This window comes from Lytechinus variegatus, chromosome 4, assembly GCF_018143015.1.
Source record: "Lytechinus variegatus isolate NC3 chromosome 4, Lvar_3.0, whole genome shotgun sequence".
Lineage (NCBI taxonomy): Eukaryota > Metazoa > Echinodermata > Echinoidea > Temnopleuroida > Toxopneustidae > Lytechinus > Lytechinus variegatus.
This window is the reverse complement of record NC_054743.1, coordinates 14,984,644-15,199,081: the sequence shown is the minus strand read 5'-3', so window position 1 is coordinate 15,199,081 and position 214,438 is coordinate 14,984,644. Positions and strand designations below refer to the sequence as shown.

General features: G+C 35.9%; 7 protein-coding genes across 7 annotated transcripts; 2 read left to right on the top strand and 5 right to left on the bottom strand.

The window, feature by feature from the left end:
• The first annotated feature begins 3,008 nt into the window (after positions 1-3,008).
• Positions 3,009-12,501, top strand: LOC121413477 (yrdC domain-containing protein, mitochondrial-like). The gene is made up of 5 exons (XM_041606300.1): positions 3,009-3,211; positions 7,387-7,597; positions 8,081-8,315; positions 10,233-10,369; positions 11,068-12,501. Exons 1-5 carry the CDS (start codon positions 3,118-3,120, stop codon positions 11,129-11,131), a joined length of 741 nt encoding a protein of 246 aa, XP_041462234.1. The 5' UTR covers positions 3,009-3,117; the 3' UTR covers positions 11,132-12,501.
• Positions 12,502-19,134: 6,633 nt separating this feature from the next.
• On the bottom strand, positions 19,135-27,166 carry LOC121413475. The gene is made up of 4 exons (XM_041606297.1): positions 27,065-27,166; positions 23,223-23,350; positions 21,166-21,719; positions 19,135-20,823 (listed from the first exon to the last, which is right to left on the bottom strand). The coding sequence occupies exons 2-4, from the start codon at positions 23,329-23,331 to the stop codon at positions 19,363-19,365; spliced, it is 2,124 nt and encodes a 707-aa protein (XP_041462231.1). The 5' UTR covers positions 23,332-23,350; positions 27,065-27,166; the 3' UTR covers positions 19,135-19,362.
• Positions 27,061-45,295, bottom strand: LOC121413476 (CDPK-related kinase 6-like). Its single transcript, XM_041606299.1, has 4 exons — positions 44,752-45,295; positions 29,929-30,221; positions 28,809-28,864; positions 27,061-27,641 (listed from the first exon to the last, which is right to left on the bottom strand). Exons 1-4 carry the CDS (start codon positions 45,124-45,126, stop codon positions 27,061-27,063), a joined length of 1,305 nt encoding a protein of 434 aa, XP_041462233.1. The 5' UTR covers positions 45,127-45,295.
• Positions 45,296-58,012: 12,717 nt separating this feature from the next.
• LOC121413474 lies at positions 58,013-94,187 on the bottom strand. The gene is made up of 14 exons (XM_041606296.1): positions 94,103-94,187; positions 76,498-78,128; positions 75,825-75,853; positions 74,951-75,026; positions 74,392-74,432; positions 73,158-73,283; positions 72,207-72,370; positions 69,619-69,766; positions 67,707-67,859; positions 66,656-66,800; positions 64,777-64,896; positions 60,915-61,093; positions 59,451-59,585; positions 58,013-58,780 (listed from the first exon to the last, which is right to left on the bottom strand). Exons 2-14 carry the CDS (start codon positions 77,795-77,797, stop codon positions 58,583-58,585), a joined length of 2,814 nt encoding a protein of 937 aa, XP_041462230.1. The 5' UTR covers positions 77,798-78,128; positions 94,103-94,187; the 3' UTR covers positions 58,013-58,582.
• A 14,653-nt stretch (positions 94,188-108,840) lies between these two features.
• Positions 108,841-121,499, bottom strand: LOC121413473 (coiled-coil domain-containing protein 181-like). The gene is made up of 5 exons (XM_041606295.1): positions 121,349-121,499; positions 118,131-118,382; positions 111,192-112,586; positions 110,002-110,156; positions 108,841-109,320 (listed from the first exon to the last, which is right to left on the bottom strand). Exons 2-5 carry the CDS (start codon positions 118,290-118,292, stop codon positions 109,149-109,151), a joined length of 1,884 nt encoding a protein of 627 aa, XP_041462229.1. The 5' UTR covers positions 118,293-118,382; positions 121,349-121,499; the 3' UTR covers positions 108,841-109,148.
• An 11,749-nt stretch (positions 121,500-133,248) lies between these two features.
• Positions 133,249-205,032, top strand: LOC121413470 (cation-independent mannose-6-phosphate receptor-like). The gene is given in 45 exon segments (XM_041606293.1): positions 133,249-133,409; positions 144,994-145,282; positions 146,288-146,522; positions 146,972-147,198; positions 150,657-150,816; positions 151,623-151,791; positions 152,888-152,994; positions 154,127-154,429; positions 154,865-155,020; positions 161,686-161,823; positions 162,307-162,475; positions 163,191-163,317; positions 164,021-164,193; positions 164,745-164,904; positions 165,674-165,841; positions 166,908-167,111; positions 168,177-168,333; positions 168,989-169,303; positions 169,870-170,054; positions 171,577-171,657; positions 173,105-173,327; positions 173,818-173,946; positions 175,652-175,726; positions 175,729-175,902; positions 176,922-176,985; positions 177,350-177,497; positions 177,979-178,114; positions 178,564-178,692; positions 179,152-179,417; positions 179,808-180,008; positions 180,611-180,757; positions 181,286-181,453; positions 182,149-182,350; positions 183,305-183,384; positions 185,875-186,035; positions 186,822-186,958; positions 188,155-188,299; positions 188,613-188,684; positions 189,279-189,362; positions 190,413-190,630; positions 192,119-192,225; positions 194,697-194,782; positions 195,646-195,783; positions 203,360-203,435; positions 204,317-205,032. Coding segments are annotated over 45 exon segments (7,170 nt in total). The 5' UTR covers positions 133,249-133,272; the 3' UTR covers positions 204,461-205,032.
• On the bottom strand, positions 156,059-160,980 carry LOC121413471. The gene is made up of 4 exons (XM_041606294.1): positions 160,708-160,980; positions 158,175-158,548; positions 156,776-156,891; positions 156,059-156,087 (listed from the first exon to the last, which is right to left on the bottom strand). The coding sequence occupies exons 2-3, from the start codon at positions 158,546-158,548 to the stop codon at positions 156,888-156,890; spliced, it is 378 nt and encodes a 125-aa protein (XP_041462228.1). The 5' UTR covers positions 160,708-160,980; the 3' UTR covers positions 156,059-156,087; positions 156,776-156,887.
• Positions 205,033-214,438: the final 9,406 nt, after the last annotated feature.

Below are 214,438 nucleotides of genomic sequence, written 5' to 3'. Positions count from 1 at the left end.
AGAATTTCCATTTATTTGAAAGCAGGATAAAAGAGCATTGTAGATTAAATGCCTTGCTCACGGTCATAGGTGCCGCGGCCTGGGATCGAACCCCGGACTTTCAATGTAGAGCCAGGCGCCTTGGACCACTCGGCCACGGCACCTCCATACGTGATAATTTAATTCGATCGGGCTCCCCGATCGCTTTATTTTTTTTCCATTTTTGTTTCTTTTCAAGTCAGTATATCAAAAAGTCTATGCTCACGTTCGCGCTTGCATTAATTGCTTAGTGAAATATAAGGCCCTGCATGGGAACGATTTTTAGAGGGGGTGCTGAAGTGAATTTGACAAAAAAAAAGTTTTCACTACAAATTGTAGATACTTTCGGTCTTGCTTCCCAGGGCCATGGTGAAATAATACATTATTTTATTAATATTATTGTTGTTGTTATTATTATTATGATTATTATTATTATTATTATCATTATTATTATTATTGTTATTATTATTATTATTATTATCATTATCATTATTATTATTATTATCATTATTATTATTATTATCATTATTATCATTATTATTATTATTATTGTTATTATTATTATTACTGTTATTATCATTATTACTATTATTATTATTATCATTATTATTAAACTTGCTTACAATCAAGTTTTGCAGGGCGGAATAATAACAATTTTTAACTCCCACTTCACGTTTACATTGTTTGGTCATACACTCAGACCTTATTAATGCATACAAAAAGTGGAAAATGTTCCAAGTAGCGATTACCGGGGGGGGGGGGTTTGTCATTTTTTGGGGGGATACGAAATATATATTTTGGATTAATGAATTTAAAAAAACCTGTCTGAAATGATATGAAAATAAAAATACCAATTAGAGTAAAAATATTTTCGATCTCGGTTGCTATACCCCTTCGTGTACAGGCACCACTCCCCCAAATTCCCTTTCTGCTAATGTAGGTCCAAAATGCTAAGTTTAACTTAGCAGATTATGCTAATATGCTAATCATCAAATTTTCAGAATTATTTTCTCTTCCATTATAACAATGTGAAAGTAGAGAACAAAAAAATCATATCCATCGACAAATAAAAACAGACTTTGTAAAAGATGACCTTTTACCCTGAACAAAATAGAAATAACCTCGTTTGCACATAATTATACAAGAAAATATGGATAAAAGATTATTTTTAAGGTTAATTTGAGGAGGTTATTTTGCCTAAAATCGCCCCTACATACTAACCTTACCCCCATACCCTTCCCTCTCATCTCTCTTCCCCCCCCCCCCAGACACTCACACATGCTCACCACCACCCACAACTCACCCCCCCCCTCCCTTTCCCCGTCACAAAACTCACACATCCATTTACACACTTATACCCATACATTTTACATCCTGCTCTGGTACAACTATCAGTATTTGAGCAAATAAAACAAAACAGAAACAAAAATGAAGCAACCAATACATCCATAGTATTAAGACAGGTATGCATTGATTTGTTCCCGTTTTAGCTCCCCAGCTTCCCCTTTTTAAACGCCATTTGATATTCTTTAACCAAATGTGTCACTTTCTGTACGGTTTGCAATATTCCCTTTTTTCTTGAACTAAAAAATATACTTAATCATGAATATAATACAATTTATTAAAGATAGTCTTGTAGTTTTTCCAAATATCCACATGAAAATTGTTTTCCAACTGTCCGGCTGCCAAGTTCATTCAGTTGAAATATTTTACTCATCTCTTCCCATAATCGCTTCACTTCAGGACAATAAAAAAAATGAATGTTGGTAAGACGCAATTTCTTTTTTTACAAAAGGAACAAAAATGATCTGTCTCAAAACCAAATTTAAAAAGTTCTCTTTTCGTACATACCCCTTGTAATTGTTTGTATTTAAATTATCTGTGTTTATTACATAGCATTGCACATTTCAGTCTCAGAAATACTTCTTTCAGTTCCCCCATTCCCAAATCATATTCGGATTGCCCATCTGTAACATGAAATACATAATCAATTTGAAATTTTTTAATGAAGTGGTCATATATTCGTGTAGATATGCCCAAATAATATTATGATCAATTCAATTTCAAAGTTGTCTGTATCCATTTCCATAAAATCACCTTGTATCCACTTTTGTTATTACTGACAATATCTTTTGAATTCTGAGCAAGTTTTCAGGTGAATATTTCAAATTATACTAATATGAAACTGGTCTTAGTTGACCTCCAACTATTATATCTGAGACCTTAACTATCCTTTCTGAAATAATTTAATATAGAAAAAGGTCTCATCATTGAGGCATATACGCTTGTTATAAAAAATATTGGGATTACTTTCCCTCCAAAATGTCTACATTTGTCCAATTCGTGCCATGCCTTCAGCATATGATGTAAAGTAATGGTATACCATTCAAATTCATTTTACTCATATCATAATTAGATTATTCGACCATTCAAAGAACTAAAACAAATATTTGAAGGCTGGTTTCCAATTCGCACTTTTCTCTCCGTCTAGCAAACGTTTAATCCACATTAAAAAAAATTGGAGCTCTCACTCCTCCAACAAAATAATCTAGATATAGAACCCTACGTTTTATTCTATCTCTTTCTCCCGAAATAAAATTGAAATATATTTTTTTCCTTAAAAACGTCATTTGGGACAGTCATCAGGGAAGAAACATAATTTAATTTTGATAATGTATTCATTTTCAAAAAGTTTTATTTTACCTTACATCGTAAGATCTCAGAGACTCTAACCCCAAACACCTTCTGATCTGGAGAGTCTCCCGCCTGGATCCCCTAGCAAATTGGGGACTCTATATTTTTTTTTGCGCACATCACGAGCGCGAATTCCCTTGCGGCCGGGGTCCTGCATGGGCCCACTCATTGTTTTTTCAGAAATCCAATTTTGTTCTAGATTTCGACATGTTAAAAAAATGATATCACTTTTTTTTTCCTTGTTGGGTTTGATCTGGCGCCCTCTAATTTCGGTTTCATCCCAGCTCAGATGTTGGTACATGTATTTCGACTGGGAATCTTACGCAAGTTCCTGAAAGAATTTCATCGAGAAATAACGGATTCAACAAGCCACTTCTATTCAGATAGCCACAAGTTATTCACTGTATGATATCCTTTCGAATTTGGAATTCATTGTGTCGGTCGTTTAGTGCAAACGTTACCGATATCTGGAAAAATATGGCCAATGTTGTTCAATTAGGTGAGAAATACTTTTCGGTCCCAGATATTGAAATTTGTGTGTGTAATAGTTTTATTAGCCGAACTTTTTTGTTTTGGTGAATTGTAGAATGTCAATCTGAATGATGTTAATGTTATTTTCATATAGATCAATTGCATCCCAGAAAAGGCAGACAATTTTCAATGCTTTGTCATAACTAGATTTAAAGTCTAAATAACAAATTTTGGAAAGAGTTAAGCTTGTAACCTATTTTGCAATCGGCAACCGATTCCATTCGATTTCACCACAATCGGTGATCACTTGCCGATCTTCGATCATGCCCCTTGAAAGAAAAAATCGAAAATAAAAAATCGGCGTAGATCTAGTAACAGTGCGCGATCGTTCAGAACATATTTCAAGATTGTTTTTGAGGTGCTAGCTATTTAGAGGTCGCATTATTCAGGGAGAAAGACGCGGTATTATCTCTGACGATGTTTAAGAGGATAGATATCTTCTCTTCCAACTCATGGTGATAGCGGACCCCGCCGTGAACTTTTAAAAGTCGTACTAATTACGGAGCTCATTGCGTTACTCTCTTACATCGTTTAGGAAGATATATGGTCAGTTCCCCCATGTCTGCGCGGTCTCCCAAGTCTGCGCACCCGCGTATCTGCGCGATTCTAGTAAAAGAAGATACGCAACGAGCACGAACTTTACACATGCAATACATAGACAGGTATTCATAAAAAAATCTGACTCAAAATGATGGTAAAATAATGAATTTAGGGCATTTCGTGTGACGGCCTCAAAATGCGGCCTTTCTCAACAAAATCCCTGAATCGTGTGTAAAGTGAATGAGTGCGCAGACATGGGGTACCATTTTTTTTTTCAATCTGAAAATGACAGCCTGAGGTTTTTTCCAGGAAAATCATATATTTTTTTCAAATTTTTATGAGATATTTGGCACACTAACTCATTATGATGTAAGGAACATTATCAACTGAAAGATTTTGTGAAATAAAAAGAAATTCACTTTAAATCTTAACTCAAATCGTTAGGTGCGCAGACTTGGGGCCCACCATCATACATTCTATTTTCAACCTCGTGGTGATAGCGGACGCCGCTGTGAACTTTTAAAAGTCGTACTATCGACGGAGCTCATTGCGTTACTCTCTTACATCGTTTAGGATGATATACATTCTATTTTCAACCTCGTGGTGATAGCGGACCCCGCCGTGAACTTTTAAAGATTGTGATAATGACGGAGCTCATTGCGTTACTCTCTTACATCGTTTAGGATGATATACATTCTATTTTCAACCTCGTGGTGATAGCGGACCCCGCCGTGAACTTTTAAAGATCGTGATAATGACGGAGCTCATTGCGCTACTCTCTTACATTGTTTATGATCATATAAATCTTCTCTTTAACCTCGTGGTGATAGCGGACCCCGCCGTGAACTTTTAAAAGTCGTACTATTGACGGAGCTCATTGCGTTACTCTCTTACATCGTTTAGGATGATATACATTCTATTTTCAACCTCGTGGTGATAGCGGACCCCGCCGTGAACTTTTAAAGATCGTGATAATGACGGAGCTCATTGCGTTACTCTCTTACATCGTTTAGGATGATATACATTCTATTTTCAACCTCGTGGTGATAGCGGACCCCGCCGTGAACTTTTAAAGATCGTGATAATGACGGAGCTCATTGTGTTACTCTCTTACATCGTTTAGGATGATATACATTCTATTTTCAACCTCGTGGTGATAGCGGACCCCGCCGTGAACTTTTAAAAGTCGTACTATCAACGCCATCGACAGAGTTCATTGCATTACTCTCTTACATCGTTTATGACGATATATATCTTCTCAACCTCAATGATATATTTGTCTTTGCAACTTTTCTTTTATATTTCTTCTTAGATATCAAAACATTTTAATAACATATTTCAAATCATCGTGCGTGCTTGCGTCTTCTACTACATTTTAATTGCACTTGCGACTTTAAGATGATGCGTCGTACGAGATCAATAGATCATTCAAATAATTCTAAATCGCTATCACCTAAAAATACTTAAAAAAGATGTCCCGCCGATCGTTCATTAACCTGTGATCTATGAGAAATATTTTCATTTTATTTTCCTTTGCGCCTTTGCTCGGAAGATGCGTCTTTCGTTTATCTTTCTAATAACAATCACTCTGTTTATTTTAATAACACCTCAAAAACCCTTTAAAACATGTTCCAAACGATCGCGCATGTTGGCGACTTCCATTCCAATGCATTCGTCTTTTTGACTTTGTCAGGAAGATGCGCGCGACCGCGAACAAAATTTTGATGTATTCCTTTGTTTTTAAACATCGCCGATTCGATTTTCGATTCGATTTCGATTTTAGAAGCTTAACTGCCGATCCGATTTTCGATCTTATTTTTGATCCGATTTACAACATTAGAAAGAGTTCCATATTATGCACCCCCACCAATGACCAAAGATCATGAAGATTGAGACTTCTCCTTGCGGTTTGTTCACTTCAGGTTATTCTATCATTTTTTTACTGTTGCTTACCTTAGTGGGGACTCGAACTCACCTCGATTTATATGCAGTCAAGACCTTTCCCGCTATGCTAGTGAGAAGCGCTGATACTGGAAGGGGTATTTTAACGATTATCGTGTGTGTATTTGAGCTTTGTCAGACATGTATCAAATATGATTATTTACGCCTGGGACCGACCTTTAAAGTTACCATCCGAAAGACAGGACCAGGGCTCGAACCTCTGCATCAATTTGTAACTTCCCCATAGCTTGGATTACAGGCGCACGCCACAATGCCCAGCCTATCAGCCGATAGTCCGAGTAGTCTTGACTCACAGACCCTTTACTGACTAAATAAACCAATGTCCATGGTCTAATGGACAATTACATGCACTAGATCCTGCTCGAAATTTGACGGAATAAAGCCATATTTTGGTATGTATTTCTACTCCCCCATCATATATGTTCTATATTAGGTCTAGATATATTATTCTGAACATTCTCCATGTTTTTATTTTCAATTTTAGTGGGGTGCATATGGAACTCTTACCCAAATTTTGTAGGTGTACAATGAAAGAGTCTAAACTCTAAATGACAATCAATGTCATAATGAATTGAATGTTAGAAAAATTACATTTTCTTTGACTCTGAATGGTCTGATTACTCCTTTGATCGTTGATGTCATATTCTAAGTCTACTAAATAGGTTCATTATTGCGGATTGGAATAATCGCTAGAGGGTATTAATTTGTCTCGCAATCTACTATGGTCAACAAGGAAATTCGTGATCACTCTCGCAAAAAGTGTTCACTGGCTTTCTAGGAAATTCGTGATCACTCTCGCAAAAAGTGTTCACTAGCTTACAAGTTCACGAGCTTTCGAGTGCCGCTGCAACTCTTTATCAAGTGACGAAAATTGTCTGATATCGTACTCTATTTATACTAATCTCCAAGACCGTACGCATAAACGCGAGAACAATAGGTGGGCACTGATCCGTTGTGTGATTGGTCAGGAGTTATGCAAATAAGCCGGGGGTATATGCAAATACGCCGTGGGTCGGCAATATGCAAATGAGACCAAAATTGGCGGGCTCGCTAGTTTCCTGTGGGCGGGGGTTGACTAGCTGAGCGGTCCCTCGATCGGGGCCGGGAACGATCGGGTCGGCGTGCACTGCCAGGTAAGGGGGTATTGTGCTGTCGGATGGTTCGCATCCAGAAATCGGGGATGTCGATCCTGCTGTCTCTGTTGAAGTTGTTAGGACAAAGGCGTATACTAATAGCCCTCCCAATCTGGGTGGTGTTGCTTCTCCCAAGCATGTTCTGCCACCGCGGAAGAAGTCTACTTTTTATTGTAAGATCTAGTGTTAAACAGGCAGAGATTTAACTGATCTATTCATGCATGTGTTTGAGCAAAGTAAAAATGTAAATTAGATTTATTCAAATAATCAATTATTCTGTCCTTGATATGTATCAATGCTAGTAAAAACAAGGTGGTAATTACAGTACCACCATGTAATTTATGACAAACACAGGAAATCCCAGGATCAGGAATTACTTCAAAAAACATCTTGAGTCTACCTTATTGCTTTATTTAGGTCTAATTTAAGTGAGATGTTACTTGAATGCTTGAAATAAAGATATACGGCACCTTAACATTTTTCTTTTTTTCTCTTCCATCTCTCTTAGGAGGCAATCCAGATTGCCTTGGTGGTGCTGTAGCACTGGCAGCTAATAGTTTGATGAGTGGCAACATAATATCTGTTCCCACGGACACCATTTATGGGCTGGCTGCATTGGCTCAGAGTGCAGAGGCAGTAGAGAAGCTGTACGAGGTCAAAGGTAGAAACGGGAACAAACCCATTGCAATCTGTGTCAGCTGCATTGAAGATATCCATAGGTAAATTCATGCTTTTTTGATATGTATTGAAGGCAATATTCATGAAACTAGGCACCAACTAGAATTATTGCCTATGTTTGCCTATTGTTCAAAGCAGTATGCTTATACTGGGTTTGTGATTTGTTGACATGACTAGGGCCCATTTCATGAAGTTTAAAGAGTTCAATTTCGTAAATACTTTTTAAATCAAAGTTTGAGATATATTTTCAAGATATTTATCCTGTCTTGTTGCACTGCATTTGGTAAAATAAGAGAAATATGTTCCAATCTTTTAAAGAAAAATATTTTCAGGTACATGTATGCCACTTGTAACATATACAAAGAAAAATCTCGTGAGTGTTCTGTCACCAGATTGAGTTTTGTAAAAAGCCTGATTGTGTTATCCTGGAAAAAATTACATGGGGTCTTGGGGCAACTTCACTCTCAAATGCAAATATAAATGCAGACTAAGTTTTATACTCTGGTTACCTTCTGAATGATCAGATGGGGATATGTGACTGTTTCCGATGACATCCTTCGGGACCTCCTACCTGGACCTGTTACAGTCGTCTTCAGGAGAAGAACAGAGCTCAACCCTGACTTCAATCCATCCTCTGAACTCATTGGCCTCCGTATCCCCAAGTATCCCTTCATACAGCAGTTAGCAGCAGCAGTAGGTGAACCGATAGCGTTGACTAGCGCTAACCCATCAGCCCAAAGAAGTACCCTCGCAGTCAAGGTAAGTGCTTGTCCTGTGGATTGAGAAATCATTGTTTGTATTTACTTGGTCTGTAGACTGTAGAATGAGATGTCCAAGATAACTCCATTCGCAAATATAACCCTAAACTTTTCTATGGATCAAATAAAACATTTCATAGCATACTCTTTTTATTGATAAATTGATAATTTTGTGAAATTTCTATGGTGTATTTTTTAGTTAAGTAATGTATTTGAGACTTTCTTCTTAGAATTGAAAATTGTCCTTATTTCTTCAGAACAGCATATGTTGGTCAGAGCTAGATCAGCACTTGCTCTAGTTGATTCTTTATCACAGATACGCCCCACTGCTGGCCGCCTTTTTTAAATCACTCCCCTTTCTTTGTCAACATTTTCTTGCAAAATCAATAACCAGAATCTTCTAAGAATTTAAACTTTTGATCCTAATGCCAATGAAATTTGGCAAATTTTTGTCTCACCTGCGAAGCAAAGTGAGACTATAGGCGCCGCTTTTCCGACGGCGGCGGCGGCGGCGGCGTCAACATCAAATCTTAACCTGAGGTTAAGTTTTTGAAATGATGTCATAACTTAGAAAGTATATGGACCTAGTTAATAAAACTTGGCCATAAGGTTAATCAAGTATTACTGAACATCCTATTAGAGTTTCATGTTACATGACCAAGGTCAAAGGTCATTTAGGGTCAATGAACTTAGACCATGTTGGAGGAATCAACATCGAAATCTTAACCTGAGGTTAAGTTTTTGAAATGTCATCATAACTTACAAAATATATGGACCTAGTTCATGAAACTTGGACATAAGGTTAATCAAGTATCACTGAACATCCTGCATGAGTTTCACGTCACATGACCAAGGTCAAAGGTCATTTAGGGTCAATGAACTTTGGCCGAATTGGGGATATCTGTTGAATTCCCATCATAACTTTGAAAGTTTATTGATCTGATTCATGAAACTTGGACATAATAGTAATCAAGCATCACTGAAAATTTTGTGCAAGTTTCAGGTCTCATGATTAAGGTCAAAGGTCATTTCGGGTCAATGAACTTTGGCCAAATCGGGGGTATCTGTTGAATTACCATCATAACTTTGAAAGTTTATTGGTCTAGTTCATTAAACTTGGACATTAGAGTAATCAAGTATCACTGAACATCTTGTGCACGTTTCAGGTCACATGACCAAGGTCAAAGGTCAATGAACTTTGGCCGAATTGGGTGTATCTGTTGAATTACCATCATAACTTTGAAAGTTTATGGATCTGATTCATGAAACTTGTACATAAGAGTAATCAAGTATCACTGAACATCCTGTTCGAGTTTCAGGTCACATGATCAAGGTCAAAGGTCATGTAAGGTCAATGAACTTTGGCCATGTTGGGGTTTTTTGTTGAATAACCATCATATATCTGTAAGTTTATTGGTCTAGTTCATAAAAAAGGGAAATAAGAGTAACCATGTATCACTGAACATCTTGTGCGAGTTAGAGTAGTATTCAAAGTGAGCACTGCTGCTATATTGAACCGCGTGATGCAGGTGAGACGGCCAGAGGCATTCCACTTGTTGACTGTATAAATCTAGTCTTCAGGAAACGTTCCATTTCCCCGATGTAGGATTCTTTGCACACCTCTCAAAGTTAATCTTTGGCATGGAATTCTATATATCATGCCAGTGAGGTTCTTCTTTTCTGTCTTGTCTTTGGGAGCTACAAGGAACTGCTTCAAAATTTTAGTTGGTTTTATGAGTCATATCCCTGAAGAAGACTGAAGTGTACAGTCGAAAATTTGGAGGACAATCTTATTGCCAAATTTCAATTGCATTACAATCAAAAGTTTAAACTTTTAGATTATTTCACTAATGCAGTTCAACTTTCATTCGATTATTAACCAGAATCTTCTTTCAATTTCCTTTTGGCAATAATACAGGAGTTTGAAGACCTATGGAGTAAGATTGACCTAGTGTTTGATGGTGGTGTTTTAAGTGATTCAGAAGAATCAAGACAAGGTTCTACTGTCATTGACCTATCTGTCATGGGTAGATTCTCTATCATCCGACCAGGAAGGTAAGGATTAGATTAGATTCATTCTAGATTGATGATGGTGGTGATTCAGAAGAACCAAGACAAGGTTCTACTGTCATTGATCTCTCTAGAATGTAAGGATTAGATAGGGTTCATTTTAATAGAGTAAGATTGATGATGGTTGTGATTCAGAAGAATTAAGACAAAGTTCTACTGTCATTGATCTCTCCTGGAGTGTAAGGTTTAGATAAGGTTCATTCTATAGAGTAAGATTGATAATGGTGGTGATTCAAAAGAATAAAGACAAAGTTCTACGGTCATTGATCTCTCCTAGAGCGTAAGGATTTACAGGATTTTCATTCTATTAATGAATTCATTTAAATTTGTTTTAGGTATTAGCCACACTGAAGTGCATGATTTAAGAGGAATTGAGCAATCTGTCTTAATTTGACTATGCTATGTAGGCTGTTGATAAAATTCTTTTTCCCAGAATATGTGACATTCTTGTCCCCTATCATTTGACTTTTGCACTACTCTTATTTATTTTACTTCTGTAAAAATGCATTCAATTGCTGTGTTTATCAAAAACAATGCTGTGAATTATCTTGCCACTTTTTCACAGAGATAAAATACTAGCAATCTTGCCATTGAGCAGTTGTTGAATACCTGTATTCTGTCATTTCATTTCTTCTGAATCAATGTTTTTTTTTTCATATTGTTTTCTTTCCTGTTCACTGTAGTGCTGAAGAGAAAACCATCAAGATTCTGAATGGAAAGTACCATCTAAAGGAGAAAAAGAGATAATACACACCCAAAAGTTATCTATCACAGAGCTTTTATATCAGGGAATCTTACTGATGCCACCTTGCAGAAGCAGCATTCCTTATAAGTGGGACTGATCAGTTGATCTTTGACCTCAGCATCCATATGAAAGTGTGAAAGTATCGGTGACCACTGACAGTTGCATATATATATATATATATATATATATATATGTATGTGAGGAGATAAGTTTATTCGGCTTCAGTGATGAGCAAAGGATATGAGAAATAGTAATCTCCATTGACAGGAAAAAAAAATGATGTTGTCAGATATTGAATGATTGATGATTCAGCAGAGGAGTTTAATCTTTGAATCAGAGCTGCGTTCATAATCTTGGATATGTTTTATACAAACATTTCAAAGAGATTTCATTCCAGTATTGTCTCAGGTCAGTATTCAAATGGCTAACTGGTACTGTTAACCTGTTACCAAGGGAACACAATAGTCTCAGTTGTGAATATCAGTCAACAGGTTTTCTTCAAGTTGAAAGTTTTCCTTGGACAATTATCGGAGGAGAACTCTCTGCATCATCTCATCATTCTTATTTATGATGACATAGATACATTATACAGATATTAATGTTTCCTCTCCCCCATGGAGTTATATTTTTCGCAAGGAATTATATTTTCCCAAAGCATGCAGCGCTGAGTGAAAAATATTCTCCCGAGGGAAAAATATAGCTTCGGAGGGGAGTTTAATTTTTTTATTAAAACGATTGACCAGGCAATATTTTTGATGTTATATAGTCTATGTGGATTCGCCACCAGAGATTGCATTCATCATCTGGCTCCAAAATGAAATTCTTGCTACAGCTCTGATCCATCTACGTCATAATAGATTTTTTTTTTAAATACATCAAGCAGGTTCTTCATGCAATTGACGCGTTAACACTAGTGTGTACATCAAATAAACTACCCGATTGTACAACTTGTAAGCAGTGAGTGGCGTTATTTTAGTGAATATAACGCCGCAATTGACAATACAATGCAGTTATATTCACTGAGGTGACGTCAAAACCTAGAATATAACAAATGCGATCCTCGCAGCTATGGTCAAGTGATGGCGTATTGACCTATCACTGATTCGAATCTACATAACCAATGTAATAAATATATTAAATATGTCTAAAATTGGAGAGAATCTTAACAAATAATTCTTATATCTACATCTAGCAAAGAGGATTTATATTTTGTGTGCACTCTTTAGCGCTCTGTTATGTTATCAGACTGTTGCGAGGTTGATGATTATCCAGACACTAGATGTTGGAGAAATTGGACATTTCTGTGAAGAAAATATCTTTCACATCTTTCTTGTGTAAATTGATAACTGATTATATCAAGTGCCTTTTACATGAGGCTCAATGTTGTGTATATTATTACCATCATACGTTTGTTTGCGTCTGTGCTCGTAATCAATAGATGCCTCAGAGTTCTTTCTTTAATGTCATTACGCACAAAGCACTGAAACAATTTGACATGCCAACACAGCATTGAGGCTAATCTTGTAAGGAAATTGTAAAACTGTCCATGTTGGTGTTTGAGTTAACCTAAACCCTTTTCAATATGATTCCCTGGGGAACATTCCAGGAGGCAAATAGTGATTTTTACTTACATTTGTTACAAGCTACCAAAATCCTGCATATGATTGGCTCAGAAAAAATAAGTCATTGAAAATATCTGAATTTTCATTTCATGAAACACTCCCAAGTTAGAGGTCCACGATAGAAGATTAAAAATTCTTGCAAAATAAATAGCAACAAACAGCTTAGCCCCCAAAATAGTTTTATTTTTAGAAACATGTATGCCCATTTTGATTATTTACTATTTATTTATTCATTTTAACAAATCACAAAACACATAATTGCAATGTCGATGGCCAAGATCTCAGTAGGGCTGAATGTCATGATTTGAAACAGTGGCTCCAAGTCCTCCTGCACTTCTCAGATCATAAGCAAACCATTGTAATCTTAACACAAAATATATCTTTAATAGGAGGCCTTATGATGTTGAGTTTCTTATTTTTTAATTTGTAAACCTTCCCAGGTCCATGAAGGGGTATCACAATGAATAAGTGCTCCCCTCCCCCTCCATGGCTAGACAAAAGAGAAAATACACTGGACATGATAGTGAAAAGGTCTCCAACATTTGCTTAGATGCCGTGTAAATGAGATGTAAGAAACTTATAATGCATTTTATGAAATTGCTGAATATCAAAAGATTCTTTGAAATTCAGGTTTAGTTATTTCCATATTTACTTGCCCATATTTACTGGACATTTAAAATGTATAATATAAATAACAGTATCATGATATAATGAATCATATTTAATAAACTGTTGCTTTATAATTACTGAAAATTTAGATAATGATATCATTGGAATGTCATGTAGATACACAATCCCTACGGCTACCCCTGTAACAATATTTCAGATCATGTTTCATGTATCATTTAGAAGAGGTATTTATTAGCGGGGTGTGAGAGAATATTCAGTATATTTCAATTCAGCATAACTATTTAACTTCATATGTTTATTTGTGTTGTGTAGAGAATGCTGGTGATGGGATGTGATACAGCGCTTTCACATGTACATATAGATTAGCAATGAATGGGTTTATTTATGCATCACACACTGCTACATGTACTCATAAACTTGGATACTATGGATACTATTAATGCACATGTCCCAGCTTATAAAGAATTATAATATTGAATAATCTGTTTGATACAAAATCCCCATGACAATGGTATAAGGTGTAACCTTCAGGGAAGTAAAGGGCTATGATATAAATGAGTCCATTTCATATATGGCAATAGTCCAGATTGAACCTTGGTGTTTGGAAGTTCCCTTTCCCAAAGCTAACATAGAGGGCACATGTCTCCCAACTTCCAAACACCAAGGCCCAATCTGGACTAATATGACAATGGCATATATGATCGGTAATACTTCAGATATTATTGCAGTGCACAGTATTGATGTAACATTCAACATGAATTAACTTGAAATATAATTGAAATTATATTTTGTCACATCCAAGCTCTGGTACGATAAGAAGCTTGATGGATTCATAAGGGTTGGTTTTCACTATACGATGGCTTGGAAAAATTATCAGTGTTTACACATGTACCTAAGTATATTGCACTCTCATTGGGTGATTTCAAATTTGGTGTTGACCCTCTGGTGCTGGTGTCGGGCTGCTTTTCACATCAGCACAGCACTAAAATATAAGTGCAAGTGTAAGAATACATGTAGTCTTTGGACAGGTGTCATTGAATGTTAAGCTATCAATGATGTGATTTCAACCATTTTTGTAAACTCAGAATGGGTGATGGAGCTACATGTAAGAAAAGCAGGGGCGGAAATCCGAGGGGGGACATGTCCCCCCTACTCAAAATACCTGTAGGGGGGGGGGACACAATATCAAATGTCCCCCCTACTCAAAATAGTAGGGGGGACACAATATCAAATGTCCCCCCTACCATTTGTGGTCTTTTATGATGGTAAGAAATACATCTTTTTGCATGTCAACTTTATTTTCATCAAAATGACCTTAGATTTTGGGTGATAACCTTTTTTAATTTTTTGCTTGTCAATTTTTTCCAGCCCCTTGTCCCCCCCTACCTTTTGGGAGAGATTTCCGCCCCTGAAGAAAGGCATTCTAAATGGTGCTTCCAACACCAGCAACACCATTGAACTATAAATCAAATGATGCAGTAAGGTGTAGAGTACATCCCTTAATAGCAGAGTAACCATTTTAAAATCATTACAAGCATCATTCTGTCTCCATTATCATGCAATATATCCATTCAAGTTCAATGGACACCTGCTAGTCTATAAATTCTAATGCCGTTTCTGGTTCTGATAAATCAGACATCGATGTTGCTATTGTTCTCTAGCAAGGTGTTGTATAGTGCTCTGAGTTGTGCTAAGGCAAAGAGAGGGCACTGCCAAAATTAGATAGGAATAACCGTCGTTTCTGGGGATTTATTCAACAATTTCTGACATTTTACTGTAATGTGGAGCCAACGTAGTTCAGCGGAACAACCAAAATACAGAGACTGAAGCTTTTGGTCTATGCCAAAATGTGTTAAATAAACTATTATTTTTTGTGTGTGTGATATAAAGTTATTCTCATTTGAATTATCCAGTAGTCATTCAGACAATTTGCAGAGGTATGTGTTCACTTTTAATTTATGAATTTGTAAGGTATTAATATTTAATGAAAATCTGGATCATTGTACTCTCAAAAGCTTACCCGATTAATTACGATGTGATCAAGTTTGTATTGTCACAAAATATCTCATGAATAATTCAGTATAACTAAAGGATGTGATACTTATGCAAATTAAAAATATATGATATGTTTATTATGACATATTGGAGTTGGTGTTAATGTTATATGTATAAGGTTTTTATACTGAATACACATGTATTTGAAAGTATCACTTCCTGTGAAATCTATTTCCAACATTATTGAGTGGAAACTGACATCAGGATAAAGACCTGGGTGTTGTTGCAAATTAGGGGAATTAAGTGTTTTTACAATTTCTTTAATTAATATCGAAAAGAGGTATGCATATATTTTTGAAAGAGTGTCAGGCCAGAATTTATGTGTATCATAGAAAACAGAATCAGTAAAGTGGCCTTTTTCACTGTTTTGATTTTTTTCTCTCAATGCCCATTTTTGTAACCCTTTTGAAAATGGCTACACCCCGCCCAAAAGTGAAAATAAACATAACTAAAAAAAGAGAGAGAGAGATTGGATATATTTCCTATTAGAATAATTTTCTCTCACATTGAAGAATTTGATGACTCCAAATTTCATATTGGAAATATATGTCAAATATTATCTTTTAATTTCATATTACACTTAAAATTATTCTCAAACAAAGAATGCATGAAAATATGAATAATGTGATTGATACCATATGAATAATCATGATATCTAATGAATATTCAAGACCGCTTTTCATTCAAATTTCCATGAATTGTTGTTTCACTTTCAATGCAAGAAAATGGACTACAGTAGATGATATAAGTTGTGTTAGACTTCCGAACAGGCAATTTGCCAGTCATGGTTAATTATTCCACAGAATTAGAACACTTCTAATGAAATTAACAAAGTGATCATGCATTACTCAGTAGTTGATTGATTTCATACTTGATCATGTACACTTGCACATATCATGCATTGAATATGTACTTCTTACTGGAAAACTGTATGGTATTTTATGTATGAAGTGCTACTTAGTTAGAGGGGAAGGTAAACTATGTGTGTAGCTTGATTATTTTATTTTGTAATTTTTTACATGAAATTTTATATAAATATATATGGGATTGAAATAATGCTGAAATACAGGATGATCATTAGCAGTCTTTGTAGAACTGTTTGAACGTACAATGAGTTTTGAAAATTCAGGACATTACAAAGTAATCTATTGATAATTATGATGGTGATTTTGGTAATGATGAGGATGATGGTGGTGATGATGAGGATGATATCAATGATGATGATGGTGGTGGTGTTGGTGGTGATGATGATGAGGAGTAGGATGATAATGATACTGATGGTAATGATGAGGATGATGAGGTTGATGATAAGGATGATGATGGTAATGACGATTGACAATGATGAGGATGGTGAGGACGATGTTGATGATGATGATGATGAGATGAGGAGGCAGAGAAGGAGGATGATAATGATGGTGAAGATGGTAATGATGTTGATAACAATGATGACGGTAATGAGCATGCTAATGATGAGGATGATGATGAGGAGGCAGAGGAGGAGGAGGATGAAAATGATTGTGAAGATGACAATGATGTTGATAACAATGACGGTAATGAGCATGATAATGATGAGGATGGTGAGGAGGATAAGGATGATGACGATGGTGATGATGATGGTGATGATGATGACGATGATGATGAAGATGATGGTGATGATAATGATGGTGATGAGGAGGAGGAGTAGGATGGTGATGATGATGATGATGCTGATGATGATGAGGGAGCAGAGGAGGAGGAGGATGACGATAGTGGAGGCTATGTTAGTGATGATGAAGATGGTAGTGATGAAAACTGTATAAACTCATTTTCAAAACTTAGATAATATCAGCATTTTTTCTATAAAAATCTTGAAAATATATACTCTAATAGAACACTTAAGAACAATTGATTATGGCGACTCTCGTGTATTTCAATTATAATGCTAAGTACTGAGATAGAGACGGGTCATTGCAAGTCAATTGAGACAGACCAGAATATATTGAAGTGAGGAAACTGAAATATATTGCAATTTAAATACTTTTATAATTTCGAAATCATAATATCCAAAAATAAAGCCAATATTTCAAAGTTGCATAGAGAACTGGTGGTTGTTATTGATGAAATTTCAAATCACCATTTTTTTGTTTTTGATGCTCAGAACTAAGGGAAACGATAGGTCTTTGCTTATCCCCTACATCTACTGTATGTTTGGTTAACTCTTTCCCTTTGTCACTATATTGATTAATTTGTATTGTTTATGTATTGTATTATTATTGTACCTTTTAAGTGGATGTGCATGAAGTGAAATTGAATTTAAATTTGAATTTAAAATAAAGCTTTATAGGGCCTATCTATGAAGCAACGTGGATAATTAAAGAGATGGCTCTCTTATAAGTTTCAACACGAAGATCTCCACATGAAAAAAAAGAAAGAACAAAACAACTTCTATTCTATCATGTCCATCACATGTAACAACATGTAACATTACATTAACTGCATCTGTCATCGTTGGAACCTCCAAGGGCGTAGACGGAGGGGGGGGTATTATTGGCAGTAATCCTATGGGTTGTCCTCGATTTTCGGATTTTGTGCAGGAGCCTTTGAGAGAGGATAGCAAAGGGGTATAGGGTGGATGGCCAGTGATGACCGTGAGAGGCGTATTATCACTATATACAGAGAATATAGCTGATTAAACAACATACAGATAATGATGCAAATTTTTCGATTGATCGGTCAATATTCGAATTTTTTTCATTTCTAATCATAAGTTACAAAATTTACAAAGCAAATCATGATGCGATATGTCAAATTCAAGAGGGAACTTGATGCTTTACACTCCTACGTTCGTTCACCGAAATGCAACACCTCGTCATTTTCTCATTATGAGCAGCAAAGGCGGGCCTTACGCTCCTAGGGCGGTTGCTGCTGCTAATGATAATGAAGATGACGATGCTAATGACGACAATGACAATGATGATTATGATAATGTTGTTGTTGTTGTAGATGAGGATGGTGATGATGATAAAAATGATGACAATAATAATAATAGTCAGTTCTTGTATAGCGCATAACACATGAATAACATCTCTATGCGCTTCCAAATGACTTGGATATTATTACCCTGGCTATAGCTCAAGCAGCTTTTACGCGCTCGGCATTTGAAGGAATAAATTCCTGCCAGGTACCCATTCACCTCACCTGGGTTGAGTGCAGCACGACGTGGATTAATTTCTTGCTGAAGGAAACTACGCCATGATAATGATGATGACGATGATGATGATGATGATGATGATGATGATGATGATGATGATGACGACGACGATGATGATGATGAGGGTGATGATGATGACGATGATGATGCTAGTGGTGGTTGGGGTGACGGAGAAGAAACGTATGAAAATACAGTGGGTGATTTTTAATGACAATGACGATGGAAGATGGCACATCGGTGACGACGACGATGATGCTTATAATAATATAATAACGATATAATATTGTTAATAAAAGGAGAATGAATATAATGAATAAATAAGAAGTGTGTTCTTGTCATCTAAAAAAAACATCCCTGTCAGAACTCTTTAAAAAACGATTATCATCTCAATTGATTATCAGATATCAAATCAAGCGAATAATATAAAAACAGGCATTCAAAATTGAAATGTTGGGGAGAGTATTTCGGAAACTTGACCCTATTTCGCTATCTGTTTGAAAAAAAAAAATATCAATTTATTTCACCGCATTTTCATTCATATTTTATCATCATTCTTTTATTATTCAGCACTTTAAACAGAATTCCCAGGAGCTAAATTTGGGGAAAATGTTTCATGTATAATACTTTCGATCCTTCTCATAACATGACACGATAAATACCACTGATGCTAAAACGCCACAGCAATCTCTATCATATTATAATTATCGTCCAATTTCGATCAGTTTTATCCATAAGATTATGATATCTGAATACTTGTTCTTTCCGTGTTTCCAAGTTTCAGAGTTTTCATTGTTTTCGACAGAGTCACCTTTTCGGCTTCTGACAGGCATCTTGGAGAAAGACTCAGAATTGGTGGTGCTATATCGGGTAATTTCTTGTTGGAGTCGCCGTCTATTGAGTGAGTGGTGTCGTATCCTTCGTCACTAGTTGAGAACCTCCTCGGGAAATTTGTCACGTCGTTGCCAACATTCTTCGAACTGGCGGCATTTCGAATGTCTTTCGCCCTCGAACAACTACAAATACCCTTTACTGTCGCCTCTGCAATACAATTCTGCTCATCCTGCAAGCTCGATGTGCTCGGTCGTCCTGACATCGTCGCAGTTGTTGTCGCAGCGGATCTTTCTTGTTTCTGTAGAGTGGTTGGATTTATTCTCCCCTTGCTGTTTCTGATAGGTTTGCGGGACAGTGTCACCGGGGGTCTACCAACAGGTTTACGTTTGACTGGGTTCTGAATTCGCCTTTGCCGACGGTTCTCCGAGAAATCGCGAGGAACTGCTGTTTTACGCGTAGAACGGTAAACCCTGATGGCTTCTTCCTGCTTTCTATCGCTACGGCCATTGGTAATTCCAGCTTTTGTCGTTGTATGTTCTTGTACGCCGGTTGTGTTTGCAACAGATGCTTTTATGACAGTTTCCCGCAGTCTTGTATCAGCCTCTAAAGTATATTTGTTCCTTCGAAATGTGACGGACTTGGGTGTATTTAGATGTCCATTTTGACCTCCTACAGTCATGTCCGCGATGAGAGAATTCTTAAGATTCGATCGTCTTGTAAGTCGATCGGGAAGATGGTTGTGTCGGAAATGATTCACAAATGTCGTCACGGTTGGATCGGTTGACTGCTGGTAAGTTAACTTGAGTGCCCTACCGGTAGATAGAGAAACCCGTCCATTCACACTCCCGCGTTTCGCAGACGACTCTACATTTCTCCCAGTCCGAATCATGTGATTGACCTTTTCGTGCTTCTTCTTCACTTGCTCTTCTCGAAAGCACGCTGTTGTCACACCGGATTGGTGGGCATTTCTGTTCGTATCAAGACCACTGATGCCAGACCGAATTGTACTCGTTGTCCTTTCTCGCCCAAGCATAATGAGCCATGGGTTGCCACTAGCTGCACTTGTGATGCGACTGTCGTTAACTGAACTAAAATTCTCATGTCTGTCACTCGGTTGATGACTGAACGGTGTCGCTATGCGTTGTCCGTCTTTAGAAGATATGGACTTAGCGGGTGACGATGGTGATGGTAGTTCCGGCGGCATCTCACCAAGAACCTCGCGATAGATGGCGCTAGTTTCTGTTTCTTTTGGGCTTGGTGGGATATCATTTGGTGATCGTGCAGCTCTCTCAGCCTCCTCTTCAATTACCATGGCCATCTTGAAGTGGAAACTACCATTCTTCTTGCCAGCCATCTGAAGAGCAGTCTGTATATCAGAAATAAGAAGACAAATTTTAAAACCAAAATGCGGCATAATTATTATTGTTTTACAATCATATTTAAAAAAGTACAAAACCTAATCATAATAATTTTAAGTTCATGATGGAAGAGAAAATACATTAATAATCGGTATCACTTCTTTTAAGTATTTATTTCAATATGTATGAATACCGATAGCTAATTCAAATTTCCATGTTTATACTCATTCTAAATCATGTAAACTACGTATTTTATGGTTCTATATCACATCATGATATACAGATTATTTCTAGATTCATAGATAGGACAACATTGATGAGAATAAGCTTTTTATTTCTACGTTGGCTACCTCTGCCGCCACCTCCTTCTTTTTCTCGTCATCATCGAAATCATTCGTCAAACTTCCTTGTCTTGGAGACCCTCCTCGATTCTTCTTCGTATGCCCGGCCTCATTCACCCCATCACCTCCGTGACCAAGATCATCTTCCTCCCCATCATCCTGACGGGAACACACTCGAAAGGTTTCCCAGTTCTCCTGCAGTCTCTGGGCAATTTTTGGCACCTCGTCCCGCTCGCGTTGCTTGGCCAGGAGATAGTAAATCGCAGAGTATTCGTCGGCGCGCCCTGCAAGCACCGACTCGCTGACGTGCGTCGATTTGATCCCAAGCGTTTCCCGGATGTAGCTGATGATGTCGTGATCGAGCAACATGCGACTGAGCCTTCGTCCTGGAGAGCAAGGGGTAGGTGGAGGAGTGGGGGTGAGGGCGTGGTTTGATGCTGTAGGGCTTAAAGAGCGGAGAGGCTCGTAGACACCTGCCAACCAAGGATGACACAAGACGTCATAAACCGTTGGTCTCTTCTCCGGGTCAGGTTCGAGAAGATAACGGACAAAACTCTTACAGTCTGAAAAGGAAGATAGAAAGAGAGAGAGAGATCCTATTTAAGATGTCTTCTTCAGAGGCATGACAGTGAACAACAATGAGTTGCGAATAATGATTGTAACTGTTGACAAACATAAACAACAGCTTAATAACGGTAGCGTTGATTAATTATCATCGTATTATTCTCTTGATGATTTTAAAAGATTAATGCATGATTTTAATCACAAATCTAACACGTCAAAATGGGAACATTCCCTTTCTATGTTTATTGAAAGGGAAGTCAACATGGCCCTCATTACATGTTAAACGTCTCTTTCAATCATGGAAAACTGACAGAAAAATCTCTTTTCGAATGCTCCATTTTTGATCGAAACATATCGTCACTTTTCGTTAAATCCAAGGTGCACTGATAAAATCAGAGCGTTCAAAAATGCATATTTTTCGACATAATCCCCATCTCTTAAGCTTTCCGAACAAAACTCGATATAGGACTAGAATTGCCGGAAACGCTGATTTTCATTGTGAAAGATACTACAAACTGCTTCACAAAATATATTTGATAAACAATATTCCACGTGATCAAATCATCCCTCCTTTCGTTTTCCTCACCAAGTTAAACCTAGTTTATAATCTCTCGCCATTTCCCTACACTGTTTATTATGTTGGGAATTGATACACCTGGGCACAAGGCTGTCGACATATATTCGCTTGTGTAAGTAGTCCCAATTTCATCACAAACGTGATGTCTGTTTTCTAAACCTTGCAACGCGAGAAGGTTTATGTAGGCAGCTGGATACGATGAACTTGATCCTGAATTTACAAAGTAAGGATTGAAGCACTTTTAAGCGAATGGTCTTGCTTCGCCGGTTAATGTTTATACGATGTTGAAACATTACCACGGTGGGTATCTTGAAGTTGACCAAGATCGTGAACTCTATTTTCAGAACAATTGAGTTAAGATAAATTCGGCGGGAAGTTATTCATATATAGCTTATAAATTGCAGACATTGTGTTTCTAATTATCAACCAAGGCGCTTGCGCGAGCGACAGTATTAATGAAAACTAAAAAGTTGTACGATGGGGGGGGGTATGACCATTGATCATTCATTGATTTTATGGCCATGACATTGGCCACCTAGTTATTTTAAATCTTATTTTAAATCGCTCCCCCGAGGCTACTCTCTCCCTTTATCTCTCCAACGTTCTTTTAGACACTCTGTAATTCAATTCATCAGAAAAGTTTCCTTTTCTCATGTACGTCTTTTTATGCCGCGATTTTGAATGTAATATTTCTTGAAAGAGACGGGTATCTGATTACAATATAGTAATATTATTATGGTCAATCTTGTAATGTACCATGGGTTGCTCCGAACTTCTGAAAGTGTCTAGCTTTTCATGATTATTTTTCAGTTTAGACAGACGCTAATATCCCCTCAATGTTGGTATATTCCAGTCGATTTTTCAGTTTTGTACTTCAAATACCTTACATTGATTCAAGATCAGTCAAAATCAATATTTTTTTTACCTGATGACAGACCAGAGGGCAGTGGTCCCATGTCTGCTTTCTGGATCTTCGACAAGAGTTTCCGAAGATTAAACGGCTCGACTATGAAGGGAAGAGTTCCAGTCAGCATGGCGTATGCATTGACACCACTGCGGTGAAACAGAAATTAAATTCAAGTTTAATAAATATTATATAAAGGGGAGGGGGTGGATTGAAATGAGGGCACATTACAGACGAGAGAAAATGAAATAGAACAAAAGGGAAAGGGGAAAATTGGAAAAAGAAAAATGAGGATAATGAAATAAAAATAGAGAAAATGGAAAAATGAACATGATAAAATATGGAAGATAGATAGATAATAGATAGATAGTTAGAAATGAAAAACGAAGAGATAAATGGTTACAATAAAGAATAAATAAATAAAGGATGGCATACGCCCCCCCCCCCGTGCATGCTTGGAAGGAAATAGTTATTTTATATTAGAATTAAATTGAAATGATGTGAAAAGAAGCATGATAACAGTGACAAGCTAGAAATCAAGAGACTGATAGAATAATATAGAGACAGATAAAAGTATAAATCGCGGAAATCGGTCAAAGAAAAGAAAGATACCACACGAAATTGAATTTGACAACATTGAAACATGATTAAGTAATCATAACGAAACCAACTTCAGTTTTTGATGAATCAGAGCGATGCAATATCTATTATCTAAGTAATAATGCATTAGATTCAACACGAAGATTAAATTTAACAACGATTGGCTATTTCGTTTTTATGCGTAGAAACAATCGTTGCTAAATGCGATAAAAGTTAGTGCTGTTTACTGACAATAACGATAAATACTTTGGCACATTTTGTTCAGGGTCAACGTTAATTTTTATTACGATACTCGCAATATGAAACTAAGCACCTTGAAAATCTAAGCTACACGCACACATTCCTTAAATGATCCACAGTGTGTTGCACTCAACCCAGTGGCGGATCCAGCTTTCGCCAATAGGGGGGGGGGGCCGAAAAAAATTTTGATCAACATTTTTTCTCGATTGGCCGCTACAATCTGGCTTTTTTTTGTTGTTGGTTTTCACGGGGTAGTCCTAACTAAAGACTGAAGTTTTAAGTATATGTTAGTTTTTATTGCTATAAACAATATTAGGTATCTCATGTGGTCTTAATATATAATGCGAGCGCGAAGCGCGAGCTAAAAATCTTTGATATTTTATGTCCTTAGAACTGAAGATTCAGAGCAGTCTTTATAATCATGAACAAAGATAAGTATCAGACTAAACAGTGCGAAGCGCGAGCCGAAATTTTATCATATAGTAACGTAAAAAGTGACTCAATTAGGACTGTTTTTAGTGATTATTGAAGAGGATACAAGTATCACCAAATAAATAATGAGAGTGCGAAGCGCGAGCTCAAAATTTCTGATATTCCGACCTGAAAAAAATGAACAGTCTAAGCGCGTTTTTATTTAAATAAACAAGCTGTGCGTCTCAAACAATTAAATGCGAGCGCGAAGCATGAGCTTAATTTTTTTGATATACTGACATGATAAAGAAGCATTTTGACAAATTTTGGTAAGAATTTCCAAAGAGCATAGGTATCTCACAAATTAAACAATGCGAGCGCGCAGCGCGAGCAGAACATTTTGATACACATTTAACAATTTGTGTAAATCAAATGCTTGATGTGCTAGAAAATTGTGTGCAAATTGATATCAGAACTGGATATATTGTATATATACTGGTTATATATTAGTGTCATTTAACCCTCTTGAATGGGATTCATTACACAGGCAATGCGAGCGCGAAGCGCGAGCGAAAAATTTTATATAAAGTCTATTTTCCAATTCTTCCCCTCACCCTTTTTTTGTTTCCTTTCGGGGTCGGGCCGGTCGTTACGAGGCTGTAAATTACACATCATGAGTAAAATACCTCTTTCTTACTTTTCTTTCTGTTTTTCGTAGTTTCTATCAAGGTAAAGAGTAAACTTTTTTCTGCAGGTTGTCAAAAAATAGGGGGGGGGGCCGGGGCCGGCTCGGCCCTCTCCTGGATCCGCGCCTGCACTCAACCCAGGTGAGGTAAATTGGTACCGGTAGCAAGTAATTCCTTTGAAAGCTGTGTGCGCTATATAGCTTAACCGGGTAATATAGGAGCGCCTTGAATACCTAACAAGGTGGATATGTGCGCAATATAAATACCCTATATTATTTATTTATTATTTATTTAAATATTCATAAAGTCCTTCAATGTTAACAACATACTTTTGCCCGTGTTCAGTTTGATAATAGATCTGTAAAAAAATGATAATTTCAAAGTAATAATCTTGTGATGAAGAAGTAACTCAATTCCCAAAATAGAGTCAGACGAAAGAAGAACCAAAGATAATGATTCAACAGTTGCCATAGTCAAGAATATCTTCATTATATATTTTTGTAAATAATGTACAGTTCGCTCAATTTTTGGTAAAGCACCCATGCCCTGGAGCATCAGCCCCGCAAATTATGGGTTCGAACATCGGAAAAATTATAAGGATGTCTTTTAAAACAGTGAAGGACAATAATCTTTCGTGATAATTATATTGGGCTTGCTGGTGTACTAGCTGAATGGGATATTCTTGTAGGATAAAAGGTTGATTCATTATTACTCTTTATATATAGCTGTTTTTTTCCTTCTGAATATAATTATACAGACACAGATGTAAACACATAATATCTACTTCAATTAGGACATAGTATCTAATCCTTCCAAAAAACACCAATATTATCGTTGATATACGGACTATAGCGTTATAAAAGATACTAAAGTCAACAAATTAATTGCTATATTAAATCCATGCAGAACTAGAAAATCTTAATACGTCGAGTCCGTATCTAAATTACTCTAATCTAATGTACACATAAAAATACCATCGCTGAGGTCACTTGATGTCCATTAATAAACTAATTGGTTTTCAAGATGAAATTCGGTAACGCAGTTGTCATAATTTACAGTAATTATGTCATATTAGGTGGACAGATTAACGTCGCCAGGGGGGCCATAAATGAGCACCAAATTTTGATCTTTGTCCGCAAATGGATAAATATTTTTATGGAACCATTATGTGATTAGGTTTGCTAATTTTATGAGAGATTGCGTCCTATATAAATATTCCTGACCCATTTTCAGTTTATTTCATTGTTCGAGGTGCGAGATAAAAATCGATTTCATATTGGCCATTTTTCGCCCTGTGCATGCAGTTTAGAATATGGTATACGTAATACGCGTTGAGTTGTAATAGATGTTTCAACCAACTGTCGACATGGCTTGATAAAATTAGAAAAAATTGCAATTTGGAATTAAAAAAATATATATTGGCATATTGCCCATTCTGATCCCGAGTTTTAGTGTCATTTCATCTTCAATAATCAGTTATTGATAAAGAGATCGATGTGAAAGTTTATCATCATTATTGTGAAAAGAGGTGATCATTATCACGACTCTCGTTACTCAAATAAAATGAATAATTTCTTCATTTTCATGTAGGCAATATGATATCAGATATAATTACAAGAGATGAATGAGAGAACTATATTAAGTTTAATATATTCTTACATTTCTTTTGCATGTATGGAATGTTGCATTCATGAAGAATGCGGATGTAAAATTTTTTCTATTCAATCAAAATAATATACTGTGTCTTATCTCCCTTGTCTCTCTCTCTTTCTCTCTCCCTCGTTTCCCCCTCCCTCCCCATCCACTATCTTCATCCCCTTTCCCTACCTCCATCACTCCTCTAATCCCCCTCTCTATCTTCAGCATCTTCCTTTTCACCATTTTATTATTGTTGATTTAAAAAAGTAGAACAAGTATTTTCCTTACATGCTCCAAACGTCCACCTTGGGTCCATATCGCTTCCTCGCAATTATCTCCGGAGCTGCATAGGCGGGACTCCCGCAAAGCGTTCCCGCAAAGTCCCTAGTCCCGAATACGTCCATCTTTCTATTCCTCAAAACATCCCGCCTCTTCTCCGGCGAGCTCTTTTCTTCATTGGCCATCCGAGGAAACATGGGTTGAACCGCATTTTGAACATTCCCGCCATTACTTCGTCCGCCATTTTGTTTGGTGTTGGATCTGGATACGTTAGGTTGCTCCTTGCTGTTTTTCCGCTGCAGTCCCGCTCTTTCTTGACCGTTTTCCTCACGAAGAGACGATCCTCTCGTTCGTCGTTTAGTTCCGTCATCCGATGGAAGCCGCGGCCTGGCCACGCCCTTGGTCTCACCGGGCCTACCACCCTCATCACCCGAGGCGGCATGTCTCCCTCCAACAGTTCGGCTCTGTCTCCGGCTTGCGCGTACGTCCACCTGTTTGCGGCTCGAGAAATCCCGCTCCCGTTTTTTAGCATCCCGAATATCGGTTTCCCTCTCCAGGTTCCCGATGAAATTACTTAGCCCAAAATCTGAATAAAAAAGAGTAAGGAAAATGATAGACAATGTCAGAAATGGAAAGATGGAACAAAAGAAATCAAGCATTATACTTTCTATAAATTGACCCATCTACACTGTGTCTTGCCAAACCACAGTGCTGCCGTAGGATTCGAACCCTTGACCTTCTTTACAGTACAGAAACAGCGGCGTACCTGGGATTTTCCACGGGGGGGGGGCAAAACCGGTCGAAAAATTTGACAAGCAAAAAAAAGGTCTTCAATCTAAAAGCTAGTCAGGGGGGGGGGGCAAAATAGGTATTGAAGCTCGTCAGGGGGGCAGGGATATGTCTTTTGTATATGGGTTGTGACTCGTCAGGGGGGCAGACTGCCCCCTCTGCCCCCCCCCCCGTAGGTACGCTAGTGTACAGAAATCTATTTTGTAATCCACAATTTCCAAAATTAATACCATCAAAATAAATTTCTCACTCATTATGTGTTTTTTTTCTATTACTTCCATACATGGTCGTAGAGTAGGGGATTACCTGAAATTAAACAAAATGTTACTTTATTGTAAATTTTCATGAAGAATTCATGTTAAGTATTTCGGATATTCTTCTTTTTATAAAACTTTTATCATTCCGCCCCTCGCTTTCCAAAATGCTTGAAAATACTTTGCACCTCCCGTGAAAAAAAAATGTCCGCATAACTTCTCACACCATATGCCTTTAGGTGTCCATTCAAATTCAGTTTTAAGAAAGAACATTTTACTTCCATAGAGTCTAAATATCATTTAATTCTTTCATTCCCTGAAATCACATAACTAAAAAGAAGTTAGATAAAGCTTCGATTTAAATGATATACTTTACAGTTCGATAGATATAAAAATATCCAAAATAAACAGTGACGTTAGTGTACAAGTTCTACCAATATCAACAATTTCACCCTACAGTGTACGAACAAATATCTACCGACTCAATCAGTTGTTTAAATCATGTTTAAATCCACTAAACAATACGAATCCTTACGCATTGAAATAAGCATAACATTTCTAACTCCTTTATAACATTTTATTTGCATTCAATGGAATATTTATCATTCATTAATCTAATGTTGCCTAGCAACACAAAATAGGTTCATCCATACCTGACTATCTTAGCTACATGAAGTGTATCTATATTATTGACCTGTTATTGAACTTACCTATTATTCTGATTTTGTCGTTGTCGTCAAGGAGAAGATTCTCAACTTTCAGATCTCTGTAATTGACAACATTAGAGACGTGAATAGTTTGTTTTCTGTGTTTAGTTGTTGTTGGTTGACTTAAAAAAAGAATATGGAAAGATGAGGAACCGCTTACCGTGCACTGGGTCATTATAATGTCTATTTTAATAAATTATAATAAGAATGTTTTATTTACCCAGGGTAGCCACTTATGTAAGGAAACTGTTCTACCAGCAATGGGGAGGGAACGTGCGGACTAACATATTCTGATCATCAGCTAGAAACTTTCAGAGTTATACTTCTTTAATTAGATTCGACGTTAAAACAACTTGCAGAGGAATGTATTACAACGTTTTCTATATAATGTATATATTCGCATGGAGTTAGTGTAGTATATAGTATTTATTATGTTTATCTCACATAGAAAAAAAACTTGCATTGCATTAATGTAACCATTATGGTAACTTTGTCATGCAATGGTAACTTGTATGGAATCCTTGATTCTGATTGGCTGTTGATCAGTGTTACTATGGTAGTTACCATTGGATGGCAAAATAACAACAATAGTAAATTTTAGGCACCGGGGTCCCGCTTTGTTTTTATCTCATCATTTAAGGATTAAAAAATCCGCATACATTCGTAATTCCGAAGGTTCGTTATTCCGAAGGTTCGTATTTCCGAAGGTTCGTTATTCCGGAGGTTCGTAAGTCCGAAAACGAAATGAGGTTCGTAATTCCGACGGTTCGTTAGTCCGAAAACGTAATGATTACCGAACCTTATTTCGTTTTCGTACTAACGAACCTTTGGAACAAAGAACCTTACTTCGTTTTCGGACTAACGAACCTTCGGAACATCGAACCTTATTTCGTTTTTGGACTAACGAACCTTCGAAACTTCGAACCTTATTTCGTTTTCGGATTATCGAACCTTCGGAATAACGCCACAAAAATTAATGTTCGGATTAACGAACCCTTTTACGCTTTCGGATTAACGAACATCGAGGTATGGGCAATTTACGTGTTTCGGAATTACGAACCTTCGGAATAAAGAATCTTCCGAATTACGAACCTTCGGAATTAACCAAAAAAAATAATCGTACCTATGGACCACACCCATTTGATGCATGTGGTAAACAGCTGAAGCCACCTGCTTGATGTACCGCCTGGCCACGCCCTCTTCAATACCACTCTTCTCACACACCTTATCCAGTAAAGGACCGCCCCCACACAGCTCCAACACCAAGTACAAGTTATTATCCGTTTCCATGACTTCAAGAAGACGTACGATATGGGCGTGGCCAAGAAGTTGGAGAAGTCCCGCCTCTCTACGGAGTGTCTTGTGCAGATATGCGTCCTCTCTCGCGGCTCTCTTATCTATTATCTTGACGGCAACCTAGGAACCAAATATTGACAGAGTTTTGTCTCAAACAATGCTTATGAAGATGCTGTTGATAAACAAAATATGGATCGAGTCGGTGGAGGATGGAAAAAAAAATTATCGTCATGCATCTCGTAAACTTATCTCATATTGCTCAGTACTCGAGAGTTTTCCCCCGGTTCATTGTAAGCATTTAGGAACAAAGAAAGAAGGCGACATATTTAGTATGATGACGATCTTTGCGTTTCTAGGTTGAGCAGACAAATGATGGTATAAAATAATTTAGACAAATAATGGTAAAAATAATTTTGATCCCAGTCAATATTATAACCGATTAGCAATGATCCGCGGCGTATATTCTTTACCAATATGTTTTAACAAGAAGAATGTTTTTATCGAAGAAATTTAGTGCATTAAGACTATTCAATGTAATTGCACCCAATTTGTCGAACAATCTTCCCCATGATATCAGAAAAATTACAAACTTTGTCAGATTCAAATCTGTGTTAAAAACATGTTCATTTAGATCTGAATTAACAGATTTCACATTTCCATGCACACACATGGTGACTATTTTTTTGTATGAATTATGGTTTCATGCATATCTAATTAACTGAATATTATTATTATTATCGATCTATTAATATTGATATTAATTAATTCATAACAATAATATTAATGTGATATTTTGTCTTGCTATCGCAGTTTCATCAATATTTCGAATTCTCTGCATGAAATGCTGAGGAATGAGTTGGCATGTATTAAAATAAAATTTGTTAAATCTAGATCAACCTTAGCAATTATGAAATAAAACATGTGAATGAAACAATCAAACAAGAGCAAAGAATTACTACATGCAATCTCATAGACAAAGGGATCATTGGAGCAACAGGGTTTCGGTTAAAGGTATAAATACAATAATTTTCGGGTCAGTATCCTTGGTAACAATAAACACACAACAATATTCAAAGTTCAAAGCTCAACCAAGGAAATAATAATCTGTTACTCGAATAGGACAGAGTGATGACATGGCATCGAATCTTTATTCTTTAATAGGCATGTAGGCTTACTAGAAAGAGATAAATTAGATTAAAGTTTTAAACTGGGCCGACGACCGCTTTGTACAGTGGATATCTCCCTCACTCCCTTAGCATAATTTTAGTCCATGCAAGAAATTAGATCTTGAAATCGAAGACGACGGTGGTCACTCCGGTCCTCATTTAGACCAAGCTGACCGCTACGAGTGACTTGTTTTACATAATTAGACACCTTTGTCCAAAGTTCGACAGTGTTGTTCTAAATCTCAACTGTGAACAATCGCCCCTCTATTAAACACCTCCTACGCTGTACGATGTGTGCCTTCTGTATTGATAAAAGTTTTGTTTCAAGACATGCGTTCTTTGTAATGGTGAACATTTACGTTTAGATACATAGATAAAGCGAATAATGACATTCTTATCAAAGAATTTAATCTTTCCAAATTATTAGAAAGAAAATTTGACGTAGGCCGGCCTACAACAATAGAGTAAATCCCGGAGTAAATCCAAATATTGGTAATAATAGATACGGTGAAGATATATCAAAATTTAGTTGGAGTCAAAGAAAAGTGAAGTTATTTAGACAAAAAGCAAAATATGTCATAGAAGATGTAGCTTCTATAAACATAATCAAATTCTTATCTACGAAATTATCATTTTCGATTCTTGTAGCGATATTTTGGTATAAGACTGGGTTTATTAGAGTAGTATATATGAGAACGAATAAATCAAAGAAAATGGTGGAGATTAATCGAAATTTAGTTGGAGTCAAATAAATAATGTAAATCTAAACCAAAACATAAAGGGACGACATAATCTTGACCCGTGGCTCCATTGTTTTTTTTGTTTTACATTAATATTTCGTTTCCCTGAATATTTCGTAGGTCTGGCGAAAATTGGGAACAAGACTGTATATACCTGGACGTTTTATCAATCAATTTCGTATTGACCCTTGTCCAGAAAAATAAAACAAAAAACGGCTCCGCAAAAGAGTGTATTTTCAACATGGACTTTGTGGGAGTATATATAGCATTAAACGGGAATTTTCAAAGATGTGAATGTTTGTGACTTATTCATAGCTCGCTGTGCAAAAACAGCGAATTTAGGAAGCGCGATTTCAACATGACTAAGCGCCCTATAAAATGTTTTGTATTAATATTTTGACAATATAGGTACATTTTCAGCGATTTCCCCCAATTTCAGGACAAATTTCTGATCTATAATTGAATGGGGAGGTCAGAAGTCAAGATTAGTAGCTCGACTCCAATCATGCTCCCTCTGGGAGCTTGCATCCGTATACGGGCTGAGAAGGGGGATACCCTCGTTCAGTCCCAGGCGCTGGCTTAAGTCCCGGGGGGTTGGAGGAATGGGGATTATACCCCCCCCCACCACACACCCAAACACTTTTTTTACTTTTCGCAGAGGGGGGGGGGGTGGCCTGTTAAATCACCCCCATGCAGTTTGCAAGACAGAAACAATATATTTTGTTGTCATTAAATGATTAAAACACATCATTTATGTTTAAATACCGTCATTATTTAAAGTGCTCGAAAATATTGGCCCACCTTTACCTTCAAGCAATCACGCTCAAGCTTATACATAATTCTGAATTCCTACGTTTTAATTTTACATTTTAAATTTACATTTTAATTCCTACGTTTAAGTGGAAAACTTATATCGGCTGCATCACGAGAGTTCGGTTCAAGTTCAAGTTCATTTATTTCTTCCGCAATCATAAACGATACATACATCATTAATGTTCAAACCAAAAATAAGTAGAGAAAGAGCTTAAAATATCGGAATAAGGGAAGAAGACAGTATAAGGCTCGCTGAACACAGCACAGCAAAACTGTGGTGTTAACCGATGTACATAGAGGACCACCAGTTATTTTACACCGGTGTTAAATTGGTGGTGTTAGTTTTACACCTATAGGTGTTATTACAACACCTACAGTTGATACATTTACACTCTTTGGTGTTATGTTCAATCTCTAGGGTGTTATTTTAACACCTCAGGGTGTGGTCCTCTATTAACACCAATTGGTGTCAGTTTTAACACCAGAGTTTTTACAGTGTAACCTTTGTAACAACCGGTGACTATTGAGCCAAAAACTTCGAGAAGGCAAAATATTATAACAGGCAATCAAGCAAAATTTGTAAAAAGTTACCAGCTAAAACTTTTACATCGTTTATTGAAAGGACAAGTCCACCCCAACAAAAACTTGATTTGAATAAAAAGACAAAAATTCAACAAGCATAACACTGAAAATTTCATCAACATCGGATGTAAAATAAGAAAATTATAGCATTTTATAGTTTCGCTTATTTTCAACAAAATAGTTATATGAACGAGCCAGTTACATCCAAATGAAGGAGTTGATGACATCACTCACTCACTATTTCTTTTGTATTTTATTATATGAAATATGAAAATAAAATATTTTCTCGTCATTGTCATGTGAAATGAAGTTTCATTCCTCCCTGAACACGTGGAATTCCATTATTTATCAATTTGTGCTTCAGGCAAGGAGGTCCTAATCGTGAAATTCGTAAAAATTAAAATATTGTATAATTCAAACAATAAAAAACAAAAGAAGTAGTGAGTGAGTGACATCATCGACTCTCTCATTTGGATGTAACTGGCTCGTTCATATAACTATTTTGTTGAAAATAAGCGAAACTTTCAAATGTCATAACTTTCTTATTTTACATCCGAATTTGATGAAATTTTCAGCATTGTGATTGTCTGATTTTTCTCTATTGATTCAAATCAAAATTTTTCTGAGGTGGACTTGACCTTTAAAAATATAATTTTGTGATAGATTTTGACATAATATTCAGAAAATAATACCATATTTCAACTCTCCTCTCTTTCATTTAATTTTTTTTTTCTTGGTCGTGAAAAATAACGGGGGTCCATGGCCCGCAGCTCTCCCCATCCCCATCTTCTATACGCTAGTGGTAACAACAGCAAATATATAATGGATTTTAAAGACGGCTTGACGATTTAAAATGATTTATTAGCGGGCTAGCAAAATACACATTTTAGTTTGTTTTGATTTTGAAAGGGGGCGTGGTTGCCCGAGAAAGGGCTCGTGACCCGACCCGTAAAGGGCGGGGCAGCGCTTTTTGGCGCCCGCGCCAAAGAATTTGGGCACAATGCCAGACATTTGCCGCGGTTGAGCTATGCGCGGATAAAAGTGCGGGGAATGCTTCATTTTCGTTTTGGCTTTCAATGAAGAGAGATGACGGTGCATGTGTAAAGCGTGCTTACAAAATTTTTTGAAAATTTTCTTTCGGCACTGGCAACTAGGCCTAGGTGGCAGATATTTCGACATTTGTCTAGCTACCTATACCGGATATCTACACAAAGGATTCATACTTTTATTGGATTATACAGACGCTGATTTCAGTTTTTTACTGTCTTCAGACTTCAGCCTCAGGAATTGTTGCCGTAGAACTAAGACTAAGTTAGCTGTGCCGATTTGTGGACCTAAAAGATTCAGTTTGCAAGTTCAGGATTGAATTTTTTCTTGGCGGTTCGCTTGATTGAACTTTGGAGGTGATTGCATCCAGGATTCATTGGACTTGGGCTGAGTGACGGAGCTTCGAGTCTAACTCTAGTTTCGCGAGTTGATCATGCCAAAGGTTAAGGCCAAGAAAATAACGACCGCAGGTGCGAGGAAGGGAGATGACACACCGAAGAGGAGGCCGGGTCGGCCGAGAGGTCCACGGGCGACGTCAACCCCCGCAAGTGTGGATCTGGGGCTGGGAGGCGGCAACAACGGGCCAGGAAGGAGCGGTGAGTTAAATCCCTCTCAGTCTCAAGTTGTCGATGTTGATGAAAAAAGTGGTAGGCCTAGGTCTAAAGTTGGTGATAAAATGGCAGAGCTAGATCTAGATCTAGTGGGGCGGGAAGGCCAGGCGCCCGTGGGCAGATCTATTGCTTGGCATGAGATAGTAGCTCAGGAGTCGGATACCGGTAGCTCGGGGCAGGCTCAGCCAGCAGTTTCAGTGCCGGCGCGGTCGGCAGGGGTAGCCGAAGATCTAGGCCTAGATCTAGTGGAGGTCGGTGTTGAGAGATCTGAGCCCCAGGCGCCTAGGCTTTCTGCCGTGTTGGGGGCACCGGAACCATTTATTAGCGCATGCGACCCACTAGGTGTGGAAGTGGCTATCTCACTGAAGGAAAAAATTTGGGCAAGTGAATATATAGATTTGGGAGTGCTCCTTAAGCATAATAATGCACGTGATGAGTTTGGGGCCTTGAGTGTAGGTGACACCACTTTGAGTTTGTGTCAATCGGGATCTGGTCTTGGTTTGCAACTTCAACCTCAATCAAAGGCTAAGAAAATCATGTCGGTAGAGCAGTGGACTTCGGTGTTTCTAGTATTTGCCTCAATTTACGCTGAGAAGCACATTGAAAGGAGCAGGGAGCTCATGAAATATATGGATTTGATAAGGCATGCAGCCCGTGCGTTTGCAGGTTATGGCTGGCGTGACTATGACACTCAGTTTAGGAGCAAGCAGGCGCGTTTACCCGGGCGATCCTGGGCGAGCGTCGACGCCGAGTTGTGGTTGATGCTGGTGGCCTCTAATGGTCCGCGGCAGCGCCACAATTTACCCCATGCCCCTCGCCATCAGTTCTACAGAGGGGAGTACGGCGCGAGAAAATCTTTTCCCTTCGGAGGAAAGGGACCCGGAGCCAATGGCACACCCAGCCGAGGCGTGTGCTTTGCCTTTAATAGAGGCAAGTGCATGCGAGGCAAAGCTTGCATCTATGAGCACAAGTGTTCCCGCTGCCAGGCGACAGGTCATGGGGCTAAGCAGTGTAGCCAAGGGCGGGCCGGTTCCAGTCCCGCTGGCAGTAAATAGGTCTACGGCTAGTGCGGTGTCGTCTATTGCTCCGACCCCTATTAAGTTAGCACGTTTGGTGCCCATGTTAGCTACTTATCCTAATCAGGAGCATGCTCAGTGCTTGTATAATGGTTTTAAGTTTGGTTTTTCATTACATTTTGAAGGGGACAGGGTCCCATTGGTTGTTAAAAACCTGAAATCAGCATTCGAACACATGGATACGTTGAAAAAGAAATTGAGGGATGAAATAGACTTAGGTAGGATAGTTGGGCCTTTTGTTGTTCCTCCCTTCGAGAATATGAGGTGTTCACCAGTGGGGTTGGTGCCCAAAAAGGCCCCAGGGGAGTTCCGTATGATTCAACATTTATCGGCACCCAGGGGAAATTCAGTTAATGATGGCATACCGGAGGGGCAGTGTACAGTAACATATTCGTCCTTTGATTCGGCGGTAGATATTGTGACGCAATTGGGGCGGGGTGCCCTTATGGGAAAGACTGACATTAAGTCAGCTTTCAGGCTCTTGCCTGTTCACCCAAAAGATTTTGAGTTGCTTGGGATGTATATAGATGGTCGTTACTATTTTGATCGTTGTTTGCCGATGGGCTGCGCAGTTTCTTGTTCCACTTTTGAATGTTTTAGTACTTTTTTAGAGTTTTGCGCGAGAAAAGTTGCGAAGTCGCAAAATATTGTCCATTATTTGGATGATTTCTTTTTTGCAGGCGGCCCTGCCTCGGAGGATTGCAGGCGGGCAATGCATTGTTTTGAAGCAATTTGCGAACGATTTGGGGTGCCCATAGCGCGAGAAAAAACGGAAGGCCCGACCACACAGTTGTCATATCTTGGGCTGGTAATAGATAGCGTTTCTCAGCAGGTTCGGGTACCGGAGGACAAAATTGAGAAATTAGTAGGGAAATTAAATTGGGCGGTACAGAAACAAAAAATTTCCCTAAGAGACATTCAGTCGATTGTAGGTAGTCTAAACTTTGTATGTAAGGCAATTGCTCCAGGGCGAGCATTCATGAGACGGCTCATTGACTTAACTAAGAGCGTTAAGCGTCCTTTTCACATGGTTAGGTTGACGAGAGGGGCTAAGGCTGACTTGCGGGTTTGGTTGGAGTTCTTGGCACATTTTAATGGTCAAGTTTTCTTCCGGGCTCCAGGCTGGTTTGGAAGCGAGGAAATTCAGTTTTTCACTGATGCGGCGGCTGGCATTGGTTTTGGAATTTTCTTTGGAGGCAGGTGGGCTCAATCCAGGTGGCCTGCTGATTTCCAGGCCGGTAGGAGGTCTATAGCTTTTTTAGAGCTATTCCCTATTTGGGTAGGCTTGGAGATTTGGGGCATGGAGCTAAAGGACAAGAATATATTGTTTAATTGTGATAATCAGGCCGTGGTGGCAGTACTTAACAAGCAGTCGGCGCTATGCCCTGATATTATGGTTTTGGTGAGGAAGGTGGTGATTATATGTTTAAGCAATAATATAGTGTTGAGGGCTAGGCATGTACATGGATGTGATAATGGTATAGCTGATGCACTATCTCGATTTCAGATGCCGAGGTTCCATGCGTTAGCACCGGGGGCCGCCCGGGAGGGCGTGGAGGTTCCAGTCCGTCTTTGGAAGAGCTGGCTATCGAGAGAAGTCGACTGCTGATGGCTTCTAGGGCAGCTCGAACACACACAACTTACTCTATTGCCTTGGGGGCATACGTGAAATTTTGTAAAGTGTACGGATACGACCCCCAGCTACCCCCTAATGTAGAATGGGTGGCGCAGTTCATTTCTTATTTATCCTTTATGGGATATGCAGGGTCTACTATTCAAACATACATATCTGGGTTGGCATTTTATATGAGTTCATCTGGGCTAAAGGATGTGACCAAGAGTTTTGTGATTACAAGGTTAATTGAAGGGTGTAGGCGAAGTACTTTGAGAAGAGATGCTAGGCATCCAATCACATTGTCTGTGTTAAATAGAATGCTCGCCTACTTGAGGCATGTTTGTGGTAGTCATTACGATGTTTTGATGTACTCTGCTGCTTTTTCAGTGGCATTTTATGGTTTGTTGAGAGTTAGTGAGTTGACAGTAGAGTCCAGGCATAGATGTGAGTCTATTCTGCAGCACACAGATGTTAGGGTCACTGGCGATGCACCGCATCGCAGGGTGGAATTATTCCTAAGGAAGTCAAAGACTGACCAGCGGGGAAATGGGTGCACCATTTCGATACCAGAGTTGGGGACAGTTAGCTGCCCTGTGATGGCGGTTATTCGTTATTTAGAAATCCGCCCAAAGAATGGTGGAGCCTTCTTTTGTTCATATGGTGCTCTCCCGCTAACTAGGCGTGAATTTGGAAACATGATAAAACGATGTTTGACATACGGGGATATGCCGGCGGCAATGTTTTCATCGCATTCCTTTCGTATTGGGGCGGCTACGACCGCTGCCATGGCCGGTTGCTCGGATGAAGAAATCCAACGCATGGGGCGTTGGGTTTCGAGTGCACATCGGAGATATATAAGACTCGACATGGTTAAGTAAAAAAAAATAAAAAAAAAAAAAAAAAAAAAAAAAAAGAACGAAAATATATATGAAATGATGATTTTAGGTTATTTGACATTTTGACCAAAATCAGGTGTAAGTTATCTTCCAATAATGTCACAACGCGTTTACTTTACACGAGGACATGTGCTTTAATCAAAGCCGTGGCCGATGGGTTGTTGGATATTTGGGTGTATAATTCTCAATATATCTGCTTACATGGTATTGTTTTATTTTATTCAGCCCTATTCAGAAGCAGGGTGGTATGTTCAGTGCCAAGAGGCTTGTTTACAAAGGAGCCCTTGTTACAGTATACATTATACATTATACATTATGCATCATATATTATACATTATACATTATACTTTATTACATTCTTTATACAAAATGAAGAAAGAGATGGTACTATATTGATGGGAATGTGTTTATACGTTATACATTATACATTATACCTTATACATTTTACATTATACATTATACCTTATACATTTTACATTATATATTATACATTATTATAAATTGATTGGAATGTGCTCAGACATTATACATTATACATTATTATATATTGGTTGGAATGTGTTTATACATTATACATTATTACATTATACAAAAGGAAGAAAGGGATAGTACTATATTGATTGGAAGGTGTTTGGAACATCAGATTGATCATAACGACCCCCCCCCCCCCCCTGTACATGTTGATATCAATATACATGTATCATCAAAATAACTCTGGGCTTAATATTGAATGAGTAAGTGCGGGTTTAATGATATCACACAATTACGAGCATTCTGCTTTTTAGAGAGAATGTTACAACGGTATAATGACGTGTTTAATATCAATGCTTTCAGGATTAAGGGGAGGGGTCAAAAATGTGATTACATACATTGTATCTTGGAGGGGAAAACCCCGTGATGAAGGGGTGGTGAAGGGTAGCAGACCTTTCAGGGGGAAATTTTCATACTTCAAAATTCTGCCCAGCCCTCTTTTCTTGTTTTCTATTACAGGACCTGTGGTGTGGATCATAGGGGACTCGATAGTGTTTTGGGCACATCGCAGGGCGAAGAACACCGGCGAGGCTGACCTTGGACTTGGAACGTCGGTCCGCTGGTTGGGGAAAAGGGGGCTACGAATTGAAGGGGTAAGCGATTGGTTAGATAAGATGGGTCGGAGTGAACCAAAGCCTTCAGTAGTAGTATTGCATGTAGGAACGAATGACATTGAGGCACTGTCCAAGAAGAAGCTGGCTAGTTTGACGTATAGACTTTTTGACGCCAATAAGGACAAATTTCAAATAGTGTGGTCGGACATTTTGGAGAGGGTTTGGTACCCCGCTGGCTGTACAGGAGATCAAGGTAAATTGGACTTAAAGAGAAGGGCGGCCAATAGGTACGCCAAGGCTTTAGCTGCAAGATTTCATGGTAAAGCCATACCGCATCCATCAATATCCCATAATGACATTTCGCTGTACAGAACTGATGGCCTACATCTGGCCGATGAAGGGTTGGACAGATTTATCAGTGAGTTAAAAGTTGGTCTTTCATATCTTCGTTGAGTATGTATTTATACATTTTACCTTAGTCGCTCCGGCGTGACCGACTCCAGACCGTCCGATCCGATAGTATGAATAAGGGTTTTGGCTGGTCTGGAGCCGGTTTCACCAGTGTGTCTATGCTTTCATAATGTATCATTTGTTGTTATTTAGCTGCTCATGCATTTACGTTCAATGTATGCATGCATTAAATCATGTTGGGGTCAGTTATGGATAACCTAGATATACATTGTAATGGAGGAATGAGCAATGTTCCCTGGTACCCCCCCCCCCCTGGTAAAAGCACTAAGGATGATAACGTTGGTGAATACTAGTAGAATGATCCTGTAATGGTTGCTAAGATTTATTGAATATCTTGGTAGATACGAGTAAAATTTTGACGTGTTTGTTGGCGGTCGATCATATATAAATAAATTATATATTCTCGTTTGGCGGTAATTTGGCAATTAGGCCACCTGAAACACGTATTTTCCAAGAATAATTGGGTATTTCTGGTCATGCCAGGGCAGGCATGTGGATTTTAATCAATTATGTTATGTTATTATGTAAGTTGCAGGTCCCCACTCGTTACCTAGGTGAGGGGGACCTATTTGTACATACAAATGTTTGAGAACGCTGTTAAACTGAAATAATTGTGTCATGCTTAAAGTTTAATCTTAGCCTGACCTGATCTTAAAGGCGGGCAGGCTGGTCTATAGTCATGGGCATTCATATATCTCTATATGCTATATTTATGTCATCTGTAATCCACCGATAGCTCATAATTAATAGCTGTGCTGGGATTCCGGTCCGGCTAGCAGGGAACCAGTGGGAAAACAGCCATGAATTTTAAACATTGAAGAACTTACGAGGGGGGCCTTCTAGCCGGGGGTTTAACCCCTCTCCGAGGAGCTTATTAAACAAGGGTATCGGTTGGTTACAGACATTATCGGTATATGTATATGTGATGATATTCATACACTGTACACAAAAAGCAGAATTGGTAAAGATGCACATTCATCTCTATTTTCATTAAAGCCACGACAAATCGCAATTCACTTGTTCTTGTTGTTTTGTTAGCCGTGAATAATGGATTTTAAAGACGGCTTGACGATTTAAAATGATTTATTAGCGGGCTAGCAAAATACACATTTTAGTTTGTTTTGATTTTGAAAGGGGGCGTGGTTGCCCGAGAAAGGGCTCGTGACCCGACCCGTAAAGGGCGGGGCAGCGCTTTTTGGCGCCCGCGCCAAAGAATTTGGGCACAATGCCAGACATTTGCCGCGGTTGAGCTATGCGCGGATAAAAGTGCGGGGAATGCTTCATTTTCGTTTTGGCTTTCAATGAAGAGAGATGACGGTGCATGTGTAAAGCGTGCTTACAAAATTCCCACCTCCTCCCCATTACCATCCTCTAGTTATAATTAAGGGGGATGTTGACATATATATCGTGGGGGGATTCTTGCATATTATGGATATGGTTGTGTATTTATTGTCCTTGTGCATTCTTAATGTTATTTTGTTTATTTAGTTTTTGTTTGCAAGGAAGAAGTCAATTCGAAATTACTATGAAGCAGGTTATGCCTCAAACGTTCATGTGAGTTGTCATAAAAATCCAAGTTATGGATGGTTATAGAAAAAATCTGGGGATTGAAATTATAATTTTCTCAGGTCATTTGAGAAGAAATGTTTATGAATTCATAATTTCTATGTATGTTTTATTTTCCTCTACCATGAGCATTATATATGAAGAAATGTTTGATAAGATTGCATAGGCTTCATTTCAGATAAAGTTATTTCTCGGGTCTGCATCGGACTCCTTAGGAATTAGACGGAAGTATTGTCCCAATTTTTAGGCTTCTTCAAGTTCAGCCGAATGTTCAGGTCTTTAGGCGTAGTATGTTGGTATACTTATGTGAATTTGTATGGTAATTTTGTCATGGTGTATTTATTATTAATACTGCCCACCTTTGGTATAGGAAGCAGCTCACGCATCAGTCAGATTTGAGTTATGGTTTTTAAATATCTGTTGTGTGCTGCCCGTTCAGGCAGAAATTGTGAAGAAATGATCGTTTTGGGGAAAGATATTGAAGAAAATATTATTTAGTTTAATTGCATTGATGTATATGTTAATGACGAACACGCATTGGTCATTTACAACGAGTGATACTTTCGTACCTTGCTTCCCTTTGCCAGAGTATGGCCATATTAGTGAATTTCGTTTGGTGAAACAAATTTCTTTCTGAATTCAATTTCCTTTATTAAAGTTCCTTTAAGGGGCTCAATATTTTCAGTGGGATGAAAATTGGATACCTATAGTTGGCTTGAATACCAGCAGTAGTTGATCTTGGCAAAGTGTGATTAGGGGGGGGGGGGGGGGGGGTACAAGTACTTTTGCATTTATATTTTCCAGGGAAGTTGTATTTGTTGAATCTATATGATACTCTATAATGAATGGTGTATGAAGTAGTTGGAGGGTGATGGTATACTTTTCATGGTTAATTTCAGAATCTAGGCAGAGCCTAGGCTGATAGAAGAGCGTAACACGAATCCAAATTCGAGGGTGTTTGACCTGGTCGCACACCAATCCTAACAACGATCGTCGTGCATAAGTGGGCCGTAAGGGAATTTTATCCTCCTGTCCTATTTTGGCCAGTGGGCAGGCGGGTTTTCGCCCTTACTCGTTTTTGGGAGGAGTGTTGACGCCTTGTGTGTTGTTGAAAAACAAGCAGTTGAAGTTCTGGGGGCATGATTTCAGTAAGAGGCGCATTATTAAAGTACCTCCTTTTTTCCTTTCCATGCCAGGGCAGGCATGTGGATTTTAATCAATTATGTTATGTTATTATGTAAGTTGCAGGTCCCCACTCGTTACCTAGGTGAGGGGGACCTATTTGTACATACAAATGTTTGAGAACGCTGTTAAACTGAAATAATTGTGTCATGCTTAAAGTTTAATCTTAGCCTGACCTGATCTTAAAGGCGGGCAGGCTGGTCTATAGTCATGGGCATTCATATATCTCTATATGCTATATTTATGTCATCTGTAATCCACCGATAGCTCATAATTAATAGCTGTGCTGGGATTCCGGTCCGGCTAGCAGGGAACCAGTGGGAAAACAGCCATGAATTTTAAACATTGAAGAACTTACGAGGGGGGCCTTCTAGCCGGGGGTTTAACCCCTCTCCGAGGAGCTTATTAAACAAGGGTATCGGTTGGTTACAGACATTATCGGTATATGTATATGTGATGATATTCATACACTGTACACAAAAAGCAGAATTGGTAAAGATGCACATTCATCTCTATTTTCATTAAAGCCACGACAAATCGCAATTCACTTGTTCTTGTTGTTTTGTTAGCCGTGAATAAGATATAATTAATTGTAATTAAGCATGCAAAAGTGTCATTATATCGACACATTGTATGTAAATAAACGAGTTAATAAAGTTATCATAACAAGATCTCCAAGTCAAAAAGGTGTTGGAAATGGGATTGCCGGAACAAACTTGACACTCCTTCACTTATGGAGAGAAAAATCACATCAAACATGTTTAAAGAGAAAGAAATCGTCTCATTGACGCATACACTTTCTCTCATCATTGTCACAAATTCATCCATTGGTCCATGCATATTAAAAACACAGAAATTTGTCCTTCAACGGAAGTATATACAACCGCGGAACTCTTTTAAAAGGGGGAGACTGAGCCGGAAGTGGGGGGGGCTGATCATGCGAAAAAATCACAATCAGATTTTCATTTTTACGTTTTGTACACAATTTTAGAAAAAAAGGGGGAGGTGAAACTGAGTATATTAAAATACATTCAAATTAATAGCTGTTTGGTGATTATAAATGGATCCGGGTTTACGTTGCTATGTTTTAAAAAGTCTTCACAACAGTTTTCTTGCAGATTGTGCACGTGTTTGTTTAAACGCTCCCAATGTTATAAACGATCTCTATCAATCGTATTACTCAGATACATTTTATGTCGATATGGTTTTAATTACAACTCTTCGTTCTAAAATCACAATCCCCGTTTCCTTGTCATTTGAAGTACGATACCATTTAGATAGATAACACAATACTTGACTATAATTGATATGATTTATCATTAATAAAATGCTAAATTAGAAATAGCAGGAAAAGGCTGAAACATAATTAAATCACAATATATTGATAGTATATTAGATAAGACGTACAGACTGCACAAAATGCATGAGACGCCAAACAAACTAACTACTTGCAGATAAATAACCTGTCATCACCATATTTCACTTTTATATCAAACTTAAAAGAAAATCTGGTATACGGTCTAAATAAACAGGAATGTCAGAATAAATCTTGATTGCCAGTGGTGACAAGTCAAACTCTGGATAAACATTTAAATCTTAGAGATTTACATTCAAATCATTTCCGGATAATTCTTTCTCGAATTCTTGAGGATTATATCTCGAAAGAGAAATTAATTGGTCACTAACGACAGTCGATCTGGGTTTATTCTAAATCCTTGTAATTTCGAGTGCACTGTAGCCCCTACAGAAAGGAATAATCATTGAATAATGAAAAAAAGGTATTTTAAAAGAATTGCCCACCTTTTCGCCAACAAGGACATGCATCGCCTCTTTCACTTTTGCGAAGCTTCCCTCGCCGATGGTTGGGCCCAGGAGGTAAGGTCCGACTCGTTTAGTGTGTTTGTAACTCGCCATCAACTCCTTGGACAACGTCGATCGCCCAACCACCGCCATAACACCTTGCAACGGAGGCCCGTTTCTCCTTGTCAGCATTGACGAAGTCCGCTTCGTGATCGATGATCTCGGTCTGGTGGCCACGTACTGGAGAGGCTTCAGTGTCGTCATACCGCGAAGATGCGGTGTCGGCAAAGGCTGATGAAAGCGATTGTCAGTCCGATCCGGACGGTCGATAGTTTCGCTACTGGGATCAGCTGGCAGACGACAGGTCAATGACATAATGCCTGGCGAGTTGTATACAAATTGATATCGATATCATTAAGTAATCTCATTAATATGTATACATATCGCGCTATACATTAACAGCAAATGATAAGGGTGAAATGGCACTCTTAAAACAATACAATCAATATTAGTTAAGTCCTTTATAATGGCACAGTAGAATAATTCATACCGTGAGACATTGGAGAAAAGAACACAATAATGACACAAGCGTAGCTTCTGGGCGGATAAAGCTCGACGTTGGCAGATATGATTGGAAGAAAAGGCGAGACAGTAATGGGGGGGGGGGTAGTAGGAGAGAGAGAGGGGAAAAAGAGCACGCGAATGCGGTGTTGAAGACGGAGAGAACGGGAGGATTCTGAGAGAGATGGAAAGGGATCACTTTCAAGTTTGGCGACAAGGTTGTCATTGTATCAGACTCTTATAGTAAATCATTAGCAGTACGACCTATATCATGACAAGGATTCCCTTACTTTACTAATAAGCAGGAGATGGTAACAAAATTTCTTCCTCCAAAATGTCCATTGCGTCTCATCAAAACTTCCCTGCTTCACTCTTCTAAGAGGCTGACTCGTCTACTGTAGAACAGGTTTCCTCGAGAACTGATATTAAGAGTGACGCGTTGTTCATGAGGTTGATAAGTGGGAGGACATGCATACTAAATAGAAGTCCATTCTCCATAGCCAGCGACTTTTTTTTGTACGTTACCACCCTCAGTCACAACAAACTACTGGCAATTTATTAATCTAATCTATTATCTCATCCCTTTCATGTTGGTTCACAAAAAACAGTAATGTTATTTCACTTTATTGTTCATATCAGTTTCGTATAATCTTCCAATCGAGATCGCTTCACTCTGATATATTTCGTAATTCAAAGTTGTGGGCATAAACATTCCGGAATGAATTGAGCATAAGATTTTATGCCTAGGTATCCAAATATAATCTATCCCTGTAGTTGGCGCCAAACCATTTGCTAGCTAGTCATATCGATCTACCGACGCTCAGCTTCCATACTCCGAGCAACCGAAAGTTTTTTAAATGCGTGGTCGAAACTCTGACGTAAATAGGGATGCATTGCAGGTGCTGGATTTTATCCGGGAGCCTACCGGTTCGAAACTCTTGTCAGTGAAGTATTCCTTCACTCATCTGCACAACCAAAAACGCTCTTAAAATGCTAAGCAACGCTGTTTAAGCATGTCACTCGAGCAACTATTGTTTAACCTGTTAAAAAATGTTTAAACTTTTTAAAAACACACCGTAAAAAACGAAGTGCTAATTTAGCAAATTACAGTGCTTGTATAGTTACTGCACTTCGAGTGCTGATTTTCTAATTTAAATTTGAACTAGAAAATCAGCACTGGTATAGTGCAGTCACTATACAAGCACTGGAAGTGCTAAATTAACACTTCATTTTTACAGTGTAAGTTGTTTAAAACTTTCAACAATAGAGTGACGAGCTTAAACAGCCATGCTTAACAATTTCAACAGGTTTTTCTTTTACAGTATGAGGGCGCATGACTATTGGCGAATCATGATATTGACAATATCATCTTGTAAATGTATTGAAAAAATGACATGCTTCAGAAAATGATATTACCCTCGCAAATTAAGCGAGTCAACGGATTGGTGCTCACAACTTTTTGAGGGATTCCTTCCTGCCGGTATAATAAAGTTGTCGGCCTTTTTATCTCGTATCGATATCATAACATTTTAGTGCAAATAGAACATAAAATTACATTGATTCATCATTCATGCACACTCACCCTTGTTTCTTTTCATGAAGAGCGGAGGAAACAGAAGAGAACACTTCTCAAAACGTAACACCTCCATTGCATCCAGTAATATTTTGTAGGAATTTAAGAAATGTCAGGTGATATTTTACGAAGTGGATCACTTTTTGCGGAAGATTTCGCTGATAACTTTTAATACTGAGCTACTGAAATCCTTTTTAATTGAGTGGAGATCAAGACGACAAATGAAAAGGTGCAAAGAAGGAAAAAGAAGACTGTAGTGAGACATTAAAAGAACTTCGACGATAAATATCGAGACAGTTTTTATATTTATCCTCGAAGTTAGTTTAATGACCCTTCTTCTGATTGCGTAAGGCACCGATTATGACATAATATCCTGAATGTGATTGCTCATTAATAGCAACATGGTAGTCAAAGGATGGTGTTCTTCTTAGTTATTAAGGTATCCGAGTGCAAACAATAATATATTTCTTGAAGTCGCGTACTGGTATCTACAGGATTAAAATTGGGATAACGCCTTGGGGTTAATAGGACTTCATATTCACGATTGATTAGAATTTTCAGTCTCTGTTGTGATGGTATGAACTTAAGGGGCCACGAAACCGGGGGAGGCCTGGGGGGGGGGAGTGGGGCTTCACCCATCCACTTTATTGGCAAAACCATGAAAATGACCAACTGATTGTGATTTTTTTTGTATCGTTAGCTCCGCAGCCCATGAATTTGTGCGTGTTTTCCATGAAAAAAATGTTATAATTATCTCAGAGTCACGAGAATGAGATGACGAAGATAGTAAAATGTGAGAGGGAGAGAATGAGAGAGAGCCAGAGGGGGAGAGGGAGAGAGAGAAAGAGAAGGAGGGGGGGGGTGGAACAGAATGTCAAAAAGAAGAAGGTACAAACATGACGACATGACGAAAGAGGTAAAAACATGAAGTTGTATAAGGTTACAACGTTTAACTTTTGAATAGAAAATAAATTTGGAAAACTTTGAAAGTAAAATATTAACCCAATTCGAGAAGTCATATAAATATACTTACCAGATTTTCATTTTCTTATTGTACATTTAAATCAAATTTATTATGAAATGAAAAAAAAAGCAGAAGTATCTACAACAAAATAAAGAGAGAAAGGCAGACAGAGGGATAAGAAGGAGTTGCAGAGAACAGGGAATGAATACATCACAGAGATGAAAATTAATAACCACCTTGAATTAAAATTGACAAACTAAGAGTCATTAAACGGATCTGTTATATCCGTATATTTGCGTAAAAAAATGATCACCTCTTAAATTTGTTTAATTGTTGAGTTTCGAAATGACTGATTCTCAAAGATCGTGATTTTTTTTAAAATGAGGTTGAATAGTCATAAAATGACTAATTGTAATTGAGTATATCAAGCAGAATTTATAAAAAAACATCATGATTGTATAGAACTGACGTAAAAATATTCTGACTAATGTTTGTAATTGCGATTATAAATGGAGTAGGTTTGTTGTACAAGTAAAGTTACATAATATTAATCAAATTATAAAATCAAATATATGAAGAGCTCAATCGCAAAGGGGTTAGATCCATTTATTAAATCAAATTTGATTTTTTTTCTCAAGACCTTCAGTAGCTTTATAAGATGATACCAAAGAAAATTTGAAGATCCCATTAAAAAGTGGTGAAAATGGCTAAGAAAAAACACGTTTTATCAAAAGGGGTTAGATCCATGTCAGTTTGTTTGCAAAAGGGGTTAGATCCACAAAGGTAATTTTTGGAGAAGCATATTTAAAAAATGAAGCCCGGCAGATAAACCTTTTACACCCAATTTTTTGTTCACATGGTAGGCTATCATGACAATTCAGTTTCGCATAGGAATATTGCAATAAGGGAGAAAAAAAAAACGATTTTCTTGGAATAGTCTTAAATGGATCTTACCCCTTTTGCAAACAAACTCTTCTGAAGAGCTCATTTGCAAACGGTTTAGATCCATTTTTTTTCATAAAATTTGATTATTTTTGGTTCCAATGTATAGATTTTTAGTCGCTCTGATGATACTTAACAAAAAGTTGAAATTCCCATCAAAATGTGAATAAGAAAGAAAAATCACTTTACTAAGAAAAAAATCAAATTGGGTTGTATCCATTCCTTTTCTTTGCAAAAGGGGCTGGATCCACACTGGTGATTTTTTAAAAAGGAAATGTCTAAAAGATATATATGATATACAGGTAGATTTCTTTTACACCCAATTTATGTTCACATGGTAGGGTAGTTTATCATGACAATTTAATTTCGCATAAGAATATTGTAATGGGAGAATAACTAAAATCCCGGAATGGTCTAAAATGGATCTAACCCCTTTTGCAAACAAACTCTTCATATAAATGGGAGATCATGGATTTGATCCCTGGCCGAGTCATACCAAGATCTTTTCTATTTAAAAAAAAAACAAGTTCACACCTAGTTACCAGCAATGCAATATAGCATTCCCATTTATTTGAAAGTAGGATAAAAGAGCATTGTAGATTAAATGCCTTGCGCTGGGGCATAGCTGCCGTGGCCGGGGATCGAACCCCAGACTTTTTTATGTATAGCCAGGCGCCTTAGACCACTCGGCCACGGCACCTCTTTCAAAATAGGATCTACTGTCAGCCATGCAGGCCCTCTGCATGAATATCCCTGGCCAGTTGGAAGGCGGGTTGGACGGCCAGTTAATAAACCTTTAGTGACATAGTTTTTGTTTTTATTTCCGTAAGATTAAAACAAAATATTACAAGCAGATTGTATAGTATATACAAATGAGGTAAAATTCCAGCTGGTATCCCATATTCAGCTGTAACTACAGTATTTGCTGCTGATCTTCCATGGGGCCAGTGCCGGGCCAGTGACGTATACGAATCAACGTTGTCATTTGATATTTCAATACCTACCTGCAATTTTGTTTTGGCTTTGCTGTGCTGCCCTCTATGTCGACCGACATTATAGAATTATGCCATACAGGATAATTAAACCTAGCTTTACCCTAGTATAAACTAGAATTTAACCTGAATTTCTATGGAATGCTGGCCTTCACAATAGTTCTTCTATCTTATATGTCAATTAATTCATTAAAATTCATATTTATTTCAATTTTTCTTCTCTTTCCATTTCACGACTCAATTACTTTTTAAACAACATTATTGTTGACAACTTGGCAGTAGGATGAAAATAATTGTTAATTGGTGAATAAGTTGATAATTGGCACTCTATAAATGTATGGTCTAAATTAACCCAGACTTAACTAAATCATGGTTACCAGAATACCATCCAATGAGTCCATTACCCGACTTCTGTATTTGAATGGTTCTTATGACAATGGACACTATATAGAACACTAAAATAATAAATTAGATTCACATCAGTGGAGATTTATTATCAAATCAAAGAATAAATATGTACATTGAAACACAAAGCAAGACAGAGTTTGACTGATTCAGCAAGACAAGATTCACAGTTCAATTCAAAATATTTTCTTCTAAAAATAATATGCAAGATCTAACTTCTACAAATGACAAAAATAATATATCTACTATATGTATATTTATATATTCATTACAATATAAATGACTAAATCATTATGAAGAAAATAACTACATAACACTCTTCCCAGTATACAAAATTGTATATTCTTTCATTATTCTCCTCTTCCTTACAAAAATATAAACATAAGTCATGAAATATTTTGTGTTGATAATTTCTCTTAAACAAATCACACTGTTGTAGGACAACACAAATGCAATGATGATATCAATATAAATATCCATATAAACTTGTAATGTTAAAAGTGATCATAAAAAGGAAAGGTTAAAATAACAAATTTGTTGGTTAATATGATGTCTGACCAGAAAAGATTGTAAAATCAACAAATCTCTGGTATGCTTTAAACCAGCAAGTGTTAATAATGAATAATATATTGGTCAATCTTTACTCCAATATATTCAACAAAACAGTTCCTTCTTTTGACCAATAACTCTTCAAAGTATATCTGCAATCAAGACAATTTACTAAAATGCAGTGAATAGTCTAGGGCTTAAATATCTGGAATACTTGTATCAAATTCATACGAATACAGTCAGTATTAAAGGACAAGTCCACCACAACAAAAAGTTGATTTAAATAAAATGAGAAAAATCCAACAAAACATAACACTGAATTTTTTTATCAAAATCAGATGTAAAATACGAAAGGTATGATATTTTTAAGTTTCGCTTGATTTCACAAAACAGTAATATGCACTTCCTGTTCTGTATGCAAATGAGGGGACAGATGACATCACTCACTAATTTTTTTTTTTTGGGGGGGGTTACTTTATGATATAAATTCAGTTCAATATTCTTTTCTCATTCATTGTCCTTTGAAACAAAGCTCTAGTCCTCCCTTAACATGTGGAATTACCATTATTTAACATTTCATAGTTGTCAAGTTCGTCCTTTAAGTCAAATCTGTAAAAATTGAAATTTTGTATAATTCAAACAATAACAAAAGAAATAGTGAGGGACATCATCGACTATCTCATTTGCACGTCACTGACATGTGCATATAACTGTTCTGTGAAAGATAAGCAAAACTTTAAAATGTCATAACTTAGTTATTTCATATCCGATTTTGATGAAATTTTCAGCATTATGCTTGTTTGATTTTTCTCTATTGATTAAAATCAACTTTTTTTTCGGAGGTAGAATTGACCTTTAATATTTCCAAGCCATATTAATGATGTTCTAATTTAGTCTGCCCCTTTCCAAAAAATACTCTATATATATAACAAAAAGAATGAAAAAAATTGAAAATGAAATTCCAATTTTTATTGTTTTGAATTAAATCTGAAAAATTAATCCTATGCTTTCTTTGTTAAAGCACATAGAAAGTATTACTATCTTAAAATGGCTGTAATCAACATTTGAGTTGTGTATCTTATGTCAGAAGTGGCAAGCATTATATATTTTTAATAAAAAGTACATTAGTCCATATTAACTTTACATGAACAATCCAAGAAAATTTGTGTAGCGAATCGAGGCATCAAAAGACCTTAATATCAAACATTTCAGATAAAAGTAGGAGCAAAGAAAAGTTTGATAAATATGAAGGCATTAAAATGCTCCTTCATATTAGAATTCATATTAATAATGTTATTACTACCACCAAAACCACTGACCCCCCCTGCAAGTTGCTTGGAGCTATAGCTCTGTTAAAAAATGTGCTACATTAACTGTTGGAAAATTAGTTTTTTTTTGTACATTTCATACATGAATTACATGAATCAAGGTTAGCATTTAGTACTGAATACATAGTATCATTGGTTGACTGCATAAACTGCCGATAAAAATGAATGGCTTTTACAGCCTTCTTGCATGCAAATGCCATACATGTTAGGAGTAGTGATTTACATGAGAGGTGCTTCAGAAGACTATAAGTATGTTACACAAATTATTTTCTCTTGTGTGAGTGCATTTCCTACTACCCCTGAATGAAATTTTGACAAATAATAAATTCAGGTGCTTGTTAACAGCAAGAATTTTAAACTTAATAGTTTTCATGTAAAAGGAATGATTGATAATTTTATTAATAGTTTTCAAGAACATGTTCCACTCATGCATAAAGTAGTTAAAAGCTATGCATCACTTATAAACAGCTTCCTAAAACTTTTGCTGGAACTTCCAAACTACTAAAACGATAATTGTTCTTAATTGTCTCAAATTTAATGAGACCTGGGTCTTACAAAGAGTTGCAATTAACCCCATCAATCTCAACTACATGGAAATCCATCAATGTCATAATTTTCTTATGGGGAATATGCACAAAGTCCCTTTGTAAACAAAAGAGGAGTACGCTGAATTGTCATGACAATGATGCATGTATGATTATACATATCTAGAATTCTTTTGAAATAAAGATGTATTATAGATGCTGACATTGTTGGCTTTCCATAGTTGTGGTCGATTGGACCAATCACAACTCTCGATAAGATGGGACCCTGGGGCGGGGATGGGAGGGACGGAAGTACCGAAGATTGGGGTGTGTACTCATACCCATCCTCATGTTCGAGAGTAAAATTGGAATACCGGTATACATATAAATCCACATTCTCATTATAAAGGAACACATCATAGATACGGGTTGGGGTGATAAAAAATTAAGCCCACATATAATTCAAAATGTCTGATTCTATGTACATCAATGAGAGAATTTGGAAATGAACCTTGGCTTGCTCAGTCTTGTTAAGAAAAATATATACAATACACAGAATTCATATTCGATTGCAAGAACATAGGTAGGGATCAGGCGTAGAGTAAAAAAAAAACTTTAAAAATAACTTTCAATCTTTAAAGTGTGGAATAAATTTTCTACCACATCCCTGCACTGGTTTTAATTCATTGAATCATGGTTGTTGGCTAAGAGCGACATTTTTTTAATAACATTTGGAGTAACATACAGGTAACTTTTACCAATTCAGAATTCAAATCAAGCATTATTTACATCAAGGACAAAAGATGGATGAATTTTTTTACAATATCAATAATAAAAAAATGATAATAAATTGAAGCAAATGATGACTGACATGTATTTCAGAAATATATAAATCATATCAAAGGAATGCATGTAGCTATGAATGCAAAGCTAAGGCAAAATGATGATTATTGCAAGTTTTAAGATTAATCTAGTACTGAAAAAAATAAAAGTATTTTTTTAGAGTTGAATTTCAGCACCAACTTTGAATGTAATGAAACCTACATAGCATGTAGCATGTGTATAAATCTTAGCTTAAAAAAGACATTTATATAGCTTGGATGTTTTATTGCTTTTAAGGAAAACCTAATATAATTACTTCACTCTTTAACAATAATTACAATAAGAATCACAACAATAACAATAATAACAATAATAGTAATAATAACAACAATGATAAGAATTATAACAATAATAATAACAATAATAATAATAATGATAATAATAACGATGATAATAATAACGGCTCTATGCGCTTGCAAAGGACATTACCCCCGCTTCAGTGTGGCGGTCGTAAGTACTTACAGCGCACACGCATTTCAAGAAATGAATTCCTACCAGGTACCCATTTACCTCAACTGGGTCGAGTGCAGCAAATTTCTCTTTAGAGATGAAACATCTGTGTGAAAATGATTTTGTGCGTTTTAGTTTTCCCGGAAAACCAGTTTGGTAAAATATAAACTTGTACATAATGAGTAAAAATAAAACAAACATTCTTTGAATCAATGCAATCATGACAGCATAAAAGCAACAACATGAAACATATACACCTGTACATGTATGTACATGCAGGATCTTCATAAAATGTACAAAGATAAAATTCCAATTAATGACATGATTACTTAGTCATACCAGATGACCTTCATTGTACACATTTTGATATGACAATATAAACATAAATATGTATAATATTCATTCATATCACATGGATATTAATCTAAATATAGAAAATAATACATCATTATGCTCCATGTAAACGTATTACCAAATATCATGATTTTGAGTATCAAATCAATATAATATTAACATTAGTACCAGACAATTCACATATTTTTTAGTATGAACACCCTTATGACACTTCTAAGTTCCTCATTATCATTGTCTTTTGATTGTTTGATTGATTTTGTGACTGTTTCATTCTTTACTTGAATTTCTTGTTTTTATTTGTTATTTATTCATCATTCAAAATGAATTCTTTCATAAAAGTTGACCTGATTAGTTGAATAATCAAAAATCTTATCGTTCTTTCTGTTTGTATTCTTTCTTTTCAACTATACTGGTGTTACATTTATGAATTTGTTTCCAATAATATAACTGTTTTAATACTCTCTGAATACTGGGCACAGCTTGTATTTTGCTACTTTTCTTTTGATTTTGTTTTTTGATTCCAAATTATAAATGAAAATGACAAGATGAATAAAACTGAATTAAACTGAATACACAGAAAAGTCCAAAAGCATTGGGTATCCCAGGCTAAAAATAATAAGATTTGAAATAAATAGAATAACATTAGTCAAGTTAAATGTTGGTTATTTATCAAAATTCATTGAAAGTAAAAGAGTTCTTAAAGTTTTACATTACTTTGATGAAGTGTGTATGCATTCAGGCATGAATATGCAATATGCAATATCATGTCAATTTTTACATACTTATTGTATTTTCTGTCAAATTCATCCTGTTTTTATAAATATAGGGAACACAAAGAATTCAATATTGACAATAAAAGATGAATCCAATAACAAATTCAAACATACTCTGAAGTGTCATACAGAGGAATGGTTACATGATTGGAGTACTTCTAAATAAGGACTCTTGTCAATTTCAAATCCAAAGCTATAGTTTCATACTTTTATCATTGTTCAGTTATAAAAAAATATGGATTTTAAAATAAACATAGGAAAAATTTATGACATTTGGCTAAAATTGTAAATTTTCACAATACTTTGTCAAGGTCGACAAATTTTACACACATTTTGAACTGTACATCAAATAAAATGGAATGCAAACTTGAATTCATGTAACACTCACACAAACTACACAGTACATATATATTATATACATACTATTCATATATTACAAATCAGACAGTCATTCCTCCTAAAAACTGTCTCAAAGTGCCATAGACTGTTACAGTACCCAGACCATAATACATAATTATATGATACATATTAAAAAGCAAATTAAACAATCTTTATATTGTTTTCTTTCCTAATTTCTTCTTCAACTAGTACAGTTCACCTCAGGGCAATTATCTATTTACATTTTCTTACAAGCACATTGTGTCCATATATACAATATTCAATACTGCTGTATCTGGCAGTAATTATCCTAACTTCATTAGTGCCCACAAATTTTAAAAACATTTTGAATGATTCACATCATAAACAAAACAATTCGAATTGCAAGACATTGGATCACTTATAGGTGACATGACATATGCTCCTGCGACATTTGATCTGGTCTTGACATCTCAGAGGGCATAGGGTTAGAGCTAGGATTGTAATAAGAGTTTTGGGTTCAGAATAATGTAAAGAGTAAGATTAGTGCTTATTTAATTTTGGGGGTAAAGTTTTACGTTTGGTTTAACATGCAGACTTTCCATTGGAGCAATTGTCGCCAGAGCAAATGTCGTTGAACCAACCCACTTATAATCCTCATTTAAACACTCACCCAGGGACCCAATCACATGAAATCAACAATTGATCATTGGGTTGTTTTTTAAGATCAATTTCACATAATGATCATGGCAATCAGTCAAAATATCAGTCTAGTGATCAATCTTTGCGATTTGTGAAACCAGACCTTGGTCGAATTTTTTTAAGACTGAAACAAAATCCTGTTAATGATGGCAAGTAATGATTAGTCTGCAGTCACAGACCCTGATTGGAACATTGATCAACAAGTGTACCTCCATGTAAAGACTAGCACATACAAAACTTGCCTGAGCGAGAGAGCCTTAAGTACACAAGGCATGAGTAGGCTGCACATTCAGACCCTTAACTCGAGTGAAGGGTTTGCCCAGCAGACTAAGTAATGTCTAGAAAAATATTTCGAAACATAAAATGGTGGTAAGAATGAAAGACGAAGATGGAGAGAGAGGAAGAAAAGATAAACTGGGAGGAATATATTACGGTCACAAATTAAGAGTTATAAACAATATACTGCGGTACTTGAACGACAGTGAAAGATATAAAAGAGGAAGCATATGACTTGAAGAAATGAGTGAATGACATTCTACATCTAATGAATTTTTTTTTAGTGAAGCAAATTTCTACTCGATATATAGCAGTTGATTAATTTAGATATTGCAGGTCTAAATTTAATGATGGTATACTTACATAGGCAAATGTATACATTGATCACTTCTGAAAACTTTTTTATAAACTTGTAAGAGTTGTTGTTGATAAATTACATGTAGGGTTTTGAAGAATTTCTGAATGACTTCAACAGGGGATATACATTGGCTTTATCATTAAAAAAATTCAAGTATGAATAACTGTTTAATATTTTTTTCTTTTTCTTCTAATTTTCACTGATATTTTTTTTCACTTTTACTTTCACTGGTATTTTTATTTTATCCATCTAACAAATCAAACTATCCCACTTAGTATGGAGCTGGTTTTGATTAAATCTAGTTTGAGTAAATCTGGTTTGAGTGAATCTAGTTTGAGTAAATCTGGTTTGAGTAAATCTAGTTTGAGTAAATCTGGTTTGACTGAATCGAGTTTTAGTAAATCTGGTTTGAGTAAATCTAGTTTGAGTGAATCTAGTTTGAGTAAATCTGGCTTGAGTAAATCTAGTTTGAGTAAATCTGGTTTGACTGAATCTAGTTTGAGTAAATCTAGTTTGAGTTAATCTAGTTTGAGTAAATCTAGTTTGAGTGAATCTAGTTTGAGTAAATCTGGTTTGACTGAATCGAGTTTTAGTTAATCTGGTTTGAGTAAATCTAGTTTGAGTGAATCTAGTTTGAGTAAATCTGGCTTGAGTAAATCTAGTTTGAGTAAATCTGGTTTGACTGAATCTAGTTTGAGTTAATCTAGTTTGAGTAAATCTAGTTTGAGTGAATCTAGTTTGAGTAAATCTGGTTTGACTGAATTGAGTTTTAGTAAATCTGGTTTGAGTAAATCTAGTTTGAGTGAATCTAGTTTGAGTAAATCTGGCTTGAGTAAATCTAGTTTGAGTAAATCTGGTTTGACTGAATCTAGTTTGAGTAAATCTAGTTTGAGTTAATCTAGTTTGAGTAAATCTAGTTTGAGTAAATCTAGTTTGAGTAAATCTGGTAGAGTAAATCTAATTTGAGTAAATCTAGTTAGAGTAAATCTAGTTTGAGTTAATTTAGTTTGAGTAAATCTACTTTGAGTATATCAAGTTTCAGTACATCCAGTTTGATTAAATTTAGTAACAATTCAGTTTGCCTAAATCTAGGTCGAGTAAATCTAGCAATAGTTAATCGAATTCAGTCAGAATACAAAAGAGGTAGAATGTTGCATGAATATCAGTTTAGTTCCATATTATAATCTCTGTCTCTTCAACTCCCTCAAAACTCACTTATTTCAGCAGACGTGTAGTAATAAGCTTGTTAATTAGCTTTTCGAGACTGCCACTATTGATGTTTTTTATCAGAAACATGGCGTAATATAAATACTGTGGATCATCATCATCCTTCAAGTACTGATTCAAGATTCTCAAAAGAAACACACTGTGTATGCACACGTGGACACATTAATCATCTTATTCTAAGAAAAAAACCTGGAAAATCTGGGTACATTTCGTGAAATTACACTTTGGACATTTTACCCGACAAAGTCTGTTTTGTCCTACAGTCGTCATAGTAACAGTGCTTCTAAGCAAATCAAACCATGGAAAGTTGTCATGTCTGACAACTTTGATGACAAATGGAGATGAAACGCTCTTCAAATCGCTTGCTAATTTCTATATCTTTTTGAAGCAATCAGTGATTCTTTTATCATGAATTTTTCATGAATTCATCTGTTGACTGTATGTTTTGCCATAGAGCTCCTGCTTCACAGTGTTGCCAAGTCAATATTACCAAATCACGGACAAGGGTACCACGGAACCATATCACGATTCTTTATGTATCCATCTGAACATAATCTTATGCCACAGACATAAGAATTTAATAAACTATTCATGATTGCCATCATTTCCACAAGTTAATTACCATTAATCTGTATCATGATATCATTACATTGCTGATGTAGATCAAAGTCATTGTAGGCTTGAAGGCATTTTTCTAATTGTCCTGGTAATTTTCGTTCCATCGGATCGTGCTTCCAGCATAGCTCCGACAATAATCTGGTCTTAGGTGAATCTTTGACCAGCTCAGAATATTCTTCCTTCACCCTCAGTCTCTGTATAATATGTATGAATATTGTATAAAAAAACCTTATATTGACAGAGTCAATAAATGAGCTATAAGAAGATACTTACTCTTCTATCTTTCTATACATTTGCCATTACGTTCACGCAGTGTGCGAAGGCATAACATTTTTTTATAGAAATTAAACATAACCATCTTAAGTAGTGGAAATTCATATTTTGTACTGATATATTACCCATTTTCTTTGAATTAAACAAATATTTCTGTTTACCATAAATGTAATGAGCAGAGTATGTTGAGAATCTTTGACTCTTTCTCCCAATATCAGGCAGCTAAGCTACATGTGCCCACCCACGATTCTGTTTTCATTCATAAATCGTTGAATAATTATTGCATATTGTAATTGCCGATTTTACAGATATATAAATAGATAAATCCTGTAAAAAATGAATAAATAAATCAATCAATCAATGAATGAATGAATGAATAAATAAATGAATGAATAAATGAATGAATGAATAAATAAATAAATGAATGAATGAATATATTTCAAAGGATTTTTATAGCTATACATGCAAAACAAGAATATTGTGCAAACCCCCCCAAATAATGTTATAGTAAATTTGTCTGAACGGATGCTTCGAAGATGTAATACAAACTGGATCCACAAAAACATTAATTGAAAAATGGACTAATCTTACCTCCTCCCTGATGGCATCATCGCTCAGGTGACTGAGATTACGATATGGGAGGCATCCATCATTGTATAGCTGATATAGGAGGCATCCCAGACCCCATGTATCTGACTTCACAGTCAATCCTCTTCCATCTAGCACCTTCAAGTCAGAAGATAGATGATAATTAAATATTCATTCATTTCTGAGTGTTTATTTCCAATAAGCCAGTTCATAGTTCCTTTCTGCGCATGATCAAAAGATTCTACCCATGATCAGAGGAAGGTCATTTGTACTAAAGTGGCATGGTGGTTTAAAATCTAATGAGATAAGCACCAACTTTGATGTCTTGATTTTCACATATTCTTTTGGATAGTGTTTTTCTTTTTAATACATCCACAAAAAACAACAATGCATCCACGAATGATTGGTATTTTACAGTTTGCCAAGTACATTGTGCAACATTTTATGATATGCATTCAAAGTAGGAATGCAACAAATACCTTCACAAAGTGTTCATTGGTGTGTTATTCTAGTCACCTTGTCTATTCAATTTCCTCATCCTGCAATGTAAGGCATGCTTACATAATATCTTTCTTTGAAATATGCCTATTATAATGAAAGAAATGAAAGGTCATTTGACCAAAATTGTACATGAAGTAACTACGAACTGGTCTACTTGTCTAATGCAAATTTGTTCATTGCCAACTAGTCGACTATCATTTGGTCTACCATCACTATCCAAATGATCTAATTGCAAATTCATTCACTCACCATTTCGTCTTATAGCCAGTTGGTCCAATAGCCATTTAGTTAATAAAGCATTTGGTCTAATTAAACTAAGTGTTAATTGTGCAAAATAAATGAAAATGAAATGGATATTAGACCAATTAGACCAAATGGGCATTGACGAGATGGTAATTAGACAAAGTGATGATTAGACCAAATGATTAATGGACCAAATGGTTGTTAGATGAAAGGTTGATGGACGGGATGGCATTAGACTTAATGAAAGTAGACCATGTGGTGAGTGGACATGTTGGCAGTAGACCAATTGGCAATTTACGTCTTTTTCACATGTTGGTGCAACAAGTTATAAATATATAGCACAAATAAAATTGACCCAACACATGGCTAATTCCATAAGATAATTTATTTTTTTGTAGGCCTACATCCAACACCAATTTTTCTCAATTTTTACATCACTTCTGGAACTACTCATACAAGCTATGATAATCTCATATGGAGCACAAAGTGGCTACAAATCATTTCAAGATGGTCCTTCATATACATACAAACTTTACATTGTCTACATAAAGAATATATATGTATAGTTAATAACATTAATTTTAATGATAGATTACACTAATCATTCAGTACAATAAACTTTATAAAAATCTGTGAATATGCTGTATGAGAGAATCTTGAGAATTGCACACAATATCCCATGATAAATCTGTGTTTTCTGTGAAAGTGACCCCTTCCCTTTACCTCAGGAGGCGCTATTCGAGGATCCAGCCCCTTTCTCACACGCTCCGGAACATCCGTTCCTCTCCAGTCTTCACAGAGGGACCCTCTCAGTTCCCCATAAGATGAGCTACATGAAATGTCTACAGCATAGTCAAAGTTACAGAGCTTCACACGATCAGGGGTCACGACCAAATGATCCACTGAAAAATAAAATGGTAAATAAAAGTATTAAAAGCAGGTCATATGAAAGAAGGTTTCTGATTGGTCAGATAAGCTCTCCTTGCCGTTGTTCAATTTGTTATATGATAATGATAGCATCATTTTTATAGTGTCTCTTGCCAGAGGATACAAGGCAGACATAATGGCCCGAATTCACAAAGGTGGTTTTGAAAACCCATAGTTCAATCCATGGTTTTATATAGATTTCCTGTATAAATTATGCTTAATTTAGCGCGTATCGGGCACTTGTATAAAATGCTGACGCGCGCTTTTGTCACAGTGCGCCAAATTGATGCCCGTTGCTATGGTTATCCAGGCTATTTTATTCATTCCCACTCTTCAAACAGTGGACACATGAATAAAAAAGCATATTTTACCATGGTAACAGGCGTCAATTTGGTGCACTAGTGACAAAAACAAGCATCAGCATTGGACAATTTCATACACGTGCCCAATACGCGCTAAATTAAGTGTAATTTATACAGGAAATCTGCATAAACCATGGATTTAACCATGGGTTTTCAAAACCACCTTTGTGAATTTGGGTCATCGAGTCACAGAAAATCCACAAATACATTACACACAATGCCCATAACCTTACAGAGTTATTGAAAGGCTCATGCATAGCTGAGTTCCATCTTGCAAAGAGTTGTGATTGATCTAGACCACCGCAACTATATGGAAAACTGGCAACGTCAACTTTTAAAATGTGTGATTGTTCAAAATAATTTGTAGATCTGATATACGGTACATATTTATACATTCATTGTTTTCTTGAAAAAAAAGGACAATGTGATCAATGGTAACTCTTTGTATGATGTGGCCCATAGTGCATCTACCATGGCATAAGCTCAAGCTATCACTCTATAAGCAGTGCTTACTGCATTAAAGGAATCAATTCTTACTCGCCAGCAATTACCACCACCACAGATTCATCTCTCAAACCAAACGTTCCCTTATTGTGACCTGGGGGGCATTTCATCAATATTTTCGTCCGACAAGTTGTCAGATCTGACAACTTTCCTGGATTCTGATTGGTTGAGAAGCACTGTTACTATAGTAACTGTCGGATAAAACAGGACTTGTCTGATAAAACGTCCGACAAGTCCTTTCATGAAACGCTCCCCAGGTGAAGCTTCTTGAGGTCATTATCAAAAATGATCTAAAGTGGGATGAGCATGTGAATTATATAACTTCCAAGGCTTCTCGGAAGTTGTATCTGATAAAGATGCTCAAACGTTTTGGGATGCCATTATCTGACCTCACAACTGTGTTCACCTCGTACATCCGCCCAATTTTGGAATACTGCTGCGTGGTATGGCATTCGTCATTGACCCACCAACAAATTGCAGCGATTGAATCTATCCAAAAGAGAGCACTGAGATTGATGTTAGGTAAGGAGTATGAATCATATGAACTATCTATGAAGCGTTGCACCTTGGTCACTCTGAGGGACCATAGAGATGAATTGTGTCAAAAGTTTGCCTTACAGCTTTTCAAGAACTTTCGTGACTGGCTCCCACCTGCAAGGTTATCACATCGAGAGCTCCGAAACAGTCACAGACTCACTGAAATTAGATGTCGGACGGAAAGGTATCGCAAAAGCGCGTACCGTACCTTATCCGCTTATTGAACTCTAAACTGTAGATCTGTCAACACCCAGTACCAGTCGGCTGCTTCTGGATCGCTGTTGCATTGTGGGACAGAGAGCAGTAGACTCAATGGACCGAGTCTATTGTTTTCTGTTTTGTGGTGTAGTTTTGAGTCAGAAGTGGCTGACTGGTGGTGTTATTTGTTCTTAATTATTTTTTTTACACTTTTAATTACCATGGCAATTATTGTATCCATTGTTTATTGTACATACATATTGAAAATGTTTCTTATTAGTTTACAATTTCATTAATTTAGCATAATTGTTTGGTAATTGTTCTTGATTTCTTCCCTTTTATTTCCCTTACTTTCTTTAAGTTGCTGTAATATTAGACAATTATATTTGCTGCTCTTTTATCATTTTCAATTATCAATACTGAATCTACTGAAAGCTGTTACAACAAATTTCCTTCTAATTCTTCTTTAAACCCATATTACATCACAATAATTTTATATTTTAGGAGTAAATCATTTTTCCAACAAATGTACTTTTTCAAGGCTTTCCAAAGCTAAGATCACTTCTTCATTATTATCATGATTTTACCGTAATTATTTTTGTAATTTCTTTATTCTTTTGTAACATTGCTTCAGCTGTAACAAGCTGCGATCATTTGTTCTAAAAAAATCTTGAATCTTGAAAGTTCAGTTTATGTAACTGTACCAGATCTAGATCGACGATGATATAGTAATACTTAACCTTGGTTTTACAGACTTTCTCACGAAATCAGTGTTTTACTGCAACTACTGTAATTTAGCTTTAACTATAGCAAATCACTTCATATGCCTTGTGGCAACAAGAAGAACAGTAATCAAGTGCAAAGTTGCAGTTAAAGCATATGACTGATTCGGTACGCCAAATTGAACTCAAAGTGCCCCATTTGTCATCCTTATCTCTTTGTAAATACCATTCTAATTTGGTTTTGAAGTTGGCTCTAAAGAGTACCTTTTCACTCTAGTCTGCTGTGCAAACCCTTCACTCAAGTTATTAGAGTCTGAATACACAGCCTACAATAATTCCTGTACAGAAGGTTCCTCTTGAAACAGCAAGTGATATGTGCTAGTCTTGTGTGAAGACCCATTTGTTGATCTGAGTTTCATTCAGGGTCTGCAACTGTAGACTATCTTAACCCTGCCACACACATCATCCCTGTAGACAACAGGGGTAAAGCCCGGTGGGGTCACTCAATATGACTTGGGGACCGCATGACCGTTACCAAAATCGCGGGAAAAGGGGTCACTTTCATGAAACGTCCGCGGACAGAACACTCCTCGAAGTAGTGAAAATAGGGGTGCTCACCAGGTGCTTACCGTCCTCGATCTCATGGAAATAAGGATCAGGAAAAAGGGGACAAACGCGATCACGGGAAGTCGGGCAGTAAAATCCGTCGCCAAGTCGCTGATGCACCGGCCGCGGAGGGCGCACGCTCATAGAACAAAATGGAGAACAAGGTTTGGATATAAAGAGGTAATTTCTCTGGTCCCAAAGACCTCATTATAACAAGGTTCAACTGTATTTAGTCATGGTCTGACCAAATGCTCCTTCTAACTGTTCATGCTCTCTATGTGGACAACTCTACATTTATTTTTACAAAGAAGTCTACTTGTCTTCATTTTCAAGAAAAATAAAAGTTCTTTTGGATTATTGTATCATGGCTCTTGGTCATCTATAAGGACTGAGCACTCTGATTCCTGTGTTGCAATTTCCTCTAATGAGGAAAGGGTATAAATGCCCTGTCCTTGAAATATGGTAAATAGGGGTAAGTTTGCGAAATGGGCAAAAGTGTCCTTACAATCTTGTTTTAAGGTACCATTTTACCGCAATTTTGTCCTTGTTTTGCATGAAAATAGGGAGGTAAATTTCACAAAAATGTCCTTGAAATTGACTGCAATAGGGGGTTACTTGCATTTGTGGTAACGGTCATACGCATCCCCCTCTGTGGGTGAGTGACCTCACCGGGGGGTAAAGCCTTCAATCAATCAACTTTAAAATTAGTAAAAATATATGTATACGTACCTTTCCAGTTGAGGTAGAGTATGTTTGACTCATGGAGCTTAACAGCGGCTTTACATGCTTCCATCCAGTATTTTTCAAGAGTGCCCCCGAGAGAGTTCAGAGAGGATGACAGACTTTTTTCTACAGGATTGAGGAGATTGAAAGTAATAATCAGGATTACAAATTAGCTTTCATTGACCCTCAGAACTATAAAGGACATGTTATCATTTCTACTTTTACTGAACTTAATTAATTTTGCCTTGTTTATGATCAGAATTAAGTCTGGAACGATTTCCTTTGAAAAAACACACAACAAAAAAAAGGAAAAAAATAAAGAAATACACAAGAAATTCATAAAACATTAAAATGCATAAGAAATTGATTTCCAAACCAAAGTATTTTAATTGCGATTGTTAAGAATGCTACAAAGAATATTTTTACTAAAAATTAGCATTCTAGGAGCTTCATTTAGTGAATTAGAGCAAAAAGTATGATTTATGCATAAATTAGCATTATCAATTCATACTAAATAAAATCTCATTATTTTTGGAAAATTTTTCCATACAGCCTTGTAGATTGCATCGCACTCTACCAGCGTGCAAATTTTTGCGTCGCTCGCGCGGTCGGTGGCCGAGATCGACATGTTATTTCATAAAATAAGTCACAATATCAAGAGTTGCGTTAAGATGATACGACATACATATCCTGAAAAGTTTTGTCAAATGATCTTCATATCGGAAGGCAATATTACTAAATGGCACTTTTCTCTCAGACAATTCATGCACTTCAGGATACATGCACCAACAACATTTTTTCATAATGAGAAGCCAATTTTTGCGTGGTGGTTGACATTACTTTCCCTGACAGATGTGAGTGTGAATGTAAAATCAAAAGAAATATTTAACTGATGGATGATTCCACAGTACATGGAAGGAAGGATAATGATTAATCATTAGAGCTACAAATGAGATCTCAGGAAAACTGAAGTTTTTATCACTTTGAAAGAGGAAACACTGTGATCAATGCCTGGCCATGAGTGCATTGGGTGATTTCAAGTTCAGTGTTGACCTTTTGGTGTTTGATCAATTTTTACACGATAACACCAAACATAAAATGAGGATGGTCGTGAAAAGTCACTCACTAGTTGTTTAGATGTCAATAATGTGATCTGGATCAGTTTTACAAACTCTGAATAAGTTTTGGAGCTAGGGGAAGCAATCGAAATTTCAACACTAACACCAACACCAAGGCCAACACCGAACTTGAAATCACCCACTGTCATCGAGCAATCTCTCATCAGGATGAACAGTATAATGAAGGTGCATGTACTGAGAAATGCACAAATTTATTGTGACACCTGTGTGTAAGTTTTGTATTGTTCTAGCTTTGCATGACCATTACAGTAATCAAATACTATCATTATTCACTTCGGAACAATCATTCAAACAATAATTCCATAACAAATTGGTAATAAGTTATTATCACCTTTTTCCAGGCATAACTTCCTGTGAGAAAACATTCAATGTAAAGACATTTAGTGACCTATGCTCACTGAATGTGCTGATTAAGCTTGAAAAAAAGAGTACAAGGATATACAAGGGTCGTGGAACGGTTTGCAAAGTGGGGGGGGGGGCTGACCACGTAAAAATCACAATCATATGGTAATTTTTACGTTTTTGTACACGGTTTTGGAAAAAAGTGGGGGGCTGAAGCCCCCCTGGTTCCGCGGCCCCTGATATGAACATATATTCTACACAAATTTAGAAATTTTCAGCTTCCAAAATATTTATTCAATGCATTAGACCATTGCCAAATCAAAACCAGTATTCAGAATACCACAAAAGTTTTATTGCCAATACTGGACACAAGAGATTTCAAGAATATAGAAGATTTATATTACCGGAGAGGTAGGTTGAGCAAATGAGAAGCTTATCTCCTTTCAATTTCTTGTGCCACAGACATGTTGAGATGATATCTTTGAGGCTTGGTGAACTCTTAGAGTGGAGTTTCGGGAGAGTAGATGTCAAATTTGAACACCATCGAACCTGGATGAGGGAAAGTGATTAGCATGATACTTTCTACTTATCATCTTCTATTGAAGGAAGACTTGTCTTCTCTTTTTTTCCCCACCTTCTCCACCGATCTCTCCTTTCCCTCCCTCCGCCTCTTAGGCCTCATCATCGTCTTTAATACTCCTCATCTCATTTTTGTTTTTTCTAGTCCTCCTCCCCTCCTCCCCCTTTTCATCATTTAAAGAGAAATGCCAGTAGTTGCAGTAAACACTGGTTTCATGAGAAAGTCTGTAAAACCAGGCTTAATTGTCAGTATATCATCGAGGATCTAGATCTGGTACAGTTACATAAACTGAACTTTGTGAAATCTTGAAATCTACGCTGAAAAATGTTCACACTGAAGATCACCAACAGAGATAGGTACACGTGGGACAGTGTATTATTATTGCTGGAATAAAGACCCGACGGAAGTGACCAAATCCGCGCTTATTTTGCTGATTTCTCAGCAATTACTAGTACACAATTTCTTCCAGAATCCTTTGGCACATATTTTTTATTCATACAAACAGACACTTGGGTGGTCATTATATTAGATTCTGTAAAAGTCATTTTGAGATCGTTACCAATACTGGAATTTATCTTTAATTCTCCCTTCCTTCTTCCTCCTCCTCATTCTTACAATTTATGATTTCTACATGACTAGTACTCCTGGGACCTGTTACACAAACATTTCAATAAATGTTTATTGCCAACAAGCAAATTAACCCACTGCCTACTCGAACCAGACGATCCGTTTACAAAGACTACAGGAATCACAGAAGTCAGTAGCCAAGGGTTTAATTATTATACACATGTCCAGGTCCTCTCTCTAACAAGTCTTCTCTTATACCAATACCATCACAATGTTAAACATATAATCCAGAGGAAATTAGAAATTACCTTTTTAATGACAATACTGATCTCGTGCTCCCGCTTCTTGGCTTTGCAATGGATGGGAGTAAAGTGCCCAAATTTGCAAAGTCTGCCCTCTGTTGTCAGTTGAGCGAAAGGCTGGCCCCTCCTCAAGAAACTTTCTGCGTTTGCATCAAAACTCTGAAAAAAAAATCAGCAAGTTAAAATGTAAAGAAAATGAAAATAAACTGAATGACATGGGTAAAAAATGACTTCTGTGAAATAACGTAAAAAAACTACAAACAGCTCGTTTAATCTTTTATTTATTTTGTCACGAAACATTTCAAACTAAACTTTATTTCTGAAAGCTAGGTCACTTTAATACTCCACTACTGTACCCTCTAATAATATTATTATTTAAAATGTATAACAAAGTGCGATAGAAATTAAGAGCAGCACTGCATTGGGGCAACCCAACCCCAATTTTTTTCAAGAAGTGAAAAAAAGAAAGAGAAAAATACTAAATATACTCATATTGAGAAAAACAGTATTCAATTACTAATGGGTCTACCCTGCTGAAATAAAAAAAAAAATAAATAAAATAAAATGAAAATAAATAAATGAATACGTACGTACATACATACATAAATAGATAAATATAAAAGGAATAATTGAACACTGTAAAAGGATGCTGGGCTAGAGTCAGAAATTTCGAAGTTCCTCTGGAAACACGTAGAGATTGATACTTGACAAATGATATACAAGTAATTAATATCATTATTATTTTGTTTGTGTCAAAACTATGTTGTTAATGTTACATGTATATCAGCATGAATCACATCACTGGCTGTGTATACAATCAGTGTAAAATCTTGTGTGACCTTTAACCCTAATTCTCCGGGGGGGGGGGGGGGGCATAATGGCCCCCCCTCAACAATTTTCGTGATATATCTGCTGCGTAAAATTTTTTGACCTCGCCGCTTACTGACTTTTTACTTTCAAGTCTCACGCAAATTTTGAGACCAAATTTGTAACGCCCAGGAACGCGGTTACGACATTACGCAACATTTTATAAGTGCATGTCAGACCCAAAATTGCTCATAACCGTGATTTCATGTACAAATCCAATGCAAATTGTGTATTTAGCCAAAATTCATAAATGTATCATTTCTACTTTTACTGATTAAACTTAATTAATTTTACCTTGTCTATGATCAGAATTAAGTCTAGAACGATTTCCATTGAAAAAACAATAAAAGAAAAGTAAAAAAATAAAGAAATACATAAGAAATTCATAAAACATTAAAATACATAAGAAATTGATTTCCAAACCGAGGTTTTTTTAATTGCGATTGTTAAGAATACTTTTACTAAAAAATAGCATTCTAGGAGCTTTATTTAGTGAATTAGTGCAAAAAGTATGATTTATGCATAAATTAGCATAAGTAATTTATATTAAATAAAATCTCATTATTTTGGAAAATTTTTCCATACAGCCTTGTATATAGATTACATCGCACAATACCAGCATGATTTTTGCGTCGCTCGCGCGATCGGTGCCTGAGATCTTAATGGCCCCCCCCCCCCACAAGGTACCAATAGGCAATGGGTTATATGTCCATCTCTTGATGTAACGTAATAACAATAAAATTCAGGATTTGTATAGCGCACGTATCCTCCTTGCTAGGTGCTCAAGGTGCTCCTATATTACCCCGGCTAAGCTAGTCTACCGATTCTGGTGCGCACAGTTTTTTGAAGAATTACTTCTTGCCGGTACCCATTTACCTCACATGGGTTGAGTGCAGCATAGTGTGGATAAATTTCTTAATGAAGGAAAACATGCCATGGCTAGGAATCGAACCCACGACCCTCTGTTTGAAAGGCGAGAGTCAGAACCACTAGACCACGACGTGCTCACACTGCAAATAATGAAAATACCCTGTCCACAAATGTGACTTACCCATAATTCCACTCCGTCATCAGTAGGACGATGCAACTCTTCCAGTTCATGAAGTCTTTCTAAAACCTCCAATTCTTTCTTTCTCATCAAACATCCTAACACATCCTCCCAGCGACGCATATCAAGGTCATGAAGAAGCCCCGTCTCACTGCAAAGACAATAATAATAACATGCAACATTTTAGCGATGAATACCATGTTTCTAAGCACTGCATACAATTACCCCGGGTTCAGAACGGCTATCCTGATCAGATGCTTGAGCATTCAAGGAATTCCTTCCAACTGGATACTACTACACTTGGGTGGACAGCGGCAAATACAGATGAATGCCAATAAATTGTCGAGGTTTGTTCAGTTTGTATCCAATCGAGGTCTTCTAAAAGATGGTGTAATTATGAGATCATCTAACCCCATCGTAGCTGAACCCATTGGCCTGTATTCTGAAGTCAGCTTGTATTAGACCATGGTCTAACTCTGTACTAAAATTATGGAAAGCCAAAAATGTCAACATTTTCTTACATTGTACGTTTCCTATGCTTACTGCGCTCTTTCTTAACTTGTGAATGGTGAAGAGAGCTGTCGTATTTATCCTGTTGAAACAGTTAAGAATGAATCGAGAGGAAAAATGAGCTGATACATTGAAATTATACTTTTAGAATGCCACTATTGGCTATCCATAGTTAAACTACAACTTTAAACCAGAGTTTAAATTAAACCCAACATCAGAATACGGTCCATATGGTATAACACTCAATAGGACTGTGGTGCTGGTGTTCCATTAAAAACACACACATATGTGATCTTATTTCCAATTCATCTACATATCATTTTGCACTCTGTCAAATACATGTAAATATTTGTTTGAAAACAATTATTTATTAACAAATATTTTAATCATATAAATTAAGTGCTGTTAGACCAGGTCAAGGAACGGCGTTATTAAGCTATTATTAAACTGAAAATTTTACAAAAGAATAGATCTATTACTTGGTGTGCATACAGTTTTGACTAACTTGTGAATGGTGAAGAGAGCTGTCATATTTATCCTGTTGAAACAGTTAAGAATGAATCGAGAGGAAAAATGAGCTGATACATTGAAATTATACTTTTAGAATGCCACTATTGGCTATCCATAGTTAAACTACAACTTTAAACCAGAGTTTAAATTAAACCCAACATCAGAATACGGTCCATATGGTATAACACTCAATAGGACTGTGGTGCTGGTGTTCCATTAAAAACACACACATATGTGATCTTATTTCCAATTCATCTACATATCATTTTGCACTCTGTCAAACACATGTAAACATTTGTTTGAAAACAATTATTTGTTAAATATTCTAATCATATAAATTAAGTGTTGTTAGACCAGGTCAAGGAATGGTGTTATTAAGCTATTATTAAACTGAAAATTTTACAAAAGAATAGATCAATTACTTGGTGTGCATACAGTTTTGACTAACTTTCTCAAAAACATCTATCCGATAATAATAATAATAGCTTGATTTATGAAGCCTTTTTTGCCCAAGGACAGAAACACTGCTATTAATACCCTGACTTCAGCTGTGCTACTCATGTAGGAGCTCAATTCTTCCTACCAAGTACCCATTCACCTCACCTGGGTTGAGTGCAGCACATGTGGGTAAATTTCTTGCTGAAGGACAAAGGGCGATAAGGTTATCAATTTACATTCACTTGGTCTAAAAGCATTCATCAGATAGTCACATGAGCTAGACCCATTTTGGCCTACTATCAATTTGGTATAATTATCATGTAGTCTACACCACATTTGGTCTAATACTCATATAGTCTGATCCTCATTTAGTGCAATTCCCATTGGTCGCATTTTCACTTTTTCTTCATATTAGTTTTGCTTTGTCAAATAAAAATTTGGTTCTCAAACAGATCATGTAACCATATAGTGTCAGACCAGGGGCCTGTTTTACAAAGAGTTGTGATCGATCCGATCACTCGCAACTATGGAAAGCCAGCAAAGTCAACATGTAAATTGCATGTTTGTTCAAAAAATGTCTAGATATGAATGTATATCCATACAAATTCAATGAATTTTTGACAATATGGTGTGTTCCCATTTGTTTACAAAGGACATTTTGCAAATTCCTGCATAAAAAATTATGACACTGATGGATTTCCATAGAGTTACGATTGATCGGATCAATCATAGCTCTTTGTAAGACGCTGCCCAGGTGGATATTACACCAAATGGGTTTAGTCTAACTATAAATAAGACAAAATGGAAAATGGGCTGAATGGCAATTAGACTAAATGGTTAAAACACAAACTGGTAGAAAACAAACTAGGATTAGGCTATATGGGAAGAGACCATATGTAAAGTAGACAAAGCATGCGCAGATAAGTAGGTAATTTACCAGACATACCTACCTGTATAGATCCTTGATGAAGACACAAAAAAGCAGGCGCAGATAAGTAGGCAATTTACCAGACATACCTACCTGTATAGATCCTTGATGAAGCCACAAAATGGCAGCACACATCGGTCTGACGTGCAGCTCTCGCTAGACAAAGCAGGCGCAGATAAGTAGGCAATTTACCAGACATACCTACCTGTATAGATCCTTGATGAAGCCACAAAATGGCAGCACACATCGGTCTGACGTGCAGCTCTCGCTATGATTCCAGTATGCTTTGACCATCTCCTTGCAGTGGTCACACCGGTCAAGCGTTCCATTCCGATAGCACTCCTTAAAAAATTCCACATGAAATTTTGTCTGTGGATCAAAGTCGATTATAAAAAAAGAAAAGAAAAATGTGATACATTACAAAGAGCACATTGCACATAGCAGATTGTATGTCCCTACATGCTAAACTGTATAAGTAAGAATATAAGTATGTGGATCCTACACAAATGGTTGGCTATGAGATGGTCATATGACACACATTTCTACTGTAGGTTTAACCTGGAGGGTGTTTCATACTAAAAGCTGTTCATAAGTTAGGGGGACTTTAAGAACGACTGGTGAACCTTTCTACTGGTAAATGGCATAAACCAAAATGTTCATTGGCGATGGTTTAATGCGAAAGAAAGGTTCACCAGTCATTCTTAAAATCACGAACAGCTTTATGAAACAGCCCCAGGCATTTTTTGCATGCATTTGAAAGTCAAATCATGTGTTTTATATGTTTATGTGATTTCTAGTATCAAGTCAAACATGATGCATAGAGGGAAACAATGTATATAGGCCTGAATTGAATACAAATGGATAATGCTTCTCCCCCTTATTCTTTGCTAAATGAAAATCCATATTTTCTTATTGTTCGAAAAGACATCTGAAATAGAAACACCTCGAACATTCATTTTGCCCAATTGATTGTCGGCCCAGCAGCCACCGAGCAGCACCAGATCAACATTGCTCTATCCATTGAATCATTGAACACCAAACAGGGTAGAAGCAACTCCCATCTTTCAACGTCTTTGGTCTGATGTCACTGGGGTTTGAACTCCCAGTTGTAAGACAGACGCTCTACCAACTGAGCCAACATAGATATGTATATTACCTTTGGGCATTGGGGGCAAGTGTTGTGTCTCATTTCCTCACAGTATGCGCTCTCCTCAAGGATTGTCTGTAGGTTATTCTTTGTTTCTTCATCAAGGGCTGCATGATCAGGAGCATCTCTCGGAGCCTGCCAAGGGAGTTACAGTTAAACTTGACATGAAATCTAGAGGTACGGTCACATGTGGGTGTGTCATAAAGCTGCTTGTAAGTTAAGAGTGACTTTAAGAACGTCTGGTGATCACTTCTTACGCGCTTTACCATCGTATTTTGGTGTATACCATTTACCACAAGAAAGGATCACCAGTTGTTCACAAAGTCACTCTTAACTTTAGAACAGCTTTATGAGACAACCCCCTGGTCTGTATTCTGAAGCCAGGTTTAATTTAAACGCTGGTCTAAGGTTGTGGTTTAAATATGGAAGGCCAATCGTGACATAAACCTCTAACAGTAGAGGTTCTCAGTATCAGCTCATTTGAATCTCAATTCATTCCTAACTGTCTGATAAGATATTTGTCTTCACCAACTAGGAAAGAGCACAGGAAACATAACAAACATACCATGTGAATAAATTTTGATATGTTTGGCTTCCCATAATTTTAGCAGATTCAGACCTAGGTCAAAGTTAAACCGGAGTTCATGTTAAGGGCCACAGAGTCTACACTTACTTGGATGTTAAGACGTAAAGCAATATGCTTATGCATACATATATATTTTTTTTGCAAGGTCTGTACTTCAGAGCAGAGGCAGTTGAATGTCAGGCTCATACAATGAAAGTGCCAGGGGGGGCACCTATTGTTTGGCAGACTCTGCTTCAGAGGATGGTTATGCCAAAAATTTCGGGTCCTGATTTAAACTGATTCAGTTGCACTTACAACTGACTCAGGCAGGGAATTCAAATTAATGCAGCTCCTCAGTGAAAATGAATTTTGGCAAAAAGCAGATCTGCATCTCTGCTTCCTGTCCTCTTATACAGGAGTCATGGATTCGTTCAAAGAACAGATGAGCATCAACATTGTCTATCCCTCTCATAATCTTGAAAATCTGGAAACCTTCTATATGCAAGGCTTTGTAGTCCAAGGGCTTTTACACTTGTAAAAATATCCACTTCAAAAGATACTGTACTTTCTTCATATTTTATCATTATCAAGTCAATAAATAATTTCATATTAATTGGTGTACAGCGTATTTAGATTATCGATAAAATAAAATGAAATAAAAATCCTAATAAACCATACCCGGATTAGGACTGCAATATCATGTTGAGATTGACTTGATCCTAAATGAAAATAAAAAAGTCATAAAACATAATCATTAAAATCAACATCACTGTTCGTTACTTAAAACAAACTTTTCTTTCAGATACACAAATATAATATTAGAATAAAAATGTTGCACATATCTCTTTAGACATATACTATATGCATGAAAAGCCTATAATACTGTTCAAATACCTTGTGGACAAATCTGTGGCTTGACAACAATTTGAATCCCATTATAATATTTTAACCAAACCTCCAAATCTTTCAAACTGAAAAATAGGAAATGATTTCTCTAAAGAATACAATGATTTCTCTCTCTCTCGAAGAGAGAAAAACCCAACACTCTTCAAATGAGTGCTTTGTATTTACAAGTATGAAAATCATATCAAACAAAGAAAGAATTCAGATTAATAAAACTTCTTTAACGAGTCTGATTCACAATGTTAACACCAATATCAATACCAACATCAACTCCAAACTTGATATCATCCAATTAAGATAAAAGAAACATATTAAAACAATCATTATCACTTACCATCAGGACTAATCTCTAGCTCAGAGGATCTTTCAGGCAGATCCATCACAATCTTGTCATTTTGTGGTGAAGATGGCTACACAAATATCATAAATCATATACACACATAGAAACATATGATAAATATACATTCGTAATAGATTATAAAATTCAAGCACCATTTTCAATTATTTTTAAGACCTAAAAAATGAAGTATTTTTAAAAATTTTATTCTGGCTAGTGAGTACCTAGAAAGAAATACGCAATTCAATGATACTAAGACCTTATTTTTTATTCAAGATGATAATAAATAAAACAAGGATGAAATAGTTTAACTGACTGTATTCATCCTTAACAACGTTACAATGTGGACTGGTCTTTGGTTTTGCGATTCATGAATGATAAACCAGGGATGGGGTGCCAGGGTGTTATGATAAACGGAGGGGGGGGGGGGGGGCAAAGGAAAAAAGTAAGATCATTTTTTGTTCTCATTTGAATAAAAAGGTAAATATAGATATATGATCTCCTTTTTTTAAATAATATTCTTTCTTCTTTTTCTCCCCGCCTTTTCCCCTTCTTCCTCCTCTATTTTTCACTACTTGAAAAGTCATGGGATGGGGGGGGGGCAACTCCCCCACAACCCTTGAAAATTACCTAGCAGAGGTCAACATTGGCCTATATAAGTTGCTTTAATTTCAGTCCGGACAGAAACAAATTTATCAGTTCATGAAAACTCATTAGAATAACCAATACCCACAAGTTAATATGCAGGGGCACTAACCCTTTTATGCACAAGTAAAACACAAATTATTAATTTACATGATTAAGTTATAATCTACACTTATACAAATATCCGAGTTGCGCTAACCCTTCACAGAGCCACATTGATACTTACCAGGTTGCCATTGAAGAGCACAGGTGAGGCTGTAAAGAGCAAATAAAAAATAAATCACAACCCTTTCAAAAACACAATATTTAGCAAATAATTTTTTGTGAAAACAATTGGATAAACTATAAATATGAGTATAGGTATATAAAAAGTGATGCATGATTATTAAACAACTCCAATTCAATGCAAACATATATTTTGTTCATTAAACATGGCAAAAATAAAATGAAATTTTTCAGAGTTATTTGGGTAGTGGATGTATATTCATTGTAAACGGTTCCATGACATTTGCTCAAGTGACAATTGCTCCGAGGGAAAATCTGCACGTTAAGCCAAACCTACAATCTAGTCTACAAAATTAAATAAACTCTAATCATTTTCTCTACATGTCATTATGCTGAAACAAAACTCAATTACAATCCTAACTCTGCCCATATGCCCTCTGAGATTTCATTGCCCTCTGAGATTTCATTAAGACCGGAGCAAATGTCACAGCAGCAGATGCTGTGTTACCATTGTAAACATCTAGCTAGAGCTGATTGGAAAATAAAGAGGACAGACAATAATATACAAATGTGAACCCAATTTACAAGAGAAAGACTTGTTCTAATATTACAAGAGGGAGAAAGGCCAATAGAACTTGGATCATCATATCTAATGAAATTCTTATCAAACTTACTAGGTTCGGAAGGTTGCAAGTCATACCGGAAAACCTCCAATAATATCAGTTCCTTCTGCTGACGATATTCCTCACCGGTGAGATCGTGTTTCATTGTAAGGCTTGGATCAGACAAAATCTCCTTATGAACCTCATCAGCTACCCATCTGTCTGACTTACATGAATTGAGTCTATCTCTTAATCCACCGATGAATACCTCTGTGTCATCATACTCTGATGATGTAGGTGAATGTTCTGTGGATGTTGCTGACTTAGCAGATGTTCCTTTTGCTAGATCAACAAACTTGGCTATCAAGGATCTGGCAAGATCTCCCTGGTAACCATTACCAGAATGATATCCACTGCTCCCATTGCTCCGTTGCAACTGTTCTGATGAACACCGACGTTTCTCTGCATGGAACTGGGCGAGTTCATTGTCAGTCCTCTCCTGACTTGACTGCGATCTCTGCAGCTTCCTAGGGGCCAGATTGTTGTTGACTTCTTCATTGGGAGCATCGCTCACATCCCTGGAGCGGCTTCTCCTTGGCTTTTCATAGCTGGCTTTTCTGCACATGGACCCAAACCCAGAATCATTGAGCTCATCATGATCATCTACTTCCTCCTCGATGGCGTTCTGTCTCGTAAATGAGGAATGTTTCCGAATGACCGGTGGCGGTCTAGGGCTTGTTGGACCACTATGAGTGTTGGGTGTCAGTGGGGGTCCATTAGTAGTGAATGGATCTTGCCTCTGTGTTTCATCTACAGCCTCCCCAGAATATGAATAACGGAAAGGAGCACATCGGGCAGAGTAACTCTGAGTTGGCGATTTGTCAGGATAGCCATTCTGCAAATTACCCTGATAACCGTCCGAGTTAGAAGTCAACGAGAGTCCGTTCAGGGTAGGTATTTGCCCTTGAAAATCATCTGAGGTTTTCCTAAAATCAAAGAATTGCTTAGGTTCACCTTGAACTGGATATCTTGGAGAAGTATGAGGGCCCATGTTTCCATTCTGCAAAGTTTGTTGCCTGGGATCTACCATGTGATATGACTCTTTAGCGAAGGGCCCCTCCAGAACTGATCCTGGCATTTGAGACTGACCCACATGATGTGGAGATTTGGGAATACACCTGGGATGATATTCCAATGAGCTTTCACGGTCGACAGAACTGTAGCCGTGGTCAACAGAAACACATGCATCCTCAGAATTCTCAGGGCTTCCATTGGACATGACTTTATGCAGAAACTGAGAAGGGTGGGTGTCGAACTGTGCCTCTGTGACAACAATATTATTGCAATTATTTGAGTGAGGTCGATTCATCATGCATCTATCAGCTTATGTTCAATCCTACATAAAAACGTGTTCCTGTATTGGGCTACATTATAACCGCGGCGATAATAATGGCTTGCTAGTGGTGAAGTCTAAGATCCAAAATACTGTGCAAGCAACATGTTGTAATCTCAAGGGGAATTCTGCCTCACACTTGGAGGTAATACCAAGTCAGACTACACTGGACAGTACTGGGCATCCTTGGCACACTGATCTTACTGTTTGGTGATAATGGCCGATTCCTTATGTCTGAACCTCTGATGATTGGTGAAACAGGAAAGTCTATTCAACATTCTGGAGACATTGCAACTTCTTTGGCTTCAACCTACATACCAAATGAAAAAAAAAGGAAAATGGGATTATTCACAAGAAGGAATACCAACAATAAAGAATTAAAACATTGTCTGTGCTACTATTTTAACATACACTGTATTGAAGTAATACAAAAACTTTTTTCTGCTAATTTCAATATGCTAGTTTGGGGTAGAGCCTAAGACCATGAAGAAAGGAAAAACACTTACAGTACATGTACAACACAAAAAAATAAATTAGATTGTCTTTTAATCAGTGTGGATGCATTGTGGTGTAGCAGTTCTCGCCTTGTTATCAGAGTCAGGTGTTCATATTGAGATATATCTATATAGACTTCTCCTACAATATAAAATAGAAAGTCTGCTTGAGCATAATAAGGAATGAAATAATTGCAACTGATTTTATAGTAAAGTGCCTTAAATCAGAATACATGTATATTTTGAAAGGATCGTAGCTCTCCAAACTGAAAGGTAAAGTCACATTCTTCATCAGTGTCAATGATGTGACAAAAAAAAAGAAAACTCAAAATCAGTTTCCATGGGCAATCAAAGACTAACATTTCTATGTAGAATATAATGCAGAAATATGTGCCATAAAGTAATGGGCTTATTCACAGGCAAATCATTTTACATTTTCCTCAGATCAAAACATTTTGAATAGGATGCTCACCGAATACACTGAACAAAAATCATGAAAAAGCCACTTTCCAAAGCACAAGACTTCCAAAGAACAGTTTGTGTATAGCTATGCTATGTACCATTTATGAAATATCAAACTGCTCCAACAAACATACATGTGCATGTATACTGCAAAGTATAAAGTTTAACATGATTATACGTATGTATTTCAATCCAAGATTTCTGAAGACCTGTACAGTAAGATCAAGTATATACAGCACAAACAGCATATCATTTTACAAACTAAACAATACACATTCACAGACCACTTGTCACTCTCAGCGACTGCTTACATACATCATGGACCTACCAGCAAAATACATGTATCTTCGTGGGGAATACCACAACTTCTAAAAAGACAAACACCTTCCAGTGATAAAACCAAATAATAAAATATGAATGAACATAATTTCATTTGTTACACGTACTTCCCCAGCCTGTGCTGCTGTGTGTCCTTAGCTACTAGAAAATGTGAATATTTCTTTTTTCTATCTTTCTTTATTTAAACTTCCGGTGACCTCAATCATTGAATCAATATTCTTTATAATGCATGTTTTTGCATTTGGGGTATTTCCCTGTAGTAGCACAATTCCTTAAAATGGACTTATATAATATCATAAACTTGTTATGATTCAAGATTGCACAAGGAACTTTAATAGATAAGATCAGTAATAAACACTCCTGTTATCAAAAATGAATACATGTAGATTAATTCCCCCCTTCCCCTCTTTCCCTGCCTATCAATGCATCAATATCTAAATGTACCTGTATGTATGTATCTATTCATGCTGGCAAATCTATCTATATATCTATCTATCTATCTATCTGTCTGTCTGTCTGTCTGTCTGTCTGTCTGTCTGTCTGTCTGTCTGTCTGTCTGTCTGTCTGTCTGTCTGTCTTTCTTTCTTTCTTTCTGTCTATTTGTCTATTTTCTGTTTCTCTCTTTAAATTTGTAAAGCAAATACTTGTAGGTCTATTAATCTGTACTTGCAGAATACAAGTTGCACTATTAGTTTTCCATTGGTTCCAATAAAGAGGTAAAAAAGTTTTTTTGTTTAAATAACACATCAAGATGTGCATTCATTGGTTGGCAGTTCTGCAAAAATGATATTATTTGCCTTGCCTTCTGTGGTTTTACGCTTCGAAATCAATGCATTGTCAGTCTCAAGGACAATCGCTGTTCAAATATGTGACGTACATGTACTCAGCTCTACTCAAATAAAATATTTAGATAAAAGAGTTCACAAATATCTTTGCTAGAGTTTGCTGAAGGTACAAGATGTACAATGTACATTTGTAGACCATGTGGAGAATTTCATGAAATAAACAATCAGTGATTTTTATGGAGTTTTTGTACAGGGTCACTAGCATACCTACGGGGGGGGGGGGGGGCCTGACAAGTCACAACCCATGCAAGGGACCTTTATGTATCCCTGCCTCCCTGACGAGAAGTTGAAGACTTTTTTTCTGCTGTGAAATAATATCCTTTATATCCTGTTGAGGAGTTTTTTTTTCTTGTCATTTTTTTTTGCTAGCATGAAATCCTTTATTTGTGGTTGAAGACCTTTTTTTTTTCCTTATCAATTTTTTTCTGCTTTGAAATAATATCCTTTATATCCTGTTGAGGACCTTTTTTAAAATTTTTTTTGCTCGTCAATTTTTTTTGCTGGCACGAAATTGTTTGAGGTTGAAGACCTTTTTTTGGGGGGTCAAATTTTTTTTGCGGACGATTTTGCCCCCCCCCTCGTGGAAAATCCTAGGTACACCACCGTACAGGGGAAATCTAAACGATCAAGCCGAAATTACAAGCGTGGACATGTAGCTTTTTGTGATATCCTCTCTGATCCATGGTTTTGTGTAAAAATAAAGATACCAATGTCAAGCACCCTCAAGTACTTGTCTAATTCCGAAGGTTCGTAATTCCGAAACACGTAAATTGCCTATACCTCGATGTTTGTTAATCCGAAAACGTAAAAGGGTTCGTTAATCCGAGCATTTGTGGCGTTATTCCGAAGGTTCGTTATTCTGAAGGTTCGATAATCCAAAAACGAAATAAGGTTCGATATTCCGAAGGTTTGTTAGTCCGAAAACGAAATAAGGTTCATTAATCATTACGTTTTCGGACTAACGAACCTTACGAACCTCATTTCATTTTCGGATTAACAAACATCGAGGTATAGGCAATTTACGTGTTTCGGAATTACGAACCTTCGGAATTAGACAAGTACCTGGTATTTTGTGATCAGGGTAAATTACCCGAACAGAATATACCTGGAACTGATGAACTTTGAGGCAGTCTGAAACCACCTCATGTCAAATTATGATATCAGACAGTACACTATGGTACAAAAATACTATAAGTCATGTCAAAAGGGTTTGATTGCCATAAAAAAGCAACAAATAAAAAAAAATTATCTAATGTTTCAATCTATACCAAAATCTTCGGTCTCTGCAAATTGTACCCCTTTCATAAACCCAATTATGCAGCTAATAGCAGCATAATTTGGTCGTAAAATCGGAGGAGGACCAGAGTTATCCGCATTATTCTGATGCTGCAATTATCCACATAATAGCAGCATCGGGACCAGATTTTGACTTTATGAACGCATTTCGAAAGTAATGCGGATAATTGCAATGGTGCGGTCACAAGGTCACCCTTTTCCAACGCAACCGCATCGGAGGGGGTGTGTGCTGTTGCCATGACGATTATCCGCCTTTTTCAGGATGGGCGCTCATAAAAAAAGTGCTGATTATTTTTGGAGTTTGTGAACGCAATTTTTATTGAATTATCCACATTACTCTTAGGCGGCTAATTGGAGGATGGGTTTATGAAAGGGGTATTGGTTGTTCCACTGAACTCTGTTGGCTCCACTTACCAATTACATGTTGTAAATGTGAAGGAAGAGAAAAGTTTAAAAACTTCTCAAAAAAATGGATTTCAACTGTCTAATATCAATCTTACAATACAATAATGCAGTGACTATTAAAAATCTTATTTCGACCATATTTTAGAGGGTGAAAATGTGAATTTGATTTTTCTTAAACTAAAGAAAAAGCTTCTCTCTGTGATGCTTTGAAATGTATTCTTTGAAAAGGACACTCAATTTGTGCATTTACCTATAAACAATAATTGAATGGATATCAGAATGCTATGGCAAAGATTATGTCATGAATCCTTGGGGCCAATTTCACACTTTTAATGAAAATAAGAAAAATATGGATGTTTTTTCAATTTCGGCACCCAATCAAAATTAACTTTCAATGTAATATGGCAAATATCATATTCAATAAAACACATTTTACTCCACATTATCACAGCTATTTCACCACATACATGTACATATTCATATAATATACACTGTATTAATTATGATGAGTTGTGCGGGAAGGCAACTGAGGACAATGCCCAAAATTTTGCATGAAGGTTTGACTTCACTGTCCGATGCTACACTGTGAGGTGTTCCCATAGCAACAAGATCAGGAAAGACTGATGATAGCATGACTGTGAGCGCTAACAGACCCAAATGGAGAAGTAATATCAATATGAGATAATGGGAGAAAATGATTAGGCCTACAGTTGAATCAAATCAGTATGAATTTTCAAAATAGATTTGAATCATGTTTGTTATTTTGGCTCACTGTGTCCCAAAATTACAGGCATGCTGAAATGGCAGATGTCATACAAATAAGAGAATCATGTTGGAAATTTTGGTGGAAACATGTAAGCCCAAATATTGGAAATGGTAAAACTTCTATAAATCAATTAATCAAAGAGAAATCAAGTAGACAATAAGGAATTTCACAGCATTAACAAAGGTTTGACAATAAGGCTACATCCAGTTAGCAGCCTAGTAACTCCTAGCCACAATACACACAATATAACAAATGGTGGTTTTGAATGCAAACGATTCACTTCTTATTTACATGGCACTATTATTCCAAGGTTACTACGTACACATGTATACACCGACCGCCCTGTTTCTCATGGAAATCCTTGATATTTGAGAAAAAAATATTTACTGATTTCCTGTTCCTGCTTTCCAAGATTTTGTTCCTTTCTCTTTCCACCATCCTGGGTTTTCCCACTACAGCACACTGGGAGACCAGGAATAAAATACAAATTTCAAAAGGATAGGGGGAGAAGTAGGTTTATTCAACTTGAATAATTTTTGAAAAGATGGAGATTAATCACATTCTCTGAAATTAATTCAATTCAATTCAAATTTATTTCCACATCTGATCAAAAACACAGTCAGAAAACTCACAATCCAACAATTTTCTACAAAATCTGTGATTCATGCATCTAGTATTCCTAGTTTGAAATCAAATACATCATTTAACTGTATATATATATATATATATATATATATAGCCTATATATATAAATAGTCTGCTTCGGCATTTGAAATAAAATAATCATAAATGGTTTAGTAAATGCCGTAGAAATTAAATCATAGATTTTAAAAGGAGCAAGCTCTCAAAAATGAAAGGTAAAGTCACACTCTTCGTCAGTGGATATATATATCCACTCTGTAACAAAGAATACCAATTATATTCCAAGCACCTTTAATCAACACTTTATTATTTCCTGCAATTGTTCTTGATTTTCAAAAATATTTTTGTAACCAAGGGCCTCTACTTTAATAAGGAGATATTAATTTCATTTCTTATTCTTATCCTCCAATTCTGAAGAGAGAAAGAAAAAAATATAATCTAGCCAACTCATTACAGAAAATACAAGTTTTTAACATATGGGTATGTAGTCCATACAGTACTACATGTACCTGATATAATGTTCACATTTTCTTGTTTTAATTGGCCCCTCTGAAAGACTTGTTTGAATGAGTGTCAATTAGGCTACAAAACCTCTTTATATGCATAGCTTTGAAGGAAAATAAATTCTATTCATACATTACCTTATTAAACAAATGGAGTGCCTCTGGCAGTCTCACCTGCATCACGGACGGAATTCAATATAGGGCAGGTCCAAGCTATTGTCCCCTCTGAAGCCAAAATTAAATCTTTGCCTAAATCTAACATATTGTACTGTATGTCATTTTAAAGCTTATACTCTGAAGTTTTTTGCCCTATATTTTTTCTTCTGAAAACGTAAAGTTGATGAATGCCAAGGTCACAATTTCAAGAAATCATTAATTAGCATGACGTACGGGACATCACATTTTTTGATCTGCAGATAATGCAAATTCTGTATTTGAAAATATTTCTGTGGGGATTTGTTGTGCTAAGTTCATGCAAAAATTTGAGAAAAAAATGATTTTGAAAATTAATTAGTTAAGTTAATTATCTGGCGTCCAACAGGCAGTGTTCCGTATGTCACAATTTAGCATATGTTTTTTTAGATTCTAATTAAGAAAAAGTTGAACAGTTTTCTTCACACTTTGGAGAGTTCTAATTTATATTACTATACATCCAAAAATTAAATTGAATTTACTGAATTAATTTCATGTTTAATTATATCAGCTAATTAAGCTTTGTGACATACGAGACAAATGTGTGACGTACGGGACACACCATAGGATTTCTATGTAATTTTATTTAGGGTTATTTTTCAATAAGGAGCAAAGATATTGTAAATTGGGATAAATAATATTATATCAGTGGTTGAATATTGGTAAAAGGCTGATATCAAAGTTTGATTTGTAGTGAATAACATTAATTATTTAAAGTTATTAATTAAATCTTTCATAATTATCAGGTCATAAAGTTTTCTAATGTTTTGTTTAATCATATACTATAATAGAAATATATATCAATCAAAATAATCCATGTAAAATTTACTTACTTTGGTTTACATCCAATTAATTATAAATTTTGATGAAATTTCATTTTCCCCATTCGTTTAGCACATGGAATTATTTGCAAGACATCTTTCATAATATTTAGAAGGTCATAAAGTATTTGCTATGTTTTGTTTCAGTGTATGTTATTAAATAAATATATATCAATCATGATAATCCATGTAAAACTGAACTTACTTTGGTTTACATCAAGTATTTTATCAATTTTGATGAAATTTCACTTTCCCCATCCGTTTTACACATGGACAAATGTCCCGTACGTCACAGCGCGGATGTTTATATTTTTATATATTATATTTTTCAGGTATTACATAATAACATCAATGAGTTCTATCATTTCATTCATGGCGAATGAAACTTGATAAGGTACAAGATGAAAACATGAAAATGAGAGATTTCCAGCTTATTCCAATCCACAGTTTTAATGACAACTTTTTTTCAAAAAAATCAGCTTTTGTCTGGTCCCGTACGTCACAGCGCATAGTAATTAAAATATTACATCGTTAATGGAATTGTAGATCACTAATTTTTTTAGTGAATAAAGAGGGCACGTCTAGCCTTCCAAAATCCATAAAAGATTCTCTGTTATGCATTCATTTTATATGTTACAAAACTTTAAAGCCTCTAAATGTCCCGTACGTCACAAGTCAAATAGCTTGGACCTGCCCTATAGCAGCAGTGCTGACAATCTACATTAATTCATTTCCTCTTTAAGGATATTCATAGCATATAAAGATTAAGACTATCTCAGAATGTCTCAGTAAAGCTTTGTTAGGCATGCCTTTTTAATGAGATAGAGTAATTTTTCTTATTTCTTGAATGTACAAAGATACACATACATAAGAGACTCATACATAATAGAGACTCCTAGTGGTAGTGGAAATGGACAACAGGATTAGCTATTAAATTAAGAGGCTTTTATAAGAGGAAATTATGATTTGTTTAACAAATTTTCGGCATTACTCCTATTTGTTTAAGACCAGTGGGATTTGAACCTGCCATCTACTGAACCAGAATAGCCTGGTGGTTGAGTCGCTGCCCGGAAAGCAGTAGATGGCAGGTTCGAATCCCACTGGTTCCAATTTTTTCTGACTTATGATTTATGATTTTCATACAGATCGAGCATACTGATCTTATAATTTTCATTACAGATCGAGCATACTGATCTTAAACAAATAGGAGTAATGCCGAAAATTTGTTAAACAAATCAGGATTAGCTATGTTGTTTACATAGTTAATTTCACTGAGGTCATTCAAGAATCTTCAAAAATTAGACCGCTCTAGAAATTGGTAGAAAGTTCTTTTTGTAGACAATAGTAGAAGCTTCCAGAATAGTGAAAATTTATATAAGCTGGCAGTTTCTTCATTATATCAGATCAGAACTCAGAGTTTCACACCAGACTTTATGTCAGAGCATAGTTTATTTCCAACTGGAATACAACATTTATCTTCTGTGGAATTATTTGCACGGCATCAATGAACTGTTAGCAGTTGCTTTGAGAGAGGAAATCTCAGTTCTCATCAAGATCATCAACCTGTTTTAATGAACGATTTTCAACCCATGGATTGCTGAAATTGACTGTTAATCATCATCAACATCGTCTTCAAAGACATTTCAACTCGTTACATTGATTCTTGTTATTCATCGTGCTTCAACATCAGTTTCATCATCACCATCATTGTGAACTTTAATTTAAGGAATCTTCACCAACCAACTTTGATTTTATCTGGATTTAATACAGGACTATCATAACTTTGGATTTGGATCTAACTCTTCGAGACATGTAAGATGTTTGCTTTTGTTTTGTTTAGTGTATGATTGATCTATTTCCTGTGATAAAAGAAAAGGAAATCAAACTTAAAACAAAATTTTCATTGTTATTTGTTGCAGTATCGTAACAAATAATTTGGGGGGCTTGTCCAGGAAATGAAAGCCAATTTGCACAAAAAGCCAATTTGAAACCCAAACCAGTTTTTCGGGAAACGATAGCTAATTTGATGCAAAAGCAGTCAGAAAACATTTTGGAAATTCTTGGAAAGTTCTAAAATGTAGTGTACTGTGTAATTACTTGCTTGTATTTCTGTATATTCCACCATGGCTACATTTGATGATGAAGAATTTCTTGCGATGACAAAATTTTCACATACCATAATCATTTGAAGTCACTGAAAAAAAGATGATTTGATAGCAGTTTGTGATCATTTGGGTGTATCTCTACCCCCAGGTTTAAAGAAGGCAGAGATTACTGACTTGTTAGCTAGTCACATGAAGCTTATAGAGTCTAAACTCTGAAACTTTTGTCATTGTTTCAGATGATGCTCAGATTTAACAGGCAAAGTTTGAAATGGAAATGAAAATGAAAGAGAATGTTGAGAAGGAAAGAATCAGAGAAAACATTGAAATGGAGAAAATAAACATTGAAAAGGGGAGAATGAGATTAGAATACCAGTTGAATTGAAAGAAATTGAGTAAGCTCATGCAAATACTAACATTTCAACCTAGTTAAGATTTTGATGCTGATTCCCCCAACATGGTCGAAGTTCATTGACCCCAAATGACCTTTGACCTTGGTCATGTGACTTGAAACTCAGGCAGGATGTTCAGTAATATTTGATTTCCCTTATGGCCAAGTTTCATGTACTGGGTCCATATATTTTTTAAATTACGAAGACATTTAAAAAAATTAACCTTCCGTTAAGATTTGGTGTTGACGCCGCCGCCATCGCCGTCGGAAAAGTGGCGCCTATGTTTTTGTCTCACTCTGCTATGCAAGTGAGACAAACACAAGGTCAAAACTCAAAAGAGCTTTTTATTTTCTATATCATCTACTTTATACATTATTGCAAGCACTTCGAGAGTAGAATCATTAATTGTAAAGCACTTCGAGCATGTTTTGTAAACTTTATTAAAAAGTGCCAGATAAATAAATGCTATGGGAAAAAAATGGATGTATACACAAATATATCATTTTCACTTACCTTTATAACAAAAAAAATCTAAATCCGTCTACATAATCATACATATATGTACCTTGCACTTTTTCCACATACAAAATGTTATAAGAAGTCTGAAATTCAAATATCATTTAAAAACAAATACATTTGTAATTGAACAATGTCTTCCTTCCTGTTTTGTTAGGTCCTGGGTTTTTCCAACAGCATGTTTTTCACAGAGGAAAAACCTGGGGTGTTTCACAAGATCAAGGGTGCAGATTTAAAGTCACACGTTCCCAGCTGTGTGCGTTATACAGTGCATCCCACAAGAAAGAAAACCCGGATTCCCATATATTTTTTCTTTAGAGCAGAGCTACCAAGTCTCACGCATTATGCGTGAGACTCAAGCATTTTAGACTCTTGTTCATCCTCTCAAATCTCTGTCTCACGCAACTATCACAGACTATCCCCATATATATTGTACACAATGTCTGTGATCTCACTCAGATTCACACAAAATCTCACGCATAGCTGGTCTTTGAACTTGGCATCTCTGTTAGAGGCAAATTAATTATGCTACTTCTGAGTACTTCATTTACATCACCATACAATTCAATTATTCCTCTACATTTTGATAACTAATATGTGATGAACACTTCACGCATTAATGAGCAAGACAAGTTTGAAATTTGAATGTCAAAATCAGGTTGCAGAGAAAAATTGGACAAGATTTTTTTGTGATACGACAACCATGCTTATTCGACAATTGGCTCATTAGCATTTCTTTTATATTCTTTGCTAAGTTACTCTATACTGATCCCTGAAATGAGAGTGGATTCAGATTAACACGTTAATTTCTGCACAAAATTGTTTCTGATAAGCCTCATTATTTATTGTTTGTAATCTGCCATGTGTGAATGATTTGCAATTAAAAGCTGTTGGTCTCAAATTAAAGATAAGATTCCACTCTTACCATAAGTATCAAATCAATAGTAAAAACATGTTTAATAATTGTGAAATCTATCTCTGAAAACAGGTTTCCTCTTTGTGGGACGCACTGTATAATGCATCAACACACAAGAAGATGCTTGCTCATTTCTTGAATCTGTATACAAACAAGATTGCATGTTAAATATCATGTGCATATCGATAAGTCTCAGCCAAGAAAAACAGAAATAAAACATTACAATTGTGAATTGACATGTGATTCCAACATCTAATGAATGCAAAGAGCTGAACATTAGAGAGAATTCAAGGCAGATTGCTTCTTTCATTGTCTAAATTTCCTTCATAATACTGCAAAGCCATTTGTGACATGCTGGACAAAATTTAGTCTCAACTCTGGACATCATGAATAAATATCTGTCTCTTTGGAGTCCTTTGACAAAAGAGATTTAGGGGATGTTGGAAGAAAATCTTTTTAATCAGTTGCAAAATTCTGTTGCGATTTCACAAGTAGTAGATAAATTTTAGCTGTAGCAAATTAATTCTTGCAGCAAGAAGCAGATCAGGGCCCTGTCTTACAAAGAGTTATGATTGATCCAATTAATCGTAACTTTATGGAAATCCATCAGTGTCATAATTTTTTTACAGGAAATTTGCAAAATGTCTTTTGTAACAGAGAGAATTTTCACTGAATTTTCAAGAAAAGAATGAATGTATATGTACATCACAGCTAGAAAATATTTTGAACAAACATGCATGATACATGTTAATGTTGCAGGCTGTCCATAGTTGTGATTGATCGGATCAATCGTATTTGTAAGACAGGGTCCAGAAATCAACTGCAAATTTGTAATCAATTGCAAGACATATGATTAAGGAACCCAAAATAGATTTGCAATTGATTCTAATTTCCTTGAAATACCCCATTAGAGCATCTCTTTATTTTTCAAAATGAACAGTTTTCAAAAAGTTCAGTTTTTGATGATACACACTGTACTGCACCATGCAATGAATACCTATAAAGGAAATTTAAAAATTGTCAACAATTTCCTCCAGGAAGTTGATGGGATTTTCTGATAAGGGAAATCTTGATATACCAGCCAAAATGTGTTGAAAATAAAAAAATCAGCCTTAATTGTGACCAGGGGCAGATCCAGGATTTTCCAAGGGGGTGGGGGCACATTTTCCCTGGGGAAAATTTGACAAGCAAAAAAAAATTTAAAAAAAAGTTCTCACTTGTGTATAAAGGATCCTCCTGGATCCGTCAGTGATTGTGACTCTGTATATCGAGGGGTTTTGTTTCTGCCTTACCATTCTATCCCCACCACCCCCCCTTCTCTCTCTCTTAAGGCCTGGTCACACCGCCCAAGCATTGTTGGAGCAGTCGTGAAGCGGAGAGAAAAAAATCATCACCGCTCGCTACCATTCACCATTTTCAATTTTGATTGTTGTGGGTTTTTTTTTCCATTTTTTCCCCAATTTTGTGAGTGAAATTCGACCCTCTCTCCCTACCGCTCCAACAATGCTTGGGCGGTGTGACCAGGCTTTTAGACTTTTTTTAAATAACTGATATCAATGCTGACTGGTTTCAATCTAGGAAAAAAGTGTGGATCACAAGGCCAAGGAAAAGATATCATCAACACCCAAATATATGGAAGGGTGATGATCAGGCCTGGTGATGATGATTGAACTTAATGAGTTGACTTGAAAAAAAGACAACTACAAATTACTACCGGCCGGGCATGGTGGCTCATTGGTAGAGCGCCCTCCTCATGACTGGGAGGTACGAGATCATAGGTTCAATCCCTGGCTGAGTCATACTAGATTTTAAAAACGGAACACTGCCTTCTTCATTTTCTTGTCACGTGCTCGACATATGAGAATAGAGAATGGTAGTAATAACATGTTATGTTACGCAAGGCCCACTGGAAGGACAGCTGACATGGCTACCCTGGGTAAATTTATTAGGAAGACCACAACAGAGTCAGATTTGTTCACCAAGTTGGTGCTAAATAATGACCCCCAAAGTGGTCCACTCTTTCTCAATGCGAATCTCACAGTTGACCTTGATTAGATTTTTCTCATCGAATGTTTGGTATCTGGTGAAAGGACAAGTACGGTTGTCATACTGTAATTCATTATGTTACTAGAAGATGAAAATGAAATTCATGAGATCTAGTCAATAATAAAGTTAGATAGATATCTGGGGTGGTATTCTGAAAACATTCTTATCTTTTTCTCATCTTTCTTGCTTTACATCTTATGCTGAGCGTGTAAACTTATAACTTGCGCATATAATACTAAAGCACACTATTAAAACAATTAGAATAGAATGTCAATAAGAAGTATTCTGAAAACATTCTTATCATTTTGCTCTCACATTTTAAGATAGCTAGATGGCCGATGGTTATCACAGCCTCGTTCTCTCTTGCTCAAATTCGACAGCCACTGCCAGGAGCAGGGTGACCAGACGTCCCGTATTTCCCGGGATTGTCCTGTATTTTGCTTCTTTGTCCCGGCGTCCCGACAAACCCTTCCCGGGACGCCTATTTGTCCCGTATTTCAGAATATTGAACAAAATGTATTTAAGAGCGACGAATTTTTATCAAAATAACCAACAGATGACGAAGCAGAGACAACTATAAAATCGATAAATAAACTTTTGAAAGTTCTGCGGTGATTTTCTTGCTAACCCAATACATCGCAAAAGAACTGGCCTCCTGGCATTGTGTGGCAGGCTGCTAGCTAGGCATGTAGGATCTAAGCAGATTCTCTCCACCAAACATGCCAAAATAATCACAAAATCGGCGGGAAATTTGTATGACTATTCTCAGATTACTGATTTGGAGATGTAATCTCGGAGGAACAAGTTATTGAGTTTTCATAACTAGATCTACATGTAGTTGTTTCAGCTTTAGAATTGAATTGAATTGAATTGAAAAGGTTTTATTCAAAATCATTGCACGTTGCAGCCAAAAGGCTGAATTGTGTACAATTTACAGGTATATACATGTATAAATAGGTGATTTAAAAACATCAAAACTTGAAATGATTAAGAGAATATAATGCAACTTAACAAAATAACAACTAGAAGACTGAAAGGTGGCGGTGGAAGAATGCTCATTGACAAACATCGCCACTCAAATTCAAACAATAAAAAACATAGATTTAAGCAAGTAACAAAAGAACTAAAGACAGGAGGGTGTCTGGGGACGAGCGAGCAGTCAAGTTCAATGCACAGCTCCAGCCAGGGAATGCCAATCCCTCAACAACACCATTCAACCTGGGCAATGGAATTGGTTATTCAAATCCATCGCTCAGGCGGAACTTAGGGTCAGCTAACCTCACTGGAGCTATGCATTAATAGGGCCGACAAACAATCTCTTACAAAAAAAAGAAAAAAAAAAAACATTCACATTCACAACACACTCCTCATTCATCCAACAACCATAAGCACGTTAAATCAAACAACTGCACCCACCAACCCAGCAGTCACCCCTGACACCTTGCACTCATTAAGCATACAAATAAAAAAAAAAAAAAAAAAAAAAAAAAAAGAACCAAGGGGGGGGGGGTGAGTGGTCGCCCGTCCCAGGAAACCGTCCTGCTCAATCCTGAGAACGATTACTTAAAATTTGAAGAATGACGCAGTTTGTAAAATAACACATCTTCCACCACATGAGAAATCTTAATAAAAATGAGTAAAATATTGGCATAAAAAACATTGTTTCCCTTTAGTTGTTACAATGTGAAATACATGCATTAAAATCATGACTAATAAAAACCTGTAAACCTATTCAATTGTGTTTGAGTTTAAAAAGTTCTAAAAATTGTAAAATTTCCATCTGAAGCTTGTGAGCTAATAATAATAACAAATTAGTATTAGGCGCGATATATTAGCAAAACACAACTTGCACAGTAGATGTTTGTAGACCTATGTATATCAACCGGGTAACTAGCTATATCAAGGAACACAAACTTATTTCAAGTTAGTGTTTAATAAATTTATAAAGTAAGGTAATGGGCTGTTTTGGAAACGTTTGGTTTTACAATGAAACTGATGATATTTAAGTCTTTTCCTCAATGAGTAATCAACATCGTTGTTCATAGGTAGCCAATGGTTACAAAGTGGGCTGTTGGCAAGGGATACAGCAAAGTTCATACACAATTGTTTTCGTCTTTCAGATAAAGATTGTAAAGAACACACTTCTAAAGCATCGGTATAATTAGTGTATTTTTCACCGAGCATAATTTTGCATGCTCTTGACTGAATACGTTCTAAACAGGAAACTTGGTTTTGTGTTAGGTTTCCGTTAAAAACTGGTACTCCATAATCCAAAATTGGCCTAATGTAACCCTTATATACTGTTATTAAATCGCAAAGTGGTAATTTATACGTTTTGAGACAACGAAGCATATAGAGCTTTTTATTACTACTTTTATTACTTTTTATTTTGTTAGATGATTGGATTTTTTTTGCTTGAAGTTCGAACTTTTTCCTCTTTTTTCTTTTCTATCCTTCTTTCTTCATCCTTCTATCCATCCTGCATGCTTGTCCGTTTTTGTTCCATATATCTTTATTTCCTACAAATATATTTGTCTTTCCTGATCCTTTCTCTGTGTGTTCATTTTTCTTTCTTTCCTCCTTTTTCTTACCCGTATTCTTTATCAAATTTCCCTTTTTTATATTCTTTCTTTATTGATTTTTTTCTCCCCCCTCCCTTCCTCTCCTTTTTCTTTTAATTATTTCTCTTCTTCCATTATGTTTTCATTCCCTCCTCACTTTAAATTCTTCCTCCCTCTCTTTCCTCCTTTCTTTCATTCTTCATTTTACTTTTCCATCTATATTTCTTTCACTTATTCTTTCTCTCCATCCCTCCCTTAATTCCTTCCTTCCCTCCTCCCTTACTGCTTTTCTTCTTTCTTTATTTGCTTCTTTCTGTCAAATTTGAAGGAAACATTTTTTCTTTCCTTCATTCTTTCTTTCCTCCTCCTTTTTCTTACTTTTTTTTCTTTCTCTCCTTTATGTTGTCTTTCACACATTGTATTCTTTTTCCATTCCTTTCTTTCTGTATTCAATTCAAAGAATGACGGAAACATTTTTCTCTCTTTTATTCTTTCTTTCATCCTTTTATTCTAACTTTATTTTATTTATTTTTTCCTTCATTTTCTCCTTAATTTTTTCTTTCTTTCTTCTCATTTCTTTTCTTTCTTTCTTTCTTCTCATTTCATTTCTTTTCTTTCGTCTTTTCTTTCTCTCCTTCATTCTTTTGTTCACCCTCCCAATTATTTTAAATTTTTCACAGGTGTAATACGTACTGTGTAGCGTTCTTTGTTGATCTTTTTTGTTGATTGTCCCGTATTTCATTTTGTGAAATCTGGTCACCCTGGCCAGGAGCCTCCTGGCTCCTCTAAATCTGAATAGTTGGATCAGCAAAATGTTGATGAGAGACACATCCATGCTCTGGACTGGACTAATAATACTAATATAAACAAGAAACTTGAAGTATAATGGCAACTGGGCATAATATAACCAGTTTGGTCAACATTTCTAGAGGAATTCCTAGTATAAATAGTAATGATAAAATTCAATATTAGACACAAAGGCCTACCTCTCTGGCACTGAGCGAGCTACGTTAAGGCCAAGCCATAAAGATGTGTCAATAACATCAACACATAGCTAGACTCCACGACTCTGCCTGAGAAGCTTGTCAACCGGCCGGAGGACTTCCGAGGGTGCGGATTACAAATTCCCGATGCCAAAAATCCTGAGCCGATCTGAGCTTCGCTATATCTGCAGCAAACCAACGAAGTGTTTGATCCCTTCTCCTAACGTCGACATTACAAAGAAAGAAACATGGCTACACAAATGCTCAAATGCGTCCTTTTTGAACTTAATTTCAGTCAGTGCCAAACTGCAACTACCGGTGATTTTCTTTATTTATTGTAGATCTATTTTTAGTGGTGGAACTTCCCCAGGCCTGCGTCGCGTCGCGTCGAGCTGATAGTAAAACCGACTATAGTCACGCATGTACACACTATCATGACTATAGCTATAGGGCTAATGAAACGCTGTGGCGTTTCATTAGGGGTTTTCCCTAAAAACGGAGAGGGGGAGAGATCTAGAGACGGGGGGGGGGGGGGGGTGTACAGTGTACATCAATATTGGCCCACCCTGTCCCACCTACTATTCTCTAGATCCTCGCGAATTGTGACAAGTTTGAATGACAGTTGTTTTTATTAAAACTTGTCACAATTCACGAATCTTCCCTGAAGAGCTAGCGAAAATTTGGAGAGTGAATAAAAGAACTTAATTGTTGGCATTGCAAAAACTGCATTGCTCGTGAATTTGTTTCGCATTCCTAATGTCTTATTATTGCCAATACGTAAAAAATAAGATGCTATATACATATATACATATATACAGTGCGTCCCAGAAAAAACGAAACCGAGATTTAGCGATGATTTATCATAACTTAATCATAAATAAAATAAACAAATGACCTATCAATGTAAAGCTTAGAATCTCATCTTTCATCTGAAATTACTTAGATTATTTTTCATTCACGCATGAGTGAGCAAAAACAATTGGAAATGGGGATACCAAAATGTCACTTGGCTGGCCGTATCTAGGTTTTAAAAAGAAAACAACATTTTTAAAAAGTTCAATATCTGCTCTTTAGTTTGATACCTCAATTACAGAAAATGGTCATGAAATAACAAAGTTCTGGTTATTTGAAATAAGGCTTGAATTTCAATAATTTCAGAAAATGAAGAGGTTTTACAGGCTAGGGTTCAAACTCACTCGACACTCCTTTTTGTTGACGATCAGCCATGCATGAAGTCTTTTGTTACCGTGCGATAGTTTCTGCCGGAAACCGGTGAAAACAAGTTTATTTAATGAAATTAGGGAAATACGAGCATTGTTTCGAGGGATCATAACTTTTTTAATTCTCGACCATTTTCTGTGATTAAGGTATCAAAGAAAAGAGCAGATATTGAACTTTTTAGTCATGTGATTTTCTTTTTGAAATTCAGATACCCCCCGCCAAATGAGTTTTTGGCATCCTCTCTTCGAATTGTTTTTGCTCACTCATGCGTGAATGAGGAATAATCTAAGTAATACCAGATGAAAGAGGAGATTCTAGGCTTTACATTGATAGGTCATTTGTCTATTTTATTTATGATTAAGTTATGATAAATCATCGCTAAATCTCGGTTTCGTTTTTTCTGGGACGCACTGTATATATCAAGGGCGCCGGAAGCGGGGGGCAGGGGGGCACTTGCCCCCCCCCCCATGTGCCCCCCCCCCTAAAAGTAAAAAAAAATATTATTTAAGGACAAAAGTAAACGATGAAGGCACTTTTCTGCCTAAGAATTGTCATTTCCATTGTCAAAAATGAAAAAATTTCGCCCCTGACGGGGCAATTACACATCATAGTAAGCCTTATGTCTTTTGACGAATATGTCCCTCTGTGAAACATACCTTTGATAAGCGCCCTTTCCATCTTATTACAGTGTGATAACGTGTAACCTTTTAATAAATACATTTCAGATTAAAACCGAATGGCAAATTGAAAGTGGTTCACCAATGCTGTGTCGGCTAACAAACGCGCGGTCGCCCAGAAACGCTCAGACCGGGGTGGTGTTTCATCAATATTTTCGTCTGACAAGTTGTCAGATCTGACAACTTTCGTATCCTATATTCTGATTGGTTGAGAAGCATTGTTACCATATAGCAACTGTCGGATAAAACAGGACTTGGCGGATAAAACTTCCGACAAGTCCTTTCATGAAATGCTCCCCGGACCCGATATCACCAACGCGCGTGAACGCTAGTTACTCGAGCAACATATATATGGAATCGGAAAATAGCTGTAAAACCGAAAAGTTTAAAGAGTTATATGAGGCTTGAGTAGTTGCTTATTGGATAAATGAGAAGATGCTAGCTTGAGTCGGCGAATGGAGTACTCATCTATCAACTAATCAAGCCTCTTCAAGTCTTCTGGTTTACTGTCTTTATCAGGACTACGCTCATTGAACAAAAAATTACTCGACTATCAACTGTCCACTTCCTCCTATCAATTTCACTTCTTCCTCTATCCACTTTTTCGAAAACTCCACAAGGTGTACCGTCAACCACATCCGCTATTGGAATGTAATTGTTTTCTTCTAAATAATGTACATTATTAACTGCCGTAGTTTGTTAATTCATGATTATTTACAAATGAATATTTCCTGGAATTTGATATTCATCATAGTTATGGTCACATTTTCCCCAGATATGTAAAGAAAAAAGAAGATTTTGAAGGGGTCATCCAAAAGTGCTTCCCAGCCATACAAAACATGCCAAAGGAAACACATAAATCGAGTAATGTTATAAATTTTCAGAAAAGTTTAAAATTGTTAGACAATAATTAAGCAGGTCATATTTATTTTTTCCTCCAGTTACAGAATATGAAACGTTTTGCCTATGCATGGATAATCAGGGACTGACTATCTCCAATGCTGAGTTCAGAAATGATTTGCATAAAGTGGGGATATAAGTGCTTATCGGTCGACGTCTGCCACGTCAGAACAGTATACATTTTGAATTTGAAAAGACATTCATTAGAATGTATGTTGTTTCTGTTGTTACGCTTCTTCTGCTTAAAGGGGAATCCAGCCTTGGCCATAAACTGGTGTGTTGGGAAGAAGGAAAATAAATTAAACAGAATGGTGAAAGTTTGAAAGAAATCGGTCAAGCAATAAGAAAGTTATTGCTGTTTTAAAATTGAGATCACAAATACTATGTAGATTTCAAATTGGCAACTGGGTAAGTAAATTATGACAAGGGGGCAAGGACAACTTTCCCATAGGCCATGTACTTTATTATCAGGGATTTGTGGTTTTCTCCTAAGTACCCATTCCCCTGGGGCAGTAATCTAAATATAACCCAGATAGTATATTGTTTTATGTCCTCATGAAAGAAAAATAAAATTTTAAATAAAACTTTTTGGAAAAATGACAATTTAGCCATAATATGTATTGGAGTACATGGAAGAGTAGTCCTTGCCTTACATCACTATGACATCCCATATGTGGCCAATTTGAAGTCTCCATGGGTATAGTGATTACCAATATTTACAACTTTTAAAAATTCTTAACTTTCTTGTTATTTGTCCAATATTGGTCAAATTTTCAGCTATAAACTTGTCTGATTTTTCTTTTCCTTATAAAAGCAAGTTTTTATTTGGGTTGGATTCCCCTTTAAGATAATTGTGCTCTCTCGCGTCGTCCGTGTATGTAAATGTACATAAATAATATTTCTGAAAGGATAATGCTGAAAAATTTCTGGTATTTTGAGTCAATATTAGCGTATTACGTAATCTAATTGATCAGACACAAAAACCACATTTTGCGTGTAGATTTTATAGGTTCTCATAAACTCTGAGTATAGTCTTTCGTAGTGAATTCTATGTTTAATTCTCAAGAAATTTATTTTTGAATTCTCTTAGAAACGCAAGTTTTATACTCCATTTTTAAAACAAAATCCTTACGGGGGGGGGGGTCCAAACCCCTCTCCCGCACGATCGCTTCGGTATCTCACGCTGTCAAATATATTGTGCCCCCTTCGGGATTTTGCCCCCCCCCCCCAAACTGAAAGCGTTCCGGCGAGCCTGATATATATATATAGGCAAATGTGTGTGTGTGAGATAGTTTGTTTGATTTGTGTGATCGAGCGCCTTTGGAAAGTTAGGCCTAATTCATGATTTTGCCCCCCCCCCCAATCTGAAAAATGGATCGACGCCCCTGTCCGTACATGCGTACATTCTCGCGGGGCTCGGAGTAATACCAAGGCCCTCGGAACAATTTTTTGACTGGGGGTGCTGAAGTGATTTGAAAAGGGTACTGCAAAATGAAGGCCCGACAAATTTAAGAGGCCAAAAAAGGGGTTTTCCTGTATTTCTATGGATTATACACGCAGCATCCCCGCTTCCAGGCCAGGGCCAGGAGTAATACTCAGCACAATATAGGTAGAACATTTTGCTCTCACGCTAAAATTCTTTGTTTTTGTAACAAAAAAAGGAGAATATAAATGATAGTTTAAAGGAAACCCATCAAAGAATAATAGAGTTAAGATATTTTTTAAAGTTTTTTTTTTTATTCATGACATCATATTAAAAGCAGCTTCCAATTTAATATAAACTCAGAAATTCCCAATTAGAATAGTTCATGGTTTTGTTTAAAGGTCAAGTCCACCTCAGAAAAATGTTGATTTAAATCAATAGAGAAAAATCAGACAAGCACAATGTTGAAAATTTCATCAAAATCGGATGTAAAATAAGAAAGTTATGACATTTCATAGTTTTGCTTATTTTCAACAAAATAGTTATATGAACGAGCCAGTTACATCCAAATGAGAGAGTCGATGTATCACTCACTCACTATTTCTTTTGTTTTTTATTATTTGAATTATACAATATTTCAATTTTTACGAATTTGATGATTAGGACCTCATTGCCTGAAGCACAAAATGTTAAAATAATGGAATTCCACGTGTTCAGGGAGGAATGAAACTTCATTTCACATGACAATGACGAGAAAATAGAAATATTTCATATAATAAAATACAAAAGAAATAGTGAGTGAGTGATGTCATCAACTCTCTCATTTGGATGTAACTGGCTCGTTCATATAACTATTTTGTTGAAAATAAGCGAAACTTTAAAATGCCATAACTTTCTTATTTTACATCATTCCGATTTTGATGAAATTTTCAGTGTTATGCTTGTTAAATTTTTCCATTTTTATTCAAATCAAGTTTTTGTTGGGGTGAACTTGTCCTTTAAAGAAACTTTCTAGTATATAAGGATAGAGGATATAATATTTCTGAAGATATATATTGTTAAAATCTGTGAACATTTGATTTAGTGAGGTGTCAAAAAAATCAAATATTAAAAATCCGTAGCTACTATATGGATGTCTTAACCTTCATAATTAGGGTTTTTCTATCTCTTTTTTATCTTTTAATAAAGCAAATTTGGAGTTAAAGTAAACTTTACTTTATTTTGATCTCTTGTTTGATTTTACTTTATACTCCCTCCTTACACAAGGCCTATTGGCTTTATTTATGCAGTTCCCCATTTCACTTTCATTTTTACTCTTGCTTGTAAATATATTGTTTTTCATACCTTGCTTTATAATTGTTTTTATCGAGAATGAAATAAATGCAAATTGAATTGAATAAAATACTCCTTTTTTCATTTGATTCAAACTATATCCCCTCTTAATGATAATAATAATGTAGGTATATTTACCCAGGGAAGCCGCTTCAGTTCCGAAAACTGTTCTCCCAGCGGGCCCTGCTTTTATTTTTACCCCGGCTTTAGCTGGGCTGCCTAGGCGCTCAAAGCATTCAAGGAATTTCTTCCTACCGGGTACCCATTCATCTAACCTGGGTTGGGTGCAGCACAGTGTGGATAAATTTCTTGCTGAAGGAAATTACGCTCTTTCCTTTCCCTCTCACTCATCTCACTCACCCTCTCTCTGTTTCTACTCCTGTCTGGTTTTTGTTTCTAATTTATCAAATTATTCAACGAGATCACTTCCAAGGGACATATTTTAAATCCAAATGACCATTCACACACACAAAAAAAATCCACCAAAAGCAATAGAAACAGTACAAAGGGTCATTTTCTTTTCTACAAAAGGATCATCGATTCTATTTACAAACTACAATGCAATCACCATTCTACAGAGAGGAAATGAGCAGTAAATATAATGCTCACATATTGATAATTGATTACCTCGTACTATGGAATATGTGGGATACATAATACAATCAAAACTACACAGAATAAATTCACACTTAAAAATATGGTTTGAATCATGTATTCTTCAAAATTCTCAGTCGGTTGTGATTCAAATTCATTATCATCATTTTTTTTACAAAAAGTACTACACAATGTGCCAATATTTGTTCAATTGGTTTTAATTGAATTTTGATTAATTGTGTATTCCTATAATGTGCAATACTTTCTCAATGGTTTTCTGTGAGGGCATGATGCCTGTAATATACTGAATTTATTTTCCTGAGCCCTGGCCCATATAAAACCCTATTTTTACTCTCTTGTCTTTAATCAATTTTTTAATCATTTATATTTGATTACTCAAATTGTATATTTGTATTAGCATTGTACAGTTTGTATGTTTTATGGCCAAATAAATAATGATAATTACAAAAATATATCAAGAGGGTAGGAGCCTGATTATCAAACTACTAGGGTCCAGTATGTGTGTGTGTGTATTTGAGTTTTGTCAGACGTGTATCAATCAGTAGCATTAACATTTCCAGTAACTTTGTCATCCAATGGTAAATATGGAAAAAGAATAAAAATGCAGATAATTGAATACCTCTTTTTAAAGTTCACTTATTTCATGCCAAATTAAATTATTCAAACCATTTGTGAGTGATTCTCATGATACATACACATTGGGTTTTTTTACATGCCAAGCTCTCGAGTGCAGTAGAAAAGATACCGAATAGCTAAGAATAAGGCTCATTCTGCTCCTACTTGAATATATTTCTTTTTAAAGGACAGTTAAAAAAAATATCATGACCACTACAAGAGTGAGTCTTTTCCCTGATTTTCTATTAGAACTAGAAGCACTGCAATCATGTCTGTACAAAAGTATAAAATCTATCATAAAATATAACAGAGTTGTACATTTCCTTTCTTTAAATTAATCTACATTTCTTTATGTTGAATGTAGCTGAAGATTGATTTTTAACATCAATAGATCGCCATCACTGAAAAAAATGGTACATATTATATACCAGATCAACCGGAATGGCAAAGGGGAGAGAGGGGGCTGAATATCCATTAAATTGCGATTTGATGGTAATTTACAGTTTGATATCTCTGGAAGGTGTTCTTTAAAGTTGGTCAGACACATTCTGACACAAACTTTACTATACATAAAGAACGATACAAAAAATTACAAATCATTATTTTTTATTGTAAATTGACCCATGAGATTATGAATTCAACTTGTGAGTTTTGGGAGGATCAGATGATGCTACACATTCTGGTCTGCCCCCCTCCTACCAGAGCAGTGTACTACTGAAGATCTGGAGTCATTTAACACCAAGGCCAGATCCTGTACCCTCCATTGGACAGGTCTTGTGTAGTAACCCGACAAGAAGAATGAATTCAACTTCAAACAAGAATGCTGAATATTTGTAAATAGATCCTATTCTAAAGGCCTTTAAAATTGACTAAGTGACCACTAGCAAATGCTCTTGAAAACGACTTCCAACCCAATAAACAGATTTGATAAAAAATCATAAATCTACATATTTGCCTGTGTTGTGTGCTTGTTTGTATTCTGATTACCTTTTGGTCGAACTCAAGCAAATTAAACAATAACTTTGATAAGATAACCCGACATGTATAACATTTTTTTCAGAGAGATAATAAATTATCAGCATTGGATTTGTTTGATCACTTGATATCACAAATGCTTAGTTATTCAAGATCAGGATATGTCAGAGTACATCTTTGCCCCTATGAACTGAGTTATCTTATCAAGTTGACCGATGGACTGAATATTCAGTATAAGTTAGGAACAAAAGAGGAACTGTACCTAGTTCCTATTTACAATGAGGTATTATATAATTTTCAGCTATTATTACTTCCTTCAATGTTGTTTAATGGGTCAAATATGGCTTTGATGGAATAATTTTAGATATAACATTCTCAAGAAAAATTAGGGCATATTGGTTTTTTAACCATGAAATAACAATAAATCAATAATACCAGCTATTTTTCCCCAGTTTCAAAAAGAAAAGAGAAAGATATCAACAACTTAAAAGTTAACTAATTGTGAAAGCTGCAATCTTCATGGTAAGACAATTTAATGCTAGTGATAAGGTTTTCTACCTATGTTTCTACACAAATATAATATTTGTAATTCGATATTCTCTAAGGATAAAATTTTCACAAATATATACAATAATTTAACAAAAATTTGCAAGATTCGTTCAAAAATAATACAACTCTTGATAGTGATCTTAGATAAAGAATAAATGTTGCATAATCAACCTGGAAGACTACATGATTTCAGAAAAAAAATCAAATAAAATAATATCATATGCTTCTGTGCATTTTCTTCATAAAAAAAAACACACGACTTGCATCCTGGGGCAGGTTTCACAGAACCAATGAGATTTTAGTTTGTGTCCATTTCCTCAAAAATGTATGTTGTTTGTAATGATGTTTTCTATGGATAGTCCAGTAAGTAACATTAATAATGGTTTGAGAATCAGACCTATGAATATATCATTTGATTATAATACCCCCCCCCTTCCCAATAAGTGCCCACAGTAAACAACATCATGCTTCCTTTGCTATGTCTTTAAAGGACAAGTCCACCCCAACAAAAACTTGATTTGAATAAAAAGAGAAAAATTCAACAAGCATAACACTGAAAATTTCATCAAAATCGGATGTAAAATAAGAAAGTTATGACATTTCAAAATTTCGCTTCATTTCACAAAAACAGTTATATGAACGAGCCAGCTACATCCAAATGAGAGAGTCGATGATGTCATTCACTATTTCTTTTGTTTTTTATTGTTTGAAATATGAAATATTTTGATTTTCTCGTCATTGTCATGTGAAATGAAGTTTCATTCCTCCCTGAACACGTAGAATTCCATTATTTTAACATTTTGTGCTTCAGGCAAGGAGGTCCTAATCGTCAAATTCGTAAAAATTGAAATATTGTATAATTCAAACAATAAAAAAACAAAAGAAATAGTGAGTGAGTGACATCATTAACTCTCTCATTTGGATGTAACTGGCTCGTTCATATAACTATTTTGTTAAAAATAAGCGAAACTTTGAAATGTCATAACTTTCTTATTTTACATCCGATTTTGATGAAATCTTCAGCATTGTGCTTGTCTGATTTTTCTCTATTGATTCAAATCAACATTTTTCTGGGGTGGACTTGACCATTAATAAAGATCTCTCAACCAAGTTAGCAGAACAAAGCTAGTTTGTACAATATGACACACTCTACCCAGGACAACACTAGACAAGACAATGCATTTTCATGGATGCACGCATGTACTAGGTATTTTGCTATTCAAATGTTCAAGTATGATCAAAAGACCACTGGTCTGCACATTCTCACAAAAATATTGTTCTTCTGTCTATGTTAAAAAAAACAAATAAACATTTGAAAGAGTTAAACTCCAAAGGGGAGTGGGAAAAATAATACAAAGAGTAACAGTACGTACATTCTCTTCTTTAAATCAAGATGCTTCATTTTACATTTTCAACATTTAACAATATTACTATTCTGGGGGCTAATGGTTCCTTGCCCCCACCTCATTTGCACCTGTATGTAACTCTTCTAATCATACCACTCAGGGTATTGTTTCATAAAGCTGATGTTATGCATATCTTGATTTAAGCAAGACTGGTGACCTTCTATATGAGATACCTCAATACATTGTTTCCTATCTCATAAAGTGGGGACGAATTTCCTATAACCTTAATAATCAAATTTGACAAATAATAAATTTGCATTCAAATTCTTGTTTAAATATCATTCTAATATACAAAGATTAGATTTCATCTTTCTTTATAGCTGATGTGAATTAAAATGATTATTAAGAATCTGGTGGGCGTTTCATAAAGCCATTCGTAACTTACTGATGACTTTACGCACGACTGGTGACCTTTCTTGTGCTAAATTATATATCTCTATACAGTGCGTATCAAAAAAAAGTTTACACTTATAAAAAATCCTGTAAAATAATACACTTGGAATATCCTGAAGATTTTTCCACATTTTAACATTGGTACAGATCCATTTAATCAAATGACGATATAACTGTCGAAAAATATTTCCGCTTGAGTGAGCACCACTTACTTTTGAAAAGCTGGTGAAAAATGATTTGCGCAGAACTTTGAAATAGTTATGCAAATAAAAGTAGACCTTAATCATGAAGAACACGTGGAATTTAGCTAGTGAAATTGATTTGAAGATCTCTTTAACTTTTTAAAACTTGTTTCCTTTCCCAAAACCCTCCGAAGAGTGCATTGCGCCCCACACACCGAGGCCATCGTGACGATATTTGCTTTACACTGAGCTGTGAATTACATGAAATAACTTAAGCTTGATTTTCATTGTGTTAATCATTTTCAAGCTTGGGAAAAGTGTGGAGAAACAAGTATTAAATGAAAAATGAAATGTAAACCCACTTTAAATGATAACAAGTGGAATGCCTCTGGCCGTCTCACCTGCATCACGCAGTTCAATATAGCAGCAGTGCTGACTTTGAAAACTACTCTAACTCGCACAAGATGTTTAGTGATACATGGTTACTCTTATGTCCACTTTTTATGAACTAGACCAATAAACTTACAGAGATATGATGGTTATTCAACAAAAAAAACCCAACATGGCCAAAGTTCATTGACCTTACATGACCTTTGACCTTGATCATGTGACCTGAAACTCGCACAGGATGTTCAGTGATACTTGATTACTCTTATGTACAAGTTTCATGAATCAGATCCATAAACTTTCAAAGTTATGATGGTAATTCAACAGATAACCCAATTCGGCCAAAGTTCATTGACCTTTGACCTTGGTCATGTGACCTGAAACACGCACAGGATGTTCAGTGATACTTGATTACTTTAATGTCCAAGTTTAATGAACTAGATCAATAAACTTTCAAAGTTATGATGGTAATTCAACAGATACCCACAATTCGGCCAAAGTTCATTGACCCTAAATGACCTTTGACCTTAATCATGAGACCTGAAACTTGCACAAAATGTTCAGTGATGCTTGGTTACTATTATGTCCAAGTTTCATGAATCAGATCCATAAACTTTCAAAGTTATGATGGGAATTCAACAGATATCCCCAATTCGGCCAAAGTTCATTGACCCTAAATGACCTTTGACCTTGGTCATGTGACGTGAAACTCATGCAGGATGTTCAGTGATACTTGATTAACCTTATGTCCAAGTTTCATGAACTAGGTCCATATATTTTCTAAGTTATGATGACATTTCAAAAACTTAACCTCCGGTTAAGATTTCGATGTTGATTCATCCAACATGGTCTAAGTTCATTGACCCTAAATGACCTTTGACCTTGGTCATGTGACATGAAACTCTAATAGGATGTTCAGTAATACTTGATTAACCTTATGGCCAAGTTTCATGAACTAGGTCCATATACTTTCTACGTTATGATGTCATTTCAAAAACTTAACCTCAGGTTAAGATTTGATGTTGACGCCGCCGCCGCCGTCGCCGTCGGAAAAGCGGCGCCTATAGTCTCACTCTGCTATGCAGGTGAGACAAAAACTTAGTGAAAAAATGCTAGAGATGTCTGATTTTAACTTTTCTTCAGATTCACTTATGTCCTCAGATCCTGCTGGCACAAAAATGGTAAAGGTTGTGATTACTAAGTGTTGAAATTTCAATTTAGGTGGACAATTGTTACAAAATGGTTAAATGTATCCGTTTCATTTCAATTGACTAAAAGTGCAAGGGAAATGTATGAAAAATGTTTCGCAGGGTAAGTTTGATTTCGCCCTTTCCCCTTGACACAGCGTGAAAACGAGCATTTCTGTGCAAACAGATTTCTGCGAGCTTTACAAAAATGGACAGTGCTCACTCAAGTGTAACATTCTGTCAAAACTTTTACTTTTATGTGATAGATGAGACCCTAACCCAAGATTATATGTCCAAAAATTACCCACATGTTGTACATTTTTTAATTCCCAGAGCTTTTTCAAAGTGTAAACTTTTTTTGATACGCACTGTATAGCTGACTTTGCAGCTAATAACATGTTCCAGTCATGCATAAAGTTATTTGTAATTTTACAAACAACTTTAGAAATCCCGCCTGGTAACCAGTCATGCGTGAAGTCATGTGTAACTTAGGAATAACCTTATGAAATATAGCCCTTGTATACTTTCATCTTAAGGTAAATCATCAATGGCAGTCTACTAATAAACGATTGTTGAAACTATAATTGTTAGAACTATAATTATAATCAATGCACTTTTTTTCCAAAATGTAGACGCATTAATCTTAATTGATATGGCATTCTACATCATGCATAGAGATCAATTTGCTTGCTCATACATCTACATTGGAAGCTACAACTATGTGTATAACATTTAGATACAATATCAAATTTGATTCTTCCTGTACTTTGTCTCACAATATACTTATAATAGAATTACAAGTTCAAGTATAAATACAATAGAAATATATTTTCAAGGTGATGGATAACACACAAGTATGACATAAATTCTGGGATAAATTTGGGGGTACATGTAATACAGTATTCTGAAAACAGGGTTTTTGTATCTAGGGTTGCACAATATTTTATATAGGTGGGTATTTGATTATCACCAACTGTAAAAAAAAAATATGGCAATATAGCAATGTGTGGAGATGAGATAAAAATATTGGTAGAGATTAGAAGATTACAATTTTATTACCCTCTGTCTGGGACTTCAGAGAGTTAGATTGGCTTATTAAAGATAATGTCTGTGTTTTATAACATTTCAAAGTAGATTTCTTGTGTGAAAAAGTCATGGAGTCAGTATAGTCTATTAACTGAAGTTTCAATATCTCAATACAATATCCATATTGTACAGCCCGAGTTATATCTTTTAAGGATGAAAGAGGGTATTATAATCAATAACTTAACAGCTGGACTTGAGAATCAGTTAGAATGACTGTGACAATGACAACCAAAACAAATGAAAACAATAGATAGGATCAGCAGTCTTGGAACTCAATGTCACAGTTTGCCCTATTATTTTCCAATGCAAAACTGCTTTCAGAATACTACAGGTCAGATTTGGATGGGTAATTCTGGGCAATGTATCCTTTACAACATAATTGCATTTTTTCTTTGCCTTTGATTTATCTTTGAATTCAAATCAAACTTACTCCCCGAATCTGATGCGATCATCAATTTACCAGAATTCAAAGGCAATTATGGTGACAAATGCAGCTTTTAATCATACGGCTTAAAGGATGAGCCATTGATTGCACAGAACTGCCCTTACATGTATAACAAGCAACACATTACAAATATTCTTCATCCCTGTATTTTTCACAGATAGCTCATGAAGTGTACATAATTTGAAAATCCACAAATCACCACACAGATCTAAAATAAAACAATATTAAATACATATAAAAAATATCTTGTGTATAAACTCTGCCATGTCAGTAAGAATAAGATTACCAACTTCAGTAGTTTTCTAGTACAATGACATGATAGCTTTTTGTTGTTGGACTGTAAAGAATACATGTAAGCCTGACTAAAAAAAATGCAGCTCTAGTACTGGGTGGATTTATGTAGTTCTGCAATATCTAATGCCTGCTGTAAAACATTTGGTATACATGTATAGACCTTTGCTATCTAACACCTGTTGCCATAGAACTTGGATTAAAGTCCTATACTATATAGACGTAACACCACTCTCTTTAATGGTAGATTGGTGCCATCTAAAACCAGTAACAAAAGTACATGTATTCATATACTGTGATCTACTTGTAAAACTGGGGCGGTATTCTGAGGTCATTTTATCTTTAAAATATTTTATTTTTTTCTTAAAATGAAATTGGTAGTCTGAGATAACATTTTATCTCTCAGATAAAATTTAAAATTTTATCTTGCGTAGGAATTTTATCTTGCCTATCTATGATGATACGCAACAAAGCAGTGGCTGCGTAGACATACCCATTGCATATCTGGTCATTGCAACGCGGGTAATGTGCTTGCGCCCAAGTTACTCTGAAGAAAAAAATAAAATAAACTTAAAAGAGGGTAGGGCTATTTTAACTCCGCGACTTTGTTTTTGTCAATATTTCTAGGTGAATTAACTCCAAATGTTGACATGAAATAAAAGAAATATGATATATTCATTGAGAACAACATCTTAAAGTTATTCCTGTAAAGTTATTCCTGTACAATCGGGAAGTATTTCATAAGACTTTTCTTAACTAATATTGTCTTTGAAATGATGCTTGAAAAGATGCGAAATAGATTTTTTTTAAAATTTGAGAGTATTGTCAGTTTTGTTAAAAAGAAATCTCTGATAGACACGCAAGCGTATTTGAAGTCAATAAATTGATGCAATCTCACTCCTTTGCCACACCTTCTAGTGGAATGGATTTCAATTGGTTGAGTGATATGAGAGAGCTATAAAAGCGCGTTTCTAATTGGATAATGATTGAAATATAGGTGTGTCTTACAGAGATAAAATGAAGATAAAATTGTTCTCAGAATACCAATTCATAGAGATTTTAAGGGTATTTTATCTCACTGATTTTAACGGAGATAAAATATTTTATTTTATCTGAGATAAAATGGATCTCAGAATACCACCCCTGGTCACCACAGCACAAGGTGTGTATTCCTGTGACATCTAAGCCACATCGCCACAGTACTTTGTGTATAGTCCTGTGCTATCTGATAACACATGTAGCTATGGTAATCTCTGTAATGGTAGCCTGGAGTTATCTCAAACCAGTACCCAAAGTATTTAGTGTACAATCCTTTGCAATTCAACACCAGTCGCCATAGTATCGGCGTATATAGTCTTGTGCTTTCTAAAACCTGTAGCCATAGTACTCGGTGTAACGGTAGTTCTGTGCCACCTCAAGTGCCTTGGCCAAGTTTCGTGACTTGCGAGATTGGCGGGCCCTCTTCTTTGTTTCCAGGGCCTCAGCACGGCTCATGGACCGGGCCTCTCGAAGACTAGCATTCTTGGACTTCTTCCATCTAATAGCAAAACAAAATTAAAAGATAATTACTACAAATGTGCTATACTTCTTTTCTGATTTATGCATTTCAAATGGGCCAAATACACTTTCCTAATGGGCTCAATTGCAAGAGTAAAAAAATCAGGGTAACCTCATTTAAGTGGTCAATTGACACACCCCGATCAGTTCTATCAAAGAGGAGAAATCTTCAGTTCCCTTTTTGCCTCCCTGGCACTTGATGTCAAACAAAATAATAATCACAATTTGTCTCATCCTGTATGAATGTTATTAAAATGGTTAGTAAGCATTACCGAGTCATATATGAATGAGGTTTTACAATAATCAATCCATAGAGGCAGCGTGGCTCAGTTAATTGGATAGGTTAGAGCGCCGGTTTTGGATAAGATCGTTTGAGTCCCGTTCATGCTGTAAAACCTACAGCACTGTGTATTTTTGAGCCTCATTACTGTATTCAGTGCAGGTGTGAATGCAGTTGGAGAACACACCATCCATCAGAAAGGATGCAACGTTGGCCCCGTGTAGTCAAAACCTCTGCATGCTAAAACCAATACACTATTTGATCAAATGTACATGTAGGGTGTTCATCTAGTGAACTGCACCTGTCGGTCCCCAACAAATAGTACAACTTTACAAATATACACGAAATGTAGTCTGTACTGAAACGGAAGAAGAAACTTACTCCCTGAAAGCCCTCTCACAATCTTCTCTGCTGCGCATGAAATAGGCCTGCTTCTGTTCCTCTGATAACTGCTGTTTGACGTTAGATTCTGCTCTTTTCTGGTTCTTTTTCCTCTCAAGCCAAGCTTTGAATGCCTCCTCTGGAAACCTCTCCTCCTGATGCAAATATTAAAGCAAGATGGAGAAAACCAAAGATCAAACGTAATTCAATATTTCAAGTTTTGCAATTTTTATGATAAGGAAACTCTCTATTGAGTCACAATAGGTTGCAACAATAAAAAATCACAAGAACAGATAGAGGAATCAAACCTTGCTTAAAACATGAGAATAAAGTAAGCACTAAGATATATCTAATATCTCATAATAAACAGAATGAAACTCTAGTGGGTGGGTAACATTATACAGATATTGCTTACCTAGAGATTGAATATAACAGAATTCATATCCCTGAAGGTTGACGGAGTTATATTTTCCCCAAGAGATTTTATTTTGCCTGAAACACTGAGAGCTGAGGGAAAATATTCTTCAGAGGGGAAGTTGTTTATTAAAAAGATGGATGAGGCAATATCTGTTTATATATTATTTAGTCCATCATGTAGATTCGCCATCACTCAGAGACTGCATTTGTCACCTGGCTTTACATGTATGATAAACCTAAAATTCTTGCTGTAGCTCTGATCCATCTACGTCATAACAGAAATTTTTTTGGAAAAATACAGCAAGCGCACTCTTCATGCAATCGACGCATAAACACTAAGACATACATCAAGTAAACTATAAGATTACGCAATATGTATAAAGCAGCGAATGTCATCACCTGACTGAATATAACACCACAGTTACATGTATATTCACTGAGGTGACGTCAAAACCTAGAATATAACAAATGCAATCTTCGCAGCTATGGTCACGTGATGGCGTATTGACCTATCACTGATTCGAATCTACATAACCTATATAATATAATTGATTCCCTCATTTTAATACTGATCAGGATGAGCATATAACTGCTTTGTGTAATTATGCAAATTTCGAAAATGTTGTAGCTTTTTAATTTCACATCCAACTTTTATGATTTCGTCAACAATATGGTTATTAAATTTTCTTAATTTATTAAAATCAATTTCTTTATGGATAGACTTGGCCTTTTAGTGAGATTAACAGCATTGGCATGTGAAATGTTCATCTTACCTTGTTTTCAAGTTCTGCCCTTTTTCTGTCCCTCTCTTCCTTCTTCTGTTGAGCGATCTCCTCCTTCTTCTTCTCCACCCAAGCCTTGAAGATTGATTCTGACAACTCTTCTTTCTCCCTTTTCTCCTGTTCTTCTCTTTCCTTCTCCTCCCTCATCCTCTGCATCTTAAGGCGAGCCTGCTCTCGTCTGAACTCCTTCTGCTCCGGCGTCATGCCATACCTGGAACGGGCATTCCCAAAAGGCTCCTCGTAGATCGCCCCGTGACGATCTTGTCGATCGTACTCCTTCTGAGTTTTAGCCGACATGGCTCGTCGGGGTGATGGCTTCTGGTTTCCGACCCTAGCCCCACCTCCAGTAGCTGTTGCGGGGCGTGGTTTCTGAGGGGGCCTGGGCTGCACCGCTGGTAGTTGAGAATTACTGTCTGATTGCCTAGGACTCTCCTGTAACCCAAGAAATTGTCTTTCCTCTGGACTGAGGTCATTGACGTGCACATGATAGAACTTCCCACCACGCTCCACAAGCACAAATTCTTCTTCCCCTTCTCCCTTTGTTGCGTTCATCTCCTCTCCCTGCCTGTTGTTTTGGCCTACCAGTCTATTGTTCTGTACTTGAGGCCTAAAAGTCAATCTCTCCACCTCCAAATCATTTGGATCACTGCTGCTGCTCACATGAACACCACCGCTATCAGAACTATTGACAGTCCCATCAGGTGCATCATATGGCAGAGTGTCCTTCTGATTGTCCTGGGGAGTGGCACCATCCTCTAAGCTCTCATGCCTGTTAACAACTGGATGTTGAGCAACCGGAGGATCAATAACCTTACTTTGTTCAGTAACACCAGTGTTTGTATCACTTGGCTTTCCAGAATCACCCTCAGTCCTATTTGGGAGAGATTCTGAAGGACTGGGAGACACCAACTCAATGTCCTCTTGTCCACTACTGCTACCAATATGCTTCTCCGCTTCAGCATTTTCCTGCTTTTGTTCAGCAACTGCATCTCTGTTCGTCCCATTTTCTGGAGTACCCCAACCTTCCCGTACTGCTTGGGGTGTATCCGAACCATCATCATTCACAGGCACTGATTGTCCATCCGCTTTGCTCTCCCCTTCTTTCTCTCCCTCACAATCTTTCTTCTCCTCTGGATATTCTTCAGGTGGAACAGCCATGCTAATGACATTCTCCGGGAAGTTAACTTTCCTGTTTTTCTTTTCCTGGATGGGACCCTCTTTGGCCAACTCCTCATTGAGTTGCTTGACACGTGCAGCGATGTCATACTCTGGACCCATGTCATCTGGAGACGTAGAGTCCATCTCTAGTTCCTCTCTGAGTTTTCTAAGCTCTTCATCAATCTCCCTCTGCTGGGCATCAAGTCTCTTCTCCTTCTCGTCAGGTGACTGTTCAAATATTGAAGAGAAAAAAAGAGGCAAATTTTAATTGGAGCAATGTTATCAAACTTACAATCAAATAATTTCTAAAATTATACACTTAATTCTTATCTATAAAAAAATATTTCAAATGGTCACATTAAAATTCCAAAAATCATCAAAAATATCCCTCTTTTTTAAACTTCTAGATCCAATTACCTGTTTTATAATTAGACCTATACAAGTATTTCTTTCCTTTTTCTATTTGGCAACTTCTCTAAAATAATATTGATTACGTTAAGAAATAAATGAGTATCACGTTGAAGACAATGATTTAAAGTATTTTTATTAATAGATATAATGACAATGAAAACAATATGATAATAACAAAATAAAAATAAAACAATAATATTAACAATAATATTAATATAGTAAAAAATCAAAAAAGCAGTTATACAAATAAACAATATTAATGACGATGATACCAAATGCATGTATAATACCAATAAAATTAATAACTATTGTGCATCAATTAAGAGTAAATCGCTTGTTCATATGTTAACTTGTTAACATGATTTATTTATTTTTACTATAGATTAAAGAATTTATTACGAGATTAATCGCAACCAAGATCTTTGCTATATTATTCTGTTCTCTTTTCTATCTTGTATCATGCCTCGGCAGTAATAAGCCAGGACCTGGGCTACTTTTACTTCCATTGTTGTGTTTGTAAACTACTATGTAATCATTTTATTTTATATGTCATCTGATCCTTTATGAATATTGAAATAAAATGATACAAAATCAAGCAAAAAACCCAAACAATTATGCCAGAGTAATAAATTAAAGCAAAACGTCTCAAAACTTTTCTTTTTTTAGAATTCCATTTTTAATTGTTAATGGTAATTTTCATGAACCATGGCTGTAGTCTGGAAAGAAAAGCATCATCAATTCATTTTTTTTGCAGGGATACTCTCAACACTTTGTGATGCTGTTAATGTTACATTAATAACAAATAAACAATCCAAAAATATTTATTTTCCAAAAAGTGAATAAAAAAATCAATAAAAGTTGGAAAAAAATTATCTTTTACATTGATGTTTGTAGTTAAATTCTGAAAAATTATCCATATAAAAACTCTAACGTCAAATACCAAATGCGGCACACAGAAAGAGTACGCTATATTCAAATTTTGATATACTGAATACAATGAAGAACTCTTTAATTCAGCAAAATTAATGTGGCCATGCAGTCATAAAAAATAATAATCCAGTAAAATTAATAAGCTGAAATTAAATTGGCCTTTAAAGGTTGGAGTTTGCATACAATAAAGAAGAGGCAGCTCTCCGCATCAAAATGTTTGATTGATATTGCACTATTGTCTATTGTCTGTGAAAGGGTGACATATGAAATTACTTGCCATTAGCCATTAGACCACATCTGGGATCTAAATTAATTTACAGAGTGCTGTCATAAGGTTGCTATGGCAACAGAGAACACCCTTGGTGATACATGTAGCTGATAAACACACATACAGTACTCTGGAAAATGTTTTTGCATGTCAGCGGGAGGAAAATGCTCTTTTTCACAGGTGTTGGTGTTTGCTAATGGGTGAATGATAAATCATAATTTCTTGGGTCACTATTAGAAGAGTGACATGAGTGAAATTTTGCACTTTGTTCAGTTTGTAAAACATTTACAGGAGTGTATAGTGAGTGATTGTATTACCGACCGGCCTTGTATTACCGAACGCGCGCATCATATGCGTCAGAAAATAATCAAATACGCTCAAACCTTTGCAACTTCCTTCCAAAGGGAACTTAAATAGAAAAATGATGAAAAATTATCAAAAACACAATTTCGAAGTCTTTATATCCTCAAAACAATAAAATATGGTCAAAATAGCTCATCAGTGACTTTGCTGTTTTCCCAACTTTTCCCATAGAAAACACACGTTCGGTAATACGATACCTTTTCAAGTGACCAAAATATTTCACTTGCGAAGAGGGGTCCGATTGGAAGCTGATGTCGTAAAAATGAAAAACAATTTCGGCAAAATTTCTGCATGTTTATATTTTGTAGGTATTTGTGTATTTATGGTGAAAGTTTGGTGAATTTTATTGGAATAATGTGTTTGATATGATGAAATTCATGAAAAGTGTTCGGTAATACGATCCACTACCATACATGCAATTAATGGCTAATAATGAGTGTTGATGTGAATAATGAAAGGACAAATTGAAACTTGTCGCATCTTTTCTTCTTGTGATAAACATATGTCATGAACCAAAAATTTATATACATGTTATTAAAAATAGGGTTTTTAATGTATACTGTATGGTAGGCCTACATTTTAACAAATCACATCAGTAAACACAACCACATATCTTCTATCACCTGCCTTTGTCTGTTGCTGTGTAACATCTTACCGTCTATAATGTTAGGTTTTTGCCCATCCTCAAAATTTTGAAGATGAAGTTGATACTCTTATTTCCATGGCAACACAATATAATCACATGCCATACTGTATGTAAATTTAAACCATAGGCCTAATATGGATCCTTGACTATATTTGGAATAAACAGTGTCTGGCAGTGCATGCATTATTTGTAGAAGCAGCTATGCTTCCCAATGCTCCCCAAAACCAATAGAACTCCTTTGACTCAATAAAAGCAATTGAAAAATCGACTATTGTCTGGCCAGCTTATTGAGTGCTGGATTAAAAGCCTGTTTGCAGATGCTTTACAAAAGGGAGTGATAGTGGAGGCATGGTGATCCTTTGTGTTCTCTTTTGTGAGGTCTGTCTCTCTTTCAGTTTACAGGACAATGTTGATGATAAATGATGAGAATTTTCATGTGAGTCATACTGTGTACTACATAATGCAATGCGCCATATATACATGTATACATTCTTAGAAATAACACTGAGACATGGCTGCATTATGCTGAATGTACATGAAGAGCTCAAGGTGTTTATATAACCTGGCAGTGTGTTTTACAGATAAGGCTATTTTCTCTACTTTATAACAATTTGTTTACCATGTTGTGTTTATTAGTTGCTTTTAATCCAATATAAGATGCAAACATTTTCATAGCTAAGTCAATAAACTTATTTGCCTCTCGATGACTTCTCATGAAGAATTCCGAACATTATAGTGCTCTAAAGAAAATTTCATATTTTTCCCTTGAGCGATTCCCAATATATTTGTCTCAGCATACATGTATGACCAAAATAATACGAAGGAATATTATACAACGAGGTATCATTCATAATATTTATAGACTGATCATCAAATTATAAAATCTTTAGAGCCATGTTGTAAAGGTTTTAATACAACATAGGGATGTGAAACATGATTTGATTGTAAAACCTGTACCAATGAGAATCACTTTTATAGAATTCTTCAATTTGGGTGGTGGCAGATAAGAAAGTTTCAGATGTTTCCTTAAAGATTCTAGACACTAATACTGCCATAGAAATATAAACTAAAGCAGTTTTCAGCTCAGTTAACTCATTTGACCCTAACCCTGAGCTTTTAGTGTATTTATTGCACTCATTGTTCGCTCAATGGCATAAAGATAGTACAGTGCAAGTGCAACAAACCTTTACCAAAGATGATACTCAGTGCATTACTCTTTTTGCACATGTATACATGTACTCAAAAATAAATTTTTGCTTGTATAAACTCAGGCGCGTAGCCAGGGGGGGGGGGCGGTGGGGGCGGTCGCCCCCCCCCCCCAAAACGTCCCCAAAAAGAAAAAAAAAGGAAAAAGAGAGGAGAAAAGGAAAAGGGAAGGAGGAAAGGGAAGAAAGGAAGGTAGCTTTGTGTTTTTTTTTCTTTTTATTCTTAATTTTTTTCTCAAAAGAGAAACTCCTTCACTCTTCTTGCTCTAAATTTATATATGAATTTTGCTCCCGCGCTGCGCGCGGTGAGATGACAATATTGAAGTTCTCCATTGTTTCCCCCACCTTTTCTCTAACCGTGTTTTTCCACCTCAGCTATGTGCTTCTTGCCAGTTAAAGTTAAAATTGTATACATTAGGGCGTGAATTTGAGTAGGGTTAGGCCGAAGTAAATATATGAAGTTATCTTTTTTTTCAATTGATCGCGCAACTTCTGGGTCTGGTCGGCTCCGGGCGGGTAAAATCTGCAGAAACTGATCAGTTTCTGCCGTCACCTCCATAAAGTCAACTTCTCCCGCTTTTCAGCTCGTTACTAAACAACCATAATTTTGGGGCAAACAGGTTCCTAATTTAAAAAGAGGAAGGTATGAAATTCGTGTCGTATTAAATAAAAAAGTACAATATTTTTTTATCAAATTGTATTAAATTTCATGTCATTTCCCTGTATACATTCATCTCCTGTCCTGTTTTGCGCCCTCAGTTTGAAATTTTGACTGACACTTAAGTTTCTTTATATTTAAAATGAAGCGCTTCAGGATAAGTAAAAAAATTAGGCATCCTTTTTATATATAGATAGTTTCAATAAATCGCAGAAGTTTCAACTTTTTGCACACTATTTTCCTTGTAATGAAGTTCAATAATCTTAGAAAATCAATTTAATTAGAGCCGATTGGGTATTCATCTACATTTGATGAAACGTCCGCCCTTTGAAATTTCAGAGTTTCATTGCTCTGCGAGGAATATCTTCCTCTACCAATCTTCTCCTCTGTTTTGCGAGTTAAAAATATGCACTGTTGCTTAATTGTTTGTAATCAAATCTGATCTTTCCAAAGAAAGTATTCAATATATCTTTGAGAAAACCCTTTTCTTGGGACCCTTTTTATGGCAAGAAAAATTGATAAAACGCTTTAGCTTCCGCGCTTCGCGCGGAGTTATTACCATTTTAATTTCCTCCATTGTATACCTCTTGTGCATTCACAATCATTTGAAAACAAGGTTCAAAATCGCAATATAGTCAACCGAATTGGAGGTACTAGAGACAAGAGAAACGGCTCCTTTTCATTTTAATTTATGAAACACTAAAATCTTCGCGCTTCGCGCGGGAGGGGGAAACTCCCCCTAGGGAGCGCGCTTCGCGCGCTCTGTAAGTGTTGCCACGCTTCGCGTGCATTTACCGCCCCCTCCAAAATGAAAACCTGGCTACGCGGTTGTATAAACTACATTATAAATTAATTGGAGAGATCATCAAAACAAGCAGAATATTACCTTGACTTTTATTTGATGGGATAATCTTAAATTTATCACTTGAAACACTTTTCATCAATTAAACAGCAACTTTCTAATCATGGAATATAAAAATGAACCAAGGGTCAAGAGAAAGGCAACCACATGGTTAAAATCTTTATGGAAAAAAAAAAGAAAAAAAGAAGCCTTTGAAAATCAGTTGCTATTGGGAATGATGTGAAAAATACATATGTACATGTAGTCACACCCGTCACTTTTAGGTTTTCACCATTTTTTAAAAGAAAAATCCTCAAATGCTTTTTCAGTTACAGACTTAGAGATAACATACATGTACATGTAGTTCACTCTACCTAAACCATTTATTACTGACAAAAGCTCTTGACAGGCTAGGTTGCATCCCCCCCCCCCCCGGGAACCGGTTCTTACCTCGGACTCATCTTTCCCCACATCTTCCAGCTCCTTGTCTATCAGTCGTTCTAACTCCTCCTCTGTCTGAGGTTCTCCAGGCTGACTAATCTCATTGGTTGCATCATCGTTAGATTCTGGGATGCTCGGAGTCATGGTTCTCTCCTCACCATTTTCCTCCATTGTTAATCATTACATGCAGCTGACGTCTGGTGTTAAAACCAGCTAGAAAATGACCATTCTTCACCAAATGACGTAATTATCTGGTTACTTCTGTACATGTAAATAAAATAGAAGTCACATTTTAAATTCTATCATGTAAATATATTCTATTATACTTATAACAAGTACCGTAAGGGCACTAGTATTCAACCCGTTTGGAGAGTTTCCTCAAATATATAGAAACATAGAATTTACCTGAATTTCAGACCCATCTTATTTCTAAGAGCAAATGCTGGTTATTCTTTTTCCGTTATTTTTTTCTTCAACCAGTCGACTGTGTGCGCGGGCGATCAAATTATACGGCGACGGTTTTTTGCACTAGTATTCAACCCGTCTGCACTAGTATTCAACCTAGCGATGAAAGATGGTCCTGTCTCTCAATCTGCCCTTGTCCCATCCGACTATGGACTAGACCATTTGAGATGAGACCAAACAGGGAATTAATCAAAGCCAGAGACTTACATAGATCTAGATCTAATTTACCAATATAAACCCTTCTGAGATTTGCATCTATCCTCACTAGGTTGAATAATAGTGCAATTCAGTGCAAAAGGCCATCGGCGCATAATTCGATCCTACGTGCATACAGTCGACAGATTGATAAAGAAAATACCGACAACAGATTACCCTGGAAATAACAAAGGTATGAAATTAAGATAGTTTCCATATTTCTAAATATTTTTGGAAATATGTCAAAATCTTTGAATTATGCCGGGTTGAATACTAGTGCCCTTACGGTATTATAATTAATTTGTTTTGTACCATTTAGCCTAGTCTTATTCTAAAAAAAAACCCCGTTTTATTTTCATACATATATCATAAGCATTTTAAATTTATTCTTCTTCGATTGTGAGTACTGCTTAAAAGGTGCAAGAGATATTAATCATTCCAGTAGTCTTACCAAAACTGCGATTCGGAGAAATATAAATTAATGGCCATGGTGAAAACATTTTTACAGAGATAGACTACATGCAATAGAGTATTTTTTATCAACATATAACATCCAATATTTTAAATTTTCGATATGGTAACAAAAACGTTTGATATCATACATTTCCATTCATAAACTTTTAGTTTCACAAGTACTATTTGATGCATGCATGTTGATGTTGAGAAACCGAGATCCAAATCTATTATTTTAACGAACAAACAAACAGTCCCCACAACATTCAGACACATCTGCATTCCTAACACACATCAATACCGGGTAACTAAAAAATTGTTGGTTACTTTAGATCTCGGCACTAGGCCAAACTACTTTTGAGGTTTAATAATGTTACCGTATGTATGTTTTCTTCCCTTTGTGCTTTTCCATGAAATAGGGGGCTTATATGTGCCTTTATAATCATGAATCTATTACAGATGTGATATGTGTTTTCAATTCAATTGTTTTCTTTTCCACTTTCAATTTCATATTTACAATTATGATACAACTGACATACATGTACATGTAGTAACATATAATCACATTTGATGTATATATACAAAAATTGATAACATTATAACATTACAAAATATACAATAGACAATTATCAAATTGAAATATAAATAATTGATGCCTTGTTCCAAGGCTACAGTTAGCATCTGGCGCTAGGTAGTTTGTTCTCATTATGTATCATGTGTGTGATGCCTTGTTACTTAGAGCTAGCTAACACTACAGTTATGGTAGTATCCATGCTCTCATAATTGATTATGATTGTATTGTGTCTATATAGGACTATTATTTTGACATTTGGTTTCCTTTAATAGTTTAGTTATTTACAGTTCAAGCTTTTATATTATGAGGAAAAACAGAACACATTCGAAATTGAAAATGAAAAGCAGCAAAGGTACAAGAAACGAAAGAGAGAGGGACAAGACAATAGAACCTCAGCAACATTAAACGAACCTAAACATCTCATTCTCTGATGCAGAAACTTTTATGTTTTACTTAGTTAATATTTTTAAACAAAATTCTTTGTATCAAGCTCGCGGCGGCACAGCCGAAGTGCAGCTGCAGCAACTGGACGCTGCGCTGCAAGTAGTAAAGAGTGAAGAGACACTAGCACTGTGCGTTAATTCTACCATGTACATGTAGTTGTAAGACTAAAATCTTAACTTAATCTTACTAGTTACTTGAGAGAACGCATTTGATTTTGATTGGCCAAGACTGGGCCAGGCATGCCACTAGCTAGGCCAAGCCCAGGGTGCAGGTGGCGGTGGTCTAAAAAAGACTAGGCCTAATCTAAACTGACTAATTGATTGAACGCTAATAGAGTTTCCAGAATACGAATTTGGAGGTCCAATAACGCTCTATTAATCTTAGACAGCTGGCAGCCGTCTGTTTCGAGTTTTTTAAACATTTTTTGTTTTTTTCAATTTCTCCTCGTACACAGACGGCTCGCTATTGTGCAGCCACCATTAAGGGACTTGCAATGCAAAATCCCCCCGTCGGGCTCTTCAATTTTTGTATTTAATCAAATAAAAATTTTGAAAATTAACGCAACCAAAATGCAAATTAATATTCCCTCTTGGCATTAATTGCCCAAAAACGGAGAAAAATCAAGTTAAAAGGAACAAAAACAGTGACTTATCTCGGCTGTCGTGCAAATTCACTTCCCCGTTTTATCCGATACATAAACATATGGCCATTGAGTCCCCTGGGCTGTAGTTACAGTTTGCGCTAGGCCTAGTACTACTTCGTCTTCAGTCTCTGTATTTGGTGAGTGAAGCCAACGCCGGTTCAGCTGAACAACCAACCAACTGCAACCAACATAACAGAGACCGAAGTTTTTGGTCTATATTAATCTATGACTATGAGGAAAGTTATGAGACTTTTCAAAATACCACCAACCCCCCCCCCCCCCGTTGATTAATAGTACTAGGCCTAGGCCTAGACCTACACGAAAATTCCTATGTGGGACTCTAAAAAAATTGCTTGGCACTAAATGAAGACTATATCGCACAATGTCGCAATTTTCTACACCAAAAAACAAAGAAAACCATGCAAAATTAGTGAAAATACAGCCTGTTCTCACCTTTTAAGGAATTTCAATTATTTCATTCCGTCAATAATCCAAGAAACGCTCAGAAATCAAGTTAATCTTGGTCGACATCTGCAGAAATTCCACTCCAATTAACCACACACATTCTTGGTATCTATGCGGTTTGCGTATTGTTTATGGAGCAACCATATAAAATCTGGAGCGAGCGATCGAGAGAGCTCGCAAGAGAGGTCGCGATTCGATCAATCAATTAGCGGATTAGTCTACTTATCCAGACTCATACTTGATTACGAGTATTTTTATAGTCTAAACAATTTACAAAGTATTCCAGATATCATTATGAACAGAAGAATCATAAAAGATCGATGTATATGAAATTTAATCTATAGTTTGATTCGTCCTGATAATTTTGTTTAATTATTAAAAAAAATCTATTTCCACATTTAAGACATTAAGGTCTTTAAGCGTACACTAAATCTGAGACGGCTATCAACGCTGGGCGTTGTGGCGTGCGCCTGTAATCCAAGCTGTGGGGAAGTTACAAATTGATGCAGAGGTTCGAGCCCTGGTCACGTCTTTCGGATGGTGACGTTAAAGGCCGGTCCCAGACGTAAATAATCATATCTGATTGATACACGTCTGACAAAACTCATACACACACACACACATCTGATTTTGTAGCTTATGGCACTGCCTCCTATATTTTGAGCAACTCAGAAAATTGTATTCAAATGAATTATGAAAACTATTGAGAGCAACCATTTAGGCCTTATTGTTTTTATTAAAAATCACATATAAAAATACAAAATTGATCTATGAAGTGGATTCAGATCTGCTAAAAATATGAAACCAATAATTATATATAGCCCAGGCCCACAGCCAGGATATTCTGCGGCGCCGGTATACTAAATTATAAAAATTAGTGAACTTTTTAGTTCAGGCTCGCATTCACTTTTGTTACTTGCAGGGGCGGATCGAGCTTCCCCCAAAAGGAGGGAGGCGGAAAATATTTTAATCCAGTTTTACTCCAATCGGCAGCTAAAAACTAACCAAAGACTGATTTTTGTAATGCATTGGTGTCACATTGTTTTTTTTTATCATGATCTCTGTATCCAGTGGCGTAACAGGCGGGGGGGGGGGGGCAGGGGTGGACAAGCTACCCCCTGGCGGATTTCACCAAGAAAATATTTTTTTAAAACGGGGGAAAATGGAGGGAGAAAGAAATGGAAAAGGGAAGGAAAGGGGAAAAGGAAAGGGAAAAGTGAAATGACAACGAAGAATAAAAAAATTTAATGGAAAAGGAAAGAAAGTGGGAAAAGGAACGAAACATTTGAGAAAGAACAAATCATTCCGAAACAGGCCTATGTAATGCACTAGCATGATGGGAAATAAATTAAAAGATGACCAAATGGCAAACGATAGCGGGAAATGAAGGTAGAACTTGAAATTAGTCAATAGCTAAATTTTAAAACAAAGAAAAGGGACAAGAACAAAACTTAATAACACGACCGGGCTGCCGAGGATTGAAAATAAAGAGCGGGAAGAAAGATGGACTGCATACAACATTGTGCTATAATAAGCTTGCTGAATTTTATGCAAATGAGCTACCAGGGCTTTGCACCAGACCCCAGACAGTATAGCATCATTTATAACCTTCAAATGGCTCTATATAACACCCCCGGTAGGGACCCTTCCTACATGAAGCTTTACGTTCAATCACTGGCGTACAGGCGCGGGAGGGGGGGGGGGTCTTGGTTCCATACCGCGCAAGAGCAAATCAAATAAATTCAAGGAGACGTATATAATGACATGAATGGAAAAATGAAATGTGTTATTTGGAAAAATCTATATAACATAATTAGAATTTAATTTCAATAGGCATTTTTTTCCAGCTCGCTTTGCTCTCTGGCGACTTTTTACAAATTTTCCCACATTGTTTTGCCCCCCCAAAAAAATATTTGGTTCTATTGAATAAATGTGTTGTGTAAAAGCTATAATCTGTATATACCCGCGATTTGATTAAAAATAGCGGCAATCTGCGAGGTTTAAATGGCTTTGATATCAAGAAGTTCCGGTGGCTCTGCCCCGGCCCCGGACCCCAACCGCATCACTGCCGTATATGAGTATGGAAGGGTTGGTTCATGGTCCCCAAAAGTTTTACATCCAAGAATAAAAGGAGGAAAGAAAGGCAAATGCAAAGTGTAGGATATGGTCGTATTTACTGAATAATTTTTATGTCAAAATATATCTCAAAGTTAGATTCTCATAAAAAGGTGATTTTTTCCTTGCTCGCTTCGCTCGCTTGGGACTTATATTAAGCAACTTTTTAGCGCATTCACCATACTTCACGCTACTGCGCTAGCTGCCGCAAAGAATCATGTTTACAGTGGCGTACACGGTCTGTACAGACCACAAAAAATGAATGGAAAGAGAGAAAAGTGAAATATATTGTTCTCTGGATATCATGTTAAAATCTGTCACAAAATTTGATTTTTGCGTATAAATTCTGCCTGAAACGCAATGTCTGGCCCTCTCAATATCGTCGCCTCATCATACGTCTGTTCATATACCATGGTATGACCGGGAAATTTTTGGCTCTTGCCCCCCCCCCCCCCGCCGCCACCGACCCCTGTGACGCTGCTGTATTTTGTCCATAGTTTGTTTGATTTTAGAATATTACTTTTCTTTCTCATGCCTTCAAGTGTTTTAATGGTAAGCTGTTGTTTTCCTGTAAGATATTTTGTTTAAGCGGATTGCATTGCCAAAGATTTATCATTTACTGTGTAGAGCATTTTTCAGTTTGAACGGTTGGAATTCCCCAGTGGAATTCATATGAAGTCCTGTTTACCTTCCTGTTTGATTGCTTTTCATGCCTCAATAGTTGAGGGTGCTATGGTTTCAGTCATTATTTCAAGGCCAAACTGTAATTTTATGTATAACGAGCTACTTCGATTTTCGGTTGATGATTGCAGTAATTCAGAAAGTTAACAGAAGGGGGAAATGATGGGGAAAGAAAAAGCGATCATGCCATTGTGGATTACTGCCCTCTGTTGCTTAGTCATGTATGTGTTTGCCCCTTTTGGCTAGCTCTCTGTAAGAGGTAACAATGTTAAATACAGTTGAGTTACACAGTAAAAACGCTGTTTAAGACTTTATACAACGCTGTTTACTATATGAACCTTACAGTATGTGTTTAACCGTTTAAGCAATCATGTTTAATTTATTGAAGATTAGATATTGAAAATGAGACTTTTGTTGCCTATAAGATTTAAACACTTGTTTAAACAGTTTAAACAATTACTGTAAGGTTCATATACTAAACAGCGTTGTATAATTTTTTTTACTGTGTAAGAGATCCTAATATTACTATGAATTGACGTCCGTTCATTTAATGGTGTGAACAAGATAAGGTTAAAACGAACAAGAATAATAAAACATGAATAATGAGAGCGCGAAACGCAAGCCAAAATTTGTAATGTACTGAAATTGACATGGCAAGGATTGTTTGCAGTGGCTCATAAGGAGCAAACTTCATAGATGATGCGAACGCGAAGCGCAAGCTGATTTTTTTTTATGCAGAACCTAAAGCTTGTCATTCTAAGCATTATTTGTAAACATTGTCAGGACGGGTATCTAACCAAACTGATGCGAGCGCGAATACTCAAACAGTTGTTAAGCACAATTTTAAATGATAAAGGACCACAAGAGCGCGGATTTTTTTTTTTTTTTTTTTTGGGGGGGTAATCTACACCTAAAACGGGTCATTATCAGTTTTGTAATTTCTAACAGGATGCATGCACGTACATCAGTAAGAGTGCCAAGCGTGAGCAGAAAATAATGTAATACTGTGATCTAAAAAATAGAATGAAGGTTTAATGATGTTTCTAAATAAAGAACAAGATAGGTCTATCCAATTATGGCTAACGCTAAGCGTGATGTGATGTTTTTAAGGTTAAGACCTTAAACGGGACATTGTATACACTTTTAAAATCATGACATAATCTGTAGGCCAGTTGCTAGGTAAATGATGCGACCGCGAAGTACTGCTGGGTGAAAAGATTTAATATTCTACTGTGCATTCTAAGCATGTTTTTAAATAAAGAACGAACTGTTTATCTCGAAAAATACTCGATACTGTAACCAAAAGAGCATACGGTAAGCGCCGTAGAGGTATTATAAATAAGAAAATGATGAGAGCGCGAAGCGCGAGTTGAATTTGGGGGCGATTTAGACCTTAAAAAATCATGACATTATTGTTATTATTTTATTCGGCATTTTAAAAAAAGATCAAGTTACAAAGCAAATATTACATGAATATTATCATGATTATGAGGGAAGAAAAGGGGATATATACAGTTCAAGTCCATGTTGCCTGGGAAAGGAAAAAATACAGTAGCTGTAGCCCGCTGACTTGCCCTCGAAATATTGGGGGATGATTGTACAGGCCATCCCCCACCTGATTTTTTTTGGGATATCTCTCATGCACCCCCCCCCCGGATCGACACCCATAGCATGGATCCAGGTACATTCAAAGACTGTTTATGGGAATGGAAGGGGGATACGTATCTAGCTAGTCAAATAATAAGAGTGCGTAGCGCGAGCTAATGTGGGTTTCATATTTCTCACTTTAATCAAGGAGCTTCCTGCTATAATAATGATGAAGATGCGTATCTCCTTGGAACAAAGGAATGAAACTCGAATCGCGGGCAAAGTAATTTGTGCATAAATAATGACTTGCAAACGGGAAATTTTAAGTCACATGTTATCCTCTTGAGCAAATTATTATCTCCCTCAAGGCAATTTGTGAAGTGCGAGCAGTAATGACCTGATTTTTGTTCTATTATCCACTTGTTCTCCTCTCTCTAATTATTCCTTATCTTATCTCTTTTTTTTCTCCCTTAACAATAATGATGCGAGCGCGAAACGCGAGCTGAAATTTATATTCTGAGCTCAAATTTGGAAAGTCTATAAGTACTTTTGGTAGAAGAACAGGAATGGTGTCTATCTCAACATTTTATGCAAGCGCAAAGCGCGATATGATTTTTTTTAAATTTCCGACCCAAAACTGGACATTCTAGACACTTTTTGTAGCCATGAACAGGATGGATATCTTTCTAAATAATTCATGCGTGCGCGAAGCGCCAGATGAAAATTTTAGATATTCCGACCACAAACTGGACATTCTGAGCACTCTTGGTGATCATGAACAGGATCGTTATCTAACTAAGCAATTGATGCGAGCATAAAGCGCGAGGTGATTTTTTTTTATATTCTGACCTAAAATTTGGACATTCTGAGCTCTCTTGGTGATCATGAACAGGATGGTCATCATGCGAGCGTGAAGAGCGAGCTGAAAAAAATTATATTCTGCCTTAAAAGTTCGACATCCGACCTATATAACTGGACGTTCTAAGCACCTTTTCTGACCATGAAGTATCTATCACAACAATATTGACGCTCACGCGAAGCGCACGCTGAATTTTGATATTCTGACCAAAAATTTGGACATTCGAGTAAGCCTTTTTGTTAATCACGAACAGGAGGAGTATCTGAAAAACATTTTATGCGAGTTCGAAGCGCGAGCTAAAAAAATTGGATATTTCGACCAAAATTTGGACATTATAAGCACTTATCTAACCATGAACAGGATCGTCACCTTACTAAAAAATAATATTGATGCCAACGCGGATAGCGAGATAAAAAAATGATATTCTAATCTACAAATTTGACTGTCTCAGCACTTTTGGTAATCATGAACAGGACGGGCATCTAAATATGTATTTGATGCGAGCTCCTAACTCACGGGAAACATGAATTTGGCGCACCCGGTCTAACATATTTATATTCGTCTATTATACTATCGTTTTCCAATTGAATAATCAACACCTTGTTTAAAAAAATGCTTGATTATGGTAATGTCTGCACTTTGTGATAATTTCCAATAGCTGTTTCACCAATGGCAATATTCCTTTAATATTATCCATTTGGTGTTTGAACATGCTGGGCATGACCTCTCCTTCAATTGTTATAACTCCATGGTCCCATCCACGGGGGATTTTTCTGTTTTTGCTTAGCATTGTCTCAGCGCCCCCCCCCCCCCTCCCTCGTAGCAATGGATGATCCTGCGTGGATGGGTCCATGGTGAACTCCTAACTTTTTGTTCACTCTTGCCACATCTTTAAAATAATTACTGTGAATTTGGTATTCCTGATTGTTTCTCAGAATACATAAAGGACCTGTTTGATTACGTTAATTTATCATGCCATGCATGTTATATCCCTCACATGTTTCAGTATCTTGCAAGATCATAAAACAGCGTCTGAGTTATGCAAATCATGAACTACAATGTCTTCAGTCTCGATTAATGCCAATTTTGACTTCCATATTTTTGTAACATTAGCATTACCCAATTATATATAAAAAAAATAATCTGTGTTTACTTGCTCTTGATCATGCCAGGCATGCTTGCATCACTTTTTGTTGTCGGTTTTACTATGGATTACAAGTTGAATAATCCACATTTTGTTTACACAATACTTGAAAAGGAAATATCTGCCTCTTGTTAATAATTACTTTTATTAACATTAAATGAAAATCTTCCTTTTCTATTATCCATTTGACATTTCAACATGTTGGGCATGTCCCCTTCTTTCAACTCATTGACTTTGTTTTTGTTCGCTCTTGCCACAACTATGAAATAATTTCTGAGTATTTGGTGATTGGTACTCTTGTTCAATTATTAGAATGCAAAGATTATTAGAAGACTTGTGCTCAAATATGTTCAATTATCATGCCATGTATGTCGTATTCCTTTATTCTTTACTCACTATACGTATTTGAAATTGTATCTTGATATTTGAATGTACTATTTTATAGGTGTATCTCACTACATTTTATTTTATTTTGGAGCTTCTCACTTTATCTCCTCCGCCAATGTCTGTTTCGATAATCGTTCCGTTCTCACTGACTTTGCATCGTTCACACTTAGAGGTCTTTGCCCTACGTTCTCGTTTTTGCGTAAGAATCCTTTGTGTTGCGCCTCCTCGTCCTTCATGTTCTATATGTGTTTTGTGTTCTTTGCCTTCTCCCCTCACTTTGTTACTTTGCTTTACTGCCTCTTATATGACCTTGACCGACACTTTATTGGACATAACACAACACTTTCGGATATGTACTGACTTCTTAGCATAGACAATACACCTCAGTTTCCATTTACATCATTGGATAATGATGACCTCTTCAGCGAATTGAGACCTCAGGATACTGTACTTAACAACCCAATGAATCCTTCATTTTATGATAATTTTGTTACTAATAATATAAATTTAGCTTCGGAAGAATTAGATCTCGATTTTGAACAGGATCATAACATATTGCAAAATCCTTCTTCTGAGTATATTACGCAACATCAGGTAAATAATCTTACAAAAAATTTTAACGACGATACATTCAGCATAATGCATGCTAATATAAGAAGTTTGAATAAACATTTTGATGAACTTCAGTTACTTTTGAATAACACTTCAAATTCTAAAAAATGCCCCTTTTCTTTAATTGGCCTTACTGAGACATGGATATCGTGTGATTCTAACCATCAATTTTCTCTTAACGGATATGATTTCGTAATGAATAACCGAGAAGACAGACCTGGGGGTGGGGTAGCGTTCTATATTTCACATGACTACGAGTATACGGTTTGTGATTATCTTAACTCCATGAACGCCACTGTAGAATCTCTATTTATTGAAATTAATATTCCTGGTAGTAAAAATATGATTATTGGTGTAGTTTATAGACCCCCAAACTCAAATACAAATGACTTTCTAACTTACCTTTCCCAAACAACAAATAATCCAGCTCTCGTTAATAAGGATGTAATATTTATAGGTGATTTTAACATTGATTTATTGAAACACAACAATATATCTCAAGATTTTCTTGAAACTTTTTTTTCGGCCTCCTTCTTGCCTCTGATTTCTAAACCAACTCGTGTAGTTAATGAAACTGCTACACTTATTGACAATATTTTCTGCAACATTCTCCCTCCTCCCGATTCTTTTATAATACTTTCTGACATGACGGACCATTTCCCGATTCTTACTCATTTTTCATTAAGACGACCAATTAGACCGATACACTCCCAACAACGAAGACGTAGACCTACGCACGAAAATACAGCCAGTCTAGGTGCTTCTTTGGATAATGTCGACTGGTCAGTTGTATACAATTCTGTAGATGTTAATGCGTCCTTTAACCTTTTTATGAATATAATAAATGAGAAATTAGACCTGCATATACCCTTAAAAAAAGATAAGCGTAATACATACAAAACGATTTCTAAGTCACCATGGATATCGCCATCTATCTTACGTTCGATTAATAGAAAAAATAACTTATTTTATAAATTCAAAATGAAAGGTACAGAACAATCAAAAATAAAATACACATCTTATAAGAATACACTTACTAAAATATTACGCATTGAAAAGAAAAATTACTTTGCGAGGCAGTTGGCTCTATATAAACACGACATGCAAAACACATGGAAGGTTCTAAAACAGACCATGAATCTCTCCAATAATAAATCAAGTATTTCCAAAATTAGATTTAATAATGTCATTGTTGATGATGGTGGCAACCTTTCAAATATTTTTAATAACCATTTCTCTTCCATTGGCGTAAATCTAGCTAAAGATATTCCTCCCGCGACGAAAAGTTTTTCGGACTTTCTCGGCCCGCCTAATCCAAATTCAATATTTTTTGCTCCAACATATAATCAAGAAGTTATTGATATAGTATCTGGTTTGAAAATTAAAAAAAGCCCTGGCTTTGATGAAATTAATAATTTTATTTTAAAATCCGTAATAAATTCTATTGTTTCCCCGCTGGTGCATATATTTAACCTTTCCTTAGAAAATGGTACAGTACCAAATCAAATGAAGATAGCCAAGGTAATTCCTTTATTTAAAAAAGGTGATAAGTTGGATGTCGGTAATTACCGACCTATTTCTCTTTTGTCCACATTTTCTAAGATCCTTGAAAGAATAGTATACGTCAGAACAGAAAAATTTTGTCAATGCATAATATTTTATCTGATGTTCAATTTGGGTTTCGCGACAAGCACAACACCACTCATGCCCTGATGAATTTTGTCAACAAAGTAGTCAATGCTCTAGACAAATCTAGTCACCTTGTGGGTATTTTCCTGGACTACTCCAAGGCCTTCGATACCATTAATCATGAAATCCTACTTAAAAAAATATCTCACTATGGTGTGCGAGGGAAGGCCTTGGAGTGGTTCAGGAGCTACCTACTTAACAGACAACAATACGTGTTTGTTAAAGATCATAACTCCAATTTGAAATATGTTAACTGTGGAGTCCCCCAGGGTAGCTTATTGGGCCCACTTCTTTTCACAATTTATATAAATGATTTCTGTAGATCATCCAAAATATTATCCCTTATCTTGTTTGCAGATGATTCGACCTTATTTTTTTCTCATCAGAATCCACAAACTTTAGTTGATGTTATTAATTCTGAACTTAATAATGTTACTGAGTGGATAAGAGCCAATCGATTATCTTTGAACCTTAACAAAACAAAATACATGTTATTTAGTAATTCCATAGACAAGTTACCGATGAACATTATATTTGATAATACCCCATTAGAAATGGTACCTTACACCAAATTTCTTGGAATAACAGTTGACAGTAAACTTTCTTGGAAAAATCATATTGAAAATATATCCAAAATAATTTCACGAAATATTTGTATTATTTATAGGCTAAAATTTCGCTTTCCCTCCACATCATTAATCATGCTCTACTCATCCTTAATCTTGCCTTATTTGAACTATGGGATTCTTATTTGGGGTGATACCCATCAATATTTATTAGATAAATTGTTGCTTTTGCAAAAGAAAGCACTTCGTATTATTCATAGTACATGTTTCCGTTCTCATACGGACCCACTTTTTCTAGAAAGTAAACTGTTGAAAGTCAAAGACCTGTATTTACTACAGTTAGGGCACTTCATGTATAGTTATAATAATAATGCACTTCCCCATATTTTTGATGCCATGTTCCCTAAAAATCAATTTTATCATAACTACCCCACGAGACACTCTGACGAACTTCACATCCCACTTTACAGAACTTTACTGGCCAAAAATACATTCCTATTCAACGGTCCTAAATTCTGGAACTCACTCGCTAATAATGTTAAAGACAGTGTCTCCTTGAATTCATTCAAACGTAAACTCAAACGTATCCTGCTTAATTCCTATAATTCTTCTCAACGGAACTAACACTTCATTATCTTGATTATAATCCTTACATTTTTCACTTTTATTTTATCTTTTTTCATCTATATTGTCCAGTCATATCCTTTGTTATTTCACCAGATCAAGCTGGTTCATGGTCAGCCCTTTCCCATTCTTAGTTTTACTCCTTTTTAAAAACTAGTTGTCTTGTACTGTCCTGTCTCTTGTTTTGTCTTGTCTTCTACGTCTTGTCATCCCCTCTCTCTGTTTTTTCCTGTCTTGCGCAACATATCCTTTACAACGAAGACCTCTTTGTGTGAAAAGCTTTGCATTTGTTCAGTTTTTATGTTTCCGTCAATATGATTTCTTTTTCTCTTTTTCTTTCCTGTAATACATGCATGTACGCATATAGTAAGTCGACTATAATTTCTTCTTTTCCAAGGGGGATCCACAATTTTACAAGCTTTGCTTTTTAGTGGATCCCCTCATTTCCATATCCATTTATGCTCTATATTATACTGTGTTTTTTTTTACGAAGTAAGAATGCCCTTCTGTAAAATTGTATTTGATTTATATTGTTTTATATTACTTTGTATTATGTTTTGAATGGAAATGAAATAAAAGAATTGAAAATTGAAAATTGAACATAAATTGGCACACCCCCAACAAAAGTTTATTTGGTGCTCCTTCATGTCAGGTCAATTTGGCGCCGCGCCCGCATGTGAATTTGGCGCCCCAGGTGAAACATCAAATTGGCGCCGAAAAGGTCGAAATTTAGTTTGGCGCCCCTCCCTAAGTTGAACACTCAACCACGTCTCTGTAACACCTATTATAGTCATATAGAGCAATTAAATTTTAAAGATGATAGTAACATATTTAGGTTTTCAAAGCTTTTAGACAGACTTCTTGCATTGCAATGCAAGAAGCTTAAGTAATGAGATTGTTGCTTCCCAGTAGGTGGGTTAAACTCATTCGGAACATGAATTTGGCGCCCTCGGAAAAACATCAAATTGGCGCCCAAAAGGTCGAACATCAATTCGGCGCCCCCTATGTTGAATATCAATTCGGCACCCCTATGAGACTTCGATTCGGCGCCCCTCCCCCTCCTTCCCTCTTCTTTTTTCCTTTTCTCTTTCTTTCCCCTTTATTCACTTTCTATTCTTTCTTTCCCTCCTTTGAGTCCCCCCTTTCTTCCTCTTTTTGGGGCACCGAGCGCCCCCCGCCCCGAATACGTGTATACCAACCCCCTGCTGGCTACCGGCTTATATAGTAATATGATAAAATATTATAGTGATATATTATATTGACATTATAGTGATATGATAAAATAATTTTGATTGGTGCATATATATTCTCTTTTTAATGAGGGCGCCGTTAAAATCCAACCAAGGCTGCTGTGTTGCAGGTGTTCTTTTATTCAATAATAACGGAGACAGAAATGTTTGAATATACCCGGAATAAACTTGGACAGAGTTCATGCTGATTAATATGAACCTACACGGGTTAAGATGGGTTTTGATTTTATGAATCTTTGTTGGCCCATGGCTATACAAAATAATAAAAATAAATATCACTGCAAGACCTTTAAAAATCACATGATATTGATCAGTCATGTGATTTTCGGCTCTACAAATAAACAAAGCGCATGCGCTACTTGCAACTCAGCACTCTATGATCCGACGAATTTGTCAACATGGCGAAGAAATATTATGGCATAAATCTGTCGAAACTGCTAATAATACAGAGTTTTACTCTGGTAATGTTCAGTGGAAGAATGAATACATCTGCATGCACCGTTGGAAACTTCAATCTTACAAGTATCCAAACGTGGTAAGTGATAGAAATCTACCGGTAGATGGCCGTCGTCGCGTCTTGTGCGATTAGAAGCATAAAACTGAACTGTAGTCCCACACGTAGAAAAATATGTGCAGTGTGTATATTTTTTCCTGTACTGAGACTCAAATTTTTTGTGTTTATGGTGTAAATTTGGACTACTTTAGGCGAGAATGTAAACATTTTTCTATTCATATGATCCATGGAGATTTAGCAGATAATTTCCTTGCCAGCACCAGTAAGTAGTGTCGAAAACAAGAAGTCTCTGACTCTGCAATGTTTTTTTTGGTTAACTCTTCTTGAGTTTTGTTTATATTTTAACTTGTCTTCTTAATTTGAGGTTTGAATCTGATCAATTTAAAAAGCCAGCAGGGGCTTGTTGGATGAAACAAAGGGTCTTTCGTAGAACCGTTTTATGTAAGAACGAGATATCGCTGTGTCACAAAGCTGATTTGGGCGATGCAAAGAATGGTCCTTGGGAAGATGCCTCCACTCATTCAATCATGAACAAGGCTAAAATATTAACTTGTTCTCAGTTATGTCTCCATGTGTGACAAAATAAGGGTGGCAATGTTTGGCTTATTTTCTCTTTTTCTTTGGGGCAAATGCATGATTTTTTTACACTGACAGTTTTCATTAGACCTGTTAATTCATACTGCTTGGCTCTTATTTAAATTTGATTCTTTATATAATTTTTTCTTAATTAAAAATAGAGATCAAAAATGAAAATTTTCTTGCCATATTACTTTCCACCAATAGAGGGCGTACACAAAAATATGCCCAAATTTCAAGTTTTTGAGTGCTCTGGTGAATACAAAAATTATTCCCACATTACTAATGATAAATAAATTAGAACTGTATGGAAATGAGTAATTTTGGTCACAAAAGTGATATTTAATGATTTTTTGAAGTGTGTGCTCGATACAGCATTGGCATACCATAGTCCTACCTGTAGATTCTCCACAGGCCAGATGGTAGCAGTGAACAAATGGATGCCTCCAGACATGTGCATGTCCTACGTAGGCATGATCTTTTTTGCACACCGCCCGCCACCATCGGCATTGAGAGAAAATGCGTTTACGGCAAGCCACACTAACATATCACCTTTAAACATTGTTAGGGGTCATTCAATTGCACTCTAATGCATTTTATCTGGGATAGCGAAAAGTTATTTTTATGTGGGGGCTGTCATTAATTTCACAGCAAAACATATGTCATTTTAACTTCTCCGGGGTCATCTAGGCCCATAAGGGGCCCCATATATTTTTAAAGATGTTTTCTTTTATTTTCTCACATTTTCCCCACCCCTTTTCCATTTTTTCTTAACCAAACTTGAAATATCGAAATGGGCGGCAATCTCTCTGACCCCTCATGCTTTATCATTAGATAAACAACATTAAAACAATTTTTTTTTCAAAAAGAAATTATGTCTGGTAAAGAAAACATGTTTGTATAACATTCAGAAGAAAAAAAATGCAATACAAAACTTAAGATGTTACTAAACATGCTAAATCATTTATCTATTTTCATTTCATTTTCATAATCATTATTATTATTTTTGCATCATGGGATAAATTACAATCAATAAAAATTGTTGAGTTTGTGCTAACTTAATTGAGATATGATGAATGAAACAAAAATAATCTGCAGTAACATAATAGCTGATTAAAATATAGTAGCCTACATCAATACTTAAAAAAGTAACCAAAGGTGAATATTTTGGATTTTAAGATCATTGTCAAAGTGTAAGTCCCTATTCCATGAAACTTAGGTTTGGTTCTAATAAATTAGCAAATGGATGCTTGATAATTCAGATCATTATTTCTGCAAAGATCAAGGGTCTTAGGGTCAATAAGTTTGAACTATGTTGTGGTATTGATGTCAAAAATTTTAACGAAAGATTAATATGATTCTGAACTTTCAACCTTGATAATGAAAAAGAAAAAATATACTTTGTCAAACTTTAAATTATCGGTGAATGGATGAGCATAATTCCAGTTCATTAGGCCATTGTGAAAGGTCATTCCAAATCAACTTTGAAAAATAGTATATGTTTACTTTTTTCAAAAGTACATGCATTTAATCAAATTCAATGAAGCTTACATCATGTGACAGTTCTCACTTATCAAATGTCATGCAATGAATTGATCTCATTTATTTTCTACATTGTAAATCATGGATATTAGTTATCCACATAAAGCATGTCACTGGATGTAAGTTATTTCAGATAACAAACTTGAATTATCAATATTTTGTCGTGAATTCAAAAGAAAGTGGTCTAGTCCTTCATTTTTTTTCATTTACTGAAGCTTGTATAAAATTGAATGCTTTTGTGTATTTCATGTGTGTATGTTTTCACATGAAATTAGATCAAAATTTTGTGTCCAAAATTCAATATATCATCAAGGTTATGGCCATAGCCAGGGCACATCACATAAAAAAAATTACAACTCAACTTGGAAGTAATAGAAAGTTTGTGGAAAAAACCATTGATGCCAATGAGATGGGCATAGAGAACTATCAACAAGACAACCACAGCCTATACCCTTGGTGGCTTTGGATCTTGGATGTATGAAAAAAAAAGTTTGATATTTCATTGTGACAAAGCAAGCAATTCATTGAATTTCTTGATGAACAAGACTGTCATAGATGCATTCCACTTATTGACAGATTGGTATAAATACAATTCTACATTTACATGTAGTGGGCCAATGTTATTGTTTGTTCAGTCTACTTTGATCCTACTTCACAACAATTTTTCACATGCCCCAACCCAAGGCTTGACTGATGTCCTCATTCTTTACATGTATGTGTTTTTGTTTCAATCATGTAAAATGGTTCTAAATGTTGATTTTCAATAAAAAAGGCCTCATAAGAATACTCCCAAGATGGGAGATTTCAAGTGCACCAGATGGTGAACAATATACAGTGAAAGTAATAAGAATGCATGAAGGAACGGAATTGGTGATTTTATGGGTTTTTAATTACTTGATTCTCAGTGTATGTCTTTATAGTGGGTTGTGTGCTGCTAGATTCAATGTAGACATACATGTATGCCCATTTTCTGAAGTCAGGTTTAAGCTAGACCATGGTATTATTTGTTACGATACTGCAACAAATAATGAAAAAAAAATTAAGATTTAAACTTGATTTTCTTTTTTTTTTATTACAGGAAATGTAACAATCATAAAACAAAACATAAATTAATATTGGTCTTACATGTACATCTAAAGTGTCTGTTCTGCTGTTATTCCAAAGTTATGATCCAGATAAAATCCCAGTTGGCTGGCGAAAATTCCTTAAATTAATGTTCACAAAGATGGCAATGATGAAATTGATGTTGAAGCACGATGAATAACAAGAGTCACTGTAACGAGTTGAAATGTCCGGAAAGACGATGTTGATGATGATTAACCAGTCAATTTCAGTACCGGTAATCCATGGGTTGAAAAGCGTTTATTAAAACAGGTTGATGATCTGAATGAGAACTCAGAATTCCTCTCAAAATAACTGCTAACAGTTCATTGATGGCGGGCAAATAATTCCACAGAAGATAATTATTCCAGGTGGAAATATATCTGCTCTGACATAAAGTCTGACATGAAACTCTAAGTTCTGATCTGATATGATGTTATGGTGGAATATACAGAGATACAAGCAAGTAATAACACAGTACAGTATGTTCTAGAACTTTCCAAAATGTTTTCCATTCAAATTAGCTTTTGTTTCCTGAAAAAATTGGTTTTGGTATCAAATTTGCTTTCGTTTCCTGGACAAGCCCCCAAAATTGTGGGGAGCCAAAAATTTAAGATTTTGTTAATATTGTATATTTATATGTTTTGCACTAATTTGCTTTCAAAATGAAGAATTCTTTTTCAAAATAATTCATTTATCATTCTCAGACAATTATGAACAATTTGAGTGCCATGTGAGTTTAATAAATTGGATGTGTATTGTTAGGGAATTATCCCTCAATTGGCTATTCAAAGTTAAAGTTTAAACCACAGCATTAAAACAGGGTTTAATTGTCTCTCCTGCGTAGCGGAGCGAGACATAGGTATCACTATTTCCGGTGTCGGCGGCGTCGTCAACAATTGTGTTGTACACCCAATAACTTTCTACAGCTTCGAGGTGGGATCACCAATTTCATACCAGAGGTCCATCTCCTGAAAGCACAGGTCAAGTTCGAATATGAGTTGAATTTGAATAAGGTCAAAGGTCAATGAACTTTCCATGACTGGCACTGTGCTATGTTGTACACCCAATAACTTTCTACAGCTTCGAGGTAGGATTGCCAAATTCATACATGAGGTCCATCTTTTGAAGGTGCAGGTCAAGTTCGAATGTGAGTCGAATTTGAATAAGGTCAAAGGTCATTGGTCAATGAACTTTCCATGACTGGCACTGTGCTGTGCTGTACATCCAATAACTTTCTATAGTTTCAAGATGGGATCGCCAAATTCGTACCAGAGGTCCATCTCCTGAAGGCACAGGTCAAGTTCGAATATGAGTCGAATTTGAATATAGGTTAAAGTTCAATGAACTTTTCATGACTGGCACTGTGCTGTGTTGTACACCCAATAACTTTCTATAGCTTCGAGGTGGGATCACCAAATTCATACCAGAGGTCCATCTCCTGAAGGCACAGGTCAAGTTCGAATATGAGTCGAATTTGAATAAGGTCAAAGGTCAATGAACTTTCCATGACTGGCACTGTGCTGTGTTGTACACCCAATAACTTTCTATAGCTTCGAGATGGGATCGCCAAATTCATACCAGAGGTCCATCTCCTGAAGGCACAGGTCAAGTTCGAATATGAGTCGAATTTGAATAAGGTTAAAGGTCAAAGGTCAATGAACTTTCCATGACTGGCACTGTGCTGTGTTGTACACCCAATAACTTTCTACAGCTTCGAGGTGGGATCACCAAATTCATACCAGAGGTCCATCTCCTGAAGGCACAGGTCAAGTTCGAATATGAGTCGAATTTGAATGAGGTCAAAGGTCAATGAACTTTCCATGACTGGCACTGTGCTGTGTTGTACACCCAATAACTTTCTACAGCTTCGAGGTAGGATTGCCAAATTCATACATGAGGTCCATCTTTTGAAGGTGCAGGTCAAGTTCGAATGTGAGTTGAATTTGATTAAGGTCAAAGGTCAATGAACTTTCCATGACAATAAGTTTGCCATAACACCTTAATAATTAATTCAATTTTACTATTTCACTCACATTATTATGAATTACATTCTTTTTCACTAACATTCATTTCCTTACTTCCATGGAAATCATTATAGCTTCATAGTATTAACAGCATTCTTAGTGTTATCTCATTTCCTAGGGATAAAGTAGGCCTATAGCATTATTGCATATACTGTCAGAACCACAATTCACCCCCTAAACTGCTGACAGCCTCGGAAGTCATATAGCATAGTTTTGACATACATTCTCTTCATGACTGCAATATGCAGGCGAGACAATGCTTGGCGTTTGCCTTGTTTTACTCTGAGTTCACTATTAAGTTCAGAATACGAGCCATAGTGTTTTCAGTAAAAAGTGATAGATCTGCAGGATGAATTGTGTCCACAGGTTTGAAGCAATAGGGCTTACATGTATGTAGGTTGCATTCAGTTAAATTGTGGAGTAGAAGAATCTAAAGGCAGACTTGTATGAAAATCATGGACTGTGTATTTGACACTGTTCTCTTTACACTTTCTAAAACTAGTTTACTGGAAACGGGTTCAGGAAACCAGTTTGGAAGATCGCTTTGCTAGCATTCCCATTTGATGACATGATAGTGGTTTTCAAAATCACTTCACATAAAGCGATCTGGAAATGCTCTCAGTGGGGGGACATGTTTCGCAGGAAATTCAAAACTGCAGCATACATGAAGGCATTCTACACCTGTCGTGTGCGAAGATCACTTCCCAAAGAACGGTTGTGTCCTCACGCTAAAACCAGTTTAACGAGGCAGAGCGATCTTGAAAACTACATCGTGGGGTGGTTTTCTGAACCGGTTGGAAGATCGCTAAAACTGTTCTCATTGCACGTTAAACTAGTTTTAGGAAGGTAGTGAGAACGGTGTCTATGTTTCATGAAATGTTCTCCAGGTAAAGTTTGTTATAGTATTTATAGCAAAGAAAAAAAGAGGAAATAAATTGCTGGTTGTTTCTCTTTTTCTATCACCATGTTGAGGTGTCAGGGATTTTGACCTTTCTCTTGTTATGAATAAATTATTACAGTTATCATTTGTTTTGAAAGTAAACGAAAAATGCATTGCCGATAATGACAATGATTACAGCGATGCAAGTAATGAAAGTAATGCAGGAAATTGTATTGAAAGAGTTGCTTTGTTTTTTTTAAGTGATGACGCTGTTTATCCATTTAACATGCATTGACATTAACACATTTGAATAAGATAATGACGCTTGTCTTTCACTATAAACAATATACTGTACAATCAGACATAACTCCTCATTCAGGAAGAAACCAATTTTTAAGGAACAAAGGTTTTGTAAGAATAATAGAATGAAAATTGATTATGAACAAAGCTGTGAAAAAAATAGATAAATTTCAATCAGGATGTAATCTAAGGAATTGGGAAATTACCTAATTGATTCTTACTTGAACTTGAAGTACTCACAGCATAACAAAAAAGTCAATTAGTGACCATTCTAGTGCTTAAAGGACAAGTCCACCCCAACAAAAACTTGATTTGAATAAAAAGAGAAAAATTCAACAAGCATAACACTGAAAATTTCATCAAAATCGGATGTAAAATAAGAAAGTTATGACATTTCAAAATTTCGCTTCATTTCACAAAAACAGTTATATGAATGAGCCAGCTACATCCAAATGAGAGAGTCGATGATGTCATTCACTCACTATTTTTTTTTTATTGTTTGAAATATGAAATATTTTGATTTTCTCGTCATTGTCATGTGAAATGAATTTTCATTCCTCCCTGAACACGTGGAATTCCATTATTTTAACATTTTGTGCTTCAGGCAAGGAGGTCCTAATCGTCAAATTCGTAAAAATTGAAATATTGTATAATTCAAACAATAAAAAACAAAAGAAATAGTGAGTGAGTGACATCATCAACTCTCTCATTTGGATGTAACTGGCTAGTTCATGTAACTATTTTGTTAAAAATAAGCGAAACTTTGAAATGTCATAACTTTCTTATTTTACATCCGATTTTGATGAAATCTTCAGCATTGTGCTTGTCTGATTTTTCTCTATTGATTCAAATCAACATTTTTCTGAGGTGGACTTGACCTTTAATGTAGCTCATTGTCCAAAATAAAAGTGTATGGTGCACAATTTTTCATTCATCTTGGAGAATAGTCATCTGCATCAATTACATATTGGATCGCCGGAGAAAGGAAACTTTCAAGCTCGGAGTTAGAAATGCCGATAATTGTATAGGTAGATTTTATTCAATCTGCATAATCAGAAAAGAAATGAAAAAACATCATAAGTATTCTGCAAGTGCAAAATAGACTTATTTTGTCAATAACACTATCAGACTCACTTTGTTTACGATTCGAGTACCTGAATCTAATTATCATTCAACATTCACGACTTGCTCATTATGATAGCTAATTTTGTGTATTTAAACTGATTTATGTTCATATGTAACACTTTATCATAATTCCTTGCTATGTTGTCATTTAAAATGAATTTGTTCAAACTAAAATCAAGTCTCCATTGACTAATTATTTGTGTACTGAAACTCTCTTAAAAGAAATAGTTCCTTTCGTATAAATATAAACATTCTTCAAACGAATTCAGTATCTCAGATGACTATATAATTATTCATGAGTCTGATAAGCAGAAAAATAGGGGTTATTTTATGTAAAGTATCTCATTTGCTCTCAAAGTATTATCTAATCTATTCTCAATATTCCTAAATGGTTTTGTCTTTATCAAATCATATGAGAGTTGATAAGCTACAACTAAAATCACTCCCATGCTTTGCACATATCAAATAAACTGTCAGCTACATCACCACCATCATGGTTTATGAATTAATGCAAAAATGTTTAAGCTAAACATCAATTTCTCCTGATAAGTCATAAGACTTCTTTATCTAAACTTTGTTCTCAGAATCTATATTAAACTAACATCCATTCACAAAATACGGTTTGTTTACATCTCTTACGCCCTCTACGTCTTCATACGCTACTATACTCATTAGCATAATTTGCCCGATTTACTTTCATTGACACGTAAGCACCCTTACGCTAAACTGACCTTGACTTTCTATGAAATGAACTAAAAATAATTTCCCTTTTTTCATTAACTAAACAAAATATCATTCTTTCTAAGACATATACAGATACAATGAGTATTAATTATGCAAACTTACTTCTTGTTCGGCATTCTATCTGCTTCAGTTTGGGGTAATTTTTTGGTTATTCTGAGACATATCGAAGAAAAACATTCATGTTTTCAACCTTTCGGCAAGTGCGCTGACCTCATACGGTCAATTTGAAAAGTCAAATCTGAAAGGAAAAATCTAAAGAAAAAAGGTTTGCTCGGCAAACCACATATTATGTCATATTTTTTTATATAATGAATTTAAACCTTTTAAATTTGATTTAGTGTAATTCATTTTTATTGTCATTTTGCCAGACTTCTGATACATGTAACATAATTGAATAGAATAGCGCATTGGAAAAAGTACTTATTATATCATATTGGGGACACAAATCGCAAATACATCAGAAACAGACATAATATGTCCCAACTCTGACAATTTGTAAGTTTAAACTATCAATTATTAAAAGTATACATATGATGCAAAAATATACATGATATAGAGTATTTATATTGTGCACATATCCACCTTGTTACATGTAGGTGCTCAAGGCGCTCCTATTTTACCCGGCTAAGCTAGGCGTTCATAGCGCACACAGCTTTTTAAGGAATTACTTCGTACCGGTACCCATTTACCTCACCTGGGTTGAGTGCAGCACATTGTGGATCAGTTTCTTGCTGAAGGAAATTACGCCATGGCTGGGATTCGAACCCATGACCCTCTGTTTCAAAGTCCGAAGACTAATCCACTGGGCCACAATGCTCCACTTCATAATCATAAAGTTAATTCTAGTGTACATTACATTTTCCCAAATATTCCCATATCAACTGGAATACTCATATATTCTTTATACCTTATATTTATTATACACGTACATGTATATTGTGTGATAAATACGTGGGATTTCAGTAAGAGCTGTGTAAAAACACTGTATCGTGTATGTACATGTACGTAATCTGTAAACCAATAATCTCCAGGACATCTGAGGATTTCCTGCCTTCTTAATATCCAAAAAAATCAGTTTAATTCTCGGCTTTTCTGACTAAGCCAGTAAGCCACTCTACATGTACAGGGAGAAAGAGGATTTTACTTTGTTGTAAATTCAGCTTTGTCCATGATTTAATGTCGAAAGAGAGTAATGTGTGGAGTCTTACTTCATAGATCTTACTATCAGATGATAAGATGGATAAGAATACACGTAGCTCTTTGTGAAAGAGATTTGCTTTTGCTGTTACTTTTTTCCTGAATGTAAAGCAGTTTCACATGGAGTATGAATAGAAAGAGAAACAAATGTGCTGAACAAATGATAGAACTTCTAGTGCAGTACTTGCACATTGTTCTTCCTGAAACAAAAATTGTCAAAGCCCATAGATCACTTTCTGGTAATTGGCAATGCAATGAATAATATGGGTATTGTACATGTACGGGCTAAACCATGTACATGTAGGTTCAATTTATGTATTGAGTTAAGGAGACCTACTTGTATATTTTCTACTATAGATAACCCTTACCATTATTAAAGGATTATTGGATTTATGGATGAAGTTGGGAATTGCCACAACTTATAATCCTTCATTCTGTAAAGTTTGAAATTCCGAGCTTCATGACAAGAATTTTTATGTATTTTTTTCTATTAAGTGTACATATAAGAATGCATGTATGGCTTTTCTATTTGAATGTAGGATGAAAGAGCATTAAATGTCTTGCCAACAGACATACTTGCCGTGGCTGGGGATCGAACCCCAGACTCTCATACAGTTGAGGCCAGAATATTCATACACCCAGGAAATTCAAAGAAAAGTTGACACTTGCGAAATATCATAAAATTTATTGTATGTTATAAAATATTTGTGCTATCATGACGAATTTGATGTCAAACAAATGAGTATGTCCTGCCCCTTCATCACATTGCTTTGTCATCAGGAGTTGAAAACTATATAGGTGTTATTTTTTCCCCAAAGAATCTTCATATTTTAGAAAAATTAAAAATAAAAACTTGACGACAACATTGCACATTTTGTGCTATTTTCTTCTAACCGCAAACATTTCAGATAAATCTTTTTTGTTCAGTGGTGACATATCATGATAGAAAATGTAATATAAATCATAGATTTGACATTTATATATTTCTATGAAACGATGTTTGAAAATATAATAACGAACAATAGAATACTTTTGGCACAAATAATTCCTTTTTTGTCTTCAAAGAAAGTTTCACCTGAAATATACTTTAATCCCAACGAAATCCCAGTCATGTGAAAGAGCTTGATACACTCTATCATTTGATACCAAATTCGTCACGGTAGTACTAATATTTCTGAAGATAAAGTACCTTTAGATTTTACTTTGTTTGGCAAGCGAACAAATTCCACTGAATTTCATGGGTGCGGGTAAAATTTTGGTCTCAATTGTAAGTCTAGTCAGGTGCCATACACTTGTTCATGGCAGTGACGGCATCCTAACGGTATTGGTAATGTAGCGACAGGATTACTGGGGCAAAAGTGATTCTATCGGAATACCTAAATGTACATACACATGTGTATGAGGCATCATTTGATAATTCAAATGATTACAGTCACAGTGTATGCAATAATGTAATTGTTGTAGGTACATGTAGCATAGAATGTTCATATGGATCACACCTGTACTACTATGAAAAAATTATCAATGGTTCTACAGATTGTTATTTTGTAGGATGATCTCGAGTCACAAATGTCAGTTATAATATTTTGCGTAATATTTCAATTGTTTCTTAACCAATTATGCTCAAACAATGTCACATGTGATTTTAAATTTAGGATCTTACATTAATATCATTTTCAAGCAAGCTGACAAAGTAGTTAATTAGATTAAATGTCATCTCTCCCATGAGTGACCCATAACATTAATGGTGGCTATAATGTAATGTAGCAAGAATGAATAAAACAAAGATGCTGTTCTTAAACTGCAAGTCTGGTGTTCATACAAAAAGTACCTGGTGTGTGCATAAACTTTGGGTTTGATTATACACTGTAATAATGATTCTATACATGTATCTGATTTAAAGAAGAGAGTATTTCTTTCTCAACTGATTTTCTGGTGAACATATATTTTGTGATGTTTGAATCATTTCCACAAGCCAAGAGAAAATTAATATTTTTGCTTTTAAATATGGTTATACAAGCCTAGCAGTAAACATGAAGCATAGTCTCTGAATAATTGATATTATTTGTGTTTGCTGGTCTTAACAAACTCTTCTTTTTATAAACATCTTCAGGGAGACATGGACAGCTAAGACAGCAGTAGACGGTACAGGAAGCACTTTCTTCTTGAATCTATGTGAGAATGTTGGTCCTTCGAATCCTGGCTCTACAGTATGTGATGCCACTGTCTCATCCTGCCTGAAACAAGGGGACACTTTCACAAACATCGGAAGCCACAATGACACCCTTCAGCTTACAACCAATGAAAACACGGGAGGATTCCGTCTTGACTACAGGGGAAGCGATTGCAACGGGACAGAGAAGTACCAGACCACTGTTGACTTCAAGTGTGGCACCACATTGGTAGGTTTTATCATTTGTTTGTTTTATTTACTTGTTGAAATATATTTATTCAGGAAAACACAAGATCAGTATAAAACACTGATTGAATCAAGGTCCTGAAAAGGTTAAAAAGGTAGATCAAAATTCAAAAATTAAAACTGATATATGAATACAAACAGCTGCATATACATGTAATAAGCTTGTTACTTGTTACTGCTCATAACTACCATGTGTTGGATTGAACTTGCCATTTAATACTATTTAGGTCCAAATTCGTTCAGACCTTAAAATGTTATTTTTGTATGTTTATTGTGCTTTAAAATGACTGGTCAGTAAGATAATGGCAAATCTACATGAAATACAAGTATTTCAAGAGAAGAATCATTAATGACTGGAAAAGTTTGTCTGAAAATATGATAGTTAAATATTTCAAAAAAATAGACAAATCATGGCAAAACACTTCAGCTTCCAGTAACTTCTCACACAAGCGTATGAAGAAGTCATTTTCAGTATTACATTAACCCTTCAAGGAGTGATCAGTAATTACATGCTCTCGCTGTCATTCCATACCAGACGATGATGATGATGTTATGACATTCTCTAATCATGAGAATAATAATTTTCATGGTGGGCCATCAGTTATTTTTATAATCCATATCTTGACGGCATTTCAATCAAAACCTAGTGCACCAATTATAAATAAATGAAAAATCTTAGTTGGAAAAAGATCTGATACATGTATATTGCACTATTCATACTAAATTTTTCTAAAACGTGAATTTCAAACCGTTAAGGATCATAGTTATGGAAATCATAACTATGGAAATACGATTCAAAAGTAAGATTTTCCCAATTTCTTGCTTGAATGGATTAGTCTTTAAAACAACAATTCGTCCCAATCGTTTCAGACTGCAATGATTTTTTAAAAACTTTTCCCCTTGCCCAGAGATGGTGCCAAGCTATTGCACCATTTCAGATTGAGGGGCATACATGTACATGTAAATAACTATGATATTGCATTGGCAGGGTTCACCAAATTTCTTGGAGAAGTCCGGGTGCACATACTTCTTTGAATGGTACAGTACGGTTGCATGCAGCAGTGTGAACGGACCCGCGCTCAATGAGGTGCCGTGCTCTCTCTATGATTCTAAAGGAAAGAAACGTGACCTTTCACCCCTGATCAAACTAAAGGGAGGATACCTAGTAGAGTCTCCTGATGCTGATGATCTCTATATCAATGTGTGCAGGGATATCACTGCAGGTATTGTATGGTTTGCAGTATAATCATCTCTCTGAATCATCCCTAAATTCCAGTTGTCGTGATGGTTACAAAATGAATTAGGATAGAAATCAACAAAATAACCATCTAAATGATTGCATGTGTAATTAGAAATTATATGCTAGATAATTCTAAAAGAAAATGAGTACCTAAGTAACAATTTGCATGCTATCCTTTTTTGTGATTTGTACGTTACTTTATTGCATAATATCTGCAGTGCTCATTTTGGCAATTTCGCATGGCAAACAAAACATAAATGTCAAAGATAAAATTGGTCAATTCCTTTTAATATTTTTATCAAAAAAAACCAACACTGATATGGATGCCTCATGGGGTTAATTTATCCTTTGTGAATACCTTTTAAAGGCTTCGAAGTTGTATGGCCATGGTCTCAATAAAATAACATCACACTCTTTTCTCTTTGTTATCAGATGCCACTGGTCCAACAGTACGTTGCCCGGCCGGTTCAGCAGGCTGTCTGGTCAAGAAGGGTCTCTCCATGAGCATGGGAAAGCCTCACCTCAAGCTGGAGAGGCTCTCTGATGATGAACTCAAGCTTCACTATGAGGGAAGGACAGTCCTAGACTCCTGTAATGGGTTTGTACCCACTATGACCATAGTCTTCATGTGCCCGAGGGATCAGGGAAGGTTTGCTGCGGTAAGTGGTTCACAAATAACTTGAAATGGTGGGTGTTTTATAAAGTTGCTTGTACAGTTAGGCATGACTTGATAGTGTTCTTAGGTGCTATGTAAGCTTCACATTGATAACTTCACTATGAGGGAAGGACAGTCCCAGACTCTTGTAATGGGTTTGTATCAACTATGACCATAGTCTTCATGTGCCCGAGGGATCAAGGAAGGTTTGCTGCGGTGAGTGATTAAACAGAATTTGGACTGGTGGGTTTAATAAGGTGTTTGTAAAGTTAGGCATGACTTGAAGATTTTTGATTAGGTGCTAAGTAAGCTTCACTGTTAGGGAATGACAGTCCTAGACTCCTGTAATGAGTTTGTACACACTATGACCATAGTCAATCATAATTGAACTTGGGCCTATAACACAAAGTTTAGCGATTAATCATATGATTGTTTAATATTTTTTATTGCATATAATTAATGTAATCAATAATAAAATTTGGCCATACGATCAAGCACTAAGCTCTGTTTAACAGGGCTTGGTTAGTCTTCTTGTTTGTCAGGAAATTTGATAATTTTAAACAACCCTACCACCCTTTAAAATAACTTTCCAAAGCTCTATGTATGAGATGAAATTAGAAACAGATCATTGGCGGATCCGGGATGGGGGGGAGGGAGGGGGGGCACAGCCGGCCCATACCCCCCCATTTGAGGGGCACAATTAAAATTTGTAATGTAATAATGCCCTTCCTTTTAAATTGAAAACCTTTTTTCGTTGCTTGACAAATTTTTTGTGGACGAAATCCCCTTAAGTTTTGGTTAAAACCCTTATTTTATTTTTTTGCTTGTCAAATTTTTCCTCACGAGAATGTGCCCCCCCTTTCGAAAAAAAATCCTGGATCCCCTGAAACAGATAGGTTTATCAAATGATATGTTTTAATACAGTTAAAAGTTTTAAAATGGCTGTCTTTCTAATTGAATGACAAGTCCACCCCAACAAATAATTGATTTGAATAAAAAGAGAAAAATCCCACAATCATAACACCGAAAATTTCCTCTAAATCGGATGTAAAATAAGAAAGTTATGATATTTTAAAGTTTCGCTTAATTTCACAAAACAGTTATACGCACATCCTGGTTGGTATGCAAATGGGGAGACTGATGACATCATCCACTCTCTATTTCTTTCGTAGTTTATCTCATTGTCAAGTGAAACAGTGATTAATTCCTCCCTGAACATGTGGAATTAGCACTGTATGATTCAGTCAAGTCGGTCCCTATGATCAAATCTGTAAAAAATGAAATTTTGTATAATTCAAACAATAAAAAACAAAAGAAATAGTGAGTGATGGACACCATCAACTGACTCATTGGCATGTCACTGAATTGTGCAAATCATTGTTATCGGAAGAATAAGAGAAACTGTAAAATGCCATAACTTTCTTATTTTACATCCGATTTTGATGAAATTTTCAGTGTTAGGCTAGTTGGATTTTTCTCTATTTATTCAAATCAATATTTTGCTGGGGTGGACCTGACCTTTAAATTTTGTTTGAAAGTTTACATTAATTTTTTGAGGACTGACACTTTTTGGGATTGCTGCTTGGGCAAAACTGAGGATATAAATGGTAAATGTTGAAGAAAGTGATAATATGAATGCAATTACATGAACAAGTACATGATGTTTAACAATTTTGTTGAACTTTGGTTCACAACAGAAAAAACAGAAAATAACGAAGAGTTACCTCAAAATTTTCGGCTGCTAATTGCAACCTTCCGATGTGACCCGATTTGACCTTTGTGACGTAATGGGCGATGATCGGGTCGTAGACATTCGGAAGCTTGTTCAACAAAATCATTATCTTTTACCAACACAGATGAACTTTCATGATTGTACATGGTGTTTAATTGGATAGTCTTCCATATAACATGTTACAGTGTGTTAAATTTGATACAGAGCTAAGATTTAAACATATGTATACAAGTTTCATCCATATATATAATGATCTTTGTACACACATTTAATGTAACTAGAAGCCACAATCTTTTATAAATAAATTATTATTTATATCACATCCTGTAGTTTAGACTTGGTTTCAAAAGGTTATTTGTCTTGGTTTACTTCTATATTTGTGTTATTTTGTATTAAAGTGAGTATAACACAACAGAAATTGTTTCTGTTGTGTGATGTGTAGCAACATTGTAAGACGATACCTTTAAAAAACTTTCAACATACCATTCAGTTTCAGGAAATTAATTTAGTTTTGAAATACACTAAGAATCATGTGTTTATCATGTAGGCTACCAACTTCAATCAATAGTTTTGCTTTATATACACTTCTCTGATTTGTTTACTTTTAAATTTCGAAGGTTTTTGGAAAAAAGTTTTTTTATATTTAAGTGTCAATGGCATAATTTTGTGTACCACTGTTTTATGTTAATTTGCCAAAGTTTTTTTTGGGCAAATTTTATTTGCAATTGGCCTCTGGTTTGTAAATAATAAAACTAATTTTGTCTACAAAAATCATTCACACTGCTTGGATTGAGATTAAAGCTAAATGATAGTACTTAGTTGCAGTAAAAAACTAGTTTCACGAGAAAGTCTGTAAAACCAAGTATGACTATACCATCATGGATCTAGATCTGGTACAGGTACATAAACTGAACTTTGTAAAATTATAAAATCTAAGCTGAAATATGATCACACTGAAGATCGCCAACACAGATAAGCACACGTGGGACAGTATCATTATTGCTGGAATAAAGACCTGACGGAAGTGACCAAATCCGCGCTTATTATGCTTATTTTTCAGCAATTACACAATTTCTTCCAGAATCCTTTGGCACATATTTTTTATTCATACAAACACTTGGGTGGTCATTATATTAGATTCTGTAAAAATTCATTTTGAGATCATTACCAGAACTGGAATTTATCTTTAAATTGCCCAAAGTTTATTCATAGTGTATAGTGTAATAAATAATGTACATGTAGTGTACAATGCATGTGTAAATGTTAGTTTTATATTATATACATGTATATTTTGGGAGTCTGCACCTTAAGACAGATGGAGTATATGGCATCATCGCCGTTGTCATCATCATCATCATGCCACTTTAATCATCATCATCATCATCAACAACAACATTATCATCATCATTCACTGGAAAGGATTTGTGTAGTGACCCAAGAAAAATTAGATCATCATCATCATCATCATCATCATCATCATCATCATCATCATCATCATCATCATCATCATCATCATCACCATCATCATCATCATCATCATCATCACCACCATCATCACCATCATCATCATCATCACTATCATCATCATCATCATCATCATCATCATCATCATCATCATCATCATTATTGTAGAGTGCATAAGTATTGTTTTTGTCACCTACCATTTTTATAGGAGTTAGCAAAGAATTCAATATCCAAAGTTTCCATTGTCCCCCATTTTTCTTTCGCAGACTCGCGGCCCGATTCAATTGTCAAGTACCAACTGCCAGTACCAGATCCAATGGCAGACGGAGTATGCTTGTGAGGTTGATATGCTTACTACAGACACATGTGCCTTCAACTCGCCCACGCATGGCATCGACTTTGACCTTTCACCTCTCACAAAACCAGGTCAGTCAGAGAAATATTACAATACCAATATGATTGGCATGAATTGATATAGTGGATTTTTTTTATACACAGGCACATTTTCTACATGTAGACTCCAGTTTCATTCAGATTCTGGTATGAAGTTTAATTGTTGATAACTAATTGTTACACAAATCTCTGGCTGTATTGGCGCAATTCATTTGCTAATTTGACTCTGAAATCAGTAGATCACAAAACAATAGCACAGAGAAGTACAGAATGAACACACCAAGATCCTTAAACATGAATTTAAAGCTGTAGACTTTTGGGTGATTTTAAGGTCGGTTTTAGCTTTTGATGTTGGTGTAGCCTGTAGGGCCAAGTTTAACATTTTAATTAAGGATGGCATTAATGAAAATCATGCTTGTAATAGCAGAGTCCGGTCACGCCAACACCAAACTTGAAATCCTTCATTGGAGGATTCCAAATCCGGTGTTGAATGTTTGGTGTTGAAGTTGGGTCAGTGTTTACATCAGCACAGCACCAAAATAAAAATATGACTGGTAGGACAAGCCTCACTTGGTGTTTAAATATGTGATTTGGAAAAAAAATTAAACTTGCATAAGGTGACTGCTAGGGATGGGCGGTCTGCAATCTGATTGTGTGCTTTCAACACCAACACCAAACTTGAAATCACCAATAGTGTACATGTATGTTTGCTTACGTTCGTTGTCACATCTACAACATAAGTTTGAAAACAAGCTTTCCTATGAAGGTATCTTTAATGGGAATTAATTTTTTTGACAATAATTATTATTGACTTTCTCTTTTACTGTTTCTTGTCACAGATGGTGATTTCTACCTGATGACTACTGACAGCTATTACTACTACATCAATATATGTGCTGATTTGATAGATTTTAAAGTTTGTGAGGGTATGGCAGTATGCCAAGTAGACCGTGGTTCCAGTGCAGTGTCCGGTGTCTCAGCAGGGCAGAATAGTAGTCATGAATTAAGGTAGGATAGTGCTCTATTTACTTGGATGTTGAGATTTGAAGCTAGCTTATGAGCCAATCTTGAATCATGATGCAATTTGCATCATGATTTTTTCCATTTTTTAGATTTTGAAACTGACAGAATTTGAAACAGACATGTACATTGTGTTTAATCAATACAGTGTATATGACTCAATGTCAACGTATGCATTTATTCATTGACTGTACATTATGTCGTTCATGATAATAAAATATTTCATGTGTCTATTCCAATCTGATAATCTTATTTATGTTACCGGTATGTTGATATTTTTTGTTCTTTTCTCTGTAAGGGTATAGCTTGCTTGACAAGCACTAACTTTTTGAGGTGCTTCCCTTTTTTGAACCCTTTCACATTTTATATTGTCACATCTGAAATAAATGAATTGAATTGAACTGAACATAAAGGGTATATTTGAGAGAATGGTGATGCTATGATAGCAATTCTTTTCAAGGTGAGATTACTACTGATAGACAGTGCTTGTACTGCTGCAGGTGGTAGCCTGTTTCAATATTGACCGAAAAGCAAGGGACCTCTTTCTGATATTTGTCTTTCAACTTTGGGGTGTTTTTTTTTTTGTTGCTTTTTTTCAGTTACCGGTACTTCAATATAATTTATTGTATGGGAACCGTTTTGGCCCCAAATCACCAATCGAAAATGGAACAGAATTGAGGCTTCCTTACTAGCCTGCATTTATTAAATTCTGGTCCCTAGATGGATGGACTGAGAATAGATAGATAAATATTCTTATTAAAAGATAAACAGGTCATTTGATTGAAAATATGAAAATAGTGTTGATAATAATGATGATAATGACCGCTGTGTTGGCTCAGTTGCAAACCTCGGCCGCATCAGACCAAAAGACGTTAAAAGATGGGAGTTGCTGCTGCCCTGTTTGGCGTTCAACAATTAAAGGGATAGAGCCTCGTCGATCTGGCGCTGCACAGCGGCTGTTGGGCCCACGATCAATTGGGCAAAGCAAATTTTCGAGGTATTTCATTTCATGTCTATTTTGAACACAAAATTATGGATTTTCATTTTCATGTGTAATTTTACTGTATATATGTTTTACTCCCAGGTATTCTGATGGAGAATTAACTCTGATCTACAAAGGTGGGGCTGTGTGCAATCATAACAAGTTCCAGAGGACCTCAGTAATCTCATTCCAGTGTAATCAAACAAGTGGTTAGTACAGAGCTTAGGTGTCCTGGGGCCCGTTGCAGGAAGAGTTGCGTTTAAACGCAAGCCAAAAAAATCAATCGCAAGTCCCAAATGCGCGCTTTTGATTGGTTGAAAATCAAGTTGCGCATGATTTTTAGACTTGCGATTGATTGCAACTCTTTCTGCAACGGGCCCCAGTACTTCCAGTGACAATTATCAATAATATTACTGATATACATGTAGTAATTCTTGCTTATACATGTGCTTATTTTATTTCAATAATGGAACACAATTACTTTGGCTTTAGCAGAGCGGCTGTTACGCAATCTGCATTTCAAGGAGTAAATTCCTGCCAGGTTTTGATTTTCCTTACCTGGGTTAAGAGCAACCTAATATGGAAGAAAATTATTGTTTGGAGGACAATTTGAATTCATGACCCTCTGATTGTGAGGTTAAATAGTACAGCTACACCATGACATCATGTACATAACACGCTTTCTTATTCATTTCATTATATGTGACAAGGTATTTTTTCATGCAATTTATTTTGCTCCTTACCAAGTCAATTCAGTTGGATTTTTTAGCTTTCATTGAAAGTAAGGATACATGAAGTTTAATTTTTCTGCATAATTATGCTATGGTTAAGGTTCAAAATTGTCCACACAACACAACAGCATTGTTATTAAAAGAAGATTCACAACAAAGCTGCAGCCTTTCAAAATCAATTTTTACCTCTCTCCCATGGTTGTAAGACAAATTTTGGACATCTTTGTAAGTAGCAAATTTATGAACTTATTTTCTTATTTGTAAATGATATTTATATGCAGTTTCTCTGCATGTACTGAACATTTTTTGAGCAATGTGGGGGTGTCGTGGTCTTGTGGTTAAGGCTCTTGTCTTTCAATCTGAAGGACATGGGTTCGATTCCAAGCCATGGTGTGTTTTCATTCAGCAAGAAATTTACCCACATTGTGGTGTACTCAACCCAGGTGAAGTAAATGGGTACCTGCAGGAAGTAATTCCTCAAAGAGCTGTGCGCTCAAGAATCAGTAGACTAGCCTAGCCGGGGTGATATAGGAGCGCCTTGAGCACCTATTAAGGTGGATATGTGCGCTATACAAATCCTATATTTTTTAAAAATTTTTATATTATCCAGATCCTGGTCAACCAGAATTTGTGACAGAGACAGAGTGCACCTATTTCTTCCAATGGCAGACCAAGTATGCCTGCATGGCTGAGGCTCCCTCCCAAACCACCTGCAGACTGGCCAATGGCAAACAGCGTTATGACCTTTCACCCTTGACCAGAACATCCGGTTCTAACTGGCTCGTACTGGATGGGAGGCATTCCCACCCAGAGGCGACAGAGAGCGAGTATTTCATCAATATCTGCTCTGAGGTTGTTGAAGGGGATACTGCCTCCGAGGGATGTCCGCAAGGCTCTTCTGCGTGTGTTGTAGGTGAGGCTCTTGATCTAGTCTTTCTGAATCATCTATTTATGATTACCTAGATCCCCTTGACAAACAGGCATTCATACGGGTCATTGGCAGCTTCGTTGAAGTGTTTATGAATAATTCCTCAAGTTCTTTATTAGCATAAAACAAATGCAATTACATATTTTTTTGGTTTAAATAGGACAGAAAAAACTTCTACAAGAACATACTAAAATGAGTATAGTCAAGATTGTTTTATCTGCCACGTCTCTATAGCAACCATCTGCCTATAGTGGCTACTTAAACCGATTCCCATGGAGGCTGATTGTATGTATAAGAACCTGTCTATAGCAGCCAACTCCCTTTAAAAGCTGCATTTTGTTTCTCCATTGTATGGTCACCATAGACAGGTCTCACTGTATATACATTAAACTAAAGCTTACCATTATCTCTTTTTGACAGATACTGTTGGCACCACAAGAACAGGTAAAAACCTGGGAAGATACTTGACATCTCCAATGTGGCAAAATGATCTTATCACCATGAGCTACACCGATGGCGATATCTGCAAAGGCAGCACTAAGAAACAAACAGATATCACGTTCCTTTGCAGTCCTGGTGAGTAGTATGGACATGCATTGAGGCCCTATAACATAAAGGCTAGTAATCGATCACAGGCTGATTAAGCATACGCAATAATCAATGCAGTCAATCATAGAAATCACTTCTGGTGATCGGTTGCTAAGCCCTATGTTACAGGGCTCGATTCTTTGCAAACTGGGGGAGATTTATTGTTTTTTTAGAAGTCTCCTGGAGCCCATAGAGGACTTAGAACTGGGGCCCGTTTCATAAAACATTTGCCGCAGCGGCAACTCCCATTTTCAGCGGCAAATCTGTGTTTCTGCGGCAAATCTCAAAACAGCGGCAAGTTTCCGTTTCATAAAACTTTGCCGCAGATACTTTCAGCGGCAAATGACAATTTCTGCGGCAATATTTGACGCAGCTACTTGAGCTGCGTCAAATATTTGCCGCAGATACTTTCAGCGGCAAATGACAATTTCTGCGGAAATATTTGACGCAGCTATTTGAGTTGCGTCAAATATTGCAGCAGAAACAGCTTTTTTATCAAAATATCAACAATTTTGAGGGCCTAACAGCCATATTGCTAAATTTTTTGATGATTTTGATTTGATAAATTGCTTTGTCATTCTAAATAGAAAATACAGGTATTTTTACTAATTGACAAATAAAAAGTAGATATTTATTGAATCATCATTCATTCCTATTAAAGTCACATTTATTTCAATAAATAGATACATATAGGAACATCCATTGTGTTCCTGCAAAATTTACACTTTCAAAAAAACTTTTCTTTATCCTGTAAAAGAATGAATAAATGATGTCTCATTTTGTAAAAGATTGGCTTTTGAGTTTCAATTAGATTCATTTCATTAGTGCTGTTTTTGCTGATGTGTTTGTTGAAACTCGAGTAGAAGATGTGGTTGCTGTTAACGCTCCCGGAGGGGTTGTTGGACATCTTGATGTTGTTGAGATTGCCAGTGTGGTTTTTGCATCTCCTGCAGAAATTGTGGGAAGCTTGTTGGTTGTTGGTCAATGTAGTCGTTACATCTCCCGTGTGTTTGCTGCTGTTTTTGCTCCTGCTACTGATCATGTGATTGAAGTACCTGAAATAGTAATTAATTTATAATGCATATAAGCAAGATACTAAAGTTATTTCTAATTTCACTTTCACTGTTAACCCTTAATAGATACCTTTTGATACTTTGCAAGATTTATCCAAATGGACAAGATCCTCAGGCACCTCCGGGATGACCTACCAGAATAGCCTCACCTAGTAAGGTGTATTAACAGGATTTTGTACTCATTACATTCAGTTGATTTTGCATGAACTCAATTCTTCAAATGAATGTAAAGGGTCTACCAGTAAAAAAAAAATTGTGAGCTTCTTCGGGTAATCTTTCTGAGTCCTTTTACTCCTTTACTGAAAAATTAATACCGGTAATTAAAAACATGATGAAGTGAGTTTGACAGTAATTTGACATGTTACATCTTAGGTGGTAGTGGTGTGGGTCAATCATTATAGAAATGCAGAATATTCATGTACATGCAGGTTGTGTACATGTACCAATTTGGCAAGAGAAAGCAAGTCACATTATCTACCAATGATTGATATTGGTTTGTTACTTTTGCAGCTGAAAAAAAATTCATCAACACCTCAAACTAAAAGTTTAATTCTAAAATTTGGATTCTTGACAAAGAGCAAATCAAGACGACAAAAATCATTCAAATTGTTATCATGTGACTTCCTTCCTATGCCAAAATGAATCAGAATTATAAATAAGTTTAACTTACTGTTAAATCACATTTCTAGGCTCTTTATCTGGCTCTCCAAACCCTTCAGTCATTGATTTTGGCATGGCTTTCTGATACCATCTTGTGTCTTTCTTGAACTGTGGACAAAGCCTCACCTGAAGGAATAAATTAAACTGAAATTTTCAAAAAATGTTTGGCACTATAATTTATTTTCTCACATGTGACTACTAGGTTTTTGTCAGGGGGGGGGTAAGGGGGTCAAGATGGTTTAATATGATGAACAAAAATGCAACAGTAAATAATATATAAGGAATCTCTGGTTGAGAAACGTCACTTCATGCAATTATTCCTCATAATTTATCTTGCACACACATATACACATAGTGAGGATGGGTGATGGAGAGAGAGAGCGAGCATTGTCATTGTACATGCAAAAAGTATTAAATCCATCACTGGCATATAGATGGGGGGGCCAAGAAAAAAAAAAGAAAAGAAAGAAAGAGAACAGGAAAGGGTGAAATAGAGAAGTATTTACTGAACATTATTACGTCAAAATCTTTCCAAATATTTTATTTCTGTATCAAAAAGTTCAAAAAATTTGCTCACTCCCTTCGTCCTCTCGCATCTTTGGAGAACTTTTGTTCCATCCGCCATATTTAGCCCTCTCAAAATATTTGGCTCATAACGCCACTCCATTGTAAGAATTTTGTTTGCTTATCTAACCCTAATAAGACTGCCAGGGTATTTTGGAGGCAGGAAAGATGGGTGGAAGGGGGGTGGGGGCCCTCAAGATTGACAGTTAATTGCGCAATTGTGAAGGAATGCAAAATGCCAGCCACAGATGAAAAAATTGTATATTTGATCATTCTAAAATTATTTAAAATTATTTTCAATTAATATATTTTACTAAATCATCCATGAAATTAGAATTTGGCTGGAAATTTATAAACAAACCCCTTGAAGTTTTATTTTGTTTAGAAACATAAAAATCAATTTTTTTTTTTCCTTTCTGAAGTATTTTTTTTTTTTTTACTTTTTTTATATTGTTGACAAAATTTTCTGATCATAATCACCATGAAATTAATTGATTTTAATCAGTAAAAATAATTATTAACCGGTATGATGCAATTATGAATTTTGGCTAGAAACCGAATTTCCATTGGATTTGTTCATGAAATCACATTTTAAAGCAATTCTGACATGTGCTTACACAACGTTGCGTAATTTCAGGACCGGTTACCCATGTGTCAAAAATTTTGTCTGAAAACTCCTGAATCTTTAAAAAAAGGCATATAATCACGCGGCACCATCTTTCACGTTGTTGATTAATCGTGAAAATTTTTGGGCCCCCACCACCTTTATAGGGTTAAATCAGATTGCAAATCATGATGGGTTTTACTGATATTCATTCTGCAACCCATATTTCAAAGCCTATTACCTGTGGTAGTTTGTTAGTCTCTGCATTTCTACAACTGTGGACAAATATTCTGCTAGAAGTTCTTTAGATGGGCCCTTGGCAATTTTCTTATTGTAGGAGACCGGCAAGCCCTGGCTTTGAAGTTCCTGGTCTATCCTCCAGCTGCAATATCTGGTCAGTTGAGGACTTGGGGGCTTTGTGTCAGGAGTGGTCTTGGTAGTGGCGGTGGCAATGGTGATGGCAGTGGCAGAAGCAGACTTGGTGGTGGTGGCATTAGCAGCACTGATGGTGGTGGCAGCAGTGGTGGTGGTGACTGCAATTGCAGCATTGTTGATGGTGGTATATGCCTTATCACAACCAACATTAGCTCCTGCTGCCACGCTGCTGGTCTCCATCTATTATGTTTTAAGTAGAATAAACATTTGATTATTAACACATCAACTTCAGAACACTAGCATATTGATAATAAAACTTGTAGATATAGCAGTCAAAGCATAAAATGAACTTCCACAGAAGAGTACTTGCACCTTCCTCTAATAGAATTTCAGACCACCTTGAGGATGTTATGCTCAAAGCAAGGTTCTTATTTGACAACATTGGTCAGAGGAACATGGATTTAAATGTCAGAATACAAGAACTGGTATCATTGGTTGATCAATCATACTGTATAATAACCCATTTAGATATATTTTGACCAATTATTTCTTGTTGAAACACATGTCTTTGTTATCAATCTTGTAGGGTATAGAGTGCATGCTGATGCTATAGTTATCAGTGTTGTATACCGAGGCTGGCCTCGGGACCAGAATTTGCATCCTCGAAGCCTGATGTCTCGGCCTCGGTCGCTCTGTCTTGATATTTCAGCTACGAGGCTTGACAAATGCGGTCATTTCCAGCACATAAATTGTGTCCATCATCAACGTAATATGCAATTTCTAATGCACACATTATTAGATCTAGATTCCCCCCCCTCTATAGATTATATATACGGTAATATATTTTGCCTGTTTATTTATTCTATTTTCAATATTTTTATTTCATTTATTCATTTATTTTTTTCTTGAGGGGGGGGTCAATGGTCAATTGAATTCAACAAAAAACATGCAAATAATGCTCTAAATAGCCCTTTATTCCCTTCATTTTTGTTAATTTGAGCCCGCTAAATGTGCATCCGCCGGGTCGAGCTAGTGCTTATCTTGTTGCCAGAGTCGAATTCTACAAGTTCGGATAGGTGGTTTCCCTGGCTAGACCGTCGGGATATCCCTGGGGGCCCCTTGAAAAAATACTTTTTTTAATTAAACAGTGCTCTAAATAGCCCTTTATTCCCTTTAAATTTTGTTATTTGAGCCCCCTAAATGTGCATGCGCCAGGTCAAGCTAGTGCTTATCTTGTTGCCCCAGTCGAGTTCTACAAGTTAAGATAGGTGGTTACCCTGGCTAGGCCGTTGGGATATCCCTTGGGGCCCCTTGAAAAAATACTTTTTTTAATTAAACAGTGCTCTAAATAGCCCTTTATTCCCTTTAAATTTTGTTATTTGAGCCCCCTAAATGTGCATGCGCCGGGTCAAGCTAGTGCTTATCTTGTTGCCCCAGTCGAGTTCTGCAAGTTAGGACACGTGATTACCCCGGCTAGGCCGTCGGAATACCCTTCAGGCCTCTCAACAAAAAAAAAATTCATACCCTTTTATTCACTGACTTTTGTCCCCTGAAAGTCCTCGTATTAGGGCAAGCCAGTGATTTTATGGTTGCCCGAGACATGCTGCACCTTTTAAACCCCCTAGCTAGCTTTCAAAACCCCTAATTTTAGAATATTGAATATCCGTCCAACTTCACACGCGTTTGAATATCGAACCTGAATGTCAAACCAACTTCACAGTTTGAATATCGAATATCCATCCAACTTCCTGCCGGTCCAATTTTTGCTCACAGCTTTCAAAAAAAATAATTTTGCCTTTTTTATTACTGTCTGGCCACCAAACTTTTTTATACTCGCAAGCCCCCCCCCCCTCCTCAAAATTATAAGAAAAACAATCCCTCACAGTTACAGAGTAAATGTTTGTGTTAGTTACCCCCCCCAAAAAAAAAAAAACATGCCCAAGCCGAGGCCAAACTTGAGCGTGAACACCAATCGAAATTCCCATTCATGATTCTCGAGACTTGACTGTATTTTTGTCGCCCACAACAACCCAAGCCACAAAAAATAAAGGCTCACTCTCACACAGCTGTTCACATATCGCACTGAATTAGGTAATTAAAGACTGAAGTCAGAAAGAAAGACAGATGCAACTCTCAGAGTCAAGACAGAGTCGCAATGCCGCTCATTCGAGCTCCACCCCACACACACCAACACTACTACGCGGAAGCTCCGGGATAGCGACCACTCGGCATCTCGATGATGCCTCCACGATATCCCCGGGCAAAATGCATGTTTACCTCGTAGAAAACGGTGGAAATATGATATGTATTATCAATGTCATTCTTTCGGAAGTGATTTATTTATTACTTTATCAAATGATGTAATAATTATATAAATACGATAAGTAGAAAGTACTTACATCTCCGATTCAAATTTTCCGTAAATTCTGTCACCATCAAAATTTTCTCGCAGACGACGTGTGTGAAGAAAAAAACCGGCTGTTAGCTGCATATCAGGCTCGTTCACGAACTATTTTTCATTTAATTATTTTTATTTACGATAACAATTTGTCATTGCTTTTATGAAACGGATATTTGCAACTATGACAAGTTGCCATTGCAATAACAAGATTTGCCATAGATATGGGAGATGTTACAGTTGCAAGTCAAAAGTTTTATGAAACGGGCCCCTGATGTAACTTTGCAATTATGGCAGCTACCATGGTAACATGGCTCAGCAGCCAATCAAAATCAAGGTTTCCATGGTAATTGCCATAATGGCAAAGTTACATCAGTTGTAACTCTTTATGAAACCGGCCCCTGGTTTGCAAAAGAACAGAAGGGAAGCACTTCATGGAGCCTTCTGCCAATGATAATAAGCTACTGAAGTACGTGCATCTGATTCCACAAAAGAAAATTTGTCATTGAATGATCACTTACTAGATGTTTGATGAATTTTCTGCGGGTCCATCTTAAAAATAGTTGCAATTGATTCAAACTGAAATTCTTGTTCATTTTAGATTTTGTAATGACTTTGGAATTGAAAGCAGTCTCATTTTGAGATTGATTTGAGTTTGATTTATGTATTTCAACTCTTTGTCGGAAGGGGCCCTGATGCTAATTTTGTAAAATCCTTAAGAACAAAAAAATTCCATATTCCAAGCGTGAGATGGCTGAATTATATCTAAATATTGTCCTATCATTCTGGTTATTTATTCACAAAATCTTAGGTACTTTAGATAACTAAAGTTCTCAAATTACACTTGTTGGAAGTTTACATTTTCTGTACAACCAATCAATTAAAAAAAATCTGATTTCTTCTGTTCTTTTTTTCAAACACACACATATATTTTAAATTTGATAATGATTATATGATACACTTCCTTGATTCTCGTCAGGTGACTTGGAGAGCGCCCCCATCCTGGTGCGTAAATCAGAAGATGAATGTCAGTATGACATGGAGTGGCATACAGCAGCTGCTTGTCCTTTGGCTAGTAAATGGGGAACAGACTGTAGGGTGTTTGATGATGATGCAGGTTAGTCTACCTTTGTTTCATACCATACCTTAGAAATCAAACCTTATACAAATTTGTACATATGGGACTGTACACACACCAACTTACAGGTAGTGTCATTTGAATACATACAGTACTTGAAAATGAATCTGAATCATGGTAAGAACTTGCAATCATGATATTCCCCAAATTTATGCTTAGTGGTAGGTGACGGTAACATTGATGATGACTATGATGATAATGTTGATGATGATGGTCATGATGAAACTATTCATTATTTGCTATTATCAGTTTGAATGTTTCTTTGTCATATATTTTTCAAAAGATATGTTGATGTGAGCATTAAAAAAAGACAGTTATTCAAAGTGTTTTCCCTTTTGTAACCTCTAAACTTTCCAATGATGTTAATTGCTATTTATCATTATTGCATTTGTTGTTAGTAGGTGTACTTACCTTGATATCTCTATATTTTGTTACTTTTTTTTACATCTTTTCTTTTTTCAGGTGTGTCTTTTGATCTGAGTCCACTCTCTAAACCAGACGGGCATTACAATATTTCTGCTGGAGAGTATGATTACTACATCAATGTCTGCAGTGATATTAAACTGAGTCCTTGTAATGATGCAAGTCATACCTTACCTCATGCAGCAGCTTGCCAGGCCAGGAAAGATGGGTAGGTTTCTCTGCAATATGCTGTTATTAGTGGGACAGGAAGAGTTGTAATCTAGGTCAAGAAATTTCTAGTTAGAAGTTTCCCTTTCCAGAAGCATAAAATATGAAATGAGATTGTTTATGTAATTTTTCTCATCCTCATGCATGCTACTATGATAAACTTTGTTATTATTCATTTGTAAGGGAGTAAATGATTGATAAGTTGCGAAAATTGACATCTGCATGTCCAAGGGGCTGGGGTCCATTGCAGAAAATAAAAATCAGAAGCACACCTTGCCTACATGCACTTGTTTTTTTATTAGTCCTAAGCCAACATCTATCAGGGGAAAAAAAACTTAAGCATGTCAGAAAAGTGCTTGTTAACCCTAATCTGTTGGAGTTGTGAAAGGGGCTTCCAAAGTTGGTCATGTGCCTGTAAAAACAATTTAGTTACTATATTATGGTATGTCTTGCACACAATGACAATGGTTGCAAAGAGTTTCATGTCAAATCGTCAAAGTATACTAAGTTTTGACCTGCATCTTTTAAAACTCTTGATTTAATTAAACACTTTCTATATAAGAGTTTTGTAGTTGATGATTATCAAAAGTGATTGTATTTTCTTTTTAATTATTAAAGACTGCTCAAAATACAGATTGTCAAGTCAGAGGAACTATAGAGGGAAGGAAGCACATATAAAACCCATTTGGTGATACCTTATTATCTTTTTGTTCTAGGAGTGGTACATCCTACATCCTTGGGCAGACCAACACATCACTGGGCTACTTTGATGGTATCATCAAGCTGACATACCTCAACGGCAAACCTTACAACTCAAACAATGGACCTGGCAAACCAAGAATGGTATGAAAATAATTTTCATGGTACTTTATAAATAATTGCATTTATATAGTGCTTTATCAATCTATGACTGTTCAAAGCGCTTCACAATTATTATTACCCGGTCACTGGATTAATAGCATTTCAAGCAGCCTGTTAGGCGCACACTTGCTAAACCAACCACAATGACGGTTGTTTCCTACCGGTACCCAATTAGCACCTGGGTGAGAGTGGCAATGTGTGGATTGACGCCTTGCCAAAGGGCACTAGGCCATGGTGGGATTCGAACACACGACCCTCTGATTACAAGGTGAGAGTCAGAACCGCTACACCACTGCGCTTCCACGATGTAGAGTTGAGTGGTAATCTGTTGCTTCTTACTGATGAACTTTGATAATTAGCTGTGAAAGCTTGTGTGAGAAACAAGAATCCAACTCGATGCATATTTTGTTATTCATGATATGTAAATGTAAGTATATCAGAAGAGAATATGCATTTTACAACTTTATGTAGTAATAAACCTTAGTGTTTCTTGGGGGGAGGGGGATAAATAATGTCATGAACAGGTAAAACCCTGTGAAAGTTTTACCAGAGCACAAGAACTATCAGTTTTTAAGAGTGAACTAGTCTTTAACTATCATGACCTTTTGCCAAATCAGTTTTGGCTAGGCATGTTCTGCTAAGGCAATGTTTATATAAATTTTTAATTTCTTCTCTTCCCCTCTAGACTGAGATTGCCTTCCTATGTGACGCTGATGCAGGTGTGGGAACACCACAGTTCTTCCAGGAGAACAATGCCACTTATTTCTTCCGATGGAACACCAAGTATGCCTGCCCCCAGCAGCCCATTGAGTGTGTGGTGACGGATGAATCCAACAGCGGGCAATATGACCTTTCAAGGTGAGGATATTCCTGGTTCCTTAATCGTGATTTGTCCCTTGGGGCAGAGACGTCATTCTGTGGACTTTTGCTTGATTTTTGGCCATGACAACATTACATTTCAGGATTTTTCTGGGCTTTATATTATACAGCACTTAAGGGACTTAAAATATGTTCTTGCTTCTTTTCTGACCCAGTGAGTAAAACCTACTGGCATCCCTGCATGTTAATCCAACCCCAACCATGTCTTGTGGATGTAGTCAAGCACATGAGTTTTGGTCAGTTGATATTCCTGTACATTATGCCAGATTATTTGTCCATCTATTTTCTGCCTTCCCAATCCCCCTTTAGGACTTTACACTGGGTAGTAATGTTTGAGAAACCAATTATATAAAAGACAAAATGATACAGCTAGTTTGAATAGAATTTATATTCCTGAATTACTCAAATTATGAACTGTCATAGAACATTTATGGAAATAGGATATTATTTTGTGCTTTGGAAATGAATTCAAATATGTTATGTCAAAATATATCCTCTGTCTAAATTTTGCAAATCATGCCCCTTTACAGTCTTTCAAAAGCTTTAGAAGAGGAGAACTGGTCGTTTGTTGATGAGAGGGATGCAGCGAATCGTAAGAAGTATTACATCAATGTCTGCAGACCCATCAATCCTATTAAGCTATGTGGCGCCTTTGCTGGAGTGTGTCAGACAGGATTTACTCAGACAGATGTGAGTATGTCATTTAGATTGCCACTTGATCTTTAACTACTTGGGCGACTATCCATTTGGCTTCATCCCACATGGTAAAATCCTAGTTGTTTACAACTAGTTCGTCTACTAACCATCAGGGCCCTGTTGTACAAAGAGTTACGATTGATGCGATCAATCGCAACTATGGACGGCCAGCAATGTCAACATCTATCATGCATGTTTGTTCAAAATATTTTCTAGCTGTGATGTATATTCCTGCATTCATTGTTTTCTTGAAAATTCACTGCGCTTCTCTTTGTATAAAAAGGACATTGTGCAAATTTTTTTGTAGAAAAAATTGTGAAACTGATGGATTTCCATGGAGTTATGATTGATCCGATCAATCATAAGTCTTTGTACAACAGGGCCCTGGTCTAATTGTCATTTAGCCTATTTACCGTGTAATCTAATTTCCAGTTAAGCTCTACCCGTTTCATCTAATATCCACTTGGATATTGATCTAACCCCCTTACTCTACGTAATTAGATGAACTGTTAATGAACCAAATTTTTATTTGACAGAGTAAATCTAATTACCTGGCCTTGTGGGAATTAGACCATTCGGGCATTAGGTATTTGCAAATATTTTTGAATCATGTACCAAGAATCAATTCATGAAAGTGAGATACACATATGTAGTTTTTGTCAATGTTGAGACCTCAGCATAGCTTATTAAGTCTGGGAATGTACAGGGGAATCCCTAATCAGTACATTATTCTGTTTTTTCTTTTTCTTTTCCATCTTTACAGCAACAAATAACTGAAACTGAATCGATAGCAAACTTGGGTATACCCGTATCACCACCTACGATTGAGAGCAGCGGCCATCTTTTGTTGACGTATGAAAATGGAAGCGAGTGTGGACCAAACAAAAGGATTACCAGTCATATACACTTTGCATGTAATAAAGGAACACTGGTGGGTAGTAATAATACCAACATGCTTATATAGCGCATATCACTGCCAAATGCTTCCCTATGCGCTTCATTGGATATTATTACCCTGGCTTTAGCCCCGCAGCCATTTACAGTGCGGTGGCATTTCAAGGAATAAATTCCTGCCAGGTACCCACTTACCTCACCTGGGTCGAGTGCAGCACAAGGTGGACGAATTACTTGCTGAAGGAAATTACACCATGGCTGGGATTCGAACCCACGACCCTCTGTTTCAAAAAGTCCGAAATCTAATCCACTAGGCCACAACGCTCCACATTCTTTACATTAATACATTCTTTAGTTTGATTACTAAACACTCTTTCATATCTATTTCTTTCAAATGGCCAAAATAAACATATTCCTTTCAATAGTTTTTGAGGATATTTTGTAACAAGGATTGATTAATGCAATACACCTGCCTATAGGACAAAGGGGGAGCATTAAAGGGGAAGTTCACCCTGACAAAAAGTTTATTGTAAAAATAGAAAAATAATAAAAGATTATTGCCGAAGATTTAAGAAAAATCCATCAAAGAACAAAAAAGTTATTAGGATTTTAATTATTTGATTTGTAACGTCATATGCGAGAAGTTTTCCTATTTATCAGTCTTGAGGGTACCTCTTCAAATAGTAAGGATAATGAAATCACATCTACATGTAAGGTTCATTGTTATTTGTTATTACAATGTCCATTGACTGGTCATTTCTATGCACAAGTATTCTTAAAGTTTGATTTTCTTTGACAAATTTTGATGTAGTTCAAATCATGCACTCAAGTATCAAATCCATAAGTAGATATTGTAATTAAAAGTGTGAAACTTGTTAGCTGCACGTGAATTGCATTTTTACGACATGTCACGTCCTATCCAGAGACATTTTAATTTTAGTTGTACTTTTTTTGAAGGTAATGAGTTGAAGCACATGTACATGCAGTCCTTGAAATGGGTATGGTGCAATAATGACACACCTTTTTAATTTGATTAAAACTGTGATAAGAAAGGAGTAATGACATATGTTTCTTGCTTTTTATTCCACCTCTGATTTATACAGGCTAGCACCCCTCGCTTGCTGGAAGTAGTAGATTCCTGCACATACAGTTTCCTATGGGAGACAGAGGCGGCCTGTCCCATTGGCGTGTCAACGGGGGAGAATTGCACAGTGAGGGACTCAAATTCAGATTATGTCTTTAATCTTCAGCGGCTCATCAAAGAAGACGGATATCAAGTATTTGGTCCAGACAACCAAGTATTCAAGGTATATGTATCTATTAGTGTAAACCACAAGGGGAGGGGGGTGAATATACAGTAGCTCAATATTTGCCCACAACTCCTGTATGCATTTGATGGTGTATGAAGTATCATTAAAGCTCAAGTCCACCTCAGAAAATTGTTGATTTGACTCAATAGAGAAAAATCAGACGAGCACAATGCTGAAAATTTCATCAAACTCGGATGTAAAATAAGCAAGTTATGACATTTCAAAGTTTCGCTTATTTTCAACAAAAAAGTTATATGAACGAGCCAGATACATCCAAATGAGAGAGTCGATGATGTCACTCACTTAACTATTTCTTTTGTTTTTTATTGTTTGAATTCTACAATATTTCAATTTTTTGAATTTGATGATTAGGACCTCCTTGCCTGAAGCACAAAATGTTAAAATAATGGAATTCCACATGTTCAGAGAGGAATGAAACTTCATTTCACATGACAATGACGAGAAAATCAAAATATTTCATATAATAAAATACAAAAGAAATAGTGAGTTAGTGATGTCATCAGTTCCCTCATTTGCATACCGACCGAGATGTGCATATAACTGTTTTGTGAAATGAAGCGAAACTTTAAAATGTCATAACTTTCTTATTTTACATCCGATTTTGATGAAATTTTCAGTGTTATGCTTGTTGAATTTTTCTCATCTTATTCAAATCAAGTTTTTGTTGGGTTGGACTTGTCCTTCAAGTTTGACGGGTTTCAATGTTTTGTTCTGTTATTCAAGTATTCAATGTGGATGAGTATGCCACATAAAGGGATGAATCCTCAAAGAGACGTTGAATAGGGGGTAGTTTTCTCTTTCCGCCCACACCAAAAGTGTTTGTATACAGAGAATGATAATGAGAATAAGAAGAAGGAGATGGAGGGAGAGGAGGAGGAGAAGAACTGAGTGTGAAAACTCTTTTGGAATGCTCCTCAGGGAGTGGAGAAAGTGCATACATCCAATGACTTGGGTAACGTCTTAGGCACTATATAAAAGTGGAATGTTATTATATAAGAATACTACAAGACCAATATACTAATAAAAATTGATATCTTTCAGATAAACGTCTGCAAAGGTGTCCCAACATGCCCTGCTGGTTCAGGGTCATGTCTCACATCCACCTTGTCGCTAGGCAACGCATCAGCCACACCCATCTTCTCTGATGAGGGCCTGCTAACGCTAGAGTACACCGGAGGAACCTTTGATCCAGAGACAGGTAAGTCTACCATCCACTTCCATTAATTGTTTTCTGAACTTGTGTTCATTTTGAATTTTTATCTAAAGTTGTTTAACTATGGAAAGCCAAGTGTGACATTAATATCATTCATAATATAATAAGATTCAATTTGTCTGCCTGTTTGTTAGTCACATCATTCATAATAGTCTTGGAATAATTTTTTTTTAAACAAGTGCACACCTAGTTACCAATAATGCATATAGCATTTTATAATGCATAATGCATATAGCTTTGCTCACGGGCATATGTGCCGTGGCCGGGGATCGAACCCTGGACTTTCCATGTATAGCCAGTCGCCTTAGACCACTCGGCCACGGCACCTCTACGTCTTGGAATAATGACGAAAATAGTTTCCTTCACCGTGAAAGCATGATGAAGAGCCAAATGAAGACAAAAATTTTTTATTTGATTTGGCTTCCATAGTTTAATTGCAAAATTAGACAATGAAATTATCTAAACTAGACATCAGTATATGGCCATTGTATATATGAAATGCTGTATTCTTACAATGTTTGGTGGTGGGTGAGCATCGAGTTATGCTGGTCTCAAATACTAATATAAGTACCAGTATTTTACTTATCCAATCTGCTGCATCGACACACCTTTATCCCTGAATATCTCTGATTATTTTCAGCTAAGAACCCCTCAACGGTGATATCCTTCCTGTGTCGTCGCAACGCCTCACTAGCTTCCGCGAGCCCAGTCTTCGTCAGGAAAGAGGGCTCTCGTTACATCTTTAACTTTGAGACGCCGCTCGCCTGTCTCCCAGAGTCTGTGGATTGCCTTATATCCGATAGGAATGGAAACCAGTATGACCTTTCACCTCTTGCAAAGGATTCTGGGAACTGGGAGGCGGTGGACACAAGGCCGAACCACCATGGGTTAAGCTATCATATTAATGTCTGCAGGCCGATCAACAAGGGGGATCCTGCAACTAGTTCATGCCCAGGTAACATGTTCAAACAGAATGGACCTCAAATTATGGCACAATATAAATTTATTCATAGATAACATTAAATATGAAATTGAAGAAGAAGCTGAAATCACAATAAACATGTGGTGTATGATTTTGAAATATAATATGATAGCATATATGCTGATATTTTCAGTTATATTTGTATTGGATCAGTTAGTTTATTTTATCTAAATTGTCAGTGTGTTTTAAGATGGCTGTATAAGATAAAAAACAAATCTTGACCATAGAAAGAAGGGATAAAAACACTTTTAAAACACTTATATATAGATGAAATGAAATGTAGCATTTATTAAGTGTTTGGTTGTAAAAAAAAAACTTAGTACAATACTACAGTATGAATATAACTGGTAAATTATTGAAATAAAACCCATGAAAAGTGCCTCAACTTGGTTTTCTTTTAGGTTTCTTTTTATTACATTCATTTAAAGTAAATAATTCCAAGAGCGAACAGGCGAACAGGCACTGTTCAAAGAGTCTCGGGCATACAATACATTAGTGGCTTTAAAACATGTTTGTCAACTCTCTTTCCCCCTCCTAAGGTGGACCAATTGGTGCGTGTCAGATCAGTGAGAGTGATAATAGTGCATTCAACATGGGTTACGTCCAAGCCATGCCCGAAGCGGCAGTAGATGGAACCCTTAGTCTGCGATATGTGAACGGTGACATCTGTCACGGCAAGTACCATCGCAGCACACGCATCAACTTTGAATGCTCGGATACACCTGTGAGTATGATGAACGATTAAAATAGACATAATAATGCTCAGTTCTTGTATAGCGCATCACACATTGCATAGCATGTTCCTATGCACTTAAAGAAGAAATAGTGTAAGGTAAGAATAAAGTAATCAAGATATTTATATTGGACCATTAGTTCAAAGTTGGTATCTTATGCATTGAATAGATATGTTTTAAGGGATCTCCTGAATGTACATAAATCACTTTGATATCTCATTGAATTAGGTAAAGCATTCCAGAGGACAGCAGAGGCATGAGTAAAAGCACGCTCACCATATGACTTTGTAAAGATAGAGGGAACATTTATTTAGCATTGCTGTTCTATAACTTTTCTATTCTGCCAGCTATTCCTTTTTTCCAGGAGTTACCCCATTTTAAAATTCTTTATCACCCAAAAGGAGGAGTACTCCATTTTTCCATTTATTGAAGTTAAAAAGTAAATCAGCCCAAATATGTATTTGTGTGGTAGGGTATGGATGTGTGTAAGAGTAATATAGTGTTTCAACACTAGTAATTTCTCAATCGTTAATTACAAGATTGCTAAACATGTCTTGATTAAAAAAAGTGAGGAAGACACACCTGACATCTAGCAGAAAAATTCGAGCCGCGCGATGAGGACTCATTTCTTTTTTCATTTTCAAATGTTGGCAAGCCTACAAAAAGTGATTTTCACCAAATAATTTTTTTGGAACCAGTCATATTGAAGAATATTCAGTAGTTATAACCAATGGTGAATGAAAATCTCGAATATTGGTTTCACAAAATGCTCCCCAGAGGCATGCATTACTCTTATATTTGCTCCAGCTTCTGTTGCAAGCATTGAATGCATTCAAGAAAATTTGAAATTTGCCAGGTACCCATTCACCTCACGTGGGGCGAGTGCAGCATACGTGTGGCACTGCTGCACAGTGTGCTTTAATTTCTTGCTGAATGAAATTCACACTATGGCTATGATTTTAACACCATTCTTTTGGATCTTTGATGATCATTAAATTTGTTAGCTGGATATGGAGAAAAATTTAGGTGGATGGGCGGTTTATTTCAAATTGGTCTAATGCCAATCTGTCTAATTACCAATTTGTATATTATCATTTGTTTGTCCACTACTATCCACATGGTCTGATTGCAATTAGGTCCATGCACCATTTCGTTTAATAACCAGTTAATCCAATAGCCTTAAAGTCGATTGAACATTTGGTCTAATTGGATTAAGTGATAATTGGGGGAAATGAACGAAAAGAAAATGGGTATTAGACCAACTGGTTTTGGATGAAATGGTCACAGATGAACTGGTTATTAGACAAAGTAATTATTTGACCCAATGGCTGTTAGACGACATGTTGGATGGACTGGCATTAGACTAAATGAAGGTAGACCATATGATGATTGGACGAGTTGGCAATAGAAGAATCGGCAGTTTACCGGATGGGCTGGGTACAAAAAAAATTGATAAATCAAGGAATCACACATTTGTTTCTTTCCTTAATTACCCTGTATTATGTTCTGTAGGGGTCACCTGTGTTCCAGACTGAGTCATCAGAGTGTGAGTACATCTTCTCTTGGGAAACACCTGCAGCTTGTCCATTAGAGGTTAGTATCAGTATAGGGTGATAAATTGATCACCAGTCTACTTCTATACTTCTTGTGTTTGGAGCTGGAATGGTATTGCATGTATATTTGGAGTCTCGGAAAGTCTCCACATTCGGTTTGGTGCATTGTAAATCATATTTATTGATATAATTACTTAGTACATTTACCTTGTTTGATACCTACAAAGATAATAATTATTATACTTGCTTATATAGTGCTTAATACTTACTTTGTCAGAAGTCTCTAAGCGCTCTACAGTATATGCAGCATAATTACCCTGGCTTTAGCAGTGCAGCTGTTATGCGTGCTGCGTTTCAAGGAATAAATTCCTGCCAGGTACCCATTTACCTCACCTGGGTTGAGTGCAGCACATTGTGGATCAATTTCTTGCTGAAGATTACGCCATGGTTGGGATTCGAACCCACAACCCTCATAATATATAAGATAATATGTATCTTATGCTCAATCGTATCTTTTAACCACATGGCTTGTCATTTATTTCATATAAAGATTCCCTTTTTTTCAAATAAGCCAGTTTGTAGTTAAAAAATAATAATCCGCTTTTATATAGCGCTTAATCCATCGGAACGACGTGTCTAAGCGCTTTACAGATATATTATTACCCCGGTCATCGGATTCAATCAGTCATTCCCGCACACAATGAGTGCACATCCTCCACTCCCTGGGGAGTATTCCAGTCAGTCGCCAGTGAGGCGCACACAGTACTGGACAAGCTATTATGACTTTCACATCCTACCGGGTACCCATTTAGCACCTGGGTCGAGAGTGGCAAAGTGTGGATTTACGCCTTGCCAAAGGACGCCAGACCGCGGTGGGATTCGAACACACGACGCTCTGTTTACAAGGCGAGAGTCAGAACCACTACACCACGGCTCCTCCATTCTTTGCATGATCAGCAGAAAGTCATTTGTACTAAAGTGACATGGTGTTCTAATATCTAATGAGATAAGCACCATATTTGATTTCTTGATTATTCATATATTCTTTTGAAATGTGTTTTCACTAAATCCACGTAAAAACCCCCAATGCATCCACCAACTAGTTGGCCAAGTACATTGTTATAACAACATGCTGATGCATACAAAGTAGAAATGCAACAAAAACTGAGTGTGCTATTTCTAGTCACCTGGTCTATGCAATTTCTGCATCCTGCTATGTAAGGCATGCTTACATAATATCTTGCTTTGAAATCTGCCAATCACAATGAAATAAATGAAAGGTCATTAGTGAAAATTTAGATGAACTACCAATAGATAATAATGTTTCATGTACATATTTTGCTGTTATAAAATAGTTGAAAATCATATTTCATGATTAAAAAGTTTTAAATGAAGAAGATGAATGTTTTTCATCATTTAAATTTGTTGAGTTGATGAATAAACATAAATATATGTTTCTTCCTTCTTCTCTAAAATCACTTTTGTAGAGGGTCACTGGAGGCAACTGCTCTGTCCAAGTTCCAGAATTTGGTTTCCAATTTAACCTCTCCTCACTCTACAACAAAACACATGACTACACTGTGACTTCCACAGAGCATGAATACACTATTAATGTTTGTGGCCCTCTATTGACCAAGATGGGAGAGTGTGCCGCCACTGACGGTGTTGGGGCTTGCCAAAAACTGCAAGATGGAACCTTTAAGAATGCGGGTGAGTTTTTGTTAGGGTAACCATGGTAATGATTATGACTGTATTCAGTGAATTAAAAAGAAATTGCCCAAAATTCACTTCAGTCTATGGCGATTGTCACACATTATAAAGAAAGTTCACTTTATATTGAGATTATTTTAATAAAAGAATGAAAATGAAAGAAACATAGTGATAAATATTTGTTGGAAATCTCTCAAAGAAGAGTTATAAATCTTGAAAGTTCTTATTTTATGGCATCACATGGAAGCAGCTCATTTTATATCGTGTGATTCACATTCCATAAAGAGTAATTTTTCAAAGAAAATTGAAAATGATTTTACTTGCGCATTCATTATATCATCAGACACGCAATCTCCTACATGCGTCTATGTATAGGTGACAATATCATGAGATTTTGTTTCATATGAGAATTTTGTTTGTATTGTACAAGTGTATTTATGAAATTGAATCAAAGTGATTTAATATGTGAACATTTTGTTGTATCATGCAGGTGTTTTCAACAAGAATTTGGTCTATGCTAATGGAGTTTTGAAGCTGAACTACACCACTGGCTCAGTATGTCATAATGTCTACCAAAGATCAACTGCTATCAACTTTTATTGTGATGAAAATGTAAATGGTGAGTCACACCTTGATCCATGATAGGAAAAAGTAATCAGTTGTGAGTTAGATAGATAGATAAATGGTTTATTAATAAAAATCAAGACATCATCACGGCTAAGGCCGAATTGGGATGTATTCACAAGGTAACAAAGACACAAAAAAATATTCAAACAATAACACAGATAATTACAAAATAAATAATACAGATAAAGTATGGTATTGAAAACTACTTGTGTTGTGGAATTTTGGAAAGGTAAGAGAGAGGGAAGGAGAGGCAGATAGAGAGAGAGGGGGGGGGGAGTGAAGGGAAGAAGTGGAGCAGAAAGTCAGAAGAAAAGAAGGTTCAAACATTATGAAAGAGGTAAAAACATGAAGTTGTGAGGCTATACGTAAGAATAAAAAAAGTTAGAAGAATTTGAAAGTAAAATGTTATCCTTAACACATATTGGTATAGTGGTCCAACAATTTACCGGTGTATAGTTCTTATAGTATAGTATAGTACATGACTTAATTTACAGGCAAGACTGGTTTCATGTGTATGTGGTGAGACTTGAGAATGTATCATTGGAGTGGTTTTCACGGACTAATTTGCTCTTGGCCAATCAGATGAAACTGTATAGTGTGTGCATCTGGGGACCGTTTCATCAACATTTTTGTCTGACAAGTTGTCAGATCTGACATCTTTCCTTGATTCTGATTGGCTGAGAGGTTCTGTTACTAACTGTGGGGTAAAATGGGACTTGTCGGATAAAACGTCCGACAAGTCCTTTCATGAAACGCTCCACTGACCCACTATGTGTGGGACCTCCCTGAAATGATCTGTCTCAGTTTTAGTTCATATGAATGTTTGCAATGTTCTCAAATTGTCATGGCTTGAGTAGTTTGTGGATGGAAAATAAGAATTGAGAAAAGTCGGTGTCAAAAAAGATAAAAAAAGGCTGAAGTTAATGGGTAACCGGCAGCAATAATTCCTTAAATGCAATGAGAGTTGCAGAAGAAGTGATAGCCAGGGTAATAATAGCTGTGATTCTTATTCTTCAAAAAGCCCTATATAAATCCAGCTATTATTGTCATTGCTATTATTTTACGGAATTGCCCATATCTCATTTTCAATGAAATTAATAGTAAATCAACATTGAATCAGAGTGATGCAATGTTGCAATTAAGACATGAAATGTGTGCGACTTCTGGAAGTCTACCTTTAAATATAAATAATTTGATGAAAAGTTTATAACATTGTCAGGGTTTGTGAGTGTGAATGTATTTGGGAATATGTCTGCAGATGAAGTTTGCTTTTTTTTTGGGGGGGGGGGGGTAGGAAACTACAATTTTATGTTTTTGTATTTGCAAATTGAGTTGATACTTTTTTGTCTTTTTGGGCCATTCGCTACAAGCAGTTTGCTTTTTTATGGTCCTAGCCATATTTTGTAATTTCTATTGCATAATATTATGTACACTGTATGATTTGTTTATTGATATTTTTATGGTTGAATAAATTGAAATTGAAATTGAATGAAATGCTTTAACTCAAGAGACCAAAGATTGTTCATGTGCTAGCATGCAGGAGAGATCGCGGAGAGCAGGGGGGGGGGGAGGTGTTGTTTGAAGGGAGCAGCTTCCTTTGGGTTATTGATTAAGAAACTATCACCATTTATGCATTTAAAGTGTAATGAAAACAACAAATTGAAACACAATGACAAATTTCTGTTCTTCTCTGTCAGGTAATGGAGAACCCCACTACATCCAGGAGACCTCTGATTGTACATATGTGTTTGAGTGGGCCACGCCCCTTGCCTGCCCCCTTTCAAGGTGGTGGAGTGCAGCTATAGGGATGGAGAGCATCAGTATGACCTCGCCCCGCTCTCGAAGATGACGGATAATTACAGAGTGCATGCTGATGGGAATAGTGTGGATGGCGATGCTTACTATATCAACGTGTGCAGATCACTGTGGCACAGGAAAGGGGCACAAGGTGAGGACGGATGGTGGTGGTGGTGATGGTGATGGTGGTGGTGATGATGGTGGTGGTGGTGATGATGGTGGTGAGGGTGGTGGTGATGATGGTGGTGGTGGTTGTGATGGTGGTGGTGGTGGTGAGGGTGGTGGTGGTGGTGGTGGTGATGATGGTGGTGGTGGTGGTGATGATGGTGGTGGTGGTGATGATGGTGGTGGTGGTGATGGTGGTGGTGGTGATGATGGTGGTGGTGGTGGTGATGATGGTGGTGGTGGTGATGATGGTGGTGGTGGTGATGGTGGTGGTGGTGGTGGTGATGGTGATTGTAGTTGATGTGGTGATGATGGTGGTGGTTGTGTTGGTGGTGGTGATGGTGGTGGTGATGGTGGTGATAGTGGTGGTGATTATTATTATGATAAGGAGGAGGAGGGGGATACTGATGATATAGACATTAATGGTGATGAAAAATGAAATCCATTTTTTATATTACGAAATAGATATCTGAAATAGAAATACTCTGAAAAAGAAATACTCTGAAAATTCATTTTGCCCAAATGATCATGGGCCCGGCAGCCACTGTGCAGCACCAGATTGACATTACTGTATCCCTTAAATTGTTGAATGCAAACAGGGTAGTAGCAACTCATATCTTTTAACGTCTTTTGGTTAGACCCAGCTGGGGTTTGAACTCCCGACCTCCCAGTTTTGAGACGGACGCTCTACCAACTGAGCCAACACATCCGTTATGTGATGACATTGTGATATTGTTGTTCATGTTACTTGTAATGATTATGGCAATGTATAGAAGGAGGAAGGGGATGAATAGTATGTTGCTGATGATAATGATCAGGAGCAGCATACAAATAATGATAATGATGATGATGCTGCTGCTGATGAGGAGGAGGAGGGGCATAAGAATAATGTCATTGTACATGTACTGTATATGAGAAGGAGGATAAAGAGGAAGATAATGATGGTCTTGCAGTCTAAAACCCATATTCATTAATAGTTACCCTATTTATGTTTCCATGTTTCAGGAGAATTCTGTCCAAGCAATGCTGCTTCATGTCTCCAAACTGTTGATTCCAATGGGAAGAAAAGGTAACAGTCTATTTTATCCATGATGTAAACATACACAGAATTCTCTACACATTGCATATCAAAATGTGTTTAATAGCTATCCAGGAAGAAACTATTTTTTTCCTCAACCAATTGGACATCATTTCAGGTCCCAGAAGTCTTTATCATTGGTTTGGTTCTTGGAGGTAATGGTATGAATTAATTTGTTTTAGTTAAATTAATATTGTCAATTTTATAATTTGCAGTCGATTTCAATAACTTTTTTCAAACCCCCGAAGATCTCATGGAAGATGAAATGAATATTACAATTGTAATGTGTTTTTGCATAAAACCCTACTGTGACAATTGGACTTACAGAAGCTTCTCCTTTCTGTATTTTTTGCAGTTACATCAGTTTAGGTGAGGTTGGTCAAGGTCCAACGATGGAGAATGGTCATCTTGTTCTACGCTATAATTCTGGACATGCTTGCCCTGATGGAACAGGAAGGAAGCGTAGTACTGTCATTCACATACAGTGTGATAAGAACTCAGTGGTAAGTACCATGTGAGATTCAAATTGGACTTATTGATCTTGTGTGTTGATTTGTTAACTGATACAATGATTGATTGATTGCCTAATTAAATGATTGATTGATTTATCAGAATTTCTATTTAGTAAATGATTGATTCTTTGATTGCTTTATCAGATGATTGATTGATAAATTAATGTAGTTATTGGTTGAACAATTACTTACTTGACCTTATTTTAAAGGAATGAAAAAAATGGAAAGTCATCAACATATAGTGTGATAAGAAATCTGTGGCTAATCATGCCCTTCTATGAAAATCTTTTTACACGTATTTGATTATTGTGCATTAGGAAAACCTTTGTTTTTGGTTTTCTCATTTGAAAGGTTTGTGTACGGTTAGGCCTGCTATTTGTTTACTTGTACTTTATGCCGTAATTGCATGATTGATGTCAGTTTGCATGAAAGTTGATGCTAAAAATTTAATTATATCTTCCCCTCCAAACAGGGTACAGCTCCTATGTTTGACCACGTTGACGGTGACTGTGAATATCATTTCCTTTGGTTGAGCAACTATGCATGTGATATAACAGAACATACCGACAAACCTACTGGGGATTGCACTGCTATGAATCCTATTTCAGGTAGGAGATTTTAAAAAAAGTTCAATTTGATAAAAATAAAGATGCTACTATGTTATCAATAAGATGAAAATGAAGTATTTGTGAAATTTATCATTAATTTGGCCTGTATTTTGTACATTTTGTATATATTAATTAATAGTTGTTAGATATTTGGAAATTAAAAAATGTTTATGTTTTCGTTCTGCAATAAAATTTTTAAGCAGACGAATAAAGGAACAGTATGAATTTTCCTTCATTTCCACTAAAAAATGCAGTTTTTGAATGAATAATGGATTTTTACGATTTTTGTTGTTTCCTATTTTGGAAAATATTGAGACACCATTGCAGGGTTTAATGAAAAGTTTTGTCAAAGATTTTTACAGGCTTTTATGCCCTCAGCCAATGAGATACCTTGATAGTTGTTTTTCACTGTCAGTACTTTTTCCTGATTCTCATTTTTCTTATTCCAGGATTCCGGTTTGACTTTAACTCCTTGAAGAAGCAAGATGGATACATCGTCATGGGCAGTGATAGTCATAAATATGTGATCAACGTTTGTGATCCTCTTACTACCTCAGTGTGTGATGGAAGCAATATAGGTATGTTCAATTAAAAACTGTGTTCCTCTGTTTACATGTAATATGACAAATGAACTGGATAGTAATTGTAAGTGAAATGCTTCTTCATGTATGATAAATGGAACCTTGAACCTTGAAGAATAATCACTTTCAGCATCTCCAAAGCTAACAGGGGATGAAAACATTCTGTCCATATCAGTGCGAGGTGCCATGGTGAAGTAATTTGACATTTCAATTTTATTTACAGTAAAAGTGAGTGCGCTCTGTGCAAGTGAAAAATTCCTCTCGGTTTACAACATAAGAGACCCAACAAGTGGACACAGTTAACATAAGAATCATTCATCATAATTTTGTTTGTTTCCCCATAATTTGACCACACATGGTGTAAATCAACAGTCTAGAACATTTCTGAATTGAACTTGCTCATTCTAAAGTGTATCTCTAATATGCTACCTAATGAACCTATTCACCTAACTCCAGGATCTTGCCAAGAAGAGCTTGCTACGCAAGGGCGACACTTTAACGCTGGTATCTTCAACAAGAATCTCTTCTTTGATGACAGCATCCTCTTCCTGCGCTATGATTTTGGCCATGCCTGCCATAGCAACCATTTCAACAGGAGCAGTGTTATCAACTTTGTATGCCCCCATCAACAGGATACGGTCGGAGAGCCGGTTTTTATCGCAGAATCGGATGACTGCACCTACTACTTCTCCTGGCATACTTCCCTGGCCTGTGAGAAATTTGTAAGTTGGCTGGAGTTCATGATGGTGATGGGGTAATAATGATGGCCACATTGGTTGAGATCGTGATAGTTATCAAAGTAATTTTGGTAGGGATATTGGAGGTGGTGTATGGGATGATATTAATGATGAAGAAAATGAAGGTGGTGGGATGATGATGGTGATATTGAAGATGATGGTGGAGATAATTATGATGATGATGGTCATCATTATGGTGATAATAATAATGATGATGACAACAGTGATGATGATAAAAATAATGATATTCAGGAGTCACAGTTAAAGATGACAGTGATGGTTATATTATTAATGTTGTTAGTAAAAGTGAAAACTATATACTTACAAAAAGATGAAATCAATCTTTACATTTTCCTGACCATTTCTTTGTTATAGATCCAGTGTAGTGTGGTCAATGGATCAGATACCATCAGTCTTGCACCCCTAATCAATGACCAGGGTTATCACTTAGCAACCAACCTCCTTGGCGACGGCAGCTTGGCCTACATCAACCTATGCCGACCTTTGAACCCTATCCCAGGTCTGACCTGTCATCCCAACTCTGCAGCCTGCCAGGTCAAAGGTGGAAACCCTGTTGTGAGTATCTGAAAAATTAATGTTAACATGACAGGACGTCATATCACTAAAGATGCTTCGCAATGCCATTTTTCTCTTTCTTGCCTTTCATCTTTATCACTCCATCATTTAACAGTCCTTTTCGGGACTAACCACATGGTGAACCGTAAACTTCTCCTGTGTTGTAACAGCCTTGTTTTGAATCCCTGGTTGGTTTTTACAAATGACTGTTGACCCTTTCTTGTTTGATATACATCAGACTTTCATTGGTGTTGATTCGGTTTGTAAGAAGCTGTCACCAGTCACCCGTAAAGTTGCTCGTAATTTGCGAACAGCTTTATGAAACAACCACCTGGATGGAAATACATGTATGGGGCATAAATACCATTTACAGTGAGTGAACAGTTAGCATCAGATGTGAACATTGAAACTCGATACCGAAAGTGGTGCTAAGGCCACCACTAGGACTTTAGTCATGGATTGGTCCAAGGCATACCTTCTTTTGATGTCAATGCAAGTGAACCCCAATGCGAGGCCAACCCGGTGGAATACCCCTTTGTTATTTCCTTTCGGTGAATAGTGTACTATCATGAGCTAACCTTGCAATTACTGTTGCCTTACAGAATCTTGGAAGAGTTTCGGAGGGACCTAAGATTGGTGCAGATGGGAAACTAGGCATCACATACACACAGGGTGACCGTTGTCCCACGGATGCTACAAAGAATATTTCATCGGTCATCAAGTTCTTCTGCAAGCAAGGGGTCACCCAGGTAAAGGGGTTTCAAGATTGTGAATTTTTGTTTTTGATAATGTCATTTGATCTCTATTGGAAAGCAGCAATGCATATTTCAAACATTGTATTTCATGGTAAATGTTATAAGTGTTGTAAAGATTAGAAGGAAATGAAATGATTCATCATTGCAATGAGTATATATTATAAGATAAGATTGCATATAAACATACTGCATCTGAATAAGGATGTAAGTTCTATATTTAGTGATTTACTTCTTAAAATGGCATTGTCCAAAGTGGCTGTGCCTTTGTGGCTTTAAAAAGCTGGAGTCTTTGTTCCTTCTCCTCCTAACATTTAATTTGGACGATATGGTTATCTGTTAAAGATACCATTCTTCCAACACCAAACCATAAATCTTGATCTTCTCTGTGTTGTTCTTTACCCCCTCAGGGCACATCCACCTTTTAAGTTCATTGAAGACTCTTGATTATCTTTTAAAGATAGTATTCTTCCAACACCAAACCATAAATTTTGATCTTCTCTGTGTTGTCTTTACCCCCCTCAGGGAACACCCACTTTGGAGTTCATCGAAGATTGCATCTATCAGTTCACCTGGGGGACCAACGTGGTGTGTCCTGCTACTGCACCTGAGAGTGATCAAGACTGTACCTTCTTCAACACAGCCTTGCAGTATAGGTTTGACTTCACTGCTCTCTCAAAGCAAGATCAGACGGTGAGAATGGCATCTGTGCCCTCGAATGCGAACAGGGCCTGTAGCAAAATATTGCACAAATTAGTTCAAATCATATTAATAATACTGATGCATATAAGTTATAATATGCTTCACGAAAAAGTGCAAGAACAAGAAAAACATGGATTAGAGGAAATATGAATGATACAAAGACCACAATTTAAAGTGGAATTGGAATTTCAGTTACACAGAACTATAATTGTCAAGATGACCCCTTTCTTTCCAAACTCGTGATTTTATGCACTATGGAATGAGTTACTTTGACTTGTGGACTTTCAGATGAATCACACTGGTTTTAATAACAAACTCGGATAATGATGTCTAATAATTTTGTAAAGCATTTTCTTACGAAGCTCTCACTATACTTCCCTTTCCTGGTTTCACAACGAGGCCTCTGTTTAGATAGACTATCAGTTCTCTATCAGGTGTTAAATGGGTATCCGGTAGAATGTGAAAGCCTATGTAGTATGCCTAGCAATCGAGTCTTGGAACTCTTATTGGAATGCTCCTGAGGAAGTGGAGAAATTGCATACATTATGTGCAGGCATGCCAGGATCTGATGACCGGGGTAATAATAATTGCAATGTAAAGTGCTTAGAAACAAAGTGTAATAAGCTCTATAGAAATGTAACTATTATTATTTTAATGAAAATCCATCGAACTATTATTTCCACCAGGTTGTAGCATCATCAGCTAAGAGCATGAAGTTGAAGCTGTGCGGTCTATCAGCTGACCAGTCCGGGGAGTGTAAGGGGTCAGCTGTCTGTCTTCAGGCCGGCAGTGATAAGTTCTCTCTAGGAAAACTCTCCACTCAGACCATCAGTCAGGAAGGAGAAATCTTCAAAGTGGAATACACCAGTGGATCCTCCTGTCCTTCATGTATGCCATATTGTCTTTCTTTACTTAAAGGACAAGTCCACCCCAACAAAAACTTGATTTGAATCAATAGAGAAAAATCATACCGGCACAATGCTGAAAATTTCATCAAAATCGGATGTAAAATAAGAAAGTTATGACATTTCAAAATTTCACTTATTTTTAACAAAACAGTTATATGAACGAGCCAGTTACATCCAAATGAGAGAGTTGATGATGTTACTCACTCACTATCTCTTTTGTTTTTTATTGTTTGAATTATACAATATTTCAATTTTACGAATTTAATGATTAGGACCTCCTTGCCTGGAGCACAAAATGTTAAAATAATGGAATTCCACGTGTTCAGGGAGGAATGAAATTTCATTTCACATGACAATGACGATAAAATCAAGATATTTCATATAATAAAATACAAAAGAAATAGTGAGTGAGTGATGTCATCAGTTCCTCATTTGCATGCCGACCGAGATCTGCATATAACTGTTTTGTGAAATGAAGCGAAACTTTAAAATGTCATAACTTTCTTATTTTACATCTGATTTTGATGAAATTTTCAGTGTTATGCTTGTTGAATTTTTCTCTTTTTATTCAAATCAAGTTTTTGTTGGGGTGGACTTGTCCTTTAAATATCGATTCCAGTTCATTAATTTGAAAATTTCTAAATAAGTGGGCAGCCACCCTAGTGTTATAAATTAATTACCAAGTGCAAATTACTCTGCACAAATACTGAGGTTTGGCAGTGATGCATGGTTTCAAAGATTATTAAATAGTAATTTAATTTTTTTATTTGAAAAAAAAAAATAATGATGACAGTACACATATCTCATTAGGGTAAAGGATCTTTTCAATGTTCATTTGCACTATGAAAAGGTGTTTATTAGTATGATTGTCTACTTGAGATGAATTCATTTGATTTATTTTGATCTCATGTTTTATTTGTAATTTTTTTTACAGCTGCTGAAAAGAAGAGACAGGCCACCATTCTTCTTATTTGTGATCGAGATGCTAAGAATACACCCCCAACTTTCTTTTCTGTGAGTTATCATTAATAATTTTTTAAATTCCATTTTAACTCCATTTTTAACTGCATAGGCCTATATGTAATTTTGATTTGTATATTCATTGTTTATCTTAGTAATTTTGATTATTGTTATATATTGGCATTGTGTAAACATGTACAATTCAGTCTGTGACTGCCAATCATGTTTTTTTGCAATAAACCTGAATTGAATCGAATTGAATAATTCCTGTCAGTTAATTTCCTTTAAATTTTTTAATAAACTGATGATAATAAAAAGTAAATAATCTGATAGTACAAACATATGATTTTATACTCTGTTAGACAACAAACTTGGTGGAGGTGAATTAAAGAGAAATTCCAGTAGTTGCATTAAACACTGATTTCATGAGAAAGTCTGTAAAACCAGGCTTAATCGTCAGTGTATCATCGAGGATCTAGATCTGGTACAGTTACATAAACTGAACTTTGTGAAATCTTGAACTCTACGCTGAAAAATGTTCACACTGAAGATCAACAACACAGATGAGCGTATGTGGGACAGTGTATTATTATTGCTTTGAATGTCGGCCCGACGCTTGACCCGAATCCTGTGCTTATTCGCTGATTTCTCAGCAACTACACAATTTCTTCCAGAATCCTTTGGCACATATGTTTTATTTATACAAACAGACACTTTGGTGGTCATTTCATTGGATTCTGTACGAACTCATTTTGATATGGTTACCAAAACTGGAATTTACCTTTAAGTGGATACCAGCAGGAAGAAATTCCTCAAAAGAACTGTGAGCACTGAAATAACCTAGTTTAGCCGGGGTAATGGAGGAACCGCGTTCCGCACCTTATGAGATGGATATCTGTGCATTATGAATACCATATATTACCATTATCATTGAAGTGATCGCATGTCACATGAACCCAAACAGAAAGGTCAGAATTTTGTTTTTCAATACTCCACATATAAACAACGTGATAATTACAGAAAGGAAGAAGTTTTCCTTGTACTCTCAAAAGAAGACTACGAAATTGGGCAGCATGATTAATTTTACAGGTTTCCCAGGATCATCCTTCCCAACCACTCTTTAATTCTCTTCACTGGCTTCCTTTTAAACAGAGAATTACGTTCAAATTACTCTTGATTGTCTACACAACACTGAATAAACAGGCTCCACAGTATTTCAGTAACAGCTTGAATCTTTATACACCGACTAGAGCTCTTAGATCGGCCAGTGATCACCTTCGCCTCACATATTCAGTAACTCATACATTAGCTGATGACAGAATTTTTACGGTGTCGGCTTCAAAATCCTGGAACGACCTGCCACTAATAATTAGACAGTCTCCATCATTCAAAAAGTCATTAAAAACTCATCTCTTTCATACTTTGTAGTTTTTGTCTCACCTGCGAAGCAAAGTGAGACTATAGGCGCCGCTTTTCCGACGACGGCGGCGGCGGCGTCAACATCAAATCTTAACCTGAGGTTAAGTTTTTGAAATGATGTCATAACTTAGTATATGGACCTAGTTAATGAAACTTGGCCATAAGGTTAATCAAGTATTACTGAACATCCTATTAGAGTTTCATGTCACATGACCAAGGTCAAAGGTCATTTAGGGTCAATGAACTTAGACCATGTTGGAGGATTCAACATCGAAATCTTAACCTGAGGTTAAGTTTTTGAAATGTCATCATAACTTAAAAAATATATGGACCTAGTTCATGAAACTTGGACATAAGGTAAATCAAGTATCACTGAACATCCTGCATGAGTTTCACGTCACATGACCAAGGTCAAAGGTCATTTAGGGTCAATGAACTTTGGCCGAATTGGGGATATCTGTTGAATTCCCATCTTAACTTTGAAAGTTTATGGATCTGATTCATGAAACTTGGACATAATAGTAATCAAGCATCACTGAAAATTTTGTGCAAGTTTCAGGTCTCATGATTAAGGTCAAAGGTCATTTAGGGTCAATGAACTTTGGTCGAATCGGGGGTATCTGTTGAATTACCATCATAACTTTAAAAGTTTATGGATCTGATTCATGAAACTTGTACATAAGAGTAATCAAGTATCACTGAACATCCTGTTCGAGTTTCAGGTCACATGATCAAGGTCAAAGGTCATGTAAGGTCAATGAACTTTGGCCATGTTGGGTTTTTTTTTTTAATAACCATCATATCTCTGTAATTTTATTGGTCTAGTTCATAAAAAGTGGACATAAGAGTAACCATGTATCACTGAACATCTTGTGCGAGTTAGAGTAGTATTCAAAGTCAGCACTGCTGCTATATTGAACCGCGTGATGCAGGTGAGACGGCCAGAGGCATTCCACTTGTTTAAATATTACATCTTATTAATTCATTGTAAGCGCTTTGGGCCTAATGGGAAAAGCGCAGTACAAATAATAAGTAATAATAATAGATAAAAAGTCATAGTTATGTAGATTTACATTATGATTTCCATTCATTTTAAAGTCAATTACTTGATGTTTTTCACATTAGTCTGACGAAAATTGCCACTACACGTTCCAATGGCGTACGCCTGCTGCCTGCCCGGCCGACACCAGACCATGTGACCTAGCATACGAGGGAAATGTCTATGACCTATCACCCTTATCTCGCATCACTGGCAGCTTTGAAATCCAAGATGATAGCAAAAATGAGTGAGTCAAGTAACCAGTACAATGAACTTGTGAAAAGATTTTTATTTTTAGGGTAATTCTTTTCAATAGAAGTTTTCTTGAAGTAAATACATGTACCTCTTTACTGACATAGTTATTTAAGTACAGTGTACCTGTTTTTAGTTCCTATCTGATGAGTTAAAATTGTATGCTGGCCAATTTTCTTTCCTGGACTTCTGGGCCCCATCTTACAAAGAGTTACGATTGATCCAATCAACATAAATTGTATGGAAATCAATCCATGCCATAATTTTTTCTTCAGGAAATATCCTTAGTAAACAAAGAAAATCACACTGAATTTTCAAGAGAATGATGAATGTATAAATATACATCATATCTAAAAATATTTTGAAGAAATTTGTGGTGTTGATGTTGCTGGCTTTCCAAAGTTGTGATTGATCGGATCAATCGCAACTCTTTGTAAGACGGGCCCCAGGTCTCATCCTTGTTCAATAATACTATTGCACCCATCATTCCCAGATCGTTTATATCTGTGTTATAACAGTTGATAGTTTATATAAACCACAGATATACATGATATAACTTTGTGAATATGGGCATTGAATCTTTTCCAATTATTGATGTTTGTCTCAAAATATATAGTTTTAAAACTATTTTTTATAACACACAGTCAATGAGATACCACAGAAAGTGTTAGTCAGTTTGCTCCCCCTTGAAATGAAGTTAATCTTAATGAATCTATTTTCTCCCATGCTTTTTTTTTCTTTCCCTTCCTCACTCTCCTCTTCCCATTCTATCTTTATTCAGTTATTACATGAATCTGTGTCAGCCTGCATACGATACGCCTGAAGGCTGCCCGAAAGACGCCAGTATTTGTCGTGAGAGAGCTGACGGCCAGGTGGATGTCCTTGGCATGGTCTACACACAGCAGATGACTGCCAAAGGTAAGATGGTCAGGTTGATTTGATTGCTTGAAAATCAGTCCAGGGGCCCGTTTCATAAAGCTGTTCGTAAGATACGAATGACTTTACGCACAACTGGTCATCCTTTCTTGTGCTATGTGATATCCCTATGTAACTGATTTAGTGCCTAAGAACAGGTTTCAGTCGTGCGTAAAGTTGTGCGTAACGTTACGAACAGCTTTATAAAACACCACCATGGTTTGGTGATGATGAGTAAAAAAGGGAATTCCAACAAAATCAAAGATATGACCTAAATGGATTGTTTGATGAAGTGAACATTATATCCCGAATAATTCTAGTAGTCAGTAGCCCTGAAATTTAAATCTGGTTTTGTGTTTGTTGAATTAGGGTAGCCTGGGGGGGGGGCGTTTCATCAATATATTCGTCCGACAAGTTGTCAGATCTGACAACTTCCCTGGATTCTGATTGGTTGAGAAGTGCTGTTGCTATAGTGACTGTCGGATAAAACAGGACTTGTCGGATAAAACGTGTGACAAGTCCTTTCATGAAACGCTCCCCAGATTCACCTCTTAATCAATTGCCTTCACCTTCCTCCACTTTGCATGACACTGTGTGTATCAACCCAATACCCTTCCTCTCCTCAGTATTTGTATTGTATATGTAATAAAGAAAATTAAGCATGGTATTCAGTCGTGTGATAGGTCTATTTCTGAGGTAAGATATGCCCACATATGCTTATTTATATTTGGTTATTTTTTTCAGGGAAACTTTAATACATCTGTTTCTCTCTCTCTCTCTGAGAGGGAAATATGATAATTTGCCTGTATTCATTTCATGTGCATTTCATGTGATGTGGCCAACTCCAATTAGTTTATAGTCACTTGGTCTACTAAGCAGATGGTCTAATTCACAATTTGTCTGACATCACTAAAACCCATTTGGTCTTATACTCATTTGGATCATCTGGCATTTAGTCTAATGCCTGAATGGTCTAATACCACTTCGTCCACTTTTCAGGCTTTATCAAATTTTGTTCATAATCAGTTCATCTAATCGTATCAATTTAGTGGTGTTTGACCAAGTGGATGTTAGACAAAATGTTAAATGGGCTAGGCCAATAAGACCAAATCTAAAGTAGACCAATAGGGCATAGACCAATCGGCAATTTGCCTTATCAATCTTCCTTCATTTTTATCCTTTTGTCGCTCTCTATACAGGAGATGTTCCAGATATTGTGGTGACGTTCATTGAGGGAACCAATGTGGATGATTGCAGTGATCCACCTCAGCAGGGTTCGCTTCCAGCTTCTTCATTGATCACTTTCAAGTGTGCCAAGAAAAATGGACGCCCAGTCTTCCAAAGGTAATTGAAACCATTTCAGCAAGAAATTTAGAGAATAAAGGAGAGAAACAGAAAGTATGACACAGGCAGGGACCTAAGAAGGGCAATTCCATAAAAAAAAGAACATTTCTGTCTGACTAATTCCATGAAATGTGCATTTTTACCCCCTATATATGGTAAAGTCAAGAAATAATTTATTTCTGTTTACTACATGTAGCTCATGAAAAGTGGTAATGTTCACAAATGATTATGGCTTGAGTAAATTTTGAAGTAAAAAATGTGTGCAGTGCAGTTGATAATCTATCCAGTTTGTGTGTTTTATGTTTTCATGCAGGACTGAGCGCGTTGATAACAAGTGCCAATTTCAATTTCTATGGGAGTCGAAGGTAGCCTGCAAAGAAGAAAGGTATGTCATACCCAACTACTTTACTGGATCTCTAGATTTTATTCTTTTAAATACTATCTTCTATTAAAACCATGTAACCATTTCTAACCATTTGTTCTCTATCTTTCTTCAATGCATTTTAATGGAGTCTCAATGCAACATGATTGAACCAAATGTACTGGCAATACACACCCTAAATATATACTGAGTTACAGTGTATATATATTGTATATAATGGAATAGGTTACATTATGTAGCATCGGTAGATATTATCTTTGTAATAGCGATTATTTTCTTTCATTCTTTATAGCTAAATTTAGTCATTTAATTACATGTAAAGTTAAGTCGTCGTCTGAATCCATGTAGTGATATTTTTTAATCCTTCAAGCTGAATTCCAAGAAATTTTTAATATACAAATTTTGATGTTAGTGTTCATGAATTTCTTTTGCTTACTTGAAAATCCTCTGGTCCCTACGATTGTGAAAAATGATTCTGTGGTTTATACACAACATCTGATGTATTTAGGTGAAAATCTATAAAGAATTTGCTCTTCTGCGATTAGCTTGAGAGATTTTGCCCAACCACGTTTTTTCTTCTAATCTTGTTTTTTCTAGAGTGTCTGTAACGTTAGTAAACAAAATGATCACCGACCCAGAGACCAATGTCGTCATGAATTTCACCGAGATCATCGACCATGGGTATGTGCCTCCTTCAGGGTGACACTGGGTGATTTCAAGTTTGGTGTTAGCCTTTTGGTGTTGGTGTTGGAAGCTTAGTTGATACATCAACACAGCGCCAATATATGGTATTGGGACCATCGTCAAAAGGTGTTAGCTACTAATATTGTGATTAGGATTAGGTGTTAAGGCTAGAATAGGGAAGGCAATGTGAATTGTGCTTCCAACACCGACACCAACACTGATCTTAATCACCCAGTGGTGTTATCATTGTCGACCTAGATGAATAATAATAAACAGATGCTCATCAACCTGTATGACAATAATAAGCAACACAGCACCAAAATATGGTATTGGGACCAGTGTCAAAAGGTGTTGAGCTACTAATATTGTGATTAGGATTAGGTGTTAAGGCTAGAATAGGGAAGTCAATGTGAATTGTGCTTCCAACATCGACACCAACACTGATCTTAATCACCCAGTTGTGTTATCATTGTAGACCTAGATGAATAAACAGAAGCTCATCATTCTGTATGACAATGGTATATCCTACTTGGTCAAAGTCTGCTCTTTGGCTTGGAAAAGAAAATGATGTAAAGGAAATATGGCATGTAAATGCGAAAAGCAAAAGGGCAACAAAAAACTGATTACTTTTTTTTTAAAACCAAGTGCACACCTAATTACCATTAATGCATATAGCATTTCCATTTATTTGAAAGCAGGATAAAAGAGCATTGTAGCTGTATATTAAATGACTTGCTCACGTACGGGCTTGGGTGCCGCGGCCGGGGATCGAAACCCTGGACTTTCCATGTATAGCCAGGCGCCTTACACCACTCGGCCACGGCACCTGATTACTGGATAAAGATGTTGGACTTGTCGATCATTAACTTATGCAGCTTTTTATGTTAAATGCTTGTTATCCAGAAAGTGAAGATTGAAAAGGAATTGAATGAATCCAAATAACTGTTGAGATGTAATCAAAATATTTTCCTTATCTTGTGTAATATTTTTGCTATTTGTATGGTTAAATGAATTGAATCAAAATAACTTTTTTTTTTCTTCTTGAAGCATATGGCAAGCTGAGGGGGACACTCGACTAGAAGCCACCGGAGAGACTGTAAACTATCTCTATTACATTGACATGAATGAAGAAGGTCAGACTGATGGTATACCAGGTGATCTTAGTCATGTCTGTCAGGATTCAGCTGTCTGTCAAACCAAAGTAGAGGATGAACGCTTCTTTAGGGATGTGGGAACAAGGTCCAGTAGACAATTCTTCATCGAAGGTACTTTAATAATATTAATAATAATAAAAGGCATTTATATAGCGCCATCTATAGAAATATTATATTCTGAGGCACGTTGTTATTATTATTACCCCGGCTTTAGCTCGAGCTGCCTTTCAGCTCATGCATTCAAGGAATTAATCCTGCCGGGTACCCATTCACCTTACCTGGGTCAATGTGGATAAATTTCTTGCTGTAGTAAATTACGCCATGGCTGGGATTCGAACCCACAACCCTCTGTTTCATAGTCAGAAGACTTACCCACTGGGCCACAACGCTCCTCTTTAATTTTTAGCCTAAAGTAGACTAGGATCTCTATTGATAAAGTTGTTCTAGAAGACTGTTTTTTGTTGAATGATTGTTTAGTTCTTAGGATGAAATAGACCATGATCCAAGGGCAAGGGGGGGGGGGGGGTGGAGTTGATTCACAAACATTTGAGTGTGACAAAAACTTGCATTCCCTTTTGTGTATTGTGTATAGTGCATCACCACATTGGTCAGATAATGATAATAGAATTGATTGAATTGAATTTATTCAAACCAGTCAAAAAAACAAAGTACAAAGAAATGATTACATAATAAATAACTGAAAATTACAGGTTTGGGACCCCAAAGAAGTGCAGCTTGTAATCAGGGGCCCCTGCATATGATTATTTTACTCAAACAATAGAATGGAAATAGAAAGAGAAATTCTTCTGAACACAATGCACTGTCAAATTTAATGAGAGAGGAACAAGTAAGCTTTCAGTTGAGACTTTTAATGTTTCTGTTCATGAAAGTTGGTGTAATTGGATACTAGTAGGTAGTTCTACTGCATGTTTATCGTTGAGATTTTTTTTATTAAATATCATGCGCCCTTTGGCACTTAAGCATTACTGTTAGTCATACTTAAAGATAAATACCAGTTGTGGTAATGATCTCAAAATGAGTTCGAATAGAATCCGATGAAATTACTGCTAAAGTTTTTGTATGTATTAATGAAAAATATGTGCCAAATAGCTCTGGAAGAAAAAGCGTAATTGCTGAGAAATTTCCAAAAATATAAAAACAATCTGGTGGATTCACAGTACGTTGCACCATCTATCGGTTGCAGCGAATAGGCCAAAATTCGCAATGCATCATGGGAAAAGATCGACGTCTGTTGCGCTTGCTAGTACTAAGAGAGTGCATGCATGTCAACGCTGGTTGTCGGAGATCGACTGAATATGCTGTTTGCTAGGTTCCGGGAGGTAGGAGAGAAATTTCTTTGCGAAATTTAGACCGTTTTTGGTGAATTCTTGCCATATGGTTTCATTTTTGAAGCACAAGCACTGTGCGCTGCCTGCACCTGCACACGATGTCGACCCCAAAGTTAATATTTTGCCTACTTGCTGCAACCGATAGATGGTGCACCGGATTGTGAATCCACCAAATTGATATGTTGATCCTCCCGTATTGTGTTTACAACAGAATTCAACAGAACTAGTTTGTGTATGTATTTTTTTTTAGATGAGTTGGTTGAAATGGAGGTCACCAAGCCTAAAAGCTGTGGGAAAGATAATACTGAGGATGTTATAACAACAGTTATATTTGAATGTGAATCAGCTATCTCATATGTAAGTAGTCTTGTTTTCTGCTATCCCTTTCTATAAAACTATTTTTTTTTGCGTGAGCCAGCGGCTCCATTCCTTGTCTCGGTGTTTCCCATTTAATGGTCTGAAAATAAGTGTATTCTATCAACCAAACTATTTCATTCCTGCATTTGTCTTCTGACATTCATGACATATCATCATGATAGCAGAAAATTAAGTCATTTTTTACATCCTCCCTTGCTCCATCTGTTCCTTCTTTTCAACCAGGTTCTCCAAATTCTCTTCCTCTCTGTTCTCTTTCACCTCCTTCTTTATCTCCTCCACTTCTCATTCCCCTCCTCTTCCCTAACCCCTCCCCTTCTCATCATCCTGCTTCCCAAACCCTCTTCCCCACCCTTTCCTTTCCTTTCACCTCTTCCTTTACCCCTCTCAACCTCCTCTTTCTTCTCTTCACATACCTCCTCTTCTTCCTCCGTATCATCATGCTTCTCTACCATTTCCTTAATCTTTTCTCCCTCTTCCCTTACCTCCACTTACACCTCCCCTCCTTCTATATCTTCTTTAACATTATCCTTCCCTCCATGGTCTTCATTCTGTGTGGTAGTCATTTTTTAATCAAACCTAACTGTCATAAGAAGCATGGTGGCTGTAGAAGAAAGGATATAGAGAAAAATAATCAAAGGGTTTGGGTTATATAATGAGAGATGGCGGAAATATAAAATCTAGACTTCAAGAGACTGAATTATCTAAATCTAGGTCAGGCGATATTTTTGGATTTGAATATTGTAGAAGATGGAAAAAATATGCATAATGGATGGTCCTCAACCCTGGATATTCCTTCCACAATTTTCATCTCATTGTTTTCCTCCTTCATAATGTCAGGACGGCTCGGAAGTGTTAAATATTATATTGGTCTGGGAGTTTCATCCATCATGTATGTTATTACGGTTATGATATATTACAAAAGGTCTGTATTTCATGTGTAAAAAGTTTTTGAAATTAGCTTAATTATTTTTCGCAGCGTTCATTCCATTCATCCAATTCTACAATGCAGCCCTCCCACTTGCTCTTTAGAGAGCGCATGAAAGAAGACAAATCAATAATCTTTCATCAGTTTTATCCATCTTATTGTTTTCTTGATAGCTTAAAAACTTTTCCCCCTAAAGCGTGGCTTGTGCATGTGAGTGAAGATGGTCCCATTAGCACTAGGAGTCACAAGGGTCATTGGGTTAATGAAATTGATTTCTCATGGTAATATTAGAGACAAAGGCCCTGTCTTACAAAGAGTTGCGATCGATCTGATCAACCTCAGCTATGGAAAGCCAGCAACACCCACATTTAAATGCATGTTTGGTCACAGTATTTTCTAGATATGATGTATATTGCTTAAAATCATTGTTTTCCTGACAATTTTATGTTTTGGGGGTCAGTTCTTTTGGTATGACTGGGACATAGGCTTGTTAAGAGACAATGAGTAATGTGATATTAACCAAGATAATTAACTAAAGGTAATATTAGAGACCAAGGCCCCATCTTACAAAGAGTTGCGATCGATCTGATCAAATTCATCTATGGAAAGCCAGCAACGCCCACATCTGAAAAGCATGATACATGTACATGTACATGTAGTTTAAAATGTTTTCTAGATATGATGTATATTCCTAATTTTCTTGATAATTGGTGTGTTTGCCTTTGTGTAGAAAGGACATTTTGCAAATTTCCGGTAAAAAAAGTAATGACACTGATGGATGTTCATTGTTTACGATGGACTAGGGCCCTGTCTTACAAAGAGTTATGATTGATTCAACTCTAATTTTCAACAAAACTTTACATCATATCTAGAATAAATCTAGAAAATCACATTTTTCGATGTTGCTGGCTTTCCATAGTTGTGGTTGATTGGATCAATCACAAATGTGGTAAATGATAATCTGGGTTTATGTATATTTCATTTTTATTTTTAATATACATGTATATTTTTTTCTTGGGGGGGGTGAGAGGTAAAAATAACATCAGAGGCTTATTCTGTCAATAACTTACCAATGTCAAATCAGCCTCAAATGTATTGTGTGAATGAATTTGGGATTGACATTGATATTTAATAGATTTAGGGTCAAAGGTCAAAGTTCGTAGAGATAATAAGATACGGTATATTGAACAATTTTCTTTTATTGGGATAAAAATGAATTGACTGTTGGATCAATTGGTATGTGCATATTACGATTATAGTCTGGTTAGATTTGTGGTCAAAGGTCAGAGATCGTTATCATGAGGGAGGAGTGACCTGCGGGTCACAGTTCTGTGCGTGCGCCCTTCAAGGCGACCCAGATTGGCTGGCTCCTCCAATGCGGCTCTGAATGTCTTTGACAGATATACGGCGCTATACAAATGCTGTGCATCATCATCATCATCATGGAGTGGCAAGCTCTTTGTGATTGTATCATTGGTCTATTGATCATTATGTTTCCTGTTTTGTCCAACTGTTTTACTTACAGACCCAGCCTGTGTTTGAGTATGAATCCAGTAATTGTCGATACTACTTTTCCTGGATGGTGTCTGCCGTTTGCACAGAAGGAAAAATGTAAGTTAATTTTAAATGATTTTGAAGCTAGACTGCTTACAGTGATATTCGCCGATATCTAGGGACTTGGGCATTAAGTTGTTCATGTGCTTAACATTACTTTTTGATGACATTTTGGGATGTGTAACTTTTTACTCATGTTATGATGACATTGATTATTTCTTCACAAAGTCGTGTATGGCGGTGTGTTTGGAGGATAAATGTAGTATTCAAAACGTGTATCAGTCATCATTTACTTCCATACTACTAGTACTTATGAGAAAATTGCAGAATTTATCCATCCTCACTTTTGCATAATATACAGTATACCTGTGTATCGAATGTGAAATGAATATATGACGTCAAATGAAAAGCTTGGTTCTCTTTCTCATTACTTTTCATATGTGAATTGGTATCATTTCAAAGAATTATATTTTTTTACATTTTTTGATACTGCTATTGTTAGAGAATTGTCTAACAGAAATTACTGTTGTTGAAATGCATGCATTGTGAAAAGTTGGCATTGTAACTGATATTTTTATAATATGTTATAAGAGGAATGCAAAATACAACCCCACCAATTTCATCAATTAATGTGTAAATTATTGTTTAAAATTCAGTTTTCTTTTGTAGCCTGTATGTAAAGTCCACCCAAAGAAGACAAGAATATCGATCCTTATGAACAGATGGTTTTTATGAACAGGTTCTTTAAAAAATTATGTTCTTTATAGACAGGTGACCCTTTCATACAGGTAGTCATTAATGTAGGTTTTACTGTATTTTGATTATTTGGTCATTATCTGCTGAAAATTGAAAAAAAACAAAACATAAAAACTAACAAGCAGAAACCCCGACACTATATTTTGAATCTCTCGTTATTGCAGAGTAACCCCCGGTGATGGTGGTGGGAGCGATTCTGTGGTCAACTTAAAACACCATCAAGCATCAATCATCATCTTGATTTTAATCATAATCATCATTTTATGCTGTCTAGCAATAGTGTTTCATAAAAAAGAAAGAAGGTAAGTTTCTAAAATCATTACTCTAAGGGAATGTTGCAGGAAAATAAAATATTGTGATTAATTGCAAATTTGATGATATAGATTTAGCCAAAGCAATCAACTTACATTGTGCACTTCTATTCAATTTCAAATTGGTTGGAAGAATGGAGTTGATTTTAGGATCTGAGAATGACTTACGATTCTCCATATCCATATAATAATAATGATAATGATAAAAATCCGCTTCTAGCGCTCAATACATTGGAACAACGTGTCTAATGGGGTGTTGCAAGAAACTTGCGATCAATTGCAAGTCAATTTTTGGTCCCTAAATCAATCATATGTCTTGCAGTTAATTGCAAATTAGTCATTGATTGCTAATTTGCTACTTGAAACAAGAAGTTTAATCTGATTTGCTACAGATAACGTTGATCTATCAGTTGTAAAATTGCAACAGAATATTTGCAATTGATCGCAAATATTTTTTTGCAACACCCCCTAAGTGCTCTACAGATATATAGACATATACTCCTTTTACGCTCCTATGTCTCCTGTCCATTCGAGTCCGTAGCAGCTTGGCTGGAGTTCGTGACAATCACGAACCGACAAAAATTCCTTGGTGCTTGGATGGAGCAATTCTCTCTTCATGCTTCATCTTCAAAACTCTTGAAAATATTTTGGAGGAGCATTTGCAGTAACATCTTATGATATATATATTTATTTATTTACTTACTTACTTAACTTACTTACCCACTTGCATGTACTTACTTACTTACTTACTTACCCACTTACTTACTTACTTACTTACTTACCTACTTACTTACTTACTTACTTACTTTTCCACTTACTTACTTACTTATTTATTTTAAGATTAAAAAATCAAACTATATTTGATATGGCGAATTGACCTTCTTGTAACACAATCCAAGTGTATGGAATTAAATATTTATTGTGGTTTCATTTTTGTGATCCTAAAGTTTCCTTGTTAGTGAGCAACGTATTTTAGTTTTGTGAAAGATGTGGAGAAATAGTTTGAATTTTCAAGTTCTTTGAGGATATTAGAGTAAAAATAATAAAAAAGGTCCACTTTATTAAAAGGAATCTTAATTACCTCCCATTTATTTCATGATAAAAGAAAAAAAAATCATTTAGGGTCGATAATATTGCATTTTTATATCACTGTGACAGGTTTTTTTTTTGGAAAATCAAGCTCAGAACAAAACCTCTACCTTTATCTTTAAAAGAAAAGCAATATTCTGTACATTGAAACTTGTGACATTTTATGCAGGCAAAAATTGTTATAATATATGCACATGGAATATTGGTGTTAACAATATAATTATACCAAAGAAATATAAAAGACCAGAGAAGTAAAGGTTTTATGAGAGTTTAATGCTGACAAAGCAAACTAGGTTGGCAGAAAAAGAAAGTGAGAGGAGAGAGAGAGAGAGAAAAAGAAAGAAAGATGATGCTCCAGATTCAGTGATTAAAAAGGTAATTGAACTCCATCAAGTTCAGTTCTGTACCCATTTATTCATGATTTTGTTAAGAATATTATTCATAAGTAACTGCGGAGTCTACTACCAATAATGTATCACGTTTTTTGTAACTTGTAAATGTACTCTCAATGTGATTGTATTTCTATGTCTGCATTATATCAAGCCTTCTATAAAGAATAATACATTGGTGGATTAGGATATGGATCATGGAATACGATTTCGGAATCCACATTTGAATTGACACAGAATCTTTCCTAAATTCAAATACCAAATCATGAATACTAATCAGTTTTCAGCCACTTCACACAAAATAACATTTTGAATTACCAATATTGAATCGGGGAATGTTTTTATACGAGTAAGCCAATTTCGCATAACCTACATTTGAATGCCAATATGCTGTTGGTTTATACATGTTCAGCCACTTTCACACCACCTTTTTTTACTTAAACAAATAATGAGTTTTGGGAATATGTTCAGCCACTTTCGCACTACCTACATTTCTTGAATGCCAATATGGTATTGGTTTATACGTATTCAGCCACTTTCACACTACCTGTTTTTGTTTCGCCTGCTTATCAGAGCAAGACTATAGGCGCCGCTTTTCCGACAGCGGCGGCGTTGTCAACATGAAATCTTAACCAAAGGTTAAGTTTTTGAAATGTCATAAGTATGTGGGCCTAGTTCATGAAACTTGGACAAAATGGTTATCAAGTATTATTGAACATCCTGCCACAGTTTGAGGTCACATGACCAAGATCAGAGATCATTTAGGGTCAATGAACTTAAGCTATCTTGGGGGTATTGAATTTTCATCATATCTTTGAAAGTTTATGGATATGGTTCATGAAACTTAGAAGAGTAATCAAGTATCACTGAACATCCTTTGTGAGAATAAAAGGTTAAAGGTCATTTATAGTCAATGAACTTAAATTATGTTGTGGGAATTAAAAACGAAATTTTAACGAAGGTTAAGTATTTAAATGTCATATCTCTTAAAGTATTTGGATCTAGTTCATGAAACTTTGACATAAGAATAGCGTTAGTGAACATCCTGCGTGAGTTTCAGGTCACATGACCAAGGTCAATGAAATTTGGCCGTGTTGGGGGTATATGTTGAATTGCCATCATAGCTTTGAAAGTTTATGGATCTCGTTCATGAAATGTGGATTTAAGGGTAATCAAGTATCACTGATTGTCTTGCACAAGTTTTCGGTCAGACGGTCAGTGTCAGATTTCATTTAGGGTCAATGAACATAGTATTTTATCGTCATATGAATGGTGTTTCTTATAAATTATTCTGTAGTAGTTTTCATAGTCAGCACTGCTGCTATATTGAATCTTGTAATGCTGGCAAAACTGCCAGAAGGGCTCCACTTGTTCTTCCTTAAACCAGTACATGAGTTTAGGTAATGTGTTCAGCCACTTTTGCACCAATTTTATTTTTTGAATGCCAATGTGGTGTTGGTTGACACATGTTCAGCCACTTTCACACTACCTTTTTTTTTCTTTCACCATAAATGAGTTTATGGAGTGTACTCAACCACTTTCACACTATTCACTTTTTCATGAACTGGGGGGATGTGTTTCATTTCATGCCAGTCCTCCTTGCTATTTTTTAATGCCAATGTGAAGTCAATTTATATTTTGGGCTAGCTAACTTCACACTACATATATACCTTTATTTTCTGCACGATCCATATAAAAATGCTGTTGGGATGACAAATTTTCTATCTAAAAACAATTAAATGTACATGTACTGGGGCGGGGTGAAACTTGATGAATTAAGTACTAATTGATTTTCTTACCATCATCAGTATTGTTATCTTTATTCTTGTTGTTGTTATTAACTTATTACTACTACTTTTGTATTTAATATTATTACTAGTTTATAATTATTAATATTGATATTATTATCATTATTATTATTATTATTGCTATGATTGTTATTATTATTATTAGTAGTAGTATACTAGTAGTATTATTATCATTATTACCATTATTGTTATTCTTGATATTCTTATTGAATGAACATGAAGGGATATCTTGAATTTTTTTTTAACTTTAAAGCTGATAATTACAAATCACCAATTTTCATCACATGATTGCCACTTGTAAAGTGTACACTTTCCAGTGCTTTAATTTCAGCAAATATTATTGAAATTAGCTGTTAGCATGTTCATGTATGTCTCATTTTTTACTCGGTATAATCAAATCCCTTTATATGCGTATTCCTCTTTACTTAAAACATTTACTCCCTTTTTTTACATCATATAAACAACTCAAAATCATAATGACAAATAATTTCTCCCTGGGAGTTGTGTAGAAGATACTCTTAATCTGATGTAAGCTTTGGGATTTGATAAAAAGCCTCCTGGAAAAGGTGAGAGGAAATAATAGGTCTTACCTGGGATGGTTGGGTTGACAGTTCACAATAGGACGTTTCCATATGTGTGTACATACATACATTCTACCTAACATATATTTCCCTTTTTACACCATATAACAACCTAAATATCATAATGATGAATAATTTTCCCAGGGGGTTGTGTAGAAGATAATCTTAATCTTGTGTAAGCTTTAGGATTTGATGGAAAAATTCATGGAAAGGGGGATAGGATATATTAGGTCTTTCCTTTGAATTGAGTGGTTGAATTGACAGTTCACTATATTCTTATTTCTACTTTTTTTCTTTATTCTTTGCATCATATAGCAACCCAACTATACTAATTATGAATTATATCTTGTGAGTGTTGTGTAGAAAATACTCTTGATCCGATGTAAGCTTTGGGATTTGATAAAAAGCTTCATGGAAAAGTTGAGAGGAAATAATAGGTCTTACCTTGGAAGTGGCTGCTTTGAATTGAGAGTTATCAATAATTCTCTCACAAAAATATCTAGTTATCACAAGTAAACCAGAATTTGAAAGTTGTTTACCAATCTTACTTGAATTTTACATTTCTACCTTCATTAGTTTTATGATTCCAGCTATTGAGTGTGTCAGCATGAATAATTTAAGAAGTTGACTTTTGAAATTGTGCCAAGAATGTTAGATGAATGAATGATGAAAGAGTAAAACCACAATTTTCTTCTGCTAACAGTAAAATTACTCTTTGAAGTTTGGTTAATACTTTCTCAGTGGTTGATTGATTTGAATAACGTTGCATTTGTTCTTTGTAATGGTTTATTATAATATCCCATAAAGTGCCAAAGGAAATAGTCAACAACAACAAACATAAAATGAATCAAAGTAATAAGTGTAGCCATTCTTTTGTGCAAAGTGATTTATTCAAGTGATGTAGTTTTCTTTTTAGAGCAAGCAAAAGAGAAATTGGTTATGAATTGTTTATATTTTATATTCTGTTATTGTATAGAGGAGACGATTAACAATATTAAAGCTAATTAAGGCATTAGACAATTTCCAGTGGCATATGCATATGGCCATTCACCCCCCCCCTAAGTAAAATGTTTATTAGCTGTACGGGGGGGGGGGGGGGGGTCTGTTAAATTGTTTGTTTCAAACTTTCTTTCAGAATACCAAAGCTTCTAGATGTAATTTGTAAACAAATTTTTGGCATTACTCCTATGTGTTCAAGATCGCATGCTCGATCTGCGGACTTCATTTGCATATAAATGAGTCAGAAAGAAGAGGATCGAGGGTATTTGAATTCCAGTTTATCGTGATTTAGCTGTGAACCAGCATAGCCTGGTGGTTAAGTCGCTGCCCTGAAAGCAGTAGTTGGCAAGTACGAATCCCACTGGTTCCAATTTTATCTGACTTATGATTTTCATTACAGATCGAACATGCGATCTTAAACACATAGGAGTAATGCTGAAAATTTGTTTACAAATTATAATTTCCTCCTATTAAAGCCTCTTTATTTACTTCTAGATGTATGTGTTAGGAAGGCCCCCGGGGCATATGTAGCTGAGCGCATGCATATTACATTTAAAATGGAGATGAAGGGTTTGTCAGACATGATGAGTGATCTTTGCTCATGATATGCAGTCATGATTATTGTGCCATTTGCTGGTATTCATAATTTAGGTGACGAGAGTCATATGTGAATATGAAATAAGTCGCAAGGTTATACAAGGGTCAGTCTTGTTACAGATAAAAAAAAAGTTGCATAACTATGAAATCCTATTTTAATTGAACGAAAGTAGTTATATACATGTGTATGATAGAGCAACAAGGTCATGAAGAGATTCATATGCCACAAAAATTTTTGTGGTAATCAAGGGATAAAGTATGCAAAGGTACGTAGGCAAAAGCATTGATATTTAACTCTAATATAAGGCATTGAATTCAGTATTATCCACCGTGCCCTAAATATTGACCATAAACATCAATATTAAGGTAATTTTTAGCATATTTTAACTGGCTAAAACCAAGATCTGATATATGATTGACTTATCCTACATGAGCTTAATGCATGGAATTGATATTGTGATTTGCTTTTTCCCATTGGTCTGTGAAAGGGAAAAGAGAAGAGCCTTGCTTCAGCACTTAAAGGCTTTAAACAAGATATTTTTAACCAACCCTCCACACTAATTACATTTTTTTTTTAACTTATGAAAGCTAAAAAAAAGAGGAAATTTTGTCAGCACCTTGGAATGCATTTTTAGGGGCTTTCGGCGCACTGCATTTTGATAATAGTGCCATGAGATTGATAAGAAGATAATATTCTGGCTGTGTGGGTATAATTTTAGTGGTTTGTTATTTAGAAAACAACTGTTTGAATGTATTAAAAATTATACAAAATATTATGGGGAAAAATGTTCAAATTTTTTTTTCAAAGTTGTTTTATTATATTTTCAAGAAATTGTAATCTTCATCAAAAGTGTTTGCAAGTTAGATTCCTGTCAATTTGATATAAATCATGTGCAAAAAAAGAAGAGAGAATTAAGTTTTTTTGGGTGAATTGTGTAGCAATGTTAGGGGCTCTTCAGGATCTCAGTGCATCAGAAAAATCAGAACATACCTATACATGTATGTGTATAGCTCTGCATTATGTTATTTCATTATATATTTTGAAAATCTTGTATCTGCATTGCAGACAATCAAATATATTGATTTACTACACGTATATAGCACTTCATACATCAGAAATACATTTCAAAGCAATTTACAGATCCATCATAACCCCTGTCATGTGAGTCTGGCTTGCATGCACATAATATATACCGCATACATTTGTAATTCCGAAGCTTCGTTATTCCGAAGGTTCGTTATTCCGAAGGTTCGTTATTCCGAAGGTTCGTATTTCCGAAGGTTCGTAATTCCGACGGTTCGTTAGTCCGAAAACGAAGTGGGGTTTGTAATTACGAAGGTTCGTTAGTCCGAAAACGAAATGATTAACAAACCTTAATTCATTTTCGGACTAACAAACCTTATTTCGTTTTCGAATTAACGAACCTTCGGACAATCGAACCTTATTTTGTTTTCGGATTATCGAACCTTGGGAATAACGAACCTCTGAAATAACGCCACAAATGTTCGGATGAACAAACCCTTTTACGTTTTCGGATTAAAGAACATCGAGGTATAAGCAATTTACATGTTTCGGAATTACGAAACCTTCGGAATAAAGAACCTTCGGAATTATGAAGTGTAACCGATGTATACCTGTACACTCTTTCTCTCAGGGGATGACTGCTTTAATATCTTTCAAGCTCAAAATTATCAAGCATACTTTATTGACTTCTGCATCCTACCAGATTTTCATTTAATGATAAATAAATAATATAGGACTTGTATAGGACACGTATCCACCTTGCTAGGTGCTTAAGGCTCTCATTTATTACCCCGGCTAAGCTAGTCTACCGATTCTGGTGGGCACAGCTTTTTTAGGAATTACTTCCTGCCAGTGCCCATGTACCTCACCTGGGTTGAGTGCAGCACAATGTGGGTAAATTTCTTTCTGAAGGAATACATGCCATAGCTTGGAATCGAACCCACGTCCTTCAGATTGAAAGACGGGAGTCTTAACCACTAAACCACGGCGCCCACACACGTATTCAAACTTGGGTGGAGGGTGGTGAAGTATAGATTGATGCTTTGCTATTAAAGGATATTAATGATTTTTTATCTTCAGATCTGCTGTTTATTGGAGAATACGAAGTTGTTGTCCTGGGGCATATTCTAAGGTTCCAACTTATTCTTACTCTCAGGTGAGTTTCACTACATCTTACTTTTATCTTATATCTTGCTTATCTTACGTCTATCTTACATCTTATTGACATCTTTCTTACATCTTACCAACATAGATCAACTTATACCTTATGTACGTCTTATTTACATCTTACATCTTTGTTACATCAAATACATCGTGCATTTCTTACATCTTAAAAAATCTTACTTAAATATATCTTACATCTTTCCTACATTTTGCATCTTTCTTGCTTTTTAAAATTTACTTCCAGTATACATGTACATCCTAATTTCCGTATCTGTTTGGATAAGAATCATTTTAATATATACAGAATTTTATGATCGAGATCACCAATGAAATGGAGGCATGATGAATTTTGTTTTTTTTTCACATCATTTCTACATCTTACGTACATAGATCAACTGCCAATAAGCAAATGACATGCACAATGAAAAAAAACATGAAATTTTAAGATAGGTGTAGCTGACTCGAGAAATTGTTGTACAAAATTTTCCTGATAAGTGATAATCATTCTGTGTTGTGGTTATTGAAGTGGCACTCAAGTGACTTATTTTTAGTATATAACAAAAGCTATCCATAAAAAACTGTTAAAGCCAATATATTATATTAATAATCAATTTATGACTGATATGGTTATTAATATTTTATAGATTATCATTCAAACAATTGAACAAAGTACTTAATTCTATTTTTGATTGTGATCAGTAGTTTTGATCGAGGTATGCAAGCATATTCATGAAATTGGGTACTTTACAGTCCTATGTAAAAAAAATGATACAAATCTCTTATGTAGCAGTAATGTAGAAAATACTAATGACATATTTCACTGAATTTAGGTTTGAAATTCTGAATTTAATCATAATCTGTTCTTAACTACAGCTCTCTAATGGAGATCCTGATGAATCAAACGATTCTCGACCTCTGTTTGGCGGTCAAGAAGATGAAGAATTACTTCGAGAAACAAGGAGAAATCCCTTTGAATTCCACGATGACAGTGACGATGATATCTTGCCACATGTATAGGACAAAAGTGTGAAGTTATCTTTTAATCTTATTACTCATTTTTTTATGTATTTTCAATGTGGAATGGAGTGGAGATGAGGGATGAGGTCTGAAAAATTTTAGTAAAAAAAAGACATGATTCTACGTGATTTGAATGCCGATCTTGGTTCAGTTGTAATATGAATTGTCTTGCTACATGAGATGTGCTGTTTCATGTTATATGAATGGTATATATATATATTTTTATATCAGTTTCTTCTGAGATGCTTTGAGATTTGTGAAATGAAGACATCTTCACTTGTTTACTAACCCTCGACAGAGGTGGATTTCTGATTATCTTTTTGTTGCACTGATAATTCTTACTTTGATGACATTTGGTATGTTTTACTGTTATGTAATTAAAGGGAGTACATAATTGTTAAAACTGCAGACTAGCATATATGTGTTTTTTCCTAGCAATGATTCATTTAACTCTAGTTTAACTTCGCCCATACTTTAATGAAGCACTTGTTACCATTTGATTCACTATGTATAGATAAATAAGTGTTTGGTACCAAAAAATTAAAAATAGCTTTAAAAACAGACACACTGGAGCAAGGTGTTTCACTCACTCGCGCAGCTTGTGGTAGCTTTATGTATTTAAATTCAAATTCAATTTATTTACACTATCGATAAAAACATGCAAAAAAACATACATAAGGTACAAAAGTAAAACATTGTGACAACATACAAAAAACATTTATGAGAATGAGGGGCCAACAAAAAAGAGCAGATAGCCTTATTGAGCGTTGACCCAACAACTATAGGACAAAATCAAGAAATATTACAAAAAAGATAACATAAATGAATTTAAAAATATAGCGTAGTTATATATTCAGCTCACTGACCCCATCCTGTGCCGCCAGAAGGAGTTTGTAAGAACCCTTGCGTTATTTCAGTTGCTTTGCTTCAATTCACAGTTGGTACTAAGCCTAAATCATTTACATTGACAGCCAATCATGGCTTGTCATTTTGCGTCCATCGTCTCTTTCGGTTCTGTGTCACCCTGCATATTGTTCTGCTCTAGAGTTCTAGTCATTTATGCGATTTTACTCTGATGAGTGCATATTGAAAAGTTTCAGTATATCCGTTTTTAAGGCTATTCTAAGTATAAATAATTATAACCCTGCAATGTCTGAAAATTGTTATCAAATTGGAAAAAAAGTTTACAATGAATATACAAAAGATATGTTGGGTAAATTATCTTTGTCATGGATATTGAAAAAAAAAATTGACACCGTGTTATTTGTGTGGAATGAATTTACTACCGTAGTTGTTACCAAAGTACTTTAATGCTAACCTAGGCTATACAACACAAAGATTTGAAGTAGATTGCAAATATGACAGATTGATTGTGATTGGTTCCTGATCAGTGTTTTGAACTAGCTGGGTATGTAACAACAATTTTGATTGGTCATTGCCCTGTGTTTGATTTCTGCCTAGTCTTGTATGCAGTTTTTACAGTGATGCACCGGCCTTAAAGATGATATCCTCTCTCTTTTTTTTATGGATTAGCTTTTTAGGAAGAGAAAGAAGGGAGAGAGATACTTGAAATGCACTAGAATTACGTACAACTCAGATTAAAATAATGTGGAAATTAATAAGTAGTCCATGTTTATGTTATTTCATTAGAAAATGAAGTTGTATGAAATCATTTTAAAACTTTCTTTGCCTGAGATTATACAGGTGTAATAGATTTAAGATGAATATTTATTTGCATGGAATGTGATGTAAATCACAAGTGGAAATGATACTTTATGACAAGTTTGTTTACATTCTTTTATAGTGGTCAAATGCATTGTGGAAAATTTTGTATTACACTAGTAGAGGTGTGAATAATTCTTTTGTATGTTTCTGTGATGATTGTTATGTAAGACTGTTTGAAAAATATGTGCAATTAAATATATAGTCTATTGAGGTTTGAGTTGAATATCAATATTAATAGGATCTGTAGGATGGTTTGAATGCAAGTCTTTTTCAAACCGCCAAGAACACCATGAAAAATGAAACAAAGATGTTACCAAATCTACGGCAATTCCTCGCTGTTCTCTGGAATCGTGGTGGATGAGTAGACTTTGTTTGTAGCAACGCCTTTTCCTGCTTCTTTAAAGTCAAAATGAAGATTCAGCTTTCTTTAGACTGCACTAATATAGAGCAACATGAAAAGTTGCTAAGACTATTATATCATATTGTGGGGGTATAACTAATCCAATTTTTAACAGTAGTGTGTTAACTAGACTAGGTGATAAGAACACATTTTGAGGGGATTTTGCACAACCATATAATTTGAGTGTATGTTATTTGATGTACTTTATACCAACGTACAGCCTTTCTTATTGTCTTATGGTTGATAAATATATTAACTATTGGCAGCTGCTCTGATTTTTTTGTTTAATTTTCATGATGTATGTATTCTGGTAATTAAATTACTTGCAATGTAGTGTGTATGCTATAGACAGATTATTTCATTTTCAAATGTTCTCATATTTTTTTTTCTAAATCAGTATATGTAAATATTTTGAAGCCTTCTCAATGCTGTAGTAATAAATTTTGGTATATATGGGATAAATATAACTTGGAACACAGTGAGAATTTAATTATCTTGAAAAAAGAAAATTCTTGAACACTTTTCTCCCTTTGGCCATTTAGTGTGCAATTATAAGTTAATTACATGACTTATACAGTGTTCTGTGTTTTGTTGAAATAATATGCTTGTTGTGAACTCATATTTGCATTGTAGCAGCTCTGTTGTGCTGGTAAAGAGTGATCCCAATTAAATTCCAGTGGATTTTGTCTTGACTGCATGTGATAGAGAATAATGAGGGTATCTCTGAATCAAGATAGAGGTTCATTGGGTGATTTCAAGTTCAGTGTTGACCTTTTGGTGTTGGTGTTAGGTCAATTTTTACATGAGTATAACACCAAACATAGAATGGATATGCTTCTGAAAATTCACTCACTGGTAGTTGAGATGTCAATAATGTGATCTGGACCAGTTCTACAAACTCAGAATAAGTTTTGGAGCTAGGGGAAGCAATCCAAATTCCAACACTAACACCAATGCCAACACCGAACTTGAAATCATGTGATCTGGACCAGTTCTACAAACTCAGAATAAGTTTTGGAGCTAGGGGAAGCAATCCAAATTCCAACACTAACACCAAGGCCAACACCGAACTTGAAATCATGTGATCTGGACCAGTTCTACAAACTCAGAATAAGTTTTGGAGCTAGGGGAAGCAATCCAAATTCCAACACTAACACCAAGGCCAACACCGAACTTGAAATCATGTGATCTGGACCAGTTTTACAAACTCAGAATAAGTTTTGGAGCTAGGGGAAGCAATCCAAATTCCAACACTAACACCAAGGCCAACGCCAACACCGGACTTGAAATCACCCATTGTATGGTAGGTTCATGCTTAGAGGGTGTAGCAAGAAAATATTTGCAATCGATCGCAAAACAATTTCAAAATTTTAAGTAATGGCTTATAGGTTTAAACATCTTTTTTTTTTAAATGACAGGCTTTAAAAAAACATACATGTTTTGTTTACAGTTTACTATACGGGGAATGCACTAATTCTTTTAGTGATGGCCAGTCCATCTCTAAATGATGTTGGTTGAATAAAAATATAATACCCAAAGGTCATCATCAAAGTTTTAGCCTAAGTGTAAGTACTTGAAATGTTTGAACGTGTTTGGTCATATTTTAACAAACTTGGAGGACATGATAATCCTACAAAAGACTTCAATCCTGAATCTGATATTGAAAGTAAGCACATTAAACATTGCTTGAACTATACCTATCACTTAAATCTGCATGTTCAATAAACAAATCTTAATGAATTCCCTTTTTAGAATCTTAGATATCTGTTGGATAGTAATATACCAAAATGTATCTTGAATGTAATAAAAGAAACAAAAGTATGATAGCGTACGTACAAGAACAATATATCATGGAAGAGATGTGTATATAAAATATTTATTCATCCTAATTTATTTCGATGAACTTTTCAGATTTTACCTTGATTATCTATAATTGCCAAGAAATGTATAAGATGTCCAAAATATGAGGTAGTACATGTAAGTGATGACCGTTTCTCGTATTTGGAACTAACTGATCATGGAATTGCATGCAGTTATTTAATTTGGTAATTGCATTTTCATAATGAATGGAAATATCGGTACAAGATTATTCCGTATACTCATCAATAAAAAGGTAATTTATAGATTGATATTGTGGGGACTGTTAAGTAGAGTATAGATTAAGAAATGATAGCAAGAATGTGACCTGATTATTTTTCGTTTTATCTTTTTTTTATTTGATGTGGCAAATGGAAGAGCTAAAAACCTGTTAAGAAGGGGCATTCATTCCTTTTCTTTGTTCAGTAGATACTCTAGTAAATATTAATTTGGTATCTATTTTTCCCCATCAAATGAATCGAAATATACAGTTTTGACACATTCATATTGAAATTAGATAGTTGTAAATTTAGCGTCTATTTTTTATCATTAAATTTGTTTGTGTTTATTGATTTTTTTGTTTATTATTGTTACTACTTATATAATGGTAAGAAAATCTATACCTCTGATTAGCAAGCTCTTTTTTCATTACTTATTAAAGATTGACAGTTATTATCTTGGATCCTGAATATGTGAATTTCAGTTTAGGTGCCATTGTTTCTATATAATATACTCCCTTGTCTTTTTATTTTATTATTGAATAATTTAAGGAATAGAAAGTAAATAATCACATTCTAGTGTGAGTTGATGAGACAAGATATAGCTCATTTGGTGGTATGAAAGCAGGCGTTACCTTTCGTAAGCTTTGCTTGTTTGATAGGTTCATTAAATTTGATAGTTTATCACTTTCACCAAGGGTGATTATATGTATCTGGCACAGTAGGAGATGGGTGCTATAGCTTAGTATTTTCCAAGAAATTATATTACATATTTCATCCCTTCGTTATTATTTTTTCTTCTTTTTTTTACTTCGTAAAGCTTTCAGTTTGTTGCATGTAAACGTATTGTTTATGTACATCAATTTATGATTTTTTTAATAACGTTCTTGAAAATAAAGCCTTCCTGTTGGGTAACTTTCGTTCAATGCACCGAGAAGTATAATATGCTATTAGTTGCCAACCAACTAAATGTCCATATTTGCATTCATAAACTTTACACAGGAAATGGTTTCTTCTACTGCACCATTCCATTTCATTTGATTACATTTTTTTTCAATAGACATGTATTGCAGTAAAAAGTGAATTACACATGCTTTACAGGGTATCAATTAAAAATGCATGGTGAGAAAAATACAGAGACAATTAAAATTATTCACATAACATTTGCACAGTAAGTTATTGATAAAGTTGAATAACAGGAGAATGCAATGCATATGATAAATTGATAAAATCTTTCACTATTAGTCAATGGTTAGTAAAAAGAAGTCACAATTGCAAAGCATGTATATGAACTAAACTTTAAGAATTTTCAAATTGTTTCAGTTCTGATTTGTAAAATTTGTTAAGCACACGTAAAAGATTCGGGAGGGCACTGTTTCTAAATCTGTTTGTCTTGCATTCGAATTCTGTATATTTGTTGGCATTTCGAAGAAGATTATTATTATTTCTTCAGGAGGTAACCAATGCTGACAAAAGTTTTTTTTTCAAAACAAATAGCAAAATCTTGAGTAAGTTTTTCTCTTTTTGTCATATAATCGTACAAGTGATCTTTGGGTAGGGTGTTTTTAAGATGATAAGGTCAGAGGTTGTCTTGGGGTCAAGAGATCATATTGCATATTTTACCACCTTGTGATAATGATTTTTTTTTTATATGCACGCATCGTCATTACGCTTTCTTTCTATGAATCTTGGTCGTTGTTTTGTCGAAATCAATGTAGGGAGATTCATATATATATTTTTTCGATTCTGTTATTACTCCGTTACTCTTTTTTTCTCGGTGATTTTAATGCAGAAATTACTTTATTGGATTAATAGAATAATTTACATGGCAGGAGAAAGTCAGGTTGCTTGTTCTTTTAATTGTATGTGAAGGATATATATTTTTTTGCTTTACGGAGAATTATCATGGTTTATTAATGGCGTTCATGTAAATCCACAGCAATTGCAGCATTGTCTTTTTAGAACAATTTTTGCGATCGTAGCCGTGTTGATGTTATAAAGTATTAAAGGACAGGTCCATCTCAAAAAAAGTTGATTTGAATAAAAAGAGAAAAATCTAACAAGCATAACTGAAAATTTCATCAAAATCAGACGTAAACTAAGAAAGATATGACATTTCAAAGTTTCGCTTAATTTCACAAAACAGTTATATGCACATCATGTTCGGTATGCAAATGAGGGGACTGATGACATCACTCACTATTTCTTTTTTATTTCATTATATGATATATGAAATATTCAAAATTTCTCCTCATTGTCCTGTGAAACAAAGTTTTATTCCCCCCTGAATATGTAGCGTTACCATTGCTATGGTTCAGGTAAGTTGGTCCTTGATGTCAAATTGGTAAAAAATTGAACTATTGTATAATTCAAACAAAACACGAAAGGAAGTGATCATCGAATCTCTCATTTACATACCTCTGAGTTGTGCATATAACTGTTTTGTGAAAAATAAGCGAAACTTTGAAATGTCAAAACTTTCTAGATTTACATCCGATTTTGATCAAATTTTCAGCATTATGCTTGTTCGATTTTCTCTTATTTATTCAAATCAACATTTTTCTTGGGTGGACTTGACCTTTAATGTTCGGTTGGCTTTGCTATTTCAGTTATCTTATTTTAAACACTTCGATCTTTCAAATGTAGTCTAGTCTATAGGCTTAACGCTTTGCCGGTAATTACTTGTTAGGTGTTAATGTTATTATTTTGTATGAAATTCAGATGTGTTTCTATGTATTAAATGATAAAACGGAGATTGGAAAGTTACGAAGTAATCGCCCCAGGAGGCTTTACCGTTCGCCGTTCGCCATGCCTACATTTGTGTTGAGGTTTTGAACAAAGTAAACTCGCTCTTAAAAAAAAGATCTTGCAACTAGTAAAAATGCTATTTTCTGAATATGTCGTAGACATTTAATTCTAATTAACCCCTTCGCTGATGTTTTACTCTAGTTTCCCAATTTTGCACTTAATTATCTGTGAAATATATTTTGAGGAGTATATAGAGTGTACGTGTGAGCATTTTTTAATGTAACGGTTTATTGGCTTTATCTTTCAAAGATATTGCCATAATCCTTATACATAATATATGTTATTATTTTCACAAAGTTACTTTGTGTTCTGTGCAAGCCTACTAATTTATAGGTTGCATATTCGTAATATGGAATATTGTGATGGAAATGTAATTTTGTTATTTCAATCAGATTCTTTTGCATTAATAAAATAAATTTATTATTATGAAAAAAAATGCTGCGTATCGACATATTTGTAGGTTTTTTTTTTGCACTTAAAGGGTTTTGTCTGCTCCATGTATGTTATATATTCCCCCATCGGCTGCTCGAAGTTGATTTTTGTTTGTTTCTTTGAAGCGATGGTCCTTATGGTCACTTCTTAGCTTTATTCTTACAAATCAACATAAGTATATAGTAATCTCATAATCTTTATTTAGAAAGTGCGAGTGCGAAGCGCGAGCTAATTTTTTTTTCAATACAATTTTATGTATTATGTGACGATTTTAACATTCTGGTCAATATTTGGGATCCTGAACAAAATGTGTATGCAACTCAATAAATTATACATTGAAATGATCGAAAAGGTACCTGTTGATAGACTGCGTGCAGTTAGCCATGACGCGTTACATATTTCAACCCAAATGATGCGAGCGCGAGCTGGAAATTCTCCCTAAAGAATGGAAATTCTAAGCACTTTTTGTATTCATGAAAAGGATTGGTATATAACTAAACAATTGATGCGAGCTGAAAAATTCGAGATTTAGACTTAAAAAAGAAAATCTATTCATGTTTTGTAAATCATGAAAAGGATGAGTAATTGGGGATCTTCCTAAATTAATAATGCAAGCGCGGAGAGCAGAAAATTTTGATAATCTAATCTGAAATTGGATAATGTTTTAAATATAGAACAGCGCGAAACGCGAGCTTAAAAAATGATGATCCAATCTGAAAAAGGTCAATATAAACTCTATATTTCAAGAACTTTGTAGGAAAATTGTGAGGTGGATATGAATCGCACTTTAAAAAGAGCTGATATTTTCATTATTACTACTTTTGAGTTTCGACATAGGACTGGGATGATGTCATCACAATTATGAAAATTATGACTATCTTCCTATTCCTCTTCCTAAGCGCGAGATGAAATTTGGCGATATTCCATCCTGAAAATTAAGACAATTTAATTATTGAATTAATCTAAGAAGCCTAATGAGAGCGCGAAATATGTTAATATTATGGCCCGAAACTGAACATTTCAAGCACTTTTGTAATTATGAATAGGATGCATTAGTTGATATATTTTTAACAATTAATGCGAGCTAGCGCAAATCGCGAGCCGATTTTTTTTTTATACATAGCTCATCAATAAAAAATGCGGGCGTGCAGTGCTAGCTGATGCGTTTCAAACCTGAAAAGGGATATTTTGAGAACTTTATGGAATACACGAAAATAATAGATACCTGACAAATCAAATTTTGCAAGCGCGCAGCGCGAGCAGAAAATGTTGATATTCAGACCACATAACTCATATTTTTTACAGAGCACTATTTCAAAATCAATTTGTAAATCAAGCAAAATAATGAAAGTTCGAATTCCGAGCTGAAACATATTTGGTTTGTTGATCTCCAAACTTGATATTTTAAACCCCATATTGAGCAAGATTTCTAAATCACTAATTAACGGGCAATACGAGCGCGAAGCACGCGAGCGAAAATTTTATATCGTTGACATAATGACATTATTTTCCAATTCTTCCCCTCATCTTCTCCTCTCTTTTCCCTCCTTTTTTTCTTTCTTTCCCATGTTTTTTCGCTCCGCCAATAGGGGGGGGGGGAGCCCGGGCCCCCCTGGATCCGCCTATGGTGCATAGTTTTCAATCTACTGATTATTAATTTCTATATAAAGCGCACGTCTCGGAGTAAGATAAGTTTCACATAAATGCAATGTTCAATCTTTATACATTTGTACAATGATAACTTATAAACGGAAGGATGCACAGATTTTTTACCTTATATTTATTTTGAAATGATAATTGTAAAACATAGAAAGATCCAAGGAAAAACATTTTAGCTTGCTCAGACTGGTGGGCGGTTTGAACTCATTTTAGAAATCTAGATAAGCATGAAAACAAATTCTCCGTGACAACTGCAGCTTCTAGCGTCATGAATATACAAATAAAAAAGCTTATGAGATGAAAATCAGAACAAACGGGATGAGTAAGGATTTAGAGGCAAATGTGCTATGTCATCTGAATACCAAAGAGGTGTTTCACCCTTTACCCTTCGTCCGACGATATTTTTAAATGCCCCAATGTGATTTACCATCCATTGACGAGTGGATACCATGCGCGACCATGGGGTCTCGAAAAGCACCCTAAACACGTGTTTTCCATATTCTGAAAATGCGCCCCTTAACAAGTATTGGCGTGTGAAACCCTACCCTTAGCAAGTATTGGAAACAAAACGATACTCTTGGCAAGTATTTCCTGTATTGGACCCCTAAACAAGTACAGGGATATTTCAATTGTATTATAATGCCACGGACGACGTCGGTCGTCGGTTTTCCTACATCATTGTGTTCAGTATACAGCCACACCTCCCCACACCTCGCGCAAATCGTACTTTAAACACGTAGTGTTGGCTCTTGGGGCAAAAAGTACATCCTTTATAAAACATTTTAGTCTTAATTTCTTATACCCTAGCAAAGTTGACCCTAAACACGTAGCTTTCCTATCGAAAATAGATACCCCTTTTTCATTATTTTAGTGATTTGA

What these genes read in the sequence shown, in the direction of transcription:
- LOC121413474 (XM_041606296.1), bottom strand. Translation starts at nt 77,797, where the DNA reads ATGATGAATCGACCTCACTCAAATAATTGCAATAATATTGTTGTCACA. An exon ending in ATATTGCAGTCCTAATCCGG is followed by an intron (nt 73,284 to 74,391) that starts GTATGGTTTATT and finishes CTCCCTTGGCAG; the next exon opens with GCTCCGAGAGATGCTCCTGA. An exon ending in ATGATGCCATCAGGGAGGAG is followed by an intron (nt 58,781 to 59,450) that starts GTAAGATTAGTC and finishes CATATTATACAG; the next exon opens with AGACTGAGGGTGAAGGAAGA.
- LOC121413473 (XM_041606295.1), bottom strand. Translation starts at nt 118,292, where the DNA reads ATGGAGGAAAATGGTGAGGAGAGAACCATGACTCCGAGCATCCCAGAA. An exon ending in TGGGGAAAGATGAGTCCGAG is followed by an intron (nt 112,587 to 118,130) that starts GTAAGAACCGGT and finishes ATATTTGAACAG; the next exon opens with TCACCTGACGAGAAGGAGAA. An exon ending in GGGCAGAACTTGAAAACAAG is followed by an intron (nt 110,157 to 111,191) that starts GTAAGATGAACA and finishes TATTTGCATCAG; the next exon opens with GAGGAGAGGTTTCCAGAGGA.
- LOC121413476 (XM_041606299.1), bottom strand. Translation starts at nt 45,126, where the DNA reads ATGTCATTGACCTGTCGTCTGCCAGCTGATCCCAGTAGCGAAACTATC. An exon ending in ATGTCCTTGTTGGCGAAAAG is followed by an intron (nt 30,222 to 44,751) that starts GTGGGCAATTCT and finishes TTTGGTTCCTAG; the next exon opens with GTTGCCGTCAAGATAATAGA. An exon ending in CGACAAAATCAGAATAATAG is followed by an intron (nt 27,642 to 28,808) that starts GTAAGTTCAATA and finishes TTTTTTATTCAG; the next exon opens with ATTTTGGGCTAAGTAATTTC.
- LOC121413475 (XM_041606297.1), bottom strand. Translation starts at nt 23,331, where the DNA reads ATGCTGACTGGAACTCTTCCCTTCATAGTCGAGCCGTTTAATCTTCGG. An exon ending in GCCCTCTGGTCTGTCATCAG is followed by an intron (nt 21,720 to 23,222) that starts GTAAAAAAAATA and finishes CTTCCTTTTCAG; the next exon opens with ACTGTAAGAGTTTTGTCCGT. An exon ending in AGAAGGAGGTGGCGGCAGAG is followed by an intron (nt 20,824 to 21,165) that starts GTAGCCAACGTA and finishes TCTGATATACAG; the next exon opens with ACTGCTCTTCAGATGGCTGG.
- LOC121413477 (XM_041606300.1), top strand. Translation starts at nt 3,118, where the DNA reads ATGATATCCTTTCGAATTTGGAATTCATTGTGTCGGTCGTTTAGTGCA. An exon ending in GGCCAATGTTGTTCAATTAG is followed by an intron (nt 3,212 to 7,386) that starts GTGAGAAATACT and finishes CATCTCTCTTAG; the next exon opens with GAGGCAATCCAGATTGCCTT. An exon ending in TGCATTGAAGATATCCATAG is followed by an intron (nt 7,598 to 8,080) that starts GTAAATTCATGC and finishes CTGAATGATCAG; the next exon opens with ATGGGGATATGTGACTGTTT.
- LOC121413471 (XM_041606294.1), bottom strand. Translation starts at nt 158,548, where the DNA reads ATGGAGACCAGCAGCGTGGCAGCAGGAGCTAATGTTGGTTGTGATAAG.